The 288,358-nt window shown below is 45.2% G+C and overlaps 2 protein-coding genes and 2 long non-coding RNA genes across 6 annotated transcripts; 2 read left to right on the top strand and 2 right to left on the bottom strand.

The window, feature by feature from the left end:
- Positions 1–76,865: 76,865 nt before the first annotated feature.
- LOC137528241 (uncharacterized) lies at positions 76,866–240,734 on the top strand. The gene is made up of 3 exons (XR_011023328.1): positions 76,866–77,062; positions 78,698–78,849; positions 240,683–240,734. It is a non-coding gene; the product is annotated as an uncharacterized lncRNA (long non-coding RNA).
- LOC137528240 (uncharacterized) lies at positions 96,739–98,213 on the bottom strand. Its single transcript, XR_011023327.1, has 2 exons — positions 98,083–98,213; positions 96,739–96,962 (listed from the first exon to the last, which is right to left on the bottom strand). It is a non-coding gene; the product is annotated as an uncharacterized lncRNA (long non-coding RNA).
- LOC137529010 (tetratricopeptide repeat protein 16-like) lies at positions 106,205–134,057 on the top strand. Of its 2 annotated transcripts, XR_011023557.1 has the most exons (5): positions 106,205–106,479; positions 115,824–115,914; positions 120,789–120,889; positions 124,248–124,422; positions 132,896–134,057. XR_011023557.1 is itself a non-coding variant. In XM_068250874.1 (4 exons), exons 1-4 carry the CDS (start codon positions 106,409–106,411, stop codon positions 124,267–124,269), a joined length of 285 nt encoding a protein of 94 aa, XP_068106975.1. In that variant the 5' UTR covers positions 106,205–106,408; the 3' UTR covers positions 124,270–125,645. The 2 variants fall into 2 exon arrangements, 1 of the variants encoding a protein (XP_068106975.1); XM_068250874.1 differs by lacking the exon at positions 132,896–134,057 and having other exon boundaries at positions 124,248–125,645.
- Positions 135,327–210,414, bottom strand: LOC137529009 (uncharacterized). Of its 2 annotated transcripts, none has more exons than XM_068250871.1 (7): positions 209,918–210,414; positions 147,501–147,574; positions 141,395–141,604; positions 138,567–138,658; positions 137,758–137,847; positions 135,629–135,696; positions 135,327–135,518 (listed from the first exon to the last, which is right to left on the bottom strand). In XM_068250871.1, the coding sequence occupies exons 1-7, from the start codon at positions 209,977–209,979 to the stop codon at positions 135,407–135,409; spliced, it is 708 nt and encodes a 235-aa protein (XP_068106972.1). In that variant the 5' UTR covers positions 209,980–210,414; the 3' UTR covers positions 135,327–135,406. The 2 variants fall into 2 exon arrangements, with proteins under 2 accessions (XP_068106972.1, XP_068106974.1); XM_068250873.1 differs by lacking the exon at positions 209,918–210,414 and adding an exon at positions 157,226–157,354.
- Positions 240,735–288,358: the final 47,624 nt, after the last annotated feature.

The following is a 288,358-nucleotide window of genomic DNA, read 5'->3' as shown; positions in this document are numbered from 1 at the left end:
AATTTCACCATTCACATACAATTATGTACCCATATAAATAGCCAAATTAAGGTGTATCCATATAAATGGCCTGCCCTGTACTGTGGCCTCCTCCTCCCCAATAGCCACCCTATTCCTCTCCAGATTTATTTTCTTTAACAGTTAGTGTGCAAAATCTGCACAGTGAATGTGAAGACACAAATACGCCCAACTGCCACTGCCATAACAATTCACAAGCATACATATCATAGTGAAAAAGAGAGAAAAAAAATCAGACAAAAAGAGTAAGAAAGTTGCAAGTAGAAAGAACAAATAGATGTTATAACAAATCCGATGCCAAACTCCTCTTCACCATGAAAAACACTTGTTTACCGCCATCTGAAAGAAAACAGAAGAGAGACAACACAAAAAAGAGGTACCAATTTACATGCATTACCACATACCAGAACAGATATAAAATACTACCCATGAAATGCACACAAAGTGACCTGTGAAAAAAGATTGTTTATATATGCATACATATCATACTGAAAAAGAGAAAAAATGTCAGACAAAAAGAGTGAGAAAGTTGCAAGGAGAAAGAACAAATAGATGTTATAACAAATCCGATGCCAAACTCCTCTTCAACATGAAAAATGATTTTCGACCGCCACCTGAAAGAAAACAGAAGAGAGACAATACAAAAAAAGAGATACCAACTTACATGCATTAACACATACAATAACAGATATAAAATACTACTTATGAAATGCACACAGTGACCTGTAAAAAAAAAAAAGATCATATATGCATACTTATTATACTCGAAAAGAGAATAAAAAACAAACAAAAAGTGCAAGAAAGTTGCAAGGAGACAGTGCAAACACATGGTATGTGATAACAAATCCCATGCCCAACTCTTCATCAACATAAAACATATTTCTCGAGCTCCATCTGGAAGACAAAATAGAGAAAACATAGAAAAAGAGAAAACAACATACATGCATTTACACATACAATGGTAGATATAAAATATTACACATTGCAAAACTAAAGGATACTACAGGGTGGGCCATTTATATGGATACACCTGATCTATGTATACACCCCATATACAACATCATACCACCAATTTTTTTGTTCCAACAGTCTTGGAGGGATCTATCTAATGTGGGTTAGTGTCAGACCAATAGTGGTGGTTTTGTTTGTTAATTTCACCATTCACATACAATTATGTACCCATATAAATAGCCAAATTAAGGTGTATCCATATAAATGGCCCGCCCTGTACTGTGGCCTCCTCCTCCCCAATAGCCACCCTATTCCTCTCCAGATTTATTTTCTTTAACAGTTAGTGTGCAAAATCTGCACAGTGAATGTGAAGACACAAATACGCCCAACTGCCACTGCCATAACAATTCACAAGCATACATATCATAGTGAAAAAGAGAGAAAAAAAATCAGACAAAAAGAGTAAGAAAGTTGCAAGTAGAAAGAACAAATAGATGTTATAACAAATCCGATGCCAAACTCCTCTTCACCATGAAAAATACTTTTCGACCGCCATCTGAAAGAAAACAGAAGAGAGACAATACAAAAAAGAGATACCAACTTACATGCATTAACACATACTATAACAGATATAAAATACTACCCATGAAATGCATACAGTGACCTGTAAAAAAAAAAGTTCATATATGCATACTTATTATACTGGAAAATAAAATAAAAAACAAAGTGCAAGAAAGTTGCAAGGAGACAGAGCAAACATATGGTATGTGATAACAAATCCCATGCCCAACTCTTCATCAACATAAAAAATATTTCTCGAGCTCCATCTGGAAGACAAAAGAGAGACAACACAGAAAAATAGAAAACAGCATACATGCATTTACACATAGAATGCAAGATATAAAATATTACACATCGCAAAACTAAAGGATACTACAGGGTGGGCCATTTATATGGATAAACCTGATCTATGTATACACCCCATATACAACATCATACCACCAATTTTTTTGTTCCAACAGTCTTGGAGGGATCTATCCAATGTGGGTTAGTGTCAGATCAATAGTGGTGGTTATGTTTGTTAATTTCACCATTCACATACAATTATGTACCCATATAAATAGCCAAATTAAGGTGTATCCATATAAATGGCCCGCCCTGTACTGTGGCCTCCTCCTCCCCAATAGCCACCCTATTCCTCTCCAGATTTATTTTCTTTAACAGTTAGTGCGCAAAATCTGCACAGTGAATGTGAAGACACAAATACGCCCAACTGCCACTGCCATAACAATTCACATGCACAACTCTTCTTCACCATGAAAAACAGTTGTCGACCGCCATCTGTAAGAGAACAGAAGAGAGACAACACAAAAAAAAGAGGTACCAATTTACATGCATTACCACATACCATAACAGATATAAAATACTACCCATGAAATGCACACAAAGTGACCTGTGAAAAAAGATTGTTTATATATGCATACATATCATACTGAAAAAGAGAAAAAATGTCAGACAAAAAGAGTGAGAAAGTTGCAAGGAGAAAGAACAAATAGATGTTATAACAAATCCGGTGCCAAACTCCTCTTCAACATGAAAAACACTTGTCGACCGCCATCTGAAAGAAAACAGAAGAGAGACAACACAAAAAAGAGGTACCAATTTACATGCATTACCACTTACCATAACAGATATAAAATACTACCCATGAAATGCACACAAAGTGACCTGTGAAAAAAGATTGTTTATATATGCATACATATCATACTGAAAAAGAGAAAAAAAAAGTCAGACAAATAGAGTAAGAAAGTTGCAAGGAGAAAGAACAAATAGATGTTATAACAAATCCGATGCCAAACTCCTCTTCACCATGAAAAATACTTGTCGACCGCCATCTGAAAGAAAACAGAAGAAAGACAATACAAAAAAAGAGATACCAACTTACATGCATTAACACATACAATAACAGATATAAAATACTACTTATGAAATGCACACAGTGACCTGTAAAAAAAAAAAGATCATATATGCATACTTATTATACTCGAAAAGGGAATAAAAAACAAACAAAAAGTGCAAGAAAGTTGCAAGGAGACAGTGCAAACACATGGTATGTGATAACAAATCCCATGCCCAACTCTTCATCAACATAAAAAATATTTCTCGAGCTCCATCTGGAAGACAAAATAGAGAAAACATAGAAAAAGAGAAAACAGCATACATGCATTTACACATACAATGGTAGATATAAAATATTACACATTGCAAAACTGAAGGATACTACAGGGTGGGCCATTTATATGGATACACCTGATCTATATATACACCCTATATACCACATCATACCACCAATGTTTTTGTTCCAACAGTCTTGGAGGGATCTATCCAATGTGGGTTAGTGTCAGACCAATAGTGGTGGTTTTGTTTGTTAATTTTACCATTCACATACAATTATGTACCCATATAAATAGCCAAATTAAGGTGTATCCATATAAATAGCCCACCCTGTACTGTGGCCTCCTCCTCCCCAATAGCCACCCTATTCCTCTCCAGATTTATTTTATTTAACATTTAGTGTGCAAAATCTGCACAGTGAATGTGAAGACACAAATACGCCCAACTGCCACTGCCATAACAATTCACATGCACAACTCTTCTTCACCATGAAAAACAGTTGTCGACCGCCATCTGTAAGAGAACAGAAGAGAGACAACACAAAAAAAACAGGTACCAATTTACATGCATTACCACATACCATAACAGATATAAAATACTACCCATGAAATGCACACAAAGTGACCTGTGAAAAAAGATTGTTTATATATGCATACATATCATACTGAAAAAGAGAAAGAATGTCAGACAAAAAGAGTGAGAAAGTTGCAAGGAGAAAGAACAAATAGATGTTATAACAAATCCGATGCCAAACTCCTCTTCAACATGAAAAATACTTTTCGACCGCCATCTGAAAGAAAACAGAAGAGAGACAACACAAAAAAGAGGTACCAATTTACATGCATTACCACTCACCATAACAGATATAAAATACTACCCATGAAATGCACACAAAGTGACCTGTGAAAAAAGATTGTTTATATATGCATACATATCATACTGAAAAAGAGAAAAAATGTCAGACAAAAAGAGTGAGAAAGTTGCAAGGAGAAAGAACAAATAGATGTTATAACAAATCCGGTGCCAAACTCCTCTTCAACATGAAAAACACTTGTCGACCGCCATCTGAAAGAAAACAGAAGAGAGACAACACAAAAAAGAGGTACCAATTTACATGCATTACCACTTACCATAACAGATATAAAATACTACCCATGAAATGCACACAAAGTGACCTGTGAAAAAAGATTGTTTATATATGCATACATATCATACTGAAAAAGAGAAAAAAAAAGTCAGACAAATAGAGTAAGAAAGTTGCAAGGAGAAAGAACAAATAGATGTTATAACAAATCCGATGCCAAACTCCTCTTCACCATGAAAAATACTTGTCGACCGCCATCTGAAAGAAAACAGAAGAAAGACAATACAAAAAAAGAGATACCAACTTACATGCATTAACACATACAATAACAGATATAAAATACTACTTATGAAATGCACACAGTGACCTGTAAAAAAAAAAAGATCATATATGCATACTTATTATACTCGAAAAGAGAATAAAAAACAAACAAAAAGTGCAAGAAAGTTGCAAGGAGACAGTGCAAACACATGGTATGTGATAACAAATCCCATGCCCAACTCTTCATCAACATAAAAAATATTTCTCGAGCTCCATCTGGAAGACAAAATAGAGAAAACATAGAAAAAGAGAAAACAGCATACATGCATTTACACATACAATGGTAGATATAAAATATTACACATTGCAAAACTAAAGGATACTACAGGGTGGGCCATTTATATGGATACACCTGATCTATATATACACCCTATATACCACATCATACAACCAATGTTTTTGTTCCAACAGTCTTGGAGGGATCTATCCAATGTGGGTTAGTGTCAGACCAATAGTGGTGGTTTTGTTTGTTAATTTTACCATTCACATACAATTATGTACCCATATAAATAGCCAAATTAAGGTGTATCCATATAAATAGCCCATCCTGTACTGTGGCCTCCTCCTCCCCAATAGCCACCCTATTCCTCTCCAGATTTATTTTATTTAACATTTAGTGTGCAAAATCTGCACAGTGAATGTGAAGACACAAATACGCCCAACTGCCACTGCCATAACAATTCACATGCACAACTCTTCTTCACCATGAAAAACAGTTGTCGACCGCCATCTGTAAGAGAACAGAAGATATGAGACAACACAAAAAAAAGAGGTACCAATTTACATGCATTACCACATACCATAACAGATATAAAATACTACCCATGAAATGCACACAAAGTGACCTGTGAAAAAAGATTGTTTATATATGCATACATATCATACTGAAAAAGAGAAAGAATGTCAGACAAAAAGAGTAAAAAAGTTGCAAGGAGAAAGAACAAATAGATGTTATAACAAATCCGATGCCAAACTCCTCTTCAACATGAAAAATACTTTTCGACCGCCATCTGAAAGAAAACAGAAGAGAGACAACACAAAAAAGAGGTACCAATTTACATGCATTACCACTCACCATAACAGATATAAAATACTACCCATGAAATGCACACAAAGTGACCTGTGAAAAAAGATTGTTTATATATGCATACATATCATACTGAAAAAGAGAAAGAATGTCAGACAAAAAGAGTGAGAAAGTTGCAAGGAGAAAGAACAAATAGATGTTATAACAAATCCGATGCCAAACTCCTCTTCAACATGAAAAATACTTTTCGACCGCCATCTGAAAGAAAACAGAAGAGAGACAATACAAAAAAGAGATACCAACTTACATGCATTAACACATACTATAACAGATATAAAATACTACCCATGAAATGCATACAGTGACCTGTAAAAAAAAAAGTTCATATATGCATACTTATTATACTGGAAAATAAAATAAAAAACAAAGTGCAAGAAAGTTGCAAGGAGACAGAGCAAACACATGGTATGTGATAACAAATCCCATGCCCAACTCTTCATCAACATAAAAAATATTTCTCGAGCTCCATCTGGAAGACAAAAGAGAGACAACACAGAAAAATAGAAAACAGCATACATGCATTTACACATACAATGGTAGATATAAAATATTACACATTGCAAAACTAAAGGATACTACAGGGTGGGCCATTTATATGGATACACCTGATCTATGTATACACCCCATATACAACATCATACCACCAATTTTTTTGTTCCAACAGTCTTGGAGGGATCTATCCAATGTGGGTTAGTGTCAGACCAATAGTGGTGGTTATGTTTGTTAATTTCACCATTCACATACAATTATGTACCCATATAAATAGCCAAATTAAGGTGTATCCATATAAATGGCCCGCCCTGTACTGTGGCCTCCTCCTCCCCAATAGCCACCCTATTCCTCTCCAGATTTATTTTCTTTAACAGTTAGTGTGCAAAATCTGCACAGTGAATGTGAAGACACAAATACGCCCAACTGCCACTGCCATAACAATTCACAAGCATACATATCATAGTGAAAAAGAGAGAAAAAAAATCAGACAAAAAGAGTAAGAAAGTTGCAAGTAGAAAGAACAAATAGATGTTATAACAAATCCGATGCCAAATTCCTCTTCACCATGAAAAACACTTGTTTACCGCCATCTGAAAGAAAACAGAAGAGAGACAACACAAAAAAGAGGTACCAATTTACATGCATTACCACATACCATAACAGATATAAAATACTACCCATGAAATGCACACAAAGTGACCTGTGAAAAAAGATTGTTTATATATGCATACATATCATACTGAAAAAGAGAAAAAATGTCAGACAAAAAGAGTGAGAAAGTTGCAAGGAGAAAGAACAAATAGATGTTATAACAAATCCGGTGCCAAACTCCTCTTCAACATGAAAAACACTTGTCGACCGCCATCTGAAAGAAAACAGAAGAGAGACAACACAAAAAAGAGGTACCAATTTACATGCATTACCACTTACCATAACAGATATAAAATACTACCCATGAAATGCACACAAAGTGACCTGTGAAAAAAGATTGTTTATATATGCATACATATCATACTGAAAAAGAGAAAAAATGTCAGACAAAAAGAGTGAGAAAGTTGCAAGGAGAAAGAACAAATAGATGTTATAACAAACCCGGTGTCAAACTCCTCTTCACCATGAAAAACACTTGTCGACCGCCATCTGAAAGAAAACAGAAGAGAGACAACACAAAAAAGAGGTACCAATTTACATGCATTAACACATACAATAACAGATATAAAATACTACTCATGAAATGCACACAGTGACCTGTAAAAAAAAAAGATCATATATGCATACTTATTATACTCGAAAAGAGAATAAAAAACAAAAAAAAAAGTGCAAGAAAGTTGCAAGGAGACAGTGCAAACACATGGTATGTGATAACAAATCCCATGCCCAACTCTTCATCAACATAAAAAATATTTCTCGAGCTCCATCTGGAAGACAAAATAGAGACAACACAGAAAAAGAGAAAACAGCATACATGCATTTACACATACAATGTAAGATATACAATATTACACATTGCAAAACTAAAGGATACTACAGGGTGGGCCATTTATATGGATACACCTGATCTATGTATACACCCCATATACAACATCATACCACCAATTTTTTTGTTCCAACAGTCTTGGAGGGATCTATCCAATGTGGGTTAGTGTCAGACCAATAGTGGTGGTTTTGTTTGTTAATTTCACCATTCACATACAATTATGTACCCATATAAATAGCCAAATTAAGGTGTATCCATATAAATGGCCCGCCCTGTACTGTGGCCTCCTCCTCCCCAATAGCCACCCTATTCCTCTCCAGATTTATTTTCTTTAACAGTTAGTGTGCAAAATCTGCACAGTAAATGTGAAGACACAAATACGCCCAACTGCCACTGCCATAACAATTCACAAGCATACATATCATAGTGAAAAAGAGAGAAAAAAAAACAGACAAAAAGAGTAAGAAAGTTGCAAGTAGAAAGAACAAATAAATGTTATAACAAATCCGATGCCAAACTCCTCTTCACCATGAAAAACACTTGTTTACCGCCATCTGAAAGAAAACAGAAGAGAGACAACACAAAAAAGAGGTACCAATTTACATGCATTACCACATACCATAACAGATATAAAATACTACCCATGAAATGCACACAAAGTGACCTGTGAAAAAAGATTGTTTATATATGCATACATATCATACTGAAAAAGAGAAAAAATGTCAGACAAAAAGAGTGAGAAAGTTGCAAGGAGAAAGAACAAATAGATGTTATAACAAATCCGGTGCCAAACTCCTCTTCAACATGAAAAACACTTGTCGACCGCCATCTGAAAGAAAACAGAAGAGAGACAACACAAAAAAGAGGTACCAATTTACATGCATTACCACTTACCATAACAGATATAAAATACTACCCATGAAATGCACACAAAGTGACCTGTGAAAAAAGATTGTTTATATATGCATACATATCATACTGAAAAAGAGAAAAAATGTCAGACAAAAAGAGTGAGAAAGTTGCAAGGAGAAAGAACAAATAGATGTTATAACAAATCCGATGCCAAACTCCTCTTCAACATGAAAAATACTTGTCGACCGCCACCTGAAAGAAAACAGAAGAGAGACAATACAAAAAAAGAGATACCAACTTACATGCATTAACACATACAATAACAGATATAAAATACTACTTATGAAATGCACACAGTGACCTGTAAAAAAAAAATAGATCATATATGCATACTTATTATACTCGAAAAGAGAATAAAAAACAAACAAAAAGTGCAAGAAAGTTGCAAGGAGACAGTGCAAACACATGGTATGTGATAACAAATCCCATGCCCAACTCTTCATCAACATAAAACATATTTCTCGAGCTCCATCTGGAAGACAAAATAGAGAAAACATAGAAAAAGAGAAAACAACATACATGCATTTACACATACAATGGTAGATATAAAATATTACACATTGCAAAACTAAAGGATACTACAGGGTGGGCCATTTATATGGATACACCTGATCTATGTATACACCCCATATACAACATCATACCACCAATTTTTTTGTTCCAACAGTCTTGGAGGGATCTATCCAATGTGGGTTAGTGTCAGACCAATAGTGGTGGTTTTGTTTGTTAATTTCACCATTCACATACAATTATGTACCCATATAAATAGCCAAATTAAGGTGTATCCATATAAATAGCCCACCCTGTACTGTGGCCTCCTCCTCCCCAATAGCCACCCTATTCCTCTCCAGATTTATTTTATTTAACATTTAGTGTGCAAAATCTGCACAGTGAATGTGAAGACACAAAGACGCCCAACTGCCACTGCCATAACAATTCACATGCACAACTCTTCTTCACCATGAAAAACAGTTGTCGACCGCCATCTGTAAGAGAACAGAAGAGAGACAACACAAAAAAAGAGGTACCAATTTACATGCATTACCACATACCATAACAGATATAAAATACTACCCATGAAATGCACACAAAGTGACCTGTGAAAAAAGATTGTTTATATATGCATACATATCATACTGAAAAAGAGAAAGAATGTCAGACAAAAAGAGTGAGAAAGTTGCAAGGAGAAAGAACAAATAGATGTTATAACAAATCCGATGCCAAACTCCTCTTCAACATGAAAAATACTTTTCGACCGCCATCTGAAAGAAAACAGAAGAGAGACAATACAAAAAAGAGATACCAACTTACATGCATTAACACATACTATAACAGATATAAAATACTACCCATGAAATGCATACAGTGACCTGTACAAAAAAAAGTTCATATATGCCTACTTATTATACTGGAAAATAAAATAAAAAACAAAGTGCAAGAAAGTTGCAAGGAGACAGAGCAAACATATGGTATGTGATAACAAATCCCATGCCCAACTCTTCATCAACATAAAAAATATTTCTCGAGCTCCATCTGGAAGACAAAAGAGAGACAACACAGAAAAATAGAAAACAGCATACATGCATTTACACATAGAATGCAAGATATAAAATATTACACATTGCAAAACTAAACGATACTACAGGGTGGGCCATTTATATGGATACACCTGATCTATGTATACACCCCATATACAACATCATACCACCAATTTTTTTGTTCCAACAGTCTTGGAGGGATCTATCCAATGTGGGTTAGTGTCAGATCAATAGTGGTGGTTATGTTTGTTAATTTCACCATTCACATACAATTATGTACCCATATAAATAGCCAAATTAAGGTGTATCCATATAAATGGCCCGCCCTGTACTGTGGCCTCCTCCTCCCCAATAGCCACCCTATTCCTCTCCAGATTTATTTTCTTTAACAGTTAGTGTGCAAAATCTGCACAGTGAATGTGAAGACACAAATACGCCCAACTGCCACTGCCATAACAATTCACAAGCATACATATCATAGTGAAAAAGAGAGAAAAAAATCAGACAAAAAGAGTAAGAAAGTTGCAAGTAGAAAGAACAAATAGATGTTATAACAAATCCGATGCCAAACTCCTCTTCAACATGAAAAATGATTTTCGACCGCCACCTGAAAGAAAACAGAAGAGAGACAATACAAAAAAAGAGATACCAACTTACATGCATTAACACATACAATAACAGATATAAAATACTACTTATGAAATGCACACAGTGACCTGTAAAAAAAAAAAAGATCATATATGCATACTTATTATACTCGAAAAGAGAATAAAAAACAAACAAAAAGTGCAAGAAAGTTGCAAGGAGACAGTGCAAACACATGGTATGTGATAACAAATCCCATGCCCAACTCTTCATCAACATAAAACATATTTCTCGAGCTCCATCTGAAAGACAAAATAGAGAAAACATAGAAAAAGAGAAAACAACATACATGCATTTACACATACAATGGTAGATATAAAATATTACACATTGCAAAACTAAAGGATACTACAGGGTGGGCCATTTATATGGATACACCTGATCTATGTATACACCCCATATACAACATCATACCACCAATTTTTTTGTTCCAACAGTCTTGGAGGGATCTATCTAATGTGGGTTAGTGTCAGACCAATAGTGGTGGTTTTGTTTGTTAATTTCACCATTCACATACAATTATGTACCCATATAAATAGCCAAATTAAGGTGTATCCATATAAATGGCCCGCCCTGTACTGTGGCCTCCTCCTCCCCAATAGCCACACTATTCCTCTCCAGATTTATTTTCTTTAACAGTTAGTGTGCAAAATCTGCACAGTGAATGTGAAGACACAAATACGCCCAACTGCCACTGCCATAACAATTCACAAGCATACATATCATAGTGAAAAAGAGAGAAAAAAAATCAGACAAAAAGAGTAAGAAAGTTGCAAGTAGAAAGAACAAATAGATGTTATAACAAATCCGATGCCAAACTCCTCTTCACCATGAAAAACACTTGTTTACCGCCATCTGAAAGAAAACAGAAGAGAGACAATACAAAAAAGAGGTACCAATTTACATGCATTACCACATACCATAACAGTTATAAAATACTACCCATGAAATGCACACAAAGTGACCTGTGAAAAAAGATTGTTTATATATGCATACATATCATACTGAAAAAGAGAAAAAATGTCAGACAAAAAGAGTGAGAAAGTTGCAAGGAGAAAGAACAAATAGATGTTATAACAAATCCGGTGCCAAACTCCTCTTCAACATGAAAAACACTTGTCGACCGCCATCTGAAAGAAAACAGAAGAGAGACAACACAAAAAAGAGGTACCAATTTACATGCATTACCACTTACCATAACAGATATAAAATACTACCCATGAAATGCACACAAAGTGACCTGTGAAAAAAGATTGTTTATATATGCATACATATCATACTGAAAAAGAGAAAAAAAAAGTCAGACAAATAGAGTAAGAAAGTTGCAAGGAGAAAGAACAAATAGATGTTATAACAAATCCGATGCCAAACTCCTCTTCACCATGAAAAATACTTGTCGACCGCCATCTGAAAGAAAACAGAAGAAAGACAATACAAAAAAAGAGATACCAACTTACATGCATTAACACATACAATAACAGATATAAAATACTACTTATGAAATGCACACAGTGACCTGTAAAAAAAAAAAAGATCATATATGCATACTTATTATACTCGAAAAGAGAATAAAAAACATACAAAAAGTGCAAGAAAGTTGCAAGGAGACAGTGCAAACACATGCTATGTGATAACAAATCCCATGCCCAACTCTTCATCAACATAAAAAATATTTCTCGAGCTCCATCTGGAAGACAAAATAGAGAAAACATAGAAAAAGAGAAAACAGCATACATGCATTTACACATACAATGGTAGATATAAAATATTACACATTGCAAAACTAAAGGATACTACAGGGTGGGCCATTTATATGGTTACACCTGATCTATATATACACCCTATATACCACATCATACCACCAATGTTTTTGTTCCAACAGTCTTGGAGGGATCTATCCAATGTGGGTTAGTGTCAGACCAATAGTGGTGGTTTTGTTTGTTAATTTCACCATTCACATACAATTATGTACCCATATAAATAGCCAAATTAAGGTGTATCCATATAAATGGCCCGCCCTGTACTGTGGCCTCCTCCTCCCCAATAGCCACCCTATTCCTCTCCAGATTTATTTTCTTTAACAGTTAGTGTGCAAAATCTGCACAGTGAATGTGAAGACACAAATACGCCCAACTGCCACTGCCATAACAATTCACAAGCATACATATCATAGTGAAAAAGAGAGAAAAAAAATCAGACAAAAAGAGTAAGAAAGTTGCAAGTAGAAAGAACAAATAGATGTTATAACAAATCCGATGCCAAACTCCTCTTCACCATGAAAAACACTTGTTTACCGCCATCTGAAAGAAAACAGAAGAGAGACAATACAAAAAAGAGGTACCAATTTACATGCATTACCACATACCATAACAGTTATAAAATACTACCCATGAAATGCACACAAAGTGACCTGTGAAAAAAGATTGTTTATATATGCATACATATCATACTGAAAAAGAGAAAAAATGTCAGACAAAAAGAGTGAGAAAGTTGCAAGGAGAAAGAACAAATAGATGTTATAACAAATCCGATGCCAAACTCCTCTTCACCATGAAAAACACTTGTTTACCGCCATCTGAAAGAAAACAGAAGAGAGACAATACAAAAAAGAGGTACCAATTTACATGCATTACCACATACCATAACAGATATAAAATACTACCCATGAAATGCACACAAAGTGACCTGTGAAAAAAGATTGTTTATATATGCATACATATCATACTGAAAAAGAGAAAAAATGTCAGACAAAAAGAGTGAGAAAGTTGCAAGGAGAAAGAATAAATAGATGTTATAACAAATCCGATGCCAAACTCCTCTTCAACATGAAAAATACTTGTCGACCGCCACCTGAAAGAAAACAGAAGAGAGACAATACAAAAAAAGAGATACCAACTTACATGCATTAACACATACAATAACAGATATAAAATACTACTTATGAAATGCACACAGTGACCTGTAAAAAAAAAAAGATCATATATGCATACTTATTATACTCGAAAAGAGAATAAAAAACAAACAAAAAGTGCAAGAAAGTTGCAAGGAGACAGTGCAAACACATGGTATGTGATAACAAATCCCATGCCCAACTCTTCATCAACATAAAACATATTTCTCGAGCTCCATCTGGAAGACAAAATAGAGAAAACATAGAAAAAGAGAAAACAACATACATGCATTTACACATACAATGGTAGATATAAAATATTACACATTGCAAAACTAAAGGATACTACAGGGTGGGCCATTTATATGGATACACCTGATCTATGTATACACCCCATATACAACATCATACCACCAATTTTTTTGTTCCAACAGTCTTGGAGGGATCTATCCAATGTGGGTTAGTGTCAGACCAATAGTGGTGGTTTTGTTTGTTAATTTCACCATTCACATACAATTATGTACCCATATAAATAGCCAAATTAAGGTGTATCCATATAAATGGCCCGCCCTGTACTGTGGCCTCCTCCTCCCCAATAGCCACCCTATTCCTCTCCAGATTTATTTTCTTTAACAGTTAGTGTGCAAAATCTGCACAGTGAATGTGAAGACACAAATACGCCCAACTGCCACTGCCATAACAATTCACAAGCATACATATCATAGTGAAAAAGAGAGAAAAAAATCAGACAAAAAGAGTAAGAAAGTTGCAAGTAGAAAGAACAAATAGATGTTATAACAAATCCGATGCCAAATTCCTCTTCACCATGAAAAACACTTGTTTACCGCCATCTGAAAGAAAACAGAAGAGAGACAACACAAAAAAGAGGTACCAATTTACATGCATTACCACATACCATAACAGATATAAAATACTACCCATGAAATGCACACAAAGTGACCTGTGAAAAAAGATTGTTTATATATGCATACATATCATACTGAAAAAGAGAAAAAATGTCAGACAAAAAGAGTGAGAAAGTTGCAAGGAGAAAGAACAAATAGATGTTATAACAAATCCGATGCCAAACTCCTCTTCAACATGAAAAATACTTGTCGACCGCCACTTGAAAAAAAACAGAAGAGAGACAATACAAAAAAAGAGATACCAACTTACATGCATTAACACATACAATAACAGATATAAAATACTACTTATGAAATGCACACAGTGACCTGTAAAAAAAAAAAGATCATATATGCATACTTATTATACTCGAAAAGAGAATAAAAAACAAACAAAAAGTGCAAGAAAGTTGCAAGGAGACAGTGCAAACACATGGTATGTGATAACAAATTCCATGCCCAACTCTTCATCAACATAAAAAATATTTCTCGAGCTCCATCTGGAAGACAAAAGAGAGACAACACAGAAAAATAGAAAACAGCATACATGCATTTACACATAGAATGCAAGATATAAAATATTACCCATTGCAAAACTAAAGGATACTACAGGGTGGGCCATTTATATGGATACACCTGATCTATGTATACACCCCATATACAACATCATACCACCAATTTTTTTGTTCCAACAGTCTTGGAGGGATCTATCCAATGTGGGTTAGTGTCAGACCAATAGTGGTGGTTTTGTTTGTTAATTTCACCATTCACATACAATTATGTACCCATATAAATAGCCAAATTAAGGTGTATCCATATAAATGGCCCGCCCTGTACTGTGGCCTCCTCCTCCCCAATAGCCACCCTATTCCTCTCCAGATTTATTTTCTTTAACAGTTAGTGTGCAAAATCTGCACAGTGAATGTGAAGACACAAATACGCCCAACTACCACTGCCATAACAATTCACAAGCATACATATCATAGTGAAAAAGAGAGAAAAAAAAATCAGACAAAAAGAGTAAGAAAGTTGCAAGTAGAAAGAACAAATAGATGTTATAACAAATACGATGCCAAACTCCTCTTCACCATGAAAAACACTTGTTTACCGCCATCTGAAAGAAAACAGAAGAGAGACAACACAAAAAAGAGGTACCAATTTACATGCATTACCACATACCATAACAGATATAAAATACTACCCATGAAATGCACACAAAGTGACCTGTGAAAAAAGATTGTTTATATACGCATACATATCATACTGAAAAAGAGAAAAAATGTCAGACAAAAAGAGTGAGAAAGTTGCAAGGAGAAAGAACAAATAGATGTTATAACAAATCCGGTGTCAAACTCCTCTTCACCATGAAAAACACTTGTCGACCGCCATCTGAAAGAAAACAGAAGAGAGACAACACAAAAAAGAGGTACCAATTTACATGCATTAACACATACAATAACAGATATAAAATACTACTCATGAAATGCACACAGTGACCTGTAAAAAAAAAAAGATCATATATGCATACTTATTATACTCGAAAAGAGAATAAAAAACAAAAAAAAAAGTGCAAGAAAGTTGCAAGGAGACAGTGCAAACACATGGTATGTGATAACAAATCCCATGCCCAACTCTTCATCAACATAAAAAATATTTCTCGAGCTCCATCTGGAAGACAAAATAGAGACAACACAGAAAAAGAGAAAACAGCATACATGCATTTACACATACAATGTAAGATATACAATATTACACATTGCAAAACTAAAGGATACTACAGGGTGGGCCATTTATATGGATACACCTGATCTATATATACACCCTATATACCACATCATACCACCAATGTTTTTGTTCCAACAGTCTTGGAGGGATCTATCCAATGTGGGTTAGTGTCAGACCAATAGTGGTGGTTTTGTTTGTTAATTTTACCATTCACATACAATTATGTACCCATATAAATAGCCAAATTAAGGTGTATCCATATAAATAGCCCACCCTGTACTGTGGCCTCCTCCTCCCCAATAGCCACCCTATTCCTCTCCAGATTTATTTTATTTAACCTTTAGTGTGCAAAATCTGCACAGTGAATGTGAAGACACAAATACGCCCAACTGCCACTGCCATAACAATTCACATGCACAACTCTTCTTCACCATGAAAAACAGTTGTCGACCGCCATCTGTAAGAGAACAGAAGAGAGACAACACAAAAAAAGAGGTACCAATTTACATGCATTACCACATACCATAACAGATATAAAATACTACCCATGAAATGCACACAAAGTGACCTGTGAAAAAAGATTGTTTATATATGCATACATATCATACTGAAAAAGAGAAAAAATGTCAGACAAAAAGAGTGAGAAAGTTGCAAGGAGAAAGAACAAATAGATGTTATAACAAATCCGATGCCAAACTCCTCTTCAACATGAAAAATACTTTTCGACCGCCATCTGAAAGAAAACAGAAGAGAGACAATACAAAAAAGAGATACCAACTTACATGCATTAACACATACTATAACAGATATAAAATACTACCCATGAAATGCATACAGTGACCTGTAAAAAAAAAAGTTCATATATGCATACTTATTATACTGGAAAATAAAATAAAAAACAAAGTGCAAGAAAGTTGCAAGGAGACAGAGCAAACACATGGTATGTGATAACAAATCCCATGCCCAACTCTTCATCAACATAAAAAATATTTCTCGAGCTCCATCTGGAAGACAAAAGAGAGACAACACAGAAAAATAGAAAACAGCATACATGCATTTACACATAGAATGCAAGATATAAAATATTACACATTGCAAAACTAAAGGATACTACAGGGTGGGCCATTTGTATGGATACACCTGATCTATGTATACACCCCATATACAACATCATACCACCAATTTTTTTGTTCCAACAGTCTTGGAGGGATCTATCCAATGTGGGTTAGTGTCAGACCAATAGTGGTGGTTTTGTTTGTTAATTTCACCATTCACATACAATTATGTACCCATATAAATAGCCAAATTAAGGTGTATCCATATAAATGGCCCGCCCTGTACTGTGGCCTCCTCCTCCCCAATAGCCACCCTATTCCTCTCCAGATTTATTTTCTTTAACAGTTAGTGTGCAAAATCTGCACAGTGAATGTGAAGACACAAATACGCCCAACTGCCACTGCCATAACAATTCACAAGCATACATATCATAGTGAAAAAGAGAGAAAAAAAATCAGACAAAAAGAGTAAGAAAGTTGCAAGTAGAAAGAACAAATAGATGTTATAACAAATCCGATGCCAAATTCCTCTTCACCATGAAAAACACTTGTTTACCGCCATCTGAAAGAAAACAGAAGAGAGACAACACAAAAAAGAGGTACCAATTTACATGCATTACCACATACCATAACAGATATAAAATACTACCCATGAAATGCACACAAAGTGACCTGTGAAAAAAGATTGTTTATATATGCATACATATCATACTGAAAAAGAGAAAAAATGTCAGACAAAAAGAGTGAGAAAGTTGCAAGGAGAAAGAACAAATAGATGTTATAACAAATCCGGTGCCAAACTCCTCTTCAACATGAAAAACACTTGTCGACCGCCATCTGAAAGAAAACAGAAGAGAGACAACACAAAAAAGAGGTACCAATTTACATGCATTACCACATACCATAACAGATATAAAATACTACCCATGAAATGCACACAAAGTGACCTGTGAAAAAAGATTGTTTATATATGCATACATATCATACTGAAAAAGAGAAAAAATGTCAGACAAAAAGAGTGAGAAAGTTGCAAGGAGAAAGAACAAATAGATGTTATAACAAATCCGGTGTCAAACTCCTCTTCACCATGAAAAACACTTGTCGACCGCCATCTGAAAGAAAACAGAAGAGAGACAACACAAAAAAGAGGTACCAATTTACATGCATTAACACATACAATAACAGATATAAAATACTACTCATGAAATGCACACAGTGACCTGTAAAAAAAAAAGATCATATATGCATACTTATTATACTCGAAAAGAGAATAAAAAACAAAAAAAAAAAAGTGCAAGAAAGTTGCAAGGAGACAGTGCAAACACATGGTATGTGATAACAAATCCCATGCCCAACTCTTCATCAACATAAAAAATATTTCTCGAGCTCCATCTGGAAGACAAAATAGAGACAACACAGAAAAAGAGAAAACAGCATACATGCATTTACACATACAATGTAAGATATACAATATTACACATTGCAAAACTAAAGGATACTACAGGGTGGGCCATTTATATGGATACACCTGATCTATATATACACCCTATATACCACATCATACCACCAATGTTTTTGTTCCAACAGTCTTGGAGGGATCTATCCAATGTGGGTTAGTGTCAGACCAATAGTGGTGGTTTTGTTTGTTAATTTTACCATTCACATACAATTATGTACCCATATAAATAGCCAAATTAAGGTGTATCCATATAAATAGCCCACCCTGTACTGTGGCCTCCTCCTCCCCAATAGCCACCCTATTCCTCTCCAGATTTATTTTATTTAACCTTTAGTGTGCAAAATCTGCACAGTGAATGTGAAGACACAAATACGCCCAACTGCCACTGCCATAACAATTCACATGCACAACTCTTCTTCACCATGAAAAACAGTTGTCGACCGCCATCTGTAAGAGAACAGAAGAGAGACAACACAAAAAAAGAGGTACCAATTTACATGCATTACCACATACCATAACAGATATAAAATACTACCCATGAAATGCACACAAAGTGACCTGTGAAAAAAGATTGTTTATATATGCATACATATCATACTGAAAAAGAGAAAAAATGTCAGACAAAAAGAGTGAGAAAGTTGCAAGGAGAAAGAACAAATAGATGTTATAACAAATCCGATGCCAAACTCCTCTTCAACATGAAAAATACTTTTCGACCGCCATCTGAAAGAAAACAGAAGAGAGACAATACAAAAAAGAGATACCAACTTACATGCATTAACACATACTATAACAGATATAAAATACTACCCATGAAATGCATACAGTGACCTGTAAAAAAAAAAGTTCATATATGCATACTTATTATACTGGAAAATAAAATAAAAAACAAAGTGCAAGAAAGTTGCAAGGAGACAGAGCAAACACATGGTATGTGATAACAAATCCCATGCCCAACTCTTCATCAACATAAAAAATATTTCTCGAGCTCCATCTGGAAGACAAAAGAGAGACAACACAGAAAAATAGAAAACAGCATACATGCATTTACACATAGAATGCAAGATATAAAATATTACACATTGCAAAACTAAAGGATACTACAGGGTGGGCCATTTGTATGGATACACCTGATCTATGTATACACCCCATATACAACATCATACCACCAATTTTTTTGTTCCAACAGACTTGGAGGGATCTATCCAATGTGGGTTAGTGTCAGACCAATAGTGGTGGTTTTGTTTGTTAATTTCACCATTCACATACAATTATGTACCCATATAAATAGCCAAATTAAGGTGTATCCATATAAATGGCCCGCCCTGTACTGTGGCCTCCTCCTCCCCAATAGCCACCCTATTCCTCTCCAGATTTATTTTCTTTAACAGTTAGTGTGCAAAATCTGCACAGTGAATGTGAAGACACAAATACGCCCAACTGCCACTGCCATAACAATTCACAAGCATACATATCATAGTGAAAAAGAGAGAAAAAAAATCAGACAAAAAGAGTAAGAAAGTTGCAAGTAGAAAGAACAAATAGATGTTATAACAAATCCGATGCCAAATTCCTCTTCACCATGAAAAACACTTGTTTACCGCCATCTGAAAGAAAACAGAAGAGAGACAACACAAAAAAGAGGTACCAATTTACATGCATTACCACATACCATAACAGATATAAAATACTACCCATGAAATGCACACAAAGTGACCTGTGAAAAAAGATTGTTTATATATGCATACATATCATACTGAAAAAGAGAAAAAATGTCAGACAAAAAGAGTGAGAAAGTTGCAAGGAGAAAGAACAAATAGATGTTATAACAAATCCGGTGCCAAACTCCTCTTCAACATGAAAAACACTTGTCGACCGCCATCTGAAAGAAAACAGAAGAGAGACAACACAAAAAAGAGGTACCAATTTACATGCATTACCACTTACCATAACAGATATAAAATACTACCCATGAAATGCACACAAAGTGACCTGTGAAAAAAGATTGTTTATATATGCATACATATCATACTGAAAAAGAGAAAAAATGTCAGACAAAAAGAGTGAGAAAGTTGCAAGGAGAAAGAACAAATAGATGTTATAACAAATCCGATGCCAAACTCCTCTTCAACATGAAAAATACTTGTCGACCGCCACCTGAAAGAAAACAGAAGAGAGACAATACAAAAAAAGAGATACCAACTTACATGCATTAACACATACAATAACAGATATAAAATACTACTTGTGAAATGCACACAGTGACCTGTAAAAAAAAAAAGATCATATATGCATACTTATTATACTCGAAAAGAGAATAAAAAACAAACAAAAAGTGCAAGAAAGTTGCAAGGAGACAGTGCAAACACATGGTATGTGATAACAAATTCCATGCCCAACTCTTCATCAACATAAAAAATATTTCTCGAGCTCCATCTGGAAGACAAAAGAGAGACAACACAGAAAAAGAGAAAACAGCATACATGCATTTACACATACAATGTAAGATATACAATATTACACATTGCAAAACTAAAGGATACTACAGGGTGGGCCATTTATATGGATACACCTGATCTATATATACACCCTATATACCACATCATACCACCAATGTTTTTGTTCCAACAGTCTTGGAGGGATCTATCCAATGTGGGTTAGTGTCAAACCAATAGTGGTGGTTTTGTTTGTTAATTTTACCATTCACATACAATTATGTACCCATATAAATAGCCAAATTAAGGTGTATCCATATAAATAGCCCACCCTGTACTGTGGCCTCCTCCTCCCCAATAGCCACCCTATTCCTCTCCAGATTTATTTTATTTAACCTTTAGTGTGCAAAATCTGCACAGTGAATGTGAAGACACAAATACGCCCAACTGCCACTGCCATAACAATTCACATGCACAACTCTTCTTCACCATGAAAAACAGTTGTCGACCGCCATCTGTAAGAGAACAGAAGAGAGACAACACAAAAAAAGAGGTACCAATTTACATGCATTACCACATACCATAACAGATATAAAATACTACCCATGAAATGCACACAAAGTGACCTGTGAAAAAAGATTGTTTATATATGCATACATATCATACTGAAAAAGAGAAAAATGTCAGACAAAAAGAGTGAGAAAGTTGCAAGGAGAAAGAACAAATAGATGTTATAACAAATCCGATGCCAAACTCCTCTTCAACATGAAAAATACTTTTCGACCGCCATCTGAAAGAAAACAGAAGAGAGACAATACAAAAAAGAGATACCAACTTACATGCATTAACACATACTATAACAGATATAAAATACTACCCATGAAATGCATACAGTGACCTGTAAAAAAAAAAGTTCATATATGCATACTTATTATACTGGAAAATAAAATAAAAAACAAAGTGCAAGAAAGTTGCAAGGAGACAGAGCAAACACATGGTATGTGATAACAAATCCCATGCCCAACTCTTCATCAACATAAAAAATATTTCTCGAGCTCCATCTGGAAGACAAAAGAGAGACAACACAGAAAAATAGAAAACAGCATACATGCATTTATACATAGAATGCAAGATATAAAATATTACACATTGCAAAACTAAAGGATACTACAGGGTGGGCCATTTGTATGGATACACCTGATCTATGTATACACCCCATATACAACATCATACCACCAATTTTTTTGTTCCAACAGTCTTGTAGGGATCTATCCAATGTGGGTTAGTGTCAGACCAATAGTGGTGGTTTTGTTTGTTAATTTCACCATTCACATACAATTATGTACCCATATAAATAGCCAAATTAAGGTGTATCCATATAAATGGCCCGCCCTGTACTGTGGCCTCCTCCTCCCCAATAGCCACCCTATTCCTCTCCAGATTTATTTTCTTTAACAGTTAGTGTGCAAAATCTGCACAGTGAATGTGAAGACACAAATACGCCCAACTACCACTGCCATAACAATTCACAAGCATACATATCATAGTGAAAAAGAGAGAAAAAAAATCAGACAAAAAGAGTAAGAAAGTTGCAAGTAGAAAGAACAAATAAATGTTATAACAAATCCGATGCCAAACTCCTCTTCACCATGAAAAACACTTGTTTACCGCCATCTGAAAGAAAACAGAAGAGAGACAACACAAAAAAGAGGTACCAATTTACATGCATTACCACATACCATAACAGATATAAAATACTACCCATGAAATGCACACAAAGTGACCTGTGAAAAAAGATTGTTTATATATGCATACATATCATACTGAAAAAGAGAAAAAATGTCAGACAAAAAGAGTGAGAAAGTTGCAAGGAGAAAGAACAAATAGATGTTATAACAAATCCGGTGCCAAACTCCTCTTCAACATGAAAAACACTTGTCGACCGCCATCTGAAAGAAAACAGAAGAGAGACAGCACAAAAAAGAGGAACCAATTTACATGCTTTACCACTTACCATAACAGATATAAAATACTACCCATGAAATGCACACAAAGTGACCTGTGAAAAAAGATTGTTTATATATGCATACATATCATACTGAAAAAGAGAAAAAATGTCAGACAAAAAGAGTGAGAAAGTTGCAAGGAGAAAGAACAAATAGATGTTATAACAAATCCGATGCCAAACTCCTCTTCAACATGAAAAATACTTGTCGACCGCCACCTGAAAGAAAACAGAAGAGAGACAATACAAAAAAAGAGATACCAACTTACATGCATTAACACATACAATAACAGATATAAAATACTACTTATGAAATGCACACAGTGACCTGTAAAAAAAAAATAGATCATATATGCATACTTATTATACTCGAAAAGAGAATAAAAAACAAACAAAAAGTGCAAGAAAGTTGCAAGGAGACAGTGCAAACACATGGTATGTGAAAACAAATCCCATGCCCAACTCTTCATCAACATAAAACATATTTCTCGAGCTCCATCTGGAAGACAAAATAGAGAAAACATAGAAAAAGAGAAAACAACATACATGCATTTACACATACAATGGTAGATATATAATATTACACATTGCAAAACTAAAGGATACTACAGGGTGGGCCATTTATATGGATACACCTGATCTATGTATACACCCCATATACAACATCATACCACCAATTTTTTTGTTCCAACAGTCTTGGAGGGATCTATCCAATGTGGGTTAGTGTCAGACCAATAGTGGTGGTTTTGTTTGTTAATTTCACCATTCACATACAATTATGTACCCATATAAATAGCCAAATTAAGGTGTATCCATATAAATGGCCCGCCCTGTACTGTGGCCTCCTCCTCCCCAATAGCCACCCTATTCCTCTCCAGATTTATTTTCTTTAACAGTTAGTGTGCAAAATCTGCACAGTGAATGTGAAGACACAAATACGCCCAACTGCCACTGCCATAACAATTCACAAGCATACATATCATAGTGAAAAAGAGAGAAAAAAAATCAGACAAAAAGAGTAAGAAAGTTGCAAGTAGAAAGAACAAATAGATGTTATAACAAATCCGATGCCAAACTCCTCTTCACCATGAAAAACACTTGTTTACCGCCATCTGAAAGAAAACAGAAGAGAGACAATACAAAAAAGAGGTACCAATTTACATGCATTACCACATACCATAACAGTTATAAAATACTACCCATGAAATGCACACAAAGTGACCTGTGAAAAAAGATTGTTTATATATGCATACATATCATACTGAAAAAGAGAAAAAATGTCAGACAAAAAGAGTGAGAAAGTTGCAAGGAGAAAGAACAAATAGATGTTATAACAAATCCGATGCCAAACTCCTCTTCACCATGAAAAACACTTGTTTACCGCCATCTGAAAGAAAACAGAAGAGAGACAATACAAAAAAGAGGTACCAATTTACATGCATTACCACATACCATAACAGATATAAAATACTACCCATGAAATGCACACAAAGTGACCTGTGAAAAAAGATTGTTTATATATGCATACATATCATACTGAAAAAGAGAAAAAATGTCAGACAAAAAGAGTGAGAAAGTTGCAAGGAGAAAGAATAAATAGATGTTATAACAAATCCGATGCCAAACTCCTCTTCAACATGAAAAATACTTGTCGACCGCCACCTGAAAGAAAACAGAAGAGAGACAATACAAAAAAAGAGATACCAACTTACATGCATTAACACATACAATAACAGATATAAAATACTACTTATGAAATGCACACAGTGACCTGTAAAAAAAAAAAGATCATATATGCATACTTATTATACTCGAAAAGAGAATAAAAAACAAACAAAAAGTGCAAGAAAGTTGCAAGGAGACAGTGCAAACACATGGTATGTGATAACAAATCCCATGCCCAACTCTTCATCAACATAAAACATATTTCTCGAGCTCCATCTGGAAGACAAAATAGAGAAAACATAGAAAAAGAGAAAACAACATACATGCATTTACACATACAATGGTAGATATAAAATATTACACATTGCAAAACTAAAGGATACTACAGGGTGGGCCATTTATATGGATACACCTGATCTATGTATACACCCCATATACAACATCATACCACCAATTTTTTTGTTCCAACAGTCTTGGAGGGATCTATCCAATGTGGGTTAGTGTCAGACCAATAGTGGTGGTTTTGTTTGTTAATTTCACCATTCACATACAATTATGTACCCATATAAATAGCCAAATTAAGGTGTATCCATATAAATGGCCCGCCCTGTACTGTGGCCTCCTCCTCCCCAATAGCCACCCTATTCCTCTCCAGATTTATTTTCTTTAACAGTTAGTGTGCAAAATCTGCACAGTGAATGTGAAGACACAAATACGCCCAACTGCCACTGCCATAACAATTCACAAGCATACATATCATAGTGAAAAAGAGAGAAAAAAATCAGACAAAAAGAGTAAGAAAGTTGCAAGTAGAAAGAACAAATAGATGTTATAACAAATCCGATGCCAAATTCCTCTTCACCATGAAAAACACTTGTTTACCGCCATCTGAAAGAAAACAGAAGAGAGACAACACAAAAAAGAGGTACCAATTTACATGCATTACCACATACCATAACAGATATAAAATACTACCCATGAAATGCACACAAAGTGACCTGTGAAAAAAGATTGTTTATATATGCATACATATCATACTGAAAAAGAGAAAAAATGTCAGACAAAAAGAGTGAGAAAGTTGCAAGGAGAAAGAACAAATAGATGTTATAACAAATCCGATGCCAAACTCCTCTTCAACATGAAAAATACTTGTCGACCGCCACTTGAAAAAAAACAGAAGAGAGACAATACAAAAAAAGAGATACCAACTTACATGCATTAACACATACAATAACAGATATAAAATACTACTTATGAAATGCACACAGTGACCTGTAAAAAAAAAAAGATCATATATGCATACTTATTATACTCGAAAAGAGAATAAAAAACAAACAAAAAGTGCAAGAAAGTTGCAAGGAGACAGTGCAAACACATGGTATGTGATAACAAATTCCATGCCCAACTCTTCATCAACATAAAAAATATTTCTCGAGCTCCATCTGGAAGACAAAAGAGAGACAACACAGAAAAATAGAAAACAGCATACATGCATTTACACATAGAATGCAAGATATAAAATATTACCCATTGCAAAACTAAAGGATACTACAGGGTGGGCCATTTATATGGATACACCTGATCTATGTATACACCCCATATACAACATCATACCACCAATTTTTTTGTTCCAACAGTCTTGGAGGGATCTATCCAATGTGGGTTAGTGTCAGACCAATAGTGGTGGTTTTGTTTGTTAATTTCACCATTCACATACAATTATGTACCCATATAAATAGCCAAATTAAGGTGTATCCATATAAATGGCCCGCCCTGTACTGTGGCCTCCTCCTCCCCAATAGCCACCCTATTCCTCTCCAGATTTATTTTCTTTAACAGTTAGTGTGCAAAATCTGCACAGTGAATGTGAAGACACAAATACGCCCAACTACCACTGCCATAACAATTCACAAGCATACATATCATAGTGAAAAAGAGAGAAAAAAAAATCAGACAAAAAGAGTAAGAAAGTTGCAAGTAGAAAGAACAAATAGATGTTATAACAAATACGATGCCAAACTCCTCTTCACCATGAAAAACACTTGTTTACCGCCATCTGAAAGAAAACAGAAGAGAGACAACACAAAAAAGAGGTACCAATTTACATGCATTACCACATACCATAACAGATATAAAATACTACCCATGAAATGCACACAAAGTGACCTGTGAAAAAAGATTGTTTATATATGCATACATATCATACTGAAAAAGAGAAAAAATGTCAGACAAAAAGAGTGAGAAAGTTGCAAGGAGAAAGAACAAATAGATGTTATAACAAATCCGGTGTCAAACTCCTCTTCACCATGAAAAACACTTGTCGACCGCCATCTGAAAGAAAACAGAAGAGAGACAACACAAAAAAGAGGTACCAATTTACATGCATTAACACATACAATAACAGATATAAAATACTACTCATGAAATGCACACAGTGACCTGTAAAAAAAAAAAGATCATATATGCATACTTATTATACTCGAAAAGAGAATAAAAAACAAAAAAAAAAGTGCAAGAAAGTTGCAAGGAGACAGTGCAAACACATGGTATGTGATAACAAATCCCATGCCCAACTCTTCATCAACATAAAAAATATTTCTCGAGCTCCATCTGGAAGACAAAATAGAGACAACACAGAAAAAGAGAAAACAGCATACATGCATTTACACATACAATGTAAGATATACAATATTACACATTGCAAAACTAAAGGATACTACAGGGTGGGCCATTTATATGGATACACCTGATCTATATATACACCCTATATACCACATCATACCACCAATGTTTTTGTTCCAACAGTCTTGGAGGGATCTATCCAATGTGGGTTAGTGTCAGACCAATAGTGGTGGTTTTGTTTGTTAATTTTACCATTCACATACAATTATGTACCCATATAAATAGCCAAATTAAGGTGTATCCATATAAATAGCCCACCCTGTACTGTGGCCTCCTCCTCCCCAATAGCCACCCTATTCCTCTCCAGATTTATTTTATTTAACCTTTAGTGTGCAAAATCTGCACAGTGAATGTGAAGACACAAATACGCCCAACTGCCACTGCCATAACAATTCACATGCACAACTCTTCTTCACCATGAAAAACAGTTGTCGACCGCCATCTGTAAGAGAACAGAAGAGAGACAACACAAAAAAAGAGGTACCAATTTACATGCATTACCACATACCATAACAGATATAAAATACTACCCATGAAATGCACACAAAGTGACCTGTGAAAAAAGATTGTTTATATATGCATACATATCATACTGAAAAAGAGAAAAAATGTCAGACAAAAAGAGTGAGAAAGTTGCAAGGAGAAAGAACAAATAGATGTTATAACAAATCCGATGCCAAACTCCTCTTCAACATGAAAAATACTTTTCGACCGCCATCTGAAAGAAAACAGAAGAGAGACAATACAAAAAAGAGATACCAACTTACATGCATTAACACATACTATAACAGATATAAAATACTACCCATGAAATGCATACAGTGACCTGTAAAAAAAAAAGTTCATATATGCATACTTATTATACTGGAAAATAAAATAAAAAACAAAGTGCAAGAAAGTTGCAAGGAGACAGAGCAAACACATGGTATGTGATAACAAATCCCATGCCCAACTCTTCATCAACATAAAAAATATTTCTCGAGCTCCATCTGGAAGACAAAAGAGAGACAACACAGAAAAATAGAAAACAGCATACATGCATTTACACATAGAATGCAAGATATAAAATATTACACATTGCAAAACTAAAGGATACTACAGGGTGGGCCATTTGTATGGATACACCTGATCTATGTATACACCCCATATACAACATCATACCACCAATTTTTTTGTTCCAACAGTCTTGGAGGGATCTATCCAATGTGGGTTAGTGTCAGACCAATAGTGGTGGTTTTGTTTGTTAATTTCACCATTCACATACAATTATGTACCCATATAAATAGCCAAATTAAGGTGTATCCATATAAATGGCCCGCCCTGTACTGTGGCCTCCTCCTCCCCAATAGCCACCCTATTCCTCTCCAGATTTATTTTCTTTAACAGTTAGTGTGCAAAATCTGCACAGTGAATGTGAAGACACAAATACGCCCAACTGCCACTGCCATAACAATTCACAAGCATACATATCATAGTGAAAAAGAGAGAAAAAAAATCAGACAAAAAGAGTAAGAAAGTTGCAAGTAGAAAGAACAAATAGATGTTATAACAAATCCGATGCCAAATTCCTCTTCACCATGAAAAACACTTGTTTACCGCCATCTGAAAGAAAACAGAAGAGAGACAACACAAAAAAGAGGTACCAATTTACATGCATTACCACATACCATAACAGATATAAAATACTACCCATGAAATGCACACAAAGTGACCTGTGAAAAAAGATTGTTTATATATGCATACATATCATACTGAAAAAGAGAAAAAATGTCAGACAAAAAGAGTGAGAAAGTTGCAAGGAGAAAGAACAAATAGATGTTATAACAAATCCGGTGCCAAACTCCTCTTCAACATGAAAAACACTTGTCGACCGCCATCTGAAAGAAAACAGAAGAGAGACAACACAAAAAAGAGGTACCAATTTACATGCATTACCACTTACCATAACAGATATAAAATACTACCCATGAAATGCACACAAAGTGACCTGTGAAAAAAGATTGTTTATATATGCATACATATCATAGTGAAAAAGAGAAAAAATGTCAGACAAAAAGAGTGAGAAAGTTGCAAGGAGAAAGAACAAATAGATGTTATAACAAATCCGGTGTCAAACTCCTCTTCACCATGAAAAACACTTGTCGACCGCCATCTGAAAGAAAACAGAAGAGAGACAACACAAAAAAGAGGTACCAATTTACATGCATTAACACATACAATAACAGATATAAAATACTACTCATGAAATGCACACAGTGACCTGTAAAAAAAAAAGATCATATATGCATACTTATTATACTCGAAAAGAGAATAAAAAACAAAAAAAAAAGTGCAAGAAAGTTGCAAGGAGACAGTGCAAACACATGGTATGTGATAACAAATCCCATGCCCAACTCTTCATCAACATAAAAAATATTTCTCGAGCTCCATCTGGAAGACAAAATAGAGACAACACAGAAAAAGAGAAAACAGCATACATGCATTTACACATACAATGTAAGATATACAATATTACACATTGCAAAACTAAAGGATACTACAGGGTGGGCCATTTATATGGATACACCTGATCTATATATACACCCTATATACCACATCATACCACCAATGTTTTTGTTCCAACAGTCTTGGAGGGATCTATCCAATGTGGGTTAGTGTCAGACCAATAGTGGTGGTTTTGTTTGTTAATTTTACCATTCACATACAATTATGTACCCATATAAATAGCCAAATTAAGGTGTATCCATATAAATAGCCCACCCTGTACTGTGGCCTCCTCCTCCCCAATAGCCACCCTATTCCTCTCCAGATTTATTTTATTTAACCTTTAGTGTGCAAAATCTGCACAGTGAATGTGAAGACACAAATACGCCCAACTGCCACTGCCATAACAATTCACATGCACAACTCTTCTTCACCATGAAAAACAGTTGTCGACCGCCATCTGTAAGAGAACAGAAGAGAGACAACACAAAAAAAGAGGTACCAATTTACATGCATTACCACATACCATAACAGATATAAAATACTACCCATGAAATGCACACAAAGTGACCTGTGAAAAAAGATTGTTTATATATGCATACATATCATACTGAAAAAGAGAAAAAATGTCAGACAAAAAGAGTGAGAAAGTTGCAAGGAGAAAGAACAAATAGATGTTATAACAAATCCGATGCCAAACTCCTCTTCAACATGAAAAATACTTTTCGACCGCCATCTGAAAGAAAACAGAAGAGAGACAATACAAAAAAGAGATACCAACTTACATGCATTAACACATACTATAACAGATATAAAATACTACCCATGAAATGCATACAGTGACCTGTAAAAAAAAAAGTTCATATATGCATACTTATTATACTGGAAAATAAAATAAAAAACAAAGTGCAAGAAAGTTGCAAGGAGACAGAGCAAACACATGGTATGTGATAACAAATCCCATGCCCAACTCTTCATCAACATAAAAAATATTTCTCGAGCTCCATCTGGAAGACAAAAGAGAGACAACACAGAAAAATAGAAAACAGCATACATGCATTTACACATAGAATGCAAGATATAAAATATTACACATTGCAAAACTAAAGGATACTACAGGGTGGGCCATTTGTATGGATACACCTGATCTATGTATACACCCCATATACAACATCATACCACCAATTTTTTTGTTCCAACAGACTTGGAGGGATCTATCCAATGTGGGTTAGTGTCAGACCAATAGTGGTGGTTTTGTTTGTTAATTTCACCATTCACATACAATTATGTACCCATATAAATAGCCAAATTAAGGTGTATCCATATAAATGGCCCGCCCTGTACTGTGGCCTCCTCCTCCCCAATAGCCACCCTATTCCTCTCCAGATTTATTTTCTTTAACAGTTAGTGTGCAAAATCTGCACAGTGAATGTGAAGACACAAATACGCCCAACTGCCACTGCCATAACAATTCACAAGCATACATATCATAGTGAAAAAGAGAGAAAAAAAATCAGACAAAAAGAGTAAGAAAGTTGCAAGTAGAAAGAACAAATAGATGTTATAACAAATCCGATGCCAAATTCCTCTTCACCATGAAAAACACTTGTTTACTGCCATCTGAAAGAAAACAGAAGAGAGACAACACAAAAAAGAGGTACCAATTTACATGCATTACCACATACCATAACAGATATAAAATACTACCCATGAAATGCACACAAAGTGACCTGTGAAAAAAGATTGTTTATATATGCATACATATCATACTGAAAAAGAGAAAAAATGTCAGACAAAAAGAGTGAGAAAGTTGCAAGGAGAAAGAACAAATAGATGTTATAACAAATCCGGTGCCAAACTCCTCTTCAACATGAAAAACACTTGTCGACCGCCATCTGAAAGAAAACAGAAGAGAGACAACACAAAAAAGAGGTACCAATTTACATGCATTACCACTTACCATAACAGATATAAAATACTACCCATGAAATGCACACAAAGTGACCTGTGAAAAAAGATTGTTTATATATGCATACATATCATACTGAAAAAGAGAAAAAATGTCAGACAAAAAGAGTGAGAAAGTTGCAAGGAGAAAGAACAAATAGATGTTATAACAAATCCGATGCCAAACTCCTCTTCAACATGAAAAATACTTGTCGACCGCCACCTGAAAGAAAACAGAAGAGAGACAATACAAAAAAAGAGATACCAACTTACATGCATTAACACATACAATAACAGATATAAAATACTACTTGTGAAATGCACACAGTGACCTGTAAAAAAAAAAAGATCATATATGCATACTTATTATACTCGAAAAGAGAATAAAAAACAAACAAAAAGTGCAAGAAAGTTGCAAGGAGACAGTGCAAACACATGGTATGTGATAACAAATTCCATGCCCAACTCTTCATCAACATAAAAAATATTTCTCGAGCTCCATCTGGAAGACAAAAGAGAGACAACACAGAAAAAGAGAAAACAGCATACATGCATTTACACATACAATGTAAGATATACAATATTACACATTGCAAAACTAAAGGATACTACAGGGTGGGCCATTTATATGGATACACCTGATCTATATATACACCCTATATACCACATCATACCACCAATGTTTTTGTTCCAACAGTCTTGGAGGGATCTATCCAATGTGGGTTAGTGTCAGACCAATAGTGGTGGTTTTGTTTGTTAATTTTACCATTCACATACAATTATGTACCCATATAAATAGCCATATTAAGGTGTATCCATATAAATAGCCCACCCTGTACTGTGGCCTCCTCCTCCCCAATAGCCACCCTATTCCTCTCCAGATTTATTTTATTTAACCTTTAGTGTGCAAAATCTGCACAGTGAATGTGAAGACACAAATACGCCCAACTGCCACTGCCATAACAATTCACATGCACAACTCTTCTTCACCATGAAAAACAGTTGTCGACCGCCATCTGTAAGAGAACAGAAGAGAGACAACACAAAAAAAGAGGTACCAATTTACATGCATTACCACATACCATAACAGATATAAAATACTACCCATGAAATGCACACAAAGTGACCTGTGAAAAAAGATTGTTTATATATGCATACATATCATACTGAAAAAGAGAAAAAATGTCAGACAAAAAGAGTGAGAAAGTTGCAAGGAGAAAGAACAAATAGATGTTATAACAAATCCGATGCCAAACTCCTCTTCAACATGAAAAATACTTTTCGACCGCCATCTGAAAGAAAACAGAAGAGAGACAATACAAAAAAGAGATACCAACTTACATGCATTAACACATACTATAACAGATATAAAATACTACCCATGAAATGCATACAGTGACCTGTAAAAAAAAAAGTTCATATATGCATACTTATTATACTGGAAAATAAAATAAAAAACAAAGTGCAAGAAAGTTGCAAGGAGACAGAGCAAACACATGGTATGTGATAACAAATCCCATGCCCAACTCTTCATCAACATAAAAAATATTTCTCGAGCTCCATCTGGAAGACAAAAGAGAGACAACACAGAAAAATAGAAAACAGCATACATGCATTTACACATAGAATGCAAGATATAAAATATTACACATTGCAAAACTAAAGGATACTACAGGGTGGGCCATTTGTATGGATACACCTGATCTATGTATACACCCCATATACAACATCATACCACCAATTTTTTTGTTCCAACAGTCTTGGAGGGATCTATCCAATGTGGGTTAGTGTCAGACCAATAGTGGTGGTTTTGTTTGTTAATTTCACCATTCACATACAATTATGTACCCATATAAATAGCCAAATTAAGGTGTATCCATATAAATGGCCCGCCCTGTACTGTGGCCTCCTCCTCCCCAATAGCCACCCTATTCCTCTCCAGATTTATTTTCTTTAACAGTTAGTGTGCAAAATCTGCACAGTGAATGTGAAGACACAAATACGCCCAACTGCCACTGCCATAACAATTCACAAGCATACATATCATAGTGAAAAAGAGAGAAAAAAAATCAGACAAAAAGAGTAAGAAAGTTGCAAGTAGAAAGAACAAAAAGATGTTATAACAAATCCGATGCCAAATTCCTCTTCACCATGAAAAACACTTGTTTACCGCCATCTGAAAGAAAACAGAAGAGAGACAACACAAAAAAGAGGTACCAATTTACATGCATTACCACATACCATAACAGATATAAAATACTACCCATGAAATGCACACAAAGTGACCTGTGAAAAAAGATTGTTTATATATGCATACATATCATACTGAAAAAGAGAAAAAATGTCAGACAAAAAGAGTGAGAAAGTTGCAAGGAGAAAGAACAAATAGATGTTATAACAAATCCGGTGCCAAACTCCTCTTCAACATGAAAAACACTTGTCGACCGCCATCTGAAAGAAAACAGAAGAGAGACAACACAAAAAAGAGGTACCAATTTACATGCATTACCACTTACCATAACAGATATAAAATACTACCCATGAAATGCACACAAAGTGACCTGTGAAAAAAGATTGTTTATATATGCATACATATCATACTGAAAAAGAGAAAAAATGTCAGACAAAAAGAGTGAGAAAGTTGCAAGGAGAAAGAACAAATAGATGTTATAACAAATCCGATGCCAAACTCCTCTTCAACATGAAAAATACTTGTCGACCGCCACCTGAAAGAAAACAGAAGAGAGACAATACAAAAAAAGAGATACCAACTTACATGCATTAACACATACAATAACAGATATAAAATACTACTTATGAAATGCACACAGTGACCTGTAAAAAAAAAAAGATCATATATGCATACTTATTATACTCGAAAAGAGAATAAAAAACAAACAAAAAAGTGCAAGAAAGTTGCAAGGAGACAGTGCAAACACATGGTATGTGATAACAAATCCCATGCCCAACTCTTCATCAACATAAAAAATATTTCTCGAGCTCCATCTGGAAGACAAAATAGAGACAACACAGAAAAAGAGAAAACAGCATACATGCATTTACACATACAATGTAAGATATACAATATTACACATTGCAAAACTAAAGGATACTACAGGGTGGGCCATTTATATGGATACACCTGATCTATATATACACCCTATATACCACATCATACCACCAATGTTTTTGTTCCAACAGTCTTGGAGGGATCTATCCAATGTGGGTTAGTGTCAGACCAATAGTGGTGGTTTTGTTTGTTAATTTTACCATTCACATACAATTATGTACCCATATAAATAGCCAAATTAAGGTGTATCCATATAAATAGCCCACCCTGTACTGTGGCCTCCTCCTCCCCAATAGCCACCCTATTCCTCTCCAGATTTATTTTATTTAACCTTTAGTGTGCAAAATCTGCACAGTGAATGTGAAGACACAAATACGCCCAACTGCCACTGCCATAACAATTCACATGCACAACTCTTCTTCACCATGAAAAACAGTTGTCGACCGCCATCTGTAAGAGAACAGAAGAGAGACAACACAAAAAAAGAGGTACCAATTTACATGCATTACCACATACCATAACAGATATAAAATACTACCCATGAAATGCACACAAAGTGACCTGTGAAAAAAGATTGTTTATATATGCATACATATCATACTGAAAAAGAGAAAAAATGTCAGACAAAAAGAGTGAGAAAGTTGCAAGGAGAAAGAACAAATAGATGTTATAACAAATCCGATGCCAAACTCCTCTTCAACATGAAAAATACTTTTCGACCGCCATCTGAAAGAAAACAGAAGAGAGACAATACAAAAAAGAGATACCAACTTACATGCATTAACACATACTATAACAGATATAAAATACTACCCATGAAATGCATACAGTGACCTGTAAAAAAAAAAGTTCATATATGCATACTTATTATACTGGAAAATAAAATAAAAAACAAAGTGCAAGAAAGTTGCAAGGAGACAGAGCAAACACATGGTATGTGATAACAAATCCCATGCCCAACTCTTCATCAACATAAAAAATATTTCTCGAGCTCCATCTGGAAGACAAAAGAGAGACAACACAGAAAAATAGAAAACAGCATACATGCATTTACACATAGAATGCAAGATATAAAATATTACACATTGCAAAACTAAAGGATACTACAGGGTGGGCCATTTGTATGGATACACCTGATCTATGTATACACCCCATATACAACATCATACCACCAATTTTTTTGTTCCAACAGTCTTGGAGGGATCTATCCAATGTGGGTTAGTGTCAGACCAATAGTGGTGGTTTTGTTTGTTAATTTCACCATTCACATACAATTATGTACCCATATAAATAGCCAAATTAAGGTGTATCCATATAAATGGCCCGCCCTGTACTGTGGCCTCCTCCTCCCCAATAGCCACCCTATTCCTCTCCAGATTTATTTTCTTTAACAGTTAGTGTGCAAAATCTGCACAGTGAATGTGAAGACACAAATACGCCCAACTGCCACTGCCATAACAATTCACAAGCATACATATCATAGTGAAAAAGAGAGAAAAAAAATCAGACAAAAAGAGTAAGAAAGTTGCAAGTAGAAAGAACAAATAGATGTTATAACAAATCCAATGCCAAATTCCTCTTCACCATGAAAAACACTTGTTTACCGCCATCTGAAAGAAAACAGAAGAGAGACAACACAAAAAAGAGGTACCAATTTACATGCATTACCACATACCATAACAGATATAAAATACTACCCATGAAATGCACACAAAGTGACCTGTGAAAAAAGATTGTTTATATATGCATACATATCATACTGAAAAAGAGAAAAAATGTCAGACAAAAAGAGTGAGAAAGTTGCAAGGAGAAAGAACAAATAGATGTTATAACAAATCCGGTGCCAAACTCCTCTTCAACATGAAAAACACTTGTCGACCGCCATCTGAAAGAAAACAGAAGAGAGACAACACAAAAAAGAGGTACCAATTTACATGCATTACCACTTACCATAACAGATATAAAATACTACCCATGAAATGCACACAAAGTGACCTGTGAAAAAAGATTGTTTATATATGCATACATATCATACTGAAAAAGAGAAAAAATGTCAGACAAAAAGAGTGAGAAAGTTGCAAGGAGAAAGAACAAATAGATGTTATAACAAATCCGATGCCAAACTCCTCTTCAACATGAAAAATACTTGTCGACCGCCACCTGAAAGAAAACAGAAGAGAGACAATACAAAAAAAGAGATACCAACTTACATGCATTAACACATACAATAACAGATATAAAATACTACTTATGAAATGCACACAGTGACCTGTAAAAAAAAAAAGATCATATATGCATACTTATTATACTCGAAAAGAGAATAAAAAACAAACAAAAAAGTGCAAGAAAGTTGCAAGGAGACAGTGCAAACACATGGTATGTGATAACAAATCCCATGCCCAACTCTTCATCAACATAAAAAATATTTCTCGAGCTCCATCTGGAAGACAAAATAGAGACAACACAGAAAAAGAGAAAACAGCATACATGCATTTACACATACAATGTAAGATATACAATATTACACATTGCAAAACTAAAGGATACTACAGGGTGGGCCATTTATATGGATACACCTGATCTATATATACACCCTATATACCACATCATACCACCAATGTTTTTGTTCCAACAGTCTTGGAGGGATCTATCCAATGTGGGTTAGTGTCAGACCAATAGTGGTGGTTTTGTTTGTTAATTTTACCATTCACATACAATTATGTACCCATATAAATAGCCAAATTAAGGTGTATCCATATAAATAGCCCACCCTGTACTGTGGCCTCCTCCTCCCCAATAGCCACCCTATTCCTCTCCAGATTTATTTTATTTAACCTTTAGTGTGCAAAATCTGCACAGTGAATGTGAAGACACAAATACGCCCAACTGCCACTGCCATAACAATTCACATGCACAACTCTTCTTCACCATGAAAAACAGTTGTCGACCGCCATCTGTAAGAGAACAGAAGAGAGACAACACAAAAAAAGAGGTACCAATTTACATGCATTACCACATACCATAACAGATATAAAATACTACCCATGAAATGCACACAAAGTGACCTGTGAAAAAAGATTGTTTATATATGCATACATATCATACTGAAAAAGAGAAAAAATGTCAGACAAAAAGAGTGAGAAAGTTGCAAGGAGAAAGAACAAATAGATGTTATAACAAATCCGATGCCAAACTCCTCTTCAACATGAAAAATACTTTTCGACCGCCATCTGAAAGAAAACAGAAGAGAGACAATACAAAAAAGAGATACCAACTTACATGCATTAACACATACTATAACAGATATAAAATACTACCCATGAAATGCATACAGTGACCTGTAAAAAAAAAAGTTCATATATGCATACTTATTATACTGGAAAATAAAATAAAAAACAAAGTGCAAGAAAGTTGCAAGGAGACAGAGCAAACACATGGTATGTGATAACAAATCCCATGCCCAACTCTTCATCAACATAAAAATATTTCTCGAGCTCCATCTGGAAGACAAAAGAGAGACAACACAGAAAAATAGAAAACAGCATACATGCATTTACACATAGAATGCAAGATATAAAATATTACACATTGCAAAACTAAAGGATACTACAGGGTGGGCCATTTGTATGGATACACCTGATCTATGTATACACCCCATATACAACATCATACCACCAATTTTTTTGTTCCAACAGTCTTGGAGGGATCTATCCAATGTGGGTTAGTGTCAGACCAATAGTGGTGGTTTTGTTTGTTAATTTCACCATTCACATACAATTATGTACCCATATAAATAGCCAAATTAAGGTGTATCCATATAAATGGCCCGCCCTGTACTGTGGCCTCCTCCTCCCCAATAGCCACCCTATTCCTCTCCAGATTTATTTTCTTTAACAGTTAGTGTGCAAAATCTGCACAGTGAATGTGAAGACACAAATACGCCCAACTGCCACTGCCATAACAATTCACAAGCATACATATCATAGTGAAAAAGAGAGAAAAAAAATCAGACAAAAAGAGTAAGAAAGTTGCAAGTAGAAAGAACAAATAGATGTTATAACAAATCCGATGCCAAATTCCTCTTCACCATGAAAAACACTTGTTTACCGCCATCTGAAAGAAAACAGAAGAGAGACAACACAAAAAAGAGGTACCAATTTACATGCATTACCACATACCATAACAGATATAAAATACTACCCATGAAATGCACACAAAGTGACCTGTGAAAAAAGATTGTTTATATATGCATACATATCATACTGAAAAAGAGAAAAAATGTCAGACAAAAAGAGTGAGAAAGTTGCAAGGAGAAAGAACAAATAGATGTTATAACAAATCCGGTGCCAAACTCCTCTTCAACATGAAAAACACTTGTCGACCGCCATCTGAAAGAAAACAGAAGAGAGACAACACAAAAAAGAGGTACCAATTTACATGCATTACCACTTACCATAACAGATATAAAATACTACCCATGAAATGCACACAAAGTGACCTGTGAAAAAAGATTGTTTATATATGCATACATATCATACTGAAAAAGAGAAAAAATGTCAGACAAAAAGAGTGAGAAAGTTGCAAGGAGAAAGAACAAATAGATGTTATAACAAATCCGATGCCAAACTCCTCTTCAACATGAAAAATACTTGTCGACCGCCACCTGAAAGAAAACAGAAGAGAGACAATACAAAAAAAGAGATACCAACTTACATGCATTAACACATACAATAACAGATATAAAATACTACTTATGAAATGCACACAGTGACCTGTAAAAAAAAAAAGATCATATATGCATACTTATTATACTCGAAAAGAGAATAAAAAACAAACAAAAAAGTGCAAGAAAGTTGCAAGGAGACAGTGCAAACACATGGTATGTGATAACAAATCCCATGCCCAACTCTTCATCAACATAAAAAATATTTCTCGAGCTCCATCTGGAAGACAAAATAGAGACAACACAGAAAAAGAGAAAACAGCATACATGCATTTACACATACAATGTAAGATATACAATATTACACATTGCAAAACTAAAGGATACTACAGGGTGGGCCATTTATATGGATACACCTGATCTATATATACACCCTATATACCACATCATACCACCAATGTTTTTGTTCCAACAGTCTTGGAGGGATCTATCCAATGTGGGTTAGTGTCAGACCAATAGTGGTGGTTTTGTTTGTTAATTTCACCATTCACATACAATTATGTACCCATATAAATAGCCAAATTAAGGTGTATCCATATAAATAGCCCACCCTGTACTGTGGCCTCCTCCTCCCCAATAGCCACCCTATTCCTCTCCAGATTTATTTTATTTAACCTTTAGTGTGCAAAATCTGCACAGTGAATGTGAAGACACAAATACGCCCAACTGCCACTGCCATAACAATTCACATGCACAACTCTTCTTCACCATGAAAAACAGTTGTCGACCGCCATCTGTAAGAGAACAGAAGAGAGACAACACAAAAAAAGAGGTACCAATTTACATGCATTACCACATACCATAACAGATATAAAATACTACCCATGAAATGCACACAAAGTGACCTGTGAAAAAAGATTGTTTATATATGCATACATATCATACTGAAAAAGAGAAAAAATGTCAGACAAAAAGAGTGAGAAAGTTGCAAGGAGAAAGAACAAATAGATGTTATAACAAATCCGATGCCAAACTCCTCTTCAACATGAAAAATACTTTTCGACCGCCATCTGAAAGAAAACAGAAGAGAGACAATACAAAAAAGAGATACCAACTTACATGCATTAACACATACTATAACAGATATAAAATACTACCCATGAAATGCATACAGTGACCTGTAAAAAAAAAAGTTCATATATGCATACTTATTATACTGGAAAATAAAATAAAAAACAAAGTGCAAGAAAGTTGCAAGGAGACAGAGCAAACACATGGTATGTGATAACAAATCCCATGCCCAACTCTTCATCAACATAAAAAATATTTCTCGAGCTCTATCTGGAAGACAAAAGAGAGACAACACAGAAAAATAGAAAACAGCATACATGCATTTACACATAGAATGCAAGATATAAAATATTACACATTGCAAAACTAAAGGATACTACAGGGTGGGCCATTTGTATGGATACACCTGATCTATGTATACACCCCATATACAACATCATACCACCAATTTTTTTGTTCCAACAGTCTTGGAGGGATCTATCCAATGTGGGTTAGTGTCAGACCAATAGTGGTGGTTTTGTTTGTTAATTTCACCATTCACATACAATTATGTACCCATATAAATAGCCAAATTAAGGTGTATCCATAGAAATGGCCCGCCCTGTACTGTGGCCTCCTCCTCCCCAATAGCCACCCTATTCCTCTCCAGATTTATTTTCTTTAACAGTTAGTGTGCAAAATCTGCACAGTGAATGTGAAGACACAAATACGCCCAACTGCCACTGCCATAACAATTCACAAGCATACATATCATAGTGAAAAAGGAGAAAAAAAATCAGACAAAAAGAGTAAGAAAGTTGCAAGTAGAAAGAACAAATAGATGTTATAACAAATCCGATGCCAAATTCCTCTTCACCATGAAAAACACTTGTTTACCGCCATCTGAAAGAAAACAGAAGAGAGACAACACAAAAAAGAGGTACCAATTTACATGCATTACCACATACCATAACAGATATAAAATACTACCCATGAAATGCACACAAAGTGACCTGTGAAAAAAGATTGTTTATATATGCATACATATCATACTGAAAAAGAGAAAAAATGTCAGACAAAAAGAGTGAGAAAGTTGCAAGGAGAAAGAACAAATAGATGTTATAACAAATCCGGTGCCAAACTCCTCTTCAACATGAAAAACACTTGTCGACCGCCATCTGAAAGAAAACAGAAGAGAGACAACACAAAAAAGAGGTACCAATTTACATGCATTACCACTTACCATAACAGATATAAAATACTACCCATGAAATGCACACAAAGTGACCTGTGAAAAAAGATTGTTTATATATGCATACATATCATACTGAAAAAGAGAAAAAATGTCAGACAAAAAGAGTGAGAAAGTTGCAAGGAGAAAGAACAAATAGATGTTATAACAAATCCGATGCCAAACTCCTCTTCAACATGAAAAATACTTGTCGACCGCCACCTGAAAGAAAACAGAAGAGAGACAATACAAAAAAAGAGATACCAAATTACATGCATTAACACATACAATAACAGATATAAAATACTACTTATGAAATGCACACAGTGACCTGTAAAAAAAAAAAGATCATATATGCATACTTATTATACTCGAAAAGAGAATAAAAAACAAACAAAAAAGTGCAAGAAAGTTGCAAGGAGACAGTGCAAACACATGGTATGTGATAACAAATCCCATGCCCAACTCTTCATCAACATAAAAAATATTTCTCGAGCTCCATCTGGAAGACAAAATAGAGACAACACAGAAAAAGAGAAAACAGCATACATGCATTTACACATACAATGTAAGATATACAATATTACACATTGCAAAACTAAAGGATACTACAGGGTGGGCCATTTATATGGATACACCTGATCTATATATACACCCTATATACCACATCATACCACCAATGTTTTTGTTCCAACAGTCTTGGAGGGATCTATCCAATGTGGGTTAGTGTCAGACCAATAGTGGTGGTTTTGTTTGTTAATTTCACCATTCACATACAATTATGTACCCATATAAATAGCCAAATTAAGGTGTATCCATATAAATAGCCCACCCTGTACTGTGGCCTCCTCCTCCCCAATAGCCACCCTATTCCTCTCCAGATTTATTTTATTTAACCTTTAGTGTGCAAAATCTGCACAGTGAATGTGAAGACACAAATACGCCCAACTGCCACTGCCATAACAATTCACATGCACAACTCTTCTTCACCATGAAAAACAGTTGTCGACCGCCATCTGTAAGAGAACAGAAGAGAGACAACACAAAAAAAGAGGTACCAATTTACATGCATTACCACATACCATAACAGATATAAAATACTACCCATGAAATGCACACAAAGTGACCTGTGAAAAAAGATTGTTTATATATGCATACATATCATACTGAAAAAGAGAAAAAATGTCAGACAAAAAGAGTGAGAAAGTTGCAAGGAGAAAGAACAAATAGATGTTATAACAAATCCGATGCCAAACTCCTCTTCAACATGAAAAATACTTTTCGACCGCCATCTGAAAGAAAACAGAAGAGAGACAATACAAAAAAGAGATACCAACTTACATGCATTAACACATACTATAACAGATATAAAATACTACCCATGAAATGCATACAGTGACCTGTAAAAAAAAAAGTTCATATATGCATACTTATTATACTGGAAAATAAAATAAAAAACAAAGTGCAAGAAAGTTGCAAGGAGACAGAGCAAACACATGGTATGTGATAACAAATCCCATGCCCAACTCTTCATCAACATAAAAAATATTTCTCGAGCTCTATCTGGAAGACAAAAGAGAGACAACACAGAAAAATAGAAAACAGCATACATGCATTTACACATAGAATGCAAGATATAAAATATTACACATTGCAAAACTAAAGGATACTACAGGGTGGGCCATTTGTATGGATACACCTGATCTATGTATACACCCCATATACAACATCATACCACCAATTTTTTTGTTCCAACAGTCTTGGAGGGATCTATCCAATGTGGGTTAGTGTCAGACCAATAGTGGTGGTTTTGTTTGTTAATTTCACCATTCACATACAATTATGTACCCATATAAATAGCCAAATTAAGGTGTATCCATAGAAATGGCCCGCCCTGTACTGTGGCCTCCTCCTCCCCAATAGCCACCCTATTCCTCTCCAGATTTATTTTCTTTAACAGTTAGTGTGCAAAATCTGCACAGTGAATGTGAAGACACAAATACGCCCAACTGCCACTGCCATAACAATTCACAAGCATACATATCATAGTGAAAAAGGAGAAAAAAAATCAGACAAAAAGAGTAAGAAAGTTGCAAGTAGAAAGAACAAATAGATGTTATAACAAATCCGATGCCAAATTCCTCTTCACCATGAAAAACACTTGTTTACCGCCATCTGAAAGAAAACAGAAGAGAGACAACACAAAAAAGAGGTACCAATTTACATGCATTACCACATACCATAACAGATATAAAATACTACCCATGAAATGCACACAAAGTGACCTGTGAAAAAAGATTGTTTATATATGCATACATATCATACTGAAAAAGAGAAAAAATGTCAGACAAAAAGAGTGAGAAAGTTGCAAGGAGAAAGAACAAATAGATGTTATAACAAATCCGGTGCCAAACTCCTCTTCAACATGAAAAACACTTGTCGACCGCCATCTGAAAGAAAACAGAAGAGAGACAACACAAAAAAGAGGTACCAATTTACATGCATTACCACTTACCATAACATATATAAAATACTACCCATGAAATGCACACAAAGTGACCTGTGAAAAAAGATTGTTTATATATGCATACATATCATACTGAAAAAGAGAAAAAATGTCAGACAAAAAGAGTGAGAAAGTTGCAAGGAGAAAGAACAAATAGATGTTATAACAAATCCGATGCCAAACTCCTCTTCAACATGAAAAATACTTGTCGACCGCCACCTGAAAGAAAACAGAAGAGAGACAATACAAAAAAAGAGATACCAAATTACATGCATTAACACATACAATAACAGATATAAAATACTACTTATGAAATGCACACAGTGACCTGTAAAAAAAAAAAGATCATATATGCATACTTATTATACTCGAAAAGAGAATAAAAAACAAACAAAAAAGTGCAAGAAAGTTGCAAGGAGACAGTGCAAACACATGGTATGTGATAACAAATCCCATGCCCAACTCTTCATCAACATAAAAAATATTTCTCGAGCTCCATCTGGAAGACAAAATAGAGACAACACAGAAAAAGAGAAAACAGCATACATGCATTTACACATACAATGTAAGATATACAATATTACACATTGCAAAACTAAAGGATACTACAGGGTGGGCCATTTATATGGATACACCTGATCTATATATACACCCTATATACCACATCATACCACCAATGTTTTTGTTCCAACAGTCTTGGAGGGATCTATCCAATGTGGGTTAGTGTCAGACCAATAGTGGTGGTTTTGTTTGTTAATTTTACCATTCACATACAATTATGTACCCATATAAATAGCCAAATTAAGGTGTATCCATATAAATAGCCCACCCTGTACTGTGGCCTCCTCCTCCCCAATAGCCACCCTATTCCTCTCCAGATTTATTTTCTTTAACCTTTAGTGTGCAAAATCTGCACAGTGAATGTGAAGACACAAATACGCCCAACTGCCACTGCCATAACAATTCACATGCACAACTCTTCTTCACCATGAAAAACAGTTGTCGACCGCCATCTGTAAGAGAACAGAAGAGAGACAACACAAAAAAAGAGGTACCAATTTACATGCATTACCACATACCATAACAGATATAAAATACTACCCATGAAATGCACACAAAGTGACCTGTGAAAAAAGATTGTTTATATATGCATACATATCATACTGAAAAAGAGAAAAAATGTCAGACAAAAAGAGTGAGAAAGTTGCAAGGAGAAAGAACAAATAGATGTTATAACAAATCCGATGCCAAACTCCTCTTCAACATGAAAAATACTTTTCGACCGCCATCTGAAAGAAAACAGAAGAGAGACAATACAAAAAAGAGATACCAACTTACATGCATTAACACATACTATAACAGATATAAAATACTACCCATGAAATGCATACAGTGACCTGTAAAAAAAAAAGTTCATATATGCATACTTATTATACTGGAAAATAAAATAAAAAACAAAGTGCAAGAAAGTTGCAAGGAGACAGAGCAAACACATGGTATGTGATAACAAATCCCATGCCCAACTCTTCATCAACATAAAAAATATTTCTCGAGCTCCATCTGGAAGACAAAAGAGAGACAACACAGAAAAATAGAAAACAGCATACATGCATTTACACATAGAATGCAAGATATAAAATATTACACATTGCAAAACTAAAGGATACTACAGGGTGGGCCATTTGTATGGATACACCTGATCTATGTATACACCCCATATACAACATCATACCACCAATTTTTTTATTCCAACAGTCTTGGAGGGATCTATCCAATGTGGGTTAGTGTCAGACCAATAGTGGTGGTTTTGTTTGTTAATTTCACCATTCACATACAATTATGTACCCATATAAATAGCCAAATTAAGGTGTATCCATATAAATGGCCCGCCCTGTACTGTGGCCTCCTCCTCCCCAATAGCCACCCTATTCCTCTCCAGATTTATTTTCTTTAACAGTTAGTGTGCAAAATCTGCACAGTGAATGTGAAGACACAAATACGCCCAACTGCCACTGCCATAACAATTCACAAGCATACATATCATAGTGAAAAAGAGAGAAAAAAAAATCAGACAAAAAGAGTAAGAAAGTTGCAAGTAGAAAGAACAAATAGATGTTATAACAAATACGATGCCAAACTCCTCTTCACCATGAAAAACACTTGTTTACCGCCATCTGAAAGAAAACAGAAGAGAGACAACACAAAAAAGAGGTACCAATTTACATGCATTACCACATACCATAACAGATATAAAATACTACCCATGAAATGCACACAAAGTGACCTGTGAAAAAAGATTGTTTATATATGCATACATATCATACTGAAAAAGAGAAAAAATGTCAGACAAAAAGAGTGAGAAAGTTGCAAGGAGAAAGAACAAATAGATGTTATAACAAATCCGATGCCAAACTCCTCTTCAACATGAAAAATACTTGTCGACCGCCACCTGAAAGAAAACAGAAGAGAGACAATACAAAAAAAGAGATACCAACTTACATGCATTAACACATACAATAACAGATATAAAATACTACTTATGAAATGCACACAGTGACCTGTAAAAAAAAAAAGATCATATATGCATACTTATTATACTCGAAAAGAGAATAAAAAACAAACAAAAAAGTGCAAGAAAGTTGCAAGGAGACAGTGCAAACACATGGTATGTGATAACAAATCCCATGCCCAACTCTTCATCAACATAAAAAATATTTCTCGAGCTCCATCTGGAAGACAAAATAGAGACAACACAGAAAAAGAGAAAACAGCATACATGCATTTACACATACAATGTAAGATATACAATATTACACATTGCAAAACTAAAGGATACTACAGGGTGGGCCATTTATATGGATACACCTGATCTATATATACACCCTATATACCACATCATACCACCAATGTTTTTGTTCCAACAGTCTTGGAGGGATCTATCCAATGTGGGTTAGTGTCAGACCAATAGTGGTGGTTTTGTTTGTTAATTTTACCATTCACATACAATTATGTACCCATATAAATAGCCAAATTAAGGTGTATCCATATAAATAGCCCACCCTGTACTGTGGCCTCCTCCTCCCCAATAGCCACCCTATTCCTCTCCAGATTTATTTTATTTAACCTTTAGTGTGCAAAATCTGCACAGTGAATGTGAAGACACAAATACGCCCAACTGCCACTGCCATAACAATTCACATGCACAACTCTTCTTCACCATGAAAAACAGTTGTCGACCGCCATCTGTAAGAGAACAGAAGAGAGACAACACAAAAAAAGAGGTACCAATTTACATGCATTACCACATACCATAACAGATATAAAATACTACCCATGAAATGCACACAAAGTGACCTGTGAAAAAAGATTGTTTATATATGCATACATATCATACTGAAAAAGAGAAAAAATGTCAGACAAAAAGAGTGAGAAAGTTGCAAGGAGAAAGAACAAATAGATGTTATAACAAATCCGATGCCAAACTCCTCTTCAACATGAAAAATACTTTTCGACCGCCATCTGAAAGAAAACAGAAGAGAGACAATACAAAAAAGAGATACCAACTTACATGCATTAACACATACTATAACAGATATAAAATACTACCCATGAAATGCATACAGTGACCTGTAAAAAAAAAAGTTCATATATGCATACTTATTATACTGGAAAATAAAATAAAAAACAAAGTGCAAGAAAGTTGCAAGGAGACAGAGCAAACACATGGTATGTGATAACAAATCCCATGCCCAACTCTTCATCAACATAAAAAATATTTCTCGAGCTCCATCTGGAAGACAAAAGAGAGACAACACAGAAAAATAGAAAACAGCATACATGCATTTACACATAGAATGCAAGATATAAAATATTACACATTGCAAAACTAAAGGATACTACAGGGTGGGCCATTTGTATGGATACATCTGATCTATGTATACACCCCATATACAACATCATACCACCAATTTTTTTGTTCCAACAGTCTTGGAGGGATCTATCCAATGTGGGTTAGTGTCAGACCAATAGTGGTGGTTTTGTTTGTTAATTTCACCATTCACATACAATTATGTACCCATATAAATAGCCAAATTAAGGTGTATCCATATAAATGGCCCGCCCTGTACTGTGGCCTCCTCCTCCCCAATAGCCACCCTATTCCTCTCCAGATTTATTTTCTTTAACAGTTAGTGTGCAAAATCTGCACAGTGAATGTGAAGACACAAATACGCCCAACTGCCACTGCCATAACAATTCACAAGCATACATATCATAGTGAAAAAGAGAGAAAAAAAAATCAGACAAAAAGAGTAAGAAAGTTGCAAGTAGAAAGAACAAATAGATGTTGTAACAAATACGATGCCAAACTCCTCTTCACCATGAAAAACACTTGTTTACCACCATCTGAAAGAAAACAGAAGAGAGACAACACAAAAAAGAGGTACCAATTTACATGCATTACCACATACCATAACAGATATAAAATACTACCCATGAAATGCACACAAAGTGACCTGTGAAAAAAGATTGTTTATATATGCATACATATCATACTGAAAAAGAGAAAAAATGTCAGACAAAAAGAGTGAGAAAGTTGCAAGGAGAAAGAACAAATAGATGTTATAACAAATCCGGTGCCAAACTCCTCTTCAACATGAAAAACACTTGTCGACCGCCATCTGAAAGAAAATAGAAGAGAGACAACACAAAAAAGAAGTACCAATTTACATGCATTACCACTTACCATAACAGATATAAAATACTACCCATGAAATGCACACAAAGTGACCTGTGAAAAAAGATTGTTTATATATGCATACATATCATACTGAAAAAGAGAAAAAAAAAGTCAGACAAATAGAGTAAGAAAGTTGCAAGGAGAAAGAACAAATAGATGTTATAACAAATCCGATGTGAAACTCCTCTTCACCATGAAAAACAATTGTCGACTGCCATCTGTAAGAAAACAGAAGAGAGACAACACAAAAAAGAGGTACCAATTTACATGCATTACCACATACCATAACAGTTATAAAATACTACCCATGAAATGCACACAAAGTGACCTGTGAAAAAAGATTGTTCATATATGCATACATATCATAGTGAAAAGGAGAGTAAAAAAAATCAGACAAAAAGAGTAAGAAAGTTGCAAGGAGAAAGAACAAATAGATGTTATAACAAATCCGATGCCAAACTCCTCTTCACCATGAAAAATACTTGTCGACCGCCATCTGAAAGAAAACAGAAGAAAGACAATACAAAAAAAGAGATACCAACTTACATGCATTAACACACACAATAACAGATATAAAATACTACTTATGAAATGCACACAGTGACCTGTAAAAAAAAAGATCATATATGCATACTTATTATACTCGAAAAGAGAATAAAAAACAAACAAAAAGTGCAAGAAAGTTGCAAGGAGACAGTGCAAACACATGGTATGTGATAACAAATCCCATGCCCAACTCTTCATCAACATAAAAAATATTTCTCGAGCTCCATCTGGAAGACAAAAGAGAGACAACACAGAAAAATAGAAAACAGCATACATGCATTTACACATAGAATGCAAGATATAAAATATTACACATTGCAAAACTAAAGGATACTACAGGGTGGGCCATTTATATGGATACACCTCATCTATGTATACACCCCATATACAACATCATACCACCAATTTTTTTGTTCCAACAGTCTTGGAGGGATCTATCCAATGTGGGTTAGTGTCAGACCAATAGTGGTGGTTTTGTTTGTTAATTTCACCATTCACATACAATTATGTACCCATATAAATAGCCAAATTAAGGTGTATCCATATAAATGGCCCACCCTGTACTGTGGCCTCCTCCTCCCCAATAGCCACCCTATTCCTCTCCAGATTTATTTTCTTTAACAGTTAGTGTGCAAAATCTGCACAGTGAATGTGAAGACACAAATACGCCCAACTGCCACTGCCATAACAATTCACAAGCATACATATCATAGTGAAAAAGAGAGAAAAAAAAATCAGACAAAAAGAGTAAGAAAGTTGCAAGTAGAAAGAACAAATAGATGTTATAACAAATACGATGCCAAACTCCTCTTCACCATGAAAAACACTTGTTTACCGCCATCTGAAAGAAAACAGAAGAGGGACAACACAAAAAAGAGGTACCAATTTACATGCATTACCACATACCATAACAGATATAAAATACTACCCATGAAATGCACACAAAGTGACCTGTGAAAAAAGATTGTTTATATATGCATACATATCATACTGAAAAAGAGAAAAAATGTCAGACAAAAAGAGTGAGAAAGTTGCAAGGAGAAAGAACAAATAGATGTTATAACAAATCCGGTGCCAAACTCCTCTTCAACATGAAAAACACTTGTCGACCGCCATCTGAAAGAAAACAGAAGAGAGACAACACAAAAAAGAGGTACCAATTTACATGCATTACCACTTACCATAACAGATATAAAATACTACCCATGAAATGCACACAAAGTGACCTGTGAAAAAAGATTGTTTATATATGCATACATATCATACTGAAAAAGAGAGAAAAAAAAATCAAACAAAAAGAGTAAGAAAGTTGCAAGGAGAAAGAACAAATAGATGTTATAACAAATCCGATGCCAAACTCCTCTTCAACATGAAAAATACTTGTCGACCGCCATATGAAATAAAAAAAGGAGACAACACAAAAAAAGAGATACCAACTTACATGCATTAACACATACAATAACAGATATAAAATACTACCCATGATATGCACACAGTGACCTGTAAATAAAAAGTTCATGCATGCATACTTATTATACTGGAAAAGAGAATAAAAAACAATCAAAAAGTGCAAGAAAAATGCAAGGAGACAGAGCAAACACATGGTATGTGATAACAAATCCCATGCCCAACTCTTCATCAACATAAAAAATATTTCTCAAGCTCCATCTGGAAGACAACAGAGAGACAACACAAAAAATAGAAAACAACATACATGCATTTACACATAGAATGGAAGATATAAAATATTACACATTGCAAAACTAAAGGATACTACAGGGTGGGCCATTTATATGGATACACCTGATCTATGTATACACCCCATATACAACATCATACCACCATTTTTTTTGTTCCAACAGTCTTGGAGGGATCTATCCAATGTGGGTTAGTGTCAGACCAATAGTGGTGGTTTTGTTTGTTAATTTCACCATTCACATACAATTATGTACCCATATAAATAGCCAAATTAAGGTGTATCCATATAAATGGCCCACCCTGTACTGTGGCCTCCTCCTCCCCAATAGCCACCCTATTCCTCTCCAGAATTTTTTTCTTTAACAGTTAGTGTGCAAAATCTGCACAGTGAATGTGAAGACACAAATACGCCCAACTGCCACTGCCATAACAATTCACAAGCATACATATCATAGTGAAAAAGAGAGAAAAAAAAATCAGACAAAAAGAGTAAGAAAGTTGCAAGTAGAAAGAACAAATAGATGTTATAACAAATACGATGCCAAACTCCTCTTCACCATGAAAAACACTTGTTTACCGCCATCTGAAAGAAAACAGAAGAGAGACAACACAAAAAAGAGGTACCAATTTACATGCATTACCACATACCATAACAGATATAAAATACTACCCATGAAATGCACACAAAGTGACCTGTGAAAAAAGATTGTTTATATATGCATACATATCATACTGAAAAAGAGAAAAAATGTCAGACAAAAAGAGTGAGAAAGTTGCAAGGAGAAAGAACAAATAGATGTTATAACAAATCCGGTGCCAAACTCCTCTTCAACATGAAAAACACTTGTCGACCGCCATCTGAAAGAAAACAGAAGAGAGACAACACAAAAAAGAAGTACCAATTTACATGCATTACCACTTACCATAACAGATATAAAATACTACCCATGAAATGCACACAAAGTGACCTGTGAAAAAAGATTGTTTATATATGCATACATATCATACTGAAAAAGAGAAAAAAAAAGTCAGACAAATAGAGTAAGAAAGTTGCAAGGAGAAAGAACAAATAGATGTTATAACAAATCCGATGTGAAACTCCTCTTCACCATGAAAAACAATTGTCGACTGCCATCTGTAAGAAAACAGAAGAGAGACAACACAAAAAAGAGGTACCAATTTACATGCATTACCACATACCATAACAGTTATAAAATACTACCCATGAAATGCACACAAAGTGACCTGTGAAAAAAGATTGTTCATATATGCATACATATCATAGTGAAAAGGAGAGTAAAAAAAATCAGACAAAAAGAGTAAGAAAGTTGCAAGGAGAAAGAACAAATAGATGTTATAACAAATCCGATGCCAAACTCCTCTTCACCATGAAAAATACTTGTCGACCGCCATCTGAAAGAAAACAGAAGAAAGACAATACAAAAAAAGAGATACCAACTTACATGCATTAACACACACAATAACAGATATAAAATACTACTTATGAAATGCATACAGTGACCTGTAAAAAAAAAGATCATATATGCATACTTATTATACTCGAAAAGAGAATAAAAAACAAACAAAAAGTGCAAGAAAGTTGCAAGGAGACAGAGCAAACACATGGTATGTGATAACAAATCCCATGCCCAACTCTTCATCAACATAAAAAATATTTCTCGAGCTCCATCTGGAAGACAAAAGAGAGACAACAAAGAAAAATAGAAAACAGCATACATGCATTTACACATAGAATGCAAGATATAAAATATTACACATTGCAAAACTAAAGGATACTACAGGGTGGGCCATTTATATGGATACACCTGATCTATGTATACACCCCATATACAACATCATACCACCAATTTTTTTGTTCCAACAGTCTTGGAGGGATCTATCCAATGTGGGTTAGTGTCAGACCAATAGTGGTGGTTTTGTTTGTTAATTTCACCATTCACATACAATTATGTACCCATATAAATAGCCAAATTAAGGTGTATCCATATAAATGGCCCACCCTGTACTGTGGCCTCCTCCTCCCCAATAGCCACCCTATTCCTCTCCAGATTTATTTTATTTAACAGTTAGTGTGCAAAATCTGCACAGTGAATGTGAAGACACAAATACGCCCAACTGCCACTGCCATAACAATTCACAAGCATACATATCATAGTGAAAAAGAGAGAAAAAAAAATCAGACAAAAAGAGTAAGAAAGTTGCAAGTAGAAAGAACAAATAGATGTTATAACAAATACGATGCCAAACTCCTCTTCACCATGAAAAACACTTGTTTACCGCCATCTGAAAGAAAACAGAAGAGAGACAACACAAAAAAGAGGTACCAATTTACATGCATTACCACATACCATAACAGATATAAAATACTACCCATGAAATGCACACAAAGTGACCTGTGAAAAAAGATTGTTTATATATGCATACATATCATACTGAAAAAGAGAAAAAATGTCAGACAAAAAGAGTGAGAAAGTTGCAAGGAGAAAGAACAAATAGATGTTATAACAAATCCGGTGCCAAACTCCTCTTCAACATGAAAAACACTTGTCGACCGCCATCTGAAAGAAAACAGAAGAGAGACAACACAAAAAAGAAGTACCAATTTACATGCATTACCACTTACCATAACAGATATAAAATACTACCCATGAAATGCACACAAAGTGACCTGTGGAAAAAGATTGTTTATATATGCATACATATCATACTGAAAAAGAGAGAAAAAAAAATCAAACAAAAAGAGTAAGAAAGTTGCAAGGAGAAAGAACAAATAGATGTTATAACAAATCCGATGTGAAACTCCTCTTCACCATGAAAAACAATTGTCGACTGCCATCTGTAAGAAAACAGAAGAGAGACAACACAAAAAAGAGGTACCAATTTACATGCATTACCACATACCATAACAGTTATAAAATACTACCCATGAAATGCACACAAAGTGACCTGTGAAAAAAGATTGTTCATATATGCATACATATCATAGTGAAAAGGAGAGTAAAAAAAATCAGACAAAAAGAGTAAGAAAGTTGCAAGGAGAAAGAACAAATAGATGTTATAACAAATCCGATGCCAAACTCCTTTTCACCATGAAAAATACTTGTCGACCGCCATCTGAAAGAAAACAGAAGAAAGACAATACAAAAAAAGAGATACCAACTTACATGCATTAACACACACAATAACAGATATAAAATACTACTTATGAAATGCATACAGTGACCTGTAAAAAAAAAGATCATATATGCATACTTATTATACTCGAAAAGAGAATAAAAAACAAACAAAAAGTGCAAGAAAGTTGCAAGGAGACAGTGCAAACACATGGTATGTGATAACAAATCCCATGCCCAACTCTTCATCAACATAAAAAATATTTCTCGAGCTCCATCTGGAAGACAAAAGAGAGACAACACAGAAAAATAGAAAACAGCATACATGCATTTACACATAGAATGCAAGATATAAAATATTACACATTGCAAAACTAAAGGATACTACAGGGTGGGCCATTTATATGGATACACCTGATCTATGTATACACCCCATATACAACATCATACCACCAATTTTTTTGTTCCAACAGTCTTGGAGGGATCTATCCAATGTGGGTTAGTGTCAGACCAATAGTGGTGGTTTTGTTTGTTAATTTCACCATTCACATACAATTATGTACCCATATAAATAGCCAAATTAAGGTGTATCCATATAAATGGCCCACCCTGTACTGTGGCCTCCTCCTCCCCAATAGCCACCCTATTCCTCTCCAGATTTATTTTATTTAACAGTTAGTGTGCAAAATCTGCACAGTGAATGTGAAGACACAAATACGCCCAACTGCCACTGCCATAACAATTCACAAGCATACATATCATAGTGAAAAAGAGAGAAAAAAAAATCAGACAAAAAGAGTAAGAAAGTTGCAAGTAGAAAGAACAAATAGATGTTATAACAAATACGATGCCAAACTCCTCTTCACCATGAAAAACACTTGTTTACCGCCATCTGAAAGAAAACAGAAGAGAGACAACACAAAAAAGAGGTACCAATTTACATGCATTACCACATACCATAACAGATATAAAATACTACCCATGAAATGCACACAAAGTGACCTGTGAAAAAAGATTGTTTATATATGCATACATATCATACTGAAAAAGAGAAAAAATGTCAGACAAAAAGAGTGAGAAAGTTGCAAGGAGAAAGAACAAATAGATGTTATAACAAATCCGGTGCCAAACTCCTCTTCAACATGAAAAACACTTGTCGACCGCCATCTGAAAGAAAACAGAAGAGAGACAACACAAAAAAGAAGTACCAATTTACATGCATTACCACTTACCATAACAGATATAAAATACTACCCATGAAATGCACACAAAGTGACCTGTGAAAAAAGATTTTTTATATATGCATACATATCATACTGAAAAAGAGAGAAAAAAAAATCAAACAAAAAGAGTAAGAAAGTTGCAAGGAGAAAGAACAAATAGATGTTATAACAAATCCGATGCCAAACTCCTCTTCAACATGAAAAATACTTGTCGACCGCCATCTGAAAGAAAACAGGAGACAACACAAAAAAAGAGATACCAACTTACATGCATTAACACATACAATAACAGATATAAAATACTACCCATGATATGCACACAGTGACCTGTAAATAAAAAGTTCATGCATGCATACTTATTATACTGGAAAAGAGAATAAAAAACAATCAAAAAGTGCAAGAAAAATGCAAGGAGACAGAGCAAACACATGGTATGTGATAACAAATCCCATGCCCAACTCTTCATCAACATAAAAAATATTTCTCAAGCTCCATCTGGAAGACAACAGAGAGACAACACAAAAAATAGAAAACAACATACATGCATTTACACATAGAATGGAAGATATAAAATATTACACATTGCAAAACTAAAGGATACTACAGGGTGGGCCATTTATATGGATACACCTGATCTATGTATACACCCCATATACAACATCATACCACTAGAGTTGGGCCGAACGGTTTGCCGGCGAACGTGGTTCGCGCGAACTTAGGTGGTTCGCGTGCGGGTACCGCACGCGAACGTTTTGCGGAAGAAGTTCGGTTCACCCCATAATGCACCTGAGGGTCAACTTTGACCCTCTACATCACAGTCAGCAGGCCCAGTGTAGCCAATTAGGCTACACTAGCCCCTGGAGCCCCACCCCCCTTATATAAGGCAGGCAGCGGCGGCCATTACGGCCACTCGTGTGCCTACATTAGTGAGAGTAGGGCGAGCTGCTGCAGTCTCTCATATAGGGAAAGATTAGTTAGGCTTAACTTCTTCCTGGCTGCATACCTGTTCTGTTCAGTGAGCCCTCAGCCCACTGCATACCTGTACTGTGATCCTGCCACTGCATACCTGTTCAGTGATCCTGCCACTGCATACCTGTTCTGTGAACCCACCCACCACCACTGCATACCTGTTCAGTGATCCTGCCACTGCATACCTGTTCTGTGAACCCACCCACCACTGCATACCTGTTCAGTGATCCTGCTGCCACTGCATACCTGTTCTGTGAACCCACCCACCACTGCATACCTGTTCAGTGATCCTGCCACTGCATACTTGTTCTGTGAACCCACCCACCACCACTGCATACCTGTTCAGTGATCCTGCCACTGCATACCTGTTCTGTGAACCCACCACTGCATACCTGTTCTGTGAACCCACCCACCACTGCATACCTGTTCAGTGATCCTGCTGCCACTGCATACCTGTTCTGTGAACCCAACCACCACTGCATACCTGTTCAGTGATCCTGCCACTGCATACTTGTTCTGTGAACCCACCCACCACCACTGCATACATTGATTTTTCAATGCTGTGAGTTGGGCTGCGTTACAGGCTGCTTTAACGTCCCACTGTGAAAGCAGCCTTATTCAACATAAAAATATTTCTCGAGCCCCATCTGTAAGAGAACAGAAGAGAGACAACATAGAAAAAGAGAAAACAACTCATAGGCATTATCACAAACAATGGCAGATATAAAATACTACCCATGAAATGTTTTCTAACACCAAGGCAAACGAGCAAGCATCATTAGGTAATTAATATACCTCTGATTGCCAAAATAGGCTAATACAGGGGAAATAGGTCACCGACCCAAGACAATACACTACAATAAATGCAAGAAAACTACAGATCTCCCCTTATTGCAATATATTAAATCAGCAAATGAGCAAAATACAAACAAGATGTCAAGAAAAATGCAAAAAATGTATTGTGAGCCAACTACAAGATTAAAATCAATTTAAAAACAAGGCAGCCAGACCTGGGCCATAAGCCCCTGAATGATACAATAATTAATATGAGCCCTGCATATAACAATTAGTATAATTGATGCAAGTGGTTAACTCTGGAGTCTCTGCGACAAATGTATAAATCAGTGCCACAAGAAATAGTTTGTCACTTTTATTGTTGAATTTTTGAAATTTTGATGGTGATGATATTAGAAGGGGTGAGGGATTGGTACCCCAACATGCGTATGCATATGAGCGGGTCACTTTATAAGGGGCACTTAAGGATTAGAAGACTTGGAGGCAACCCAGGAAGGATTAATATTATTTTTGAGTTTAACTAATATATTTAGTCCAATCTGATTATTGTTATATGTATGGTATGCAAATACAAGATGGATGAATAGTTCACAGGTAAAATGTTGGAACAGACTTTAACTGTGTGAATAACAATAACAAATAGAAATAGGTATACGAAAGATGATGAATTAAATGTTACATGTAAAGGAGTATGAATATATAAGCTGATGAATTGTAATTGGCCACTGGGAGGGCTCTGAAGCGCAAGGACTACGTGTAGCAATAGACTGGGGGCGGAGATGATGCGTAGCGGTGCGGCTGTGAAGCCGAGGGAGGCGGGGGTGCACGCAACACGGCATGACGTAAGCCGCTTCCAAAGAGTCAGGGGTAGACATGGAGACCTACACGTGATGACGTGACAGAGGAGGGAAGGCGTAGCCTGATCTGGGACGGATAGAATAACCATCCTGACACGCATAGTGGAGCCGCCCGGTGACCGGGAAGGCTGGTTTCGGAGCTGGGACGGCTACCATTGGAGGAAAAAGGTTCCATTTCCGGGTGAGGGGAGGGGAGGGTTCTCTTATCCAAGCAGGGGGTATTTTAATCAGGCAAGGGTAGGCCGCGCATGCTTCTGAAGAGTCGCCTGGTGCGACGAAACCGGTCAAGCAAGCGTGGCCGACTCTTATCTTTCGTGGGGACAGACGTGGATGTAGAGGGGGAGGTGAAGGAACAGCGCTCCATAGCCAACCCGGCGGCCAACGTTTGGGGTGGAGCCCATAAAAATTCTATGCGATATGACCCCGGAAATGTTTGTAAGTGCAAACTCTTTTTAATAATACATTTTACGTATGGTTTTACACTATGGGAGCTCTGGTATATGTCTTTTTGAGGTGAAAGGAACCAGCAACAGTAGCAGTCAGTGGTGAGGACGGAAACGCTCGACACGGCAGGGGGTGGCCAAATAACCCCGCAAGCGCTGAGGGCCCATCTAATAGAGGGTCTACTGTAACGGTGAGTGGCCACTGCTTGGGGTGTGGTGGTGGTATCTCACTGAAGCGGAGTATTAGCCTGCCCTGTGAAGGAGAAGTGACGTATACCACTTGGAGTGTGGAAAACTGTATGATTGTGTCCTTGTGCGCAGCCATAATTTGGAATTGACATTTTGGAATCTCTTTGATAGCAGCGCACCACCGAGTCAATATCACCCAATATTAGATATCAGCGCAGTATTTGGTGTTTTATGCTAACTAGGGTGTTAGGCAGTTAGCACGCCTAAAGCTTTTATTGATCGCGCGCAAAGTTTAGCGCTACCCGTACCGCACCGAAAAACGTTGCACCGGGTGGCCTGAAACGTTGTGACGTTTCGGGTGCACCCGGTGTGATGTTTTAGGCGCATCCGGTGCTACGCTTTGTGCACTACGGGCAGCACTAAACTTTGCGCGCTACCTTAGTGCGGGAAACTTTGTGCGCCCTGAAGGGCTTTGGTGCTTTTAGGCGTGCTAACTAAGTTAGCACCCTTTTGTGACTCAAGCCCAAAGAGTGGAAGAAAGTTGAAAGGAGGAAGAACAAATAAATGTTTTAACTGTTCACATGCCCAACTCATCTTTAACTTAAAATATACTTGTTGAACCCCATCTGAAAGAGAATGGAAAAGAGACAACACAGCAATCCATCTTATATGTATACATAAATAATGACAGATATAAAATACTACATCCAGTGGGGAACGTAGGCCTGTGCTGTCTGTGCATCCTCACAGGGGTTCCATGTTATGTGGGGCCCATTCAGCTCCATCAGTCAGGCCCAGATCATCCTCTACGTTTGTGTATATCGGCAGATTGCGTGCTTCTCTGAGGACAGTGAAAGACATGACTATGCACTCTGTAATGTGCTGCAGAAGATGTCAGTGCTATATAAATACATAATTATAGTATGGAAGGACATTAGACCTTGAGTATGGTAGAGGTTAGAACTAGAAATGGCCCGAACCTCCGATTTTAGGTTCGCGAACCTGGTTTGCAAACTTACCCCGAAAGTTTGGTTCGCGTGAACTTTCGCGACCCGCAATAGAGTTCAATGGAGAGGCAAACTTGGAAATTTAGAATAAATTATGGTGGCCAGAAAAATGATGGAAAAGATATTTCAAACAATCTAAAACCTGGACAGAGACATGGTTGAGTGGGATGCACGTCAAAGTCTCAATAAAAAACCTAGATTTAATACAAACCACTGTTTTAAGGTCAGAAATCTCATTGAATGTTCAATTGCAGGCCTATACTGCTTTACAACATCAGGAAGCGTAATACTCCCTCCTCCCTCTCTCCCTCTCCCGGAGGAGGAGGGTCTTGTCTTCCAGAGAATTGTAGGATTTCAAAAGCCAGCTCACATACATTGGCCGAGAATCAAACCCAGATCTAGTGCTTGGTAAGCAGCTCTCCTCACCGCTGTACCTCCACCAACACTACATGCTGAAGCCAGCCTAGCATGTACTATTATGATATATCCAAGAGAAAAATGAGCTTGCTTAGGGATTTGTAGGCTTTTGAAATCCTACAATTCTCTGAAGGAGGAGGAGGAAGGAGAGAACTGTTGTGGGGTGCAATATAAGGAATAACAATCAGCCAGGAGCAAGCTAAGAATCCTACAAGAGCCTAACTAAGCTCTCCCTAGCAGAGTCTGTCAGCAGCTGTCCCTTAACTTATTACTGTAGGCAGACAAGGGAGTAAAACAGCTGGAGAACCTTGCCTTTTATAAGGGGGGGCAGGGGTGGCGCTGCAGGAGTGAGTGTAGTCTGATAGGTGACAATGTGCCTGCTGACTGTGATGTAGAGGGTCAAAGTTGACCATTATGGGGGCGAACGGAACCTCCGGGAAAGTTCGCCTTCGCCGGCGAACCACCCAAAGTTCGCCGCGAACTGTTCGGGCCATCTCTAGTTAGAGCATGAGCTCCTTTGAGGACAGTCAGTGACATGATGACTATGCACTCTGTAAAGTGCTGCAGAAGATGTCAGTGTTATTTAAATTCATAATAATAATAATAATAATAATAATAATAATATGGTAGGACATTAGACTACTCTGTAAAAGGACTGTGGAAGATAACAGTGCTAAATAATAACAATAAAAGGTTTTTGCCCATTTATATTTTTACAAGTTTTGATCTATGACACTGCTGCATGGGGAGCAGTGATAATTGCTTGTGACCTAGTCAAGTACAAGATATAATGAATAGGTGGAAAATATGTGCGACATTAAAGAGACACTTAGGTCAAGCAAAAAAAAAATGAGTTTTACTCACCTGGGGCTTCCACCAGCCCCCTGCAGATGTCCGGTGCCCTCATAGCCTCGCTCCGATCCTCCTGTTCCTGCCGATGGCTACTTCCGGTTTCGGCGACAGGCTGGGAACGTGAGTGATTCTTCACATTCCTGGCCACAATAGCACCCTCTATACTGCTATTGCGGCCTTCCTTGCAGCAATAGCAGTATAGAGGGTGCTATTGTGGCCAGGAACACAAAGAATCACTCGCGTTCCCAGCCTGTCGGCGCCGGTCACCGAAGTAGCCGCTGGCGGGGAAAGGAGGATCGGAGCGAGGCTGCGAGGGCACCAGACAGCTGCAGGGGGCTGATGGAAGCCCCAGGTGAGTAAAACTAATTTTTTTTTTTGTGACTTAATTGACCCTTTAAAGAGACACTGAAGCGAAAAAAAATATGATATAGTGAATTGGTTGTGTACTATGAATAATTACTAGAAGATTAGCAGCAAAGAAAATATTCTCATACTTTTATTTTCAGGTATATAGTGTTTTTTCTAACATTGCAAAATTCTATAATATGTGCAGATTACACAACACTCAGCATTCAAAATAAGTATTTCAGAGCAGTCTGTGAAGTAATGACCTCTCCTCTGCCAGAGGAAAAGTAAATAGTCCAATAACATTTGAGATAATAAAAGTCAGATAACAGTCCTCTCCAGGACTAACTTAGTCGGAGAGCTTAATGGCATGTTTGCATAGAGATAACAACTGGAGTTTCTCAACTCTTCCTGTACTGGAAACAATAAGACTGATGTATCGGATCTTAATGTTTTATTTCTTAGCTGTACTACACATACAAATCATAATATCATCATTTTTTTTCGCTTCAGTGTCTCTTTAATACAGTGCTTACTGATTGTAACTTAGGTTCACATACTTTTATGTTATTGAAATTATTTGAATCGACCCATGATCTGTTATGACCACGCCCACTCACATGGGGCCCCCTACATTTATTCTGCACAGGGGCCACTGTTGACTTTGTCCGTCATTGACTAAACATGACATTCCTCCAATGTGATCTGTGTGATCTGAAGAAAAAAGGGTAAGGCTACTGAGGATGGATGGGGAGAGAGAGGTGCTTATTAACAGCCTGTAAGGGCCCAAATTGCTTTTTAAATCGCTAGTGTAATGCAAACAATATGGTAGAGTTCTCACTGTGGCGATTGCCGAAGATTTGCGGTAAACGCAAACGCGACACATGCATCTTTTTGCGATTTTAGAGCTATCATGATTGTAATGTATTTAAAACGTGAATCACAATTGAAAAAATGTACAGTATTAAATGTATGATAATCGCAAAAAAAAGCCAGTGTTTTGCTATCCCCAGTGTGAACGGGGCTCAAGGGAGAGCGTAAGGCAGTTTCTAGGCTTCAAGACGGAAGGAGGAATTGCACGGTAGTGAGTCTTGCATTGCATCCAATAGGACATGTGCAAGACGTTTGGAACGCAGGAAAGCCGACGGACGTATGGGTAACTAACCCCCTCTCTCCCAGCCGCACAGCTGAGGCAATTAAGCCTCATTTAAATCACAAATTAGAGTCCTTAGGGACTCGTGAGCTCCATGCCTGGTGAGAGGTATATGGAGGCTGCATATTTATTTCCTTATAAGCAGTACCAGTTGCCTGGTTATCCTGCTGATCCTCTGCCTCTAATCCATTTAGCCATAGACCCTGAACAAGCATGCAGTAGAGATCAGGTGTTTCTGACATAATTGTCAGATCTGACAGCTGCATTAGCTGAATGCTTGTTTCTGATGCAGATTCAGACACTACTGAAGCCATATAGATTAGCAGGGCTGCCAGACAATGTGCATTGTGTAAAAGGAAATAAATATGGCAGTCAGGGGTGCCTCTAGCAATTTTGTTACTCCAGGTGAGAAAACCTGTGGTGCCCCCCCCCCCCCATTGCCGTGCCCCCATGAGAATGATCGAAATGCGGCAGCGCTTCACCAGAAAAAAATCTTAATGCCGCAATGATAATTGTAATACGGTTGAGTTTTACCAGAAAATAATCGTAATAAGGCAGCATTTCGCCAGAGAATAATCGTAATGTGGCAATGTCTCACCAGAGAATAATCGTAATGTGGCAATGTCTCACCAGAGAATAACCGTAACGTGGTAATGTCTCACCAGAGAATAATCGTAATGTGGTAATGTCTCACCAGAGAATAATCGTAATGTGGTAATGTCTCACCAGAGAATAAACGTAATGTGGCAATGTCTCACCAGAGAATAACCGTAATGTGGTAATGTCTCACCAGAGAATAATCGTAAAGTGGCAATGTCTCACCAGAGAATAACCGTAATGTGGCAATGTCTCACCAGAGAATAATCGTAATGTGGCAATGTCTCACCAGAGAATAATCGTAATGTAGCAATGTCTCACCAGAGAATAACCGTAACGTGGTAATGTCTCACCAGAGAATAATCGTAATGTGGCAATGTCTCACCAGAGAATAATCGTAATGTGGTAATGTCTCACCAGAGAATAATCGTAATGTGGCAATGTCTCACCAGAGAATAACCGTAATGTGGCAATGTCTCACCAGAGAATAATCGGCAATGTCTCACCAGAGAATAATCATAATGTGGCAATGTCTCACCAGAGAATAACCGTAATGTGGCAATGTCTCACCAGAGAATAACCGTAATGTGGCAATGTCTCACCAGAGAATAAACGTAATGTGGCAATGTCTCACCAGAGAATAACCGTAATGTGGTAATGTCTCACCAGAGAATAATCGTAAAGTGGCAATGTCTCACCAGAGAATAACCGTAATGTGGCAATGTCTCACCAGAGAATAATCGTAATGTGGCAATGTCTCACCAGAGAATAATCGTAATGTGGCAATGTCTCACCAGAGAATAACCGTAACGTGGTAATGTCACACCAGAGAATAATCGTAATGTGGCAATGTCTCACCAGAGAATAATCGTAATGTGGCAATATCTCACCAGAGAATAACCGTAATGTGGCAATGTCTCACCAGAGAATAATCGGCAATGTCTCACCAGAGAATAATCATAATGTGGCAATGTCTCACCAGAGAATAATTGTAGGAGGGAGGGAGAGAGAGGATGGAGCATATGGGAACCATATGTCCTGCAGGATAATCACAGGGAAGTCAGACAGAAACTTTTCAGAAAAACACACACACACACACACTTCTCCCTCCTCTGTAGTGAAAGGAGCAGAGATAGGATCAGAAGCACTGCAGATACCTCATACAGTGCTTCCGATCCTGTCTCTGCTCCTGTCACTACAGAGGGGGGAGGGGGGGGGTCACTAGAGCTGTGTGTGTCTGAAGATGTGAAGAAGACCAGGCCTGCCTGACACATGTGTTACTGACGATCCTCTCTAGTAGAGTCTCTACTCACAGTTCAGTTCAGCTCCACTTTAGGTCAGATAACGCTGGCTGCTGTGCTGTGAACACTCCTTCCATCCAGTCCCACTGACTGTCTCTCTCCTGTGAGGCTGCGCTGAGGCTGGCTGCCAGTCAGTGCCTGAGTAACAGACATACGCTACTGAGGCTTCCCTGGAGGTCCTTCTGCCGCCTGGACGAGTGCCTTTGCATGGGGAGACGCAGCCACATGTCTGGGGGGAAGCTGCCATGCAGGGCCAAGGGGCAGGATGGGGGCCCAGTCTGGACAGCAGGAGCCAAAATGTGGTGACTCCTGGTTGACTGGCAGGGGGCGGAGTTAGAGGCGGCACCGCACGAGGTAAACATTGTACCCGTGCGGCTGCTGCTATGGAGAAGGGGCCAGACTAGAGGAGGAGTGGGAAGAGCAGTGTTGAACACTGCTTGTATTGGCCAGGAGCAGGACAGGGCGTGTGTAATGGCGGCTTGCTGGCTCAGGCACCGGAGACGGAGAGCACGTGGTGCCAGCCAGTAAATAAATAAACATAACGAAGGTTCTGCACAGTAGTAGCGGCGGGTGGCTGCGGTCCCGCTGCAGCGCCTTCCCCCACGATGCCGCCTCAGGCCAATGCTTGTACTGCCTATGCCTTAAGGCGCCCCTGATGGCAGCATCCATTAACCTCTCACTACAGTTGTCCTTTAAGTTACCTGGGGCTTGTACCAGTTTCCTGCAGGAGACAGACCGATGCTCCGGTCCCCCGCAGCGCCCTCCTTTCGTTCTAATGCGCTGCCCTGGTTCGTGGGCCTCCTAAGCGTGCTCCCATGGACGAGAGCGCTCTGCATATGTGCAATATGAAAAACGATGTACTGCACATGCAGAATGCTGTGGCCAGCGTTTTGCGATTTTGTGAGTGATTTGTATTTTAGCTCTTACCTGCGCGTTATTTTTTTTTTTCACAGTGCTTTTCTAAGCGCTTTTGCAGAGCGATTTGTATTTTCACTTTCTGACTCAAGTCAGGAAATGAACTCTGGATCTGGAAAATAATAAATACAATGTATTTATTCTTAAAAGCGCTCGGGAAATCACCATACAAAGCGTATTTTCAAGCGCTTTGCGATTCCCTATACCTTCCATTGAGGCAAATCACCCCAAAAATGGTACAGGCAGCGCTTTGGTGAGCAGATTGGAATCGAACTGCTCATATGTGAACACTCTCATAGGGAATCATTGCACAAAAGCTTTTAGGGCGATTTTGAAAATCACTGGCGCTTAAAATATCCCAAACGCGCCCAAGCTATTAAAGTGAAACTTTTTTTTTTTCAGCTTTCAGTTCCACTTTGCAGGGAACCTTATCTCAAAATAGTTTCACTTACCTGAGCCTTTTACCAGCCCCCTGCAGCCAACCTGTGCTCCAGTCCCCTGAAGCAGCTAAGTTTCGTGCACCTGCGCGGCCCTGGCTGCGCGCATCTACGCTCTCGCTCACATCGCTGTCCTGCGCATGCGAAATAAGAGAAATCAGGGTCAGCAACGTGAGCGAGAATGCGTTTCTAGGGCCGTGCAGGCGCAGTGGCTCAGGTGACTGCAGTGGGCTGGTAATAGTCCCAGGTTACTGAAAATCCTTCTTCTTTTTTTTCTCCTTCATTTGAGTTAAAGGGCAACTAAAGCAAGAGGGATATGGAGGCTGACATATTTATTTCCTTTTTATCAATGCACATTGCCAGGCTTCTCGCTGATCCTCTGCCTCTAATACTTTTAGCCATAGACCCTGAAAAATCATGCAGCAGATCTAGTGTTTCTGACATTATTGTCAGATCTGACAAGTTTAGCTGCATGCTTGTTTCTGGTGTGATTCAGACACTTCAGCAGCCAAATGGATCAGCAGGGCTGCCAGGCAATGTGTATTGTTTAAAGGGAAATAAATATGACAGCATCCATATTCTTGTTACTTCAGTTCCCCTTTAAGGTTCCCTTTAACTGACTCCTCCAGGTACGCAGCCTGCTGCACATATGCAAAGGACTGTGAAGACGGGGCTTAACACAGACGGGGTGGGGTTTATCATGGCCAAATGGGGGGCAGGAATGCTTTTCGATTTGGAGGCGGGGCTTTGCAGCAGCAGGAAGGGAACAGTTTGGCCAATGTCTGGCCCTGGAAAAGTCTCTGAACACGTATTATTGCTACCAAAAAGAATTTACATCAGTTTTTTTAAGTAATATCAGCCCAGGATGAGCGTCAATTCCCTAAGGTGTTATAGAATTATTGAATGTTTTATCGCTAAAACATTTGATAAATATATAACACCTTAGTGAATTCAAAATTAGATTTTACCCATGAGGTCAATTATCAAACGTTTGATAAAGTGTTTGATAAAGCTCAGTGAATTGAGGCCAATGTGTTTTAGGGGATGTTATAGGTCGCATAACGTGCCCCTAAAGCAACGCCTGGTGGTGTTGGAGAAGGACGCCAGAGTGAGCTGCGTTATGCAGCTCTTTGTGCGCACTGTGCAGTATAGACTGCATAGACCACGTGATAGTTCCGATCACGTGGTCTCCGTGGTGCTGATTGGCTGGCGGGACCACGTGATGCGGAGTGTTCCACTCCGCATCACGTGGTCCCACCAGCCAATCAGCGGCCGCTCCAGGAAGACAACACTGCAAGTGCAGTGAATATTAAAGAGGCACTTAAGTCACCAAAAAAAAAAGAGTTTTACTCACCAGGGGCTTCCCTCAGCCCCCTGTAGGTGATTGGTGCTCTCGCCGTGTCTCTCCGATCCTCCCGTCTCCGCCGGCGGCTACTTCCGGTTTCGCTGTCAGGACCTGACAGGCTGGGAACGCAAGTGATTCTTTGCGTTCCCAGCCATAATACCACAAGGAAGGCCACAATAGCAGTATAGGGGGGCGATATTGTGGCTGGGAACGCGAAGAATCACTCGCGTTCCCAGCCTGTGGGGTCCTGACGGCAAAACCGGAAGTAGCCGCCGGCGGAGACGGGAGGATCGGAGAGACACGGCGAGGGCACCAATCAGCTACAGGGGGCTGAGGGAAGCCCCAGGTGAGTAAAACTCATTTTTTTTGGTGACTTAAGGTTCACTTTAAGTAGCCATGTGGCTGGCTACATTAGCGGACTCTCCCCGCCTCCTCTCCGGCAGCAAAATATAAAAAAGGCCATTACTGAGCATGTGCACACAGTCAATAACGTACAGCATGCTGCACTTTCCAATAACGTGCAGCGTTACAATGTAACGCAACGTGGGCACTGTGAACAGCCCATTGATTTTTCATTGCTGTGCGTTACTCTGCTCTAACGTGGGACTTTAACGTCTCACTGTGAAAGCAGCCTAAAGGACATAACTAAGCAGCGCTAGTCTTCTAGCATTTTGTTAACTACACCTCCTATGTTACGCCACCCGTCACACGCACGGAGACATGAGGCTTGAAGCTGGCGGATACACCACCGATCGGGTCACACAAGATCCTGCTGCGCCCTCCTGTGTAGCTCCACCCGCATATTACAATAATGCCATAGCACAGATACAGTGCTAGCGAAGACATAAAGGGCACACCGACTCCGGGAAGCGGTCACGCTAATAGCAGCGTAAGTTAATTCAGGCGCGGCTATATGCAATTATCTACTACGCCTTCTTTTCACGGCCCAGACTGCATAATATGGGGTCAAGGCTAAGGCCTGTAATCACCATGTCATCTGCGGCTATTTGTTATAGCCCGGCTATTTTGAACCGCAATTCACCTCATTTTAATATTGCTGCTGTTCTACAACTAATATATATATATCTCTATATCTCTATCTATCTTTAGAATTAAGATAGGTATGGGAAAGGAAGTATGGTGAGCGACACATCGAGGACATTGATAACGTAGTGTGCGCTCATAGCAGGGATCAGGCATAGCTTATATGATTGAGCACAGGGTTCTGTATGAGAGTATTGTTAAATTTAAAGGAATACTGTAGGGGGGTTGGGGGAAAATTAGTTGAACTTACCTGGGACTTCTAATGGTCCCCCGCAGACATCCTGTGCCCGCGCAGCCACTCACCGATGCTCCGGCCCCGCCTCCGGTTCACTTCTGGAATTTCAGACTTCAAAGTCTGAAAACCACTGCACCTGTGTTGCTGTGTCCTCGCTCCCGCTGATGTCACCAGGAGCGTACTGCTCAGGCACAGACCATACTGGGCCTGCGCAGTATGCTCCTGGTGACGTTAGCGAGAGCGAGGACACGGCAACGCAGGCGCAGTGGTTTTCAGACTTGAAAGTCTGAAATTCCAGAAGTGAACCGGAGGCGGGGCCAGAGCATCGATGAGTGGCTGCGCGGGCACAGGATGTCTGCGGGGGGGCTATTAGAAGTCCCGGGTAACTTCAACTCATTTTCCCCCGACCCCTACAGTATTCCTTTAAAAAAAAAAATCTGTATTAAAGACTGAAATTTTACGAACAAACGGCTTTTTGTTGAATATACCTACCAATTACAATTCAGCATGCTCCTGCTGGTTTATCACTTTATGTTGTCTCATAGCTGATAGACGTTGCTCTCATTAATAGCACTTATTTCCCAACGACTAAAGGGGCATACAGACATGCGACTAAAGTCGTTGGTAACGAACGACTAACGATCGTTTATAACGACGATCGTTACAAAATAACCGCTAACGATCGTTAAGGGTAACGATCAGCGACTGAAGTCGTTGCAAACTGGAAATCCGTCCTGGCGGATTTTTTGTAACGACGATCGTTAGCAAAAGTACGTGTGTATGCTGATCGTTACAAAAACGATCGTTCGTTAAGTACCGTACATGCGCAGACAGAGAGAGAGAGACAGAGAGATGTATATAGATATATGTATATAGATATATATATATGTATATATAGATGTAGATAGATGTATAGAGATATATAGATATATTTTGACATAGATAGAGATATATCTATCTATATCTCTCTCTCCCTGTGTATATATATATATATATATATATATATATATATATATATATATCTGTACGCAACTTCCTCTTTCCTACTGGCCATTAACAATGACGTTCGTTCCGGGTTCATTGATCTGAATAACGTTTAGCATACTAGATGCGCTGCATCATACGTTCGTCACTTCCGCATCGTTCGTTCGGAAACGATCTGATCGTTTCCCACTTTCAACACCTCTTTACTAACGACCTTTTCATTTCTCTCCTTAATTGATCGTTCGTCGTTGCTTACGAACGATCGTTATCGCATGTCTGTACGTAGCTTTACACCTGTGTCATTATTTAGTGTTGTATTTATATATACAAAATTAAAGGGAACCTAAACTGAGAGGGATATGGATGTTTCCTTTTAAACAATACCAGTTGCCTGGCAGTCCTGCTGACCTCTGTGGCTGCAGTAGTGGCTGAATCACACACCTGAAACAAGCATGCAGCTAATCCAGTCTGACTTCAGTCAGAGCACCTGATCTGCATGCTTGTTGAGGGACTGTGGCTAAAAATATTAGAGACACAGGGTCAGCAGGAGAGTCAGGCAACTGGTATTATTTTTAAAAAGGAAAAATCCATATCCCTTTCAGTTTAGGTTCCCTTTAAATAATGATAGACTGGTAATATCCGTTGAAAAGTAAGGCCTATTAATGTGAGCGTCCGTTGAAAAGTAAGGCCTATTAATGTGAGCGTCCGTTGAAAAGTAAGGCCTATTAATGTGAGCGTCCGTTGAAAAGTAAGGGCTATTAATGTGAGCGCAGTCTATGAGCTAGGAGACAACTTAAAACGGCATATAACTAGATAATATGGCTACCTATACTGGAGGCACCTACCTAGCTAAACTATGGGGCAACTATATTGGTGGTACCTACTCAGCTAACCTTAACCAGGGGCAACTATACTGGCTACATATACTGGATACACCTACCTAGCTAACCTATACTGGGGAAAGTATACTGGCTACCTATACTTGAGGCACCTACCTAGCTAACCTATACTGTGGGCAACTATACCAGCTACCTATACCGGAGGCACCTACCTGGCTAAACTATACTGGGGGCATTGTGAATTTAGTGCTAAAGCTTCATTTAAAGAAAATCGTTGATAAATCAATCACAATTTTTAAGAGGAAAATCGTAATTTACATTTTTTCTAAAATCGTGCAGCCCTCATTGCAGTGCGACTTTCTGCAGTACAACGTGTCTGTAAAGTCGCACTGCATCACCCCACTGTGGATGTAGCCTAAGGAGACTCAGGCCTCTTGCACACTACATGTGATTGCAAATCGAAATCGAGACTCGGATTTGTAGTGTGCCGGGGGCCTCAGGGACATTTGAGGAAGAGGCATCAGAGGGGTGTTCTTTGGGACACCAAGCTGGTCAGAAAAGACCAGGGCCGGCCTTCACAACACCCTGAGAGAAAGTTGATTTGGTTCCCCCCCTTCACACACTTGCACTGGGCCATTAAAAGATATAGACAAATAAGCAACAAGTGAGCACATTGGGGCATATTCACTAAACAGAGGTAAAAAAGCCATGTGTATAAAGTGCATGGGAATTCTATCATTACTAAGGGCCCTGTCACACTGGAGAGAGTTTTGTGGGTCATTTTCCTTTTAAAAAAAAAATGCTTCAATTGACTTGCATTAAAATCGCTGTAAAATAGCTGAGATTGTGATTTTTTTTAACAAAATTTTGATTGCAGCAATTTTAGTTAAAGTCAAAGGAAGCATGTTTTTTTTTGTTTTTAAACAAAACAAAAACAACCTATAAAAATGATCACTGGTGTAACGGGGTCCTTACAGCAGTTGGGTAATAGCACATGTCACACTAGCAGCATTCACTTTACTTAGATAATGCAGGCTACGCTAATATGCAATTGGCATAAGTAGCGCTGCCTGAGCACAGCAATTTTAACATTACTTTTTTAAATCTCCCACCCCCCTCTGCTTATCATAGCCACCCATCCCCCAATGGCTAATCTTAACCATTTAACAATTGCAGGAAAAAAAAAACATTTTTTGGGTGACCCCCATTGGCATTGCAGGGAGCCCCAGTGCCAGATATTTAAAGGGCGCCCACATTTTCCCTCAATGCCGATATTTGAATGGATGTCTGGCGGTGCCCAAATTCCCCATCCAAGCACCCCATATAGGTCACCATAAAGCCCTGTATATGTGAAAATAGAGCCCCCCTCCCCCAATACAGAGCAAAGTGGAGGGATGAATTAATTCACCTTTCCAGGTTCCCAGCCAGCTGCACACAAGCATATGACTGTTGAGGCGGGGCTTAGTGCGTGTAGGGGTGGGGCTTATCGCGGCAGCCCGTGCGCCCCTTCGGAGGAGAACATTATAGCGCCCTAAGCAGCAATTCAGGGCAAAGATCTGCCCTAGAAACGACGCTGATTGGTTAATGTATAATTGCTACCAAGTGGCATTTATGGCATTTTTTTTTTTTTTTTTTTAAATAATTTATCAGCCCAGAATGAGCATCAGAACTCAAGAAATCTATTTACGTCGCAGTCATTCTATCTTACGGTGTCATTTTTACTACCAGCCGCTAGGGGGAGCTCCGGGTCTTTACTATTAGGACAGCCGCTCTCCATAAGGGCCCTTTTCCACTAGCAGTCGCTAGCGTTCACACTGAACGCTAGCGATTGCTGAATCGCAATTACCGGCGATTCCCCGACGTTTGCGGCCGCGATTTTGCTATGCTATGCACTGCATAGCAAAATTGCGGCAAATATCGCTCCGCTGCGCGTTCGCGTTCCCGTAAAAAACGAATCGCAGTAGTGGAAATGACCTACCGCGATTCCTATGTTAAAAAGCAAACTGTAGCGATTGTAAAATCGCTAGCGGTTTGCGTCTTTGCGATTCAGCCAGCGCAAACGCGCTGGTGGAAAAGGGCCCTAACTGCGTGTTCCTGGAGCTGCTGCCGGTGCGTGTCGGGCTATCGCGGATACAGAGAGAGGCCGCGCGTCTGTCTCCGCCCGCTCCATCTGTGAGGTCGGGCTGTCTGCAGGAAGGATGTATTGTGACGCACATGGGCCGCTCGTGTACCGCTGAGGATGGCAGTGACACATGACCACTGCTATTGCTGAGCCATGCTGATAGGGAAATAAAGCCCTAGTCCCAGCCTGTCACCACCAGTAGCCACTCTGCACTGCCTTTATTACTGCTGCAGACACATCTACCTGGAGGGTGGAGGTGACCTGCAACTGGGAAATGTGAGGGAGCGTGTGCCGTGTGAGCTGCGCTGTGTACGCTGATGTGCGGTGTACTGCTGGGCTGTGGGCTCTGGCATTGCGCACATCACACTCCATCACAGAGAAAGGGTTTAGTGTCTTAGTGTTGTACGCAGGGCTGTGGAGTCGGTACAAAAATCTTCCGACTCCTCAGTTTATGAAACTCCGGGTACCCAAAATGGCTCAGACTCCTTAGTCTAATACTTCAGTGCTGTGGATTTTGTACAAAAATCATCCTACTCCGACTCCTCAGTTTATTGTATAAACGACTCCAGTTCCGACTCCGGGTGACCAAAATTACTCCGATTCCTCGACTCTGACTCCAACTCCGACTCCACAGCCCTGGTTGTACGGATCATGAACGATTCGGATCTTTGATCCGGGTCTTTTTTGTGAGTTGAATCATCCGGATCATCAAAAGGAACGAGTCGGTTTACAAAGGGGGTGGAGCCAGGAGCGACACGCCCCCCCCTCTCAGCGGGCAGGGGGGTCCTGGAAGCAGAGCAGAGATGGATCGCTCAGTTGGAGGGGAGCCAGCCTTGCAGGGACAGGTAGATGAGAGAGGGGACATGGGTGCCACTGCCAGATATGTGTAGAGCACACCTGCTGGCTGCAATGTGCTGCTAATTTTAGGCTGTCTGTTCTGTAGTGCTGCATAGTGAACAAATGGGAAACTTTTGGCTCAGAAGCACAGCTCAGTAACTCTGCAGACAGCATGCTGGGCTACAATGACAGGGCAGGCACTGTGATTGCAGTGCAATATGATCCTCCTGCACTCGGCTCGAAACAGCTGCACTTCACTTCTCCCTAAATATATGATGCGTGTTCAGGTGAGAAAAGGGGAATGTTTTCTTTCACTGTGAGACGTTTGCATTCAGAGTATACATGTGGGTAATGTGTGCAAAAAAACATTTCTGCTCTCTGCTCACCCCTCTTCCCCACCTCCTCCCTTCTCTGTCCACCCCCCCTCCCCTTCTCTGTTCACTGCAGGGAAAGTCCTGTCCTGCTAGTCATTTCACCCCCAGAATGTTTCCCTAGTAAAATGATTATAAGATTCGGTTCAAAGATCCAGATCTTTTCAATAATCCGATTCGAATCATCCGAATCATTGAAAAGATCCGGACTTCCCATTCTCCAGGCTCCCAGCTCGCTGCGCGCGGACAAGCTTATGACTGTGGGGCGGAGCTTAACACATGTTAGAGGTGGGGCTTAACGCGCATAGGGATGGGGCTTTCTCGGTATCCCCTGCACCCTTTTGGAAGGAAACATTATTATTATTTATTGTATTTATAAAGCGCCAACATATTACGCAGCACTGGACAATAAATATATACAACGATACAAGGATGAAAGACATAACAAGGTTATACAATATAGAACATACCTCCCAACATTTTAAATCTAGGAATCGGGACACGTAGGCCACACCCCTAACCACGCCCCCCGTCACACCTACCATAAAAAAATTGAATTTTCTTTTCAATTAATAATATCCCCTAATAATTGTATCTCCCCCATATATGATGAGGAGGAGGGTGTCCATTTAAAGGGACTCCGAGCTCAGACTAAAAATAAAATTTGAACTTACCCGGGGCTTTCTCCTTCCCAGCCCTGGTCGGGACGTCCCACGCCGGCCTCCTGGCTCTTCTCCCGGCGGCTGTCCGCATAGCGCGGACAGGCCGGTCCCCCGGGCGACACTGGCGAGTGTCGGGCCTTCTCCTTCCTTATACGTCATGAATGACGTCACACGCCGGCCACCGCGCGTCATGACGGCGGCCGGCTGACAGCACGGCGCATGTGCGATTAAACCGCGCATGCGCCGTGCTGTCACGCCGGCCGCCGCGCGTCATGTGACGTCATTCGTGACGTATAAGGAAGGAGAAGGCCCAACACTAGCCAGTGTCGCCCGGGGGACCGGCCTGTCCGCGGTATGCGGACAGCCGCCGAGAGAAGAGCCAGGGGGCCGGCGTGGGACGTCCCGACCAGGGCTGGGATGGAGAAAGCCCCGGGTAAGTTCAAATTTTATTTTTAGTCTGAGCTCGGAGTCACTTTAAGGGTGTCCGTGGGTGGGTGGGTGAGGAAGAGGGTGCCAATGCAAGAAAAAAATGATCGAGGCGCCAGCCGCGGGTAAATGGGATGCGGGACGCGCGCATCCCATTACTACCTCCCTCCCTCCCTCCCTTGGAATCTGCCCCCTCCTGTGTCTCCCCCCTGTTTGCAGAGTGCACAGCTAAGCGGAGCGGGCTGTCAGCTTACCGGTATCCTTGGACGCGTACCACCATCTGGCTTCCTGCTTCCTGTGACGTCACAGGAAGCAGATTGAAGCCGGAGTCGGTATGCGTCCATCGATACCGGTAAGCTGACAGCCCACTCCGTTTAGCTGTGCACTCTGCAAACAGGGGGGAGACACAGGAGGGGGCAGATTCCAAGGGAGGGAGGGAGGGAGGTAGTAATGGGATGCACGCGTCCCGCATCCCATTTACCCGCGGCTGGCGCCTCGATCATTTTTTTTACACCCTCACTGCCCACTGCTGCCCGGGACTTGGGGGGCTCATACCGTGATAGCGGGACGGTTGGGCCCTATGTATAGAACAAAGTTATACATGCAAATTGTACAAAATACATGATCATGCAATATAGGCTGGTTAGGTAGGCCCAGTAATACAAGTACAGGCTGTCATAGGACAGGAGTACATGATCCTGTAGATTACACTAGGGAATGGAGGACCCTGCCAGAGGCTTACAATCTAAAGGGTGGGGTGGAAACACTAGGTGGGGCTGTTAAATATTTAGTAGAGTTACTGTGTGGTAGGAGGTGGCCTAAGCAGCAATTCAGGGCAAAGATCTGCCCTAGAAAACACGCTGATTGGTTAATGTATAATTGCTATTAAGTGGCCTTCACGGCAGTATATCATTTGTCAGCCAAGGATAAACATCATTCAGAACTCTACGAGTTCCGACTCTCATAAATCTCCATACATCGCATCTATTTTCCCTAGTGTCACTTCTACCGGCCGCTAGGGGGAGCTCCGGGTCTCTACTATCAGGACTGCCGCTCTCTGTAGTGCTTGTTCCTGGAGCTTCTGCCGCGGCATGTCGGGCCTGAGAGCTCCTGGCTATTGGGGATACAGAGAGAGGCCACACGTCTGTCTCCGCCGCTGCTCTCTCTGTGAGGACGGTGTATGTCATTATGACGTCATAGCAGCTATTGTGACGCACGCGGACCTCTCGTGTACCGCTGAGGATGGGTGGCACCTACAGTGCCACGTGACCTCTGCTATTGCTGTGCCATGCTGGTAGGGAAATGAATCCCTAGTCCCAGCCTGTCACCACCACTAGACTCTGCACTGCCCTTATTATTGCTGCAGACACAGCTACCTGGAGGGTGGAGGTGACGTGCAACTGGGAAATGTGAGGGAGCGTGCGCTGTGTATGCTGATGTGCGGTGTATGCTGAGACTGGGCTCTGGTGGTCTTGCCCACATCACACTCCCATCACAGCAAAAGGGCTCACTTCATTCTCCTCTCCAGGCTCTCAGCCCGCTCCGCGCACAAGCATATGACCTTAGGGGGGGGAGGGGGAGGTTAACGAATGTTAGAGGTGGGGATTAGCGCGCGTAGGGGGTGGGGCTTTTCGCGGTATCCCGTGTGCCCTCTTCGAGGGTAACATTAAAGTGCCCTAAGCAGCAATTCAGGGCAAAGATCTCCCCTAGAAAAGACGCTGTTTGGGCAATTCTGTTTTGTTTGTTTTTCTTTACAGTCTACATCATTTATCAGCCCAGAACGAGCATCAGAACTCTACATCTATTTTACCTTATATGGTGTCATTTGTACTACCGGCCGCTAGGGGGAGCCCCGGGTCTTTACTATCAGGACAGCCGCTCTATGTATTCTGCTTCTTGCCGGTGTATGTCGAGCCTGAGAGAGTTTCTGGCTATCGGAGATGCGGAGAGAGAAGCTTACACGTCTGTCTCCGTCGCTGCCGCCGCTCTATCTGCGCGAGGCGGTGTATGACGTCATGGCAGCTATTGTGACGCACGCGGGCCACTCGTGTACCGCTGAGGATGGCACCTGCAGTGCCACGTGACCTCTGCTATTGCTGTGTCATGCTGGTAGGGAAATGAAGCCCAAGGCCCAACCTGTCACCAACACTAGACTCTCTGCACTGCCTTTATTATTATTGCTACCTGGAGGATGGAGGTGACGTGCAACTGGGAAATGTGAGGGAGTGTATGCTGCATTGCTGTGTATGCTGCGATGTGTGAGCTGTGTATGCCATGCCTGTGATCCAACATTTCACCATAAATTGTGAAAATAGCACACAAAGGAGTTGTCAGCCAAAATGTAAAAAATTAGGTTAACTTACCTGGGGCTTTCTCCAGCCCCTTGCAGCCGACTGTCCCACGTTGACCGTTCCGCTCTCTGCCGCCGTCCCGGGTTCCTCGCACGGTGCGGAGGCCCGTGGTCTGCCTTTTTGTGTGAAGCGCCGCTGTCAATCATGGCCACATGGTCCGCGGCGCACTGTGCAGGTGCAGTAATTTTGCGCAGTGTGCTGCGGACCACGTGGGCTTGATTGCAAGCGGCGGTTCACGCAGGCGCAGTAAGGCCGACCCCGCGGTCAGCTCTTGCACCGTCCGTAGAGCCCGGGACATCAGGCGGAGTGGTCGGTGTGGGACAGTCGGCTGCAAGGGGCTGGAGAAAGCCCCAGGTGAGTAAACCTCATTTTAAAATATTTGGCTGATGATTCCTTTAAAGTGTTGCTGATGCAGGAAAAAAGAAAGTTAAACTTACCCGGGGCTTCTATCAGCCCCCTGCAGTCATCCTGTGCCCTCGCCGGTACTCAAGGATTCTCTGGTCCTCCTCCGTGGCCCTGTTTTGACTCTGCCAACTGAGCCATTCGATGGCCACTGCACCTGCGCAGCCCTGGCCAATGCACATCCTCGGCACTCCCGTCAGCATTCTGTGCAGGCACACTACGAGAAAATCTCTATTGCGCCTGCACAGGACGCTCCCGGCAACAAGAGCACGTACAAGGATGAGTGGCCATAGACTGGCAAGATCCAAACCCAGCCGTGGCAGGGGACCGTTAAGTATCGGGGCGGGCACATGGTGACTGCAGGGGGCTGGTTGAAGCCCCAAGTAAGTCAATCTCGTTTTTGTCTTCATCAGTTTAGGTTTCTGTTAAAGTGAAATCAATAGAGTCATTGTCCCCTTGCCAGCTCGCTGAACTGCAGGCCCTGGCATCGATCAGATTGGGGGGGGGGCACTCGTCTAATGCCGGTACTGAGCACTAACTAGCACCCGGCTGTTGCAGGAGAGCAGCTGACTGGTGGTGAATTCACAGCCTGTCAGCTGCCAATCTGAGAGGCTTGTTGCGCACCGGCTGGCTCAGTCTCCACCGCTCCACACTCGATCGGCGCGCTTACAATTCACGTTTGCGGGAATACCAACACTGCCTCGGTGTATCACACAGCTTTCTATTCCGCATCAACACTCCTCTCTAGTGTGGAAATGAGAGCTGTGTGACACTCGAGGCAGTGTTGATATCCCCGCACACCTCAATCGTAAGCATGCTGATCAAGGGTGGAGAAGGAACCAGCCAGTGCCCAGCACATGGGGGAGAGCCCGTATAAAAAAGCTTGATGTGCTGATTCTGCGGAAAACTTGTGAGTGCAATATTATGTTAGTTTAATAGTTTTACACTGTGGTACTCTTTTTCTCAAGGTTTCTTTTCATTCTTTCTCGAGGTTTCATAATGAGTAATGGAGTAGAAGTGCTCTGATATATTGAAGAGGATATCTCATATGATCTGATCGACATCTCGGCCAGTGTGGTGGGGGACGGCCATAAGCATCGTCCCAGTGTGCGATTAGACCTGCTTTATATGTCTTCCCATCCGGTGGGTCTGATCACATCGGGTGTGGTGGTGGGTTTATGGATGAATATTGTGGCCTGAGGATCATTTAGCCAAAGCAGTGTGTGGCAAGCACCAATGGAGGACTAGGAAAATGATCCAGACGTGCTCTCGACTCCAGTCACCTGTGCACTACAGGTGTCTTCCAATATAGAAGTTCCAATGAGTCAGCACCGTCTTCAGTAAAAATAAGCTCTTTTATTAAAGAGAACCCGAGGTGGGATTTACTTATGCTAGTGGGGCACAGAGGCTGGTTGTGCACACTAACACCAGTCTCTGTTGCCCCATGGTGTGCCTCCAAGACCACCCTGTGCTCCGCTATACCCCCCGCAGTGCTGGCGACACGCAGCGTGTCGCCAGCACAATGTTTACCTCTCGCCTGTCTGTTAGCGCCGCTCCCCCGCCTCCTCCGTATCGGCGCTACCCGCCCGCGTTCCTTCCCTCCCGCTGATTGGAGGGAAGTGACGCGGGCGGGTAGCGCCGATACGGAGGAGGCGGGGGAGCGGCGCTAACAGACAGGCGAGAGGTAAACATTGTGCTGGCGACACGCTGCGTGTTGCCAGCACTGCGGGGGGTATAGCGGCACGCAGGGGGGCTTGGCGGCACACCATGGGGCAACAGAGGCTGGTGTTAGTGTGCACAACCAGCCACTGTGCCCCACTAGCATAAGTAAATCCCACCTCGGGTTCTCTTTAAGTATCAAAAATCTTGAAAATCCATGATGTACAAGCAGCCAGCATCATGAGGATCATTTAAACATGTTTGGAAATGTATTGATACACGATCCACGTCTATTATGTCTATTGCTAACACTGGCTTCTTTCTGTATGTTGTGTAGTGCTATCCTTTTAGTGGTACATGTTTGATATGAAGGAAGCAATCCAACTGAAACCATTACATTTTAAAGGACATAACTAAGCAGCGCTAGTCTTCTAGCATTTTGTTAACTACACCTCCTATGTTACGCCACCCGTCACACGCACGGAGACATGAGGCTTGAAGCTGGCGGATACACCACCGATTGGGTCACACAAGATCCTGCTGCGCCCTCCTGTGTAGCTCCACCCGCATATTACAATAATGCCATAGCACAGATACAGTGCTAGCGGAGACATAAAGGGCACACCGACTCCGGGAAGCAGTCACGCTGATAGCAGCGCAGGTTAATTCTGGCGCGGCTATTCCGATCATGCAATTATCTACTACACCTTCTTTTCACGGCCCAGACTGCATAATATGGGCGCAGGTCACGGCTATGCCTGTAATCACCATGTCATCTGCGGCTATTTGTTATAGCCTGGCTATTTTAAACCGTAATCCACTCCATTTTAATATTGCTGCTGTTCTACAATCAAAAAAAATATAAATAAATAAACAAATACATATCTATATCTATATATATATATATCTCTCTCTCTCTCTCTCTCTCTAGAGCGAGCGGCCGGGCACATCATACAGCATTACCTATCACTGGCTAGCGATGGAAAGACGGCAGTGGTAGGCGGAGCTGTATGCTCTGTACATCTCCGCCTACCGCTGCCGTCATTCCATATTCCAAGATATTCCAGACAGCGGACCAGGCAGTGCAGACCATGAGCCAAACCCAATTTATATATAAGTGTTCGGCCGCCTTGAAGTTTTCCACATTTTGTCTTATTATTGCCAAAAACATGAATCAATTGTATTGAAATTCCACGTGAAAGACCAATACAAAGTGGTGTACACGTGAGAAGTGGAACGAAAATCATACGTGATTCCAAACATTTTTTAACAAAGAAATAACTGCAAAGTGGGGTGTGCGTAATTATTCAGCCCCCTTTGGTCTGAGTGCAGTCAGTTGCCCATAGACATTGCCTGATGAGTGCTAACGACTAAATAGAGTGCGCCTGTGTGTAATCTAATGTCAGTACAAATACAGCTGGTCTGTGACGGCCTCAGAGGTTGTCTAAGAGAATATTGGGAGCAACAACACCATGAAGTCCAAAGAACACAAGAGACAGGTCAGGGATAAAGTTATTGAGGAATTTAAAGCAGGCTTAGGCTACAAAAAGATTTTCAAAGCCTTGAACATACCACGGAGCACTGTTCAAGCGATCATTCAGAAATGGAAGGAGTATGGCGCAACTGTAAACCTACCAAGACAAGGTCGTCCACCTAAACTTACAGGCTGAACAAGGAGAGCGCTGATCAGAAATGCAATCAAGAGGCCCATGGTGACTCTGGATGAGCTGCAGAGATCTACAGCTCAGGTGGGGGAATCTGTCCATAGGACAACTATTAGTCACGCACTGCCTGGCCTTTATGGAAGAGTGGCAAGAAGAAAGCCATTGTTAACAGAAAAGCATAAGAAGTCCCGTTTGCAGTTTGCCACAAGCCATGTGGGGGACACAGCAAACGTGGAAGAAGGTACTCTGGTCAGATGAGACCAAAACTGAACTTTCTGGTCAAAATGCAAAACACTGTGTGGCAGAAAACTAACACTGCACATCACTCTGAACACACCAGCCCCACTGTCAAATATGGTGGTGGCAGCATCATGCTCTGGGGGTGCTTCTCTTCAGCAGGGACAGGGAAGCTGGTCAGAGCTTATGGGAGGATGGATGGAGAGAAATACAGGGCAATCATGGAAGAAAATCTCTTGGAGTCTGCAAAAGACATGAGACTGGGGCGGAGGTTCACCTTCCAGCAGGACAACAACCCTAAACATAAAGCCAGGGCAACAATGGAATAGTTTAAAACAAAACATATCCATGTGTTAGAATGGCCCAGTCAAAGTCCAGATCAAAATCCAATCGAGAATCTGTGGCAAGATCTGAAAACTGCTGTTCACAAACGCTGTCCATCTAATCTGACTGAGCTGGAGCTGTTTTGCAAAGAAGAATGGGCAAGGATTTCAGCCTCTAGATGTGCAAAGCTGGTAGAGACATATCCTAAAAGACTGGCAGCTGGTTCTACAAGGTATTTACTCTGGGGGCTGAATAATTACGCACACCCCACTTTGCAGTTTTAAAGGAAAAAAATGTGTGTGTGTGTGTGTGTGTGTGTGTGTGTGCGTGCGCGTTCGTGCGTGCGTGCGTATATCTACCGTATCTATCGTAAGAATTAAGATAGGTGTGGGAAAGGAAGTATGGTGAGCGACACATCGAGGACATTGATAACGTAGTGTGTGCTCATAGCAGGGATCAGGCATAGCTTTTATGATTGGGCACAGGGTTCTGTATGAGAGTATTGTTAAATAAAAAAAAAATCTGTATTAAAGACTGAAATTTTACGAACAAACGGCTTTTTGTTTAATATACCTACCAATTACCATTCAGCATGCTCCTGCTGGTTTATCACTTTATGTTGTCTCATAGCTGATAGACTTTGCTCTCATTAATAGCACTTATTTCCCAACGACTAACACCTGTGTCATTATTTAGTGTTGTATTTATATATACAACATTAAAGGGAACCTAAACTGATAGGGATATGGATGTTACCGTTTACAATACCAGTTGCCTGGCAGTCCTGCTGACCTCTGTGGCTGCAGTAGTGACTGAATCACACACCTGAAACAAGCATGCAGCTAATCCAGTCTGACTTCAGTCAGAGCACCTGATCTGCATGCTTGTTGAGGGGCTGTGGCTTAAAGTATTAGAGACACAGGATCAGCAGGAGAGTCGGGCAATTGGTATTATTCTTAAAAAGGAAAAATCCATATCCTTTTCAGTTTAGGTTCCCTTTAAAGTGAATGGGAACCGCATTTCAAAAAAAATGAAGCAAATACTTACTTAAGGAGAGGGAAGGCTCTGGGTCATATAGAGCCTTCTGTCACCTCTCTCTGTGCCCTCTATCCTGTGCTGGCTCCCTCCCATTTCAATCCCCCGTCGAAAGGGTATTTGGAAGTCTTCGGGAGCCGTGCGGCTCCATACTGCACAGGCGTGAGCGTGCAAGAGAGTGTGCTTGCGCAGGTGCAGTACAGGGCCGCCCTTCTTCAGGAGCACTCAGGCTCCCTGAAGACTTCTGAAGCCTCCTTCGGCCGGGTAAAGCAGTATTTGACTAATGTAGTGAAATACTGCTACCGGGCGAGCCAGCACCGGAACGAGGGGACCAGGAGAGGAGCGGGAAGGCTCTATACGACCCAAAACCTTCCCTCTCCTTGGGTAAGTATCTGTCTCATTTTTTTAAAAATGCGGTTCCCATTCACTTTAAATAACGATAGACTGGTAATATCCGTTAAAAAGTAAGGGCTATTAATGTGAGCGCAGTCTATGAGCTAGGAGACAACTTAAAACGGCATATAATTAGATAATATGGAGCGCATGCGAGAGTGTATCATGAAGCTGCATGCAATTCTGCTCATATTCATAGCAGGGCTGTGGAGTCGGAGTCGAGGAGTCGGAGCAATTTTTGGGTACCTGGAGTCGGAGTTAGGAAAAAATGCTCCAACTCCTAATGAATTTAAAGAGTAACTGTCAGGCTGCAGAAGCTAATTTAAACCTCTATTCTCCTGTGTTAAACAGTTTAGAAGGAAGCTCAAAAGCCATTAGTGAAGATAAACATTTCAGTTACCTTTGATGTGTGCTTATCTTAGTCTGTTATAGACCCATAAAGACGCAAGCCGCAGCTAAACTGCAAAGCATTCTGGGGCCCTCCCCTCGGCTGCTAATGAGACGGTACAGCAGCTTGTGTAATCAGTCCAGAGCGTAGCACTGATAAATCTCCGGGCAGACTACACTGCAGGAGTCAGCTATTGTTCCTAGCCACATGGCTCATTAATATTCACTGCACACCGTGTTGTTCAAGAACGAGCTTATCTGTGACCAGAAGCAGGCAGGACATGACGACACATTTGGCTTCACAAACATGGAGCCTGCCATGAGCTGTCAGGAGCATCTATCTCTGCATATACTATATACAAATTCTGTGAAATCCAAACGTGGACAGTGAAATGCATATGTAATGTAAGTACAGCCAATCTTTAGCTACTGATATATGTGTTTATTTTCTCTGAGACCCTATACCTAACAGCTCCTCTTTAAGGCCCGGTTCACACTTGCGGTGGCCCTCCGGAATCGCCGTGCCGGAGCCGCACCGCCTGCAGAACGGACGGAACGGACGCACGGCATAGCAATTAAAGCCTATGCGTCCGTTCACTTGGGTCCGTTCTGCAGAGCCGGACCGGATCCGGGCCGGATCCGGACTCCGGCCTCCGTTCCAACATGCGCTATTTTTTCATCCGGCCCCTCCGGCAGCCGTATCCGGGGCGGAGCCGGACTGCACCATCCGGCCAATACAAACAAATGGGAACCGGAGGCCGCACAACACACTGGCTGAGAAATCCGGATGTTCTACCCCACTTCCTATGCGGATTTTTGCGGCGATATTGGCTGGGGACACATGGGCAAGCATTTTGGAGTGGAGCAGCACGAGCTGGAGGTGTTGGCAGGATGTTGGCAGCATGTCGGAGGTGGAGGTGAGTGCTAAACAGCAGAGGGCCTGATTCCACAGGTCCCCCTTCTGCTGACCTCCCAGACCCCAACATTTTTTTTTTTTTTTACGTTAACTTTGCCAAACGGATCCGGATCGCATCCTGATTACCACCTGATGCAACCTGACCGGATCCGGATCGGATCCGGATCAGAACCGTACGGTTCCGATCCGGATCCGGTCCGGATCCGGTCAGGTCATCCGGTCCGTTTGGCAAACAACCGCTAATGTGAACCGGGCCTAAAATGTAATTAAAACAGAAAATATGACAAAATGTTCTATTTCTTAGACAATAGTCATCATAAATTATATATATATATATATATATATATATATATATATATATATATATATATATATATATACTGTAGTAATAGCTGTGCTTGGCGTACAAAAATGAAATTACTACCATGCAATAAAAAATAGTTGTGCTGCTTTAATAAAGCAGCTCCCGTACTTGTAAAGTCAGGTACACATATCTGATTGTGACTGTATATATGATGTGTACACAGGAATCTCTTATATGTACTAAATCACATCTATACTGTAAGAATAAAGCTTGATGTGTAGCTGTGTCACTAATAGAGATGGTCAATGAGATGGAAATAATTCTGCGCTGATGCTGGTTTATGCAAATTTATGCACTCCTTTTGCTCATGAAATCAAATAATTTGATATGTAGTTAAAATTTGGTTTGGTGACTACGAATTAAAGGGTACCTGAGACGAATGAAAAAAGTTTTTTATCCATACCTTGGGCTTCCTCCAGCCCCTTTCAGGCTAATCGGTGCCTCGCTGTCCTCTTCAACCACCTGAATCTTCTGCTATGAGTGGCGGTAATTCAGCCAGTCAGCACAGTCCGGCCGCGAGCCACTCCCACAGCCAGGAGCATTCTGCACCTGCGCAATAGTGCTGCGAAGGTGTAGTACGTTCCTGGCGGTGGAGAGTGTGCCCGATTGGCTCAAGTGCCTGGACCCATACCAGAAGATCCAAGTGGCGGAGGAGGACAGCAAGGGACTGATTAGCCTGAAGGGGGATGAAAGAAGCCCCAAGTATGTATAAAACTTTCATCTGTCTCAGGTTTAGTTTAACCACTTCCCGACCGCCCAACGCACAGAGGCGGCCGGGAAGTGGACCCCGCAAGGACCGCTGCATGCACAGAGGCGGCGGTCCTTGTACGGGCATGGGCGGCGCGATCGCGTCATTTGTGACGCGATCGGCCACCGGGGACTGGCTCCGCCCACCTCGCGCTGTAACCCGCCGGCCGTTCGGAAGCGCCGGCGGGTTACTAGCACCCGGATCGCCGCATACAAAGTGTATAATACACTTTGTAATGTATACAAAGTGTATTATACATGCTGCCTCCTGCCCTGGTGGTCCCAGTGTCCGAGGGACCACCAGGGCAGGCTGCAGCCACCCTAGTCTGCACCAAGCACACTGATTTCCCCCCCCCCCCCCCCTGCCCCCTGATCGCCCACAGCACCCTTCAGACCCCCCCTTCCTGCCCAGACCACTGTTTGCACCCAATCACCCCCTAATCACCCATCAATCACTCCCTGTCACTATCTGTCAACACTATTTTTTTTTTTTATTCCCTAAACTGCCCCCTGCTCCCTCCTGATCACCCCCCCCCAGACACCCCCCCCCCCTGTGTACTGTATGCATCTATCCCCCTGATCACCTGTCAATCACCTATCAATCACCCCCTGTCACTACCACCCATCAATCAGCCCCTAACCTGCCCCTTGCGGGCAATCTGATCACCCACCCACACCAATAGATCGCCCGCAGATCCGACGTCAGATCACCTCCCAAGTGCAGTGTTTACATCTGTTCTCTACCCTAAACACCCACTAATTACCCATCAATCACCCCCTGTCACTGCTATACATCAGATTAGACCCCTATCTGCCCCTAGGGCACTCAATCACCCGCCCACACCCTCAGAACGCCCTCAGACCCCAGCCCTGATCACCTCGCCAGTGCATTGCTTGCATCTATTCCCCCCTCTAATCACACCTTGAGACACCCATCAATCACCTCCTGTCACCCCCTAGCACACCTACCCATCAGATCAGGACCTAATTTGCCCCGTGTGGGCTCCTGATCACTCGGCCAAACCCTCAGATCCCCCTCAGACCCCCTTCCGATCACCTCCCCAGTGCATTGATTGCATCTATTTTCCCCTCTAACCACCCTGAGACACCCATCAATCACCTCCTGTAACCCCACTAGCACTCCTATCCATCAGATCACGCCCAATACAACCTGTCATCTAAAAGGCCACCCTGCTTATGACCGGTTCCACAAAATTCGCCCCCCTCATACACCACCTGTCATCAAAATTTGCAGATGCTTATACCCCTGAACAGTCATTTTGAGATATTTAGTTTCCAGACTACTCACGGTTTTGGGCCCGTAAAATGCCAGGGCGGTATAGGAACCCCACAAGTGACCCCATTTTAGAAAAAAGACACCCCAATGTATTCTGTTAGGTGTATGACAAGTTCATAGAAAATTTTTATTTTTTGTCAAAACTTAGCAGAAATTGATTTTTATTTTTTTTTTTTCCACAAAGTGTCATTTTTCACTAACTTGTGACAAAAAATAAAATCTTCTATGAACTCGCCATACACCTAACGGAATACCTTGGGGTGTCTTCTTTCTAAAATGGGGTCACTTGTGGGGTTCCTATACTGCCCTAGCATTTTAGGGGCCCTAAACCGTGAGGAGTAGTCTAGAAAACAAATGCCTCAAAATGACCTGTGAATAGGACTTTGGGCCCCTTAGCGCACCTAGGCTGCAAAAAAGTGTCCCACATGTGGTATCGCCGTACTCAGTAGTATAATGTGTTTTGTGGTGTATTTTTACACATACCCATGCTGGGTGGGAGAAATCTCTCTGTAAATGGACAATTGTGTGTAAAAATAAAATCAAACAATTGTCATTTACAGAGATATTTCTCCCACCCAGCATGGGTATGTGTAAAAATACACCACAAAACACATTATACTACTTTTCCTGAGTACGGCGGTACCACATGTGTGGCACTTTTTTACACCCCAAGTACGCTAAGGGGCCCAAAGTCCAATGAGTACCTTTAGGATTTCACAGGTCATTTTGCGACATTTGGTTTCAAGACTACTCCTCACGGTTTAGGGCCCCTAAAATGCCAGGGCAGTATAGGAACTTTGGCAGAAGTGCTTTGCCCTTCATTCCCCTTCTCCCTCTGGCAGAGTGGCAGGTGGGGGAGGCAGTCAGCCTGACAGTAGAGGAGACTGATGGAGTGGCTGCATGGTGGCAAAAGCTCAGTCCCCTGCCACGCAGCTCATCTCTGTGTCCTCTCCTCTTTCTGTCTCCCCTCTGGCTCTCTCCATGTGTAGAGGCAGCATGGAGGGGAGTGGATCCACGGCCAGCACAGTACTGCTCTGTTCCCAGCCGGAACTAAGAACTGATTGTCAGGAACAGAGCTTGCTGAATCAATCCACAATGAAGCGGCTGGTGAAAAATAGTCCCCATTCACTTGTCAGCCTTCTGCTTCAATGAGCTGCGGCATGGGGGAGGGGGGGGGGGATAAGGTCGGTAGGGGTGGTGATCACGGCCAGGCTGGACATAAGGAGACAGGAAAAAAGCACTTGCATCCAGGAACATCGGCCCTGCCCTTATTGCTATAATGGCTACAGGCCTCATAGCATGGATATGGCTGCTATGGTGGTTCCTACACCACTGGACACATTATGGGGTACTGAGGAGGTGGGGCACACTATGGGAGTACTGGAAATTCTATTATTACTCAGAAGGTGGGGCCTACTAGGGGAGTACTGGGAACCATGATGGGGTACTGGGAAGCATGATGGGTACTGAGAAGCATGATGGGGGTATTGGGAACCTTTATGGGGTACTGTGAAGCATTATGGGGTTCTGGGAAGCATGATGGGGTACTGGGAAGCTTTATGGGGGTACTGGGAAGCTTTATGGGGGTACTGGAAAGCTTTATGGGGGTACTAGGAAGCATTATGGGAGTACTGGGAAGCATTATGGGGGTACTGGGAAGCATTACGGGGTACTGGGAAGCATGATGGGGTACTGGGAAGTTTTATGGGGGTACTGGGGAGCATGATAGGGTACCGGGAAGCATTATGGGGGTACTGGGAAGCATTATGGGGGTACTGGGAAGCATTATGGGGGTACTGGGAAGCATTACGGGGTACTGGGAAGCATTTTGGGGTACTGGGAAGCATGATGGGGTACTGGGAAGCTTTATGGGGGTACTGGGAAGCATGATGGGGTACCAGGAAGCATTATTGGGTACTGGGAAGCATTATTGGGTACTGGGAAGCTTTATGGGGGTACTGGGAAGCATTATGGGGTACTAGTAAGCTATGACACAGAGCTGAACAGTGGAATGTTGCTGGAGTTGGGGTTATAGTTGAATTGCTATGGTTCTCACCTGGCTCAACTCCGTCCCTTGCTCCATTCCCAGGATCGGTTGCCCGTCCTCTCCACAGATGACTCAAGTAAGCTCTGCAAAAAAGACAGAGAGAGATTTTTTTAAACTGGGGAAACAACTGTGCCTGTGTGAGGTTTGTAAGGCTCCCTGTATAATAGCCCCTGCCCTGCTACCTGGGAGACCCCCAACCACACAATGCACAGACACCTCCAACACCCCCCAAACACACACCCACCCACATAGCCGGTTCCGGATAAATGTTTAGACTAGAAAGTGGTCCCAAATAATTTTGGGGACCCCTGCTGTAAATGCTCTTTTACACTACATGCAATTCCAATTTGATGTGATAAAAAAAGTCCTGCATGCTGTGTTTTTCTTCTTGTGTTCATAGAAACCAGTCCACGAACTGCTAACTCACTGCACCCCCACCCCATCCCATCTCCCTCATTCCCCCTGCTTTGGCAATGCCTGTATTGAAACTTGGTCATGTCAATAAAGCTATTTTTGATTTGATAAGCTGGTCCCTGCAGAATCCAGGCCGGAAGCACAGCTATGCTGTGTGAAAAGAGGAGTGATTCCTGTCTTCCAGCCAGACAGCATGCAAGTACAGGAGAGTAGTGATGTCGCAAACCTCCGATTTTCGTTTTGCGAACCTTCGCGGCAGGTTCGGTTCGCGGAAAAGTTCGTGAACCGCAATAGACTTTAATGGGGAGGCGAACTTTGTAAAATAGAAAAAATTATGCTGGTCACAAAAGTGATGGAAAACATGTTTCAAGGGGTCTAACACCTGGAGGGGGGCATGGCGGAGTGGGATACATGCCCAAAGTCCCGGGGAAAAATCTGGATTTGACGCAAAGCAGCATTTTAAGGGCAGAAATCACATTGAATGCTAAATTGCAGGCCTAAAGTGCTTTAAAACATCTTGCATGTGTATACATCAATCAGGGAGTGTAATTAGAGTACTGCTTCACACTGACACACCAAACTCACTGTGTAACGCACCACAATCAGCTGTTTGCGTAGTGACGGCCGTGCTGGACTGGTGCGCAACATGGCCACAGTGCAGGCCGTGGCAGTTTTCCAGCCTATATGGTCGCCAGGCTGTGGTAGCTCAATGATAGAACAACAGTGACTGTCCAGCTGATCAAATTTGGGCTGTCCACAATGAAGCAGCGACCTTATTATCTTCTTGTATGTAGGTAGGCATAGGTAGGAGTCCCAGTATAGGTAGGTAGGCATAGGTAGGTGCCTCAGTAGTTAGCTAGGCATAGGTAGGAGACCCAGTATAGGTAGGTAGGCATAGGTAGGTGTCCCAGTATAGGTAGGTAGGCATAGGTAGGTGCCTCAGTAGTTAGCTAGGCATAGGTAGGAGTCCCAGTATAGGTAGGTAGGCATAGGTAGGAGTCCCAGTATAGGTAGGTAGGTGCCTCAGTAGTTAGCTAGGCATGCAGGAGTCCCAGTATAGGTAGGTAGGCATAGATAGGTGCCTCAGTAGTTAGCTAGGCATAGGTAGGAGTCCCAGTATAGGTAGGTAGACATAGTTAGGTCCCCTAGTATAGGTAGGTAGGTGTCCCCGTATAGGTAAGTAGGTGCCCCAGTAGTTAGGTAGGCATAGGTAGGTGTCCCAGTATAGATAGTTAGGCAGGGCCTGGTTGGCACAGTAATTACAATTACCAAGGTCCAGCTGCAACAGATAGGGCTGTATAATGTCAGTGTCAGTGAGCAACACCCCCCAAAAAAAGCACATCAGGAAAACATTAGCTCTCAAAAGAGCTGTTGAGGGGTGCTATTTTAGCAATAACAATCAGCCAGGAGCAAGCCAAGAGCCTAACTAAGCCTAACTAATCTTTCCCTAGGAGAAAAAATCTGCAGCAGCTCTCCCTAGTCTGTCTATTTGCAGCAGGCACACGAGTGAGTGTCATGGCCAGCGAGCCTGCCTTCTATAAGGGGGGGTCCAGGGCTTAGTGTAGCCTGAATGGCTATAATGTGCCTGCTGACTGTGATGCAGAGGGTCAAAGTTGACCCTCATAGTGCATTATGGGGCGAATCGAACTTCCGCAAAAGTTCGCCTGGTCCAGGCGAACGCGAACCACCAAAGTTCGCCTGGAACCGTTTGCCGGCGAACCGTTCGCTACATCTCTACATGAGAGCTTGTTGTGTAGACACAAGCAGAGTAGAGAGTGGGTGGAGCAGCTGTGTCAGAGCTCAGAGGGCACACTCTTCCAATCAGTGCTACAGTTAAACGGGCGGGACATACAGGGCACTCTCAGATACCATGGCTTCTCCATGCACTATAGAAGTGCATTCATCTTACAGACTCAGCAGCTGGATTGTCTATTTGTCACCCCGCCTACTCCTCACCCAGGGCTCTACGCCCCAGGGCTGGGCCGAGGCAGAGGCGAGAGAGGCTCCAGCCTTAGGGCGCAGTGTAGGAGGGGGCGCACAACTCACTCAGCTATCATTCCCTTTTTGTGTTTAAAGCATAAACAAATAAGACAAGGGGATGCATGGCAGTGACTGCAAGCCAGATAACTAGAGATTGTGTGTGTGTGTGTGTGTGTGTGTGTGTGTGTGTGTGTGTGTGTGTGTGTGTGTCTGGGTCACCTCTTAGTCTAATAGCAATCAGTGTGTGATGGCTGGGGTGGGAGGGATGGAGGGGCGCACTTTGGTGTCTCAGCCTCGGGTGCTGGAGGACATTGTACCAGCTCTGCTACGCCCTCCCCCACATCATTGTTTGTAGGCCAGTGGTCTGTAGTGATTGGATCCAAATGCAAGAGCACTGCTAGGTAACAGCATAGGATCTGTCTGTCTGTACAGTATTCTTTGCCAGAACTGTCACCCTAGCAATCGCATCAGATCACTACGGGTTGCAGCCATTACAGGTGTCCACTAATCTTAACGCAAACCTGAACTAAAAAAGTCAAAAATAAACATACACATGTCATATACAGTATACCTCTGTATAGTCTACTCATAAATCCCTTTCTCCTCTTCTGCGTACTGTTTGTCCAGTGTGATCAATAGAATTATCCGTCCTCCATTTTGAAAATGGCCATTACCTCATAACAGCTTCCTGGTCAGCACACTGTTAAACTGTGTCCATGTGAACCATAGTGAAACATGGGCATTACCTTGCTCATCAGTTGTTCTTTCAGTTATAATAAACTGAAATAAACTATTTGTTTTAAGATATTCCATGATTTTATTTTATGTTTAAAGTGGTTCTGTGGATAGTTTTTAAAAACAAGAACTGACACTTACCTGGGGCTTCTACCGGCCACCTGCAGCTGTCCTGTCCTGCGCCGTCCTCCTACGATCCTCTGTTCCCCGCCTCCTTTCACGGTCCAATTATTCATCTAACTAGACGAGTACAACTGTGCCTGCGCTGCCACGCGTGGCCTCACTCCTGTTCGTGTCTCCGGGAGCATAATGCGCAGGCGCAATATGAAAACATTTGTACTGCGCAGGAACTAGGACGTGTGCAGCCGTGCAGGCGCAGTTGCATTCGTCTAGTTTTTAAAAACTATACAGATAACCCCTTTAAACATTTACAAAGTAGATTGAGGGCTTGTTCACACCTAGGGCGTTTAGTTATTTTTTTCAGCACCAGCGATTTCAAAATCACCATAAAAGCGATTGTGCAATGATTCCTTATGGAACTGTTCATATCTGCTCGTTTTGTCTGCTTTCCGCTGCCTGCACCATTTTTGGGGAGATTTTGCTATAATGGAAGGTATAGGAAAAGCGCAAAACGCTCACAAAATCGCTTTATGCATCAATTGCATTTGCGCTTTCATGAATAAATACATTGTATTTATTCATTTCCGGGTGAAAGAGTTCACTTCCTGACTGACATCAGGAAGTGAACAAACGGAACCGCTCTGCAAAAGGGCTTAGAAAAATGCTTGATACAATATTTAAGTGCACAGGTAAGCGCTGGGATCGGGGAAACAAAAACCACTCACAAAATCGCAGAACGCTGGCCTCAGCGATTGCGATTTTAGATGTGAACACTGAACAAAGCCTTAGGGCCTGTTTCCACTACACACAGATTGGATGCAAAATGGATGCAGAAAACTGACTCCAATGAATGCCTATGGGCCTGTTTCCACTAAACGCAATTTTTTTGATACAGATTTTCCCATAGGCATTCATTGGAGTCAGTTTTTCTGCATTCATATAGCCAGATGTGTCCACAATATCAGTCACCCCCAGTATAGCCCGATGTGTCCTCTGTGTTTGGCACCTCCCAGTATAGATAGACAGATGTATCTCCAGGATTGCTGCCCCTCATTATAACTAAATGTGTCCCCAGGAATAGTGGTCCCCCATTATCGCCAGAAGCGCCCTCAGAATTAGTGAGTGCACCCAGGATTAGGGCCCCCCCACCATTATAGCCAGATCTGCCCCCAGTATAAAATTATACACTGAAAATTAAAATGTGTCCCCTCTTACTTTATCCCACCCCCCCAGGTGCACATTTTACCCTCCACCAGGGGTCCACGCACCCCCATAAGGGCCAGCCAGATGCCCCACCCCACACCCAGGCAGCCCCCTCGGTGGCCAGATCTGTTAAAAAAAGGATCAGAAAGCAGCCTGACTCACCTTATCTCGTTCCAGCGATCAGCCTGCAGCCCGAGCCTCCAATCCCAGCTCTGCACGCAGCCCTGTAATGCTGGATACCGGGTCCCGGCTTGATGACGTCATCAAGCCGGGCCCCGGCTATTCAGCATCACAGGGCTGCGTGGGGATCGGAGGCTCGGGCTGCAGGCTGATCGCTGGACCGAAATAAGGTGAGTCAGGCTGCTTTCTGATCCGTTTTTTTTTAACAGATCTGTCCACCGAGGGGAGAGATGAAGGATCACCGCTGTTTGCTACAGCGGTGATCGTTCATACGCGGGGGGATCACTAATTGGCTACAAGGGAACATTTTCCCTTTCACCAATTAGTATTGCAGCTTTTAGTGCCGGGAGGTGCGCTCTGAAGCGCACCTGTTCCTGCACAACAGGGCTGCAAGCAGATCAGTATACCTACGTGGCTGTGGCTTGGACGGTACCACAGCTGACGTAGATATACTGTATCAAAGGACAAAGTGGTTAAGAGCAGGAAAGAGATAAAAAGCTTCAATAGTTCATATATTTTAGCCCTTGCATACTTCAATTAATGTGTCATTGAGAAAAGGCCACGAAACAGTAAAAGCTTAAAAAGTTTATTGAAATATAAAATTAAACTGTGGGATAACTTTAAAATTCATTTTTAGAAGTAGGAGGATTGATACAATTGTTTATCTCAGTTTTTTTTCGCCTTGGATGTCCTTTAACTATCTCTGCCGCCTGGACGCGATCACGGGCGAGCCCCCGTGGTGTCCCCCGGTAGCCCTGGGATCAGTGAACGGGAACATGGTTCCCCATCACCGATCCGTCTCCCCAGCAGAAAAACTGAACGCTCTTACAAGCGGCTTCAGTTCTTTTGCCCGGAAAAATTTCCGCATCCCCTTGTACTTCCGCACAAGGAGGGGAAAAAAAAATTCAAGGTGGCCATCTTGTGGCCAAATAGTAAAACTACATCTACATATTTTTTACATTACAATTCACACATATAATAACATTAAAAATTAACTGTTTATTTCCCACACCAAAATATTACCCAAATAAAATTTTTAATGGAAAAAAAAATTACAATACAAAAAAAAAAAAAAAAAGACATAAATAGTTAGCTAAGGGTCTGAACTTTTTAAATATGCATGTAAAGGGGGTATACTACGAACATTTTTTTAAATTATAAGCTTGTAAATAGTGATGGACGCAAAACGGAAAAAATGCACCTTTATTTCCAAATAAAATATTGGGGCCATACATTGTGATAGGGACAAAATTTAAATGGTGTCATAACTGAGACAAACGGGCAAATAAAATACATAGGTTTTAATTATGGAAGCGTGGATTATTTTAAAGCTATAATTGCCAAAAACTGAAATCATGAATTTTTTTCCATTTTTTTCCTTATTAATCCTGTTAAAATGCATTTATTAAAAAAAAATAATTCTTAGCAAAATGTACCACCCAAAGAAAGCCTAATTAGTGGCGGAAAAAACAAGATATAGATCAATAAATTGTGATAAGTAGTGATAAAGTTTTTAGCAAATGAATGGGAGGTGAAAATTGCTCTGATGCATAAGGTGAAAAATCCCCGCGGGCTGAAATGGTTAAGTACCCATTGAGTCCAGCATAAGTAACCCACATGTTGAGAACCTAGACCATAGGGCACTTAAGGAACTCTGTCTACTATCAAGTGGGCGCATGCTTAGTAGTGCATCTGCAGTGACAGCACTAACACCTGGAGATTGTGGCGGTAAGATCTTGGTTATACAACATATCCCAGGTTCAACTCTGTACCTGGCATTTGCTGTACAGTATAAACAAGATCTTACTGCTGAACTCTCAGCAACGGAGTGCCTAACTGCTACATGGACTTGCATTATAAATAAGCCTCTCCAAAGCAGTCTACTTCCTTTTTGTGGCTTTGCTAGCAGTAAACAGACAGAGAGGCCAGACCCATGGGCCTATGGTATGGCTGACTTTAGCTGGGGGAACATCTAGCTTTTGGGTGCATGAAAAAAGCGCGTGCAGAAAAAGGGCCCCACTAAATAACAAGACTGGAAATGAAAACGACAAGATATTAACTTTAAAAATTGTAACATAATTCATCAATACAGCTTAACCTAACCCTACTCTCACACAGAGCCATCCCCTGGTGGTGCCTAACCCTAACCACCGCCTGGTGGTGCCTAACCATAACCAGTCCCCCTGGTGGTGCCTAACCCTAACCACCCCCCTTGCACAAACACCTTTACACACATAGAAACAATAACATATTTGATTATTTAACCACTTTACCCCCGCGCGTACGTATTTCTCCGCCCCTTTTTCCATCCTTTAAAAACCAGGGACGGAGAAACACGTACTTTCCGCGTTCCCGACGCTGCCCGCGCTCCCGCTCGTAAACACGCCGCCCGCCGCTAGTAAAACCGCCGCCGCCCGCTCGCCCAGAGATCAATGAACGGGAAAATCCATTCCCGTTCGTTGATCTAAGCCCCGCAATGATCAGCTGCTCTCCTATGGGCAGCGCGATCATTGTGAGAAAAAACTCACGTGTCCAGCCTCCTTATTCTTCCTCCAAGCTTCCGGAAGGAAGCTTGGAGGTCGCATTAAAACAAAAAGTTACTGTGGCCATCTTGTGGCCAAATAGTAAACTACACCCTACACATTTTTTCACATACAAATAAATGACTTTTACACATAAAATTAACTCATTACCTCCCACACTCCCCATTTTTTTTTTTTTTTGTAATTAAAAAAAAATTAAAAAATTTACAATTAAAAAAAATACATAAATAGTTACCTTAGGGACTGAACTTTTTAAATATTTATGTCAAGAGGGTATAACACTGTTACTTTATAAACTATGGGCTTGTAATTAGGGATGGACGCAAAACTGAAAAAAATGCACCTTTATTTCCAAATAAAATATTGGCGCCAAACATTGTGATAGGGACATAATTTAAATGGTTTTATAACCGGGACAAAAGGGCAAATACGTTTCATGGGTTTTAATTACAGTAGCATGCATTATTTAAAAACTATAATGGCCGAAAACTGTAAAATAATTATTTTTTTCCCCACATTTTTCCTATTTTCCCATTAAAACACATTTAGAAAAAAATTATTCTTGGCATAATGTCCCACCTAAAGAAAGCCTAATTGGTGGCGAAAAAAACAAGATATAGTTCATTTCATTGCGATAAGTAATAATAAAGTTATAGATGAATGAATGGATGGAGCGCTGAAAGGTGAAAATTGCTCTGGTGCTCAGGGGGTAAAACCCCTCAGTGGTGAAGTGGTTAAAATCTGTACAAACAATATAATATAACAAAAAAAACTATAGTGTTGCAAGTTTCTAAAATGATAACATATTTCAAACATTTTAATGTTCTAATGTTGATAATCATATTTATCCCATGCCCTGTTCTCTGCGCAGGCAGCACGGTGATGTAGTGGTTAGCACTCTTGTCTTGCAGCGCTGGGTCGCCAGTTTCAATCCCTGCTAGGTCAACATCTTCAAGGAGTTTGTATGTTCTCTCCATGTCTGCGTGGGTTTTCTCCGGGCACTCTGGTTTCCTCCCACAAGAAAACATACAGATAAGTTTATTGGCTTCCCCCTAAAATTGGCCCTAGACTGTGATGCATACACTAAACGATGCATACATAGATATATAACTATGGTAGGGATTAGATTGTGAGCTCCTTTGAGGGTCAGTTAAGTGACAAGACAATATACTCTGTACAGCACTGCGGAAGATGTTGGCGTTATATAAATACTAAATAATAATAATTGGGCACTGTGGGGAGGGGGGGGGGGGTAACTAACACTGGGGAAACATCTGTGCCTGTGCAGTGGCATAGCTAAGGAGCTATAGGCCCTGGTGCAAGTTTTACATGCCCCCCCCCCCCCCCCCAAGTACTGTATACATAACAATTGATACAGCGCACCAAAATCTGCCAAGGACAACCACAGTGTCAGAGGTGCAAGAAGGGGATGGGGAACAGCTTATTATTATCATTCAAATCATTAATAGAAGTGATCATAACAAGCACAGGACCAATATAGAGCTAATATTACAGACAGTTGCGGGCTCCTCTGTCCCAAGGGCCCTGGTGTGGTCGAGGCCTCTGCAACCCCTATTGCTACACCACTGTGCCTGTGTGAGGTTTGTAAGGCTCCCCGTATAATAGCCCCTGTCCTGCTATCGGAGAGACCCCCAACCACACCAATACACAGAAACCTGCAACACCCCCCAAACACCCACCCACTGCAGTGTAAAAGAAGCCTGAACCTGATCAGACTAGGGTGGAGAGGTTTGTCAGCTCCTCCCCTAGGTGTGGCCCGCAAACAGTGACATAGCTAAGGAGCTGTGGGCCCCGATGCCAGTTTTACATGGGTCCCCCCAAGCATTCTATACATAAGTCGATACGGCGCACCAAAACCTGCCAATGGCAACTACAGTGTCAGATGTGCAAGAAGGGGATGGGGAACAGTTTGTTAATGATTACTACCATTCAAAGCATCTATAGAAGTGATTATAATGAGCACAGGACCAATAGAGAGCTCATACTGCAGTTAAGGGAGGACCCCTCTGGCTCAAGGGCCCCGATGTGGTCGCAACCTCTGCACCCCCCTATTGCTACGCCCCTGCCAGCAAAACACCCAGGCCTGGAAAATCATCTTCTCAGTACTCACCCCATCCTGCTCTTCCTCTGTATATAGATCACGCTCTTCTTTCTCCTAAGCACAAGCTCAGACAACGCTCTGCTTTCTGCTCTGCTCAAGCTCACTCAACTGAATCAGTGAGTGACCAACTCAACTGAATCAGTGAGTGACCACTTTCCAACTTCCATTTTTTGTTTAATTTCAAAATATAACTGCCATTTGTAGCTGCCTCAGCAGTTGGAACTACAACTATGGGTGCTCCCGTAGACCAAAAAGCCTCCAATTTGATAAGCTTTGACTCTGAGATGGATTTGAAACTGGCAGATTTGTTTTTTCAAATAGAACATCTCAACATTCTTGACTTCTTCAAAGCCAGCTCACCAAAATCTGTTTAACTGATCTGTACTCCCAGCTAGAAATAAATAACTACTATTTCCTTTTTTTCCCCTTATAAGCAATTATAGTCTGGCACAGTGGATTATAGCAGTTATAATTTCAAATACATCTGTTTTTTTTTTATTTTTTTTATATTTTATTTTAAACACTTCTGGGGGGTTTAAGGGCCCTTTTCCACTTGTGCAGTGCGAATCGCCACGGTAAAATTTTGCATGCGGATGCGAATTGCGCATGCGGTTGTATGCAAATTTTCATGCAAATTCACATGAATGATGCTGTATGCAAGTTTAACCATGGCAGTGCCTGTGTGCTTTTCAATTGATTCCATGCGAATTTGCGTGTGAATTCGCATGAAAATTTGCATACACCCGCATAGCGGTATGCGAATTCTGATGGCTCTGCCATGGGAATTTTTCACACGGATGAAAACGCTCAGAAATCCTGACAAGTGGAAACAGTCCCATTCACTTGTATTGGCTATGCGAATTTGCATGCGGCAAACGCATGCGAATTCGCGATAGTGGAAACGGGCCCTAACACCTTCAGGCTTGTTTAACACCAGAAATCGGCGTCATTGATACGGTGCGTTGCGCCCGACGCACGGCATTGCACCATCAAAAACAGGCTTAAAGGGAACACTGCGCTATCGGGCGGTGTTCCCTGTCTGGCCGCTGGCCAAGCAGGAAGTGACACGCACGTGATGCGTACTTGCTGTCACTTCCTATTTCAGGTATTCAGAAGTGCACAGAAGCGTATTGTTAAAATATGCTTCCACGCATGCGCGCCAGGATGTCGCAATGGTGATTTAAAAAAAATGTACACATCGCCATAAACTAACATGACTTTCGGCCGACACAGATCGCTGCAGCATTAACGTAACTTTGGACCTGCGTCGGGGTTGCGGCGAAACGCCACTTCCGTCACGTCACACCGTAACGTCGCAGTATGAAAGTCTCCATAGACTTTCATTGCACAGCGGTGGGGTGCGGTGAAAATACTGCACCCCACCGCCTGGGTGTGAAAGGGCCCTCAGATTCCTGATCATTTTGGCATTTCAGCTGTGTTGCTATGATACAGCAATAACTTTGTATTTATTTTTTTCCATGACAATCTAGGCTTTCTTTGGGTAATATTTGTTTTAAGAAATATTTAAATTTATAGTAAAAACAAAATAATCGTAAATGCAGAAAATACACATTTTTTCATATTTCACCCTTCGTAAATTTCACATGACAAGCGCCACAGTTCTAAAACACCTATAAATATATTTATATGTCTATTTCGGGTATATAGGATACCCTACATGCCATATTTCATCTCTAGTTGGGAATGCGGCGTACCATTTTTGCCAGCCTTTGCGTCTGTAGGGATCCAATCGCGGTAGCACTGCTATGTAACAGCACAGGATCTGTCTGTCTGTACAGTGTTGTGTCCCAGAAATGTCACCCTAGTAATGGCATCCAATCACTACAGGTTGCAGCCATTACAGGTGTCCACTAATCTTAAAGCTAGTGTTGAGCCGAAATTTTTGAAATTTCGTGTTTCCTTAATTGCAGACGCAAATTTTGCTGCTACGACATGAATTTGAAATTTCATAATTGCCATACAAACCGTAAGTCGGAATTCTGTAAGTGAAATTTCGGTTATGTAATTTCATGTGTCGCAAATTTGTGTTTAACGCAAAATTTTGTAATTATATGTTTTCTATAGAAACACAGTTATTTTAGTTCCGAAAATGAACGTAATTTTGTTTCTAATAGTAATTATGCACATTTAGGCAATAACTAAACTCAGGAAAGTCACTCATTGATTGCAATTACTGATAATAAAAAGGCCCCTGCACATGCTGTCGCTTTAAATGTATCAGGAGGCTCTATCTGCAGCCACTGCTAAGGCCCAGTGCACACCAAAAACCTCTAGCAGATCTGCTAACGCAAGAGGTTTTTGAAGCAGATTATCAGAGAGATTCCTAGGCATGTATAGAGAGGTTTTCTAAACAAGCCTAGCGGTTTTTGGAACGTTTTTGTGTAGCAGATGTCATGTATTGTTACAGTAAAGCTGTTACTGAACAGCTACTGTAACAAAAACGCCTGGAACACCGCTCTGATCTAGCGTTTTTCAGAGCGGTTTGAGCTTTTCCTTTACTTTACATTGAGGCAGAAACGCTTCTGCAAACCGCAAAAATGCTGCAGGAGCCACGTTGGCAGTTTGCTAAAAACCTCAAACCGCTGGTGTGCACCATCCCATTGAGATACATTAGCCAAGCGGTTTCTGAAGCGGTAGCATTTTTGAAAATGCTCCCAAATCCACTTGGTGTGCACTAGGCCTAAGACAGGTGCTCTTTGTCATGGTGCACTTAGCAGTCATGCAGTGGCGTAGCTAAGGAGCTGTGGGCCTTGATGCAAGTTTTACAATGGGCCCCCCCCAAGCACTCTATACATAACAATTGATACGGCGCACCAAATCCTGCCAATGGCAACTACAGTGTCAGAGGTGCAAGAAGGGGATGGGGAACAGTTTGTTAATGATTACCACTATTCAAAATATCTATAGAAGTGATTATTATGAGCACAGGACCAATAGAGAGCTAATTCTGTAGTTGAGGGAGGGCCCTCCGGGCCCCTCTGGCCCAAGGGCCCCGATGCGGTCGCTACCTCTGCAACCCCTATTGCTACGCCCCTGAGTCATGCGGAGACACTTTGTTTTGGACCTTGCAATATCTGATAATGCAAAAGTCCCTGCACGTGCTGTTGCTTTAACTGTATCAGGAGACTTTACTTGCAGCCTCTTCTAAGACAGGTACTCTTTGTCAAGATGCACTTAGTGGTCATGCATGCTGAAACACTTGGTTTTGGGCCTTGCAATATCTGATAATGCAAAGGTACCTGCAAGTGCTGTCACTTTAAATGTATCAGGAGTGGAACACAATTTTGAGAAAGGTCGAATTTGCGTGTTAAACACAAAATTCTGATTTGTTTGTGTTACGTAAACAATTGTAATTATGAAAAATATCGTAATTACGAAATTCCCCATAAACACGAAATTTCACGTAATTTCGGGAAAATCGCAAAATTTAGATTATGGCCATAATCGCAATTTTGCGAATTACGCAAAATTTCACATAATCGTAATTAGGTCATTATGCTCATCACTACTTAAATCAAACCTGAACTGAAAATTAAAAGTCAAAATAAACATACACATGTCATATACAGTATACCTCCGTATAGTCTACTCATCAATCCCTTTCTCCTCTCCTGCGTACTGTTTGTCCACTGTGATCAATGGAATTCGCCGACCTCCATTTTGAAAATGGCCATTACCCCATAACAGCTTCCTGGTCAGCACACTGCTTGGGCTGGTGCACACCGAGCGGGTTTTCTTGCGTTTTTACAACCGCTTGCGGCTGTGGACACGCTAGGGTAATGTATTTCAATGGGGTGGTTCACACCAGAGCGGGAGGCGTTTTGCTGAAACGCATACTCCCGGGCTGAGGCATTTTTTAGATTGCGGAGGCGTTTCTGCCTCCAATGTAAAGTATAGGAAAAACGCAAACCGCTCTGAAAAACGCCAGTTCAGAGCGGTTTTGCAGGCATTTTTGTTACAGAAGCTGTTCAGTAACAGCTTTACTGTAACAATATATGAAATCTACTACACAAAAAACGCTACCCAAAACCGCAAAACACTAGGTGAAACGCTTCATAAAAATAAGAAAAAGTGTTTCAAAAACCGCTAGCATTTTGTGGATCTGCTAGCGGTTTTTTGTGTGCACCAGGCCTCAAACTGTGTCCATGTGAACCATAGTGACACATGGACATGACCTTGCTCATCAGTTGTCCTTTCAGTTGTAATAAACTGAGGTAAACTATTTGTTTTAACCTCCTTGCCGGTTTTCCCGACCTGAGCTCGGGTAGAAAAAAGAAGCTGTTAGCGGTGATCCCGAGCTCAGGTCGGGGTAGGCAGTGCAGCACTTTACCTTCAGTTTTAGAGTTCCGCGCGCGATCGCGCTGCGCAGCGGGACTCCAGCCTCTCTCCCCGGCAGTGTGGGGTCTTTCTGTGGCCGCCGGGATCCCCATGTCCCCGCTATTCTTCCGGGGACACGGCGGCCAATTGGAGCAGCGGAGGGGGCGTGACGTCATCGGGGGCGGGGCTAATATTTAAAACGAACTTCTCTATATTAGAGAAATATAGAGACGTTCGTTTATATGTATATTACCGCCATCTTGTGGTCAAACTGAAAACTGCAGCGCTGGAGCCCAGTAAGGTAAATCTTTTATTCTGCTGCAGATCTCCCTGCCAGAAGGATTTTTTTCAGGTTTTAGGGTCTGAAAGAGTGGAAAAAAATTGCACCTCTTTTAGACCCTAAAATCTGAAAAGAATCAGAACAGCAAGGAGGTTAAGATATTCCATGGTTTTATTTTATGTTTAAAGTGGTTCTGTGGATAGTTTTTAAAAACAAAAACTGACACTTACCTGGGGCTTCTACCGGCCCCCTGCAGCTGTCCTGTCCTGCGCCGTCCTCCTACGATCCTCCGTTCCCCGCTGCCGGTCACGGTCCAATTATTCATCTACCTAGATGAATACAACTGTGCCTGCGCGGCCTCGCTCCTGTTCGCGTCTCCGGGAGCATAATGCGCAGGCGCAATATGAAAACATTTGTACTGCGCAGGAACTAGGACGTGTGCAGGCGCAGTTGCATTCGTCTAGTTTTTAAAAACTATACAGATAACCCCTCTAAACATTTACAAAGTAGATTTAGGGCTTGTTCACACCTAGGGCGTTTAGTTATTTTTGCAGCGCCAGCGATTTCAAAATCACCGTAAAAGCGATTGTGCAATGATTCCTTATGGAACTGTTCATATCTGCTCGTTGTGTCTGCTTTCCACTGACCGAAGTGCTGCCTGCACCATTTTTGGGGAGATTTTGCTATAATGAAAGGTATAGGAAAAGCGCAAAACACTCACAAAATCGCTTTATGCATCAATTGCGTTTGCACTTTCATGAATACATACACTGTGTTTATTCATTTCCGGGTGAAAGAGTTCACTTCCTGACTGACATCAGGAAGTGAACAAACAGAACCGCTCTGCAAAAGGGCTCAGAAAAATGCTTTATACAATATCGAAGTCCACAGGTAAGTGCTGGGATCGGGGGGAAAAAAAATCACTCACAAAATCGCAAAACGCCGGCCTCAGCAATTGCGATTTTAGATGTGAACAAAGCCTTAGGGCCTATTTCCACTACACACAGATTGGATGCAGAAGAACTGACTCCAATGAATGCCTATGGGCCTGTTTCCACTAAACGCAATTTTTTTGATGCAGATTTTCCCACAGGCATTAATTGGAGTCAGTTTTTCTGCATTCATTCTGCATTCATTCTGCATCCAATCTGCGTGTAGTGGAAATAGGCCCTTAATGTTTTTCTTGACTCTGTTCAATGACAATCTATTAACCCTCCTGGCGGTTTGCTAAAAAATCGCCAGGGGGCAGCAAATCTTTTTTTTTTTTTTTTATTTTTTTTTTTTTCATGTAGCGAGACAAAGTCTCGCTACACGATAGCCGCTGCTCAGCGGCATCCCCCCAGCCCCTCCGATCGCCGCCGGCGATCAGGAGATCCCGTTCAAAGCCATGGCGACGGGGCGGGATGACGTCACCGACATCGACGTCGTGACGTCAAAGGGGATTCCTATCCACCCCATAGAGCTGCCTGGCACTGATTGGCCAGGCAGCGCTTGGGGTCTGGGGGGGGGGGGGGCGGCTGCGGCGCGACAGATAGCGGCGGATCGGCGGGTAGCGGCGGCGATCGGGCACTGCACGCAGCTAGCAAAAAAAAAATTATGCAAATCGGCCCAGCGGGGCCTGAGCGGTGCCTTCCGGCGGCATAGCCCGAGCTCAGCTCGGGCTTACCGCCAGGAAGGTTAAGTGTCCCAGTGCTAAAACAGGAATAGTTGACCTTTTTATCTATCTCCTGCCCTCAGAAGCTCTTCTCTGCTAGGAAAGAGTTTTATGGCTGTAATTCCTTATCAGTGAGGGTTCTGCTATAATCTGACAAGGGTCCTACATGAGAGGAGCTTTCACTTACATGCCTGTAGGCTACTTTCACACCAAGACGTTGCGTTTTAGGGGACGTTAAGATCGCATAACATGCCCCTAATGCAACGCATGGTGGTGTTGAAGTTGGACGTCAGATTAAGCTGATAGGAAGTCCGGATCTTTTTAAAGATTCGGATCATTTGAATCGGATCATTGAAAAGATCCAGATCTTTGAACCGAATCATTTGAATCATTTTACTAGGGAAGCAGACTGGGGGAAATGACTAGCAGGACAGGACTTTCCCTGCACTGTACATTATGTATGTTCCTTTTTCTTCCAGACAGACATCCACTGTGAACCGAATCTTTCATTGTGATGATCCGGATGTTTCGACTCACAAAAAAGATCCGGATCAAATGAACGATTCGTTCATGATCCGGACAACACTACAGTTCCACCACGAATATTAATTAGCCATGTGGCTGGCTGTGTAGGAGGAGGGGAGACCTCCTCCTCCAACATTACTGAGCATGTGCACACAGTCTAACGCTGCTTAGCCCAGTATAACGCACAGCATGCAGCACTTTGTTCAAACGTGCTGCATTACAATGTAACCTAACGTGTGCACTGTGAACTGTGTGCAGTGTCACTGCCAGCCAGGCCCAGCACATTCAGTGACTAACTGTATCAGCTGCACATTGTGTAATACCCATTATTACTGCACTTGTGTTGCGGCGACAGCTTTTGTAATTCATACTGTGTGCAGTGCCACTGCCAGCCCAGGCCCAGCACATTCAGTGACTACTGTACCTGTGTGTGTGATAGGCAGCTGCACATTGTAATACCCATTACTGCATATACCTACCTAGCTGTTGGGACCCCCCCCCCCCACCCCCCGATATGGACAAAACAGACAAACCAGGTGGCGGAAGAGGTAGCGGCAGACCTAGAGGAAGTCCACCTGGCAGGTGTGTGCGTGGTCGTGTTGATGTGAATTTGTGCGTCCCTGGCCCAAAGTACAGTGCTCAGAAGAAGGCACGTCCCATCACCTCCCAAAATTGTCAGGACGTGGTTGACTATTTAACACAGAACACCTCATGTTCCGCAGCCACTTATTTGGTGGTGAAATCACTGATTCACAGCCACTACTGCTACAACAATATGAAGGCGCTAAGCAAGTTACAGCACCTCATATGTGTGAGTTAGGCGACAATATGGACGTAATGGAGGAGGATGATGATGATAATGAAGTAGCTGCTGTTGGTGCATTTTTGGAGGTGTCTGAGGAAAGCGAAGCTGGGCAAGATCATGGCCGGATTTCCGCACAGGCCGAATAGGCCCGTTCCTAGGGCGGAAGAAAAGTAGCAAGAGAGCTGGGGCGGCTGTCACATACCGGTAGCAGATCAGCCGTTCGGCAATCAGCTGTCTGCTCCAGCCGCGCTGTTCTCCAGTAGTGATGGGTCGTTCGCGAACGAGCCGGCTCTAAGAGCCGGCTCTTTGCTGTGAACGACAAGAGCCGGCTCTCAGTTTTGAAAGAGCCGATGCCTCAGCCGCCTCACACAGCTCTGCTTTGCTGTGTAATAAAGGGAGCTGAGGCATGCTGGGAGATGTAGTCCTCCTCTTGCAGCTTGTAGGAGTGTATGCGGGGAGGAGCAGAGCAGTAGCAGGAGGGATTGCCCAGTCAGAGAAGCAGTCTTGAGTTGTCATGGAGACGGGGGCGGGGCTTTTACTCCGATTCTGAGTGGTGTCTAGTGATATTTAATAAAGAGCCGATTGAGAGCCATAAGAGCCGGCTCTTTCATGGGAGCCGATTCAGAAGAGCCGATTCTCCAAGAAGAGCCGGAATTCCCATCACTATTCTCCAGTCTCTCTTGCAAGTGCATACACGCAGCATGAGAGCGCCCCTCCCTTCCTCTCCACTCTGATGACACTGAAGGGAGGAGGGGCTGAGCTCTCTGCTAGCCAGCCGGGAGATTCAAGCGAGGAAGAGAACTGGTAACTATGCGGGCAGCGGGGCACTGTAAGCATGGAGGGGGCTGCGGGGAGGGGAAACAACGTGCAGCCAGCCATAGCGAGTGTCTCTCTCATAGTGAAGTGTGTCTGTCTGTCAGTAAATATGTTGCTGCAGCTAACTCTGTATTACTGCACAGTCACTCAGCCCCTATGGACTACGAGTGAGTGCCCAGCTGGGAGCTCTGTGTCTCTCTCCCCCTCCTTCCTCCCCCCTCCCTCCAAGCCCGTGATTTGTAGAAAGTGAGGCTGCTGCTGCGAGCCCAGCAATCGCTGCAGCCTTATCTATCAATAAGATAAGGAAACAGAGTTGCCTGGCTTTGTGTGTGAAGAGGAGAGCACATAGGAAGTAATGAGAGAGCAAATCTGGCTGTGATGCAATAACTGAAGCCTGTGTGACTATGACAGCAGAAATGATCTTACATCTCTCTGCTCATTGTAGACAGAATCCTGCTAGCCTGGCCATAATCTGCAGTGCTTCCTACCTTACTCCCAGAATGCTGTACTTCATGCCACCTCAACACTCATCCCGATGCCCTCTCCCATCTCCTGTCACTCTCACTGCTTCTCCCCTTTAACCCCCCCCCCCCCCCCTTCCAGTCCTTACACTTCATACTCTCTCATCCTATCTGTCCTTCCCTCTTTATATCTCCAAAAGCATCCCACCACTGTCATGTAATGCTTTTAACCCCTGCTATGTGATCACAGAGGTGCAGCGCTTAGTGATCCTGATCGCCTAAGTGCCGGGCAGATGATGGGAAAAATCTGGTTCCAAACGTGGGATTTGTATAAACAATGGCACTGCCGCTGCCCGTGTGAACCAGCTCTAAGTATAATATAGTACTCATATCCCGCATACCACATTGCAGAGTAAATGGTCATGTCAATGATTATCCTCAGAGGAGCTCACAATCCCACCATAGTCACAGTATAATGACCTACTTATTTATTTACCTACTAAATTATTATGTATTCATATAGCACTGACCTCTTCTGCAGCACTGTACAGAGTACATATTCATGTCACTAACTGTCCTCAGAGGAGCTCACAATCTAATCCTACCATAGTCATAGTCTAATGTCCTGCCATATTATTATTACGTATTTATATAGCACTGTCATCTTCTGCAGCACTGTACAGAGTACATAGTCATGTCACTAACTGTCCTCAGAGGAGCTCACAATCTAATCCCTACCATAGTCATAGTCTAATGTCCTACCATATTATTATTATGTATTTGTATATCACTGACATCTTCTGCAGCGCTTTACAGAGTACATAGTCATGTCACTGACTGTCCTCAGAGGAGCTCACACTCTGATCCTACCATAGTCATAGTCTAATGTCCTACCATATTATTATTATTATGTATTCGTATACAATACAATAACATTTCTATAGTCAGCAGAAAACAAAGCAAGCGCTCACCAATATGGGCCGCATCTGAATGACTCACCACCTCATATGCACCGCTTAAATAGCTCAAATACACACTCAGCAATCAGACAGATGCAAAACATATGCATATGTTTTGCATCTGTCTGATTGCTGAGTGTGTATTTGAGCTATTTAACCCCCCCTGGCGGTTTGCAAAAAATCCGCCAGGGGGCAGCAAATCTTTTTTTTTAATTTTTTTTTTTTTTCATGTAGCGAGACAAAGTCTCGCTACATGATAGCCGCTGCTCAGCGGCATCCCCCCAGCCCCTCCGATCGCCTCCGGCGATCGGAGATCAGGAGATCCCGTTCAAAGAACGGGATCTCCTGGAGGGCTTCCCCCGTCGCCATGGCGACGGGCGGGATGACGTCACCGACGTCATCGACGTCGTGACGTCAGAGGGGACTCCGATCTGCCCCATAGCGCTGCCTGGCACTGATTGGCCAGGCAGCGCACGGGGTCTGGGGGGGGGGGCGGCCGCGGCGAGAGGAATTGCGGCGGATCGGCGGGTAGCGGCGGCGATCAGATGCTACACGCAGCTAGCAAAGTGCTAGCTGCGTGTAGCAAAAAAAAAATTATGCAAATCGGCCCAGCGGGGCCTGAGCGGTGCCTCCCGGCGGCATAGCCCGTGCTCAGCACGGGCTTACCGCCAGGGAGGTTAAGCGGTGCATATGAGGTGGTGAGTCATTCAGATGCGGCCCATATTGGTGAGCGCTTGCTTTGTTTTCTGCTGTCTGTATTGAATGTAAGTTACACATTTTAGCGAAGCTGCTGCCAGGGTAAAGACATGTGCTTTTAACTTAGGTCATTTTAGTGTTAGGACATCTGCTCTGGAGATTTACCTCAACGTTGGTGCAGATGTCCAGTATATCTATATTTTTGCATGCAAAACTATGATGGAAGCTAAAATTTCTCCATAGACCAGTATTGCATTGTTTGGATGCGGGCGTACATTTTAGTCCAGGGGGGGCGGTGTGCGCCACAGCGATTAACCATTCAATTGTATAGTATTGGGTCAGGGATGCGCAGCCTTTTACCTATATTTTGTAACATTTCTATAGTGCTTTTCTCCCATAGGCTCCAAGCGCTTAGGCCCTCTCAGATTCAGTATAGCACTGACATCTGCTGCAGCACTATATGCCTAGCCTAACCCTAAATTGACAAATGACCTAACCACTTTTTTTTTTGTTGTAAATTCCTACCCCTGACCTGATATCCTGATCTATCAGTATCCCTAAACCCCCCATCCAATAACACTATCCTAACCCTGCCGATGTCATGGGGCGGCTGGTGATAGTGGGCCTAGGGCGGTAAAAAGTACAAATCCGGCCCTGGGCAGGATGATTATGATGACGATTAGATGCCACATATGTTCCCAATAGAAGAGATGAACAGGGGGACAGTTCGGAGGGGGAGTCAGAGAGGAGTAGGAGGAGATGAGTCCTGAAAGAAGCAGGGGGAGCTCGTCCTCAGAAACAGCTGGTGGCAGTATCCGGAGCCATTTATCGCCAGCTATGGACAGCCAGCCAACATGCCCTTCAACGTCAGCTGCTGACTCTGAGGCCACCATAGTGCCATCACCCCAGAGGGGCTCAGCAGTGTGGAAATTGTTTAGTGTGTCTGCCTCAGTTCGGAGTAAAGCCATCTTTTCTCTCTGTCTCCAAAAATTGAGCTGTGGAAAGGCCAACACTCACGTAGGGACAAGTGCCTTACGAAGGAACCTGGAGAAAAGGCACAAACAGCAATGGGAAGAGCACCTGAGCAAAACCACACAAAAGAAAAGCCACCCTCCTTCTCCTCTTCTTCCTTCAGGTGCAGCATCTTCAGCCGCTTTCTCCCTTGCACCTTCATAGCCACCCTCCTCCACTCCGCCTCTGCCCTTGAGCGGTTCCTGCTCCTCTGCCCACAGCAGCCAGGTGTCCGTGAATGAAATCTTTGAGCGGAAGAAGCCAATTTCTGCCAGTCACCCCCTTGCCCGCCGTCTGACAGCTGGCGTGGCGGAACTATTAGCTCGCCAGCTATTACCATACAAGCTGGTGGACTCTGAGGCTTTCCATAAATTTGTGGCCATTGGGACACCACAGTGGAAGATACCAGGCCGCACTTATTTTTGTAGAAAGGTGATACCCAAACTGTACCGTGAAGTTGAGAGGCAAGTGGTGTCATCTCTGGCGAACAGCGTTGGATCAAGGGTCCACCTGACCACTGCCAAGCATGGTCTGCCAAGCATGGTCAGGGCCGCTACATTACTTACACAGCCCATTGGGTTAACCTGGTGAACGATGGCAAACAGTAGGTACGTGGCTGCGCAGCGGACCAACTAGTGACACCTCCACGGCTTGCAGGCAGGCCTCTTGCCACCTCCTCTCTTTCTCCTCCTATACATCCTGCTACATCCTCTTTGCTGTCGTCGTCCTCCTCCTCCTTGGCTGAGTGGCAGTTCAACTCTAGTGGTGCTGCTATCTCCTCTCCCACTACACAGCCCCATCCCCCCCAGAGCCTATGCTGCATGCCAGGTACGACGGTGTCACGCCATCTTAGACATGTCTTGCCTTAAAGCGGAGAGTCACACTGGACCAGCTTTCCTGGCTGCTCTTAAACAGGTGGAGCACTGGCCAACCCCGCACCAGCTGGAGATCGGCAACGTGGTGTGTGACAACGGCAGCAATCTCCTGTCCGCTTTGAATTTGGGAAAGCTGACACATGTACCCTGCATGGCACATGTGTTGAATCTGGTCATTCAAAGATTTGTGTCAAAGTATCCAGGCTTAGAGAGCGTCCTGAAGCAGGCCAGGAAGTTGTGTGGGCATTTCAGGCGGTCTTAAATTACAGTAGAAGAACACAATCTGGGGAGATGGGGATGTTGTGGCCCAACAACTGGACACTGATGCAAAATGCATGCAGGCTCATGCGGCCATTTGAGGAGGTGATCAACCTGGTGAGTCGCACTGAAGGCACCATCAGCGACTTGATCCCCTACGCTTACTACCTGGAATGTGCCGTGCATAGAGTGGTGGATCAAGCTGTGGAGGAGCGTGAAGAGGAACAGTTGCGGCAGAAAGAGTCGTGGGAGCAATTTTCATCTGAACCAGATGTTTCCTCAACACCTGCGGCAGCACAGAGGGGGGAGGAGGAGGAAGAAGAGGAATCGTGTGGGGAAGAAGAGGAGTCAGACTCGGATGATGAGGAAGGTGTTTCTGTGGAGGAGGAAGAGGCAGCGGCAGAAGAACAACTGCAGCAGCTGTCACAGGGGGCTTGTGCTGCTCCACGTTCCCGTGGTATTGTTCATGGCTGGGGGGAGGAAGAGGACTTACGTAACGTCACTCAGGAAGAGCAAGAGGAGATGGATAGTACGTCTGGATCCGACTTTGTACAGATGGCGTCTCTCATGCTGTTCAGCCTGTTGAGGGACCCCCGTACAAAAAAACTCAAGTGGAATGAGCTGTACTGGGTGGCCATGCTACTTGACCCTCGGTACAGGCTCAAAGTGGCAGACCTGTTACCAACTCTCCTGAAGGCGGAAAGGATGCAGCATGTGCAGAACAAGCTGGCAACTATGCTTTGCAATGCATTTAAGGGTGATGTCACAGCACAACTCAATAAAGGTACCACTGCCAGTAATCCTCCTCCCATGTCCACGTAGGCAAGGACAGGACGCTCTAGCAATCTCATGGTGATGTCGGACATGCAGACATTCTTTAGTCCAAGGCCTTGCTGTAGCCCTTCGGGATCCACCCTCCACCAACGCCTGGATCGGCAGGTAGACGACTACCTGGCCTTAAGTGTGGATGTAGACACTGTGAGCAGCGATGATGAACCCTTGGACTACTGGGTGCGCAGGCTTGACCTGTGGCCAGAGCTGTCCCAATTTGCCATCCAACTTCTGTCTTGCCCTGCCGCAAGCGTCCTGTGAGAAAGGACCTTCAGTGCAGCTGGAGGCATTGTCACTGAGAAGTCGCCTAAGTCACAAAAGTGTTCAGTACCTTACCTTTATCAAAATGAATGAGGCATGGATCCCGGAGGGCTACTGCCCACCCAAAGACTAAGTCAGTCCCCACACACAGCATCTCTGCCTGCACACCGTGCGAGTGGCTGCCTGCCCCAAGACTAAGTAGCTCCACACACAGCACCTCTGCCCGCCGGCCGCTTGACTGCCTTCTCAGCCACCACCAACAGGGTCCAGGACTCCAGGCGGATTCCTGAATTTGCAGCGGCCGCTATAATAATTTTTCTGGGTCGTCTACATGCCTGCCTAATTTTTCTGGTTGCACTGTGGGCGGCTGCAACAACAAAATAAAAGGCATGTACATGTGCCCATCCCCCTCCAGCTGCACTGAAGGTCCTTTCTCACAGGACGCTTGCGGCAGGGCAAGACAGAAGTTGGATGGCAAATTGGGACAGCTCTGGCCACAGGTCAAGCCTGCGCACCCAGTAGTCCAAGGGTTCATCATCGCTGCTCACAGTGTCTACATCCACACTTAAGGCCAGGTAGTCGGCTACCTGCCGATCCAGGCGTTGGTGGAGGGTGGATCCCGAAGGGCTACAGCAAGGCGTTGGACTAAAGAATGTCTGCATGTCCGACATCACCATGAGATTGCTAGAGCGTCCTGTCCTTGCCTACGTGGACATGGGAGGAGGATTACTGGCAGTGGTACCTTTATTGAGTTGTGCTGTGACATCACCCTTAAATGCATTGCAAAGCATAGTTGCCAGCTTGTTCTGCACATGCTGCATCCTTTCCGCCTTCAGGAGAGTTGGTAACAGGTCTGCCACTTTGAGCCTGTACCGAGGGTCAAGTAGCATGGCCACCCAGTACAGCTCATTCCACTTGAGTTTTTTTGTACGGGGGTCCCTCAACAGGCTGAACAGCATGAGAGACGCCATCTGCACAAAGTCGGATCCAGACGTACAATCCATCTCCTCTTGCTCTTCCTGAGTGACGTTACGTAAGTCCTCTTCCGTGGCTCTGAATACCTTGAAGTGTCTACTTTCCAAAATGGGGTCATTTGTGGGGTGTGTTCACTGTCCTGGCATTTTGGGGGGTGCCTAATTGTAAGCACCCCTGTAAAGCCTAAAGATGCTCATTGGACTTTGGGCCCCTTAGCGCAGTTAGGCTGCAAAAAAGTGCCACACATGTGGTATTGCCGTACTCAGGAGAAGTAGTATAATGTGTTTTGGGGTGTATTTTTACACATACCCATGCTGGGTGGGAGAAATATCTCCGTAAATGACAATTGTTTTATTTTTTTTTACACACAATTGTCTATTTATAGAGATATTTCTCCCACTCAGCATGGGTATGTGGAAAAATACACCCCAAAACACATTATACTACTTCTCCTGAGTACGGCGATACCACATGTGTGGCACTTTTTTGCACCCTAACTGCGCTAAGGGGCCCAAAGTTCAATGAGTACCTTTAGGATTTCACAGGTCATTTTGAGAAATTTCGTTTCAAGACTACTCCTCACGGTTTAGGGCCCCTAAAATGCCAGGACAGTATAGGAACCCCACAAATTACCCCATTTTAGAAAGAAGACACCCCAAGGTATTCCGTTAGGAGGATGATGAGTTCATAGAAGATTTTTTTTTTTTGTCACAAGTTAGCGGAAATTTTCACAAAGTGTCATTTTCCGCTAACTTGTAACAAAAAATAAAATCTTCTATGAACTCACCATACTCCTAACGGAATACCTTGGGGTGTCTTCTTTCTAAAATGGGGTCACTTGTGGGGTTCCTATACTGCCCTGGCATTTTAGGGGCCCTAAACCGTGAGGAGTAGTCTTGAACCCAAATGTCTCAAAATGACCTGTGAAATCCTAAAGGTACTCATTGGACTTTGGGCCCCTTAGCATAGTTAGGCTGCAAAAAAGTGCCACACATGTGGTACCGCCGTACTCAGGAGAAGTAGTATAATGTGTTTTGTGGTGTATTTTTACATATAACCATGCTGGGTGGGAGAAATATCTCTGTAAATGACACATTTTTGATTTTTTTTTTACTCACAATTGTCCATTTACAGAGAGATTTCTCCCACCCAGCATGGGTATGTGTAAAAATACACCACAAAACACATTATACAACTTCTTCTGAGTATGGCGATACCACATGTGTGACACTTTTTTGCAGCCTAGGTGCGCTAAGGGGCCCAACGTCCTATTCACAGGTCATTTTGAGGCATTTGTTTTCTAGACTACTACTCACGGTTTAGGGCCCCTAAAATGCCAGGGCAGTATAGGAACCCCACAAGTGACTCCATTTTAGAAAGAAGACACCCCAAGGTATTCCGTTAGGGGTATGGTGAGTTCATAGATTTTATTTTTTGTCACAAGTTAGTGAAAAATGACACTTTGTGAAAAAAACAATAAAAATCCAATTTCCGCTAACTTTTGACAAAAAATAAAATCTTCTATGAACTCATCATACACCTAACAGAATACCTTGGGGTGTCTTCTTTCTAAAATGGGGTCACTTGTGGGGTTCCTATACTGCCCTGGCATTTTACGGGCCCAAAACTGTGAGTAGTCTGGAAACCAAATTTCTCAAAATGACTGTTCAGGGGTATAAGCATCTGCAAATTTTGATGACAGGTGGTCTATGAGGGGGCAAATTTTGTGGAACCGGTCATAAGCAGGGTGGCCTCTTAGATGACAGGATGTTTGGGGCCTGATCTGATGGATAGGAGTGCTAGGGGGGTGACAGGAGGTGATTGATGGGTGTCTCAGGGGGCGGTTAGAGGGGAAAATAGATGCAATAAATGCACTGGGGAGGTGATCGGAAGGGGGTCTGAGGGGGATCTGAGGGTTTGGCCGAGTGATCAGGAGCCCACACGGGGCAAATTAGGGCCTGATCTGATGGGTAGGTGTGCTAGGGGGTGACAGGAGGTGATTGATGGGTGTCTCAAGGTGTGATTAGAGGGGGGAAATAGATGCGAGCAATGCACTAGCGAGGTGATCAGGGCTGGGGTCTGAGGGCGTTCTGAGGTGTGGGCGGGTGATTGGGTGCCCGCAAGGGGCAGATTAGGGTCTAATCTGATGGGTAACAGTGACAGGTGGTGATAGGGGGTGATTGATGGGTAATTAGTGGGTGTTTAGAGGAGAGAAGAGATGTAAACACTGCACTTGGGAGGTGATCTGATGTCGGATCTGTGGGCGATCTATTGGTGTGGGTGGGTGATCAGATTGCCCGCAAGGGGCAGGTTAGGGGCTGATTGATGGGTGGCAGTGACAGGGGGTGATTGATGGGTGGCAGTGACAGGGTGTGATTGATAGGTGATTGACAGGTGATCAGTGGGTTATTACAGGGAATAACAGATGTAAATATTGCACTGGCGAATTGATAAAGGGGGGTCTGAGGGCAATCTGAGCGTGTGGGCGGGTGATTGGGTGCCCGCAAGGGGCAGATTAGGGTCTAATCTGATGGGTACCCGTGACAGGTGGTGATAGGGGGTGATTGATGGGTAATTAGTGGGTGTTTAGAGGAGAGAAGAGATGTAAACACTGCACTTGGGAGGTGATCTGATGTCGGATCTGCGGGCGATCTATTGGTGTGGGTGGGTGATCAGATTGCCCGCAAGGGGCAGGTTAGGGGCTGATTGATGGGTAGCAGTGACGGGGTGGTTGACGGGGTGATTGACGGGTGATTGACGGGTGATCAGGGGGGATAGATGCATACAGTACACGGGGGGGGGGGGGGGTCTGGGGAGAATCTGAGGGGTGGGGGGGTGATCAGGAGGAAGTAGGGGGCAGATTAGGGACTACAGTGGTCTGGGGGGTGGGCAGGGCACCCATACCTTGCTCGGGGGGGGGGGGGGGGGCGCAATTTTTACACCCTCGTCCTGGGTGCATTTTAACCTAGAAACTGCACTGCTTATGTGTACCATTGTTCTTTCAGCTACGAGAAAGGCCTGCTGTGCCTGTCGCAGGAGGAATGGGAGAATGCTGTCATCTCATTTTCTAAAGCCATCAACCTCTGCCCAGAAAAGGTACTGTTCTTTCTAACAGTATAAACCATGTAGTTACATGAGGAGGCGGGACTTGTAGATTACAGGATGTAGGTGGGGAGAATTTGTAAGACCTCAATCTGCTAATAGGAAATGAGCTATGGATAGATGGGCTGCAGTACAGAAGAGGAGGGGACTCAGAGATAGACTAGGAAGGATTGCACAGCACCAGACAATTTGCACCGCACGTTATAGCTGCAGTGAGCCCCCCAAAAAACCTTCAATATAGGTGGGTAGCCTGGTATAGCTGCCCCCAGTATTGGTAGCTAGGTACAGTTGCCCCCAGTATAGGTTAGCCAGGTACAGTTGCCCCCAGGATAGGTTGGCCAGGCACTCTCTTCACTTCATGTTTCTGCCTGGTGCTGCCCCAGACTTCTGCCGCCTGGGGAAGTTGCCTCACTTGGCATCATGGGCAGACCGGGCATGGCATGGGTATTAGTGATTGGGGGTAGCGCCAGATACCGGTAGTACTTGTGGGGGTGGGGGAGATGACAGATTGATGTCTGTGTATTAGCAGCACAGGTACTATTAAATGTTTAAAAGGAAGAAAATGTGGCAGTCTCTATATCTATCTCCATACAGAGTCATCTTTCAGGTCATGCTGGTGCTGGCTCCTTTGCTCTCACTGTACTGTTCATTAATGCCATCTGGTGGTCACACTGTTGCACTGCAGATAGTTATATGTCAAGAGAGCGGAAGCCTTTTCTACAGCTGGGTGACTTCCAGTCTGCAGCACTTAACCTACAGAAAGCTTGTTCTGATGCCAACCCCTCTGAAGAGCACATAAAACTGCTGGCGGGGACATATTACCTGCAGGTGAGAGCATGGAAATAACTAACAAATTCATCTAGACCAGGGGTGTCAAACTCAAATACAAATGGGGCCAAAATTGAACACTGAGACCTAGTCGTTGGCCAACCTCAATGTCTACTGGTCACCTTATAAAGTTCCCTGGTGTCTAATGGCCTACTTCCAACGCCCATGCAGTTCTCTGGTGTCTAGTGGATCCCACCTACCCTAAACATTTCCCTATTGTTTTGTTTTTTCGCCTACCTCCCCCATATAGCTTCCCTGGTGGTCTAGAGTGGACCAAAAATAATGCAAAGTGGGGAAACCTCTTGAGGGCCAAATTTAATGGCTCTGAGGGCTTGATTTGGCCCACGGGCCGGAGTTTGACATGTACGATCTATTCTAGACAATATTAATTACATTTCCAGTAACCTTCCCCCACCCGGAAGTGTGAATGCGGCTATCCTGCCTGGCCATATGTGTGCATACTTGCAAATATTTGCAAATTACATTCCATAATTATTACATTATATGCAGCCTTACTTGCTTCTTAATGGTATTTGCTTAAAAACGGCCCTGACTTTTTATTGCACAAAGGAATTGTGTGCCTGGAGTAATATTGGTCCTGGGGGGTGCCATGCCCTTGATTAAGCCCAACACCTGAACTAAGCCACACCCCCACCATAGGCAAACACGGGGGATTACAGCTGCCCAGAATCCCCCCTCAGACCAGGGCCAGTGCAGTGTCTGGGGACAGGCACAAGTTAAGACACCAGAATATCTGCAGGCATCCTGCAGCTCACAGCACTGCCCCCTTTATTTCCTTGCTACAGTTGAGTTTTGATGGAGCAGCAGTATGTGTACAGAGCATTAGAGCAGCAGTGTGTGTACAGAGCATGGAGCAGTGGTGTGTGTACAGAGCATGGAGCAGCAGTGTGTGTACAGAGCATGGAGCAGCTTTGGGGAACTTAACAGTCAGATATGAGCACAGCCCTGTGCCCTGCTGTGTGAATGCTTCACTTTCCCCTTCATTACAGATGTCAGCTGTCCTCATTATTATCTGTATCCAAACTGCTCCTGATTGATCCCGTTGTCCATCGGGAGCAGATGGAACATTTAGGATGGGAAATTGCATTATGTGTACCCAGCATTATGTCCTACCATATTATTGTACTGTATTGTGCGTGGCTGAGGGAGACCTTTCAGGAATCCCCCCCCCCCCCCCCCCCCCCCTTGAAAATCCTGGGCTTGCCCACTGGTGTTTGTGCCTCCTCCTACAGCCACAGTACTTTGCTGCATTTAGTAAATTTACTGACCTGCTTTTGGCCTTCTTGGGCTTGGTTAAAGCTTTATGTAATGCCCTTCAGTGGAATTCCCAGACGCTAACCTGAATTGGCACATGCCATATTGTATTGTGTTGTCGTGCTAGCCATTCATAGATGAAGGGACATGTGTAATTGAGCTGTACAGGGTCTTCTCAAAAAAATAAGCATATTGTGATAAAGTTCATTATTTTCTGTAATGTACTGATAAACATTAGACTTTCAAATATTTTAGATTCAAATACACACAACTGAAGTAGTTCAAGCCTTTTATTGTTTTAATATTGATGATTTTGGCATACAGCTCATGAAAACCCAAAATTCCTATCTCAAAAAATTAGCATATTTCATCCGACCAATAAAAGAAAAGTGTTTTTTAAAACAAAAAAAGTCAACCTGCAAATAATTATGTTCAGTTATGCACTCAATACTTGGTCGGGAATCCTTTTGCAGAAATGACTGCTTCAATGCGGCGTGGCATGGAGGCAATCAGCCTGAGGCACTGATCAGGTGTTATGGAGGCCCAGGATGCTTCGATTGCGGCCTTAAGCTCATCCAGAGTGTTGGGTCTTGCGTCTCTCAACTTTCTCTTCACAATATCCCACAGATTCTCTATGGGGTTCAGGTCAGGAAAGTTGGCAGGCCAATTGAGCACAGTAATACCATGGTCAGTAAACCATTTACCAGTGGTTTTGGCACTGTGAGCAGGTGCCAGGTCGCGCTGAAAAATAAAATCTTCATCTCCATAAAGCTTTTCAGCAGATGGAAGCATGAAGTGCTCCAATCTCTCCTCATAGCTAGCTGCATTGACCCTGCTCTTGATAAAACACAGTGGACCAACACCAGCAGCTGACATGGCACCTCAGACCATCACTGACTGTGGGTACTTGACACTGGACTTCAGGCATTTTGGCATTTCCCTCTCCCCAGTCTTCCTCCAGACTCTGGCACCTTGATTTATGAATAACATGTAAAAGTTGCTTTCATCCGAAAAAGGTACTTTGGACCACTGAGCAACTGTCCAGTGCTGCTTCTCTGTAGCCCAGGTCAGGTGCTTCTGCCGCTGTTTCTGGTTCAAAAGTGGGTTTATGCTTCCATCTGCTGAAAAGCTTTATGGAGATGAAGATTTTATTTTTCAGCACGACCTGGCACCTGCTCACAGTGCCAAAACCACTGGTAAATGGTTTACTGACCATGGTATTACTGTGCTCAATTGGCCTGCCAACTTTCCTGACCTGAACCCCATAGAGAATCTGAGATATTGTGAAGAGAAAGTTGAGAGACGCAAGACCCAACACTCTGGATGAGCTTAAGGCCGCTATCGAAGCATACTGGGCCTCCATAACACCTGAGCAGTGCCTCAGGCTGATTGCCTCCATGCCACGCCGCATTGAAGCAGTCATTTCTGCAAAAGGATTCCCGACCAAGTATTGAGTGCATAACTGAACATAATTATTTGATGGTTGACTTTTTTTGTTTTAAAAAACACTTTTCTTTTATTGGTCGGATGAAATATGCTAATTTTTTGAGATAGGAATTTTGGGTTTTCATGAGCTGTATGCCAAAATCATCAATATTAAAACATTAACCAGTTCACCCCCAAGGGTTTTTACCCTAACGGACCAGAGCAATTTTCACCTGTCAGTGCTCCTCCCTTTTATTCCCTAATAACTATATTACTACTTATCACAAGGAAATGATCTATACCTCGTTTTTTTCGCCACTAATTAGGCTTTCTGTGGGTAGTACATTTTGCTACGAATTTTTTTATTCTAATTGCATTTTAATTGGAAAAATACCAAAAAAATGGGAAAAAATCGTTATTTCTCAGTTTTCAGCCATTATAGTTTTAAAATTAAACATGCTCCTGTTGATAAAACCAACACATTGTATTTGCCCAGTAGTCCCGATTATTAAACCGTTTAAATTATGTCCCTATCACAATGTATGGCGACAATATATTATTTTGAAATATAGGTGTTATTTTTCTGTTTTGTTTTGTTTTTGTTCTGGCCATAAATACAAGCCCCTATGTAATAAAGTAAAATTATTTTTCCCTCATACAATATAGATTAAAAAAGCTGAGTCCCTAAGGCAACTATTTATTTATTTAATTATAGCTGATTTTTTTTTAAAAGTGGGTTTTTTTTGAGGGGGGAAAGGGTGGAAATGTAATTTAATTTTATTAATATTGTGTGGATATTATGTATTTGCCTGTATGTGCAATATACTTTTTGGCCACAAGATGGCGCTAGTGAACACTCTCCCATTAGGAAGTGATCACTTTTTTTTTCTTTTTACGTTTTAGCAACTGTGACAGTTTCCTGTTTTGTGAATGGATGCGGCCGCTGTTCGCGGTCGCGTCCATTCACTCCAGGCAGTGCGATTGGGTAGAGGACCGCTCGGTCCTCTTCCCCAATCACCCAACTCGGGAACCCGATGGAAACGGCGGCGGTAGCGGCGCGGACACGTGCGGAGCGGCGGCGGGAACGCGTGACGTATTAAACCGTCATGTTGCCATTAATAGGGGAAAGCATGACGTTTTAATACGTATGCTTGCCGTTAAATGGTTAAGTCTTGAACTACTTCAGTTGTGGGTATTTGAATCTAAAATATATGAAAGTCTAATGTTTATCAGTACATTACAAAAAATAATGAACTTTATCACATTATGATAATTTTTTGAGAAGATCCTGTATATTGCTGTGGCTTCTGCGCTGATCTCACAATTGTATTACTCTGCAGGGACAGAGCCTGTTTCAGCAGATGCGGCACATGGAAGCTTTGGAGTTCTTCACTCGTGCCTCTGAGCTGCAGCCACAAAACAGACATTACCGTATGCGCAGGTAAGATGGGTCAGCTCATGTATAGCAACAAGTTTAAAGTGTAACTCCGGAGTACAAATCACCTGTAAGGAGGATGACAAATTGTCATCTCTTCAGGAAAGCACCTGTTAGGTTCCAATACAGTTGGAGCCTTTGAAATTGGATGTTGTAATTTAGGGCCGGTTTCCACTACTTCAGTGATGCGACTTCCGCCGGTGCGGAAGTCAATTGATCTCCCGATGCGCATCTCCTGATGCGGAAGTCAGTTGAGGAGAGGGGACGCGGCTGCGGGCGGATGCGGCCGTGCGAGAATCTGTAGCATGCTGCAGATTCTCAGATCGCTCCGCATCGCTCGGTACAACATGCACGCAGTGGAAACTCTTCCATTGCCGTGCATGTTTCAGGACACCTATGTAGCCGCATCACACCGCTCCTAATGGAAACGGGCCCTTAGGTTACCCTGTGTAAGTACAGCCGTCAGTTACTGTTAAAAGTCATTATCATAATTATTTAATATTTCTATGGTTTTGGGATGTGGGAGGAAACCTGAGGAGCCAGAACTGCAAGGCGAGAGTGCTATCCAGTCCACTACACCACCAGGAAAGTAAGAGCTAAAACACATTATGGGGCCTTGAGCAAAACACCACATTGATTATTAAAGAGGACTAACACCGTAACAATACTTACAGTGAACTCTGTGTATGGCTGCCATAAGGATTACACAGACAAGCTGTTACACATATAAGATCCAAGTACATATGCCAGCAATAAAATATGGTGCGCATAAGGTGAGCCCCAGAGGAAAAGAAAATACAGGTAGTCCCCGACTTACGAACGACCGCCGACATGAACGGCATGGATTCTCTGTTTCCATGGGAACAAGTCAAAAAAAATTTCAAATCAAACTTGTATTTTTTGAGAAAATCAATTTAAAAAAAAATCTAAGAAAAAAATGGCTTTTAAACTTGTATAAAAAGGCACAAAAGGCAGAGGTGACACAGAGGGGGTCACTGGAGGCACAGAAGCGGTACAGGGGACTGAGATGGCACAATGTTCCGACTTAAGAACAGATTCAGGTTAAGAACTTTTTTTTAAACAAAACTTTTTATTGATTTTGACATAAAAAGATACAAACATTGAGGGATGCAGACAAGTTCACACATTCCTCGAGATTAAACATAATACAGGCAGAGAGAAAAAGATGACCTATTGGTCCAAGTAGAAACCAGTACAGAATAATGACTTTACCAAACATTGCAGAATAATTTACATTCAATGATATTTGGCAGGTGGTACAATCTAAGGAGAGTTATGATTGTCTCCATCTGTGCATTGGGGAATATTGCTTCCCATGACCAATGACCAACCACACATCTTGCTGTAATTATAGAATGGCCCGTGGAGGACAATAATGTATATGTTACGGCCAGAACCCGAAGTGTGGCCACTTCGGGTTCTGGCCGGCCAATGTGCGAAGTGGCCGCAGCGCAGTGGCCAATGTTAAAAATATAATGATTACAATAAGTTCAATGTATTTTACGGCCGTCTCACTGCGGCCAAATGTATTACAACTTGGTTAATTTAATGAAATGAAGCCGGCGGCAATGTAATAGATGAAGCCGCCGGCTTTCGCACTGACTCCTATCCTCCTCCCCCCCCCCCCTCTCTCCTCTCCCTGCCTCCTACACAATACGGAGCAGCCGGGGACATGCATGTCCCCGAGAGTCGTTCGTCGCTGCAGGGAAATCCTGCCGTTCCTGCAGAGCGGGTGCTGGCAGAAGCAATGTCTGCAGCCTCCCTGCTCTGCTTCCCCCGCCGCGACGAACGACTCTCGGGGACATGCATGTCCCCGGCTGCTCCGTATTGTATAGGAGGCAGGCAGAGGAGAGAGGCGGGGGGGGGGGGGGGGGGAAGGAGGAGGAGGCAATGCTAAAGCCGACGGCTTCATTACATTAACTTAACTAAAGTTGTAATACATTTGGCCGCAGCGAGACAGCCATAGAATACATTGAACTTATTGTAATCATTACATTTCTAACATTGGCCGCTGCGCTGCGGCCACTTAGCACATTGGCCGGCCAGAACCCGAAGTGGCCACACTTCGGGTTCTGGCCGTAACATATATATAGAACAGTGTCTCTCTGTGAAGAAAGGACACTATTATAAGTCTAGTATGACCCACCGGCCTATTTGAGCTTCCAGTGAAGGGCTATTAGTTGTGCTGAAAGAAAGGAAGAAAAGAGAGGTTATAAATAAAAGGTAAGTAAATCAGAAGAAGAAAAATGGAAAGATTTGGGCCCCCGGGGCCCCCACTTCCTTAACTCATCCTGTTAATTAACGAAACCGGCCAGCTCTTTCCAGACCATCCAGCCAGACCATATTTTGTCAAACTTGGCAGGACATCCCCGGCTAGCATATGTAAGTTTATAGAGTGGTAGCACTTTATTGATCTCATTGATCGTCCCCGCTCGCCGTGCGTGCGTCGGTTTTCGATCCCCTGCTCGTCCCCACCCGGCGCCGCTTATCTTCCGCTCAATTTTCTGCCATTGTCCCCTTGTGGGGAACGAGCAGGGAATTGGCGGCTCACAGATCGGACCTGTCGGAACTTATCAATCGAGCTGCATCAGCGGCTCGATTGATAAGGAACATCGCCTTACACTAAGCCCTTAACACTGGCCTCCCTATCTTCAATAACATTTAAAGAGACTGTTAGGCTTAAAATTGACTTGTCATAAAATAACCCCTCTTATTAACCACTTAAGCCCTCAGTCTTTTTCACTTGATGCATCCGAGCAATGTTCACCTCCCATTCATTAGCCTATAACTTTATCACTACTTCTCACAATGAACTGATCTATATCTTGTTTTTTCTGCCACCAATTAGGCTTTCTTTGGGGGGTACATTTTGCTAAGAGCTACCTAACAGTAAGAATAAGAAAAACACTGAAAAAATTCATTATTTCTCAGTTTTCGGCCATTATAGTTTTAAAATAATACATGCCTCCATAATTAAAACCCACGTATTGTATTTGCCCATTTGTCCCGGTTATTTCACCGTTTAAATTATGTCCCTATCACAATGTATGGCGACAATATTTTATTTTGAAATAAAAGAGCATTTTTTCCATTTTGCATCCATCACTATTTACAAGCATATAAAAAATAAAAAAAATAGAAATATTTCATCTTTACATTGATATTCAAAAAGTTTAGACCCTTAGGTAAATATCTGTATAATTTTTTTTTTTTATTATTGTAATGTTTTTTTGTTTTTTTTTATTAAACATTTTATGTGGGTATTTTTGGGAGGGTGGGATGTAAATAGTGTTTAATTTGGGGAAATATATGTGTATTTTAATTATTTTTTTTTTACTTTTAGATGTAGTTTTACTTTTTGTTGAAATAAGAACAGAGGATGTGTGGCACTTCCCCTTTAAATGTGACTGGAAATGTAGAGAAGGGGTCTACAGTGGTATAGCCACAAGTCTGCAGTGCTCACCTGAGCCTGATGCTATAGATGCAAGACGTGTGCTCCGCTTGTGTGGCAGAAGAAGGCAAGTAGATCGTATAATCAAAAGATAAAGGAAAGCGTGCACCTTCCGTCTGTCATGTGCATTTATTGTGAAAAACGTCATCAAATGGCATACAGTATCTCACAAACGGTACTGGCATACCTATGTGGCGTGGTTCTCATTGCTGGTGGCAGAGGTGGGAGTGGGGATGACGGTGGGCCTAGCGACGGCCGTTTCGCGTCCTAGACGGACACATGGTCACGCTGCGTTCCAAGTATCCGTCTAGGACGCGATCTGCGTTTGATACATATTACTTATCCGCCCTTGGTGGAGGGGTACGCCCCCTTTTTTCTCCTGTCTACAGAGAGCGACTTTTATACCCGAGTGGGGTCGGGTACCAATTCTCCCCACCTGCCTTTCAAGTGGTTGCCTGCTGGTGACCCTTTTTTGTGAGTATAATTCTGCACGAACTATTTAGACAGATTTTCTCTGTTAAAACTATATTGCACTATTGGGCTCTCGGTGCCCTGTTTTTTTCTTTTGTTTTACAAGGTTGGATGTACACTCGAGGAAGGGGGTGACCCCGAAACATGTCGTGTTTGCAACTTTTTGAATAAACGCAAGTTTATTATCGCCAGTGGAGTGCCGACCTCGATTTTTGTTACTGTGTACAGAGTTGTGGAGTTAAAAACAAGAAACACCAAGAGCCCCAATAATGTAATATGTACTGGTAAATGGTCACTAGATAGAGTAAATATTGATACTCACAAACCAGAGTTACCATTAGGCAACCACTGTAAGGGCAGGTGGGGAGATTTCCAATACAGGACACACCCCTAATGGTCAGCTGACCGAGGTGATGTCACAGAGTAATCCAGGTTAACCCCGTAGGGTCAGTCCATACAAATTCTTACTGGGCACTACACATGAAATGTCTACCCTGCTAAAAACACCAAGGTAAACATGAGCGAAAGCATACATAAGCCTAAGCAGAAATACAGTAAACTTGAGGAAGGGGGTGACCCCGAAACATGTCCTGTTTGCAACTTTTTGAATAAATGCAAGTTTATTATCACCAGTGGAGTGCCGACCTCGATTTTTGTTACTGTGTACCTGAGATGGGCACACAAAAAACGTTATACTTACCTGGGGCTTCCTCCAGTCCCATGATCACCAATACATTCCTCGCCGTCCTCCCGATTGCCTCAGTTCCTCTGGTATCAGTCCCGGTAATCTGGCTCAGTCACGCCTGTCGGCTCTTCTGCAGATGTGCGGTGCATCTGCACATGCACAAAAGAGCCGACTGGGGCGACTAAGCCATATTACCGGGCACATCGGTGCCCACAAGGCTGGAGGAAACCCCGGGTAAGTATAAAATCTTTTAGTGTGCCCCTCTCAGGTACACTTTAAAGAGGAACTTTAACCCAGGGTTTAACTTCATACCAATCAGTAGCTGATACCTCCTTTCCCTCAAGAAATCTCAAATAGGTGTGTGTGTGTGTGTGTGTGTGTGTGTGTGTGTGTGTGTGTGTGTGTGCGCGTGCGTGCGTGCGTGCGTGCGTGCGTGCGTGCGGGGGGGTGTTCCAACTGTCAGGCAAGCAGTATTTCCTTCTGTGCGTAGAGCTCTCCCTTAAACGAACATTCCGCACAGGTCACCTGGCAGAACTATAGATGTCACCACCAGTGATAAATTTCAGAATGTAAATCAGGGAGCTGAAAGATTTTATAATGGGCAAACACTAACCAGTACCAGGTGACCATATTACAGACTATAATTTGATGTACATATTCTCTGTTTTAGTTTTTTTAGGGAGGGATCATACTTTTCCTGGGCATGTAGGGAAACTGAAATAAGGTTCGTCATTAAAGTGTACCAGAGTTGTCAGAATACAGATTTGATTCTTACCTGGGGCTTCCTCCAGCCCCATTAGCACATCCAAGTACCTCACGCGGTCTGCCATTCAGCCGCGATCAGCCCAGGTAACTGGTTCAGTCCCGTCAGTTGGGGTCTTCTCCGCATGCGCGGACCTCCGGCACATGGGCAGAAGACCATGACTGAACCAGTTATCGGGGCTGATCGCGGCTGAGCGGCAAACCGTGGGAGGACAATGAGGGACTTGGACATGCTTATGGGGCTGGAGGAAGCCCCTGGTAAGTATCAAATCTTTGTATTCTAACAGCTCTGGTTGCCTTTAGTTAATGTGACGTATAGAGCTGAGATAGATGAATTGTCACTTTTTCTCAGCAATAATGGAGTTTCATTTCAAAGCCATTCTGAACTCGCTAGGTCTTCTCAAATGCTCCAGCAATGATGACACTCTGGAGCTTCTGACGACCGGTGTTTACTATCTTGTGGAGGCCTCCTATAGCCACTTCCAGGAGGGGTCTTGGTATGCAAGCTTTTTATATTCTCACTTCATTGCTTACTGGGGGGTAACACTGCGGTCATAGCCACTGACCTCCACTCAATGGGCTTGATTCACAAAGCATTGCTAACCATTGCACCACGCTAGTGAAAAGCCAGTTTAGGCATGATAAGTTTAGGCATGCTAAGTTTAGATACGTTTAGATCGCATACAAAGTCCCGCACGCAAAGCAGCGCCATTAAACTCTATGCGAAGTGCACCAAACTCTGCTAGCGCAAAACTTTTGATCAGCTGTGCACTGCGGTGCTAACCCATTTGGGCTTAAACTTATCATGCCTAAACTTATCACACCTAAACTTATCACACCTAAACTTATCACACCTAAACTTATCATGCCTAAACTGAGTTTAGGCATGATAAAGGGCTTTTCACCAGCGTGCTAACTGTTAGCACCGCTTTGTGAATCAGGCCCAATGTGTGGAATGATGGTGGGAGTAGTTTGGATGAGTGACGGGTCGGGCGAGACAGGATATTAGAGCAAAACAAGGGTTTTCTGGCACATGGAGCAGACACGGTCGTAACTTAAACCTCACCGCCCTCCCAGCAACACTGTCGGCCAGGCCCCCCATCAAGTGTACAAGAGAAATCGCCAGCGGGAGACTTGGGCGCAGGATACAGCCAATATACGGCTTACCCTGCTCGTGCTCAAGTCCCGACGGCGTTAATTACTATTCCCCCTCCAGGTCCACGTGGATGGTGGGGAATGATGTAATTCAGCTTCCAGCTATTGCTATCGCAGTGTTTTAACCCTTTCCACTCGTATGTCCCGCATAACGGGACATCGTGAATTCCGCGTTGCACTCGTATGTCCCGATATGCGGGACATCCCTGCAGCGGCGGTTTGCAGCGCATCGCGACCACCGCAAATGTATTACTACATGCCCACACTGTCAGTGCCCCCCAGGTGACATTTATATTTAATTGTCACTTCCTTTTCTTTCCTGTTTTTTTTATTTATTTTTTATAAAAAGTAGTTGCTGGTTCATCTTTGCAAATTCCATTCTGCAAAAAAAAATGAAAAATAATTGCAGATTATTTTTTTTTTCTTGCAGATTGCCTGCAAATAATGAATGGCATTTTATGGGATGGACTGGGGGAGGGTGTAAATAGTAGCCAGTATTTTATTGCTAATCTGCCCAATCGAAATACCAACGATTGCATTGTGTGTAGGGGCAGTAAGACCCCGGGTGGCGGGCATAAAACCACCTATTATTGCAAAACTTGCTCACGCAGGCCCAGATTACACCCAGGAAACTGTTTTTCAATTTACCATACCTTGGCTTTCTCCTCTGCTACCAGCCAATAGGAGATGCCAAGCTGTCCAAATAAGGTATCAAATTAAACGTTATAATGTGTTCTTTAAAATAAGATATACACTGTTACGGTGTTACGTTCCATGTTAAAATGAGAGAGTAAGAGGGAGAGCGCATTTCTTTAGGAAAGAACTCAGAGTGGAAAGGGTTAAAAGTAACTCCAGCTCCGTCTTCTTACTGACTGTGCGTCGCTATAGCTGCAATTCCTATTATGGTCTATGGTGGCGCCAGCTGCACTGAAATCTCCTGCGCTATAATCCACGTGCTCGCTCCGTCACGTGCCTCTGCAAACCCCCACAAACACAGAGCACAGTACATTACTGCATTAGTGCCAAATGAAGCTGAAGTGGGTCGCAGTTCTTCAGGCTCCATGGCTGTTTGGCTAGATGAAGGTGTCCCATATCCCCAAAGTTGAAGACCGTTGGAGGTGAGGATGGGGGGAGCGGTCAGGCAGAAGGGTGTACACCCTTAATTTAATTAGTGGAATGATATAATAGTTAAAAAAAGCTTAACTTTAAATAGTGTGTCTAATCAGAGCAGAGGAGAAAAATTGACTCTAATTATATTTTAAAGCCACCTTCAGATATAGATCTAAATATAATACCTCCAGTGGCAGGCCATCTGGTCTCTCAATCATAAGGGCTCACTTAATGTTACTAAGCAGGAACATGAATTTAAGATCATCACCCAATGGTACAGGACACCTTCTGTGCTCAGCAAATTTGTGGAGGGAGTTGCGGATACATGCTGGTTTGTGGTTCTTCAGGAGCCGATTAACTGCATGTGTTCTGGCATGGCCCTCACCTGTCCACCTTTTGGACTCAAGTTCATAAGTGGACAGAGGAAATTGCCTCTACACAGATTCATAAGACCCCTGAATTTTTCTATTTGGCATTCTGACCCTTTTTCATGTAATAAATACTAGAAATGTATTCTTTTACACCTAGTTAACGCGGCCTGTGCGACCATTCCTTTTTTGTGGAAGAAACTGGACCTCCCTCATAGGTAAACACAGGGGGGATTACAGCTGCCCAGAATCCCCCCTTCAGACCAGGTCTGGGGACAGGCATAAGTTGAGAGAGCAGAATGTCTGCAGGCATCCTGCATCACATCAGAATGTCTGCAGGCATCCTGCATCACATAGCACTGACCCCTTTCTTTCCCTGCTACAGTTGACTTTGGATGGAGCAGCAATGTGTACATAGCATGGAGCAGCTCTGGGGAACTTTACAGAGCTCAAAGCCAGGTATGAGCACAGCCCTGTGTCCCTGCTGGGTGAATGTTTCACTTTCCCTTTATTAGCAATGTCGGCTGTCCTTATTATCTGTATCCACTGCTCCCGATCGAATCCGTTGTCGGTCTTTCAGTTGGACGGGAAATTGCATTATGTGTACCCAGCATGATATCCTACCATATTATTATACTGTATTGTGCGTGGCTGAGGGAGACCTTACAGGAATCCCCCTCTTGAAAATCCTGGGTTTGCCCCTAATGTCCCCCAGTGGCTTGCCAGGTTAGACAAAACTGTGCAGATGGAGATCTTCTTTCTTTCTCAAGATAGAACAGAGAAATTTACACAGACTTTGGCCACCTGGGAGATGTTTAAATATTCAGAGGATTATAGAGCATTGGTGCAACTTGCCTAACCTGGTATATGATACTCCTGTTCCTTTTTCTATCTTCATACCTTTTCTTTTTCTCTTTCTCCTCTTCTTCTTTCACCTCTTTCCTCCTGATACTGAGGTGAGGAGCGGCACTTGTTACCACCTAATGGTGTTGGTGCAGTGACACCATGGACCTATGTCTCTACTGCATTTCCTTGTATCGTAGGAATTCCTGATGTTTCATGTTTCATCACTATTGCTATGACGTGTAGATATTCTGTTATGTGCCTTTAACCACTTCAGCCTTTAGTCATTATTCACCTTATGCATCCTAGCAATTTTCACCTCCCACTCATTCGCCAATAACGTTATCACTACTTATCACCATGAATCGATCTATATCCTTTCTTTGGGTGGTACATTTTGCTTAGAAGTATTTTTTTTCTAAATGCATTTTAAACGGGAATATTAAGAAAAATTTAAAAAAAATCATTATTTCTCAGTTTTCGGCCATTATAGCTTTAAAATAATACATGCTACCATAATTAAAACCTACGTATTTTATTTGCTCATTTGTCCCGGTTACTACACCATTTAAATTATGTCCCTATCACAATGTATGGCGCCAATATTTTATTTGGAAATAAAGGTGCATTTTTTTGCGTCCATCACTATTTACAAGCTTATAATTTAAAAAAATATTAGTAATATAGCCTCTTCACATGCATATTCAAAAAGTTCAGACCCTTAGGTAACTATTTATGTTTTTGTTTTTTTATTGTAGTTATTTTTTTTCATTCAAAATTTTATTTGGGTAATTTTTGGTGTGGGAGGTAAACAGTTAGTTTTAAATGTAATAATGTATGTTTATTTAATAAAAAAACGTATGTAGATGTAGTTTTACTATTTGGCCACAAGATGGCCACAGTCTTTTCTTTTCTTTTTTTAGCCTTGGAAGCGAGCACTCTCGCTTCCAGGAAGTATAGGGAGGACAGGAAACTTTTTTTTTCTTCACAAAGATCACAGCTTCTCAAAGAAGCCGTCGCTCTTTCTAGCGGGGGCATAGATCTTATGAATGGGAACTATTTTCCCATTCATTGACCTCTAGGCTACCGGGCTGTGGCACGGGAGCATGCAGCAGCAGCCTTTTGGACGTGACAGTCACGTTCAAAAGGCTAAAATGGTTAGTTGTGTTTTTTTATATAATTGTTATTATTCATATGTCTTTCTTATTGCAATGAGTGTTGTTGTTACGCTTATGTTGTAAAGCTGACATTTTTCAATAAAGTGCTAAATGTTTAAAAAAATCAAATAAATTAATACCTCACAGCTTGTTGGTTAGAATGGTCAAAGATTACCTTTTTAGCGTGACATGAGATTTTTTTTTTTTTTGTAGCTAAAAATGTTGCCTTAAAAACGTAATCACATCACCAGATACAGGTATCTAAAAGAGAATCTGCAGTGAAAATAAATGTATGATATAATAAACTGTATGTGTAGTACAGCTAAGAAATAGAACATTAGTAGCAAAGCACAGAGTTTTATATTGTTTCCAGTACAGAAAGAGTTAAAAAAACTTCAGTTGTTATCTGTGCAAAAGAGCTTCTCTGAGCTCTCTGACCCAACTTTGATGGGGAGACAGTCCTATTTTCTGAAGCACTTATACATCAAAGAAACAGTGAGACTCAGCTTCAGATAAGGTTTTACTGCAGGGGAGTTCAAAGGGTCATTAGCTCTGCTCTATTTCATAGTTGAAAATACAGTGGCCCTTATGCAATTCATTTTTCCACCTTCTTCCTAGGAGAAAAATTTTCATCTTTGATTTAAAATAACTTTTTAGCACTTTGCAATGGAAAAAAAAGTATCAAAAAGTAGGTTAAAAGGTGCTATCAAAATTATTTTGAGTATATTTTTTTTCCTTGCTGGTGGTTTAACCACTTCACCACTGAGGGGTTTTACCTTCTGAGCACCAGAGCAATTTTCACCTTTCAGCGCTCCTTCCATTCATTCGTCTATAACTTTATCATTACTTATCACAATGAAATGAACTATATCTTGTTTTTTCCGCCACCAATTAGGCTTTTTTTTAGGTGGGGCATTATGCCAAGAATTATTTTATTATAAATGTGTTTTAATGGGAAAATAGGAAAAATGTGGGAAAAAATTAATTATTTTTCAGTTTTCGGCCATTATAGTTTTTAAATAATGCATGCTACTGTAATTAAAACCCATGAAATTTATTTGCCCTTTTGTCCCGGTTATAAAACTGTTTAAATTATGTCCCTATCACAATGTTTGGCGCCAATATTTTTTGGGGAAATAAAGGTGCATTTTTTTCAGTTTTGCGTCCATTCCTAATTACAAGCCCATAGTTTATAAAGTAACAGTGTTGTAACCTCCTGACATAAATATTTAAAAGTTCAGTCCCTAAGGTAACTATTTATGTATTTTTTTTAAATTGTAAATTTTTTTAAAAAATTTTTTATTACAAAAAAACAAAACAAACGGGGAGTGTGGGAGGTAATGAGTTAATTTTTTGTGTATAAGTAATTCATTTGTATGTGAAAAATGTTTACGGTGTAGTTTTACTATTTGGCCACAAGATGGCAACAGTAACTTTTTGTTTAATCTTTAATGCGACTAGAAGGCTGGGTAAGCGGAAGTACTAGGAGGCTGGGTAAGTTTTTTTTTTTTTCACAATGATCGCGCTGCTTAGCGGAAAAGCAGCGGATCATTGCGGGGCTTAGATCAACGAATAGGAATGGATTTTCCCGTTCATTGATCTCCGGGCCAGCGGCGGGCGGCGTGTTTACCCGCGGGAGTGCGCGCGGGCAGCGGCGGCAGCGCGGAAAGTACAGATTTCTCCGTCCCTAGGGGTTAAAGGATGGAAAAAGGGACAGAGAAATTCGTACGGACGGGGGTAAAGTGGTTAAAAGAGATTTTACTGACCAGTTTTAAAAGATCACCTAGGAGAAAACTCAGGTGAAAAACTAAATTGCATATGGCCCAGTGTGTCGTTTGTAATTGCAAATGTGACAGAATGATGCAAGGTTATAAAAAAAATCTATATAATCAAAAATAAAAAATATGCAACTCTTTTCTTTGATACTACTTCTATTAACTATCATACTTTTTTTATTTGTTTGTTTTTGCTTCAATGTCACTTTAAAAGGAGCTAGTTTCAGGTTCTGTATATGGGGCTAATCTGCTGCTTGGATTGCATCATTCTGCTGTTCAAATTGCAAAGGGGAATGGACAGACTGAAGTTCTCTAAGGGGATTACAGCCTGCAACAATGACAGCTTTAAAAGGAAAAAACACAAAGACCGAGAGCCCAATATGGTGTAGTATGTCAACAATCAGATGGAGACAAAATAAAAGTAAATGATGGATGTACTCACAAGTCTGGGTTACCACAAAGGCAACCACTGTAACTGCAGGTGGAGACAATTAGAACCTGACCCCACTCAGGTGTTTAAAAATGTCGCTCTCTGTAGACGGAAAAATGGGGAAAGACCCCCTCCACCTGGGGTGGACTATTCAGCGATAAAAGAAGAGTGACAGAGGCGCCAACAAGTATAAAATGATTAAAACCCGCTTAAAAGGAGGGGTGCAGGTGGATGCACCACTCAGATAAAAATAGACCAGCCAATAAGCCGTTAATTAATAACAGTAAAATTTATTGGGGATTCTCCGTTTCACGGGCAATATATATATAAAAATCTACAAAAACAAGGAAAATTACACAAGATAATCCGAGTATCTGAACTTCTATATGAAAAGAGAAATGCTAATTTGCTCTTCTCCCCCCAGAATGGCCATAGACTGTGGTACTGACATTAGTGGTGTTACCCATTATTCTATACATTATTTGTACCTATAGGAAACACACTTTTATCAGAGGAATAAAAACACAGACACAGTTAAGATTAATACATATATTATAAAGAAAGAAGAAATATGAGATAATTCAACCAGAAAATACATTCATAAAATGTACAAAACTGTACAATACCCTCACATATCCCAGTTGATCCAGAGGAAGGCGAAAAACCCTTCAAGGCCTGGGCCAATTGGCCATAAAAGGGAAAAAATTCCTTCCCGACTCCAAATGGCAGTCAGATAAAATCCCTGGATCAACACCCCTAGAATTTTACATTCCCCCCCCACACACCTTTTAGGTAGCCAGGGTGCCCCCCTTTGAGTTAGCCAGAGTGCCCCCCCTTTAGGTAGCTGGCATGACCCCCTTTTATATAGCCAGATTACCCCCCTTTTAGTTAGCCAGATTGCCCCCTTTTAGTTAGCTAGAGTGTCCCCCTTTTAGTTAGCCAGAGTGCCCCCCCTCTTTTAAATAGCCAAATTGCCCCCCTTTCAGTTATCCAGATTTTCCCCCTATTAGTTAGCCAGATTGCCCACCTTTAAGGTAGCCAGAGTGTCCCCTTTTAGTTAGCCAGCATGCCCCCCCTTTTAGTTAGCCAGATTGCCCCCTTTTAGTTAGCCAGGGTGTCCCCCTTTTAGTTAGCCATAGTGTCCCCCTTTTATTTAGCCAGAGTGTCCCCCTTTTATTTAGCCAGAGTGTCCCCCTTTTATTTAGCCAGAGTGTCCCCCTTTTAGTTAGCCAGATTGCCCCCCTTTTAGTTAGCCAGATTGCCCCCTTTTAGTTAGCCAGCATTCCCCCCTTTTAGTTAGCCAGATTTCCCCCCATTTTAGTTAGCCAGATTGCCCCCCTTTTAGTTAGCCAGATTGCCCCCCTTTTAGTTAGCCAGATTGCCTCCCTTTTAGTTAGCCAGATTGCCCCCTTTTAGTTAGCCAGCATTCCCCCCTTTTAGTTAGCCAGCATTCCCCCTTTTAGTTAGCCAGAATGACACCTTTTAGGTAGCCAGAGTGCCCTCCAATTTAAGTAGCCAGAGTGAAAGCTCTCCCCCCCCCCCCCCTATTTAGGTAGCCAGAGTGGCCAGATGTGACTGGGTGCAGCGATGGGACTCCTGCAGAGGGGACAGGTCCGGCTCTCCTGCAGCCAACGATCGATGCAGGTCTGGTGGAATTGGTGGTTGCACGGAAGTCGTCTGCAAGGAGAACAGAAATATACATTAATATCCAGACTGACAGAGGCTGTATGGGACACTAAATACAGCAAAGACAATAGAAATGTGTAACAGAAATGAGCATTACTTACCTTACCCTCTCTTCCTCCTGGATATCAGCGAGGCAGATGGCGCACATCCCATCATCTTCATCTGTGGATGGAGAAAATGCTTATTAGTACAATGAAGGCAGAATAGACCACAGAATACACAGAATACATGCAGGGAATCTCCCGTCTGTGTCCACTCTCCCCCCATCTCCACACCTAACACTAACCTCGCTCCTCTCCACAGTTAACACTAACCTCCCCCATCTCCGCACCAAACACAAACCTCCCCATCTGCACACCTAACACTAACCTCCCCCCTCTCCACACGTAACCCTAACCTCCCCCCTTTCCACTCCTAACACTAACCTCACGCTTCTCCACTCCTTACACTAACCTCCCCCCTCGCCATTCCTAACTCTAACCTCCCCCCTCTCCACACGTAACCCTAACCTCCCCCCTCTCCACACCTAACCCTAACCTCCCCCTCTCCACTCCTAACACAAGGAAACATAAATAAAACTGCAAAAAAAGGCCTGTTATCCAGCGGTGTTCAGATGTGATGGGGTGCGGCGATGGGACTCCTGCAGAGGGGACAGGTCCGGCTCTCCTGCAGCCAACGATCGATGCAGGTCTGGTGGAAAGGGTGGTTGCACGGAAGTCGTCTGCAGGGAGAACAGAAATATACATTAATATCCAGACTGACAGAGGCTATATGTGACACTAAATACAGCAAAGACAATAGAAATGTGTAACAGAAATGAGCATTACTTACCTCACCCTCTCTTCCTGCTGGATATCAGCGAGGCAGATGGCGCACATCCCATCATCTTCCCGCTTCCTCTGTGGATGGAGAAAATGCTTATTAGCGCAATGAAGGCAGAATAGACCACAGAATACACAGATATTGCTGTATTTTCCACCGTAGCACCGTAACAACCTAACACTAACCTCACGCCTCTCCACTCCTAACATTAACTCCCCCCCCCTCTCTACTCCTAACACTAACCTCCCCCTCTCTCCATACCTCCCCTTAACCTCCCCCCCTTCACACCTAACCCTAACCTCCCCCTCTCCACCCCTAACACTAAGCTCCCCTGTCTCCACAGCTAACACTAACCTCCCCCCTCTCCACACCTAACCCTTACCTCCCCATCTCCACACCTAACCCTAACCTCCCCCCTCTACACACCTAACACAAACCTCCCCCCTCTCCACCCCTAACACTAACCTCTCCACACTCAACACTAACCTCCCCCATCTCCAAGCCTAACATAAATCTACCCCCCCCCCCCTCCACTCCTAACACTAACCTCCCCCATCTCCACATCTAACACAAACCTCCCCCTCTCCACTCCTAACACTAACCTCCCCCCCAGGGCCGAGGCAGAGGCTGGAGAGGCTCCAGCCTCAGGGCGCAGTGTAGGAGGGGGTGCACAATTCATTCAGTTGTCATTCCCAATTGTGTTTGAAGCAGAAAGAAATAGGAAAAGGGGATACATGGCAGTGACTGCAAGTCAGATAACTAGAGATTAAGGTATTGGGGAGGTTTGGGGCCCTGGGGCGCCTCTTAGTCTAGTAGCAATCAGTGTGTGACGGCTGGGGGGGAAGGATGGAGGGGCGCACTTTGGTGTCTCAGCCTTGGGTGCTGAAGGACGTTGTCCCAGCTCTGCTCCCCCCTCTCCACACCTAAAGCTAACCTACCCCCTCTCCACCCCTAACACTAACCTCACCACTCTCCACTACTAACACTAAGCTCCCCCCTCTCCACAGCTAACACTAACCTCCCCCATCTCCACACCTAACCCTAACCTCCCCCCTCTCCGCACCTAACACTAACCTCCCCCCTCTCCACACCTAACCCTAACCTTCCCCCTCTCCACACCTAACTTCCCCCTCCCCATACCTCCCCTTCACATGTTGTACTAACCTCCCCCTCTCCAATCCTAAAACTAACCTCGCGTCTCTCCACTCCTAACTCTAACCACCCCATCTCCAGTCTCCACACCTAACACAAACTTCCCCCCCTCTCCACCCCTAACATTAACCTCCCGCCTCTCCACTCCTAACACTAACCTCCCCCTCTCCACTCCTAACACTAACCTCCCCCCTCTCCACTCCTAACACTAACCTCCCCCCTCTCCACACTTAACCCTAACCTCCCTCTCCCCTCCACATGTTACACTAACCTCCCCCTTCTCCAATCCTAAAACTAACCTCGCGTCTCTACTCCTAACACAAACCTCACCCCACTCCACCCCTAACACTAACCTCACGCCTCCCCACTCCTAACACTAACCTCCCCCCTCTCCACCCCTAACCCTTACCTCCCCCATCACTACACCTAACACTAACCTCCCCCATCACTACACCTAACCCTAACCTCCCCATCTCCACACCTAACTCTAACCTCTCCACACCTAAAGCTAACCTCCCCCTTTCCACACCTAATACTAACTGCCCCTTTTTCCACATGTTATGCTGGGTACACTTGTTACGATTTTCCGCTCGATTTTCCCACCTGATAGTTTTTTCCGCTCGATTCTGCACTCGATTCTCTTATCTTCGCTCGTTTTTCTTATCTTTTTCCATTCACTTCTATGAGAAATCAAGCACAGAATCGATCGGGAGTAATATCGGACATGAGGGAATTTATAAATCAGATGCATCTATCATACGGAAAGTCGTAACGTATGTATCCAGCATAACATTAACCTCTCCCCCTTCTCCACACCTAACACTAACCTCCCCCCATCTACACCTACCACTACCTCCCTCCCTGCAACCTTTTTACCTAACATTAACTCTTGAGGCTAGGATATATTATAGCTTATTACTGTTCCCTGCACTACAGTGCACTAAAATGTACCCCCCCCCCCCCCAAAAAAAGGTTTATTCCTTTACCTTCTTTTGATCATCTTTACTCAGTGGCTCCTCCTCCTCCGGCTGCTCCTCCTCCGGCTGCTGACGATGGAGCGTCACCTGCAAATTTTCCTGTAAAATATATAAGTAAAAATGAGAAGCATACCAAGTTCTTACTTTCAGCCAATGGGACACAGTACAAAGGGACTCTTCTTAACCTCCTGAGCGTTACGCCGCTCAAGAGGTTTTGTTACTTTTTGCCCGCTTTTAAAATAATTGTGCCTAATGACTGTAAAGCATATAGCTAGCACTAGGCTAGCTAGTAAAGGTGTTGGGTACCCTCTGATCGCCACCGCTCCCCCATTTATATGTTACCCAGCCTGGATCCAGCGATTGGCGCAGCCTCCCCGGACAGCTCTGGTCTTCACTATGGGGAGGATCGCAGATGACCTCATGACGTCGCTGACGTCATGCGCAAACCCGATCCTCCCCATAGAGAGACCGGTGCTGTGTCCCGGGAGGCTGCGTGATCGCTGGATCTAGGGGGGGGTAACGTATAAACGGGGGGATCGCGGGGATCCAGGGGTGCCCAGCACTCTTACAAGCTAGCCTAGTGCTAGCTATATGCTTTACAGTCATTAGGCACAATTATTTATTTATGGGGTACTCCTGGGGCCACAGAGCGGTATGCCCGACACAGTCTCGGGCACACCGCTAAGGAGGTTAAAGCGCTTCAGCAGTGTTTTGCAGACATGAGATTGATGGAAAACATCTCCATGCGACAATGTTACCCATCGCTGGAGCTCATGTATGCGAATCCTTATTGAAAATATGGAAACAAAATCTCTTACCGGAAGGGACCTCAGGTCAGCAAGGCGCGCTCCAGGTGCTCGAAAGGACAACACAAAAGCCAGTGGAGAGGTGGTCCCGAGTCCTACAAGTCCTACAAGTTCAATGAAAGGGAACATTTATTATTGAATGTGAAACTTTTTCAGGTTTTAAGAGTCTATATTCATGTTAGGGAGCTTTACTCTCTCTTCCTGTTCCAAAAGCATGATGGGAAGGGAGAGGAAATCTGCCCAGGGTACACTATTTTACTTTACAGAGTGGGGTAATACACAAGGGGTTGTATGCAATAAACTGCATTAACCTCCCTGGCGTTCTATTAAAATCGCCAGGGAGGCTGCGGGAGGGTTTTTTTTAAATTAAAAAAAAACTATTTCATGCAGCCAACTGAAAGTTGGCTGCATGAAAGCCCACTAGAGGGCGCTCCGGATCCGCACTTTCGATCGCCTCCGGCGATCAAAAGTAACAAGGAAGGCCGCAATGAGCGGCCTTCCTTGTTTCGCTTTCCTCGTCGCCATGGCGACGAGCGGAGTGACGTCATGGACGTCAGCCGACGTCCTGACGTCTGCCGCCTCCGATCCAGCCCTTAGCGCTGGCCGGAACTGTTTGTTCCGGCTGCGCTGGGCTCGGGCGGCTGGGGGGACCCTCTTTCGCCGCTGCTCGCGGCGGATCGCCGCAGAGCGGCGGCGATCAGGCAGCACACGCGGCTGGCAAAGTGCCGGCTGCGTGTGCTGCTTTTTATTTGATAGAAATCGGCCCAGCGGGGCCTGAGGAATCCTCCTGCGCAGGTTACCCCGAGCTGAGCTCGGGATAACCGGCAAGGGGGTTAAGCAGAATTACATGCGTAAAGTTTTATGCATGATGAGTAGAGCGTAATGCATTGCATGTAATGTATTGCATTCTGCCCTACTCATGATGAAGTAAGACTTTACACACAAAATGTTGCTTAAATTGACATATGTCTGCTTACAATACTGTTAGTACATATTTTAGTTCTGTTGAACAATGTTAGTTGCTGGTTAGGCAATATTCAGATATGACTTAATGTATAGTCTGTATAGGATGACCAATTTCAAATACCATAATTCAGTATAGTCCTATTTTTGACACCTATGGTATATATAATGATGATTTATTGGGATGTATGCTTATAAGGGTCATATGCTTATAACGTCTACATTATGTCATACTTATACTTCATTTATAAATATATGCTGTATGTGAATGATATGTTGGAATTTGCCAATAAAAAGATTTTGAAAAAAAAAAATGTTGCTTAACACAGTTTATTGCATACACCCCAAAAGTTCTTAAAGAGTACCTACCATAAAGTATACCTTGTAGTTAATTTACTCCTCATTGTTCCCTAACATAGGATTGGTGATTGAATGGGTGACTGCATAGCTCACAACTGTCCTTTTTTCGGATGGACAGTCCCTCTTTGGGAGCCCTGTTCCTCTGCCCCTCTTTCCTCCTCATTTGTCCCTCTTTCAGGACTTTGTCCCTCTTTCTATGTAAATATAGATATTTCTCTACTAAAATGTGTTTAAATTGACTCTAAAGTTTATTCCATCCTTTAAATTGATATATTACTATTTTTAAAATGTTAATATGACGGAAAATGAACCAGGATAGAAAGGAGCAGTGTGGTTTGAATTATAAAACAACATATTTTTCTTATGAAATCTTTATGGTATGCGCGACGAGGGGTGTTCTGCTCAGAAATGTTTAATCAGAGTCAGCGGTGGCAGGCCCGGATTTACCTGACAGGAGCCTATAGGCACAGATGCCCTGGCACTCTAGACTTATCCCTCCATGAACCTACAAATCCCGCCTGTCTACAGGTGCCCCTTAGTATTAGGCGGCTAGAAGTACCCTCAACAATAAGTAGCTAGAGGTGCCCCCTAGTATTGGGTAGTTAGAAGAACCTCAGTATTAAGTAGCTAGAGGTGCCCCTGACTGAAGGGTGATCTTGTCAGTGGAAAGACCAGGGTGAGTAACCTCTCATTTACACTCCACTCAGGACTCTGTATAGGAAAGGAGGGAGGGAGGGAGGCACTCAGGGAGGGCCTGTAGGCATGTGCCTGCAGTGCCTTATGGTAAATCCGGCCCTGAGCGTTGGTGTATTCAGCAAAGGATGGTAAAGTTGCAATGCACAGGGAGTGCATAGAGCAATTTTACCAGTACCTCTGACAACAAAGCAGCACATGCAGGGCTGTGGAGTCGGTACACAAATTATCCAACTCTGACTCCTCAGTTTATGAAACCAGCGACTCCAGGCACCCAAAACTTTGCTCCAACTCCTCAACTCCGACTCCAAAGCCCTTAGCACACGTTGTGCAATTAGTGTGACCAATGTTACCTAGATAATGCTTGCATTACCTGGGTACCGCACCAGTGTTCCCCACCTCTGTCCTCAAGGCCCACCAACAGTGCATGTTTTGTGGAAATCCACAGAGGTATTTGATCAGCTCTACTGAGACACTAATTACCCCACCTGTGATTGTGTGTGGATTCCTGCAAAACATGTACTGTTGGTGGGCCTTGAGGACAGGGTTGGGGAACTGTGCTCTACTTGCAAAGCTTTGCTGAATACACCCCAATATTTCTATTCAACCTAATGTATAATCTTTAAAAAATGTAAAATTGTGTTATAGAAGCCTTTACCCCGCTTGATCTCTGACAGAACATTCCTCTATCAGATGGCACACTTGGCCAAGCTAACAAGGTTATGAGGTGATGTGCTGCCCTCTCCCTCTGCAGATGTGGCGATGTGCATGCCAGCAGGACTGGTGTTTCTTGAATGACTTACATTGTATATACAGTGACTTACCAACAGGAACATTAACGTTGATCCTGTGACGTATTCTGGGGAGGCGCAAGGTCACGCGCACTGCAAGGTTGTTTCCCCACTGTGAGGTTGCCACTTCCCTCCACCGGTCTTGAGGGTGCTCCGAAATCGCAACTCTTAGACTAAAGTTGACGAGTCGGATGCCCTCTGCTTCAGAGGTGACGGAAGTTGGAATGTGCACATGGACTTCCACTAGAAAGGGACAAGAGAAGATGGGGTCAGAAATCATTACATTACCGCTCTTCTATCTAGCAACTTCTAGTTGCTTTACTGTCCTATCCCTAACCTTACTGCCTAGGTTACACCTGACCCTAATCACTCCCTCCTTCTATGCCTTTCCCTAACCTAACTGCCTGGGTTACACCTGACCCAAATAACTTCCTCCTTCTATGACTATCCCTAACCTCACTGCCTGAGTTACACCTGACCCAAATCACTTCCTCTTTCTATGACTATCCCTAACCTTACTGGCTGGGTTACACCTGACCCAAATCACTCCCTCCTTCTATGACTATCCCTAACCTAACTGCCTGGGTTACACCTGACCCAAATCACTTCCTCCTTCTATGACTATCCCTAACCTTGCTGCCTGGGTTACACCTGACCCAAATCACTTCCTCCTTCTATGACTATCCCTAACCTAACTGCCTGGTTTACACCTGACCCAAATCACTTCCTCCATCTATGCCTATCTCTAATCTTACTGCCTGGGTTACACCTGACTCTAATCACTACCTCCTTCTATGACTATCCCTAACCTAACTGCCTGGGTTCCCTAACCTTACTGCCTGGGTTACACCTGACCCAAATCACTTCCTCCTTCTATGACTATCCCTAACCTTACTGCCTGGGTTACACCTGACCCAAATCACTTCCTTCTTCTATGACTATCCCTAACCTTACTGCCTGGGCTACACCTAACCCTAATCACTTCCTCCATCTATGCCTATCTCTAATCTTACTGCCTGGGTTACACCTGACTCTAATCACTACCTCGTTCTATGACTATAGGCCCATACACACGTCGGATTTTTCCGAACGACGGGTCGTTTGAACGTCCTGTCGTTCAGTCGTCCGCACGCCAAATCGGGCTTGTGTACAGACTATCGTTCGGGTGACAAGACTGGTTTTGAGCGATCCGCCGAGCGGATCGCTCAAGACCAGTCTTATCACCTGAACGACAGTCTGTACACACGTCCGATTTGGCGTGCGGACGACGGGATGTTCAAACGACCCGTCGTTCGGAAAAATCCGACGTGTGTATGGGCCTTATCCCTAACCTTACTGTCTGGGCTACACCTGACCCAAATCACTTCCTCCTTCTATGACTATCCGTAACCTTATTGCCTGGGTTACACCTGACCCAAATCACTTCCTCCCTCTATGACTATCCCTAACCTTACTGCCTGGGTCCTGACCCTAATCACTCCCTCCTCCCATGCCTTTCCCTAACCTTACTGCCTGGGTTACACCTGACCTTAACCACTCCCTCTTTCTATGACTATCCCTAACCTTACTGCCTGGGTTACACCTAACCCTAATCACTAAGTCCTCCCATGCCTGGAGTGATCCAAGGAGTGATCCAAGGAGTGATCCAAGCTGCTAAAAAAAAGAAAAAAAAAAAGATCCACTTGCCTGGGGCTTCCTCCAGCCCATGGCAGCCGTCCTGTGCCCTCGCCGCAGCTCCAGTGGCTCCCGGCCTTCTCCGCTGGTGCAGCCGACCGATCGGGTTCCGGGTCGCCTTCTTCTGCGCCCCACCGCGTGGGTCACATGGTCTCGCCGACGTCATCAGGACAGTACTGCACAGGTGCAGAACTATTGCGTCTGTGCAGTACCGTCCTGATGACGTCGGAGAGACCACGTGACCCGCGTAGTGGAGCGCAGAAGAAGCCGACCCGGAACCCAACCTGGCGAGGTCAGCTGCACCAACGGAGAAGACCGGGAGCCACCGGAGCTGCGGTGAGGGCACAGGATGGCTGTCACGGGTTGGATGAAGCTCCAGGTAAATGGATCTTTTTTTTTTTTTAGCAGCTTGGATGTATTCTTTAACACCAACCTTTACTATTTAGTTATATCACCCTCCTCATTCACCTAAACTTTATCTCCCAACTAACCTGGTTTTGGATACAAACCTGTCCAGCAAGTGAAAAGACATGGGAGCTGCATGGCAGACGCAGTGGCATGTCTTACAACTGTCCCTGTTTTGGAAACAAATCCCACAGTCCCTCTATTCCATTCTAAAATCCCATATATTGTACCAACATACATGGTTTGTTTAAAAAAATATATTTACCATTGTGGGGCTACATTATGAAAGGGTTATGCACAATCCGTAAATGCTTGTTTTGTGTTTGTCAGTTTGCCTAAACGTGCCACACAATGCAATGTGTCTGTCAGCGTCACAGTAGAGTGCATGTCAGTGTCACAGTAGAGAGCATGTCAGTGTCACAGTGCAATGTGGCAATCAGAGTCACCAGTGTGTGCTTGTCATTTTGTCATTGTTGCTGTATAGTGTCTCAATGTCACAGTGCAGTGTGTCTGTCAGTGTCACAGTGCAGTGTGTCTGTCAGCGTCACTGTGCAGTGTGTCTGTCAGTGTCACAGTGCAGCGTGTCTGTCAGCGTCACAGTGCAGCGTGTCTGTCAGCGTCACAGTGCAGCGTGTCTGTCAGCGTCAAAGTGCAGCGTGTCTGTCAGTATCACAGTGCAGTGTGTCTGTCAGCGTCACAGTGCAGCGTGTCTGTCAGTATCACAGTGTAGCGTGTCTGTCAGTATCACAGTGCAGTGTGTCTGTCAGCGTCACAGTGCAGCGTGTCTGTCAGTATCACAGTGTAGCGTGTCTGTCAGTGTCACAGTGCAGCGTGTCTGTCAGTGTCACAGTGCAGCGTGTCTGTCAGTGTCACAGTGCAGCGTGTCTGTCAGTATCACAGTGCAGTGTGTCTGTCAGCGTCACTGTGCAGTGTGTCTGTCAGTGTCACAGTGCAGCGTGTCTGTCAGCGTCACAGTGCAGCGTGTCTGTCAGCGTCACAGTGCAGCGTGTCTGTCAGCGTCAAAGTGCAGCGTGTCTGTCAGTATCACAGTGTAGCGTGTCTGTTAGTGTCACAGTGTAGTGTGTCTGTAAGTGTCATAGGTCAGCCCCTGTTAATGGTCAGTAGTCCCAGTCACTGTAGCCCCATCAGTGGTAACTGCAGTCCCATTTGTACACAGAGGTAAAATTGCATTCTAGACCCAATGCTTGTCAGAGTGGTCCCGGTCAGTACAGCCCCGGTCCATCACTAGTCACACACCAGGGAGGCAATGGTAAGCAGAAACACAGTTTATGGGTACTGGAAACATGTAATACACTATAAGGGGACAGAGAAGCTGGAGGCTGGGATACATTATGGGTACTGGAAACATGTAATACACTATGGGGGTACAGAGAAGCTGGAGGCTGGGATACATTATGCGGTGCTGGAAATATTGGACACCTTATGGGCTCCTGAGAAGCCGGGACATATGAGAGTGCTGGGAAGCTGGGACACATTTAGGAGCATAGCAAGAAATGACTGGACCCCATAGCCCCTGTATACAACTGCCTCCATCTTGCTTCTTCATGCCCTTAAGGGGAGGTTTTTGATATATTGTTCAAATGGGATGCTCAGGTCCCTTTAAAGAGACCCAAGCACCACAAACGACAAATAAATAAAAGAAAGCTTTTTTTTCATTCGACTGAAAAATCTGATCGGATTTCTCATTTTTTCCGATTTATATCGATCCGGAATGATAGATATTTATTTTCAATTTTTTTAAAGATTGTATGGTGTGTGTTAGATTGTCAGTTTATTTATATACACACCCTAGCCCTTTTCTCAGAGTTTGCAATCAGTTTTATCATAATTGGGGGCAAATTGAACATAGGTGTGTGGTACATTGGTCAGATTTTTGAAATGTTACAATCAGTCAGAAAAATTTATTGCAATTCTTAAATTGAACAGATATTTAAAAAACTGTATGGTGTGTGGCCACCTTAAGGGTGGTTGGTAAATGCTGTGGGCTTGTGGGGTGGGAGGCAAGCATTTACTATCCTATGGGGGCTTCTCTATGCCCCCATCTATATGAGGCCCCCGGCTTGCTGCTTCCTGTGCTGCGGGAACTGTAGGTTTAAATATCTGCAGTAATGTCGCGTGCCCTAGGCCACCACAGTGCATGCTGGGTGATGTAACCAAATGAATGGAATACACCTCCACCAGCATGCACTGTGGTGGCCTAGGGCACACAATTTTACTATGGATATTTCAACCTGCAGTTCTGCAGCACAGGAAGCCGCAAAATAAAGCCCTCATATAGATGGGGGGCATGAAGCAGCCCCCGTAGGTTAGTAAATGCTTGCTGCCTACTGCCTGGCACTGATGGGGTGGTGACAGGTGATGTGGCACAGCATGCTGCTTTTCCCTTCATTCCCCTTCTCCCTCTGGCAGAGTGGCAGGTGTGGGAGGCAGTCAGCCTGACAGTAGAGGAGACTGATGGAGTGGCTGCATGGTGGCAAAACTCAGTCCCCTGCCACGCAGCTCATCTCTGTGTCCTTTCCTCTTTCTGTCTCCCCTCCGGCTCTCTCCATGTGTAGAGGCAGCATGGAGGGGAGGGGGTGGATCCACGGCCAGCACAGTACTGCTCTGTTCCCAGACGGAACTAAGAACTGATTGTCAGGAACCGAGCTTGCTGTATCAATCCACGATGAGGCGGCTGGTGAAAAATAGTCCCCTTTCACTTGTCAGCCTTCTGCTTCAATGAGCTGCGGCATGGGGGGGGGGGGGGGATAAGGTTGGTAGGGGTGGTGATCACGGCCAGGCTGGACATAAGGAGACAGGAAAAAAGCACTTGCATCCAGGAACATCGGGCCCTGCCCTTATTGCTATAATGGCTACAGGCCTCATAGCATGGATATGGCTGCTATGGTGGTTCCTACACCACTGGACACATTATGGGGTACTGAGGAGGTGGGGCACACTATGGGAGTACTGGAAATTCTGTTATTATGGGGTACTCGGAAGGTGGGGCCTACTAGTGGAGTACTGGGAACCATGATGGGGTACTGGGAAGCATGATGGGTACTGAGAAGCATGATGGGGGTATTGGGAACCTTTATGGGGTACTGTGAAGCATTATGTGGTTCTGGGAAGCATGATGGGGTACTGAGAAGCATTATGGGGGTACTGGAAAGCTTTATGGGGGTACTAGGAAGCATTATGGGGGTACTGGGAAGCATTATGGGGGTACTGGGAAGCATTACGGGGTACTGGGAAGCATGATGGGGTACTGGGAAGTTTTATGGGGGTACTGGGAAGCATGATAGGGTACCGGGAAGCATTATGGGGTACTGGGAAGCATTTTGGGGTACTGGAAAGCTTTCTGGGGGTACTGAGAAGCATTTTGGGGTACTGAGAAGCATTTTGGGGTACTGGGAAGCATTATGGGGTACTTGGAAGATTTATGAGGGTACTGGGAAGCATTAGGGGGTACTGGGAAGCATTATGGGGGTACTGGGAAGTATGATGGGGTACTGGGAAGCTTTATGGGGGTACTGGGAAGCATTATTGGATACTGGGAAGCATTATGGGGGTACCGGGAAGCATGATGGGGGTATTGGGAACCTTGATGGGGTTCTGGGAAGCATTATGGGGTACTGGAAAGCTTTATGGGGGTACTGGGAGGCATTATGGGGGTACTGGGAAGCATTATTGGGTACTGGGAAGCATGATGGGGTTCTGGGAAGCATTATGGGGTACTGGAAAGCTTTATGGGGGTACTGGGAGGCGTTATGGGGTACTGAGAAGCATTATTGGGTACTGGGAAGATTTATGGGGGTACTGGGAGGCATTATGGGGGTACTGGGAAGCATTATTGGGTACTGGGAAGATTTATGGGGGCAGTGGGAAGCTTTATGGGGGTACTGAAAAGCATTTTGGGGTACTGATTAGCATTATTGGGTACTGGGAAGCTTTATGGGGGTACTGGGAAGCATTATGGGGTACTAGTAAGCTATGACACAGAGCTGAACAGTGGAATGTTGCTGTGTTGGGGTTATAGTTGAATTGCTATGGTTCTCACCTGGCTCAACTCCGTCCCTCGCTCCATTCCCAGGATCGGTTGCCCGTCCTCTCCACAGATGACTCAGGTAAGCTCTGCAAAAAAGCGAGAGAGAGATTTTTTAAACTGGGGAAACAACTGTGCCTGTGTGAGGTTTGTAAGGCTCCCTGTATAATAGCCCCTGCCCTGCTACCTGGGAGACCCACAACCACACCAATGCACAGACACCTCCAACACCCCCCAAACACACACTCACCCACATAGCCGGTCCCCGGATAAATGTTTAGACTAGAAAGTGGTCCCAAATCATTTTGGGGACCCCTGCTGTAAATGCTCTTTTACACTACATGCAATTCCAATTTGATGTGATTAAAAAAAGTCCTGCATGTTGTGTTTTTCTTCTTGTGTTCATAGAAACCAGTCCACGAACTGCTAACTCACTGCACCCCCACCCCACCCCATCCCATCTCCCTCATTCCCCCTGCATTAGCAATGCCTGTATTGAAACTTGGTCATGTCAATAAAGCTATTTTTGATTTGATTTGATAAGCTGGTGCCTGCAGAGTCCAGGCTGGAAGCACAGCTATGCTGTGTGAAAAGAGGAGTGATTCCTGTCTTCCAGCCAGACAGCATGCAAGTACAGGAGAGTAGTGATGTCGCAAACCTCCGATTTTCGGTTCGCGAACCTTCGCGGAAGGTTCGGTTCGCGGAAAAGTTCGTGAACCGCAATACACTTTATCGGGGAGGCGAACTTTGAAAAATAGAAAAAATTATGCTGGCCACAAAAGTGATGGAAAACATGTTTCAAGGGGTCTAACACCTGGAGGGGGCATGGCGGAGTGGGATACATGCCCAAAGTCCCGGGGAAAAATCTGGATTTGACGCAAAGCAGCATTTTAAGGGTAGAAATCACATTGAATGCTAAATTGCAGGCCTAAAGTGCTTTAAAACATCTTGTATGTGTATACATCAATCAGGGAGTGTAATTAGAGTACTGCTTCACACTGACACACCAAACTCACTGTGTAACGCACCACAATCAGCTGTTTGTGTAGTGACGGCCGTGCTGGACTGGTGCGCAACATGGCCAGAGTGCAGGCCGTGGCAGTTTTCCAGCCCATATGGTCGCCGGGCTGTGGTAGCTCAATGATAGAACAACAGTGACTGTCCAGCTAATCAAATTTGGTCTGTCCACAATGAAGTAACAACCTTATTATCTTCTTGTATGTAGGTAGGCATAGGTAGGAGTCCCAGTATAGGTAGGTAGGCATAGGTAGGAGCCCCAGTATAGGTAGGTAGGTGTCCCAGTAGTTAGCTAGGCATTGGTAGGAGTCCCAGTATAGGTAGGTAGGCATAGGTAGGTCCCCTAGTATAGGTAGGTAGGTGTCCCAGTATAGATAGTTAGGCAGGGCCTGGTTGGCACAGTAATTACAATTACCAAGGTCCAGCTGCAACAGATAAGGCTGTATAATGTCAGTGTCAGTGAGCAACACACACAAAAAAAAAAAACACATCAGGAAAACATTAGCTCTCAAAAGAGCTGTTGAGGGGTGATATTTTAGCAATAACAATCAGCCAGGAGCAAGCCAAGAGCCTAACTAATCTTTCCCTAGGAGAAAAAATCTGCAGCAGCTCTCCCTAGTCTGTCTATTTGCAGCAGGCACACGAGTGAGTGTCATGGCCAGCGAGCCTGCCTTATAAAAGGGAGGGGGGGGGGGGGGGGCTCCAGGGCTTAGTGTAGCCTGAATGGCTACAATGTGCCTGCTGACTGTGATGCAGAGGGTCAAAGTTGACCCTCATAGTGAATTATGGGCAAATCGAACTTCCGCGAAGTTCGCCTGGAACCGTTCGCCGGCGAACCGCTCGCTACGTCTCTACAGGAGAGCTTGTTGTGTAGACACAAGCAAAGGAGTGGGTGGGCGGAGCAGCTGTGTCAGAGGGCGCACTCTTCCAATCAGTGCTACAGTTAAACGGGCGGGACATACAGGGCACTCTCAGACACCATGGCTTCTCCATGCACTATAGAAGTGCATTCATCTTACAGACTCAGCAGCTGGCTTGTCTATTTGTCACCCCCCCCCCCCCTCCCCTGCCTACTCCTCACCCGGGGCTGGGCCGAGGCAGAGGCGAGAGAGGCTCCAGCCTTAGGGCGCAGTGTAGGAGGGGGCGCACAACTCACTCAGCTATCATTCCCTTTTTGTGTTTAAAGCATAAACAAATAAGACAAGGGGATGCATGGCAGTGACTGCAAGCCAGATAACTAGAGATTAAGGTGTTGGGGGGGGGGTGTCACCTCCTAGTCTAATAGCAATCAGTGTGTGACGGCTGGGGTGGGAGGGATGGAGGGGCGCACTTTGGTGTCTCAGCCTTGGGTGCTGGAGGACATTGTACCAGCTCTGCTACGCCCTCCCCCACATCATTGTTTGTAGGCCAGTGGTCTGTAGTGATTGGATCCAAATGCAAGAGCACTGCTAGGTAACAGCACAGAAGCTGTCTGTCTGTCTGTACAGTATTCTTTGCCAGAACTGTCACCCTAGCAATCGCATCAGATCACTACGGGTTGCAGCCATTACAGGTGTCCACTAATCTTAACGCAAACCTGAACTAAAAAAGTCAAAAATAAACATACACATGTCATATACAGTATACCTATGTATAGTCTACTCATCAATCCCTTTCTCCTCTTCTGCGTACTGTTTGTCCACTGTGATCAATAGAATTATCCGTCCTCCATTTTGAAAATGGCCATTACCCCATAACAGCTTCCTGGTCAGCACACTGTTAAACTGTGTCCATGTGAACCATAGTGAAACATGGGCATTACCTTGCTCATCAGTTGTTCTTTCAGTTATAATAAACTGAGATAAACTATTTGTTTTAAGATATTCCATGATTTTATTTTATGTTTAAAGTGGTTCTGTGGATAGTTTTTAAAAACAAGAACTGACACTTACCTGGGGCTTCTAACCGGCCCCCTGCAGCTGTCCTTTCCCGCGCCATCCTCCTATGATCCTCTGTTCCCCGCCTCCTTTCACGGTCCAATTATTTATCTAACTAGACGAGTACAACTGTGCCTGCGCTGCCACGTGTGGCCTCGCTCCTGTTCGCGTCTCCGGGAGCATAATGCGCAGGCGCAATATGAAAACATTTGTACTGCGCAGGAACTAGGACGTGTGCAGCCGTGCACGCGCAATTGCATTCGTCTAGTTTTTGAAAACTATACAGATAACCCCTTTAAACATTTACAAAGTAGATTTAAGGCTTGTTCACACCTAGGGCGTTTAGTTATTTTTTCAGCACCAGCGATTTCAAAATCACCATAAAAGCGATTGTGCAATGATTCCTTATGGAACTGTTCATATCTGCTCGTTTTGTCTGCTTTCCGCTGACCAAAGCGCTGCCTGCACCATTTTTGGGGAGATTTTGCTATAATGGAAGGTATAGGAAAAGCGCAAAATGCTCACAAAATCGCTTTATGCATCAATTGCATTTGCGCTTTCATGAATAAATACATTGTATTTATTCATTTCAGGGTGAAAGAGTTCACTTCCTGACTGACATCAGGAAGTGAACAAACAGAACCGCTCTGCAAAAGGGCTTAGAAAAATGCTTTATACAATATCGAAGTGCACAGGTAAGCGCCGGGATCGGGGAAACAAAAATCACTCACAAAATCGCAAAACGCTGGCCTCAGCGATTGCGATTTTAGATGTGAACACTGAACAAAGCCTTAGAGCCTGTTTCCACTACACACAGATTGGATGCAAAATGGATGCAGAAAAACTGACTCCAATGAATGCCTATGGGCCTGTTTCCACTAAACACGATTTTTCTGATGCAGATTTTCCCATAGGCATTCATTGGAGTCAGTTTTTCTGCATTCATGCTGCATTAATTCTGCATCCAATCTGCGTGTAGTGGAAATAGGCCCTTAATGTTTTTCTTGACTCTGTTCAATGACAATCTATTAACCTCCTGAGCGGTATGGACGAGCTCAGCTCGTCCATCACCGCCGGAGGCTGCCGCTCAGGCCCTGCTGGGCCGATTTTCTTCAAATAAAGTGCAGCACACGTAGCCGGCACTTTGCCAGCCGCGTGTGCTGCCTGATCGCCGCCGCTCTGCGGCGATTCGCCGCGAGCAGCGGCGAAAGAGGGTCCCCCCAGCCGCCTGAGCCCTGCGCAGCCGGAACAAAAAGTTCCGGCCAGCGCTAAGGGCTGGATCGGAGGCGGCTGACGTCCATGACGTCACTCCGCTCGTCGCTATGGCGACGATCTAAGCAAAACAAGGAAGGCCGCTCATTGCGGCCTTCCTTGTTTATTCTGGGCGCCGGAGGCGATCGGAAGAACGCCTCCGGAGCGCCCTCTAGTGGGCTTTCATGCAGCCAACTTTCAGTTGGCTGCATGAAATAGTTTTTTTTTTATTAAAAAAAAACCCTCCCGCAGCCTCCCTGGCGATCTCAATAGAACGCCGGGGAGGTTAAGTGTCCCAGTGCTAAAACATAGGAATAGTTGACCTTTTTATCTATCTCCTGCCCTCAGAAGCTCTTCTCTGCTAGGAAAGAGTTTTATGGCTGTAATTCCTTATCAGTGAGGGTTACGCTATAATCTGACAAGGGTCCTACATGAGAGAAGCTGTCACTTACATGCCTGTAGGGTAACTCTCTCAGGCAGGAAAAGAAAAACGGAAACACAGCCTAGTTATTAATATATTTGCTACTGTACATACACAGGTCTATCTCACCATGTCATATGTCAACTCGAGTACACTTCAATGCAGGGTGGAAAATATGTAACTACTTTCCCTGGTGTTATTACTGTTATTACACATGCAGGCAGAGGAAAATATCTGTTCCTTTTGTGTGAATGATCTGTTTTTGAAATACATACCTTACATATGATTAACTTCTAAATATTTCCAGATGTTTTTTCATTAACAAAAAATATTTTTACAGGTTATTTATGATTTACAGTATATTTTGTATGCCTAAGAACTCACTAGAGTGATTTGATTGCATAACATAAGGACTCACGAGGTGACATGTGACATGATGAGATAGACATGGGTATGTATAGTGCCTAGTACACAAATAACTAGGCTGTGTTCCTTTTTTTCTTTCTCTGCCTGAAAGAGTTAAAAATCAGGAATGTAAGTGGCAGTTCCTGTCTGGGTCGGGACCGGCTCAGACTCTAGCGTAACCCTCATGATAAGGAATTGCAGCTATAAAACAATTTTGTGGCAGTAAATGGCTTTTAACCACTTCGCATCCAGACCTTGTTTTCCCCTTATTGACAAGAGCAATTTTGACGTTTTAGCAATGTCCCTTTTTAATCAGCTATAACTTTATTCCTACTCACGACACCTAAATGATCTAGGTATCGTTTTTTTCAGGACAAACTAGACTTTCATTGGCGGGTATTTTGTCCCTAGACCAAAAAAGTTTTCTATGCATTTTAATGGGAAAAAGAGGGGAAAAATGAAAAAAAAAATGCAATTTTTCTCAGTTTTTATCAATTCCAGTTTAAAAATAAAAAGTGCCACAGGAGACAAAAACATGACACCAGTATTATGTCCACCCAGTATAGATAGCAAAATGTGTCCCGAGTATCAGATCCCCCCCCCCCCCTATAGCCAGATGTGTCCCCAATATCAGTCACCCCCAGTATAGCCTGATGTGTCCTCTGTGTTTGGCACCTCCCAGTATAGATAGACAGATGTATCCCCAGGATTGCTGCCCCTCATCATAACTAAATGTGTCCCCAGGAATAGTGGTCCCCCATTATAGCCAGATGCGCCCTCAGGATTAGCGAGTGCACCCAGGATTAGGGCCCCCCCCCCTCACCATTATAGCCAGACCTGCCCCCAGTATAAAATTATACACTTAAAATTAAAATGTGTCCCCTCTTACTTTATCCCACCCCCCAGCTGCACATTTTACCCTCCACCAGGGGTCCACACACCCCCATAAGGGCCAGCCAGATGCCCCACCCCCCACCCAGGAAGCCCCCTCGGTGGCCAGATCTGTTAAAAAAAAGGATCAGAAAGCAGCCTGACTCATCTTATCTCGTTCCAGCGATCAGCCTGCAGCCCGAGCCTCCGATCCCACCTCTGCACGCAGCCCTGTAATGCTGGATACCGGGTCCCGGCTTGATGACGTCATCAAGCCGGGCCCCGGCTATTCAGCATCACAGGGCTGCGTGGGGATCGGAGGCTCGGGCTGCAGGCTGATCGCTGGACCGAAATAAGGTGAGTCAGGCTGCTTTCTGATCCGTTTTTTTAACAGATCTGGCCACCGAGGGGAGAGATGAAGGATCACAGCTGTTTGCTACAGCGGTGATCGTTCATACGCGGGGGGGGGGGGTCACTAATTGGCTACAAGGGAACATTTTCCCTTTCACCAATTAGTATTGCAGCTGTTAGTGCCGGGAGGTGCGCTCTGAAGTGCACCTGTTCCTGCACAATAGGGCTGCAAGCAGGTCAGTATATCTACGTGGCTGTGGCTTGGAGGGTGCCACAGCTGACGTAGATATACTGTATCAAAGGACAAAGTGGTTAAGAGCAGGAAAGAGATAAAAAGCTTCAATAGTTCATATATTTTAGCCCTGGCATACTTCAATTAATGTGTCATTGAGAAAAGGCCATGAAACAGTAAAAGCTTAAAAAGTTTATTTAAATATAAAATAAAACTGTGGGATAACTTTAAAATTCATTTATAGAAGTAGGAGGATTGATACAATTGTTTATCTCAGTTTTTTTTCGCCTTGGATGTCCTTTAACTATTTCTGCCGCCTGGACGCGATCACGGGCGCGCCCCCGTGGTGTCCGCCGGTAGCCCTGGGATCAGTGAACGGGAACATGGTTCCCCATCACCGATCCGTCTCCCCAGCAGAAAAACCGAACGCTCTTACAAGCCGCTTCAGTTTTTTTGCCCGGAAATATTTCCGCATCCCCCTTGTACTTCCGCTTAGCGAGAAGCACAAGGAGGGGGAAAAAAAATTCAAGGTGGCCATCTTGTGGCCAAATAGTAAAACTACATCTACATATTTTTTACATTACAATTTACACATATAATAACATTAAAAAATAACTGTTTATTTCCCACACCAAAATATTACCCAAATACAATTTTTAATGGGAAAAAAAATTACAAATAAAGAAAAAAAAAAGACATAAATAGTTACCTAAGGGCCTGAACTTTTTAAATATGCATGTGAAGGGGGAACATTCTTTAAATTATAAGCTTGTAAATAGTGATGGACGCAAAATGGGAAAAAATGCACCTTTATTTCCAAATAAAATATTGGCGCCATACATTGTGATAGGGACAAAATTTAAATGGTGTCATAACTGTGACAAATGGGCAAATGAAATACATAGGTTTTAATTATAGAAGCGTGGATTATTTTAAAGCTATAATGGTTAAAAACTGAAATCATGAATTTTTTCCATTTTTTTCTTATTAATCTTGTTAAAATGCATTTATTAAAAAAAAAATTCTTAGCAAAATGTACCACCCAAAGAAAGCCTAATTAGTGGCGGAAAAAACAAGATATAGATCAATAAATTGTGATAAGTAGTGATAAAGTTATTAGCAAATGAATGGGAGGTGAAAATTGCTCTGATGAATAAGGTGAAAAATCCCAGCGGGCTGAAATGGTTAAGTACCCATTGAGTCCAGCATAAGTAACCCACATGTTGAGAACCTAGACCATCGGGCACTAAAGGAACTCTGTCTACTATCAAGCGGGCGCATGCTTAGTAGTGCATCTGCAGTGACAGCACTAACACCTGGAGATTGTGGCGGTAAGATCTTGGTTATACAACATATCCCAGGTTCAACTCTGTACCTGGCATTTGCTGTACAGTATAAACATGATCTTACTGCTTAACTCTCAGCAACGGAGTGCCTATCGGCTACATGTGCTTGCATTATAACTAAGCCTCTCCAAAGCAGTCTACTTCCTTTTTGTGGCTTTGCTAGCAGTAAACAGACAGAGAGGCCAGACCCATGGGCCTATGGTATGGCTGACTTTAGCTGGGGGAACATCTAGCTTTCGGGTGCATGAAAAAAGCGCGTGCAGAAAAAGGGCCCCACTAAATAACAAGACTGGAAATGAAAACGACAAGATATTAACTTTAAAAATTGTAACATAATTCATCAATACAGCTTAACCTAACCCTACTCTCACACAGAGCCATCCCCTGGCGGTGCCTAAACCTAACCACCCCCTGGTGGTGCCTAACCATTACCAGTCCCCCTGGTGGTGCCTAACCCTAACCACCCCATGGTGGCTCCTAACCCTAACCAACCCCCTTGCACAAACACCTTTACACACATAGAAACAATAACATATTTGATTATTTAAAATCTTTACAAACAATATAATATAACAAAAAAAACTATAATGTTGCAAGTTTCTAAAATGATAACATATTTCAAACATTTTAATGTTCTAATGTTGATAACGATATTTATCCCATGCCCATTTCACTGCGCGGGCAGCACGGTGGCGTAGTGGTTAGCACTCTTGTCTTGCAGCGCTGGGTCGCCAGTTTCAATTCCTGCCAGGTCAACATCTTCAAGGAGTTTGTATGTTCTCTCCGTGTCTGTGTGGGTTTTCTCTGGGCACTCTGGTTTCCTCCCACAAGAAAACATACCGATAAGTTAATTGGCTTCCCCCTAAAATTGGCCCTAGACTGTGATGCAAACACTAAACGATGCATACATAGATATATAACTATGGTAGGGATTAGATTGTGAGCTCCTTTGAGGGTCAGTTAAGTGACAAGACAACATACTCTGTACAGCACTGCGGAAGATGTCGGCGTTATATAAATACTAAATAATAATAATTGGGCACTGTGGGGAGGGGGGTAACTAACACTGGGGAAACATCTGTGCCTGTGCAGTGGCGTAGCTAAGGAGCTATAGGCCCTGGTGCGAGTTTTACATGGGCCCCCCCAAGTACTGTATACATAACAATTGATACAGCGCACCAAAATCTGCCAAGGACAACCACAGTGTCAGAGGTGCAAGAAGCGGATCAGGAACAGCTTATCATTATTATCATTCAAATCATTAATAGAAGTGATCATAACAAGCACAGTACCAATATAGAGCTAATGTTACAGACAGTTGTGGGCCCATCTGTCCCAAGGGCCCTGGTGCGGTCGAGGCCTCTGCAACCCCTATTGCTACGCCACTGTGCCTGTGTGTTTGTAAGGCTCCCCGTATAATAGCCCCTGCCCTGCTACCTGGGAGACCCCCCAACCACACCAATGCACAGAAACCTGCAACACCCCCCCAAACACCCACCCACTGCAGTGTAAAAGAAGCCTGAACCTGATCAGACTAGGGTGGAGAGGTGTGTCAGCTCCTCCCCTAGGTGTGGCCAGCAAACAGTGACATAGCTAAGGAGCTGTGGGCCCCGATGCAAGTTTTACATGGGTCCCCCCAAGCATTCTATACATAACAGTTGATACGGCGCACCAAAACCTGCCAATGGCAACTACAGTGTCAGAGGTGCAAGAAGGGGATGGGGAACAGTTTGTTAATGATTACTACCATTCAAAGCATCTATAGAAGTGATTATAATGAGCACAGGACCAATAGAGAGCTCATACTGCAGTTAAGGGAGGACCCCTCTGGCTCAAGGGCCCCGATGCGGTCGCAACCTCTGCACCCCCCTATTGCTATGCCCCTGCCAGCAAAACACCCAGGCCTGGAAAATCATCTTCTCGGTACTCACCCCATCCTGCTCTTCCTCTGTATATAGATCACGCTCTTCTTTCTCCTAAGCACAAGCTCAGACAACGCTTTCTGCTCTGCTCAAGCTCACGCAACTGAATCAGTGAGTGACCAACTCAACTGAATCAGTGAGTGACCATCTCAACTGAATCAGTGAGTGACCACTTTCCAACTGCCATTTTTTGTTTATTTTCAAAATATAACTGCCATTTGTAACTGCCTCAGCAGTTGGAACTACAACTACGGGTGCTCCCGTGGACCAAAAAGCCTCCACTTTGATAAGCTGTGATTCTGAGATGGATTTGAAACTGGCAGATTTGTTTTTTTAAATAGAACATCTCAACATTCTTGACTTATTCAAAGCCAGCTCACCAAAATCTGTTTGTTAACTGATCTGTACTCCCAGCTAGAAATAACTACTAATTCCTTTTTTTTTCCTTATAAGCAATTATAAGCACAGTGGATTATAGCAGTTATAATTTCAAATACATCTGTTTTTTTTTGTTTGTTTGTTTTGTTTTTAATATTTTATTTTAAACACTTCTGGGGGGTTTAAGGGCCCTTTTCCACTTGTGCGGTGCAAATCGCCACGGTAAAAATTTGCATGCGGATGCGAATTTCGCATGCGGTTGTATGCAAATTTTCATGCAAATTCGCATGAATGATGCTGTATGCAAATTTAACCATGACAGTGCCTGTGCGCTTTTCAATTGATTCCATGCGAATTTGCGTGTGAATTTGCATGAAAATTCGCATACACCCGCATAGCGGTATGCGAATTCTGATGGCTCTGCCATGCAAATTTTTCACACGGATGAAAACGCTCAGAAATCCTGACAAGTGGAAACAGTCCCATTCACTTGTATTGGCTATGCGAATTCGCATGTGGCAAACGCATGCGAATTCGCGATGGTGGAAATGGGCCCTAACACCTTCTGGTTTCACACCAGAAATCAGCGTCATTGATACGGTGCGTTGCGCCCGACGCACGGCATTGCGCTGTCAAAACAGGCTTAAAGGGAACACTGCGCTATCGGGCGGTGTTCCCTGTCTGGCCGCCGGCCAAGCAGGAAGTGACACGCACGTGATGCGTACTTGCTGTCACTTCCTATTTCAGGTATTCAGAAGTGCACGGAAGCGTATTGTTAAAATATGCTTCCACGCATGCGCGCCAGGATGTCGCAATGGTGATTTAAAAAAAATGTACACATCGCCATAAACTAACATGACTTTCGGCCGACACAGATTGCCGCATCGCTGCAGCATTAACGTAACTTTGGACCTGCGTAGGGGTTGCGGCGAAACGCCACTTCCGTCACGTCACACCGTAACGTTGCAGTATGAAAGTCTCCATAGACTTTCATTGCACGGCGGTGGGGTGCGGTAAAAATACTGCACCTCACCGCCTGGGTGTGAAAGGGCCCTCAGATTCCTGATCATTGTGGCATTTCAGCTGTGTTGCTATGATACAGCAATAACTTTGTATTTATTTTTTCCATGACAATCTAGGCTTTCTTTGGGTAATATTTGTTTTAAGATATATTTAAATTTATAGTAAAAACAAAATAATCGTAAATGCAGAAAATACACATTTTTTCATATTTCACCCTTCGTAAATTTCACATGACAAGCGCTACAGTTCTAAAACACCTATAAATATATTTATATGTCTATTTTGGGTATATAGGATACCCTACATGCCATATTTCATCTTTAGTTGGGAATGCGGCGTACCATTGTTGCCAGCCTTTGCGTCTGTAGGGATTCAATCGCGGTCGCACTGCTAGGTAACAGCACAGGATCTGTCTGTACAGTGTTGTGTCCCAGAAATGTCACCCTAGCAGTCGCACCCGATCACTACAGGTTGCAGCCATTACAGGTGTCCACTAATCTTAACCACTTAAGGACCACAGTCTTTTCGCCCCTTAAGGACCAGAGCCTTTTTCTCCATTAAGACCACTGCAGCTTTCACGGTTTATTGCTCGGTCATACAACCTACCACCTAAAGGAATTTTACCTCCTTTTCTTGTCACTAATACAGCTTTCTTTTGCTGCTATTTGATTGCTGCTGCGAGTTTTAGTTTTTATTATATTCATCAAAAAAGACATGAATTTTGGCAAAAAAATGACTTTTTTACCTTGCTGTGCTGACATTTTTCAAATAAAGTAAAATTTCCTATACATTTGAGCGCGAAAGTTATTCTGCTACATGTCTTTGATAAAAAAAAAACCATTGAGTGTATATTTATTGGATTGGGTAAAAGTTATAGCGTTTACAAACTATGGTGCCAAAAGTGAATTTTCCCATTTTCAAGCATCTCTGACTTTTCTGCGCACCTGTCAGGTTTCATGAGGGGCTAAAATTCCAGGATAGTACAAATACCCCCCAAATGACCCCATTTTGGAAAGAAGACATCCCAAAGTATTCAGTGAGAGGCATGGTGAGTTCATAGAAGATTTTATTTTTTGTCACAAGTTAGCGGAAAATGACACTTTGTGAAAAAAAAAAAAAAAATAATAAAAGTTTCCATTTCTTCTAACTTGCGACAAAAAAAAATTAAATCTGCCACGGACTCACTATGCTCCTCTCTGAATACCTTGAAGTGTCTACTTTCCAAAATGGGGTCATTTGTGGGGTGTGTTCACTGTCCTGGCATTTTGGGGGGTGCCTAATTGTAAGCACCCCTGTAAAGCCTAAAGATGCTCATTGGACTTTGGGCCCCTTAGCGCAGTTAGGCTGCAAAAAAGTGCCACACATGTGGTATTGCCGTACTCAGGAGAAGTAGTATAATGTGTTTTGGGGTGTATTTTTACACATACCCATGCTGGGTGGGAGAAATATCTCTGTAAATGACAATTGTTTGATTTTTTTTTACACACAATTGTCCATTTACAGAGAGATTTCTCCCACCCAGCATGGGTATGTGTAAAAATACACCCCAAAACACAATATACTACTTCTTCTGAGTACGGCGATACCACATGTATGACACTTTTTTGCAACCTAGGTGCGCTAAGGGGCCTAACGTCCTATTCACAGGTCATTTTGAGGCATTTGGATTCTAGACTACTGCTCACGGTTTAGGGCCCCTAAAATGCCAGGGCAGTATAGGAACCCCACAGGTGACCCCATTTTAGACAGAAGACACCCCAAGGTATTCTGTTAGGAGTATGGTGAGTTCATAGAAGATTTTTTTTTTGTCACAAGTTAGCGGAAAATGACACTTTGTGAAAAAAAAACAATACATATCAATTTCCGCTAACTTGTGACAAAAAATAAAATCTTCTATGAACTCATCATACACCTAACAAAATACCTTGGGGTGTCTTCTTTCTAAAATGGGGTCACTTGTGGGGTTCCTATACTGCCCTGGCATTTTAGGGGCCCTAAACCGTGAGGAGTAGTCTTGAACCCAAATGTCTCAAAATGACCTGTGAAATCCTAAAGGTACTCACTGGACTTTGGGCCCCTTAGCACAGTTAGGCTGCAAAAAAGTGTCACACATGTGGTATCGCCGTACTCAGAAGAAGTAGTATAATGTGTTTTGTGGTGTATTTTTACATATAACCATGCTGGGTGGGAGAAATATCTCTGTAAATGACATATTTTTGATTTTTTTTACACACAATTGTCCATTTACAGAGAGATTTCTCCCACCCAGCATGGGTATGTGTAAAAATACACCACAAAACACATTATACTACTTCTCCTGAGTATGGCGATACCACATGTGTGACACTTTTTTGCAGCCTAGGTGCGCTAAGGGGCCCAACGTCCTATTCACAGGTCATTTTGAGGCATTTGTTTTCTAGACTACTCCTCACGGTTTAGGGCCCCTAAAATGCCAGGGCAGTATAGGAACCCCACAAGTGACCCCATTTTAAAAAGAAGACACCCCAAGGTATTCCGTTAGGGGTATGGTGAGTTCATAGAAGATTTTATTTTTTGTCACAAGTTAGTGAAAAATGACACTTTGTGAAAAAAACAATAAAAATCCAATTTCCGTTAACTTTTGACAAAAAATAAAATCTTCTATGAACTCATCATACACCTAACAGAATACCTTGGGGTGTCTTCTTTCTAAAATGGGGTCACTTGTGGGGTTCCTATACTGCCCTGGCATTTTACGGGCCCAAAACTGTGAGTAGTCTGGAAACCAAATTTCTCAAAATGACTGTTCAGGGGTATAAGCATCTGCAAATTTTGATGACAGGTGGTCTATGAGGGGGCAAATTTTGTGGAACCGGTCATAAGCAGGGTGGCCTCTTAGATGACAGGATGTTTGGGGCCTGATCTGATGGATAGGAGTGCTAGGGGGGTGACAGGAGGTGATTGATGGGTGTCTCAGGGGGCGGTTAGAGGGGAAAATAGATGCAATCAATGCACTGGGGAGGTGATCGGAAGGGGGTCTGAGGGGGATCTGAGGGTTTGGCCGAGTGATCAGGAGCCCACACGGGGCAAATTAGGGCCTGATCTGATGGGTAGGTGTGCTAGGGGGTGACAGGAGGTGATTGATGGGTGTCTCAAGGTGTGATTAGAGGGGGGAAATAGATCCAAGCAATGCACTAGCGAGGTGATCAGGGCTGGGGTCTGAGGGCGTTCTGAGGTGTGGGCAGGTGATTGGGTGCCCGCAAGGGGCAGATTAGGGTCTAATCTGATGGGTAACAGTGACAGGTGGTGATAGGGGGTGATTGATGGGTAATTAGTGGGTGTTTAGAGGAGAGAAGAGATGTAAACACTGCACTTAGTTGGGAGGTGATCTGATGTCGGATCTGCGGGCGATCTATTGGTGTGGGTGGGTGATCAGATTGCCCACAAGGGGCAGGTTAGGGGCTGATTGATGGGTGGCAGTGACAGGGGGTGATTGATGGGTGGCAGTGACAGGGGGTGATTGATAGGTGATTGACAGGTGATCAGTGGGTTATTACAGGGAATAACAGATGTAAATATTGCACTGGCGAATTGATAAGGGGGGGTCTGAGGGCAATCTGAGCATGTGGGCGGGTGATTGGGTGCCCGCACGGGGCAGATTAGGGTCTAATCTGATGGGTAACAGTGACAGGTGGTGATAGGGGGTGATTGATGGGTGATTGATGGGTATTTAGTGGGTGTTAAGAGGAGAGAATAGATGTAAACACTGCACTTGGGAGGTGATCTGATGTCGGATCTGCGGGCGATCTATTGGTGTGGGTGGGTGATCAGATTGCCCGCAAGGGGCAGGTTAGGGGCTGATTGATGGGTGGCAGTGACAGGGGGTGATTGATGGGTGGCAGTGACAGGGGGTGATTGATGGGTGATTGACAGGTGATCAGTGGGTTATTACAGGGAATAACAGATGTAAATATTGCACTGGCGAATTGATAAGGGGGGGTCTGAGGGCAATCTGAGCGTGTGGGCGGGTGATTGGGTGCCCGCAAGGGGCAGATTAGGGTCTAATCTGATGGGTAACAGTGACAGGTGGTGATAGGGGGTGATTGATGGGTGATTGATGGGTAATTAGTGGGTGTTAAGAGGAGAGAAGAGATGTAAACACTGCACTTGGGAGGTGATCGGATGTCGGATCTGCGGGCGATCTATTGGTGTGGGTGGGTGATCAGATTGCCCGCAAGGGGCAGGTTAGGGGCTGATTGATGGGTCGCAGTGACAGGGGGTGATTGACGGGTGATTGATGGGTGATTGACAGGTGATTGACAGGTGATCAGGGGGGATAGATGCATACAGTACACGGGGGGGGGGGGGTCTGGGGAGAATCTGAGGGGTGGGGGGGTGATCAGGAGGGAGTAGGGGGCAGATTAGGGACTAAAAAAAAAAATAGCGTTGACAGATAGTGACAGGGAGTGATTGATGGGTGATTAGGGGGGTGACTGGGTGCAAACAGGGGTCTGAGGGGTGCTGTGGGCGATCAGGGGGCAGGGGGGGGGGGAAATCAGTGTGCTTGGGTGCAGACTAGGGTGGCTGCAGCCTGCCCTGGTGGTCCCTCGGACACTGGGACCACCAGGGCAGAAGGCAGCCAGTATAATAGGCTTTGTATACATTACAAAGCCTATTATACATACGTGCAGCGGCGATCCGGGTGCTAGTAACCCGCCGGCGCTTCCGAACGGCCGGCGGGTTACAGCGAACGGTGGGCGGAGCCAGTCCCCGGCGGCTGATCACGTCACGAATGACGCGATCGCCGCATAGCCACTCCCGCAGCCGCCCCCGCCGATGGGCGTATTGCGGTCGTTTGGGCCCAGCCCTTGCCGCCGCCCATCGGCTTAAGGCGGTCGGCAAGTGGTTAAAGCTAGTGTTGAGCCGAAATTTTTGAAATTTCGTGTTTCCTTAATTACAGACGCAAATTTTGCTGCTACGACATGAATTCGTAATTTCATGATTGCCATACAAACCGTAATTCGGAATTCCGTAAGTGAAATTTTGGTTATGTAATTTCATGTGTCGCAAATTCGTGTTTAACGCAACATTTTGTAATTAGATGTTTTCTATAGAAACACAGTTATTTTAGTTACGAAAATGAACGTAATTTTGTTTCTAATAGTAATTATGCACATTTAGGCAATGACTAAACTCAGGAAAGTCACTCATTGATTGCAATTACTGATAATAAAAAGGCCCCTTCACATGCTGTCGCTTTAAATGTATCAGGAGGCTCTATCTGCAGCCACTGCTAAGGCCCAGTGCACACCAAAAACCTCTACAGATCTGCTAACGCAAGAGGTTTTTGAAGCAGATTATAAGAGAGATTCCTACAGGGCTGTGGAGTCGGAGTCGTGGAGGTGGAGTCGGGCAATTTTGGGTGCCTGGAGTCGGGAAAAAATGCACCGACTCCGACTCCTAATGAATTTGTAACTGTAATTAAAATAGAAAATATGATAAAATGTTCTATTTCTCATATAATAGTCATTAAAAATAATGTGTATATATATATATATATATATATATATATATATATATATATACAGTATATATACAGTAATAGCTGTGTTCAGTCCACAAAAATGAAATAAACCAATCAAAATTAGTTTTGTGCTGCTTCAATAAAGCAGTCCCCGTATTTTTAAGGTCAGATATACATATCTGATTGTGACTGTACAGTATATATGATGTGTACACAGGAATCTCTTATATATACGAAATAACATCTATGCTGTAAGAATAAAGCCTGATGTGTAGCCGTGTCCCTAATAGAGATGGTCAATGAGATGGAAATAATTCTGCATTGATGCTGATTTATGCAAATGTATGCACTCCCTTTGCTCATGAAATCAAATAATTTGATATGTTGTTAAAATTTGGTTTGGTGACCACAAATTAAAGGGTACCTGAGACGGATGAAAAGTAAAGTTTTATACATACCTGGGGCTTCCTCCAGCCCCCTTCAGGCTAATCAGTCCCTCGCTGTCCTCCACCACCCGGATCTTCTGCTATGAGTCCTGGTAATCCAGCCAGTCAGCGCTGTCCGGCCGCATGCCTCTCCCACAGCCAGGAACATTCTGCACCTGCGCAATAGTGCTGCACAGGTGTAGTATGCTCCTGGCGGCGGAGTGTGTGCATGCGCACTACGCCCGACTGTCTCAAGTACCTGGACTCATAGCAGAAGATCCAGGTGGTGGAGGAGGACAACGAGGGACTGATTATCCTGAAGGCAGCTGGAGGAAGCCCCAGGTATGTATAAAACTTTAATTTCATCTGTCTCTGGTTTACTTTGTTACACAGTAGTACTATACTCTACATATGAACTCCCCACAGAGCTGCAGGGAATCCACTGAGAATGCTATGCACATTGAACACAGAGGTGTTGTCTGTTTACAATCTCCTTATTCCCCTGCAGAGTACCTGCACATCACTCTTACATGTACCCACACTTACATTGTCTAGGGCCTGATAGATGTTCTTTGTTCCGGTTTGTACCTTTTACAAGTACTCTTACCAAGGACTAGTTTTAGTCTAAAGGGAATAAATATAGTAATCTACATATCCCTCTCACTTCAGTTGTCTTGTAAAATTCCTAAGCTTTGGCAGTTAAGAGACGAATTTCATGTTACATACTTTTAATCAACAAAATTGTAATATGCAAATTAGAGGAGTCGGAGTCGAGGAGTCGGAGTCGGTGGAATCCTAAACTGAGGAGTCGGAGTCGGTGGATTTTTGGACCGACTCCACAGCCCTGGATTCCTAGGCATGTTTAGAGAGGTTTTCTAAACAAGCCTAGCATTTTTTGGAACGTTTTTGTGTAGCAGATGTCATGTATTGTTACAGTAAAGCTGTTACTGAACAGCTACTGTAACAAAAACGCCTGGAAAACCGCTCTGATCTAGCGTTTTTCAGAGCGGTTTGAGCTTTTCCTTTACTTTACATTGAGGCAGGAACACTTCTGCAAACCGCAAAAATGCTGCAGGAGCCGTGGCAGTTTGCTAAATGCTGCAGGAGCCGTGGCAGTTTGCTAAAACCCTCAAACCGCTGGTGTGCACCATCCCATTGAGATACATTAGCCAAGCGTTTTCTGAAGCGGTAGCATTTTTGAAAATGCTCCCAAATCCACTTGGTGTGCACTAGGCCTAAGACAGGTGCTCTTTGTCATGGTGCACTTAGCAGTCATGCGGAGACACTTTGTTTTGGGCCTTGCAATATCTGATAATGCAAAAGTCCCTGCACATGCTGTTGCTTTAACTGTATCAGGAGACTTTACTTGCAGCCTCTTCTAAGACAGGTGCTCTTTGTCAAGATGCACTTAGTGGTCATGCATGCTGAAACTCTTGGTTTTGGGCCTTGCAATATCTGATAATGCAAAGGTACCTGCAAGTGCTGTCACTTTAAATGTATCAGGACAGGAGCCTCTGGAGTGGAACACAATTTTGAGAAAGGTCGAATTTGCGTGTTAAACACGAAATTCTGATTTTTTTTTTGTGTTACGTAAACATTGTAATTATGAAAAAGATCGTAATTACGAAATTCCCCATAAACACAAAATTTCACGTAATTTCGGGAAATTCGCAAAATTTAGATTAAGGCCATAATCGCAATTTTGCGAATTACGTGAAATTTCACGTAATCGTAATTAGGTCATTATGCTCATCACTACTTAAATCAAACCTAAACTGAAAATTAAAAGTCAAAATAAACATACACACATCATATATACCTCCGTATAGTCTACTCATTAATCCCTTTTTCTTCTCCTGCGTACTGTTTGTCCACTGTGATCAATGGAATTCTCCGACCTCCATTTTAAAAATGGCCATTACCCCATAACAGCTTCCTGGCCAGCACACTGTTAGGGCTGGTGCACACCGAGCGGGTTTTCTTGCGTTTTTACAACAGCTTGCGGCTGTGGATACGCTAGGGTAATGTATTTCAATGGGGTGGTTCACACCAGAGCGGGAGGCGTATTGCTGAAACGCATACTCCCGGGCTGAGGCATTTTTTTGATTACGGAAGCGTTTCTGCCTCCAATGTAAAGTATAGTAAAAACGCAAACCGCTCTGAAAAACGCCAGTTCAGAGCGGTTTTGCAGGCGTTTTTGTTACAGAAGCTGTTCAGTAACAGCTTTACTGTAACAATATATGAAATCTACTACACAAAAAACGCTACCAAAAACCGCAAAACGCTAGGTGAAACGCTTCATAAAAATAAGAAAAAGTGTTTCAAAAACCGCTAGCGTTTTGCGGATCTGCTAGCGGTTTTTGGTGTGCACCAGGCCTCAAACTGTGTCCATGTGAACCATAGTGACACATGGACATGACCTTGCTCATCAGTTGTCCTTTCAGTTATAATAAACTGAGATAAACTATTTGTTTTAACCTCCTTGCCGGTTTTCCCGACCTGAGCTCGGGGTAGAAAAAAGAAGCTGTTAGCGGTGATCCCGAGCTCAGGTCGGGGTAGGCAGTGCAGCGCTTTACCTTCAGCTTTTGAGTCCCGCGCGCGATCGCTCTGCGCAACGGGACTCCAGCCTCTCTCCCCGGCAGTGTGGGGTCTTTCTCTGGCCGCCGGGATCCCCATGTCCCCGCTATTCTTCCGGGGACACGGCGGGCAATCGGAGCAGCGGAGGCGGCGTGATGTCATCGGGGGCGGGCGGGGCTAATATTTAAAATGAACTTCTCTGTATTAGAGAAATACAGAGACGTTCGTTTATATGTATATTACCGCCATCTTGTGGTCAAAGTGAAAACTGCAGTGCTGGAGCCCAGGAAGGTAAATCTTTTATTCTGCTGCAGATCTCCCTGCCAGAATGATTTTTTTCAGGTTTTAGGGTCTGAAAGAGTAGAAAAAATTGCACCTCTTTTTAGACCCTAAAATCTGTAAAGAATCAGAACAGCAAGGAGGTTAAGATATTCCATGGTTTTATTTTATGTTTAAAGGGGTTCTGTGGATTGTTTTTAAAAACAATAAGTGACACTTACCTTGGGCTTCTACCGGCCCCCTGCAGCTGTCCTGTCCCGCGCCGTCCTCCTACGATCCTCAGTTCCTCGCCGCCGGTCACGGTCCAATTATTCATCTAACTAGATGAATACAACTGTGCGTGCGCTGCCACGCGTGGCCTCGCTCCTGTTCGCGTCTCCGGGAGCATAATGCGCAGGCGTAATATGAAAACATTTGTACTGCGCATGAACTAGGATGCGCGCAGCCATGAAGGCGCAGTTGCATTCGTCTAGTTTTTAAAACCATACAGATAACCCCTCTAAACATTTACAAAGTAGATTCAGGGCTTGTTCACACCTAGGGCGTTTAGTTATTTTTTCAGCGCCAGCGATTTCAAAATCACTGTAAAAGCGATTGTGCAATGATTCCTTATGGGACTGTCCATATCTGCTCGTTTTGTCTGCTTTCCGCTGACCAAAGCGCTGCCTGCACCATTTTTGGGGAGATTTTGCTATAATGGAAGGTATAGGAAAAGCGCAAAACGCTCACAAAATCGCTTTATGCATCAATTGTGTTTGCACTTTCATGAATAAACACACTGTATTTATTAATTTCCGGGTGAAAGAGTTAACTTCTTGACTGACATCAGGAAGTGAACAAACAGAACCGCTCTGCAAAAGTGCTTCGAAAAATGCTTTATACAATATCGAAGTGCACAGATAAGCGCCGGCATCGGGGAAACAAAAATCACTCACAAAATCGCAAAGCGCTGGCCTCAGCAATTGCGATTTTAGATGTGAACAAAGCCTTAGGGCCTGTTTCTATTACACGCAGATTGGATGCAGAATAGATGCAGAAGAACTGACTCCAATGGATGCCTATGGGCCTGTTTCCACTAAACACGATTTTTTTGATGCAGATTTTCCCATAGGCATTCATTGGAGTCAGTTTTTCTGCATTCATTCTGCATCCAATCTGCGTGTAGTGGAAATAGGCCCTTAATGTTTTTCTTGACTCTGTTCAATGACAATCTATTAAGTGTCCCAGTGCTAAAACATAGGAATAGTTGACCTTTTTATCTATCTCCTGACCTCAGAAGCTCTTCTCTGCTAGGGAAGAGTTTTATGGCTGTAATTCCTTATCAGTGAGGGTTACGCTATAATCTGACAAGGGTCCTACATGAGAGAAGCTTTCACTTACATGCCTGTAGGCTACTTTCACACCAAGACGTTGCGTTTTAGGGGACGTTAAGGTCGCATAACATGCCCCTAATGCAACGCATGGTGGTGTTGAAGTTGGACGTCAGATTGAGCTGCGTTATGCAGCTCTTAAAGCAGCCGCTCCAAGTTAGTGATAGGAAGTCCGGATCTTTTTAAAGATTCAGATCATTTGAATCGGATCATTGAAAAGATCCGGATCTTTGAACCGAATCATTTGAATCATTTTACTAGGAATGCAGACTGGGGAAATGACTAGCAGGACAGGACTTACCCTGCACTGTACATTATGTATGTTCCTGTTTCTTCCAGACAGACATCCACTGTGAACCGAATCTTTCATTGTGATGATCCGGATGATTCGACTCACAAAAAAAATCCGGATCAAATGAACGATTCGTTCATGATCCGGACAACACTACAGTTCCACCATGAGTCACCACAGTGCAGTGAATATTAATTAGCCATGTGGCTGGCTGCGGAGGAGGAGGGGAGACCTCCTCCTCCAACATTACTGAGCATGTGCACACAGTCTAACGCTGTTTAACCCAGTATAACGCACAGCATGCAGCACTTTGTTTAAACGTGCTGCGTTACAATGTAACCTAACGTGTGCACTGTGAACTGTGTGCAGTGTCACTGCCAGCCAGGCCCAGCACATTCAGTGACTAACTGTATCAGCTGCACATTGTGTAATACCCATTATTACTGCACTTGTGTTGCGGCGACAGCTTTTGTAATTCATACTGTGTGCAGTGCCACTGCCAGCCCAGGCCCAGCACATTCAGTGATTACTGTACCTGTGTGTGTGATAGGCAGCTGCACATTGTAATACCCATTACTGCATATACCTACCTAGCTGTTGGGACACCCCCCTCCCCCCCCGATATGGACAAAACAGACAAACCAGGTCGCGGAAGAGGTAGCGGCAGACCTAGAGGAAGGCCCCCTGGCAGGTGTGTGCGTGGTCGTGTTGATGTGATTTTGTGCGGCCCTGGCCCAAAGTACAGTGCTCAGAAGAAGGCATGTCCCATCACCTCCCAAAATTGTCAGGACGTGGTTGACTATTTAACACAGAACACCTCATCTTCCGCAGCCACCAGCGCTACTACAAGCACCACATCCGCTGCATCTGACACTTCGCAGGAGTTATTTGGTGGTGAAATCACTGATTCACAGCCACTACTGCTACAACAATATGAAGTCGCTAAGCAAGTTACACCACCTCGTATGTGTGAGTTAGGCGACAATATGGACGTAATGGAGGAGGATGATGATGATGAAGTAGCTGCTGTTGGTGCATTTTTGGAGGTGTCTGAGGAAAGCGAAGCTGGTCAGGATGATTATGATGACGATTAGATGCCACGTATGTTCCCAATAGAAGAGATGAACAGGGGGACAGTTCGGAGGGGGAGTCAGAGAGGAGTAGGAGGAGATGAGTCCTGAAAGCAGAAGGGGGAGCTCGTCCTCAGAAACAGCTGGTGGCAGTATCCGGCGCCATGTATCGCCACCATAGTGCCATCACCCCAGGGGGGCTCAGCAGTGTGGAAATTGTTTAGTGTGTCTGCCTCAGATCGGAGTAAAGCCATCTTTTCTCTCTGTCTCCAAAAATTGAGCTGTGGAAAGGCCAACACTCACATAGGGACAAGTGCATTACGAAGGAACCTGGAGAAAAGGCACAAACAGCAATGGGAAGAACACCTGAGAAAAACCACACAAAAGAAAAGCCACCCTCCTTCTCCTCTTCCTCCTTCAGGTGCAGCATCTTCAGCCGCTTTCTCCCTTGCACCTTCATAGCCACCCTCCTCCACTCCGCCTCTGCCCTTGAGCGGTTCCTGCTCCTCTGCCCACAGCAGCCAGGTGTCCGTGAATGAAATCTTTGAGCGGAAGAAGCCAATTTCTGCCAGTCACCTTCTTGCCCGCCATCTGACGGCTGGCGTGGCGGAACTATTAGCTCGCCAGCTATTACCATACAAGCTGGTGGACTCTGAGGCTTTCCATAAATTTGTGGCCATTGGGACACCGCAGTGAAGATACCAGGCCGCACTTATTTTTGTAGAAAGGTGATACCCAAACTGTACCGTGAAGTTGAGAGGCAAGTGGTGTCATCTCTGGCGAACAGCGTTGGATTAAGGGTCCATCTGACCACTGATGCCTGGTCTGCCAAGCATGGTCAGGGCCGCTACATTACGTACACATCCCATTGGGTTAACCTGGTGAACGATGGCAAGCAGGGAGTATGTGGCTGCGCAGCAGACCAACTAGTGACACCTCCACGGCTTGCAGGCAGGCCTCTTGCCACCTCCTCTCTTTCTCCTCCTATACATCCTGCTACATCCTCTTTGCTGTCGTCGTCCTCCTCCTCCTTGGCTGAGTGGCAGTTCAACTCTAGTGGTGCTGCCATCTCCTCTTCCACTACACAGCCCCATCTCCCCAGAGCCTATGCTGCATGCCAGGTACGACGGTGTCATGCCATCTTAGACATGTCTTGCCTTAAAGCGGAGAGTCACACTGGACCAGCTCTCCTGGCTGCTCTTAAATAGGTAGAGCACTGGCCGACCCCGCACCAGCTGGAGATCGGCAACGTGGTGTGTGACAATGGCAGCAATCTCCTTTCCGCTTTGAATTTGGGAAAGCTGACACATGTACCCTGCATGGCACATGTGTTGAATCTGGTCATTCAAAGATTTGTGTCAAAGTACCCAGGCTTAGAGGGCGTCCTGAAGCAGGCCAGGAAGTTGTGTGGGCATTTCAGGTGGTCTTACACGGCCATGGCATGCTTTGCGGACATTCAGCGGAGAAACAACTTGCCGGTGAGACGCTTGATATGCAAGAGCCTGACTTGCTGTGATTCGACCCTGCTCATGTTCTCTTGCCTGCTAGAACAGGAGCAAGCCGTAACCCAGTACCTGTACAATTACAGTAGAAGAACACAATCTGGGGAGATGGGGATGTTGTGGCCCAACAACTGGACACTGATGCGAAATGCATGCAGGCTCATGCAGCCATTTCAGGAGGTGATCAACCTGGTGAGTCGCACTGAAGGCACCATCAGCGACTTGATCCCCTACGCTTACTACCTGGAGTGTGCCGTGCATAGAGTGGTGGATATTTGCGGCAGGAAGAGTCGTGGGAGCAATTTTCATCCGAACCAGATGTTTCCTCAACACTGTCACTACCTCTGGCTGCAGCTGTGCTGTCACTCCTCTCCTGTCACTACTTCTGGCTGCAGGTGTGCCGTCACTCCTCTCCTCTCACTACCTCTGGCTGCAGCTGTGCTGTCACTCCTCTCCTGTCACTACCTCTGGCTGCAGGTGTGCTGTCACTCCTCTCCTGTCACTACCTCTGGCTGCAGCTGTGCTGTCACTCCTCTCCTGTCACTACCTCTGGCTGCAGGTGTGCTGTCACTCCTCTCCTCTCACTACCTCTGGCTGCAGGTGTGCTGTCACTCCTCTCCTGTCACTACCTTTGGCTGAAGGTGTGCTGTCACTCCTCTCCTCTCACTACCTTTGGCTGCAGCTGTGCTGTCACTCCTCTCCTGTCACTACCTCTGGCTGCAGGTGTGCTGCCTCTCCTGTCACTACCTCTGGCTGAAGGTGTGCTGTCACTCCTCTCCTCTCACTACCTCTGGCTGCAGCTGTGCTGTCACTCCTCTCCTGTCACTACCTCTGGCTGCAGGTGTGCTGTCACTCCTCTCCTGTCACTACCTCTGGCTGCAGGTGTGCTGTCACTCCTCTACTGTCACTACCTCTGGCTGCAGCTGTGCCATCACGCCTCTCCTGTCACTAGCTTTGGCTGAAGGTGTGCTGTCACTCCTCTCCTGTCACTACCTCTGGCTGAAGGTGTGCTTTCACTCCTCTACTCTCACTACCTCTGGCTGCAGCTGTGCTGTCACTCCTCTACTCTCACTACCTCTGGCTGCAGGTGTGCTGTCACGCCTCTTCTGTCACTACCTCTGGCTGCAGCTGTGCTGTCACTCCTCTCCTGTCACTACCTCTGGCTGCAGGTGTGCCGTCACTCCTCTCCTCTCACTACCTCTGGCTGCAGCTGTGCTGCCACTCCTCTCCAGTCACTACCTCTGGCTGCAGGTGGGCTGTCACTCCTCTCCTGTCACTACCTCTGGCTGCAGCTGTGCTGTCACTCCTCTCCTGTCACTACCTCCTGGCTGCAGGTGTGCTGTCACTCCTCTCCTCTCACTACCTCTGGCTGCAGGTGTGCTGTCACTCCTCTCCTGTCACTACCTTTGGCTGAAGGTGTGCTGTCACTCCTCTCCTCTCACTACCTCTAGCTGCAGCTTTGCTGTCACTCCTCTCCTGTCACTACCTCTGGCTGCAGGTGTGCTGCCACTCCTCTCCTGTCACTACCTCTGGCTGAAGGTGTGCTGTCACTCCTCTCCTCTCACTACCTCTGGCTGCAGCTGTGCTGTCACTCCTCTCCTGTCACTACCTCTGGCTGCAGGTGTGCTGTCACTCCTCTCCTGTCACTACCTCTGGCTGCAGGTGTGCTGTCACTCCTCTACTGTCACTACCTCTGGCTGCAGCTGTGCCATCACGCCTCTCCTGTCACTAGCTCTGGCTGAAGGTGTGCTGTAACTCCTCTCCTGTCACTACCTCTGGCTGCAGCTGTGCTGTCACTCCTCTCCTGTCACTACCTCTGGCTGCAGGTGTGCTGTCACTCCTCTCCTCTCACTACCTCTGACTGCAGGTGTGCTGTCACTCCTCTCCTGTCACTACCTCTGGCTGCAGGTGAGCAGTCACTCCTCTCCTGTCACTACCTCTGGCTGCAGCTGTGCCGTCACTCCTCTCCTGTCACTACCTCTGGCTGCAGCTGAGCCATCACTCCTCTCCTGTCACTACCTCTGGCTGCAGGTGAGCAGTCACTCCTCTCCTGTCACTACCTCTGGCTGAAGGTGTGCTGTCACTCCTCTCCTGTCACTACCTCTGGCTTCAGCTGTGCCATCACTCCTGTCACTACCTCTGGCTGCAGGTGAGCTGTCACTCCTCTCCTGTCACTACCTCTGGCTGCAGCTGTGCTGTCACTCCTCTCCTGTCACTACCTCTGGCTGCAGGTGTGCTGTCACTTCTCTCCTCTCACTACCTCTGGCTGCAGGTGTGCTGTCACTCCTCTCCTCTCACTACCTCTGGCTGCAGGTGTGCTGTCACTCCTCTCCTCTCACTACCTCTGGCTGCAGGTGTGCTGTCACTCCTCTCCTCTCACTACCTCTGGCTGCAGGTGTGCTGTCACTCCTCTCCTCTCACTACCTCTGGCTGCAGCTGTGCCATCACGCCTCTCCTGTCACTAGCTCTGGCTGAAGGTGTGCTGTCACTCCTCTACTGTCACTACCTCTGGCTGCAGCTGTGCCATCACGCCTCTCCTGTCACTACATCTGGCTGCAGCTGTGCTGTCACTCCTCTCCTGTCACTACCTCTGGCTGCAGGTGAGCAGTCACTCCTCTCCTGTCACTACCTCTGGCTGAAGGTGTGCTGTCACTCCTCTCCTGTCACTACCTCTGGCTGCAGGTGTGCTGTCACTCCTCTCCTGTCACTACCTCTGGCTGCAGCTGTGCTGATACTCCTCTCCTGTCACTACCTGTGGCGGAAGCTGTGCTGTCACTCCTCTCCTGTCACTACCTCTGGCTGCAGGTGAGCAGTCACTCCTCTCCTGTCACTACCTCTGGCTGAAGGTGTGCTGTCACTCCTCTCCTGTCACTACCTCTGGCTGCAGATGTGCTGTCACTCCTCTCCTGTCACTACCTCTGGCTGCAGCTGTGCTGTCACTCCTCTCCTGTCACTACCTATGGCAGCAGCTGTGCTGTCAATCCTCTCCTGTCACTACCTCTGGCTACAGCTGTGCCGTCACTCCTCTCCTGTCACTACCTATGGCTGCAGCTGTGCTGTCACTCCTCTCCTGTCACTACCTCTGGCTGTTGCTGTGCTATCACTCTTCTCCTGTTACTACCTCTGGCTGCAGCTGTGCCGTCACTCCTCTCCTGTCACTACTTCTGGCTGCAGCTGTGCCGTCACTCCTCTCCTGTCAGTACCTCTGGCTGCAGGTGTGGTGTCACTCCTCTCCTGTCACTACCTCTGGCTGCAGCTGTGCCGTTACTCCTCTCCTGTCACTACCTCTGGCTGCAGGTGTGGTGTCACTCCTCTCCTGTCACTACCTCTGGCTGTAGCTGTTCCATCACTCCTCTCCTGTCACTACGTCTGGCTGCAGGTGTGCCATCACTCCTCTCCTGTCACTACCTCTGGCTGAAGGTGTGCTTTCACTGCTCTACTCTCACTACCTCTGGCTGCAGCTGTGCTGTCACTCCTCTCCTGTCGCTACCTCTGGCTGCAGGTGTGCTGTCACTGCTGTCACTCCTCTACTGTCACTACCTCTGGCTGCAGCTGTGCCATCACGCCTCTTCTGTCACTACCTCTGGCTGCAGCTGTGCTGTCACGCCTCTCCTCACTACCTCTGGCTGCTGCTGTGCTGTCACTCCTCTCCTGTCACTACCTCTGGCTGCAGCTGTGCTGTCACTCCTCTCCTGTCACTACCTCTGGCTGCAGGTGTGCCGTCACTCCTCTCCTCTCACTACCTCTGGCTGCAGCTGTGCTGCCACTCCTCTCCTGTCACTACCTCTGGCTGCAGGTGTGCTGTCACTCCTCTCCTCTCACTACCTCTGGCTGCAGCTGTGCTGTCACTCCTCTCCTGTCACTACCTCTGGCTGCAGGTGTGCTGTCACTCCTCTCCTCTCACTACCTCTGGCTGCAGGTGTGCTGTCACTCCTCTCCTGTCACTACCTTTGGCTGAAGGTGTGCTGTCACTCCTCTCCTCTCACTACCTCTGGCTGCAGCTGTGCTGTCACTCCTCTCCTGTCACTACCTCTGGCTGCAGGTGTGCTGCCTCTCCTGTCACTACCTCTGGCTGAAGGTGTGCTGTCACTCCTCTCCTCTCACTACCTCTGGCTGCAGCTGTGCTGTCACTCCTCTCCTGTCACTACCTCTGGCTGCAGGTGTGCTGTCACTCCTCTCCTGTCACTACCTCTGGCTGCAGGTGTGCTGTCACTCCTCTACTGTCACTACCTCTGGCTGCAGCTGTGCCATCACGCCTCTCCTGTCACTAGCTTTGGCTGAAGGTGTGCTGTCACTCCTCTCCTGTCACTACCTCTGGCTGAAGGTGTGCTTTCACTCCTCTACTCTCACTACCTCTGGCTGCAGCTGTGCTGTCACTCCTCTACTCTCACTACCTCTGGCTGCAGGTGTGCTGTCACTGCTGTCACTCCTCTACTGTCACTACCTCTGGCTGCAGCTGTGCCATCACGCCTCTTCTGTCACTACCTCTGGCTGCAGCTGTGCTGTCACGCCTCTCCTCACTACCTCTGGCTGCTGCTGTGCTGTCGCTCCTCTCCTGTCACTACCTCTGGCTGCAGCTGTGCTGTCACTCCTCTCCTGTCACTACCTCTGGCTGCAGGTGTGCTGTCACTCCTCTCCTGTCACTACCTCTGGCTGCAGGTGTGCTGTCACTCCTCTACTGTCACTACCTCTGGCTGCAGCTGTGCCATCACGCCTCTCCTGTCACTAGCTCTGGCTGAAGGTGTGCTGTCACTCCTCTCCTGTCACTACCTCTGGCTGCAGGTGTGCTGTCACTCCTCTCCTGTCACTACCTCTGGCTGCAGCTGTGCTGATACTCCTCTCCTGTCACTACCTGTGGCTGCAGCTGTGCTGTCACTCCTCTCCTGTCACTACCTCTGGCTGCAGGTGAGCAGTCACTCCTCTCCTGTCACTACCTCTGGCTGAAGGTGTGCTGTCACTCCTCTCCTGTCACTACCTCCTGGCTGCAGGTGTGCTGTCACTCCTCTCCTCTCACTACCTCTGGCTGCAGGTGTGCTGTCACTCCTCTCCTGTCACTACCTTTGGCTGAAGGTGTGCTGTCACTCCTCTCCTCTCACTACCTCTAGCTGCAGCTTTGCTGTCACTCCTCTCCTGTCACTACCTCTGGCTGCAGGTGTGCTGCCACTCCTCTCCTGTCACTACCTCTGGCTGAAGGTGTGCTGTCACTCCTCTCCTCTCACTACCTCTGGCTGCAGCTGTGCTGTCACTCCTCTCCTGTCACTACCTCTGGCTGCAGGTGTGCTGTCACTCCTCTCCTGTCACTACCTCTGGCTGCAGGTGTGCTGTCACTCCTCTACTGTCACTACCTCTGGCTGCAGCTGTGCCATCACGCCTCTCCTGTCACTAGCTCTGGCTGAAGGTGTGCTGTAACTCCTCTCCTGTCACTACCTCTGGCTGCAGCTGTGCTGTCACTCCTCTCCTGTCACTACCTCTGGCTGCAGGTGTGCTGTCACTCCTCTCCTCTCACTACCTCTGACTGCAGGTGTGCTGTCACTCCTCTCCTGTCACTACCTCTGGCTGCAGGTGAGCAGTCACTCCTCTCCTGTCACTACCTCTGGCTGCAGCTGTGCCGTCACTCCTCTCCTGTCACTACCTCTGGCTGCAGCTGAGCCATCACTCCTCTCCTGTCACTACCTCTGGCTGCAGGTGAGCAGTCACTCCTCTCCTGTCACTACCTCTGGCTGAAGGTGTGCTGTCACTCCTCTCCTGTCACTACCTCTGGCTTCAGCTGTGCCATCACTCCTGTCACTACCTCTGGCTGCAGGTGAGCTGTCACTCCTCTCCTGTCACTACCTCTGGCTGCAGCTGTGCTGTCACTCCTCTCCTGTCACTACCTCTGGCTGCAGGTGTGCTGTCACTTCTCTCCTCTCACTACCTCTGGCTGCAGGTGTGCTGTCACTCCTCTCCTCTCACTACCTCTGGCTGCAGGTGTGCTGTCACTCCTCTCCTCTCACTACCTCTGGCTGCAGGTGTGCTGTCACTCCTCTCCTCTCACTACCTCTGGCTGCAGGTGTGCTGTCACTCCTCTCCTCTCACTACCTCTGGCTGCAGCTGTGCCATCACGCCTCTCCTGTCACTAGCTCTGGCTGAAGGTGTGCTGTCACTCCTCTACTGTCACTACCTCTGGCTGCAGCTGTGCCATCACGCCTCTCCTGTCACTACATCTGGCTGCAGCTGTGCTGTCACTCCTCTCCTGTCACTACCTCTGGCTGCAGGTGAGCAGTCACTCCTCTCCTGTCACTACCTCTGGCTGAAGGTGTGCTGTCACTCCTCTCCTGTCACTACCTCTGGCTGCAGGTGTGCTGTCACTCCTCTCCTGTCACTACCTCTGGCTGCAGCTGTGCTGATACTCCTCTCCTGTCACTACCTGTGGCGGAAGCTGTGCTGTCACTCCTCTCCTGTCACTACCTCTGGCTGCAGGTGAGCAGTCACTCCTCTCCTGTCACTACCTCTGGCTGAAGGTGTGCTGTCACTCCTCTCCTGTCACTACCTCTGGCTGCAGATGTGCTGTCACTCCTCTCCTGTCACTACCTCTGGCTGCAGCTGTGCTGTCACTCCTCTCCTGTCACTACCTATGGCAGCAGCTGTGCTGTCAATCCTCTCCTGTCACTACCTCTGGCTACAGCTGTGCCGTCACTCCTCTCCTGTCACTACCTATGGCTGCAGCTGTGCTGTCACTCCTCTCCTGTCACTACCTCTGGCTGTTGCTGTGCTATCACTCTTCTCCTGTTACTACCTCTGGCTGCAGCTGTGCCGTCACTCCTCTCCTGTCACTACTTCTGGCTGCAGCTGTGCCGTCACTCCTCTCCTGTCAGTACCTCTGGCTGCAGGTGTGGTGTCACTCCTCTCCTGTCACTACCTCTGGCTGCAGCTGTGCCGTTACTCCTCTCCTGTCACTACCTCTGGCTGCAGGTGTGGTGTCACTCCTCTCCTGTCACTACCTCTGGCTGTAGCTGTTCCATCACTCCTCTCCTGTCACTACGTCTGGCTGCAGGTGTGCCATCACTCCTCTCCTGTCACTACCTCTGGCTGAAGGTGTGCTTTCACTGCTCTACTCTCACTACCTCTGGCTGCAGCTGTGCTGTCACTCCTCTCCTGTCGCTACCTCTGGCTGCAGGTGTGCTGTCACTGCTGTCACTCCTCTACTGTCACTACCTCTGGCTGCAGCTGTGCCATCACGCCTCTTCTGTCACTACCTCTGGCTGCAGCTGTGCTGTCACGCCTCTCCTCACTACCTCTGGCTGCTGCTGTGCTGTCACTCCTCTCCTGTCACTACCTCTGGCTGCAGCTGTGCTGTCACTCCTCTCCTGTCACTACCTCTGGCTGCAGGTGTGCCGTCACTCCTCTCCTCTCACTACCTCTGGCTGCAGCTGTGCTGCCACTCCTCTCCTGTCACTACCTCTGGCTGCAGGTGTGCTGTCACTCCTCTCCTCTCACTACCTCTGGCTGCAGCTGTGCTGTCACTCCTCTCCTGTCACTACCTCTGGCTGCAGGTGTGCTGTCACTCCTCTCCTCTCACTACCTCTGGCTGCAGGTGTGCTGTCACTCCTCTCCTGTCACTACCTTTGGCTGAAGGTGTGCTGTCACTCCTCTCCTCTCACTACCTCTGGCTGCAGCTGTGCTGTCACTCCTCTCCTGTCACTACCTCTGGCTGGAGGTGTGCTGCCTCTCCTGTCACTACCTCTGGCTGAAGGTGTGCTGTCACTCCTCTCCTCTCACTACCTCTGGCTGCAGCTGTGCTGTCACTCCTCTCCTGTCACTACCTCTGGCTGCAGGTGTGCTGTCACTCCTCTCCTGTCACTACCTCTGGCTGCAGGTGTGCTGTCACTCCTCTACTGTCACTACCTCTGGCTGCAGCTGTGCCATCACGCCTCTCCTGTCACTAGCTTTGGCTGAAGGTGTGCTGTCACTCCTCTCCTGTCACTACCTCTGGCTGAAGGTGTGCTTTCACTCCTCTACTCTCACTACCTCTGGCTGCAGCTGTGCTGTCACTCCTCTACTCTCACTACCTCTGGCTGCAGGTGTGCTGTCACTGCTGTCACTCCTCTACTGTCACTACCTCTGGCTGCAGCTGTGCCATCACGCCTCTTCTGTCACTACCTCTGGCTGCAGCTGTGCTGTCACGCCTCTCCTCACTACCTCTGGCTGCTGCTGTGCTGTCGCTCCTCTCCTGTCACTACCTCTGGCTGCAGCTGTGCTGTCACTCCTCTCCTGTCACTACCTCTGGCTGCAGGTGTGCTGTCACTCCTCTCCTGTCACTACCTCTGGCTGCAGGTGTGCTGTCACTCCTCTACTGTCACTACCTCTGGCTGCAGCTGTGCCATCACGCCTCTCCTGTCACTAGCTCTGGCTGAAGGTGTGCTGTCACTCCTCTCCTGTCACTACCTCTGGCTGCAGGTGTGCTGTCACTCCTCTCCTGTCACTACCTCTGGCTGCAGCTGTGCTGATACTCCTCTCCTGTCACTACCTGTGGCTGCAGCTGTGCTGTCACTCCTCTCCTGTCACTACCTCTGGCTGCAGGTGAGCAGTCACTCCTCTCCTGTCACTACCTCTGGCTGAAGGTGTGCTGTCACTCCTCTCCTGTCACTACCTCTGGCTGCAGATGTGCTTTCACTCCTCTCCTGTCACTACCTCTGGCTGCAGCTGTGCTGTCACTCCTCTCCTGTCACTACCTATGGCAGCAGCTGTGCTGTCACTCCTCTCCTGTCACTACCTCTGGCTACAGCTGTGCCGTCACTCCTCTCCTGTCACTACCTATGGCTGCAGCTGTGCTGTCACTCCTCTCCTGTCACTACCTCTGGCTGTTGCTGTGCTATCACTCTTCTCCTGTTACTACCTCTGGCTGCAGCTGTGCTGTCACTCCTCTACTGTCACTACCTCTGGCTGCAGCTGTGCCATCACGCCTCTTCTGTCACTACCTCTGGCTGCAGCTGTGCTGTCACGCCTCTCCTCACTACCTCTGGCTGCTGCTGTGCTGTCACTTCTCTCCTGTCACTACCTCTGGCTGCAGCTGTGCTGTCACTCCTCTCCTGTCACTACCTCTGGCTGCAGGTGTGCCGTCACTCCTCTCCTCTCACTACCTCTGGCTGCAGCTGTGCTGCCACTCCTCTCCTGTCACTACCTCTGGCTGCAGGTGTGCTGTCACTCCTCTCCTGTCACTACCTCTGGCTGCAGGTGTGCTGTCACTCCTCTCCTGTCACTACCTCTGGCTGCAGGTGTGCTGTCACTCCTCTCCTCTCACTACCTCTGGCTGCAGGTGTGCTGTCACTCCTCTCCTGTCACTACCTTTGGCTGAAGGTGTGCTGTCACTCCTCTCCTCTCACTACCTCTGGCTGCAGCTGTGCTGTCACTCCTCTCCTGTCACTACCTCTGGCTGCAGGTGTGCTGCCTCTCCTGTCACTACCTCTGGCTGAAGGTGTGCTGTCACTCCTCTCCTCTCACTACCTCTGGATGCAGCTGTGCTGTCACTCCTCTCCTGTCACTACCTCTGGCTGCAGGTGTGCTGTCACTCCTCTCCTGTCACTACCTCTGGCTGCAGGTGTGCTGTCACTCCTCTACTGTCACTACCTCTGGCTGCAGCTGTGCCATCACGCCTCTCCTGTCACTAGCTTTGGCTGAAGGTGTGCTGTCACTCCTCTCCTGTCACTACCTCTGGCTGAAGGTGTGCTTTCACTCCTCTACTCTCACTACCTCTGGCTGCAGCTGTGCTGTCACTCCTCTACTCTCACTACCTCTGGCTGCAGGTGTGCTGTCACTGCTGTCACTCCTCTACTGTCACTACCTCTGGCTGCAGCTGTGCCATCACGCCTCTTCTGTCACTACCTCTGGCTGCAGCTGTGCTGTCACGCCTCTCCTCACTACCTCTGGCTGCTGCTGTGCTGTCGCTCCTCTCCTGTCACTACCTCTGGCTGCAGCTGTGCTGTCACTCCTCTCCTGTCACTACCTCTGGCTGCAGGTGTGCTGTCACTCCTCTCCTGTCACTACCTCTGGCTGCAGGTGTGCTGTCACTCCTCTACTGTCACTACCTCTGGCTGCAGCTGTGCCATCACGCCTCTCCTGTCACTAGCTCTGGCTGCAGGTGTGCTGTCACTCCTCTCCTGTCACTACCTCTGGCTGCAGCTGTGCTGATACTCCTCTCCTGTCACTACCTGTGGCTGCAGCTGTGCTGTCACTCCTCTCCTGTCACTACCTCTGGCTGCAGGTGAGCAGTCACTCCTCTCCTGTCACTACCTCTGGCTGAAGGTGTGCTGTCACTCCTCTACTGTCACTACCTCTGGCTGCAGATGTGCTTTCACTCCTCTCCTGTCATTACCTCTGGCTGCAGCTGTGCTGTCACTCCTCTCCTGTCACTACCTATGGCAGCAGCTGTGCTGTCACTCCTCTCCTGTCACTACCTCTGGCTACAGCTGTGCCGTCACTCCTCTCCTGTCACTACCTATGGCTGCAGGTGTGCTGTCACTCCTCTCCTGTCACTACCTCTGGCTGCAGGTGTGCTGCCACTCCTCTCCTGTCACTACCTCTGGCTGAAGGTGTGCTGTCACTCCTCTCCTCTCACTACCTCTGGCTGCAGCTGTGCTGTCACTCCTCTCCTGTCACTACCTCTGGCTGCAGGTGTGCTGTCACTCCTCTCCTGTCACTACCTCTGGCTGCAGGTGTGCTGTCACTCCTCTACTGTCACTACCTCTGGCTGCAGCTGTGCCATCACGCCTCTCCTGTCACTAGCTCTGGCTGAAGGTGTGCTGTAACTCCTCTCCTGTCACTACCTCTGGCTGCAGCTGTGCTGTCACTCCTCTCCTGTCACTACCTCTGGCTGCAGGTGTGCTGTCACTCCTCTCCTCTCACTACCTCTGACTGCAGGTGTGCTGTCACTCCTCTCCTGTCACTACCTCTGGCTGCAGGTGAGCAGTCACTCCTCTCCTGTCACTACCTCTGGCTGCAGCTGTGCCGTCACTCCTCTCCTGTCACTACCTCTGGCTGCAGCTGAGCCATCACTCCTCTCCTGTCACTACCTCTGGCTGCAGGTGAGCAGTCACTCCTCTCCTGTCACTACCTCTGGCTGAAGGTGTGCTGTCACTCCTCTCCTGTCACTACCTCTGGCTTCAGCTGTGCCATCACTCCTGTCACTACCTCTGGCTGCAGGTGAGCTGTCACTCCTCTCCTGTCACTACCTCTGGCTGCAGCTGTGCTGTCACTCCTCTCCTGTCACTACCTCTGGCTGCAGGTGTGCTGTCACTCCTCTCCTCTCACTACCTCTGGCTGCAGGTGTGCTGTCACTCCTCTCCTCTCACTACCTCTGGCTGCAGGTGTGCTGTCACTCCTCTCCTCTCACTACCTCTGGCTGCAGGTGTGCTGTCACTCCTCTCCTCTCACTACCTCTGGCTGCAGGTGTGCTGTCACTCCTCTCCTCTCACTACCTCTGGCTGCAGCTGTGCCATCACGCCTCTCCTGTCACTAGCTCTGGCTGAAGGTGTGCTGTCACTCCTCTACTGTCACTACCTCTGGCTGCAGCTGTGCCATCACGCCTCTCCTGTCACTACATCTGGCTGCAGCTGTGCTGTCACTCCTCTCCTGTCACTACCTCTGGCTGCAGGTGAGCAGTCACTCCTCTCCTGTCACTACCTCTGGCTGAAGGTGTGCTGTCACTCCTCTCCTGTCACTACCTCTGGCTGCAGGTGTGCTGTCACTCCTCTCCTGTCACTACCTCTGGCTGCAGCTGTGCTGATACTCCTCTCCTGTCACTACCTGTGGCGGAAGCTGTGCTGTCACTCCTCTCCTGTCACTACCTCTGGCTGCAGGTGAGCAGTCACTCCTCTCCTGTCACTACCTCTGGCTGAAGGTGTGCTGTCACTCCTCTCCTGTCACTACCTCTGGCTGCAGATGTGCTGTCACTCCTCTCCTGTCACTACCTCTGGCTGCAGCTGTGCTGTCACTCCTCTCCTGTCACTACCTATGGCAGCAGCTGTGCTGTCACTCCTCTCCTGTCACTACCTCTGGCTACAGCTGTGCCGTCACTCCTCTCCTGTCACTACCTATGGCTGCAGCTGTGCTGTCACTCCTCTCCTGTCACTACCTCTGGCTGTTGCTGTGCTATCACTCTTCTCCTGTTACTACCTCTGGCTGCAGCTGTGCCGTCACTCCTCTCCTGTCACTACTTCTGGCTGCAGCTGTGCCGTCACTCCTCTCCTGTCAGTACCTCTGGCTGCAGGTGTGGTGTCACTCCTCTCCTGTCACTACCTCTGGCTGCAGCTGTGCCGTTACTCCTCTCCTGTCACTACCTCTGGCTGCAGGTGTGGTGTCACTCCTCTCCTGTCACTACCTCTGGCTGTAGCTGTTCCATCACTCCTCTCCTGTCACTACGTCTGGCTGCAGGTGTGCCATCACTCCTCTCCTGTCACTACCTCTGGCTGAAGGTGTGCTTTCACTGCTCTACTCTCACTACCTCTGGCTGCAGCTGTGCTGTCACTCCTCTCCTGTCGCTACCTCTGGCTGCAGGTGTGCTGTCACTGCTGTCACTCCTCTACTGTCACTACCTCTGGCTGCAGCTGTGCCATCACGCCTCTTCTGTCACTACCTCTGGCTGCAGCTGTGCTGTCACGCCTCTCCTCACTACCTCTGGCTGCTGCTGTGCTGTCACTCCTCTCCTGTCACTACCTCTGGCTGCAGCTGTGCTGTCACTCCTCTCCTGTCACTACCTCTGGCTGCAGGTGTGCCGTCACTCCTCTCCTCTCACTACCTCTGGCTGCAGCTGTGCTGCCACTCCTCTCCTGTCACTACCTCTGGCTGCAGGTGTGCTGTCACTCCTCTCCTCTCACTACCTCTGGCTGCAGCTGTGCTGTCACTCCTCTCCTGTCACTACCTCTGGCTGCAGGTGTGCTGTCACTCCTCTCCTCTCACTACCTCTGGCTGCAGGTGTGCTGTCACTCCTCTCCTGTCACTACCTTTGGCTGAAGGTGTGCTGTCACTCCTCTCCTCTCACTACCTCTGGCTGCAGCTGTGCTGTCACTCCTCTCCTGTCACTACCTCTGGCTGCAGGTGTGCTGCCTCTCCTGTCACTACCTCTGGCTGAAGGTGTGCTGTCACTCCTCTCCTCTCACTACCTCTGGCTGCAGCTGTGCTGTCACTCCTCTCCTGTCACTACCTCTGGCTGCAGGTGTGCTGTCACTCCTCTCCTGTCACTACCTCTGGCTGCAGGTGTGCTGTCACTCCTCTACTGTCACTACCTCTGGCTGCAGCTGTGCCATCACGCCTCTCCTGTCACTAGCTTTGGCTGAAGGTGTGCTGTCACTCCTCTCCTGTCACTACCTCTGGCTGAAGGTGTGCTTTCACTCCTCTACTCTCACTACCTCTGGCTGCAGCTGTGCTGTCACTCCTCTACTCTCACTACCTCTGGCTGCAGGTGTGCTGTCACTGCTGTCACTCCTCTACTGTCACTACCTCTGGCTGCAGCTGTGCCATCACGCCTCTTCTGTCACTACCTCTGGCTGCAGCTGTGCTGTCACGCCTCTCCTCACTACCTCTGGCTGCTGCTGTGCTGTCGCTCCTCTCCTGTCACTACCTCTGGCTGCAGCTGTGCTGTCACTCCTCTCCTGTCACTACCTCTGGCTGCAGGTGTGCTGTCACTCCTCTCCTGTCACTACCTCTGGCTGCAGGTGTGCTGTCACTCCTCTACTGTCACTACCTCTGGCTGCAGCTGTGCCATCACGCCTCTCCTGTCACTAGCTCTGGCTGAAGGTGTGCTGTCACTCCTCTCCTGTCACTACCTCTGGCTGCAGGTGTGCTGTCACTCCTCTCCTGTCACTACCTCTGGCTGCAGCTGTGCTGATACTCCTCTCCTGTCACTACCTGTGGCTGCAGCTGTGCTGTCACTCCTCTCCTGTCACTACCTCTGGCTGTTGCTGGGCTATCACTCTTCTCCTGTTACTACCTCTGGCTGCAGCTGTGCCGTCACTCCTCTCCTGTCACTACTTCTGGCTGCAGCTGTGCCGTCACTCCTCTCCTGTCAGTACCTCTGGCTGCAGGTGTGGTGTCACTCCTCTCCTGTCACTACCTCTGGCTGCAGCTGTGCCGTTACTCCTCTCCTGTCACTACCTCTGGCTGCAGGTGTGGTGTCACTCCTCTCCTGTCACTACCTCTGGCTGTAGCTGTTCCATCACTCCTCTCCTGTCACTACGTCTGGCTGCAGGTGTGCCATCACTCCTCTCCTGTCACTACCTCTGGCTGAAGGTGTGCTTTCACTGCTCTACTCTCACTACCTCTGGCTGCAGCTGTGCTGTCACTCCTCTCCTGTCGCTACCTCTGGCTGCAGGTGTGCTGTCACTGCTGTCACTCCTCTACTGTCACTACCTCTGGCTGCAGCTGTGCCATCACGCCTCTTCTGTCACTACCTCTGGCTGCAGCTGTGCTGTCACGCCTCTCCTCACTACCTCTGGCTGCTGCTGTGCTGTCACTCCTCTCCTGTCACTACCTCTGGCTGCAGCTGTGCTGTCACTCCTCTCCTGTCACTACCTCTGGCTGCAGGTGTGCCGTCACTCCTCTCCTCTCACTACCTCTGGCTGCAGCTGTGCTGCCACTCCTCTCCTGTCACTACCTCTGGCTGCAGGTGTGCTGTCACTCCTCTCCTCTCACTACCTCTGGCTGCAGCTGTGCTGTCACTCCTCTCCTGTCACTACCTCTGGCTGCAGGTGTGCTGTCACTCCTCTCCTCTCACTACCTCTGGCTGCAGGTGTGCTGTCACTCCTCTCCTGTCACTACCTTTGGCTGAAGGTGTGCTGTCACTCCTCTCCTCTCACTACCTCTGGCTGCAGCTGTGCTGTCACTCCTCTCCTGTCACTACCTCTGGCTGCAGGTGTGCTGCCTCTCCTGTCACTACCTCTGGCTGAAGGTGTGCTGTCACTCCTCTCCTCTCACTACCTCTGGCTGCAGCTGTGCTGTCACTCCTCTCCTGTCACTACCTCTGGCTGCAGGTGTGCTGTCACTCCTCTCCTGTCACTACCTCTGGCTGCAGGTGTGCTGTCACTCCTCTACTGTCACTACCTCTGGCTGCAGCTGTGCCATCACGCCTCTCCTGTCACTAGCTTTGGCTGAAGGTGTGCTGTCACTCCTCTCCTGTCACTACCTCTGGCTGAAGGTGTGCTTTCACTCCTCTACTCTCACTACCTCTGGCTGCAGCTGTGCTGTCACTCCTCTACTCTCACTACCTCTGGCTGCAGGTGTGCTGTCACTGCTGTCACTCCTCTACTGTCACTACCTCTGGCTGCAGCTGTGCCATCACGCCTCTTCTGTCACTACCTCTGGCTGCAGCTGTGCTGTCACGCCTCTCCTCACTACCTCTGGCTGCTGCTGTGCTGTCGCTCCTCTCCTGTCACTACCTCTGGCTGCAGCTGTGCTGTCACTCCTCTCCTGTCACTACCTCTGGCTGCAGGTGTGCTGTCACTCCTCTCCTGTCACTACCTCTGGCTGCAGGTGTGCTGTCACTCCTCTACTGTCACTACCTCTGGCTGCAGCTGTGCCATCACGCCTCTCCTGTCACTAGCTCTGGCTGAAGGTGTGCTGTCACTCCTCTCCTGTCACTACCTCTGGCTGCAGGTGTGCTGTCACTCCTCTCCTGTCACTACCTCTGGCTGCAGCTGTGCTGATACTCCTCTCCTGTCACTACCTGTGGCTGCAGCTGTGCTGTCACTCCTCTCCTGTCACTACCTCTGGCTGCAGGTGAGCAGTCACTCCTCTCCTGTCACTACCTCTGGCTGAAGGTGTGCTGTCACTCCTCTCCTGTCACTACCTCTGGCTGCAGATGTGCTTTCACTCCTCTCCTGTCACTACCTCTGGCTGCAGCTGTGCTGTCACTCCTCTCCTGTCACTACCTATGGCAGCAGCTGTGCTGTCACTCCTCTCCTGTCACTACCTCTGGCTACAGCTGTGCCGTCACTCCTCTCCTGTCACTACCTATGGCTGCAGCTGTGCTGTCACTCCTCTCCTGTCACTACCTCTGGCTGTTGCTGTGCTATCACTCTTCTCCTGTTACTACCTCTGGCTGCAGCTGTGCTGTCACTCCTCTACTGTCACTACCTCTGGCTGCAGCTGTGCCATCACGCCTCTTCTGTCACTACCTCTGGCTGCAGCTGTGCTGTCACGCCTCTCCTCACTACCTCTGGCTGCTGCTGTGCTGTCACTCCTCTCCTGTCACTACCTCTGGCTGCAGCTGTGCTGTCACTCCTCTCCTGTCACTACCTCTGGCTGCAGGTGTGCCGTCACTCCTCTCCTCTCACTACCTCTGGCTGCAGCTGTGCTGCCACTCCTCTCCTGTCACTACCTCTGGCTGCAGGTGTGCTGTCACTCCTCTCCTGTCACTACCTCTGGCTGCAGGTGTGCTGTCACTCCTCTCCTGTCACTACCTCTGGCTGCAGGTGTGCTGTCACTCCTCTCCTCTCACTACCTCTGGCTGCAGGTGTGCTGTCACTCCTCTCCTGTCACTACCTTTGGCTGAAGGTGTGCTGTCACTCCTCTCCTCTCACTACCTCTGGCTGCAGCTGTGCTGTCACTCCTCTCCTGTCACTACCTCTGGCTGCAGGTGTGCTGCCTCTCCTGTCACTACCTCTGGCTGAAGGTGTGCTGTCACTCCTCTCCTCTCACTACCTCTGGATGCAGCTGTGCTGTCACTCCTCTCCTGTCACTACCTCTGGCTGCAGGTGTGCTGTCACTCCTCTCCTGTCACTACCTCTGGCTGCAGGTGTGCTGTCACTCCTCTACTGTCACTACCTCTGGCTGCAGCTGTGCCATCACGCCTCTCCTGTCACTAGCTTTGGCTGAAGGTGTGCTGTCACTCCTCTCCTGTCACTACCTCTGGCTGAAGGTGTGCTTTCACTCCTCTACTCTCACTACCTCTGGCTGCAGCTGTGCTGTCACTCCTCTACTCTCACTACCTCTGGCTGCAGGTGTGCTGTCACTGCTGTCACTCCTCTACTGTCACTACCTCTGGCTGCAGCTGTGCCATCACGCCTCTTCTGTCACTACCTCTGGCTGCAGCTGTGCTGTCACGCCTCTCCTCACTACCTCTGGCTGCTGCTGTGCTGTCGCTCCTCTCCTGTCACTACCTCTGGCTGCAGCTGTGCTGTCACTCCTCTCCTGTCACTACCTCTGGCTGCAGGTGTGCTGTCACTCCTCTCCTGTCACTACCTCTGGCTGCAGGTGTGCTGTCACTCCTCTACTGTCACTACCTCTGGCTGCAGCTGTGCCATCACGCCTCTCCTGTCACTAGCTCTGGCTGCAGGTGTGCTGTCACTCCTCTCCTGTCACTACCTCTGGCTGCAGCTGTGCTGATACTCCTCTCCTGTCACTACCTGTGGCTGCAGCTGTGCTGTCACTCCTCTCCTGTCACTACCTCTGGCTGCAGGTGAGCAGTCACTCCTCTCCTGTCACTACCTCTGGCTGCAAATGTGCTGTCACTCCTCTCCTGTCACTACCTCTGGCTGCAGCTGTGCTGTCACTCCTCTCCTGTCACTACCTATGGCAGCAGCTGTGCTGTCACTCCTCTCCTGTCACTACCTCTGGCTACAGCTGTGCCGTCACTCCTCTCCTGTCACTACCTATGGCTGCAGCTGTGCTGTCACTCCTCTCCTGTCACTACCTCTGGCTGTTGCTGTGCTATCACTCTTCTCCTGTTACTACCTCTGGCTGCAGCTGTGCCGTCACTCCTCTCCTGTCACTACTTCTGGCTGCAGCTGTGCTGTCACTCCTCTCCTGTCACTACCTCTGGCTGTTGCTGTGCTATCACTCTTCTCCTGTTACTACCTCTGGCTGCAGCTGTGCCGTCACTCCTCTCCTGTCACTACTTCTGGCTGCAGCTGTGCCGTCACTCCTCTCCTGTCAGTACCTCTGGCTGCAGGTGTGGTGTCACTCCTCTCCTCTCACTACCTCTGGCTGCAGCTGTGCCGTTACTCCTCTCCTGTCACTACCTCTGGCTGCAGCTGTTCCATCACTCCTCTCCTGTCACTACGTCTGGCTGCATGTGTGCCATCACTCCTCTCCTGTCACTACCTCTGGCTGAAGGTGTGCTTTCACTCCTCTACTCTCACTACCTCTGGCTGCAGCTGTGCTGTCACTCCTCTCCTGTCGCTACCTCTGGCTGCAGGTGTGCTGTCACTGCTGTCACTCCTCTACTGTCACTACCTCTGGCTGCAGCTGTGCCATCACGCCTCTTCTGTCACTACCTCTGGCTGCAGCTGTGCTGTCACGCCTCTCCTCACTACCTCTGGCTGCTGCTGTGCTGTCACTCCTCTCCTGTCACTACCTCTGGCTGCAGCTGTGCTGTCACTCCTCTCCTGTCACTACCTCTGGCTGCAGGTGTGCCGTCACTCCTCTCCTCTCACTACCTCTGGCTGCAGCTGTGCTGCCACTCCTCTCCTGTCACTACCTCTGGCTGCAGGTGTGCTGTCACTCCTCTCCTGTCACTACCTCTGGCTGCAGGTGTGCTGTCACTCCTCTCCTGTCACTACCTCTGGCTGCAGGTGTGCTGTCACTCCTCTCCTCTCACTACCTCTGGCTGCAGGTGTGCTGTCACTCCTCTCCTGTCACTACCTTTGGCTGAAGGTGTGCTGTCACTCCTCTCCTCTCACTACCTCTGGCTGCAGCTGTGCTGTCACTCCTCTCCTGTCACTACCTCTGGCTGCAGGTGTGCTGCCTCTCCTGTCACTACCTCTGGCTGAAGGTGTGCTGTCACTCCTCTCCTCTCACTACCTCTGGCTGCAGCTGTGCTGTCACTCCTCTCCTGTCACTACCTCTGGCTGCAGGTGTGCTGTCACTCCTCTCCTGTCACTACCTCTGGCTGCAGGTGTGCTGTCACTCCTCTACTGTCACTACCTCTGGCTGCAGCTGTGCCATCACGCCTCTCCTGTCACTAGCTTTGACTGAAGGTGTGCTGTCACTCCTCTCCTGTCACTACCTCTGGCTGAAGGTGTGCTTTCACTCCTCTACTCTCACTACCTCTGGCTGCAGCTGTGCTGTCACTCCTCTACTCTCACTACCTCTGGCAGGAGGTGTGCTGTCACTGCTGTCACTCCTCTACTGTCACTACCTCTGGCTGCAGCTGTGCCATCACGCCTCTTCTGTCACTACCTCTGGCTGCAGCTGTGCTGTCACGCCTCTCCTCACTACCTCTGGCTGCTGCTGTGCTGTCACTCCTCTCCTGTCACTACCTCTGGCTGCAGCTGTGCTGTCACTCCTCTCCTGTCACTACCTCTGGCTGCAGGTGTGCCGTCACTCCTCTCCTCTCACTACCTCTGGCTGAAGGTGTGCTGTCACTCCTCTCCTCTCACTACCTCTGGCTGCAGCTGTGCTGTCACTCCTCTCCTGTCACTACCTCTGGCTGCAGGTGTGCTGTCACTCCTCTCCTCTCACTACCTCTGGCTGCAGGTGTGCTGTCACTCCTCTCCTGTCACTACCTTTGGCTGAAGGTGTGCTGTCACTCCTCTCCTCTCACTACCTCTGGCTGCAGCTGTGCTGTCACTCCTCTCCTGTCACTACCTCTGGCTGCAGGTGTGCTGTCACTCCTCTCCTCTCACTACCTCTGGCTGCAGGTGTGCTGTCACTCCTCTCCTCTCACTACCTCTGGCTGAAGGTGTGCTGTCACTCCTCTCCTCTCACTACCTCTGGCTGCAGCTGTGCTGTCACTCCTCTCCTGTCACTACCTCTGGCTGCAGGTGTGCTGTCACTCCTCTCCTCTCACTACCTCTGGCTGCAGCTGTGCTGTCACTCCTCTCCTGTCACTACCTCTGGCTGCAGGTGTGCTGTCACTCCTCTCACTACCTCTGGCTGCAGGTGTGCTGTCATTCCTCTCCTGTCACTACCTCTGGCTGAAGGTGTGCTTTCACTCCTCTACTCTCACTACCTCTGGCTGCAGCTGTGCTGTCACTCCTCTCCTGTCGCTACCTCTGGCTGCAGGTGTGCTGTCACTGCTGTCACTCCTCTACTGTCACTACCTCTGGCTGCAGCTGTGCCATCACGCCTCTTCTGTCACTACCTCTGGCTGCAGCTGTGCTGTCACGCCTCTCCTCACTACCTCTGGCTGCTGCTGTGCTGTCACTCCTCTCCTGTCACTACCTCTGGCTGCAGCTGTGCTGTCACTCCTCTCCTGTCACTACCTCTGGCTGCAGGTGTGCCGTCACTCCTCTCCTCTCACTACCTCTGGCTGCAGCTGTGCTGCCACTCCTCTCCTGTCACTACCTCTGGCTGCAGGTGTGCTGTCACTCCTCTCCTGGCACTACCTCTGGCTGCAGGTGTGCTGTCACTCCTCTCCTGTCACTACCTCTGGCTGCAGGTGTGCTGTCACTCCTCTCCTCTCACTACCTCTGGCTGCAGGTGTGCTGTCACTCCTCTCCTGTCACTACCTTTGGCTGAAGGTGTGCTGTCACTCCTCTCCTCTCACTACCTCTGGCTGCAGCTGTGCTGTCACTCCTCTCCTGTCACTACCTCTGGCTGCAGGTGTGCTGCCTCTCCTGTCACTACCTCTGGCTGAAGGTGTGCTGTCACTCCTCTCCTCTCACTACCTCTGGCTGCAGCTGTGCTGTCACTCCTCTCCTGTCACTACCTCTGGCTGCAGGTGTGCTGTCACTCCTCTCCTGTCACTACCTCTGGCTGCAGGTGTGCTGTCACTCCTCTACTGTCACTACCTCTGGCTGCAGCTGTGCCATCACGCCTCTCCTGTCACTAGCTTTGGCTGAAGGTGTGCTGTCACTCCTCTCCTGTCACTACCTCTGGCTGAAGGTGTGCTTTCACTCCTCTACTCTCACTACCTCTGGCTGCAGCTGTGCTGTCACTCCTCTACTCTCACTACCTCTGGCAGGAGGTGTGCTGTCACTGCTGTCACTCCTCTACTGTCACTACCTCTGGCTGCAGCTGTGCCATCACGCCTCTTCTGTCACTACCTCTGGCTGCAGCTGTGCTGTCACGCCTCTCCTCACTACCTCTGGCTGCTGCTGTGCTGTCACTCCTCTCCTGTCACTACCTCTGGCTGCAGCTGTGCTGTCACTCCTCTCCTGTCACTACCTCTGGCTGCAGGTGTGCCGTCACTCCTCTCCTCTCACTACCTCTGGCTGAAGGTGTGCTGTCACTCCTCTCCTCTCACTACCTCTGGCTGCAGCTGTGCTGTCACTCCTCTCCTGTCACTACCTCTGGCTGCAGGTGTGCTGTCACTCCTCTCCTCTCACTACCTCTGGCTGCAGGTGTGCTGTCACTCCTCTCCTGTCACTACCTTTGGCTGAAGGTGTGCTGTCACTCCTCTCCTCTCACTACCTCTGGCTGCAGCTGTGCTGTCACTCCTCTCCTGTCACTACCTCTGGCTGCAGGTGTGCTGTCACTCCTCTCCTCTCACTACCTCTGGCTGCAGGTGTGCTGTCACTCCTCTCCTCTCACTACCTCTGGCTGAAGGTGTGCTGTCACTCCTCTCCTCTCACTACCTCTGGCTGCAGCTGTGCTGTCACTCCTCTCCTGTCACTACCTCTGGCTGCAGGTGTGCTGTCACTCCTCTCCTCTCACTACCTCTGGCTGCAGCTGTGCTGTCACTCCTCTCCTGTCACTACCTCTGGCTGCAGGTGTGCTGTCACTCCTCTCACTACCTCTGGCTGCAGGTGTGCTGTCATTCCTCTCCTGTCACTACCTTTGGCTGAAGGTGTGCTGTCACTCCTCTCCTCTCACTACCTCTAGCTGCAGCTGTGCTGTCACTCCTCTCCTGTCACTACCTCTGGCTGCAGGTGTGCTGCCACTCCTCTCCTGTCACTACCTCTGGCTGAAGGTGTGCTGTCACTCCTCTCCTCTCACTACCTCTGGCTGCAGCTGTGCTGTCACTCCTCTCCTGTCACTACCTCTGGCTGCAGGTGTGCTGTCACTCCTCTCCTGTCACTACCTCTGGCTGCAGGTGTGCTGTCACTCCTCTACTGTCACTACCTCTGGCTGCAGCTGTGCCATCACGCCTCTCCTGTCACTAGCTCTGGCTGAAGGTGTGCTGTCACTCCTCTCCTGTCACTACCTCTGGCTGCAGGTGTGCTGTCACTCCTCTACTGTCACTACCTCTGGCTGCAGCTGTGCCATCACGCCTCTCCTGTCACTACCTCTGGCTGCAGCTGTGCTGTCACTCCTCTCCTGTCACTACCTCTGGCTGCAGGTGAGCAGTCACTCCTCTCCTGTCACTACCTCTGGCTGAAGGTGTGCTGTCACTCCTCTCCTGTCACTACCTCTGGCTGCAGGTGTGCTGTCACTCCTCTCCTGTCACTACCTCTGGCTGCAGCTGTGCTGTCACTCCTCTCCTGTCACTACCTGTGGCTGCAGCTGTGCTGTCACTCCTCTCCTGTCACTACCTCTGGCTGCAGGTGAGCAGTCACTCCTCTCCTGTCACTACCTCTGGCTGAAGGTGTGCTGTCACTCCTCTCCTGTCACTACCTCTGGCTGCAGGTGTGCTGTCACTCCTCTCCTGTCACTACCTCTGGCTGCAGCTGTGCTGTCACTCCTCTCCTGTCACTACCTATGGCAGCAGCTGTGCTGTCACTCCTCTCCTGTCACTACCTCTGGCTACAGCTGTGCCTTCACTCCTCTCCTGCTACTACCTATGGCTGCAGCTGTGCTGTCACTCCTCTCCTGTCACTACCTCTGGCTGAAGGTGTGCTGTCACTCCTCTCCTCTCACTACCTCTGGTTGCAGCTGTGCTGTCACTCCTCTCCTGTCACTACCTCTGGCTGCAGGTGTGGGGCTGGAAGAAGCCCCAGGTATGTATAAAATCTTTTTCTTTTTTCACCCCCCCCCCTCCCCCTGTTCCTCTCTGGTTCCCTTTAAATCATGTCTTATCATGTGTAATGTGTCATAACTCTAAGTGGTCATTATTTCATTACTACATGCAAAACGTTTAGCTCAGAAATGTCATTTTCCTGGAGAGAACGGAACCTGATTGGTGGGTTTTGAGCTGCTGCAGCCATGGTAGGAAATGGATGTTTCCTTTTACACAATACCAGTTGCCTGGCAGTCCTGCTGATGTCTTTGGCTGCATTAGTGGATGAATCACACACTTGAAACAAGCATGCAGCTAATCCAGTCTGACTTCAGTCCGAGCACCTGTTCTGCATGCTTGTTGAGGGTCTGTGGTTAAAAGTATTAGAGACATAGGGTCAGCAGAAGAGTCAGGCAACTGGTATTATTTTAAAAGGAAAAATCCATATACTTCTCAGTTTAGGTTGCCTTTAAAGGGCTCCAAGCCTCAAAATCTGTCATCATAGCAACATCCGTGAGTTCAGACAGATGCTTGCAAGTTATTCTAAACAATACTCTCCAACACTATAATATTGTTATTGTGCATGTAGTGCTGATATCTTCTGCAGTACATAAAGAGAACCTGAGATGAACAGAACGTAAAAATTTATACTTACCTGGGGTTTCATCTACCCCCATGTAGTCCATTTGCTTGATCGCTGTCCTCCCAGATCCCTCCGCTCTTCTGCAGTGTTGCCTGGTAAATTCCCCAGCAGTGCGCGCCCCCAATCTCACTTCCTTGGCCATGAGTGTTGTATGCATGCGCCCTTCACAAACTCTGTAATTGCGCTTGCGCAGCAATCAAGTAGTGTGCCCAGCCCGGACCGTGCATGCCCAGTGGCCCACGACTGGAAAGCGGACTTCACTGTGGGGATCAGGAGGATTGCAATTAAGCAGGTGGAGGTAGTCTCTCCATATCTTGAGTGCCAGGGGTCTGAAGGAAGCCTCAGGTGTGCATACATCCTTATGTTTTATTTATCTCAAGTTTTCTTTAACCCTCCTGGCGGTCTATTAAAAACCGTCAGGGGCAGCGCAGACGGTTTTTTGTAATTTTTTTTTTTTAAATCATGTAGCGAGCCGAGGGCTCGCTACATGATACCCACTGCTCAGCGGCATCCCCCTAGCCCGTTCGATCGCCTCCGGCGATAGGCGATCAGGAAATCCCGTTCAAAGAACGGGATTTCCTGAAGGGCTTCCCCCGTCGCCATGGCGACGGGGCGGGATGACGTCGCCGTCGTGGGATGACCATAGGCCAGGCTGCGCAAGGGGTCTAGGGGGGGGCGCGGCCATGGCGACGGGGCGGGATGACGTCGCGGGATGACGATAGGCCAGGCTGTGCAGGGGGGCGGGGCGGCCAGGAAGGTTAAAGGGAATCCAAGGTGAGAGTGATAGGGAAGCTGCCATATTGATATCCTTTTAAAAAATACCAGTTGCCTGGACACCTGTTGATTTTTCCAGCATCAGTATTGTCTGAGTCACACACCTGAAACAAGCATGCAGCTAATCTAGGCCTTGATTCACAAAGCTGCATTGCCACAGCAGCGCAGCTTAATGAGTGCAGAGAGTGTTATAATTGCCTGCGCATGCTATGCAGCCATAGTTAGAGATGGCCCGAACGGTTCGCCGGTAAATGGGAACCGGCGAACTTCGATGGTTCGTGATCGCGGAGAACCGCAAACTTTTTCGGAAGTTCGGTCCGCCCCTATACTACATCCTTAGGGTCAACTTTGACCCTCTACATCAGTCAGCAGGCACATTGTAGCCAATCAGGCTACACTCCCTCCTGGAGCCCCACCCCCCCTTATAAAAGGCAGGCAGCGTCAGGCATTTCACTCACTCGTGTGCCTGCAGTGAAGGGAGAGGTCTGCTGCAGACATTAGGGAAAGCATAGTTAGGCTCTTGTAGGTTTGTTAGCTTGCTCCTTGCTGATTCTTATTGCTAAAAAGCACTCCTCAACAACTTTTTTGAGAGCTAATCTTGTTGTGGTGATCTATTTTTTTTTTTTTGTGACCCACTTGCATTATATACAGCCCTGTCAGTTAGTCGCAGCTGGCCTTTGGCCCCCTGGTGGGAATTTCTACTGTGCCACTGTCAGGCCCAGCACATTCAGTGACTACCTGTGTGTGTGACAGGCAGCTGCACATTTGTAATCCCAATCACTGCACCTGTTCACTGTTCAGTGCACCTACCTACCTACCTACCTACGTGAGTGCACGTATTGTTAATACCACCAGTCATTGCATCTGTTCACTGTACCTGTGTGTGTGTGTGACAGGCAGCTGCACATTTGTAATCCCAATCGCTGCACTTTTTCGCTGTTCAGTGCACCTATCTACTGTAACATCTGCAACTATGGCGGCTGCGGACACGCAGGGTATACCCGCAGCCGCCTTTGTTCCCTGTTTTCAGGCCTCATCCGTTCCATCGGCGTCTAGCACGCCGGGTTCGTTACTGTCTCGTGCTCATAGGGTCGCTGTATCGCGCGGACGCGCGTGGAGACAGGATCTTTATGCTGGAAGAAGACGCGTCAGCTGACTTGCCGGTCATCCTGTGGCTGGCACACTGAAGGGGCGCGGCTGTGAGCTCTCCTCGGCTTCTTAAGCCTTCACTGGTCATTGGCAACTTGTCTGCTGTTGCGAATACACTCGTGTTAGCGCTCAGACCTTAGACTAGTATCCGGTGTGCTTTGATCTGGGAGGAAACCAGGGATTTCACACAAGACTAGGACTATTGTATATTGTATTACTGATTACCTGTGTATGATTCTGGCTATACTCTGACCTTGCTATTGCTCATCGATTCTGTACTTCTGCCTATCTGACCTTAGTTGCTGAACCTCTGCCTGATTACTCACTATTCTTCTGCCTCACGTTTTTGTACTGTATTTGCCTCTCAGTTGCCAACCTTGCCTGTCTGACCTCTCTACTCACCAGTGGGCCCTTGCCATTGGTGAGGTGCTCTTTTGATTAAATACCCACCAGCTCCTCTGGTGAGGTTTAGTTTAAGTTATACAGCTCCTGTGACTTATAGTACCTTACCAGCTCCTCTGGTAAGGTTTAGCCAAACTTTGTTGTCACTCCTGTTATTAGTACTTTACCAGCTCCTCTGGTAAAGACCTGTTATTTATACTACTGTTGTTGCAGCTAGTACAGCTGCCTCTCACCTGCTCTGCTGTGGTCACTTATCCCGCTCTGCACCCATTGAGGAAGGAATCTAATTCCGAAACGCCGATGTCTGGGTAAACAAGTGGAGGGTGACAGCACCTCATCTCACACTGCTTGTTGAACTGTTTTATGCGCATTAACAGATTGGGACTCTGTCCCTGGACTTTACTATAGGGGACTTGATCCTCCTTGGGACCCATGTTTGCTGGATGATATAAGCTATAGCTGTGTTTTGGACTGTGTCCTTACTGGTTACATGATTGCTGCTTACACATCTCTCTAGCTAATAGTGGGTTACTTCATGTATTCTATGTATGTTATGTACTGTATGTAAACATTTTTGTATGCACTTTCTTATTGGTACTGAGATTTCATACCAGCTTATGATATTCTTAATACATTGATTATCAATACACTTTTTCTAAGCATTTAAATTGGCTTGGTGTGCGTGTCTTTTTGTTTGTTAATTGGTGTCTATTATTGACACAGCACCCCGTTGTTATTTGAGATATTTGTGCTTATTTCCATCATAGGTGTGCAATACCTAATCTATTGTGTATGGCAGGTTCACTCCACCCAGGCTTTTATAGACTCGGGTTCAGCTGTGAATGTTATGGCTTATGATTTTGCTATCAAATTCGGTTTTCCTTTAACTTCTGTGGGACGACAGGTGCAGATTACAGCAGTGGATGATTCCCCATTACTGATTAAGCAGTCCATCACCCAGACTCCTGTATTATTATGCCAACTAGGGGTCTTACATAAGGAACAAATACAGTTTCTGGTACTCAAGATGTCCACCTCTACCATCATTCTGGGTATGTTGTGGCTTAAAAAACATTCTCCTCAGATTGACTGGAGTTCCAGACAGTTGTTGAGCTGGTCTCCTTATTGTCATCATCATTGTTTGGAGAAAGTTACCATAGCCGCCACCGAGATTCAAGTGGAGGGGACTTCTGAGTCGTCCTCTGAACCCCCTGAAATAGATACCTGGGTGGATTGGGTACATACGTTGAGCCCATTCCAACAAGAGGTCCCTGAAGGGAAACCAGAGGGGGTTCTATTTGTACCATTACAGTTCAGATTTAAGATTCTTCATGCCTTCCATACCCATAAAAATGCTAGTCACCCAGGGATTGCTCGCACCCAGGAGTTGTTGGACCGTTGTGTCTGGTGGCCCTCGATGGTGTCAGATTGTAAGGAATTTATCGGTAATTGCTCTGTATGTGCTAGGAGTAAGTCGTCAAGACAGGCTCCTGTGGGTACCTTACAGTCACTTCCGGTGCCTGAGCAGCCATGGACTCATGTGTCCATGGACTTTGTGGGCGAACTGCCTAGATCAGAAGGTAAAACAGTCATATGGGTGGTAGTCGATAGGTTCAGCAAGATGGCCTATTTTATTCCCTTGGACGGACTCCCCACTGCACAGGAGCTGGCAGAGCTCTTTATCCATCACATTTTCAGACTGCATGGAATTCCGGAAAATGTGGTGTCAGATAGGGGAGTCCAGTTCGTGTCCAGGTTTTGGAGGGCCTTCTGTCATCATATGGGAATGAATCTATCGTTTTCCTCCGGCTATCACCCACAGACTAACGGGCAGACCGAAAGGGTCAACCAGTCTTTAGAGCAGTTCCTTAGGTGTTACGTAGCTGATGCTCAGATGGATTGGGTCAAATTCTTGCCTTTTGCAGAATTTGTCCATAATAATTTGAAATGTAATTCCTCGGAATTCTCCCCTTTTCAGGTGGTAACGGGGAGATCACCGAAATTCTCTCCTCTGCCGGTGGTGTCTTCACCTTTCCCGGCCTTGGAGGACTGGCAAGGGACATTAAAGGAGATCTGGGGAAAGTCAAAGGGAACTTAAAAAAGGCTTTTGCTATCCAGAAAAGACAGGCAGATAAGAAACGTTCTATGGAATGGAATTTTGTTCCAGGAGATTTAGTGTGGGTTTCTACTCGACATTTGGCCTTAAAGCAACCTTCTGCTAAACTGGGTCCCAAATTTATAGGGCCATACCTTGTGTCCAAAAGGGTCAACAAGGTTACCTATGTTGTCTCGCTCCCACCCAGTTTCAGGGGTGGTAGAATGTTTCATGTGTCCCTCTTGAAACCTGCTGTGCATGTGGATTCCACCCCCCCCAAAGCCCCCCCACGTGGTGATTGATGGAGAACCAGATTACGAGATAGAGCAGATCTTGGATTCTCGGGTGGTGCGTAACTCCATACAGTACCTAGTCCACTGGAAAGGGTATAGTGCAGAGGAGAGGTCTTGGGTACCTGCTTGTCGCATGCATGCAGAAGGACTCAGGGAGCAGTTTCATAGATTGCATCCTGACAGGCCAGGTGGATCGTGTCCGGAGTCCACGCCTAGAGGGGTGGGGACTGTAACATCTGCAACTATGGCGGCTGCGGACTTGGAGGGTATACCCGCGGCCGCCTTTGTTCCCTGTTCTCAGGCCTCATCCGTTCCGTCAGCGTCTAGCACGCCGGGAACGGTACTGTCTCGTGCTCATAGGGTCGCTGTATCGCTCAGGCACGCGCGGAGACAGGAGCTATATGCTGGAAGAAGGCGCGTCAGCTGTCCTGCCGGTCGGCTGACGTCAGAGGTGACTCACGCCGCTCGGATTGGCTGATTGTTAAGGGGCACGGCTGTGAGCTCTCCTCGGCTTCTTAAGCCTTCACTGGTCATTGGCAACTTGTCTGCTGTTGCGAATACACTCGTGTTAGCGCTCAGACCTTAGACTAGTATCCGGTGTGCTTTGATCTGAGAGGAAACAAGGGATTTCACACAAGACTAGGACTATTGTATATTGTATTACTGATTACCTGTGTATGATTCTGGCTATACTCTGACCTTGCTATTGCTCATCGATTCTGTAATTCTGCCTATCTGACCTTAGTTGCTGAACCTCTGCCTGATTATTCACTATTCTTCTGCCTTACGTTTCTGTACTGTATTTGCCTCTCAGTTGCCAACCTTGCCTGTCTGACACCTCTACTCACCAATGGGCCCTTGCCACTGGTGAGGTGCTCTTTTGATTAAATACCCACCAGCTCCTCTGGTGAGGTTAAGTTTAACCTCCCTGGTGGTTAATTTTTTTTTGCAAATGGGCAAAAATCCTTTTTTTTTAATTTTTTCTTTTTGGTATCATGTAAAGCTACCAGAATGGTAGCTACATGAAACCCCACTAGAGGGTGCATGTTTCCCTCTAGTGCGATCGTCGCCGGCATCAATAGCAAACAGGGGAACGCGTATATAACGCGTTCCCCTGTTTGGCTTCTCCTGTCGCCATGGCGAAGATCGGCATGACGTCATGGACGTCAGCCGACGTCCTGACGTCAGGCGCACTCAATCCAGCCCATAGCGCTGCCCGGAACTCATTGGTCCGGGCAGCGCAGGGCTCTGGCGGGGGCCTCCTCCGCCGCCGCGTGCGGACGATCGCCGCAGAGCGGCGGCGATCAAGCTGTGCGCGCGGCTGGCAAAGTGCTGGCTGCGCGCACAGCACTTTGAATGGTGAAAATCGCCCCACCAGGGGCTGAGATCTCCCCCTGCACGGCATAGCCCGAGCTCAGCTCGGGCTTACCGCCAGGGAGGTTAAGTTATACAGCTCCTCAGGGGTGCAGCTAAGGTTTTTGTGGCCCCAAGCGGACTGTAGCAAGAGGCCCTATCCTATCCTCGGCGAAAAATGGGTGTGGTTATCCCACATAAGTGGGCATGGCCATGACATGTGGGTGGGACAGGAGGGCGGATTGGGGCGGGGCTGTTTGCGGGGAAAAAATGGATGTGGGGGGTGATTGAGGCGCACGTAGCGCGCCGAAAGATGGGCGCGGCCATGACATTGTATGGGCGAAGCTTAACCGTAGCACAGCAAATATAGCCAACTATGACCATTAAATAATAAATGCAGCAACAGTTACCCCAGACACCAGAAAATAAAAACGCAATTTGGGCCACATTTCAGCAGAAATCAAACGCAATTAGGGCACATTTTCAGCAGAAATCAAACGCAATTAGGGCACATTTTCAGCCGAAATCAAACGCAATTAGGGCACATTTTCAGCAGAAATCAAACGCAATTAGGGCACAGTTCAGCAGAAATCAAACGCAATTAGGGCCACATTTTCAGCAGATATCAAACGCAATTAGGGCACAGTTCAGCAGAAATCAATCGCAATTAGGGCACAGTTCAGCAGAAATCAAACGCAATTAGGGCACAGTTCAGCAGATATCAAACGCAATTAGGGCACAGTTCAGCAGAAATCAATCGCAATTAGGGCCACATTTTCAGCAGATATCAAATGCAATTAGGGCACAGTTCAGCAGAAATCAATCGCAATTAGGGCCACATTTTCAGCAGATATCAAACGCAATTAGGGCACAGTTCAGCAGAAATCAATCGCAATTAGGGCCACATTTTCAGCAGATATCAAACGCAATTAGGGCCACATTTTCAGCAGATATCAAACGCAATTAGGGCACAGTTCAGCAGAAATCAATCGCAATTAGGGCCACATTTTCAGCAGATATCAAACGCAATTAGGGCACAGTTCAGCAGAAATCAATCGCAATTAGGGCTGCAAAAAGAAAATAATTTACTCACCTGGCAGGCTGGCACTGGCAGAAGTCTTCTCTCCCCGTCTCCTCTCCCGGCCGGCTCCTCAGGCGCGCAGTTCCCACGGAGCTCCCTCCCTGGCTTCCTCCTCCAATCTCCCGCACTGATTCATGCAGGGCTACGGGAAGATGGCCACCCGAAGCCCTGTACTGGAGACATAGTCTCCAGAGCAGGGCTTCGGCGGCGGCCATCTTCCCGTAGCCCTGCTCTGCTCTGCCAGTGCCAGCCCCGCGGGGCTGCGGGGAAAAAGTGACATCACGCCGACGTCACGGAGCCGCCGAGGTCCCTAAGATCTTGAGGCCCCAAGCGACCGCTTGGTTCGCTTTATGCCTCGCGGCGCCCCTGCAGCTCCTGTGACTGATAGTACCTTACCAGCTCCTCTGGTAAGGTTTAGCCAAACTTTGTTGTCACTCCTGTTATTAGTACTTTACCAGCTCCTCTGGTAAAGACCTATTATTTATACTACTATTGTTGCAGCTAGTACCCACCAGCTCCCCTGGTGAGGGCTAGCACTGTTGTTGCAGCTAGTACCCACCAGCTCCCCTGGTGAGGTCTAGCACTGTTGTTTCAGATAGTACTCACCAGCTTCTCTGGTGAGATCTATCCATTTAATCTACTGTTGCACCAAACACTTTACACCTCTGTTTCTCAGCCGTCTATACTTGCATTGTTGACCATACTGCAGATCACCACATAATCAGGTATAGAGTCTGTATTATTGGTGATTCTGCAGATCACACAATAATCAGACATCTGTGTGCTACACCAATCGGTACATCTACCTACCTACGTGAGCGCACGCATTGTTAATACTACCAGTCATTGCACCTGTTCACGGTACCTGTGTGTGTGTGTGTGTGTGTGTGTGTGTGTGTGTGTGTGTGTGTGTGTGACAGGCAGTTGCAAATTTGTAATACAAATCACTGCAGTGCATACCTGTAACCTGTTCAGTGCACCTACGTGACCGCAAGCAGTGTAATATACCACCAGTCACTGCACCTGTTCATGGTACCTGTGTGTGACAGCTGCACATTTGTAATACCAATCCCTGCATACCTGTTGACTGCACCTGTGTGACCGCACGCTGTTTGGGATACCGTGCATACCTGTTAACTTCACCTGTGTGACAGCTGCACATTGTATTGTAATACCAGTCACTGCATACCTTTCACTGCACCTGTGTGACTGCACATTGTATTAGTCAAGTCAGTGCTAGAGATGGCCCGAACGGTTCGCCGATGATTGGTTCCCAGCGAACTTCCAGTGGTTCGCGATTGCGGAGAACCGCGAACTTTCCTGGAAGTTCGGTTCGCCCCCGTAATGCACCATTAGGATCAACTTTGACCCTCTACATCACAGTCAGCAGGCACATTGTAGCCAATGAGGCTACACTCCCTCCTGGAGCCCCACCCCCCCTTATAAAAGGCAGGCACCGCCGGCCATTATACTCACTTGTGTGCCTGCAGTAAATGGAGAAGGGACAGCTGCTGCAGACTTTCTCATCGGGAAAGATTAGTTAGGCTCTTGTAGTCTTGTTAGCTTGCTCCTTGCTTATTCTTATAGCTAAAATAGTACCCCACAACAGCTCTTTTGAGAGCTAATCTTGTTCTTGTGATCTATTTCTTTTTTCTGTGTGTCCCACTGACACTTGTGTTGCATAGACAGCCTTGATAATCCATACTGTGTGTGTGCCACTGCCAGGCCCAGCACATTCAGTGACTACCTGTGTGTGTGACAGGTGCACATTGTAATACCCATTACTGCATATACCTACCTACCTGTTGTTCACAGGTCACCCACCTCCCTACGTGAGTTGAGCGCACGCAGTGTCACTGTGCCTGTCCGCTACCGGTCTGTGTGTGTCAGGTGCACATTGTAATACCCAGTACTGCATATACTGCATATACCTAGAGCCAGAGGAAGGCCACCCGGCAGATCTGTGCGAGGTCGTGTTGATGTGATATCGTGCGGCCCTCAACTAAAGTACAGTGCTCAGAAGAAGGTACGTCCCATCAACTCCAAGATTGTCAGGATGTGGTTGACTATTTAACACAGAACACCTCAATTTCCGCAGCCACCAGCGCTACTACAAGCACCACATCCATTGCATTTGCGACTTCACAGGAGTTAATTGGTGGGGAATTTACTGATTCACAGCCATTATTTTTACAACCAGATGAAGGCGCTAAGGAAGTTACACCACCTCATATGTCTGAGTTAGGTGGCGACACTATGGACGTAACGTGTGAAGATGATGAAGTACCTGCTGTTGGTGCAGTTTTTGAGGTGTCTGTGGCAAGCAAAGCTGGGCAGGATGATTATGATGATGACGATGATATGGATCCTACGTATGTTCCCAATAGAGGAGATGAACAGGGGGACAGTTCAGAGGGGGAGTCAGAAAGGAGTAGGAGGAGACGAGTTGCTGAAAGAAGCAGGGGGAGATCGTCGTCAGAAACAGCTGGTGGCAGTGTCCGGCGCCATGTATCGCCACCTATGGACAGCCAGCCAACATGCCCTTCAACGTCAGCTGCTGATGCCACCATAGTGCCATCACCCCAGGGGGGCTCAGCGGTTTGGACATTTTTTAATGTGTCTGCCTCAGATCGGAGCAATGCCATCTGTTGTCTCTGCCTCCAAGAATTGAGCCGTGGAAAGGCCAACACTCACGTAGGGACAAGTGCCTTACGAAGGCACATGGAGAAAAGGCACAAACTGCAATGGGAAGAGCACCTGAGCAAAAGCAGCACACAAAAGAAAAGGCCACCCTCCTTCTCCTCTTCCTCCTTCAGGTACAGCATCTTCAGCCGCTTTCTCCCTTCACACCTTCACAGCCACCCTCCTCCACTCTGCCTCTGCCCTTGAACGGTTCCTGTCTCGTGCTCATAGGGTCGCTGTATCGCGCAGGTGCGCGTGGAGACAGGACCTTTATGCTGGAAGAAGGCGCGTCAGCTGTCCTGCCGGTCGGCTGACGTCAGAGGTGACTCACGCCGCTCGGATCAGCTGATTGTTAAGGGGCGCGGCTGTGAGCTCTCCTCGGCTTCTTAAGCCTTCACTGGTCATTGGCAACTTGTCTGCTGTTGCGAATACACTCGTGTTAGCGCTCAGACCTTAGACTAGTATCCGGTGTGCTTTGATCTGGGAGGAAACAAGGGATTTCACACAAGACTAGGACTATTGTATATTGTATTACTGATTACCTGTGTATGATTCTGGCTATACTCTGACCTTGCTATTGCTCATCGATTCTGTACTTCTGCCTATCTGACCTTAGTTGCTGAACCTCTGCCTGATTACTCACTATTCTTCTGCCTCACGTTTCTGTACTGTATTTGCCTCTCAGTTGCCAAACCTTGCCTGTCTGACACCTCTACTCACCAATGGGCCCTTGCCACTGGTGAGGTGCTCTTTTGATTAAATACCCACCAGCTCCTCTGGTGAGGTTTAGTTTAAGTTATACAGCTCCTGTGACTGATAGTACCTTACCAGCTCCTCTGGTAAGGTTTAGCCAAACTTTGTTGTCACTCCTGTTATTAGTACTTTACCAGCTCCTCTGGTAAAGACCTATTATTTATACTACTGTTGTTGCAGCTAGTACCCACCAGCTCCCCTGGTGAGGGCTAGCACTGTTGTTGCAGCTAGTACCCACCAGCTCCCCTGGTGAGGGCTAGCACTGTTATTGTAGCTAGTACCCACCAGCTCCCCTGGTGAGGTCTAGCACTGTTGTTTCAGATAGTACTCACCAGCTTCTCTGGTGAGATCTATCCATTTAATCTACTGTTGCACCAAACACTTTACACCTCTGTTTCTCAGCCGTCTATACTTGCATTGTTAGCGATACTGCAGATCACCTCATAATCAGGTATAGAGTCTGTATTATTGGTGATTCTGCAGATCACACAATAATCAGACGTCTGTGTGCTACACCAATCGTTACATCTACCTACCTACGTGAGCGCACGCATTGTTAATACTACCAGTCATTGCACCTGTTCACGGTACCTGTGTGTGTGTGTGTGTGTGTGTGTGTGTGTGTGTGTGTGTGTGTGTGTGTGTGTGTGACAGGCAGTTGCAAATTTGTAATACAAATCACTGCAGTGCATACCTGTAACCTGTTCAGTGCACCTACATGACCGCAAGCAGTGTAATATACCACCAGTCACTGCACCTGTTCACGGTACCTGTGTGTGACAGCTGCACATTTGTAATACCAATCCCTGCATACCTGTTGACTGCACCTGTGTGACCGCACGCTGTTTGGGATACCGTGCATACCTGTTAACTTCACCTGTGTGACAGCTGCACATTGTATTGTAATACCAGTCACTGCATACCTTTCACTGCACCTGTGCGACTGCACATTGTATTAGTCAAGTCAGTGCTAGAGATGGCCCGAACGGTTCGCCGATGATTGGTTCCCAGCGAACTTCCGGTGGTTCGCGATTGCGGAGAACCGCGAACTTTCCTGGAAGTTCGATTCGCCCCCATAATGCACCATTAGGATCAACTTTGACCCTCTACATCACAGTCAGCAGGCACATTGTAGCCAATGAGGCTACACTCCCTCCTGGAGCCCCACCCCCCTTATAAAAGGCAGGCACCGCCGGCCATTATACTCACTCGTGTGCCTGCAGTAAATGGAGAAGGAACAGCTGCTGTAGACTTTCTCATCGGGAAAGATTAGTTAGGCTCTTGTAGGCTTGTTAGCTTGCTCCTTGCTGATTCTTATTGCTAAAATAGTACCCCACAACAGCTCTTTTGAGAGCTAATCTTGTTCTTGTGATCTATTTTTTTTTCTGTGTGTCCCACTGACACTTGTGTTGCATAGACAGCCTTGATAATCCATACTGTGTGTGTGCCACTGCCAGGCCCAGCACATTCAGTGACTACCTGTGTGTGTGACAGGTGCACATTGTAATACCCATTACTGCATATACCTACCTACCTGTTGTTCACAGTGCACCCACCTACCTACGTGAGTTGAGCGCACACAGTGTCACTGTGCCTGTCCGCTACCGGTCTGTGTGTGTCAGGTGCACATTGTGTCACAGGAGCCCTAGTGGTTGACCGCACTTAGCCTTCTAAACGGTGCCAGCGCACAGATCGTGCGAACTCTGGTCGCAGTCAATGCGCAGGAACCGTTAAGAATTAGCCGCAGACAACTCAGAAGGGAGCCTGTGAGACACGGGTAATTACAACGTCACCTACTGGTTCAGAGTAAACTGCCACCACTGCGGTTACCATGGGACCGTGGAGCCCACTAACTGACTGACTAGTCCTGCGAATAAAACGGTTAAACACACGGTATTCTGTCTAGCCAACAACAAACAAACAGTAGCGTATCTTCAGAGACCCGGGATCAGTTCTGTGTGTGTGCTGATAAGCAGGGTAGCGGACAGTGAATGACTTGGAGAAAGTCGTTTATTCACGCAATATAAATAATTAATATATACAGACAATTATTAAAATCACAATTATTAAGACAGTAATAGCCAGTATAAAAAATAAAAGAAGGGAGAAAAATACTTAGTTCCTGGAAAGATGTCCTTTTTGTGGGAAAACAGAGTTCTGGGTTTCAATTTGAGTTCAGAGTTCAGACCAGGTGGATGCCAGCATATCCTCAAGCTGGCATCTGATGAGTTCAAGATGTTTCAGTGTGGAGGACACTGAGTTTGGGTCCTCTGCCATTCTTATGCCCCTGCTTCAGTAGGAGGGAGTGAGGGCGGGGAGCCATACACCCCCTTAGAAGATGAGATGAGCCCTCCCCTTATCCTGGGGGCTAGAAATCATATCTACCCATATATGGGCTCTATCTCACCGAACCGTACAGGTCAGGGCAGATTTATTAACATTTTCAGGTCTGTCTCGATTTACCCAGCGCCCTGATACCAGACATGAGGGGTGGGACCCCTGTGGTATCATCAGGGCATTTTCAAACTGCCTAACTGGCAGTCCTTACCTCAGAATGTTCTGAAACTTCCTCAGAACCAGCACCGGGGCTCATGCTACACTTCCCCCACGTTTGGCGAAGCTGCCATCTCAGGAACCCCAGAAATATGACAGATCTGGGAAGTTATGGATTATGCTATGAGACTCAGGTTTATTCAGGATGTGTTCTAGCTGCTAACTTCCCTTTGATCTTTACCAGTGAGCAAGGTGTCAAGACCTCCTGGAGATTTGTAGCCTGCCTGGCTGCACCTAGGCATCCTGATCACCCCTTGGTTAATTAACATCTACATGAGATCAGCTAGGTGTCACCTTATACCTGATGGATGGGCCATCCGCACAGCTTGAAGCCAGGGGCTCTCTGAGCCCAGGCTCATTAGCATATCAAAAGAGCCATCCAGCCTTTAGGATGGTGCTCTCTCTGCTAAGAAAAGGACTTCAGCTCCCCCTACACACTCAACCCAGATTGTATCGATTTGAAGCGCAATCGATGCAGGGAATCGAGTGCGATCGCTTTTTCTTCACGGGCGGTTACAGGATGCGCCTGCGGCCCCGCAACCGTCCGTGACAGCCCTCCCTGGGGAGAAGGCAGATAGACATTCATCAGCAAGATGTGTGTCGTTGCCGCTAACCTGCGAGATCTGATCTAGTTCCCCGTTGGCGTTCTGGGGTCGGCTGCCCGCTGCGTGTCGGCCAACCTGGCTGACGGGTCTCGGGTTGCCAGTGCGGCGGGAAAACCTATTGGAGCCTGTGGCTCGGTTCCCCTGGACCGGGCGCGGTCTGCTACCCTCAGGGTTGACCCGACATGGACCATTCTGGACAGGGCGTTTGCGCCACTGCAGTCGGACGTGGTGTCTGCCGGGACTGCTGACAACGGGCAGTGGGTTGGTTAGGTCAACAGCCAGCCCACGCAGGGTTCCCCTGCTAAGTGGCTGTGGACCTAAGGGAACCCCGCGGGGATCCCTGGACCTTCCCAGCTCCTGACAGACGACACATGCTCTGCAGTAGTTTGCTACATCCCTGTTCATCCGGGGCCAATAAAACAGTTTCCGAATACCGGCAAGTGTCTTGCGGACCCCTGAGTGCCCTGTCAGAGGATTACCATGTGCGGATTTCAGCACATGTCCCCTGAACGCACTCGGGACCACAAGCCATTTGGTATTCGCGTGGGATCTACCTGTAGGGGGCTGTACAGACTCACTGTACAGTCTCCCACCTTCCCAGTACACCTTGAAAGCGGCCCCGTCTGCGAGGGGCTCAGCGGCTTGCTGCCTGAGCACCTCCAGGCTTGGGTCACGTTGTAGTGCGGCTGAGAATACGGCGCTGTCAGTTTCAGCCAACTGGCTCATGTCACACGAGGCCAGCGGCTGAAAGGTCTCATCCCTGCGGTCAGAGGAGGGGGAGGAGGCCGGAACCCCCTCCACCTGTTCTGAGCTCGGGTTCTGAGCAGTGCAGCTGCGCGGTACTGCTAGCACAGGTACACTGTCAGAATGGCACAGACGGACATTACTCAAATCATCATTGCATGCAGTAATGACATTGACAGGTATAGACATTTTTTCATTACAGACAGGTTGTACAGTAAACTCAGGTACAGTTACAGCATCATCACAACAGACAGTCTGTACATCAAACTCAGGTGCCTTTGAAGCAGGCACTATTGAACCTGGTACCCTTGAACTGGGCACATTCAACCCACCTCCCCCTGGTGCTCCCCCAAGTGTATAAAGTACCTGGTGGTGGGTGGAGAGTCCGTCTCCTTCCGTGAGCGACAAGGCGGTCGTGGCAGGTTCATAGTAGGACACAAGCTTGCCCAAATCAGTCCCCAGCAACACAGGGACTGGGAGATCCTTCATAACCCCAACAACCCTTTCTTGGATTCCTCCCACTCCCCAATCCAGCTTCACTGTCGCTTGGGCTATGTGAAAAAGGGTGCCCTCTACTCCAGTAAGGGCAAGGGATAGGCTGGAGCTGATGCTCTCCTTTGGCACAAGATGTGAGTGAACTAACGTGATGTCAGCTCCGGTGTCTCGAAATCCGGTGACAAGTTTGCCGTTCACTCTAACAAGTTGCTGCTGGTCGGTTCGGTCGCGGATTTCCTTTCCACGTGCAAACAGGACAAAATCTGATGATCCAGGCTGTGGTTCGCTGGCGGGTTGCCTCTGCTGTGGGTGAGGTGCAGGTGATGCAGATGATCCAGGTGCTGGTGGTGTCTGTCTCCGCTCCGGACAGTCGAATTTCATGTGTCCGGGCTGGCGGCAGTAGTGACAGGTGACCTCTACAGGCGCTGCAGGCCTGGGTGCAGCAGCTGGGCTGGGTGGCCTCTGTGGCGGACGGCTCACAGGGGCAGGAGAGTCTGCCAAGGTATTGGACTGACCTCCCCTCCAGCTGGATGATGCGGTTCGGCGTGCATCAGACACCCGGGTAGTTGCAAAGGTCTCCGCGAGGTCTGCAGCGACAGTTGCTGATGCAGGCTTGCGCTCCAACACAAACTGCCGTACATCAGCAGGGCAAATGTTCAGAAATTGTTCGAGGACTATCAAGTCCTCCAGGACGCCATAAGACCCTTTGGTGAGGCCTAGAGTCCACTGCCGTAGTGTGGTGAGCAAGCTGCTGGCCACATCTCGGTACGAATCAGAAGACTTTTTCTGCCAGGCCCTGAACTTTTTCCGATAGGCTTCTGGCGTCAGCTGGTACTTAGTAATGATAGCGTCTTTTATAGCGGCATAATCATTATCCTTCTCCGCAGGCAATTCTGCGAAGGCATCAAGCGCTTTGTAGCGCAGCAAAGGTGTCAGATGTCTGGCCCACTGGTCTTGGGACAGACGATACTGACGGCATGCTTTTTCAAAAGACCGCAAAAACAAGTCAATGTCTATGTCTTTTTCAATATTAGCAAATTTAAATTTTGCACTTACGGGTGGTGCAGCTCCTTCAGCAGGGAGGCTGGGCGGTGAACTCAGGCTGGCCTGTTGCACTTTTGCCATGTTTAGCTCATGCTGTCGTTGGCGCTCCCATTCTCGCTCAGCGGCATCCCTCTCCGCGTGGCGTTCAGCAGCAGCAGCTTGCCGCTCCCGTTCCTCCCGCATTTGGCGCTCTGTCCGCGCTTCTGCAGATTGGCGCTCCTCACGCATGTACTGCAGGTACTTGTCCAGGTCAGTGTCCATCAGCTTTTGTAATGCCTGCTGCATTAGCGGATCAGTACGAACGGACAGTCCAGTACTGGCCGGTTCCAGGCGAGTACTTTCAGAAACTCTGGGATTGGGGTCCATACTGACAGTCTCTGGCGTAACTGTTGCAACAGGGCCCGCAGGATGCTCAACCTCTGTACGCCTAGGATCTTCAGCCTCTGGTTCCCCTTGCCTTGAGTCAGATGGGGCAGCGTCTACCTCAGCAGACACATCCAGCTCCCGCGGTTGCTGGGTATCCCATTGAAACAAGTCATTTACCATGTCCTGTTTGTTCCTGCGGAGGGTGTCAATGCCCCGCAGCTGACAAAGATTTTCCAGGTCGGATACGGCCATGAGCTTGTAGTTCCCGGACATTTCCATGCCAAATAAAATAAAACTTTTGGGGAGGGGTACTGGCTACACAGTCTCTCTGTATATATAAAAAATAGGAGAGGATGTGAGGAGGATGTGAGGAGGTTTCATCCGTGGCTTCCGGGTCTACAGAGCCCTCCCCCAAACGCTGAGTGCTACACACTGCCATGCTGGATGCATGTCATGCTGAACACCGCTGAATGCTGGCCCTGGAGTTACCTTATGTACAGCCACTAGAAGCTAAGTATAGCTGAACATTAGTGTCTGTAGTAGCTAAGTATTCGAACATTATTGTCCACAGCTTGTAGCAGCTCTCATAGCTCTCATAGCTCTTTTAGATACATTACATCTATCCCTGGCTGCCTCTCTGCCTCTCTGCTGTCTTTTAGGAGTCTCTCTCTTGGTGATGTTCCCTAGTCCCAGGTCTGTCTTATGCCGCTTGTCTTGTAGTGTTTTGGACTGCTCACTGTTACGCTCTGAGACTTTCACATTTCTGACATTCCTCTGCCTCCGCCGCTGCAGTGTATCTCGGAGGGTTTGAGATAAGCAACTGTTTGCATTTCCTTGCACTCCCGCACTCCTTGACTCTCACATTTCGGCTTGTCAGTCACATAGCAGGGGGATATCACAGCAGTCTCTCTTTTCTGTGTAGTCTGTATACACACAGAAGCAGCCTTAGCTCTAGCAGTAGCCTTTAAAAAGCAATTCCTTTTTGGGCTGAAAGTGCTTCTGTAATACAATTAGCTATATAAACTCCAATGTAAAGTAGCAAGTAGCAACGAATAAGTATCACATTTCTTATTTTTTGTGGTATAATGCATCAGAAATCTGTGTGTAAAGATCAGGGTGTCTAATCAGTGTGCATAAGTAGCCTAGTAACTTAGGAGTCAGCTGGAGATCTGTGCAGTATAGTGCAGTAGACCTTATAACCCACCCAGCAATACTCTGCTGGAAATGTGCATTTATCTGCCCTGTGCTGACCGAGTTTGAATCTACTGTAATTAAGAATTTTGTGACACTCCTGTAGCCTAATTAACATGGGGTGGTATTTTTGCTGTATGAACTGAGGTGTATTACAACTATTACAACTATACAGTATACTATCGGACATGGTACAACCTAAATAACAAGCTGCAAATACATACATAAAATATATGCTCTAGTTCTGCTTGGACCTGCTAGAAGTTTGCCCTGCAGCCAAGTGTCAGACTTGAGTAGTGTAACAGACACCACAATCTGCAATCTACCTAACAACACATTGCTGTGTATTCATTCTGCTCTGTATGGTTCAGATCTGAAGCTCAATATTGCTGTATAAAATGCTACACATTTATATATAAAAAACATGGGTGCCTATGCTGCTTTGATGTGAATTATACTAGATAGGTTTTTGTTTTTTTTAGGACTCTTGCAGAAGTGAACTACCAGATATTGTAGAGGTAGATTTTGTTGGTCGTCCTGATCTGGCAGTTTGTGGAGTCAGCCGGAATGCTGGGTGGTGGGAATGGCCCATGCCACTAGACAGAGGAATAAACAGTGGTTGAGTAAAGGTTTATCAGACTTTGGATTTTCTGTGGAGAATATAAAGGAGGGAAATAAGAAAGAGAAACTTCTTACCCCAAAATCTAACACTAACAAGAAACAGGCAAAAGAACTTTCAGAAGGTGGGGCAGAGTGGACTGCAATGGCGGCCGGTCTGGCAACACCTGGGGAAATTAGTGGACATATTCGCCGCATTACAGAACTATATGAATCCCCAAAAGTGAAATCATTGATGTCTAAATCTCTCTCTACAGAGGAACCCAAACCTGTTGAAACTATGGCACAGGGGGGATCATTGTCAGAAGAGAACATCCGCTTAATCCAGAAAAATCTGGAGGGCTCCATGTCCAGAATGCTTTTGGATTTTTCTACAAAACTCCAAACCTCCCTCGATGAAACAATTAAGAACGCAATTAAAGAATCTATAGCGGCAGAGGTGAAACCTATTAAAGAGGCAGTTTCAGATTTAACAGCTCGATTAGAGGGAGTAGAGAGCGATGCTCAAAAACTGGGGAAATGGGCAGCTGAAGTGGATCAAGCCAGGGGGTCAGAGAAAGGACAATTGAGAGAAATTTGGGCCAAAATTGATGATTTGGAGAACAGGGGAAGACGTAACAATATAAAAATCAGGGGGATACCCTCTCAGGTACCCAGGGAGGAGCTTGAAAATTGGGCTCAAGGTATTTTCCAGCTGGTGTTGGGCGGTCCAGACCAGGCAAAAGTTGCTATAGAAAGGATTCACAGGGTGGGGAAAGTGAGAGACATGGGCCATGGAGCAAGCACCGATGTCCTTTGCAGAGTGCTAAATTACAAAAAGAAAGAAGAGATTATGTCTCTTAATAGAAGAAACGACACAATCAGATACAAAGATTGCTCCATTGACCTTTTTCAAGATCTGTCCCAGCGAACAATTCAGAGACGTAGATTGTTGAAGCCTCTGACTGAAAAGATTCGTGAAAAAGGGTGGAAGTACAGATGGGGCTTTCCCCTATCCCTGATAATATTTGTTGAAGGAAAGACATGGATTTTAAGAGATGGGGATCCTCTACAGCCACTGACTGAACGATTGGGCTTACCGAGTTTTCATATTGATGGGTGGTCTATTGAAACGCCACCCCAGCCCAGTCTGGTGGAGTTAAGTAGCTCTGGCTGGAAGACTAAGGGGGCAGAACAAGGAAAATAGAAACATAAAGAGGGAGGGTTTTGGAAGACCTAAGAAAGAAGTCATCTTAAAATTCATCCACGGTTATTTAAATTACTGTGGAAGAAGGATGTGTCTTAGAGACACTAGCTGGTTCTTTGGCCTGAGGACCGAAGTCCAGATTGTAGATTTTAAGAGTTTCAATAAAGCTAAGTGTAATGTTGTGTTTAGGCGTGTGTTTTTGGAGTTTGTCATGATCTCTCTGTTCTGTATATTTTTTTGTTTTTTTTCTTTTTTGGATTTTGTTACATTTTCTTTGGTCCTCTCTGATAAATTGGTATTTGTAGGGAACGGGGGTTTCCCTGAACTCCAGGCATCTTTCCATGTTCTCTGTTTTTTTTTTTTTTATTTATTAATTTAAATATATGACGGTTATTAGAGTTGAATCTATGAATGTTAAAGGGGCCAATTCAGGATGCAAGAGAGGGAGAATTCTGGAGGAATTTAAAAGGAATAAAATAGATGTAGGATTCATACAGGAGACCCATTTCAAGGAGGGACACATACCTCGTTTTGGGAATAAAAACTATACTCAGTGGTTTCTGGGATCTTGTTTGCAGAGAAGAGCTGCAGGGGTGGCTATAGTCCTAAATAAAAATGTCATGTTCAAACTCGAGAAACAGTTTGTTGATGAGGACGCCAGAATATTGATCCTAGTAGGAGAGCTTGATAATATCCCTACTACTCTGGCGAATGTATATGCCCCCAATAAAAAACAGTATGATTTCCTTCGTCAATTCTTTGCAACACTGGATACCTTGGCTAGGGGTAGAATAATTATCGGGGGCGACTTTAACCTGACCCTTGACCCAGAGATGGATAACTCTAAGAAAAATCTGAATATCCCCCGTAAGGAACTCGAGGATATATTTACTTTGATGAAATCTAGGAGGCTGTTAGATATATGGAGGGTTCTAAACATTGATTCGAAAGACTACACGTTTTTCTCACCTAGTCATGGGACATACTCTAGAATTTACTATTTCTGGCTTCAACAGGACGAATTAGAGCAAGTCATGGACATAAAAATCTTAAATTTTACTTATTCTGACCACGCCCCTGTGGTGCTGACACTTAAGTGGATTTCTAACAAAAGGAAAGACAGGATATGGCGATTAAATGCTGATATCTTAAAAGACGCCCAACTTAAGAAGGAGTTAAAAGCCAGCATAAAGGAATTTTATGACTGTAATAGAACCGATAACATATCTGAAGTTGTATTATGGGACACGCTTAAGTGTGTTTTGAGGGGGATCTTGATCAAGCATAGCAGTAGACTGTATAGGGAAAAAAAATGTACCCTAGATAGCTGTTTGTCAGCATTACAAGCAGCTCAGAATAGTCATAAGACAGAGCCATCTAGTTTAAATTACACGAAGTTAACAATTGCAAGAGACAACCTGAACAATATATTAAATAACAAGTGTAAGAAGCAACTTAAAAAAAATCACAGAGAACTTATGATAAATACTAATCGTTCAGGTAAACTAATGGCTAGTATACTGAAAAGAGACAAAGCAAAGAAATTTATTGACTCAATATATAGATATACTGGAGAGCTAGTCTCGGGGTCCAGGGAGATAGGGGAAGTATTTGCAAGCTTTTATCAAAAATTATATAACCTGGGTAGCCCAAAAGAGGATGGACATAAATTTCTGTCTGGAGTGGATATTCCATCATTAAATGCACAAGAATGCGAAGAGTTAAATTCCCTAATCACAGAGGAAGAATTTAAGAGGGTTGTGGTGGATCTGGAAGAGGGCAAAAGCCCCGGCCCGGACGGCTACATTGGCGAGTTCTACAAATTATGTATGAATGAACTTGCGGCCCCCTTCTGCGCCTTGATTAAGGCACAACAGGGGGAAACTTTATTTTCAGATCTTTCAAATAGAGCAACCATTACACTGATTCCGAAAGAAGGCAAAGATAAGAAGGACTGTTCAAACTATCGCCCAATTTCATTGATTAATGTCGATGTTAAAATTTACTCAAAAATCCTGGCAAACCGGCTGATCCCTTATCTACCTAAATTATTAGGTCCTCAGCAAAACGGTTTTAGGCCTGGCCGTCATATTAGTGATAATCTTTCGGTGGTGAATAATTTTATTTTTGCTTGCAGGGAAAGAAAAATGGCAGCGGTCCTCATAGCAATAGACGCAGAAAAAGCCTTTGATAGGCTATCAAGGGATTTTCTTTTTGCGGTCTTATCCCGATTCAATCTATGGGATAAATTTATTGATGGAATTAGGCAACTCTATACAAACCAGTCAGCCTGTATCAACATTAATGGGCAATTAACAAAAGATTTTAAGATATCAAATGGAGTCCGTCAGGGTTGCCCTCTGTCCCCTCTTTTATTTAATTTTGCCATGGAGGTACTAATACGAGCTATTCAGGATAATGGACAGATTAGAGGGCTGATTGTGGGAGGTGTAGAAATTAAACAGCAGGCCTATGCAGATGACTTGATTCTAACCTTGACGGACCCATATGCCTCCACAAGGGAAGCGCTAAAAATCCTGGCGGATTTCTCTCTCTGTTCTAATTACAAATTAAACGAGAAAAAGACGCAACTCTTAAACATAGGCTGTAGTAAGGAAATAGTTGGGAAGATAAGTTCTCTCGCCGACCTAAAATGGGAGAAAAATGAGATCACCTACTTGGGAACGAAGGTTTGTAGCAACCCAGAAGCATTATTTTCTGCTAATTTTAAAGATATAATCAAGTCTAGTTCGGATTCTCTAGAATCCTGGAATAAACCAATATTTAACAGTATAGGCAGGGTAGCAATTATTAAGACTTTCCTTCTCCCAAAGATTCTTTTTTTGATACAAAACATCCCAGTTGATATTCCCCAGGCATGGTTCCGGTCATTGCACAGGCTGTTCCAAAGGTTTATATGGCTCAACAAAACTCCCAGAATCGCCTATCATTATCTTACGAAAAGTAAAGAAGCGGGAGGTTTGGCAGCTCCTGATATGGCTCGGTATCACACTGCTAACCTTCTTAAGCGAATCCTGGAATGGGGATGCATAGGCGAGAGGAAGTGGTGGGTAGATATGGAGGCATCGTGGGTGAACTTCGGCTTGATCTTCTCTTGGAATAAGAGTAACCTTAGTAAACTGATGGGAAGTACATCTCACCCCTTCATTAAACCAATGTTGAAAATAATGCTAGAACTAATTAAACATAATGGAAAAAAGAGGCAAACACCACTCCAAACCTTAAGAGACAACCCAGACTTTATACCGGGGCAGTCTTTAGGATGGTTTACACTGAATGGACTTATCAAAGATATCAAGATAATAGATTTGTTAAATGAAAAGACCATACCTTCAACTGTGCTAGGGAAACTCCAAGTAAGTAACTACCTAAGGACAGCCCAAAAGAGAGTCCCCTTTGGAACAACTTTAAATAAGTTTGAATCGCTTGTTAACAATGGTACTATCCCCAAAAAGGGGTTAGGTACGCTTTATAACTTCCTAAGTCAGGAAGGAGACTCTGGAAGAAGCAGAGGGGTACATATGTGGGAAAGAGAATTGGGTAGTAGGATGAATGACATAGACTGGAATAGAGTATATAAAGACATTTGGTTACCAGCCAGCACTAATGTCCAGTTAACCCAATATAAGTTGGTCTCCAGGTGGTATTGTATCCCCAGAAAAATGGATGAACAAAGAAGCTGGGAAAAGAGTGGTTGCTGGAGGTGTGGAGCCCCAAGCCGATCTTATAAACATTGGTTTTGGGAGTGTTATAAACTTTGTGGTTTTTGGAAGGAGATAGAAGCCTTTATTAAGAAATATTACAGCCCAGACTTTGTGAATGACGAGATTTTTGCCTTATTTGGCCAGACTAGATTGAATATAGAGAACGATCTAAAAAATATTTTATATAGTTGCTCATTGGTTGCCAGGAAAATGATAATAGATAGGTGGAAAGATGATATACTTCCATGTTTTGCAGAATGGCGCTGCAAGATGTTATCCTTCTTGAATGTAGAATCGGGGAAGGACGTAGAACCGGAGAGAGATGAGTTACGGGCGATAAAGCAATTGCGGGACAATTTAGAAACTTATGTCTAGAGGGATTACGACTCTTTATATTGCTGTGTTGTTAGTAAGGAGGTCATTAAAGAAGCAAATACCTTACTCCCTGTTGTGTTATTGTTTGTTTTTTCCTCTCTTAAGTGTTACTTGCTGAGCGCGAAATGTAAAATTGGGTGCGGCACAGCTGTTTAGTAGTTATAGTAACAGTTACCACTATCGGGTTTTTAATATCCAACGCTGTGGCTGCACGTTTTTGGGGGAAAGATTGAAGTTGCGATTTGCTTTTTCTCTCGGCGATTCCAATTTTTTTTTTTCTTCCCCAAATTCATATATATATCTATGTGTATGTATGCGGGGAGGGCGGGGTCAGGGTCTGTCGGGTTGTTGGCAGGGGTCTGAACATTCAACGTGGAATGTGTGATGGTGGTGAGGGGGGGTGGAGCCCAGCTGTGGTGGGCTCTGTCAGACCATTTAGCTGTGTGTGCATTACCCTGGGCGGGGGGTGGTCATGTATATCTCGATGGTGTTGGGGGGGTGCTGTAGGGGGGTCGGGGGGGTGGGTTGATCTTGCCCGGGGCTTCTGGCGGTCCCCCGCGGGCGTCTTGTGTTGGCGCGGCCGCTCGCGGGTGCTCCGGCCCTGGCTCCGGTTCGCTTCTGGAGTTTCTGACTTTGGGGTCGGGGGGCCGCTGCGCCTGCGTTGCCGTGTCCTCGGTCCCGGTGGTGTTGTCGGGGGCGCGCGGCGCGGGCCCAGTATGGTCTGTGTTTGCGCGGTGCGCTCCTGGTGGCGTTGGCGGGGGCGGGGGCTCTGGCGTGCGGGCGCGGTGGTTTTCTGGCTTTGGGGTCGGGGGTTCCGGGGGTGGGCTGGGGGCGGGGCCGGGGCGTCGGTGGGTGGCCGCGCCGGCGCGGGGTGTCTGCGGGGCGGTGTTGGGGGCCCCGGGTGGGTTCGGCTCGTTTTCCCCCGGCCCCCCTGCGGTATCCCTTTAATTACAAAGGAGAAGAGAAGGGAAAAAGAAGAGGGAAAGGAGGTACTCACAGTGCAGCATTGATATTTTAGAGCTGTTGGGTAGCGGCTGCAGTGTGGGGTTCCCCTGCACACTGCAGATCCGGTTTCCGATTCTGATTCCGATTTATGGTTCCGATTTTCCCTGCAAATATTGTGAGATACTATAAGTGGTGTAATGCATCAATCTTTCAGGGATTCACACTCAGCGGCTGGATTTGCACCCATTCCTAGTAGCTTTTCCTCTCATATACCTATAAGACCGGTGAGGACATTTCTTTTTTTTTTTTTTTTTTTTTTTTTTTTTTTTATTTATTTTTATTTTATTCTATTCTACTATAATATTTTTCCTCGTGTGATTTTTCTTCTTTTTGTTGTTGTTGTTGTTGCTGTTGTGTTATGTCTATATAAGTGGATTCAGACTATGATGTGAAGATGCGCCCAGGGACACAGGAGCACGGCTGTGAAGTCATGTTGATGGAAGTCCGGGCATGATAATACGCTGAGTCTGAGAAAAAAAAAAAAAAAAAAAAAAAATATTGCCTTCCAGCTACACCAACGAATTAGTTCGTTTCTCGATAGCGCTAGCGCTATCGCAGATACTTTCAGCACAACACAGGTCCCAACCGCTGCCTAACACTGTCACAGGAGCCCTAGTGGCTGACCGCACTTAGCCTTCTAAACGGTGCCAGCGCACAGATCGTGCGAACTCTGGTCGCAGTCAATGCGCAGGAACCGTTAAGAATTAGCCGCAGACAACTCAGAAGGGAGCCTGTGAGACACGGGTAATTACAACGTCACCTACTGGTTCAGAGTAAACTGCCACCACCGCGGTTACCATGGGACCGTGGAGCCCACTAACTGACTGACTAGTCCTGCGAATAAAACGGTTAAACACACGGTATTCTGTCTAGCCAACAACAAACAAACAGTAGCGTATCTTCAGAGACCCGGGATCAGTTCTGTGTGTGTGCTGATAAGCAGGGTAGCGGACAGTGAATGACTTGGAGAAAGTCGTTTATTCACGCAATATAAATAATTAATATATACAGACAATTATTAAAATCACAATTATTAAGACAGTAATAGCCAGTATAAAAAATAAAAGAAGGGAGAAAAATACTTAGTTCCTGGAAAGATGTCCTTTTTGTGGGAAAACAGAGTTCTGGGTTTCAATTTGAGTTCAGAGTTCAGACCAGGTGGATGCCAGCATATCCTCAAGCTGGCATCTGATGAGTTCAAGATGTTTCAGTGTGGAGGACACTGAGTTTGGGTCCTCTGCCATTCTTATGCCCCTGCTTCAGTAGGAGGGAGTGAGGGCGGGGAGCCATACACCCTCTTAGAAGATGAGATGAGCCCTCCCCTTATCCTGGGGGCTAGAAATCATATCTACCCATATATGGCCTCTATCTCACCGAACCGTACAGGTCAGGGCAGATTTATTAACATTTTCAGGTCTGTCTCGATTTACCCAGCGCCCTGATACCAGACATGAGGGGTGGGACCCCTGTGGTATCATCAGGGCATTTTCAAACTGCCTAACTGGCAGTCCTTACCTCAGAATGTTCTGAAACTTCCTCAGAACTAGCACCGGGGCTCATGCTACACTTCCCCCACGTTTGGCGAAGCTGCCATCTCAGGAACCCCAGAAATATGACAGATCTGGGAAGTTATGGATTATGCTATGAGACTCAGGTTTATTCAGGATGTGTTCTAGCTGCTAACTTCCCTTTGATCTTTACCAGTGAGCAAGGTGTCAAGACCTCCCGGAGATTTGTAGCCTGCCTGGCTGCACCTAGGCATCCTGATCACCCCTTGGTTAATTAACATCTACATGAGATCAGCTAGGTGTCACCTTATACCTGATGGAGGGGCCATCCGCACAGCTTGAAGCCAGGGGCTCTCTGGGCCCAGGCTCATTAGCATATCAAAAGCCTTTAGGATGGTGCTCTCTCTGCTAAGAAAAGGACTTCAGCTCCCCCTACACACTCAACCCAGATTGTATCGATTTGAAGCGCAATCGATGCAGGGAATCGAGTGCGATCGCTTTTTCTTCACGGGCGGTTACAGGACGCGCCTGTGGCCCCGCAACCGTCCGTGACACATTGTAATACCCAGTACTGCATATACTGCATATACCTAGAGCCAGAGGAAGGCCACCCGGCAGATCTGTGCGAGGTCGTGTTGATGTGATATCGTGCGGCCCTCAACCAAAGTACAGTGCTCAGAAGAAGGTACGTCCCATCAACTCCAAGATTGTCAGGATGTGGTTGACTATTTAACACAGAACACCTCAATTTCCGCAGCCACCAGCGCTACTACAAGCACCACATCCATTGCATTTGACACTTCACAGGAGTTAATTGGTGGGGAATTTACTGGTTCACAGCCATTATTTTTACAACCAGATGAAGGCGCTAAGGAAGTTACACCACCTCATATGTCTGAGTTAGGTGGCGACACTATGGACGTAACGTGTGAAGATGATGAAGTACCTGCTGTTGGTGCAGTTTTTGAGGTGTCTGAGGCAAGCAAAGCTGGGCAGGATGATTATGATGACAATGAGGAAAAAAAAAAGATGTGCAATCTTGCGCTAACGCAGGTGAGAGGTCAAAGTGGACCGCAGACTGATCACACACTGGCAGCTCCTCAAACACTCGGCTGTGAGCGGACTACTGGAAAAGGAAGCAAAAGACAGGAGGAGCGCTCCGTAGTGTGATACCGTTTAACCACTTAAGGACTGCAGTCATAAAACCCCTTAAGGACCAGAGCCTTTTTTTCCATTCGGACCACTGCAGCTTTCACGGTTTATTGCTCAGTCATACAACCTACCACCTAAATGAATTTTACCTCCTTTTCTTGTCACTAATACAGCTTTCTTTCGGTGCTATTTGATTGCTGCTGCGAGTTTTACTTTTTATTATATTCATCAAAAAAGACATGAATTTTGTCAAAAAAATGACTTTTTTAACTTTCTGTGCTGACATTTTTCAAATAAAGTAAAATTTCCTATACATTTGAGCGCGAAAGTTATTCTGCTACATGTCTTTGATAAAAAAAAAAACATTCAGTGTATATTTATTGGATTGGGTAAAAGTTATAGCGTTTACAAACTATGGTGCCAAAAGTGAATTTTCCCATTTTCAAGCATCTCTGACTTTTCTGCGCACCTGTCAGGTTTCATGAGGGGCTAAAATTCCAGGATAGTACAAATCCCCCCCAAATGACCCCATTTTGGAAAGAAGACATCCCAAAGTATTCAGTCAGAGGCATGGTGAGTTCATAGAAGATTTTATTTTTTGTCACAAGTTAGCGGAAAATGACACTTTGTAACAAAAAAAAAAAAAAAAGTTTCCATTTCTTCTAACTTGCGACAAAAAAAATGAAATCTGCCACGGACTCACTATGCTACTCTCTGAATACCTTGAAGTGTCTACTTTCCAAAATGGGGTCATTTGTGGGGTGTGTTCACTGTCCTGGCATTTTGGGGGGTGCCTAATTGTAAGCACCCCTGTAAAGCCTAAAGATGCTCATTGGACTTTGGCCCCCTTAGCGCAGTTAGGCTGCAAAAAAGTGCCACACATGTGGTATTGCCGTACTCAGGTGAAGTAGTATATGTGTTTTGGGGTGTATTTTTACACATACCCATGCTGGGTGGGAGAAATATCTCCGTAAATGACAATTGTTTTATTTTTTTTACACACAATTGTCAATTTATAGAGATATTTCTCCCACTCAGCATGGGTATGTGGAAAAATACACCCCAAAACACATTATACTACTTCTCCTGAGTACGGCGATACCACATGTGTGGCACTTTTTTGCACCCTAACTGCGCTAAGGGGCCCAAAGTCCAATGAGTACCTTTAGGATTTCACAGGTCATTTTGAGAAATTTCGTTTCAAGACTGCTCCTCACGGTTTAGGGCCCCTAAAATGCCAGGACAGTATAGGAATCCCAAACACTGGTCCACATGACAGCCCAGGGGCCCCAGGTCTCTTTCACTCACTGGGGCCCCCAAACCACCATGCGACACCTAGAGGGAAGTGCGGGCAAGCCCTGGACCTCTCACCTCCAGGGAACTCACCCCACCACCTCTAAACTGAATGCCAACTGCAACAAACACAATTGCTAACTTCCAGTCCGAGCAATATCCTGCCTCTATCTGGCCAGCAGACGCTTGTCAGCCAATCAGGTGCACTGTCATACACCCTTTGCCTGCTGTACCATACCTAGCAGGAATTACATAGATTAGCATTCAGGTGGAAGGCTTCGGTTGGACGCAATCGTGAATTGCGTCGTTTAACAGGGACGCCCCGTGTAGGCACATCTCCCACACGGTCCCCTCCCTAACCACTCACCTGTCAACCGCATCGTAGAAGCTGCAAAAAATAAAATTTAAAATCACAAACACTGGTCCACATGACAGCCCAGGGGCCCCAGGTCTCTCTCACTCACTGGGGCCCCCAAACCACCATGCGACACCTAGAGGGAAGTGCGGGCAAGCCCTGGACCTCTCACCTCCAGGGAACTCACCCCACCACCTCTAAACTGAATGCCAACTGCAACAAACACAATTGCTAACTTCCAGTCAGAGCAATATCCTGCCTCTATCTGGCCAGCAGACGCTTGTCAGCCAATCAGGTGCACTGTCATACACCCTTTGCCTGCTGTACCATACCTAGCAGGAATTACATAGATTAGCATTCAGGTGGGAGGCTTCGGTTGGACGCAATCGTGAATTGCGTCGTTTAACAGGGACGCCCCGTGTAGGCACATCTCCCACACGGTCCCCTCCCTAACCACTCACCTGTCAACCGCATCGTAGAAGCTGCAAAAAATAAAATTTAAAATCACAAACACTGGTCCACATGACAGCCCAGGGGCCCCAGGTCTCTCTCACTCACTGGGGCCCCCAAACCACCATGCGACACCTAGAGGGAAGTGCGGGCAAGCCCTGGACCTCTCACCTCCAGGGAACTCACCCCACCACCTCTAAACTGAATGCCAACTGCAACAAACACAATTGCTAACTTCCAGTCAGAGCAATATCCTGCCTCTATCTGGCCAGCAGACGCTTGTCAGCCAATCAGGTGCACTGTCATACACCTTTTGCCTGCTGTACCATACCTAGCAGGAATTACATAGATTAGCATTCAGGTGGGAGGCTTTGGTTGGACGCAATCGTGAATTGCGGCGTTTAACAGGGACGCCCCGTGTAGGCACATCTCCCACACGGTCCCCTCCCTAACCACTCACCTGTCAACCGCATCGTAGAAGCTGCAAAAAATAAAATTTAAAATCACAAACACTGGTCCACATGACAGCCCAGGGGCCCCAGGTCTCTCTCACTCACTGGGGCCCCCAAACCACCATGCGACACCTAGAGGGAAGTGCGGGCAAGCCCTGGACCTCTCACCTCCAGGGAACTCACCCCACCACCTCTAAACTGAATGCCAACTGCAACAAACACAATTGCTAACTTCCAGTCAGAGCAATATCCTGCCTCTATCTGGCCAGCAGACGCTTGTCAGCCAATCAGGTGCACTGTCATACACCCTTTGCCTGCTGTACCATACCTAGCAGGAATTACATAGATTAGCATTCAGGTGGGAGGCTTCGGTTGGACGCAATCGTGAATTGCGTCGTTTAACAGGGACGCCCCGTGTAGGCACATCTCCCACACGGTCCCCTCCCTAACCACTCACCTGTCAACCGCATCGTAGAAGCTGCAAAAAATAAAATTTAAAATCACAAACACTGGTCCACATGACAGCCCAGGGGCCCCAGGTCTCTCTCACTCACTGGGGCCCCCAAACCACCATGCGACACCTAGAGGGAAGTGCGGGCAAGCCCTGGACCTCTCACCTCCAGGGAACTCACCCCACCACCTCTAAACTGAATGCCAACTGCAACAAACACAATTGCTAACTTCCAGTCAGAGCAATATCCTGCCTCTATCTGGCCAGCAGACGCTTGTCAGCCAATCAGGTGCACTGTCATACACCCTTTGCCTGCTGTACCATACCTAGCAGGAATTACATAGATTAGCATTCAGGTGGGAGGCTTCGGTTGGACGCAATCGTGAATTGCGTCGTTTAACAGGGACGCCCCGTGTAGGCACATCTCCCACACGGTCCCCTCCCTAACCACTCACCTGTCAACCGCATCGTAGAAGCTGCAAAAAATAAAATTTAAAATCACAAACACTGGTCCACATGACAGCCCAGGGGCCCCAGGTCTCTCTCACTCACTGGGGCCCCCAAACCACCATGCGACACCTAGAGGGAAGTGCGGGCAAGCCCTGGACCTCTCACCTCCAGGGAACTCACCCCACCACCTCTAAACTGAATGCCAACTGCAACAAACACAATTGCTAACTTCCAGTCAGAGCAATATCCTGCCTCTATCTGGCCAGCAGACGCTTGTCAGCCAATCAGGTGCACTGTCATACACCTTTTGCCTGCTGTACCATACCTAGCAGGAATTACATAGATTAGCATTCAGGTGGGAGGCTTTGGTTGGACGCAATCGTGAATTGCGGCGTTTAACAGGGACGCCCCGTGTAGGCACATCTCCCACACGGTCCCCTCCCTAACCACTCACCTGTCAACCGCATCGTAGAAGCTGCAAAAAATAAAATTTAAAATCACAAACACTGGTCCACATGACAGCCCAGGGGCCCCAGGTCTCTCTCACTCACTGGGGCCCCCAAACCACCATGCGACACCTAGAGGGAAGTGCGGGCAAGCCCTGGACCTCTCACCTCCAGGGAACTCACCCCACCACCTCTAAACTGAATGCCAACTGCAACAAACACAATTGCTAACTTCCAGTCAGAGCAATATCCTGCCTCTATCTGGCCAGCAGACGCTTGTCAGCCAATCAGGTGCACTGTCATACACCCTTTGCCTGCTGTACCATACCTAGCAGGAATTACATAGATTAGCATTCAGGTGGGAGGCTTCGGTTGGACGCAATCGTGAATTGCGTCGTTTAACAGGGACGCCCCGTGTAGGCACATCTCCCACACGGTCCCCTCCCTAACCACTCACCTGTCAACCGCATCGTAGAAGCTGCAAAAAATAAAATTTAAAATCACAAACACTGGTCCACATGACAGCCCAGGGGCCCCAGGTCTCTCTCACTCACTGGGGCCCCCAAACCACCATGCGACACCTAGAGGGAAGTGCGGGCAAGCCCTGGACCTCTCACCTCCAGGGAACTCACCCCACCACCTCTAAACTGAATGCCAACTGCAACAAACACAATTGCTAACTTCCAGTCAGAGCAATATCCTGCCTCTATCTGGCCAGCAGACGCTTGTCAGCCAATCAGGTGCACTGTCATACACCTTTTGCCTGCTGTACCATACCTAGCAGGAATTACATAGATTAGCATTCAGGTGGGAGGCTTCGGTTGGACGCAATCGTGAATTGCGTCGTTTAACAGGGACGCCCCGTGTAGGCACATCTCCCACACGGTCCCCTCCCTAACCACTCACCTGTCAACCGCATAGTAGAAGCTGCAAAAAATAAAATTTAAAATCACAAACACTGGTCCACATGACAGCCCAGGGGCCCCAGGTCTCTCTCACTCACTGGGGCCCCCAAACCACCATGCGACACCTAGAGGGAAGTGCAGGCAAGCCCTGGACCTCTCACCTCCAGGGAACTCACCCCACCACCTCTAAACTGAATGCCAACTGCAACAAACACAATTGCTAACTTCCAGTCAGAGCAATATCCTGCCTCTATCTGGCCAGCAGACGCTTGTCAGCCAATCAGGTGCACTGTCATACACCCTTCGCCTGCTGTACCATACCTAGCAGGAATTACATAGATTAGCATTCAGGTGGGAGGCTTCGGTTGGACGCAATCGTGAATTACGTCGTTTAACAGAGACGCCCCGTGTAGGCACATCTCCCACACGGTCCCCTCCCTAACCACTCACCTGTCAACCGCATCGTAGAAGCTGCAAAAAATAAAATTTAAAATCACAAACACTGGTCCACATGACAGCCCAGGGGCCCCAGGTCTCTCTCACTCACTGGGGCCCCCAAACCACCATGCAGTATAGGAATCCCACAAATTACCCCATTTTAGAAAGAAGACACCCCAAGGTATTCCATTAGGAGGATGGTGAGTTCATAGAAGATTTTTTTTTTTTTTGTCACAAGTTAGCGGAAATTGATTTTAATTGTTTTTTTCACAAAGTGTCATTTTCCGCTAACTTGTGACAAAAATAAAATCTTCTATGAACTCACCATACTCCTAACGGAATACCTTGGGGTGTCTTCTTTCTAAAATGGGGTCATTTGTGGGGTTCCTATACTGCCCTGGCATTTTAGGGGCCCTAAACCGTGAGGAGTAGTCTTGAAACCAAATGTCGCAAAATGACCTGTGAAATCCTAAAGGTACTCATTGGACTTTGGGCCCCTTAGCGCACTTAGGGTGCAAAAAAGTGCCACACATGTGGTACCGCCGTACTCAGGAGAAGTAGTATAATGTGTTTTGTGGTGTATTTTTACACATACAGATGCTAGGTGGGAGAAATATCTCTGTAAATGACAATTATTTGATTTTTTTACACACAATTGTCCATTTACAGAGAGATTTCTCCCACCCAGCATGGGTATGTATAAAAATACACCTCAAAACACATTATACTACTTCTCCTGAGTACGGCGATACCACATGTGTGACACTTTTTTGCAACCTAGGTGCGCTAAGGGGCCTAACGTCCTATTCACAGGTCATTTTGAGGCATTTGGATTCTAGACTACTCCTCACGGTTTAGGGCCCCTAAAATGCCAGGGCAGTATAGGAACCCCACAAGTGACCCCATTTTAGAAAGAAGACACCCCAAGGTATTCCGTTAGGGGTATGGTGAGTTCATAGAAGATTTTTTTTTTGTCACAAGTTAGCGGAAAATGACACTTTGTGAAAAAAAAACCCAATACATATCAATTTCCGCTAACTTGTGACAAAAAATAAAATCTTCTATGAACTCACCATACTCCTAACGGAATACCTTGGGGTGTCTTCTTTCTAGAATGGGGTCATTTGTGGGGTTCCAATACTGCCCTGGCATTTTAGGGGCCCTAAACCGTGAGGAGTAGTCTTGAACCCAAATGTCTCAAAATGACCTGTGAAATCCTAAAGGTACTCATTGGACTTTGGGCCCCTTAGCACAGTTAGGCTGCAAAAAAGTGTCACACATGTGATATCGCCTTACTCAGAAGAAGTAGTATAATGTGTTTTGTGGTGTATTTTTACATATAACCATGCTGGGTGGGAGAAATATCTCTGTAAATGACACATTTTTGATTTTTTTTACACACAATTGTCCGTTTACAGAGAGATTTCTCCCACCCAGCATGGGTATGTGTAAAAATACACCACAAAACACATTATACTACTTCTCCTGAGTATGGCGATACTACATGTGTGACACTTTTTTGCAGCCTAGGTGCGCTAAGGGGCCCAACGTCCTATTCACAGGTCATTTTGAGGCATTTGTTTTCTAGACTACTCCCCACGGTTTAGGGCCCCTAAAATGCCAGGGCAGTATAGGAACCCCACAAGTGACCCCATTTTAGAAAGACGACACCCCAAGGTATTCAGTTAGGGGTATGGTGAGTTCATAGAAGATTTTATTTTTTGTCACAAGTTAGTGAAAAATGACACTTTGTGAAAAAAACAATAAAAATCCAATTTCCGCTAACTTTTGACAAAAAATAAAATCTTCTATGAACTCATCATACACCTAACAGAATACCTTGGGGTGTCTTCTTTCTAAAATGGGGTCACTTCTGGGGTTCCTATACTGCCCTGGCATTTTACGGGCCCAAAACTGTGAGTAGTCTGGAAACCAAATTTCTCAAAATGACTGTTCAGGGGTATAAGCATCTGCAAATTTTGATGACAGGTGGTCTATGAGGGGGCAAATTTTGTGGAAATGGTCATAAGCAGGGTGGCCTCTTAGATGACAGGATGTATTGGGCCTGATCTGATGGATAGGAGTGCTAGGGGGGTGACAGGAGGTGATTGATGGGTGTCTCAGGGGGCGGTTAGAGGGGAAAATAGATGCAATCAATGCACTGGGGAGGTGATCGGAAGGGGGTCTGAGGGGGATCTGAGGGTTTGGCCGAGTGATCAGGAGCCCACACGGGGCAAATTAGGGCCTGATCTGATGGGTAGGTGTGCTGGGGGTGACAGGAGGTGATTTATGGGTGTCTCAAGGTGTGATTAGAGGGGGGAAATAGATGCAAGCAATGCACTAGCGAGGTGATCAGGGCTGGGGTCTGAGGGTGTTCTGAGGTGTGGGCGGGTGATTGGGTGCCCGCAAGGGGCAGATTAGGGTCTAATCTGATGGGTAACAGTGACAGGTGGTGATAGGGGGTGATTGATGGGTAATTAGTGGGTGTTTAGAGGAGAGAAGAGATGTAAACACTGCACTTGGGAGGTGATCTGATGTCGGATCTGCGGGCGATCTATTGGTGTGGGTGGGTGATCAGATTGCCTGCAAGGGGCAGGTTAGGGGCTGATTGATGGGTGGCAGTGACAGGGGGTGATTGATGGGTGGCAGTGACAGGGGGTGATTGATGGGTGATTGACAGGTGATCAGTGGGTTATTACAGGGAATAACAGATGTAAATATTGCACTGGCGAATTGATAAGGGGGGGGTCTGAGGGCAATCTGAGCGTGTGGGCGGGTGATTGGGTGCCCGCAAGGGGCAGATTAGGGTCTAATCTGATGGGTAACAGTGACAGGTGGTGATAGGGGGTGATTGATGGGTAATTAGTGGGTGTTTAGAGGAGAGAATAGATGTAAACACTGCGCTTGGGAGGTGATCTGATGTCGGATCTGCGGGCGATCTATTGGTGTGGGTGGGTGATCAGATTGCCCGCAAGGGGCAGGTTAGGGGCTGATTGATGGGTGGCAGTGACAGGGGGTGATTGATGGGTGGCAGTGACAGGGGGTGATTGACAGGTGATCAGTGGGTTATTACAGGGAAGAACGGATGTAAATAATGCACTGGCGAATCGATAAGGGGGGGTTTGAGGGCAATCTAAGCGTGTGGGCGGGCGATTGGGTGCCCGCAAGGGTCTAATCTGATGGGTAACAGTGACAGGTGGTGATAGGGGGTGATTGATGGGTGATTGATGGGTAATTAGTGGGTGTTTAGAGGAGAGAATAGATGTAAACGATGGATTTGGGAGGTGATCTGATGTCGGATCTGCGGGCGATCTATTGGTGTGGGTGGGTGATCAGATTGCCCGCAAGGGGCAGGTTAGGGGCTGATTGATGGGTGGCAGTGACAGGGGGTGATTGATGGGTGGCAGTGACAGGGGGTGATTGACAGGTGATCAGTGGGTTATTACAGGGAAGAACGGATGTAAATAATGCACTGGCGAATCGATAAGGGGGGGGGGTTGAGGGCAATCTGAGCGTGTGGGCGGGCGATTGGGTGCCCGCAAGGGTCTAATCTGATGGGTAACAGTGACAGGTGGTGATAGGGGGTGATTGATGGGTGATTGATGGGTAATTAGTGGGTGTTTAGAGGAAAGAATAGATGTAAACGATGGATTTGGGAGGTGATCTGATGTCGGATCTGCGGGCGATCTATTGGTGTGGGTGGGTGATCAGATTGCCCGCAAGGGGCAGGTTAGGGGCTGATTGATGGGTGGCAGTGACAGGGGGTGATTGACGGGTGATTGACGGGTGATTGACAGGTGATCAGGGGGGATAGATGCATACAGTACACGGGGGGGGAGGGTCTGGGGGGGTCTGGGGAGAATCTGAGGGGTGGGGGGGTGATCAGGAGGGAGCAGGGGGCAGTTTAGGGACTAAAAAAAAAATAGCGTTGACAGATAGTGACAGGGAGTGATTGATGGGTGATTAGGGGGGTGATTGTGTGCAAATGGTGGTCTGGGGGGTGGGCAGGGGGGGTCTGAGGGGTACTGTGGGCGATCAGGGGGCAGGGGGGGCAGATCAGTGTGTTTGGGTGCAGACTAGGGTGGCTGCAGCCTGCCCTGGTGGTCCCTCGGACACTGGGACCACCAGGGCAGGAGGCAGCCTGTATAAAACACTTTGTAAACATTACAAAGCGTATTATACGCTTCCTATCCGGGGATCGTCAGGTTAACAACCCGCCGGTGCTTCCGATTGGCCGGCGGGTTGACGTCGCGGGTGGGCGGAGCCTATTGCCGGTGGATGCGCGCGCATCCCAGCGCGCGATCCCCGGCCAGAGAGTGCCCCAGGACCTGACGCCAATCTGCGTTACGTGGTCCTGGGGCTGCCACTTTGCCGCCGCCAATATGAAGTAGGCGGTCGGCAAGTGATTAATAAAATGAAATCTGCGCAATAAAAGATACACTTACTAGATGTATATGAACAGTAGGCATTTAAAATTGGCATATAGACCAGAATAAAAAGGACATCCCCTCTTGGAAGCGAAACCTGAAGCTGCAGTGGCCAGTGGCAGCAAGGATCCAGATGGTAAATGGATGACAGGTGTCCCTTCGGGGTGACTGTGTGCAGGTTACGTCAAGACGCGTTTCGGCGTGTCCACGCCTTCGTCAGTTAACTGACGAAGGCGTGGACACGCCGAAACGCGTCTTGACGTAACCTGCACACAGTCACCCCGAAGGGACACCTGTCATCCATTTACCATCTGGATCCTTGCTGTCGCTGGCCACTGCAGCTTCAAGTTTCGCTTCCAAGAGGGGATGTCCTTTTTATTCTGGTCTATATGCCAATTTTAAATGCCTACTGTTCATATACATCTAGTAAGTGTATCTTTTATTGCGCAGTTTTCATTTTATTAAACGGTATCACACTACGGAGCGCTCCTCCTGTCTTTTGCTTCCTTTTCCAGGATGATTATGATGATGACGATGATACGGATCCTACGTATGTTACCAATAGAGGAGATGAACAGGGGGACAGTTCAGAGGGGGAGTCAGAAAGGAGTAGGAGGAGACGAGTTGCTGAAAGAAGCAGGGGGAGCTCGTCGTCAGAAACAGCTGGTGGCAGTGTCCGGCGCCATGTATCGCCACCTATGGACAGCCAGCCAACATGCCCTTCAACGTCAGCTGCTGATGCCACCATAGTGCCACCACCCCAGGGGGGCTCAGCGGTTTGGACATTTTTTAATGTGTCTGCCTCAGATCGGAGCAATGCCCTCTGTTGTCTCTGCCTCCAAGAATTGAGCCGTGGAAAGGCCAACACTCACTTACGAAGGCACATGGAGAAAAGGCACAAACTGCAATGGGAAGAGCACCTGAGCAAAAGCAGCACACAAAAGAAAAAGCCACCCTCCTCCTCTTCCTCCTTCAGGTGCAGCATCTTCAGCCGCTTTCTACCTTCACAGCCACCCTCCTCCACTCCGCCTCTGCCCTTGAGCGGTTCCTGCTCCTCTGCCCACAGCAGCCAGGATGTCTGTGAAGGAAATCTTTAAGCGGAAGAAGCCATTTTCTGCCAGTCACCCCCTCGCCCGGCGTCTGACAGCTGGCATGACGGAACTGTTATCTCGCTAGCTGTTACCATACCAGCTGGTGGACTCTGAGGCCTTCTGCAAATTTGTGGCCATTGGGACACCGCAATTATTTCTCTAAAAAGACGATACCCAAACTGTACCGTGAAGTGGAGAGGCAAGTGGTGTCATCTCTGGCACAAGGGTCCACCTGACCACGGATGCCTGGTCTGCCAAGCAAGGTCAGGACAGGTACACAACTTACACAGCCCATTGGGTCAACCTGGTGACCGATGGCAAGCAGGGAGTACGTGGCTGTGCAGCGGACCAACTTGTGACACCTCCACGGCTTGCAGGCAGGCCTCCTGCCACTTCCTCTCCTCCTGCTACATCCTCTTCACTGTCCTCCTCCTCCTCCTTGGCTGAGTGGCAGTTCAACTCTACTGGTGCTGCGATCTCCTCTCCAGCTACACAGCCCCATCTCCCCAGGGCTTATGCTGCATGCCAGGTACGACGGTGTCACGCCATCTTAGACATGTCTTGCCTCAAAGCGGAGAGTCACACTGGACCAGCTCTCCTGGCTGCTCTTAACAAACAGGTGGATCAGTGGCTGACCCCGCACCAGCTGGAGATCGGCAACGTGGTGTGTGACAACGGCAGCAATCTCCTTTCCGCTTTGAATTTGGGAAAGCTGACACATGTACCCTGCATGGCACATGTGCTGAATCTAGTCATTCAAAGATTTGTGTCAAAGTACCCAGGCTTAGATGACGTCCTGAAGCAGGCCAGGAAATTGTGTGGGCATTTCAGGCGGTTTTACACGGCCATGGCACGCTTTGCGGACATTCAGCGGAGAAACAAGTTGCTGGTGAGATGCTTGATATGTGAACTCACTGGAATTCGACCCTGGTCATGTTCTCTCGCCTGCTAGAATAGGAGAAAGCCGTCACCCAGTACCTCTACAATTTAAGTAGAAGGACACAATCTTGGGAGATGGGGATGTTCTGGCCCCTGAACTGGACACTGATGCGAAATGCATGCAGGCTCATGCGGCCGTTTGAGGAGGTGTCCAACTTGGTGAGTCACAGGGAAGGCACCATCAGCGACTTGATCCCGTACACTTCCTGGAGCGTGCCGTGCGTAGAGTGGTGGATCAAGCTGTGGAGGAGCATGAAGAGGAACAGTTACGGCAGTAACAGTTGTGGGAGCAATTTTCAGTAGAATCAGATGTTTCCTCAACACCTGCGGCAGCACAGAGGGGGGATAAGGAGGAAGAGTTGTGTGGGGAAGAGGAGTCAGACTCGGATGACGAGGAAGGTGTTTCTTTGGAGGAGGAGGAGGTAGCGGCAGAAGAACAACCGCAGCAGGCGTCACAGGGGGCTTGTGCTGCTTGACATTCTCGTCGTATTGTTCGTGGCTGGGGGGAGGACTTATCTGAAGTCGCTGAGGAAGAGCAAGAGGAGATGGAGAGTACGTTTGGATCCAACTTTTTGCCGATGGCGTCTTTCATGCTGTCCAGCCTGTTGAGGGTCCCCCATATAAAAAAACTTTAGGGGAATTAGCTCTACTGGTTGGCCACGCTACTAGACCTCTCAGTATAGGCACAAAGTGGCGGACATGTTACCAACTCACCAGAAGGCAGAAAGGATGCAGTACATGCAGAACAAGCTGGCAACTATGCTTTACAATACGTTTAAGGGTGATATCACAGCACAACACAATAAAGGTACCACTGCCAGTAATCCTCCTCCCATGTCCAGGCAGGCAAGGACAGGACCCTCCAGCGATCTCATGGTGATGTCGGATATGCGGACATTCTTTAGTCCAATGCCTCGCCTTAGCGCTTCCGGATTCACCCTCCACCAACACCTGGACCGGCAGGTAGCCGACTACCTGGCCTTAAGTGTGGATGTAGACACTGTGAGCAGCGATGAACCCTTGGACTACTGGGTGCGCAGGCTTGACCTGTGGCCAGAGCTGTCCCAATTTGCCACCCAACTTCTGGCTTGCCCTGCCTCAAGGGTCCTGTCAGAAAGAACCTTCCACGCACCTGGAGGCATTGTCACTGAGAAGAGAAGTCGCCTAGGTCACAAAAGTGTTCAGTCCCTCACCTTTATCAAAATGAATGAGGCATGGATCCTGGAGGGCTACTGCCCACCCAAAGACTAAGTTAGTCCCCACACACAGCATCTCTGCCTGCACGCCGTGTGACTGGCTGCCTGCCCCAAGACTAAGGCACTCCCCACACAGCACCTCTGCCCGCAGGCCACTTGACTGCCTTCTCCACCACCACCAACAGGGTCCAGAACTCCAGGCGGATTCCTGAATTTTTAAGGCCGCTGCTAGCAGCGGCTGCTATACAAATTTTTCTGGTGCGCGTACATACCTGCCTAATTTTTCTGGCTGCACTGCGGCTGCAACAACAAAACAAAAGGCATGTACATGTGCCTATTCCCCTTCGTGATCATTACCTTGCTGCGGTGAAGGGGCTTGCGTATCACAATGAAGCAATGACCGACGGCTAAATGAGTGTCTCGGGGGGTGGCACACCAAAGATCATAGGGTCGTTGCTTCATTGTGGACAGACCAAATTTGATCAGCTGGAGAGTCACTGTTCTGTCATTCAGCCCGGTGATCATATGGGCTGGAAAGCCGCCATCACCTGCACTCTCGTCATGGTGCGCACCAGTCCAGCACAGCCATCACTACACAAACAGCTGTTTGCAGTCACTGCATACCTTTCACTGCATCTTTGACTGCACATTGTATTATACCTGGCAGTCTGTGCATACCTTTAACTTGAATGGATGGCAGACTTGCCCTCCATAACAGATTCTCGGAAAAGGTAGTAAAGTCTATCAGTGTCATATACAGCAGGGCCTCGAAAGTCCTCCTGTATTGTTATTTTTAGTCACTACCTCGGGACGTGCATGCCATGCCTTGTGCCTTCCTTGGAAGTGTGTGGTAGCCGTTCCTGCTCCTTTGTCCACAGCGTGCCTGCTGCCTTCCTTGGATGTGTGGTGGTGGTAGCCGTTTCTTAGGCTCCCACTCCGGACCGGAATCGAACCAGGATTCCCCGTCCATTACCTGTGGTCACTGGTCACTCGCAATGGCAGACTTGCCCTCCATAACAGATTCTCGTTAAAGGTAGTAAAGTCTATCTGTGTCATATACAGCAGGGCCTCGAAAGTCCTCCTGTATTGTTATTTTTGGCCACTACCTCGGGACGTGCATGCCATGCCTGCTGCCTTCCTTGGATGTGTGGTAGCCGTTTCTGCTCCTTTGCCCACAGCGTGCCTGCTACCTTCCTTGGATGTGTGGTGGTGGTAGCCATTTCTTAAGCTCCCACTCCGGACCGGAATTGAACCAGGATTCCCCGGCCATCACCCGTGATCACTCGCAATGGCAGACTTGCCCTCCATAAAAGATTCTCGTTGCAGGTACTGAACAGCAACAAGTATTTAAAAAAATAGATGTAAACTTTAACAATGGTAGTGAAAGAACTATCGAAAGTTGATAAGGCAGTCAGACATTACCTGACATCACTGAGTGAGGAAGAGCAATCTCGCCATGGTGCGCACCAGTCCAGCACGGCAGTCACTACGCAAACAGCTGTTTGCAGTGCGTTACACAGTGAGATTAGTGTGTCACTGTGAAGCAGTACTCTAAATACACTCCCTGATTGATGTATACACATGCAAGATGTTTTAAAGCACTTTAGGCCTGCAATTTAGCATTCAATGTGATTTCTGCCCTTAAAACGCTGCTTTGCGTCCAATCTAGATTTTTCCCCGGGACTTTTGGCGTGTATCCCACTCCGCCATGCCCCCCCCTCCAGGTGTTAGACCCCTTGAAACATCTTTTCCATCACTTTTGTGGCCAGCATACATTTTTCTAGTTTTCAAAGTTCGCCTCCCCATTGAAGTCTATTGCGGATCGCGAAAGTTCGCGCAAACTGAACTTTCGCACGTGGTTCGCAAACTCAGTTCGCGAACCCGAAAATCAGAGGCTCGGGCCATCTCTAGTCAGTGCATACCTTTCACTTCATCCCTCCCAATATGGGGAAAACAGGCAGAGCCAGAGGCAGGCCACCCTGCAGGTCTGTTCGAGGTCGTGCTGTCGTGATTTCGTGCGGCCCTGGACCAAAGTACAGTGTTCAGAAGGCGCATGCCATCAACCCCCAAGATTGTCAGGACGTAGTTGACTATTTAACACAGAACACCTCATCTTCCTCAGCTTCCGCACGGAAGCGTGACATATCTTCCTCCTCCTGCTCTGATTCTGGCACCCCACTTAACACTCAGTTGGCCGCCACCACCAAAGTGCCATCACCCCAGGGCTTAGCGGTGTGGAAATGTTTTGTGTGTCTGCCTCAGATGAGAGCAATGCCATCTGTACTCTGCCACCAAAAATTGAGCCGTGGAAAGACCAAGATCCGCGTAGGGACAACTTCCTTACGAAGGCACATGATGACAAAGCACAAACTGCAATGGGATGACCACCTGAGGAAAAGCAGCACACAAAAGCAAAGCCACACACCACAGTGGAAGATATGCAGTTATTTCTCAAAAAAGGCGATACCCAAACTGTACCGTGATGTTGAAAGGCAAGTGGTGTCATCTCTGGCACACTGCGTTGGGTCAAGGGTCCATCTGACCACGTGGTCTGCAAAGCACGGTCAGGCCTGCCCGAAGACTAAGTCAGTCCCCACACACAGCATCTCTGCCTGCACGCCGTGTGAGTGCCTGCCCCAAGACTAACTCGCTCCCCTCACAGCATCTCTGCCTGCAGGCCGCTTGACTGCCTTCTCCGCCACCACCAACAGGATCCAGGACACCAGGCGGATTCCTGCACTGCAGCTGCAACAACAAAACAAAAGGTATGTACATGTGCCAATTCCCCTTCGTGATCGTTACCTTGCCGCGGTGAAGGGGCTTGCGTATCACAATGAAGCAATGACCGCCGGCTATATGAGTGTGTAGGGGGGGGGGCACACCCACGATAATAAGGTCGTTGCTTCATTGTGGACAGACCAAATTCGATCAGCCGGACACTCAGTCACTGTTGTTCTGTCATTGAGCTACCTCAGCCCGACCATATGGGCTTGAAAACCGCTATCGCCTGCACTCTGGCCATGGTGCGCACCAGTGCAGCACGGCCGTCACTACGCTTCAAAGTCCGTCAAAGTTCGCCTCCCCATTGAAGTCTATTGCGGTTCGCGGAAGTTCGCGAACGTTTGTGGAAGTTCGCAAACGCGGCTCGCAAACTGAAAATCGGAGGTTCGGGCCATCTCTAGCCATAGTGTGTGCAGTGAAATTACGCTGTGGTTAGCTATTGTAAAGGGCGCTTGATTACTTTTAAAGAGCGCTCCACTGAACCCGGCCGGAGCCCGGCAGGTGCAGTAGCTTCAAAGTACGAGATTCCTGCACTTTGATTGGCTCTGTAGGCTGCCTGTCACTTGACTGTCACAGGATCAAGAGGACTTGCAGAAGGAGAAAAACACTTATAGCCCAAATAGAGTAGTACATTTAAGAAGCAATGGTGTAAAGAAAGTGGAATTATCTCCGTGGTCAGCGCACAACATGTGCGCCAACACTGCGGAAACCCTCCACAAGCGGGGAACGATCGTTTCAAACGACTATAGTCGCATGTGTGTACGCACCTTTAGTGTGTGTTACGCATGTACACCAAACAGTGCACACACAGCATTGTCTGGTGGACATATTTATGCACTCTGCAGCAGGGCTGTGGAGTCGGAGTCGTGGAGTTGTGCAATTTTGGGTGCCTGGAGTCGGAGTCGGGAAAAAATGCACCGACTCCGACTCCTAATGAATTTGTAACTGTAATTAAAATAGAAGATATGATAAAATGTTCTATTTCTCAGATAATAGTCATTAAAAGTAATGTATATATACAGTATAAATACAGTAATAGCTGTGCTTAGTCCACAAAAATGAAATAAACCAATCAAAATTAGTTACTTGTGCTGCTTCAATAAAGCAGTCCCCGTATTTTTAAGGTCAGATATACATATCTGATTGTGACTGTATATATGATGTGTACACAGGAATCTCTTATATATACTAAATAACATCTATGCTGTAAGTATAAAGCCTGATGTGTAGCCTTGTCACTAATAGAGATGGTCAATGAGGTGGAAATAATTCTGCATTGATGCTGATTTATGCAAATGTATGCACTCCCTTTGCTGATGAAATCAAATAATTTGATATGTTATTAAAATTTGGTTTGGTGACTACAAATTAAAGGGTAACTGAGACGGATGAAAAGTAAAGTTTTATACATACCTGGGTCTTCCTCCAGCCCCCTTCAGGCTAATCAGTCCCTCGCTGTCCTTCACCACCCGAATCTTCTGCTATGAGTCCTGGTAATTCAGCCAGTCAGCGCTGTCCAGCCGCATGCCGCTCCCACAGCCAGGAACATTCTGCACCTGCGCAATAGTGCTGCACAGGTGTAGTATGCTCCTGGCAGCGGAGTGTGTGCATGCGCACTACGCCTGACTGGCTCAAGTACCTGGACTCATAGCAGAAGATCCAGGTGGTGGAGGAGGACAACGAGGGACTGATTATCCTGAAGGCGGCTGGAGGAAGCCCCAGGTATGTATAAAACTTTAATTTAATCTGTCTCAGGTTTACTTTGTTACACAGTAGTACTATACTCTACATATGCACTCCCCACAGAGCTGCAGGGAATCCACTGAGAATGTTGTGCACATTGAACACAGAGGTGTTGTCTGTTTACAATCTCCTTCTTCCCCTGCAGAGTACCTGCACATCATTCTTACATGTACCCACACTTACATTGCCTAGGGCCTGATAGATGTTCTTTGTTCCGGTTTGTACCTTTTATAAGTACTCTTACCAAGGACTAGTTTTAGTCTAAAAGGAATAAATATAGTAGTCTACATATCCTTCTCACTTCAGTTGTCTTGTAAAATTCCTAAGCGTTGGCAGTTAAGAGACCAATTTCATGTTACATACTTTTAATCAACAAAATTGTAATATGCAAATTAGAGGAGTCGGAGTCGTGGAGTCGGAGTCGGAGTCGGTGGAATCCTAAACTGAGGAGTCGGAGTCGGTGGATTTTTGGACCGACTCCACAGCCCTGCTCTGCAGCACTGAGTTCCAAGAAAACAAAGCTACACTGTCCCTTTCATATCATTTCATTCTATGAAACGCACAGCTATCTTTATTGGAAAGCAGCGCAAAAGAGTGCTCAGGTCCTCAGCCTAACTGCAACTCTAAAAAAATAAAATAAAAATTGGTTGACGTGCTTCGAAGGTAGTTTATTTTTTATTTGTGGTATTTTTTTTTTTTTTTACTTAAAAGGAACTAAAGATGAGAGACATATGAAGGCTGCCATATTTATTCCCTTATAAACAATACCAGTTGCCTGGCAGTGCTCTTGATCTTTCTGGGCGGTAGTGTCTGAATCACACACCTGAAGCAAGCATGCAGCTTATCTCGCCAGAGACGGCTGATCTGCATGCTTGTTCAGGGGCTGTGGCTAAACGTATTAGAGGCAGTGGCTCAGCAGGGCAGCCAGGCAATGTGCATCGTCTAAAAGGAAATAAATATGGCAGCTCCCGTATGTTTCTCACCTCGGGTTCCCTTTGATGCTGAAAATGAAATAATAATAAATGAAATAATGTGTTATAACACTACAGATGACTGATGGAGGAGGTTGTGATAGAAACGGAGGCTTTGGCGGGAGAGGAGGTAAGCCTAATGATATCCGCACATGTTTTCATCTGACAAATTTACACTTTTCAATAGATTCAATGTATATAAAATATTTGCCTTCTGTGTGAGAGACCCTAATTTATTTTTATATATATCTTATGCTTAAAGGGAACCCGAGGTGAGAGGGATATGGAGGCTGCCATATTTATTCCCTTCTAAACAATGCCAGTTGCCTGGCAGCCCTGTTGATCTTCTGGGATAAGTAGTGCCTGAGTCAAAACCCTGGAACCAGCATATGGCTAATTCAGTAAAAACCCTGAGTCAGCTGAGTCAGAGTATCTGGTCTGCTTAATGCTTTTTCAATGTCTATGGCTAAAAATATTATGATAGGTACACACCATACAATGTTCTTGCAGATCGATTATTTCTAACATGTCCGATCTGAATTTCCATTTTTCGATTTTACAGTTGTTTTTCCAACTGATTTTCTGATCGATTTCCGTTCATATCTATGAAAATTGATTGGAAAATCGATCGGAAAATTGGAAAACCAATTGAAATTCAGATCGGACATGTTGGAAATATAATCGATCTGGCAGATAAATCTGCTAGAAAATTGTATGGTGTGTACCCAGCATTAGAGACACAGGATCAGGAGGACTGCCAGGCAACTGGTATTGTTTAAAGTGACACTGAAGTGAAAAAAAACTTAGGATGTAATGTCGGTGTCTCAACAAGCTTATGGCTAATCCAGTAAAAGCTGAGTGAGAGTACCTGATCTGAGGCATGCTTGTTCAGGGTCTATGGCTAAAAGTATTAGAGGCAGAGGATCAGTGGGGTAGCCAGGCAAATGGTATTGTTTAAAAGGAAATTAATAAAAAGTTCTATTCTTTTTTTAAAGGGAACCCGAGGTGAGAGGTATATGGAGGCTGCCATATTTGGGAGGTTTCTACCTTATGTCCCCTCCCCCCAGCCCACCATTAGCTCCATCTCTACATGTACTACAGTCTCCTTCAAGGAACAACAGTAGCCCCATTTCATATACAGTGGTTTGCAAAAGTATTCGGCCCCCTTGATGTTTTCCACATTTTGTCACATTACTGCCACAAACATGAATCAATTTTATTGGAATTCCACATGAAAGACCAATACAAAGTGGTGTACACGTGAGAAGTGGAACAAAAATCATACATGATTCCAAACATTTTTTACAAATCAATAACTGCAAAGTGGGGTGTGCGTAATTATTCAGCCCCCTGAGTCAATACTTTGCTGCAATTACAGCTGCCAGTCTTTTAGGGTATGTCTCTACCAGCTTTGCACATCTAGAGACTGAAATCCTTGCCCGTTCTTCTTTGCAAAACAGCTCCAGCTCAGTCAGATTACATGGACAGCGTTTGTGGATAGCAGTTTTCAGATTTTGCCACAGATTCTCGATTGGATTTAGATCTGGACTTTGACTGGGCCATTCTAACACATGGCTATGTTTTGTTTTAAACTATTCCAATGTTGCCCTGGCTTTATGTTTAGGGTCGTTGTCCTGCTGGAAGGTGAACCTCCGCCCCAGTCTCAAGTCTTTTGCAGACTCCAAGAGGGTTTCTTCCAAGATTGCCTTGTATTTGGCTCCATCCATCTTCCCATCAACTCTGACCATCTTCCCTGTCCCTGCTGAAGAGAAGTATCCCCAGAGCATGCTGCTGCCACCACCATATTTGACAGTGGGAATGGTGTATTCAGAGTGATGTGCAGTGTAAGTTTTCCACCACACATAGCGTTTGCATTTTGGCCAAAAAGTTCCATTTTGGTCTCATCTGACCAGAGCACCTTCTTTCACGTGTTTGCTGTGTCCCCCACATGGCTTGTGGCAAACTGCAAACGGGACTTCTTATGCTTTTCTGTCAACAATGGCTTTCTTCTTGCCACTCTTCCATGGGCAACTTTGTGCAGTGCATGACTGTTGGACAGATTCCCCCACCTGAGCTGTAGATCTCTGCAGCTCGTCCAGAGTCACCATAGGCCTCTTGATTGCATTTCTGATCAGCGCTCTCCTTGTTCGGCCTGTGAGTTTAGGTAGATGGCCTTGTCTTGGTAGGTTTACAGTTGTGCCATACTCCTTCCATTTCTGAATGATCGCTTGAACAGTGCTCCGTGGGATGTTCAAGGCTTTGTAAATCTTTTTGTAGCCTAAGCCTGCTTTACATTTCTCAATAACTTTATCCCTGACCTGTCTGGTGTGTTCTTTGGACTTCATGGTGTTGTTGCTCCCAATATTCTCTTAGAAAGCCTCTGAGGCCATCACAGAGCAGCTGTATTTGTACTGACATTAGATTACACACAGGTGCACTCTATTTAGTCATTAGCACTCATCAGGCAATGTCTATGGGCAACAGACTGCACTCAGACCAAAGGGGGCTGAATAATTACGCACACCCCACTTTGCAGTTATTTATTTGTAAAAAATGTTTGGAATCATGTATGATTTTTGTTCCACTTCTCACATGTACACCACTTTGTGTTGGTCTTTCACGTGGAATTCCAATAAAATTGATTAATGTTTGTGGCAGTAATGTGACAAAATGTGGAAAACTTCAAGGGGGCTGAATACTTTTGCAAACCACTGTATTCATTCCTTCTGCCATGCACAGACTCTCTCTTTCAACAAGCAGCCCTCCTCTTCTATGCATTTCATGTAAAGTTATCCACTTAGCAATGGCCTATATGGGCTTTTTTTTTTTAAACAATTTTGCCTCCTTACTGGAGTCTTATAATTTGTTTACTCAGGACAGATGTCAGCATATACAACAATAAAGGCAGCCATACACTGGTCGATTGCCACCAGATCGACCAGCAGATAGATCCCTCTGTGATCCAATCTGATCAAAGAGGGATCTATTGGCAGCCTACACTGCAAACAGATTTTGAACCGATTTCACTATGAAATCGATTCACAATCTGTGGAGCTGCCACTGCCGCCGCCCCCTGCATACATTACCTGATCCAGCCGGCGCGAGTCCCCCGGTCTCCGCTCTCTTCTCCGCTCTGGGCTCCGGCTTCACTTTACTTCCTGTCAGGGGAAGTTTAAACAGTAGAGGGCGCTCTACTGTGTAATCTTCCCCCGACAGGAAGTAAGTGAAGTCAGCCGGAGCCCAGCGCGGAGAAGGGACCGCAGGGACACGCGCCAGCGGAACAGGTAATGTATTGCCACTAGCGTCGGTTGCCGGACATTTGAACGCCACTATCGACGCACTTCCGACCCGCCGGCGATCGAGTGAAATTTTACGCGCGGACAGATCGATCAATATTGGACAGAAATCGTTTGATCGGTCAGCGTTTGCGTATCGATTTCACAGCAGATTCAAACACAGTGATTGAATCTACTGTCTATCGGCAGGAATTTGACGCAGTGTATGTGCTTTTCTCCTACAAAACTAATTAATTGCTGGGTAGAATGGCATTTATGAACACATCGCCATTTCTTCTGTAGCACAGACTACTTGGCTTTTTAATCTGGATGTAGATACTTCTAGGGTTGGAGCTGTCTTGAGCGTGGTAGGGAGTTCCAAATGGTAGTGGCAGCATGAAAGAAGGCTATGGGTCCAGGATGGACTTAGGGGGGGGAGTGACCAAGTTATGAGATCCTGTTAAGGTTGTAGGACCTGTGATGCAGTTACAACACATTCTTCAGGCATCCGGAGCCTCAAGGGGTCGTTAACTGCAATATATTTTTGCCTGTTTACATCATGTTAATACATATGATTATAATTACACCTTTAACTAAATCTGGACTTCTGCTGTAATGTTTCCTTGTGTTGCAGATGTCAGGGAACTTTTTCCCCACCGCAGTCAGTGAGGAGAAGCTTTAGGAAGCACGTGAAAAATCCTTACAAAGGATATTTGGATCCAGTCGAGCCATATTAGCTGTAGATGGGAAATCCAATAAACCCAACCAATGCTCCTATGAAGACATCGTATGGGACAAGATGACACAGCAGTGAGTTCTTATCTGCATATAAAGAATGGAATGATAGGTAGATGAAGATTGCGCTGATATTTCACCTCCCTACAGGGACAGACAGCAGACAAGCCTACAGCTACTTTTGTATTCAAACTTACAGATTAAAAGGTCTGAATACTACATGGACTTATAGAGGAACTTCAGCCTAAACAAACATGCTGTCATTAAGTTACATTAGTTATGTTAATTAAAATAGATAGGTAATATAATCTCTTACCCACCCTGTTTTAAAAGAACAGGCAAATGTTGGATTTCATAAGGGCAGCCATCTTTTTGGTTGAAAGGAGGTGACAGGGAGAATGAGACACAGTTCCAACTGTCCTGTGTGCTGATCATCCCTCCCAGTTGCTAGGCAACGTGAATAACAACATAGGAAATCCCATCATGCTTTGCACAGCATCAGGGATAAAAATCCCGGGCAGTTTTCTTTGATGGGGTGGAGGTAAAAATGCAGCTAAAAATGATGCTTTGGTAAGAAAAACAAAGTTCTGATGCTGTGAAACTGTTAAAGAAACCCTGAGCCTTTTCAGTTCTGCTGAATAGATTTTTAGTCCAGAGGTTCACTTTAAGTCCATGATGTCATCAAGACTCACCTAAACTGGAAGTGGGAGTGTCCTGAACACTCCAATACTCCCTGATGGTTTACTATTTTCTATTCAACATTTTGAGAGTATTCATAGTGACATGTAGCATGATGAGATAAACTCGTATGAGTATATACTGTACACATTCTAGTTACAATTATGCCTTTGTTCTCATTTTAGTTTCAAAGAAGTTTTATTGGTTTAACAATAAACATTACAGTAATTCTGGGTATGTCCACTTCGGGACTAGATATGTTATGATGCTAGATATACAAATTCAACAAGAACAAAACAGATAACGGGTATGCAGATATTCAATATATTAAGCAGTGATATAGTAGAGAAAAGAGTGTTCACTTTAATGCTTTATGTTTAGCACCTATGGAGAGATCATAAGGAAAAGACACAGGATCGGAGTCCAATGAGGTCTGAGGCGTTTAGCCAGGGCTGCCATGTTTTGATAAAGGTATCAAAAGTGTCGTTAATGATTGCAAGAATCCTTTCAGAGATCATTATGTCTAGGATAATGTTGTCAGTTAGTTGAATGGAGAGTGTTTGCTGCAACCATTGTCTTGCTATGTGAGATCTCACTGCTTTAGCTATGTGCTGTGCCAACCGGTGTGGGGGGTGCTTCCACCTGGGGGGCTTGTCCCCAAACAGGAGCATCCCTGGGTCTGGCCCCAATGCAGTTCCCAATGCTGTGTTTATGAGTGCAGTAACTTTCGCCCAGTAGGCTTGCACCACAGGACAGAACCACCATATGTGGGGCATATCACCCTCTCTCCCACAGTTTCTGAAACACAATTTACTTTTAGTTGAGTCAATGTTATGTAGTTTTAGGGGGGTGATGTAGGCATGATGCAAGATTTTATAATTAGTTTCAATATGGGAGTAGTAAGTGCTACCTTTGGTGAGAGTGGTACAGCATTTGGACCATCTTTCTGGGGAAATTGTGATTCCTAATTCTGACTTCCAAGCTTTGAGTTTGCTAAATTCAGGGGGTTGGGAGAGTAAAGCATATAATAGTGAAATGAGGCCACCCTCTAAAGGTCTTAGGTCACACCATGCTTCATAAGAGGTGCGCTGTGGGAGGGGAGAATTTTTTGGGCCAAGGGTAGTGAGGAAGTGATAGATTTGCATTGCTGCAAAGAATTCAGATGGGGGGAACTCAGTTTTCATTTTGAATTGCTCCCAAGTTGGGATTTTATCATTAACCAACAGGTGTTTAAGGTGCGTAATTCCCTTAGTTTTCCACCATCTGAAGGAGCGCGGGTCAAAACCCGGGGCAAACATAGGGCTACCAAAAGTGGGAGAAGGGTTGGTATTTTTGTTTGTAGATTTTTTTTTAATCTGAATAGTCTCCATATGGAGAGAGAATGGGCAGACGGGAGACTGGTGTTTCACAGATGTAGGGACTGAGTGTGTGGACCAGTGTAGCGCTTGAAGGGTATATGGTTGGAGCAAGTCCGTTTCTAGTTGAGCCCATAGAGGGGGGTTAAATTTTGAGTGAATTTGAGCCATTTGAGCCATTTGGGCAGCTCTGTAGTATGCTATTAGGTTTGGTACTCCTAGTCCTCCTCTGGTTCTATTTAAGAACATTGTTTTACGGTCTATACAACTTTTTTTATTATTACTTATGAATTTAAAAACGTCAGTTTGAAGTGCCTTGAGGTGTTTTTGTGTTACCAATATTGGGAGTGTGCGAAATAAGTATAAAATTCGAGGGGGGATATTCATGCGCACTGCTTGTACCCTACCTGTCCATGAGATGGCCGGGAGATTCCATTTTTGTAGATCTCTTTGTAGTTGAGAAATCATAGGCTTATAATTTAGATCAAAAAGGTCTGCCGGATTAGTCGATATTTTAACTCCTAGGTATGTAATATATCTATGTTGCAATGTAAACCCTAGTGAGGAGGTTAGGTGGTCTGCCTGAGATCGGGGGACATTAGCAAACAAGACCTCCGTTTTGGATATGTTGAGGCGTAAACCCGATATGGTACCAAATTTCTTTACTAGGTCGATTAGGTTTGGTATTGAAGTATGTGGTGAAGTAAGTGTTAGTAGGAGATCGTCGGCAAAAAGGCTTGCTTTGTAGGATTTCCCTGCCACCGTTAGACCCTGTATATCGGGTGATCTTCTGATTTCCTCCGCCAGAGGCTCAATTACTAGGGCAAATATTGCCGGAGAAAGCGGGCATCCCTGTCTAGTCCCTCTTCTAATTGGTATGTTTATGGGGGTTGATGTGGTAAGTTTTAGTTGTGCTGTGGGGCTTGAATACAGCCCATTGATTGCTTGTAGGAAGTTGCCTCCATTCCCCACCCTCTGCAGTGCCGCCCTCATATATTCCCAGTCAATGGTGCCGAAGGCCTTCTTCATGTCTAGTGCAGCAATTGCTATAGGGGTTCTATTTCTCTTGGCGAAATAGAGAAGGCCCACAACTTTCCGCAAGTTGTCAGGTGCCTGCCTAAAGGGGATAAATCCCACTTGGTCTCTGTGTATCAGTGGTGATAAATATGTGTTTAACCTGGTTACTAGGATAGATGTAAAGAGTTTGTAGTCTATATTAAGTAGGGAGATGGGGCGGTAGTTTTTGACATTCAAATGGTCTCTATTAGGCTTTGGGATCACTGCAATCATGGAGTTTAAGAATTCAGCTGGCGGGGTTTTTCCCAAAAGGATGGAGCTATAATATCTAAGGAGATACGGGGAGAGTTGGGCCTTGAATTTTTTGTAATATAGGGCTGAGAAGCCATCTGGACCGGGGGATTTGCCATTTTTAAGGCGTTTAATTGCGTCTTTAAGTTCATCGTTAGTTATGGGCATGTTGAGGGTTGAGGATTTCTCAGGTCTAAGTGACGGCATTGGGAGCTGGCGTAGGTATGTGTATGGTGAGGTTGAGGAAGGTGAGGTGGGTTTAGGGGCATATAGTGAAGTATAGTAGTTAGCAAATTCCTGATGGATTTTTAATGGGTCGGATGTGATGTCCCCCTTATCAGTGCGAATTTGTAACACTTTATTTAGGTTATGGGCCTCCTTCAGTTTTCTGGCTAACCAGGTGTTTGGTTTGTTGTGTTGCGCATATAATTTTGATCTGGTCTTATGGCCTTTTCCGTGCGTGATGATAGTATTACATTTAATTGAGCTACAGTAGTTTCAATTTGTTTTTGTAGGTAAAGTGATGGAGTTTGGGCGTGGGCCATCTTTAGTTTGGAGAGTTTGAACTCAAGGTTGGATTGCTGCTCTTTTTTATTACGCTTGTGCTGTGATGCTAGTTTGATTAGGCGGCCTCTGATTATTGCCTTATGCGCGAACCAGAGTGTCGATATCTTTGTGTGTGGGGTGTCGTTCAGCCTGAAGTAGTCTGTGAGCTGTTCCTCAATCTCAAGTACCGTTTCGTTGCTAGTTAATAAGCTTTCGTTGAGCCTCCATGGTGGTCTTGCCATAGGAGAGGTGAGAGAGGTGCAGGAAGTCAGTACCATATCATGATCTGACCATGAGCTGATGTGAATTCGAGAGAATATGAGGTTAGGTATAAGTGATGTGAATAAGTAGATTGCATCTATTCTTGAGTATGTTTTATGTATCAGCTGAAAGGATCCGCACCGTCTTTAAAACAAGTATTTATTGAAGCTCTTTTAAAATGCCATGAGTATAATTAAAGTGCGCTCCGGATCACCATTGACGCACAGCGTTTCGGATACAATCCTTCCTCAGAATGGTTCCAGTACACACTGTCATAATCACACATGCTATGCTAGGGTGACCATGCGTCCTCTTTTCCCCGGACAGGTCCTCTTTTTTAGACCTGTCTGGGGCATCCGGCCGGTTTTTTGAAATGTCCGGGGAAGAAGAGAGCCGTTCGGAGCCGAACACGAGCCGGCTCTTTAAAGTGAGCCGAGCGGCCAAGCACAAGGAAGAGCCGATTCTTCTAAAGAGCCGGAGACTGAGACTACAGTCTCTGATTGGCTGCTGCGGCCAGCAGTGGTGTCTCTAGGGGCGTGCGCAGAGGGCGCATCGCTCTGGGTGTCACCATGGCTAGGGGCTGACACCCAGGCAGGCAGAAGTGCGGTCCTGATGTCAGGGGCAGGCAATATATGTGGAGAGGAGTCTGCAGATGCGGAGAAGGGGCCCGACTTCATTCCTCCCATGCCTCCCCTCCTGTGTCTCACCTATTTGCAGAGCGCAGTGTGCGGCTTAAATGATACAAACTCGATCACCTACCCCTGATGTTCTCTCCGATCGTCCATCTTCATCACTAGCGGCTGCTCTCTCCACATTCTCTGCATGCCACGTGATTACACTGGACGTGCAGGGAGAGCAGGCAGAGAGCGCACGGCTGATGAAGAACATGCACGATCATCACAGAGAAAACTTCAGGGGCAGGTGGGAGAGAGTGTATCATTTAAGCTGCACGATGGGAGAGAGTGTATCATTTTAAGCTGCGCTCTGCAAATGGGAGATGGGGGCTCACTGTGAATGAGTGAGGGGGATGGGGGCGAGGTTGGTCTTTTCTGCGTGCAAGGGGAGAGGGGAGCTGGCAGTCCTCACTCCTAAAAGCTGCAGCTACAACTTTTAAAACTCCCACAGCAGCTGTTACATGCCTGTGCAGACTCGAGGGTGAGTGCTGAACTGACTAGAGCAGTCACAAGCAGGACTGTCAGTGTAACTTGCTCATCCCCCTCCCTCCCCCGCAATGATGCTTTCCCTGTGCAACAAGCTAAGTGCACGGGGAGGAGAACTTATAGGGCACACGCTGCAGGGTGCTGGAGGATTAGATGTCAGGTATTATTTGCTGCAGCTCCTGACTATCCTATCAACTTTTATTGCTCTTCTGTCCTGACTCCTCAACCCTTCCTACTCTAACAGACCCTTTCCTCACCCTCAGCAGGCTGCAGCCAGTCACCTCTCTGCCAAATGCCACTCTCTCCCCTCACTTTTAGCAGCTTGCTGTAATTTATCATCCTGCTGTCACCCTCCCCTGCTGCTAGCTCTCTGCCACCCTTTCCTTGCCTGCTGTCTCTTCTTTGCTACCCTCCCCTCCTCTCCCCTCACTGCCTCCCCCTGTCCCCTCTATACCAGCCTCCCCTCCCCTGCTGACCCTCTCTGCCACCCTCCCCTCCTGTCACCTGTATACTGCCCTCCCCTTCTGACCCCTCTCTGCCACCTTTCTGCCATCCTTCCCTCCCATCACCCTCTCCCCTACTGACCCCTCTCTGCCACCTTTCTGCCATCCTTCCCTCCCATCACCCTCTCCCCTGCTGACCCCTCTCTGCCATCCTACCCACCTGTCACCTCTATACCATCCTTCCGTCGCCTGTTGTCTCCTCTCTGCCGCCCTCCCTTCCTGTCACTTCTATGCCACCCTCCCCTCCACTGCTAACCCCCTCTGCCACCCTCCCCTCCTGTCACCTCTATACTACCCTCCCCTCCCCTGCTGTCTCCTATCTGCCACCCTCCCCACCTGCCACTTCTATGCCACCCTCCCCTCCACTGCTAACCCCCTCTGCCACCCTCCCCTCTTGTCACCTCTATACTACCCTCCCCTGCTGTCTATTTGCCACCCTCCCCACTTGCCACCTCTTATACCACCCTTCCCTGCTTTCACCTCACTGACATCTTATGCAGCACTTTACAGAGTACATAGTCATGTCACCAACTGTCCTCAGAGGAGCTCACAATCTACTACTACCATAGTCATGGTCTAATGTACTACCATATTATTCTTATGTATTTATATAGCACTGGCATCTTCTGCATCACTTTACAGAATACAAAGTAATGTCACTGACTTACTCAGAGGAGCTCATAATCAAATCTTTCCATAATCAAAGTCTAATGTCTCTACCATATTATTGTGTATTTATATAGCACAGACATCTTCTGCAGCACATTACAGAATACATAGTCATGTCACTGACTGTCCTCCACGGAGCTCACAGTCTAATCCTGTCATGGCCTAACCTCTTACCATATTATTATTATTATGTATTTATATAGCAGGGATATCTTTCTCCTCAGCACTGTACAGAGTACATAGACATTTCCCTCAGAGCAGTTCACAATTGAGTCCATAGCCATATTGGATAGTGGTAGCTGTCACTCTCACTCTTTCCTTTTTTGGTGGGGAGGGGTGGGCGGAGGGTGCTATCTGAATAATCAGCACCGGGTGTCAAATACCCTAGGTACGCCACTGCGAAGGAGGCGGGACGCAGACAGCGGTTGGAGAGGCGGTCTGTACGGTAGCGGGTTAGGTTGCGCTGGTATGAGAAGAGAAGTGATGGAAGAAGCTGCAGCGGAGTTGGTGAGACCATCCCCATATAAATATAGATGTGTATTTGTAGATACCTCCATTTATGTATGCACGTGGCGGGACTGCCCTTCTGGTATACACATGTATAATATATTGCTGAGACCCTCACTGTACTGTAAATATATGTTTGTGGGGATATGTGCTGCCAATCTCATAGCATTTGTGGGGAAATGTGCTGCCAATCTCCCATTTGTGGGGAAATGTGCTGCCAATAAGATTGCATTTGTGGGGAAATGTGCTGCCAATCTCATAGCATTTGTGGGGAAATCTGCTGCCAATCTCCCATTTGTGGGGAAATGTGCTGCCAATAAGATTGCATTTGTGGGGAAATGTGCTGCCAATCTCATAGCATTTGTGGGGAAATCTGCTGCCAATCTCGTATTTGTGGGGAAATGTGCTGCCAATAAGATTGCATTTGTGGGGAAATGTGCTGCCAATCTCATAGCATTTGTGGGGAAATCTGCTGCCAATCTCGGATTTGTGGGGAAATGTGCTGCCAATAACATTGCATTTGTGGGGAAATGTGCTGCCAATCTCATAGCATTTGTGGGGAAATCTGCTGCCAATAAGATTGCATTTGTGGGGAAATCTGTTGCCAATCTCATAGCATTTGTGGGGAAATCTGCTGCCAATCTCATAGCATTTGTGGGGAAATCTGCTGCCAATCTCATAGCATTTGTGGGGAAATCTGCTGCCAATCTCATAGCATTTGTGGGGAAATCTGCTGCCAATCTCATAGCATTTGTGGGGAAATCTGCTGCCAATCTCATTGCATTTGTAGAGAAATATGCTGCCAATCTGATTCCATTTATGGGGAAATTTGTGGAAAAAACAAACGTCCCTCCATGCCCGCGAAGTTGGACAGCACGCTGCTAAGGTCTTGTATATTTGGCCACGCCCATGACCACACCCCCATGCTGTTGTGATCATCCTCTTTTTTGGAAATCAAAATATGGTCACCCTAGCTATGCTCATTAAATACACAGGCAGAGGACCTGATGGAAGACTACAACATGTCTACCAAATTTACATATATGCATATTCATGTCAGCAGGAACCAATGAAAATTTACTTAGATTATGTAAACATTGCAGAGACCAAGGTGCACAAGACATTCAAACCAAAACACCTAAAGACTTATATCAGGTTGATCGCACAGTTGAAAATGCACCAGAGGTTCCCTGCACTGAAGGCACTTCCTTATCCATAAGGGACGTGTAATACACATCCTATGTTTATTCAGGTCATCGTGCCTCAATGTCCAGCTAGCGGTGTCGGCTGATCCCAAGCTCTGCCGACCAATAACCGCTTCACCTCCGTATTGGCATACTCCCCCTGCCTCACAACATATCCGCAAGTCCCTCAGTGATTAACCGCCAATCCAAAGAGCGCCGACAACGTCCGCTCATCAGGCTGTCCAACCCCTAACCAATCAGTGTGGCTCTTAAATTCAGGAATTTAAGAGCCACACTGATTGGTTAGGGGTTGGACAGCCTGATGAGCGGACGTTGTCGGCGCTCTTTGGATTGGCGGTTAATCACTGAGGGACTTGCGGATATGTTGTGAGGCAGTCAATCTCAAAGATCTCACCAGCACACCGCAGTTTAAAGCACACCCTTTATTGTGCCAGTATCCACAAAAGTTCCAACAATTGTTTCGGGAGCCACGCAGGGTCCCCCTTTCTCAAGGCATATGGTTACATCACACATCCATGACAATTCCTCTATATACACTCCTACTACCCAATACCCCACCCGAAAGCTGTGACCTCACAAATGGCATCATGGTTATTAACATACATAAACACAACCTCTATTAACCAACAATGGATAATCTATGGGCTGTTCTTACAAAATGCATATTTCAGGGTATACCTCCTTTCGTTTGTTTACTACACCTATCGTCATCAGGTGCACCCAGATCGCCGCTGGCATATTACAGTCCTAATTACATGCATTCAAACTTCTAATACCTTCCCCCTCCGTCCGTTATCTGCTCATCACCGTCCTGATTCAGCAGAGCGCTCGCCGCTGATGCCGCCTGGGGGCGTGACTAACGTGTGTCCAATCACTCTGCACAGTGTCACCTAGCCAATGCGCGATGACGCGTAAGCGGCTCACGTGTCGCATGCGTCACGCGTCTTGTCAACACTAGCCACATGCATAGTGCGTGAGTGACCAGGGCGGGCGTGTCAGTTATCCCCGACTCCGCCCTTCTCCACCAGCCCGAACCTTCATTCAGAGAGACCGAGGCGGGCGCGTCATAAACACAGCTCCGCCCCCGTCTCTTCCAATGCGCTCACTGTGGACACCACTATTGATCGTTCGTACAGGGAGACCGAGGCAGGCGCGTCAGTAGACGCGACTCCGCCCCCATCCCTTCCAGCACGCTCACCATGGTAACCACTAACGCATTACACCTATGTGTAAACACAACTGTCCACAGGACTAGTTATATGGATGAAGGGCTACTGTACGCACATGATAACTATCCCCAGACTTTTCCACGAGGGGGAGACAATAATCCCCCATATAATGCGCATAGAGTACTTCTGGTGGGGAAGGCTTAGAGCTGAATGCATTCATTATTAATGATACAATCACTTACCACCTGCAATCTCGGGGCACCCCATAACGTGAAGCGCCACCGCCACATATGGGAGGGACATACGGACTGACTATCGTGTGGAAGTGACCAGGACAAATCTGAAAAAATAAACAAACAGGAATCCCATATCACTCTATGAACGAAAAACCATGATGATACAGTGAAATATCAATAAAATCAAAGATTAAAAGTACAAGATCATCCTGAAAAAAAGGAGGTTAATATCCATACGACAACACCAAGCTTTACATTATCTTTCCCCCAAGAAGCATGTCAGGGGATTGTTCTTGTTTAGACCCCCTGGTGCAACTGTCCCCATCTCAAAAATCCAGAAGGCCTCTCTCTGTAGTAGTTTTCTCTCCCAGTCTCCTCCCCGTTTGGGCTTATTTACTTGTTCAATAACTACCCCTCTTATTTGATGTGCTCTATGGTTGTTTTCCACACAATGTATGGCCACCGGCTTAGTGTAATCTAATTTCTCACCCTTTTCTTTGGCTACCCATGCCACCCTGATGTCACTGCGGTGGTGTTGGAAGCGTTTTTTAAAAGGGTTTGTGGTCTGTCCTATATATGCTAGGCCACATGGACATTTTAGCATATCCACACAATGGTCCGTATTGCAATTGAAATATCCATTCATTTTGTATTTTTTGCCACTATTGGGGTTCACAAATTCTGGGCCCACTATGATGGAATCGCAGACGTTACAGTTGTGACATCTGTAACAGCCTTTTTTGTTAGAGAATACAAATTCTTTTTTATATTTAGATTGGGGGTCAGCCTGCACCAGAAGATTCCTGAGATTAGCACTGGACCTGTAAGCAAACATCGGTCTTTCCTTAATTTCCGGAACCAGTGTCCGATCTGCTTGGAGAATGTCCAAATTTTTGATGGTAGCTTTCTTAACCAAACCCGCATTTACATTGTGTGTTTGTACAAAAGGTATTCCTTTCCTGGGGTTGGTGTTCTTTGTGCTCCTGCCCTCCGCTATTTCGAGTGCCCTTTTCTTTGCTCTCTCTAACACCTCTATGGGATATCCTCTTTCTAGAAACCTAGTTTCCATCTCAGCCAGGTTTGTTCTACACATCTCGCTATCTTTACATATCCTCAAGACTCTAAGGAATTGGGATATGGGGAGACCCTCCCTCAGATGTTTGGGATGTGCACTCTGGAAGTGTAGCAGGGTGTTCCTATCTGTCGGTTTGCGATACAAGGTTGTAGTTAAGGCCCCTTTCTCATTAATCACCATCACATCCAGAAAGGGTATCTGTATCACTGATACCTCGGGGTTAAACACAATTCCTTCGAACATACCATTGAGGAAGTCCACAAACTCATAGAATTCTTGTTCGGTGCCACTCCAAAGGACAAAGATATCGTCTATAAATCTGGCCCACCACATTACATGGAGACTGTATGGCACAGAAGTATAGACAAACTCCTCCTCCAACCATCCCATAAAGAGATTAGCAAAGGCCGGTGCGGCCGAGCTACCCATGGCTGTGCCCCTGTGTTGTTTGTACCACTGAGTCTCAAACCTGAAATAGTTTGATGTCAAAATGAGCTCCAGACCTTCAACAATAAACTCGGTTGGAATCTTTGGGTGTGGTGACTTATTCAGGAAGTAACGTACTGCTTCCAATCCAGCCATATTTGGTATAGATGTATATAGAGCCCCTATGTCCATTGTACACAATAGGGTATTCACTTTTACTTCCCTTACATTCCCCAATTTTGTTAGGAAATCATTCGTGTCCTTTAGATAGGCCGGCAGACTTCTCACTAGGGGCTGTAGAACAAAATCTATGAATTGGGCCAAAGGCTGTGTAACCGATTCTGTTCCAGATACAATCGGTCTATATTTCAGAGGGCTTACCCCCTTATGGACTTTAGGGAGTCCATATATTACTGGTCTCTGTGGGAAAGAAATGTGCATATAGTCATATTCATTCTCTGTTACCCAACCATTATTTAGGCCCAATTTTAACAGTTCCCCCAGTTTTTGTCTAATTTCATTGGTGGGATCACTACCCAGACATGCATAAGTGCTGTTATCACTTAACATGGTGACCATTCCCTCCCTGTACTTTTCATAATCCATAATCACAATTGCTCCCCCCTTGTCTGCTGGTTTTATAATTATGGTATCATCATTCCTCAGGCGTTTGATCGCATCCTTTTCTGCTCTAGTCAGATTAGGGCGCGACTTCCTGTTCCCTTCACCTCTTTTGGTGTCAAATTTGACCATATTGCTAAAACTTTCAATACTCGGGTACTCCCCGGGTGGTACAAACTTGCTCTTCAACTTGAAGGGACTCACCTCTTCTACGTGGCTCTGTGGCTTCGGTGGTTGTTTGGAGAAGAATTGCTTGATTTTTAATGTACGTTCAAATTTGAACATGTCAACTTCCAGCTGAAAGTCACTTTTGGAGTTATTAGGGCAAAACGATAATCCTTTGGATAATAGATTCATTTCGGCTGGGTCTAGGCATCTTTGTGATAGATTAATTACCGGGCACGGTTGGTCACCTTCCTTGTTTCCATTTGATGTTTTTTTGTTGCTTTTCCGCTTGCTCCTCCGGGGTCGTCTGCTTCTCCGGCCTGTTGAAAAGAACTCGAGGGTCCTACTCCAGCTTCGCTGTCTGAGCTTGGATTTTCTGTGAGTACATCGCTTTCTATATTGGTGGGTAAATCCTTTGGTCTTGGTCTTTGTTTTGGTTTGTATGGTTTCTGCGGTTGTGGCCTCTGCGGTTGTGGCCATCGTCTGTAAGGGAAGGGTCGCCCGCTTGGGTGTTGATTTCCGTGTACCCATGGATACACCCGGCCTTCCTTATAATCAAGGCAAACCAATTTATATTTGTCACGCTTTTTTTGCTGAATGAATCTTTTGTACTCCTCAATGTCCTTATCTAGTGCAGCTAGGTCCTTCTTAAAGCTCTCGCTCCTCTCTGATACAACTTCTATCTTGGTCTGAATCACAATGATATCACTCTCCACATCCGATAGTAAAACCCTTATTTCTTCAATAATCATCAACATGTATGTAAGAGAGTTCTTAGTTGATAAGGCACACCACCGTTCACAGAATTCGGTTTTATTCCTGCTGATGGTAGGTTGTAGCGGTATGCGGAATCCTTTCAGAATTTTCTTTTCTCTGTAATATTCTGATAATGTTTCTCCATGCAGTTCAAGGTCCACCTTCCTCTTCCTTAATCTTTTATATTCCTTGATCAAGTCTTTATCATTATCGTTACCGAATCCGCCTCCAGGCCTCCTTGGGAATAGGATATCACTGATGTCATCCGATGAATATTCACATATCTGATCTTCCTCCTCCATTTGGGGCTAAACTGCCCGTCAGGGTGTCTTGTATATTCTCTACTTGTCTGGCTCAGTCGCAGCCAGACAACTGATTCAATTGCACTGCCAATACGGACCCAATCACAGTCCGCGTCAATCCGTGAAGAATCCTCTTTCGGTCGGACTATTGTTGGTTTCAGATAATTCCTTCAGGAGGGTGCTCTAGCTCCAGTGCCTTAAATTCAGTAATCTCCCAGCGAAGCAGGCACACCTTCCATTCCTTGGGGTGCTTGGTGAGGCGGTATAGGCAATACCAAACTCGTAAGTCAATCTCAAAGATCTCACCAGCACACCGCAGTTTAAAGCACACCCTTTATTGTGCCAGTATCCACAAAAGTTCCAACAATTGTTTCGGGAGCCACGCAGGGTCCCCCTTTCTCAAGGCATATGGTTACATCACACATCCATGACAATTCCTCTATATACACTCCTACTACCCAATACCCCACCCGAAAGCTGTGACCTCACAAATGGCATCATGGTTATTAACATACATAAACACAACCTCTATTAACCAACAATGGATAATCTATGGGCTGTTCTTACAAAATGCATATTTCAGGGTATACCTCCTTTCGTTTGTTTACTACACCTATCGTCATCAGGTGCACCCAGATCGCCGCTGGCATATTACAGTCCTAATTACATGCATTCAAACTTCTAATACCTTCCCCCTCCGTCCGTTATCTGCTCATCACCGTCCTGATTCAGCAGAGCGCTCGCCGCTGATGCCGCCTGGGGGCGTGACTAACGTGTGTCCAATCACTCTGCACAGTGTCACCTAGCCAATGCGCGATGACGCGTAAGCGGCTCACGTGTCGCATGCGTCACGCGTCTTGTCAACACTAGCCACATGCATAGTGCGTGAGTGACCAGGGCGGGCGTGTCAGTTATCCCCGACTCCGCCCTTCTCCACCAGCCCGAACCTTCATTCAGAGAGACCGAGGCGGGCGCGTCATAAACACAGCTCCGCCCCCGTCTCTTCCAATGCGCTCACTGTGGACACCACTATTGATCGTTCGTTTTTTCAGATTTGTCCTGGTCACTTCCACACGATAGTCAGTCCGTATGTCCCTCCCATATGTGGCGGTGGCGCTTCACGTTATGGGGTGCCCCGAGATTGCAGGTGGTAAGTGATTGTATCATTAATAATGAATGCATTCAGCTCTAAGCCTTCCCCACCAGAAGTACTCTATGCGCATTATATGGGGGATTATTGTCTCCCCCTCGTGGAAAAGTCTGGGGATAGTTATCATGTGCGTACAGTAGCCCTTCATCCATATAACTAGTCCTGTGGACAGTTGTGTTTACACATAGGTGTAATGCGTTAGTGGTTACCATGGTGAGCGTGCTGGAAGGGATGGGGGCGGAGTCGCGTCTACTGACGCGCCTGCCTCGGTCTCCCTGTACGAACGATCAATAGTGGTGTCCACAGTGAGCGCATTGGAAGAGACGGGGGCGGAGCTGTGTTTATGACGCGCCCGCCTCGGTCTCTCTGAATGAAGGTTCGGGCTGGTGGAGAAGGGCGGAGTCGGGGATAACTGACACGCCCGCCCTGGTCACTCACGCACTATGCATGTGGCTAGTGTTGACAAGACGCGTGACGCATGCGACACGTGAGCCGCTTACGCGTCATCGCGCATTGGCTAGGTGACACTGTGCAGAGTGATTGGACACACGTTAGTCACGCCCCCAGGCGGCATCAGCGGCGAGCGCTCTGCTGAATCAGGACGGTGATGAGCAGATAACGGACGGAGGGGGAAGGTATTAGAAGTTTGAATGCATGTAATTAGGACTGTAATATGCCAGCGGCGATCTGGGTGCACCTGATGACGATAGGTGTAGTAAACAAACGAAAGGAGGTATACCCTGAAATATGCATTTTGTAAGAACAGCCCATAGATTATCCATTGTTGGTTAATAGAGGTTGTGTTTATGTATGTTAATAACCATGATGCCATTTGTGAGGTCACAGCTTTCGGGTGGGGTATTGGGTAGTAGGAGTGTATATAGAGGAATTGTCATGGATGTGTGATGTAACCATATGCCTTGAGAAAGGGGGACCCTGCGTGGCTCCCGAAACAATTGTTGGAACTTTTGTGGATACTGGCACAATAAAGGGTGTGCTTTAAACTGCGGTGTGCTGGTGAGATCTTTGAGATTGACTTACGAGTTTGGTATTGCCTATACCGCCTCACCAAGCACTCCAAGGAATGGAAGGTGTGCCTGCTTCGCTGGGAGATTACTGATGTTGTGAGGCAGGGGGAGTATGCCAATATGGAGGTGAAGCGGTTATTGGTCGGCAGAGCTTGGGATCAGCCGACACCGCTAGCTGGACATTGAGGCACGATGACCTGAATAAGCATAGGATGTGTATTACACGTCCCTTATGGATAAGGAAGTGCCTTCAGTGCAGGGAACCTCTGGTGCATTTCCAACTGTGCGATCAACCTGATGTAAGTCTTTAGGTGTTTTGGTTTGAATGTCTTGTGCACCTTGGTCTCTGCAATGTTTACATAATCTAAGTAAATTTTCATTGGTTCCTGCTGACATGAATATGCATATATGTAAATTTGGTAGACATGTTGTAGTCTTCCATCAGGTCCTCTGCCTGTGTATTTAATGAGCATAGCATGTGTGATTATGACAGTGTGTACTGGAACCATTCTGAGGAAGGATTGTATCCGAAACGCTGTGCGTCAATGGTGATCCGGAGCGCACTTTAATTATACTCATGGCATTTTAAAAGAGCTTCAATAAATACTTGTTTTAAAGACGGTGCGGATCCTTTCAGCTGATACATGTGATCCCTGTGACTCCAGGGGTGATCCCGGCACGTCAATTATCCATCGGTGCGGATGTAATTGGATTACTCGAGTATGTTTTATGGGGATGGGAGTAAAACGTGTAGGCTCTGGTTTGTGGGTTATATTCTCTCCACGTGTCTATCAGATGTAGGGAGGACATGTAGGCTTGGAGTGCATTGGATTGTTGGGATTGTCTCGTTGAAGGGGAGGATGTAGATCTGTCTAAGGAAGGGTTAGGTGCTATATTAAAATCTCCTGCCCAAAGAGTTTGTGCTTTGGGGAAATCTTCCAGTTTTTTAAGGATTTGCTTAACCGTATATAAAGGGTTTTCAGGTGGGCAGTAGGTGTTTACAATACAAATCTCATTGTTCTGTAGAAAGCCATACAGTATTACATATGTTCCATCATCGTCTATTATTGTCTCATTAACTCTAAAAGGGATGGCGTTGTGGAGGAGGGTAATAACACCTCTGTGTTTAGTTGAAGCTGAGGAGGCAAAGAAACTTTGGAAGTTTTTATGGAAATAGCGTGGTGTTGAGGATTTGGTAAAGTGGGTCTCCTGGAGACATATAATGTCTGGGGAACACTTTTGGTAGTCAATAAACGCTTTTCTGCGCTTCATTGGGGAATTTAAGCCCTGGGCATTATGTGTTAATATATTCAATGACGCCATTTAGGATGAGTAGCAAAAAAGATAATTATAGATTTTGTCACATAAGTGGTTTCCGTGCCTCCTGAGCTTGCATTTTTAGATAGTTGCAGAGTGTAGTAATGGATTCTCTTTCCAATTAAAATGTTACAGTGTAGCTGCTTCAGTGCATACCAAAATAACAAAACAAAACATATATCTGGGACCAACAGGGTCTCAGTATTAGGCAAATCGCCTTTGGGAATGGAAATCATAGACAGAGTTATTAAAGCTCTGAGTATGTTGACCATTTGTGGTGAGACAACAATGCAAAAGTGCAGGCTATCACTCTAGTGCAGAAAAATTTTGTTAACATTTAAACACAGCTAAGCTTTAGATTAGCATTTGTGAGGTCACAGCTTTCGGGTGGGGTATTGGGTAGTAGGAGTGTATATAGAGGAATTGTCATGGATGTGTGATGTAACCATATGCCTTGAGAAAGGGGGACCCTGCGTGGCTCCCGAAACAATTGTTGGAACTTTTGTGGATACTGGCACAATAAAGGGTGTGCTTTAAACTGCGGTGTGCTGGTGAGATCTTTGAGATTGACTTACGAGTTTGGTATTGCCTATACCGCCTCACCAAGCACTCCAAGGAATGGAAGGTGTGCCTGCTTCGCTGGGAGATTACTGATGTTGTGAGGCAGGGGGAGTATGCCAATATGGAGGTGAAGCGGTTATTGGTCGGCAGAGCTTGGGATCAGCCGACACCGCTAGCTGGACATTGAGGCACGATGACCTGAATAAGCATAGGATGTGTATTACACGTCCCTTATGGATAAGGAAGTGCCTTCAGTGCAGGGAACCTCTGGTGCATTTCCAACTGTGCGATCAACCTGATGTAAGTCTTTAGGTGTTTTGGTTTGAATGTCTTGTGCACCTTGGTCTCTGCAATGTTTACATAATCTAAGTAAATTTTCATTGGTTCCTGCTGACATGAATATGCATATATGTAAATTTGGTAGACATGTTGTAGTCTTCCATCAGGTCCTCTGCCTGTGTATTTAATGAGCATAGCATGTGTGATTATGACAGTGTGTACTGGAACCATTCTGAGGAAGGATTGTATCCGAAACGCTGTGCGTCAATGGTGATCCGGAGCGCACTTTAATTATACTCATGGCATTTTAAAAGAGCTTCAATAAATACTTGTTTTAAAGACGGTGCGGATCCTTTCAGCTGATACATGTGATCCCTGTGACTCCAGGGGTGATCCCGGCACGTCAATTATCCATCGGTGCGGATGTAATTGGATTACTCGAGTATGTTTTATGGGGATGGGAGTAAAACGTGTAGGCTCTGGTTTGTGGGTTATATTCTCTCCACGTGTCTATCAGATGTAGGGAGGACATGTAGGCTTGGAGTGCATTGGATTGTTGGGATTGTCTCGTTGAAGGGGAGGATGTAGATCTGTCTAAGGAAGGGTTAGGTGCTATATTAAAATCTCCTGCCCAAAGAGTTTGTGCTTTGGGGAAATCTTCCAGTTTTTTAAGGATTTGCTTAACCGTATATAAAGGGTTTTCAGGTGGGCAGTAGGTGTTTACAATACAAATCTCATTGTTCTGTAGAAAGCCATACAGTATTACATATGTTCCATCATCGTCTATTATTGTCTCATTAACTCTAAAAGGGATGGCGTTGTGGAGGAGGGTAATAACACCTCTGTGTTTAGTTGAAGCTGAGGAGGCAAAGAAACTTTGGAAGTTTTTATGGAAATAGCGTGGTGTTGAGGATTTGGTAAAGTGGGTCTCCTGGAGACATATAATGTCTGGGGAACACTTTTGGTAGTCAATAAACGCTTTTCTGCGCTTCATTGGGGAATTTAAGCCCTGGGCATTATGTGTTAATATATTCAATGACGCCATTTAGGATGAGTAGCAAAAAAGATAATTATAGATTTTGTCACATAAGTGGTTTCCGTGCCTCCTGAGCTTGCATTTTTAGATAGTTGCAGAGTGTAGTAATGGATTCTCTTTCCAATTAAAATGTTACAGTGTAGCTGCTTCAGTGCATACCAAAATAACAAAACAAAACATATATCTGGGACCAACAGGGTCTCAGTATTAGGCAAATCGCCTTTGGGAATGGAAATCATAGACAGAGTTATTAAAGCTCTGAGTATGTTGACCATTTGTGGTGAGACAACAATGCAAAAGTGCAGGCTATCACTCTAGTGCAGAAAAATTTTGTTAACATTTAAACACAGCTAAGCTTTAGATTAGCATTTGTGGCGCAACATCACCACCTAGTGGGCAACTAACAGCCTATTCTTAAAACAGAATGAAAAAAGAATCTTAACGTATGTCGTATTCAATCTATTTCACCAGGTCTTCGCTAGGAATATATAGGGAAAAGTTCGACCTTTCATATAGCAGGGGTTCCCTTCTTCATGCATATGAAAAATGCAAATAGTAACACTGATGTTCCTCAGACGTTGTGGAGGAAAAGTTAGTTCAACCAGGATGAGATGGGCCCCGTCCTCCAGTTCCAGCATATGGTGTCAGTGACTTTTACGGTGGAGTTAAGTTATAGGGATCAATGTGGACTGGGCCTTTATTGGTGGGCGTTGGATGTGGGGATATTCTGTTAGTTGGGAGTCCCATATAGGCTCGTGGTAAAGCGAGTTGTCCAGATTAATGTATAGCTAAAACAGTCCCTCTTTTTGTGAAGTACCTGGGTGTGAGGTATGGTAAGTTCAAGATACCTTGAATAGGCTGATAACATAAAAATAAGGGAAAGGATGAGGGAGCAAGGACAAAGGTGAGGCCGCTCAGAGGGGTCGCCTAGTCATGTCTAGGTGTGGGGCCTTCAGTAGGTGGAGGTTATACTCACGCCAATATGGCGGCAGTCCGTATTGTTGTAGGCCTCAGTCATCGCTGCAGCTAGTCTTCCAGGGCCGAGGACTGTGCGGAACGAAGTCTCGTGTTCCGTGCCGACCATACTCTAGCCGGGCGTGATGCCCGTTGAAGCGGAGGAGTCGAGGCGACCTTTTCAAGTGGAATCCCAAGGATCTCTAGGTGTCTGCGGCCTTCCTCTGGTGTGCGTGCAACATAGATTTTATCCTTGTGAGCAAAGGTGAGCGAGTACTAGAACCCCCAGCGATATTTGATTGAAGCTTTTTGCAGCGCAAGGGTGACCGGTCTAAGCACTCTGCGGCGCTGAATGGTGGTGGAGGCGAGGTCAGCATATAATTGTACAGAGTTAGGAACATCTGGCAATGAGGTAAGGTTGCGGGCTGCTTCAAGCACTAAATCACGTACCTTTTCAAATTGAAATTTCAGGATCACATCCCGAGGTAGATCACTGTTACGGGGTTTGGATAGTGCTCTGTGGATTCTCACCATTCGGAAGGAGGCCGGGTCCATCTGTGGAAGGAGTGCACTAAAGAGGTTCAGTGCTGTGGGCTTGAGTTTCTCCGATGTAATGGATTCAGGTAGGCCCCGGATTCTAATATTGGCCCTCCTGCTTCTATTTTCCATGTCCTCTAATTTTAACTCTAGAGTATCGATCTTAGAGGCTTGGTCATCGATGGCCATTTTGTCATCTTCAACGGCATCAGCAAATGTGTCTGCCTGCTTCTCCAGGTCTGAAGTCCCTTACCACTTCCTTTAGCTCCGCTCTGAAGACCCTAGTGATATCAGCTAGTAGGGTATCCAGAGGTGGGGTCTGAGCTGGAGCAGTGTCCTGGGTAGTGTTTCGCTTCTGGGTTGAAGGTTGCGGCAGGCTGGCTGACTTAGGCGAGGCCTGTTGTGGAGAAGCTGGTGCTCCGTCGGCCATCTTGATTTTTGTGGCGCGTGGCGCCGCCGCTTTTACTCTTGGAGTAGCTGCCGGTTGCGAGGATATTTCCTTATTTTTCTTGCCCCTTCCTCTTCGCGACATACCAGGTGGGGTTTGCGTCAGTTTAGGTGCATATTTCTGGGGCTTAGCCGGTTCAAATTAGCGAAGAGTGTCAGCCCGACTGCGGAGCAGCGGAATCTAGGTCATGTTGCGTCCGCGCCGCGCATGCACCCCCCTTTGTTCTCATTCTAAGGCCCCGTTCACACTGCATGCGTTTCCAGCCGCGTTTTGGAAACCCGTGCAGGAGACAGACACGCACGACGACATCAGACAGTGCATAGAGTGCACTGTCTGATGTTCAAACTGCATGCGTTCCGGACCTGTGCGGTCCGGGAACGCATGCTGCACGCATTTTTTGTAAAAACGCGTGGCTGTCCCATTCACATTTCAGTGATGGGATCAGCCACGCAACGCACACTAACGCGGATGGCGTGCGTTCGTACGTGTTGCGATCCGCATGCGTGGCCGTCCGCGTTTGTGATGTTAACGGGGCCTAATTCATTTTTTTCATTTTCTTTGTAATGGATAATAGCTTAGTGTTGTAAATTGCAGTTTGCCCTTAAATAACACTAACCTTCCCCCTTGCAGAGCCGTGTGCAACAGACGCTACTTACAGAACCTCTGGGTGTCATCATCTGCACTTCCTGCAGCTCCCAGCTGCTTTGTTGCGTCCTCTGTGTACAACTCCTTAGGCCGGTTTCACATTAGCAGCCTGCATTTTAGTTGTGGTGTGATCTAATAATCGCAATGCTAAAAAGAAGCCTCCTATACACCCACAATGATGCGTGATAATGTAATTATTGGCAGCAAACCAAACTATAAGTGAGGCTCTCTAGCTCTCACTTCCTGTGGCCAAAAGACGAATTGCAAGGAAGTGTATTGAAAAAATATGCTTCTGCGCATATTTAAAATTTCTGCGGGGCCATTGACCTACATGATTTCCGGTCAACATACGTCGCCGCGGATGTTGACCTATAATGAGATGATGCTTGCGCACCGCAACAGGTATGAAATGCCCCATACACTTTCATTACTTTAGTGTTACCCTGCAGTAAAAAAGTGTAAAGCAACAGAATGAAAACATCCCAGTGTGTAAGGGGCCTGAAGCGTGCATGTGACCTGATGAGGGTCAGGTGACATGCCGAAAGCCGTATGAGGATGCAGCACAGCAGCTGGGAGCTCCAGGAAATTTAGATGACTGGGCCCAGAGGTTTTGTAAGTCGCTTCTGATGCACACAGCTCTACAATACACTAAAGTTCCGCCCCCATTCTCCCCCTCAGGGATGCCGGTTGGTTAAGACTGCCGGGTACCTGAGTTATGGATAGCAGGGGTTTTACTGTAATTGGATTTTAGCCTGACCACAGGGAAAGCCATGTTAATCTATTTGTATATTTGCCAAGACATCCTCTCATTATTAGTGCTTATGTGCACCATTGTTCTTTCAGCTACGAGAAAGGCCTGCTGTGCCTGTCGCAGGAGGAATGGGAGAATGCTGTCATCTCATTTTCTAAAGCCATCAACCTCTGCCTGGAAAAGGTATCCATCTTACTGAGCTCAGTCATTAAAATCTACCATGTCCCACCCAAATTATGAGAGGGTTGTAGCCTGAAATCTACTGTTCTTTCTAACAGTATAAACCATGTAGTTACATGAGGAGGCGGAACTTGTAGATTACAGGATGTAGGTGGGGAGAATTTGTAAAACCTCAATCTGCTAATAGGAAATGCGCTATGGATAGATGGGCTGCAGTACAGAAGAGGAGGGGACTCAGAGATAGACTAGGAAGGATTGCACAGCACCAGACAATTTGCACCGCACGTTATAGCTGCAGTGAGCCCCCCCAAAAACCTTCAATATAGGTGGGTAGCCTGGTATAGCTGCCCCCAGTATTGTTAGCTAGGTACAGTTGCCCCCAGTATAGGTTAGCCAGGTACAGTTGTCCTCAGGATAGGTTGGCCAGGCACTCTCTTCACTTCATGTTTCTGCCTGGTGCTGTCCCCAGACTTCTGCCGCCTGGGGGAGTTGCCTCACTTGGCATCATGGGCAGACCGGGCATGGTATGGGTATTAGTGATTGGGGGTAGCGAAAGATACCGGTAGTACTTGTGGGGGTGGGGGAGACGACAGATTGATGTCTGTGTATTAGCAGCACAGGTACTATTAAATGTTTAAAAGGAAGAAAATGTGGCAGTCTCTATATCTATCTCCATACAGAGTCATCTTTCAGGTCATGCTGGTGCTGGCTCCTTTGCTCTCACTGTACTGTTCATTAATGCCATCTGGTGGTCACACTGTTGCATTGCAAATAGAGTTATATGTCAAGAGAGCGGAAGCCTTTCTACAGCTAGGTGACTTCCAGTCTGCAGCACTTAACCTACAGAAAGCTTGTTCTGATGCCAACCCCTCTGAAGAGCACATAAAACTGCTGGCGGGGACATATTACCTGCAGGTGAGAGCATGGAAATAACTAACAAATTCATCTAGACCAGGGGTGTCAAACTCAAATACAAATGGGGCCAAAATTGAACACTGAGACCTAGTCGTGGGCCAACCTCAATGTCTACTGGTCACCTTATAAAGTTCCCTGGTGTCTAATGGCCTACTTCCAATGCCCATGCAGTTCTCTGGTGTCTAGTGGATCCCACCTACCCTAAACATTTCCCTATTGTTTAGTTTTTTCGCCTATCTCCCCCATATAGCTTCCCTGGTGGTCTAGAGTGGACCAAAAATAATGCAAAGTGGGGAAAACTCTTGAGGGCCAAATTGAAAGGCTCTGAGGGCTTGATTTGGCCCACGGGCCGGAGTTTGACATGTACGATCTATTCTAGACAATATTAATTACATTTCCAGTAACCTTCCCCCGCCCCGAAGTGTGAATGCGGCTACCCTGCCTGGCCATATGTGTGCATACTTGCAAACACTTGCAAATTACATTACATAATTATTACATTATATGCAGCCTTACTTGCTTCTTAATGGTATTTGCTTAAAAACGGCCCTGACTACTTATTGCACAAAGGAATTGTGTGCCTGGAGTGATATTGGTCCTGGGGGTGCCCTGCCCTTGATTAAGCCCAACACCTGAACTAAGCCACACCCCCACCATAGGCAAACACAGGGGGGATTACAGCTGCCCAGAATTCCCCCTCAGACCAGGGCCAGTGCAGTGTCTGGGGACGGGCACAAGTTGAGACACCAGAATATCTGCAGGCATCCTGCAGCTCACAGCTCTGCCCCCTTTCTTTCCCTGCTACAGTTGAGTTTTGATGGAGCAGCAGTGTGTGTACAGAGCATTAGAGCAGCAGTGTGTGTACAGAGCATGGAGCAGCGGTGTGTGTACAGAGCATGGAGCAGCAGTGTGTGTACAGAGCATGGAGCAGCTCTGGGGAACTTAAGAGTCAGATATGAGCACAGCCCTGTGCCCTGCTGTGTGAATGCTTCACTTTCCCCTTCATTACAAATGTCAGCTGTCCTCATTATTATCTGTATCCAAACTGCTCCTGATTGATCCCGTTGTCGATCGGGAGCAGATGGAACATTTAGGATGGGAAATTGCATTATGTGTACCCAGCATGATGTCCTACCATATTATTGTACTGTATTGTGCGTGGCTGAGGGAGACCTTTCAGGAATCCCCCCCCCCCCCTTGGAAATCCTGGGCTTGCCCACTGGTGTTTGTGCCTCCTCCTACAGTCACAGTACTTCGCTGCATTTAGTAAATTTACTGACCTGCTTTTGGCCTTCTTGGGCTTGGTAAAAGCTTTATGTAATGCCCTTCAGTGGAATTCCCAGACGCTAACCTGAATTGGCACATGCCATATTGTATTCTTCAAGATAAGGTGTTGCGCCCAATTTAGACAGCAGCAATAACTGTGAGGGGGTCCCACTTCCTTATATTGTAATACTGGATAAACAAACAGACTGCGCTTGTCAAAAATGGATAATATATGAAAGCTTTAATATGGTTGTCAGGTGCACAACCCAAATAAATATGCATGCAAAGGAAGCAATTTTCCTGTAAAAACTGTTATAAAATCAATGTGGTGGTATTTCCTGAGGTAGCAGGATAATAGGGTCTTTAGTCCTATTAGGATTTGTTGGACACAGAAGTTCTGTTCTCAAATATGACACTATAGATGTCTAATTCCGTGTCTAAATAGTAGTTTATATGGAGGTCTCCAGAGGTGTAACCACGGCCGGCCTTTGACCTGAGCGACCGGTGCGATCGCTCAGGGCGCCGGCTTCCAGGGGGCGCTCCTGCCGCCTGTGTTTTAATGAGGAGCTGCGGCCCCGGCTGGGTCCGTCTTGCTCCACCCCCTGGTACCGCTGCTGGGGGGCAAAGTTGACAAACATGCTGCCCGTGATAGAGGGGGAGTCGCGGGGAGGGCAGCCCAACCTCTCTCTCCCTCCCTTCCTCTCCGGGCCGCCCTCCGTGCTCCCCCCTCCGATGTAGCAGAGAGAACAACTCACCTTCCTCCCTGGTTCCGATCGCCGGCGCCTCTCACTTGCCGCTGGTCTCCTCTTCTACACTGATGCACACTAAACTTCCTGCTTAACAGGAAGTTTAGTGTGCATCAGTGACAATGTAGAAGAGGAGACCAGCGGCAAGTGAGAGGCGCCGGCGATCGGAACCAGGGAGGAAGGTGAGTTGTTCTCTCTGCTACATCGGAGGGGGGAGCACGGAGGGCGGCCCGGAGAGGAAGGGAGGGAGAGGTCGGGCTGCCCTCCCCGCGGCTCCCCCTCCACTATGAGGGGGAGGGGCACCTACCTATCTAATCTATACTGGGGGCAGAAACCTATCTAATCTATACTGGGGGCACCTACCTATGTAATCTATACTGGGGGCAGAAACCTATCTAATCTATACTGGGGGCAGCAACCTATCTAATCTATACTGGGGGCACCTACCTATCTAACCTATACTGGGGGGGCAGCTACTTATCTAATCTATACTGGGGGAAGCTACCTATCTAATCTATACTGGGGGCAGCAACCTATCTAATCTATACTGGGGGCAGCAACCTATCTAATCTATACTGGGGGAAGCAACCTATCTAATCTATACTGGGGGCAGCTACCTATCTAACCTATACTGGGGGCACCGCACCTACCTATCTAATCTATACTGGGGGGAGCTACCTATCTAGCCAATACTGGGGGCACCTACCTATCTAACCTATACTGGGGGCACCTACCTATCTAACCTATACTGGGGGCAGCTACCTATCTAATCTATACTGGGGGCAGCTACCTATCTAATCTATACTGGGGGAAGCTACCTATCTAATCTATACTGGGGGCAGCAACCTATCTAATCTATACTGGGGGCACCTACCTATCTAACCTATACTGGGGGCAGCTACCTATCTAATCTATACTGGGGGCAGCTACCTATCTAATCTATACTGGGGGCAGCTACCTATCTAATCTATACTGGGGGCAGCTACCTATCTAATCTATACTGGGGGCAGCAACCTATCTAATCTATACTGGGGGCAGCTACCTATCTAACCTATACTGGGGGCACCTACCTATGGTAGATCCCCCCCCCTTAGTGTATATAGGCTACTAGTCTCGTAGATGTAGGCAGATTCCCCCTTTAGTGTATATAGGCTACTGGTCTCGCAGTCGCAGATCCCCTTTTAGTGTGTTTAGGCAGCAGATTCCACCCCCCCCCCCATTAGTGTATGTGTGTGGTGCGCTCACACACAGAGAGGATGAATTGGGGGGGGGGGGGGGGGCGCCAAAATCTGGTTATGCTCAGGGCGCTGTGAAACCTAAGGCCGGCCCTGGGTGTAACATCCAGTTATATGCACTTTGGTATAATAGAGTAATCTCACCCTCTGTGGTTTTCAATCCAGGAGCAAATGTTATCTTCAGAGGAGCCGCTCAATCTCACCCGCCCCGGCCGGCGGTAGAGTGAGAGAGACTGGACTACTGCTAGATAGCGTGCAGTGTCGGGCAAGGGTGCCCGGCTCCCGGGGGAATCCAAGTGGCGTGGATGATAGCAGCCTTCAGCTGGTCGGGCTTCCGTCCTTCGCTAGCAGTGTTGCAGCACGGAACTCCGACACGCCTCCTTCCCCTATGCGGCGTGAAGCATGAAGTGCTCCAAAATCTCCTGATAGCTAGCTGCATTGACCCTGCTCTTAATAAAACACAGTGGACCAACACCAGCAGCTGACATGGCACCTCAGACCATCACTGACTGTGGGTACTTGGCACTGGACTTCAGGCATTTTGGCATTTCCCTCTCCCCAGTCTTCCTCCAGACTCTGGCACCTTGATTTATGAATGACATGTAAAAGTTGCTTTCATCCGAAAAAGGTACTTTGGACCACTGAGCAACAGTCCAGTGCTGCTTCTCTGTAGCCAAGGTCAGGAGCTTCTGCTGCTGTTTCTGGTTCAAAAGTGGGTTCATGCTTCCATCTGCTGAAAAGCTTTATGGAGATGAAGATTTTATTTTTCAGCACGACCTGGCACCTGCTCACAGTGCCAAAACCACTGGTAAATGGTTTACTGACCATGGTATTACTGTGCTCAATTGGCCTGCCAACTTTCCTGACCTGAACCCCATAGAGAATCTGTGGGATATTGTGAAGAGAAAGTTGAGAGACGCAAGACCCAACACTCTGGATGAGCTTAAGGCCGCTATCGAAGCATACTGGGCCTCCATAACACCTGATCAGTGCCTCAGGCTGATTGCCTCCATGCCACGCCTCATTGAAGCAGTCATTTCTGCAAAAGGATTCCCGACCAAGTATTGAGTGCATAACTGAACATAATTATTTGATGGTTGACTTTTTTTGTTTTAAAAAACACTTTTCTTTTATTGGTCGGATGAAATATGCTAATTTTTTGAGATAGGAATTTAGGGTTTTCGTGAGCTGTATGCCAAAATCATCAATATTAAAACAATAAAAGTCTTGAACTACTTCAGTTGTGGGTATTTGAATCTAAAATATATGAAAGTCTAATGTTTATCAGTACATTACAAAAAATAATGAACTTTATCACAATATGATAATTTTTTGAGACGATCCTGTATATTGCTGTGGCTTCTGCGCTGTTCTCACAATTGTATTACTCTGCAGGGACAGAGCCTGTTTCAGCAGATGCGGCACATGGAAGCTTTGGAGTGCTTCACTCGTGCCTCTGAGCTGCAGCCACAATACAGACATTACCGTATGCGCAGGTAAGATAGTTTAGCTCATGTATAGCAACAAGTTTAAAGTGTAACTCCGGACTACAAATCACCTGTAAGGAGGATGACAAATTGTCATCTCTTCAGGAAAGCACCTGTTAGGTTCCAATACAGTTGGAGCCTTTGAAATTGGATGTTGTAATTTAGGGCCGGTTTCCACTACTTCAGTGATGCGATGCGGCTACCTAGCCGCATCTCATCACTTCCGCCGGTGCGGAAGTCAATTGATCTCCCGATGCGCATCTCCTGATGCGGAAGTCAGTTGAGGAGAGGGGATGCGGCTGCGGCTGGATGCGGCCGTGTGATAATCTGTAGCATGCTGCAGATTCTCATATCGCTCCGCACCGCTCCGCACAACATGCACGCAGTGGAAACTCTTCCATTGCCGTGCATGTTTCAGGACACCTATGTTGGCGCATCACACCGCTCCTAGTGGAAACGGGCCCTTAGGTTACCCTGTGTAAGTACAGCCGTCAGTTACTGTTAAAAGTCATTATCATAATTATTTAATATTCCTATGGTTTTGGGATGTGGGAGGAAACCTGAGGAGCCAGAACTGCAAGGCGAGAGTGCTATCCACTACACCACCAGGAAAGTAAGAGCTGAAACACATTATGGGGCCTTGAGCAAAACACCGCATTGCTTATTAAAGAGGACAAACACAGTAACAATACTTACAGTGAACTCTGTGTATGGCTGCCATAAGGATTAGACAGACAAGCTGTTACACATATAAGATCCAAGTACATACAGTGGTGGGAAAAACGATTTGCCCCCTTCCTGATTTCTTATTCTTTTGCATGTTTGTCACACTTAAATGTTTCTGCTCATCAAAAACCGTTAACTATTAGTCAAAGATAACATAATTGAACACAAAATGCAGTTTTAAATGATGGTTTTTATTATTTAGTGAGAAAAAAAACTTCAAATCTACATGGCCCTGTGTGAAAAAGTAATTGCCCCCCTTGTTAAAAAATAACTTAACTGTGGTTTATCACACCTGAGTTCAATTTCTGTAGTCACCCCCAGGCCTGATTACTGCCACACCTGTTTCAATCAAGAAATCACTTAAATATGAGCTATCTGACACAGAGAAGTAGACCAAAAGCACCTCAAAAGCTAGACATCATGCCAAGATCCAAAGAAATCCAGGAACAAATGAGAACAAAAGTACTGTAATTGAGATCTATTAGTCTGGTAAAGGTTATAAAGACATTTCTAAAGCTTTGGGACTCCAGCGAACCACAGTGAGAGCCATTATCCACAAATGGCAAAAACATGGAACAGTGATGAACCTTCCCAGGAGTGGCCAGCCGACTAATATTACCCCAAGAGCGCAGAGAAAACTCATCCGAGAGGCCACAAAAGACCCCAGGACAACATCTAAAGAACTGCAGGCCTCACTTGCCTCAATTAAGGTCAGTGTTTACGACTCCACCATAAGAAAGAGACTGGGCAAAAACGTCCTGCATGGCAGATATCCAAGGCGCAAACCACTTTTAAGCAAAAAAAACATTAAGGCTCGTCTCAATTTTGCTAAAAAAACCATCTCAATGATTGCCAAGACTTTTGGGAAAATACCTTGTGCACCGACGAGACAAAAGTTGAACTTTTTGGAAGGTGCGTGTCCCGTTACATCTGGCGTAGAAGTAACACAGCATTTCAGCAAAAGAACATCATACCAACAGTAAAATATGGTGGTGGTAGTGTGATGGTCTGGGCAGGGGCGTTTCTAGGGTCCTTGGAGATCGGGGGCACCTGTGGGCACCAGTTGGGGAGGTATATGCGGCGCGCAAAGCGCGTCGTGGCAAAAATGGGCGTGGCCATGAGGTGAGTGGGTGTGGCCATGGGCGGGGCCAAATGCACATGAACTTAGCAGCGGTGTAAGCTACAGATAACGGGCCTGCCCATCGAAATATTGGATGGAGCCCCCTGTCCTTTATTTAGATAATTTACAATCAGTATAGGCATAGATCAAAGATGTATACGCACATACAATTTTGATTGGTCAATCACTGACCCCCAATTTTACCACCCCCGTGCAGTAAGTGGGCCAACAGACAATGAATTTTATGAACAGAGCTAAAATTGGCTAATCAAAATTGTATGTGTGTACCAGGCTTTACAGCTAATACTGTACATACTGAAAGTAGCAGGGATCAGCATACAATATAGCTGATTTACAATCAGTAAAGGCACAGAGTAACACCTTACACTGTACACACTGGAGGTAAATCAGCACACAGTGCAGGCACTAGAGAACAGCGTATACTGTACATACTGTAGGCAGCAGAATTCAGCACACTGCAGCTAGCGTGCCAAAAATATGAGGATCACGTTGTGTGGCGTGCTTATCGCGCTGCACCGAAGAATGGGTGGGCCATGGACCAGAATATAGGTGTGGTAACGGGTGGAGACAAATTTACATGAACCTAGCAATGGTGGGACATTAGATTATGACAGTGGTGGCGAACCTTTTGGAGGCCGAGTGCCCAAACTGCAACCCAAAAGTCACTTATCTATCGCAAAGTGGCAACAGCAATTTAAACTAAATACTGTACAAACGTTTTAACTCATACATGAACATTATGGAAAATCCAAGTTGAAAATAAACTGTGAAGATAAACAATTTCATCCATCCTACTCCTGAAAAATGTATTCAATTTTTTAGAACCTCCCAGTTTTATTTTCAGTTTTAAAAAGCTAAAAAAGTAGGTTTAATGCTATTGTCTCATATGATAAGAAAAACAAAAGTTTGCTTTCCAAAAGCAGAAAGAATTTGCGATAATTCAGGTTGGAGTGAGCTCGAGATGTCTCCCAGGCACCACTGCTGAATATATGCAAATTAACCATTGTACCCTTAGAAGCTAAACACACCTCCAGAACCGCTGGAATGCAATGATGTGTCAGCTTGTTAATATGTACAGAGCCATAATAATCCAACATGCATACAGACTGTTTCGGATTGTTTGATCCTCATCAGTGCATGGCATGGATTAATTTGGCTCTATGGAGTAGGGCTTGTAAATCCGAGAGGCACAGACTAACCAGCAAGCTCATGATAAGGATTCAGCTTTTCCCATAGTCTCGCAGTTAACAATCATGTGACCCCCAACAAGACAAATTCAGCAATCATAAGGCCCCCAACAAATCATGAGGCCCCCAACAAGACAAATTCAGCAATCATGAGGCCTCCAACAAATCATGAGGCCCCCAACAAGACAAATTCAGCAATCATGAGGCCCCCAACAAATCATGAGGCCCCCAACAAGACAAATTCAGCAGCCACGAGGCACATAAATAGACAGCATTTCACATAAATAGGCAGAATGCCCCCTTAATATGGTAGTCCCCCAAGTTAGGTAGTGAGTGACAGGGACCCCCAGGTTAGCTAGTGAGTGACAGGCGCCTCCAGTTAGGTAGTGAGTGACAGGGACCCCAATAGTGAGTGACAGGGAGCCCCTTTAGGTAGTGAGTGAGTGCCAGGGAGCCCCTTTAGGCAGTGAGTGAGTGCCAGGGAGCCCCTTCAGGCAGTGAGTGAGTGCCAGGGAGCTCCTTCAGGCAGTGAGTGAGTGCCAGGGAGCCCCTTCAGGCAGTGAGTGAGTGCCAGGGAGCCCCTTTAGGCAGTGAGTGAGTGACAGGGAGGCCCTTTAGGTAGTGAGTGAGTGACAGGGAGGCCCTTTAGGTAGTGAGTGAGTGACAGGGAGGCCCTTTAGGTAGTGAGTGAGTGACAGGGAGCCCCATTAGGTAGTGAGTGAGTGACAGGGAGCCCCATTAGGGAGTGAGTGAGTGCCAGGGAACCCCTTTAGGTAGTGAGTGAGTGCCAGGGAGCCCCTTTAGGTAGTGAGTGAGTGACAGGGAGCCCCTTTAGGCAGTGAGTGAGTGACAGGGAGCCCCTTTAGGCAGTGAGTGAGTGACAGGGAGCCCCTTTAGGTAGTGAGTGAGTGCCAGGGAGCCTTTTTAGGTAGTGAGTGAGTGCCAGGGAGCACCTTTAGGAAGTGAGTGAGTGACAGGGAGCCCCATTAGGCAGTGAGTGAGTGACAGGGAGCCCTTTAGGCAGTGAGTGAGTGACAGGGAGCACCTTTAGGTAGTGAGTGCCAGGGAGCCCCTTTAGGCAGTGAGTGAGTGCCAGGGAGCCCCTTTAGGTAGTGAGTGAGTGACAGGGAGGCCCTTTAGGTAGCGAGTGAGTGCCAGGGAGCCCCTTTAGGTAGTGAGTGAGTGCCAGGGAGCCTCTTTAGGTAGTGAGTGAGTGACAGGGAGCCCCTTTAGGAAGTGAGTGAGTGACAGGGAGCCCCTTTAGGCAGTGAGTGAGTGACAGGGAGGCCCCTTTAGGAAGTGAGTGAGTGACAGGGAGGCCCTTTAGGTAGTGAGTGAGTGACAGGGAGGCCCCCCCTCTAGCCGCCGCTCCCCCCTCACCTGCCAGTGTATTCAGACGTCAGGATCAGCGGCGACCCGACCAGTACTAGCGGGCGCCGGACGCACCCGCTCGATATGCGGAAGTGATGTCACTTCCGCATATCAGTGCGGGCGCTGGGTCCTAGCACCTGCACGATTGGTCGCCCACTCGCCGCCTGATCCTGAGGTCTGAGTGACGCGGCGGCGGTGGCTGGATGGAGCCGCTGACAAAGGGGGTGGCGGCGCGAAGAGATCTGTGGCACCCCAGGACAGATTGGGGGCACGTGCCCCCCCAAAATAGGGCTAGCGACGCCCCTGGGTCTGGGGTTGTTTTGCTGCTTCAGGACCTGGAAGGCTTGCTGTGATAGATGGAACCATGAATTCTACTGTCTACCAAAAAATCCTGAAGGAGAATGTCCGGCCATCTGTTTGTCAACTCAAGCTGAAGCGATCTTGGGTGCTGCAGCAGGACAATGACCCAAAACACACCAGCAAATCCACCTCTGAATGGCTGAAGAAAAACAAAATGAAGACTTTGGAGTGGCCTAGTCAAAGTCCTGACCTGAATCCTATTGAAATGTTGTGGCATGACCTTCAAAAGGCGGTTCATGCTAGAAAACCCTCAAATAAAGCTGAATTACAACAATTCTGCAAAGATGAGTGGGCCAAAATTCCTCCAGAGCGCTATAAAAGACTTGTTGCAAGTCATGGCAAATGCTTGATTGCAGTTATTGCTGCTAAGGGTGGCCCAACCAGTTATTAGGTTCAGGGGGCAATTTCTTTTTCACACAGCTCCATGTAGGTTTTGAGTTTTTTATCTCACTAAATAATAAAAAACATCATTTAAAACTGCATTTTGTGTTCAATTATGTTATCTTTGACTAATAGTTAACGGTTTTTGATGAGCAGAAACATTTAAGTGTAATAAACATGCAAAAGAATAGGAAATCAGGAAGGGGTCAAATAGTTTTTCACACCACTGTATGCAAGCAATAAAATATGGTGCGCATAAGGCGAGCCCCTCGACTTACGAACACCCAACTTACGAACGACCGCCGATATGAACAGCATGGATTATCTGTTTCCATGGAAACAAGTAAAAAAAAAATTCAAATCAAACTTGTATTTTTTGAGAAAATCAATTTACTCGAACACGGCTTGACCGATTTGAACGAAACTTGGTATACAGATCCCTTACTACCTGGGATGATATGTTCTGGGGGTCTCGCATCCCCCCTGCACACCTGGGCAGAGCTACAAACAGCAAATCAGATTCCACCCATTCATGTCAATGGAAAAAATGTAAAAGGCTGCCATTCTCACAGTAATCAAGCCAGAGTCCCCACACTTGGCACAGTTGGTCACTTGGTGACCGAGGTTACAAATCCAGGAAAAGTGGGAGGAGCTTAAAACAGCCAATCAAAATTCAGCCATTCATTTTTTATTGTAAAATGTAAACTGCAGCCATTCTTAGATTGTTAATCGCAAGGTTCTTAAACTTGCCACAGTCGGTCACTGGGTGAATGAGATTAAGAGTCAAGAAAGTGGGTGGAGCCTACACCAGCCAATCAAAATTCACCTATTGGTTTTCAAGGGGAATATTTAAACTGCTGCCATTATTACACTGTTAATGGCAGAGGCTTCAAACTTGCTACAGTCGGACATTGGGTGACTGGGGTTCAAATTCACTAAAGGCAGGGGTGCCCACACTTTTTTGACTCGCGAGCTACTTTTAAATTTCCCGAGCTCAAGAGATCTACCAACATTTAAAATAGCCAGGTATAGCTGCCCTTAATATAGATAGCTAGGCAATTTTTCCCCAATATAGATAGCTAGGCATAGGTCCCCCCCATATAGCTAGGCATAGGTGCCCCCCATATAGATAGCTAGGCATAGGTGTCCCCCACATAGATAGCTAGGCATAGGTTTCCACCCACATATAGATAGCTATGTATAGGTGCCCCCCACATATAGATAGCTAGGCATATATGCCCCCCACGTAGATAGCTAGGCATAGGTTCCCCCCACATATGGATAGCTAGGTAAACGTGCCCCCCATATATATATAGGTAGCTAGGCATATGTGCCTTCCATAAAGATAGTTAGGCATATGTGCCTGCCATAAAGATAGTTCGGCTCCCTCCCTCCACCAGGCGCTGGTCTCATCCACCCCCCTTCACTCACCCTGCATGCCCAGAGGAGCATGCAGCACTGAGACATCTGATAGCGGCGAACAGCAGTGGAGAGGAGAGCGGAGGGTAATGGCGTGTATACAGGCAAAGCACTTCCTGTATACACGTCCTCACCCACGGCTCTCCTCTCCACTGCGGTCACGCAAGGCATGCAGGGTCAGCGACGGAGATCCAGGCGACACATTGAGGACTGGAGAGCGGCAGGCCAGACAAAGGAAGTGGGAGAGCTGGGGAGGAAGGAGGTGGGTGGGACGCGGCTCTTCCATTGCACCCATTGGCTGTGTGCTGCTCTGCATAGGGCAGCAGAGCAGCACAATCAGACGGTACGCCAGCGCTGCATATAGTCAGCGTCTGGCGTACTATTTTAAAATGCCGACGCGATCTACCCAGCAGTCCTTCGCGATCTACTGGTAGATCGCGATCGACGTATTGAGCAGCCCTGACTAAAGGGATGGGGCCACAAACAGCCAATCAGATTTCTTTGCTGGATAAACTGCTTCCATTCACACATTTTTGATGCCAGGAAAATTAAAGCTCACAAACTTGGTCATTGAGTGACTGTGTGTCAAGGTTACAAAAAAGTGGGTGGAGCCAAAAACAAATTTCACTGGTGAAATATAAACTGCAGCCATGCTTACACTGTTAATGGCAGGGTTCTCAAAGTTTGCACAGTTGGTCACTGGGTGACTGGGATTAACATTCAGGAAAATGGGTGGAGCCTACAACAGCCAATCACAATTGACCTGTTGATTTTCAAGGGGAATATTTAAATGCTCCTATTCTTACACTGTTAATAGCTGTTAATAGCAGATGCCTCAAACCTGGTACAGTTGGTCACTGAGTGACTGGGGTTCAAATTCAGAAAGGGGCGGAGCAACAAACAGCCAATCAGATTTGATTTATTTCAAAGGGAATATACAAATGATTGATACCAAGGACCCCAAACCTCGTAATTGAGTGACTATATGTCAAGGTTAGAAAAAGTGGGCGGCACCAACAACTTCATTTTTTACATGGAAAAATATAAACTGCAACCATTCTTACACTGTTAATGGCAGGGCTCCCAAACTTGACACAGGTGGCCACTGGGTGACTGGGATTAATATTAAGAAAGTGGGTGGAGCCTACTACAGCCAATCAAAATTCACCTATTGATTTTCAAGGGTAATATTTACATTGCTACCATTCTTACACTGTTAATGGCATAGGCCTCAGACCTGATGCAGACAGTCATTGGGTGACTGGGGTCCAAATTCACTGAAGGGGATGGAGCCACAAACGGCCAATCAGATTTGTTAGATTGATTTCAGCCATTCTGTTATTGGCAGGGATCTCAAACTTCACACAGTTGGTCACTGGATGACTGGGATTAATATTCAGGAAAGTGGGTGGAGCCTACAACAGCCAATCAAAATTCACCTATTGATTTTCAAGGGGAATATTTACATTGCTGCCATTCTTAAACTCTTAATGGCAGATGCCTCAAATCTGGAAAACAGTCAGTCACTGGGAGACTTGTGTTTAAATTCTGAAAAGGCTGCAGGCTACAAACAGCCAATCAGCTTTGTTTAATTTCAATGGAAAAATTCAACTTATTGATGCCAATGACCCCAAAGCTCATAAACTTGGTTATTGAGTGACTGTATGTCAAGGTTAGAAACATCCAAAAACAACTAACTTTTTACATGGGAAAATATAAACTGCAGCCATTCTTACACTGTTAATGGCAGGGTTCTCAAACTTGACACAGTTGGTCACTGGGTGACTGGGATTAATAATCAGAAAATTAGGTGGCGCCTTTTTTTTTTTTTTTTTTTTTAATAGAAGGGATATTTAATTTTTAACACAAGTCTTTTGAGAACTGGCGAAAAGTTGACCAGCAGTTTCACACCCGACTGCTGCAGCTTTAGATTTTTTTTTTTTTTTTTATGTCAAAAATCTTCCTTCACAGGGGTGAAGAAAACTGTGCAAAGTCGCCCAGTAACAAACTTTGCACAGTTTGTTACTGGGTGACTTGGATTAATATTCAGAAAAGTGGGTGGAGCCTTAAAAAGCTAATCAATATTCACCTGTTGATTTTCAAGAGAAATATTAAAATTACTGCCATTCTTGCGCTGTTAATGGCACAAGCCTCAAGCCTGGTACAGTTGGTTGGGTCACTGGGGTTCAAATTCAGAAAATGGGGGGGAGCCACAAACAGCCAATTAGATTTATTTTCATTGATGCCAAGGACCTAAAAGCTCACATACTTGGTCATTGAGTGACTGTGTGTCCAGGTTACAAAAAGTGGGGAGAGCCAAAAAAAATTAATTGGGAAAATATAAACTGCAGGCCTTTTTACACTGTTAATGGCAGGGTTTTCAAACTTTGCCCAGATGGTCACTGGGTGAATGAGATTAATATTCAGGGAAGTGGTTGGAGCCTATTATAGCCAATCAAAATTCACCTGTTGATTTTCAAGGGGAATATTTAAATTGCTATAGTTGGTCAATGAGTGACTGGGGTCCAAACGCTGGAGAGTTGCGGAGTCACAAACCATTAATCTGATTTATTTAATTGATACAAATTATTGATGCCAACGCTCACAAACTTGGTCGTTGAGTGTTTGTGTGTTAGGGTTAGAAAAAGTGGGTGGAGCCAACTCCAGCCAAATACATACCCGGGCAACGCCGGGTCATCAACTAGTAACATACATAAAATGTTTCTTTAATCTCAATTGATTATGTAAAAACAGCTGTTACTTTCCAGACGACCCCCATAGATATCTGTAGACAACCCAGCCGCACAGTACAGCCAGCACAGTAGCAATACGTTTATTATTCCAGTGACTACAACAAACAGACAGCTCAGTACATGCTTATAATTATGGGATGGTTTTGCACTCCTTGAGCCTTGCAAATAAGCACAAGTGAGGAGCTCAGACACAAAGGATCAGGAGAAAGATGCCTTGTAACATAGAGTATGCAAAAAGGTTGGCATGCTCTTGTCTATCAAGTATGAAAATGTATTACAAAACCTTTACTTTATGTCATGATCGCTTCTGCAGCATGTACTGCTGGCTGCAGAGGTACTGCAGCCAAGCAGTTCTGATTCCTTCAAGAAAAACAAAAACAAAAATAAAAAAAACAAAAATAAAAACAAAAATAAAAAAAACAAAAATTTGCTTTCCTAAAACAGAAAGAATTTGCGATAATTCAGGTTGGAGTGAGCTTGAGATGTCTCCCAGAGCACCACTGCTGCTGAATATATGCAAATTAACCATTGTACCCTTAGAAGCTAAACACACCTCCAGAACCGCTGGATTGCAATGATGTGTCAGCTTGTTAAATTGTACAGAGCCATAATAATCCAACATGCATACAGACTGTTTCGGATTGTTTGATCCTCATCAGTGCATGGCATGGATTAATTTGGCTCTATGGAGTAGGGCTTGTAAACCGAGAGGTACAGACTAACCAGCAAGCTCATGGTGACCCAGAACTCATTGGAGTGTGTAAGGGACTACAATGGTCCTAAAAGCCCCCTTACTAAGATGTTAAGAAAAACAAAAATTTGCTTTCCTAAAACAGAAAGAATTTGCGATAATTCAGGTTGGAGTGAGCTCGAGATGTCTCCCAGAGCACCACTGCTGAATATATGCAAATTAACCATTGTACCCTTAGAAGCTAAACACACCTCCAGAACCGCTGGATTGCAATGATGTGTCAGCTTGTTAAATTGTACAGAGCCATAATAATCCAACATGCATACAGACTGTTTCGGATTGTTTGATCCTCATCAGTGCATGGCATGGATTAATTTGGCTCTATGGAGTAGGGCTTGTAAACCGAGAGGTACAGACTAACCAGCAAGCTCATGGTGACCCAGAACTCATTGGAGTGTGGAAGGGACTACAATGGTCCTAAAAGCCCCCTTACTAAGATGTTAAGAAAAACAAAAATTTGCTTTCCTAAAACAGAAAGAATTTGCGATAATTCAGGTTGGAGTGAGCTCGAGATGTCTCCCAGAGCACCACTGCTGAATATATGCAAATTAACCATTGTACCCTTAGAAGCTAAACACACCTCCAGAACCGCTGGATTGCAATGATGTGTCAGCTTGTTAAATTGTACAGAGCCATAATAATCCAACATGCATACAGACTGTTTCGGATTGTTTGATCCTCATCAGTGCATGGCATGGATTAATTTGGCTCTATGGAGTAGGGCTTGTAAACCGAGAGGTACAGACTAACCAGCAAGCTCATGGTGACCCAGAACTCATTGGAGTGTGTAAGGGACTACAAAGGATCAGGAGACACACTCCAATGAGTTCTGGGTCACCATGAGCTTGCTGGTTAGTCTGTACCTCTCGGTTTACAAGCCCTACTCCATAGAGCCAAATTAATCCATGCCATGCACTGATGAGGATCAAACAATCCAAAACAGTCTGTATGCATGTTGGATTATTATGGCTCTGTACAATTTAACAAGCTGACACATCATTGCAATCCAGCGGTTCTGGAGGTGTGTTTAGCTTCTAAGGGTACAATGGTTAATTTGCATATATTCAGCAGTGGTGCTCTGGGAGACATCTCGAGCTCACTCCAACCTGAATTATCGCAAATTCTTTCTGTTTTAGGAAAGCAAATTTTTGTTTTTCTTAACATCTTAGTAAGGGGGCTTTTAGGACCATTGTAGTCCCTTACACACTCCAATGAGTTCTGGGTCACCATGAGCTTGCTGGTTAGTCTGTACCTCTCGGTTTACAAGCCCTACTCCATAGAGCCAAATTAATCCATGCCATGCACTGATGAGGATCAAACAATCCGAAACAGTCTGTATGCATGTTGGATTATTATGGCTCTGTACAATTTAACAAGCTGACACATCATTGCAATCCAGCGGTTCTGGAGGTGTGTTTAGCTTCTAAGGGTACAATGGTTAATTTGCATATATTCAGCAGTGGTGCTCTGGGAGACATCTCGAGCTCACTCCAACCTGAATTATCGCAAATTCTTTCTGTTTTAGGAAAGCAAATTTTTGTTTTTCTTAACATCTTAGTAAGGGGGCTTTTAGGACCATTGTAGTCCCTTACACACTCCAATGAGTTCTGGGTCACCATGAGCTTGCTGGTTAGTCTGTACCTCTGGATGACTTCAGTATAAAGGTTTGCTTCCTGCAAGCGTGCTCCGCCCATCATAGTTTCAGTCAGTCTAGGCTGTTACTGGGTCTCTGAACACTGTGAAATTTAGTTCCTTGTAATGTTACTTTCTAGTTCAGTTTCTTGTGGAGTTACGTTATATATTTCCCAAGGGGACATATATACGTACTCCTTCTAGTATAGAGTTGTAGTATTGTATTTCCTAGCTTATTATTATTATTATTATTTATTGTATTTATAAAGCGCCAACATATTACGCAGCGCTGGACAATAAATATATACAATGCTACAAGGATGACATACATAGGGTTATACACATAGAACAAAGTTATACATGCAAATTGTACAAAATACATGATCATGCAATATGGGCTGGTTAGGTAGGCCCAGTAATACATGTACAGGCTGTCATAGGACAGGAGCACATGATCCTGTAGATTACACTAGGGAGTGGAGGACCCTGCCAGAGGCTTACAATCTAAAGGGAGGGGTGGAAACACTAGGTGGGGCTGTTAAATATTCCTTAGAGAGGTACTGTGTGGTAGGAGGTGGGTAGGCTATCATAAAGAGGTGGGTTTTGAGGGCTTGCTTGAATGTGTTGAAAGAGGGAGAAAGTCTGATGAGTGGTGGAAAGGCATTCCAGAGGGTGGGGGCAGCTCTTGAGAAATCCTGCAGGCGGGCATGGGAGTGTGAAATGCGTGGGGTGGTAAGGCGAAGGTCGTTGGAGGAACGGAGGCAGCGACCTGGTGTATACCTGTGAACAAGCTCCGAGATGTAGGTAGGGCAGGTTTTGTGCACAGATTTATACGCCAGGCATAGAATCTTAAAACTTATCCTGAAACGGATAGGGAGTCAGTGCAGGGATTCACAAAGGGGAGATGTGGATGCAGAGCGGTGCGAAGAATGGATGAGTCTTGCAGCCGCGTTCATCACTGATTGAAGGTGGGCAGTGCGTTTCAGGGGGAGGCCAGAAAGGAGGGAGTTACAGTAATCAAGGCGGGAGATGATGAGGGCATGGATGAGCAGTTTGGTCGTGTCCGGTGTTAAGAAGGGGCGGATCTTGGAGATATTACGGAGGTGGAAATTGCAGGCTCTGGTGATGTTTTGGATGTGTGGGATGAAGGAGAGGTCAGAGTCCAAGGTGACACCCAGACAGCGGGCCTGGGAGGTAGGGAGAATGGTTGTGTTGTCGATTGTGAGGTGGAAATCTGGGAGGGGTGCAGCAGCATGGGGTGGAAAGATCAGGAGCTCAGTTTTGTCTAGGTTAAGCTTTAGGAACCTAGCTGACATCCAGGAGGAGATTGCTGAGAGACACGAGGAGACCTTGTTTATGGTGGTAGATGAGAGATCGGGGGTATGGAGGTAAATCTGAGTGTCATCTGCATAAAGGTGGTAATTGAAGCCCAGGGAGGAGATAAGCTTGCCAATTGAGGAAGTGTATATGGAGAAAAGAAGGGGGCCTAGAACAGAGCTTAGTTGCTGTATTGCTTCAGATCTAGCTAGTCTTCCTGATTTATGTTATATATTGGTTTATCGCCAATATATACATATTCTAGTCAGCGTTGGTTATTTTGCTAGGCTTGCGTCATATATTGGTTCTTTGCCAATATATACGCATACTAGCGCGTTTGTTATTTTCCATATTGCGTTCGCGGATTATTATATCACATTGATAGCTGTAATTGTAAATTCTTTGTGATACTATTGTGTGAATTATCTGTGCTCTTGTACTCTGCTTTGTGGGTTGCGCGAATCTCCTGCGAAGGAGCGGCGAATCCTTCCAGTCCTGTTCTTGCGAAGTAGGCCATCGCTACGGTCGCGATTGGCTGCTTCATTCCAGTCTGTTCTGTCTGTGGATGCTTGCTGTCACTGTGGCAGTGACTAGTTTAGCAAGCATTCATTCTGTCTAGTCTTGTAGGTTGCACAATCTCCCGCGAAGGAGTAGCGAACCTTTCCAGTCCTGTCCTTGTGAGGTAGCCATTGCTGCAGCTGCTATTCTGTCTTATATCTGTCTGTATGTTTGCTATCGCAAAAGTAGCGCAACATTGCACTGCACTGCCATTGCGTATTTTATGGAAGCCCAGAGCTGCAGTTGCTCTGGGCAGCCTGTGTGGCCTCTTCCATTATCCTGCTCTTAGCCTATTTGCTTTGGGTGGTCAGAAAGTATGCCCCCCCAGCATTACATTATGATGGGCCAAATACAAAATCAAAGGGAGGAGGCTTCTGACACCGTGTATTATGGCTCCCTGTCTTTTAGAAAATTTGAAAAGCTTGGCCCTGAAATTGCAGACAAATTTATACCAGAACTGGTTAGATCTGTGGCAAATCCAGATTTTCGAAATTCTGCAATTTCTACCTGGGCTGATCAGATCGTTTGCACTCTTTTTAATGGCAAACTTTTTGATTGGGCTGTTGATGTTCTGGATCACACTCATTTGAGACAAAAGCCTCTGGAATTCATAGCTTTTGTGATTCACAACTGGTTATGCATAAATTCATTGCCATTTCCTCTTAATGAACTCCTGACTAGTCAATCAAATGTTCCTTCAGCAGCAGTTAAAAGCAATCCGTATGCAGCAAAGTCTAAAGCCTTGCATAAGACTACGCGTCAGACAATGTCATTAGCTGATAATGAAATGCAATTGTCTTTCAGGGGAGTCAAATGGACCTATGAAACTACAGGCCCATACAGACGTCGGATTTTTCAGAACGACGGGTCGTTTGAACGTCCCGTCGTTCAGCCGTCCGCACGCCAATTCGGGCGTGTGTACAGACTGTCGTTCGCGTGATAAGACTGAGTCTCAGTCTTATCATGCGAACGACAGTCTGTACACACGCCCGATTTGGCGTGCGGACGACTGAACGACGGGACGTTCAAACGACCCGTCGTCCGGAAAAATCCGACGTCTGTATGTGCCTTACCAATGAACTGTCCTTGCTAGCCAGGGAGAATAAAGATTTTTGTTTAAAATAATTGTCTGAATATTCTTATGTGGAAATATTACAGAGCATAGAGCAGATCCAATTGTTTGTACAACAGGGAAAATTTACATCTTCTACAGTTCAACCCCTGTTACAAGTCCTGGAGATTCTTAAGAATAGAAAATACCCTAGTAATGAATCCATCCATGTTCCTGCCTCAGCTGATACCAGGGAAAGCACACTGTCAATTGGAGATGATTCCACTTCTCCTGTAAATGTTCCTGTAATTCCACCTACTAGGTTTGCTCCAGATGCACACCTTGCCTCCCTAACCCGTTACAACGGTGGCAATAAATCTTTTTTGGAATTTTTGCGGAACTGCAAAATTTTGAATTCATGTTCCTTTTTCAGATCAGCTACTGCAGTTCAGCAGAGCAGGTTTATTATCTTGTACCTGCTTGATAGCAAGATGAGAACTTGGGCTGAGGAGCTTGCTGACGAAGATGAGGTTTTTGATGATCCCCTGGAATTTGTTAAATTGATCGCAAAACGTTTTGCGAAAAAATACAAATTCCTACTGATTTGTTTTCTACATCCTGCAAATCATATGATCCAGCAGACACCAATAGAGGCACTACATCATTTCCTGAGTCTCAGCAGTCTAATGTTCTATTACCCAAAGTAAAAGCATATGTGAATCCTATGATAGACAGAATCGCCTGGTATATTAAAGGTGTGAAAAGATCTATGTATGTTCCTGACTCAGATCCGTATGAATGTTTTTTCCTGACACGAGTATGTGGGAACCTCCGTTTAAACAATGGGAGATCGGAAGTCTGGTTGATGAGTTGGACACTGATTGGAAATTGTTTTGAGATTATTATATCGTGAAGAGTGAAGTGTTCTTAAATGGTTGCATTGATTCTATTTGCTCTTTGATTGAAACTGGTGAATGGGAAGACTTGGTGAACCTTGATGTTTGGGAGTTGATTTTGTCTGAATTTCATACATTCCAACCAACTGATACCAGTAAAAGCACATTGTTGGCTGGCGATTGTTCCAGCTTTTCTGAGGTGCAGTGATCGAGCCTGGAGACCTTGAAGCCTTTGTCTCCGAAATTTCCAGCTTCCCAAAGGAGTACGATTTCAGATTCGCAGATTTTGCATTCTGATTCCCCTGACTCAGCACTGTTGGCTGAGTTTTGGGGTGACACAGAGCTTCTGTTATGTGAACCTGATGCTGAAAAATCCTTGCCTTGTCCAGAGTGTTTTTGTGAATTCTCCCTGTGTCATGGATAGCTTAATGATGATTCCCAGCGAAACTGAAGTTTCTGGGTCTTTGCATTCATCAGTGAATGTTCCAGTAAATTCGCCCTGTACCATGAATTGTGCAGTAGACCTCTCCAATGAACCTCAGGTCACAGAATTATTATGCTGTTCAACAGGTGCTTCCATGGTTCTGCCCTGCAATATGGACGGTTCAGTGATCCCGTCCAGTGAAGCTGAGGTTGCAGAGTCTTATGCTTCACCCGGTACTTTGGATACTTCAAACCCTCTAGCAGAGGACTCAGAGGTACTGCTTACCTCAGTGGGTGTTGC

Source organism: Hyperolius riggenbachi, chromosome 8 (assembly GCF_040937935.1).
Source record: "Hyperolius riggenbachi isolate aHypRig1 chromosome 8, aHypRig1.pri, whole genome shotgun sequence".
NCBI lineage: Eukaryota > Metazoa > Chordata > Amphibia > Anura > Hyperoliidae > Hyperolius > Hyperolius riggenbachi.
Note: the sequence above shows the minus strand (reverse complement) of the source record. Positions and strands in the feature narration are given on the sequence as shown.

Coding starts and splice junctions, on each gene's coding strand:
- LOC137529009 (XM_068250871.1), bottom strand. CDS start 209,979: ATGAACCTGCCACGACCGCCTTGTCGCTCACGGAAGGAGACGGACTCT. Junction 147,575..209,917: donor GACTCTCCACCCACCACCAG/GTACTTTATACA, acceptor GCTTTTTTGCAG/AGCTTACCTGAGTCATCTGT. Junction 135,697..137,757: donor GTAAAGATGATCAAAAGAAG/GTAAAGGAATAA, acceptor CTCCATCCACAG/AGGAAGCGGGAAGATGATGG.
- LOC137529010 (XM_068250874.1), top strand. CDS start 106,409: ATGACACTGAAGGGAGGAGGGGCTGAGCTCTCTGCTAGCCAGCCGGGA. Junction 106,480..115,823: donor TCAAGCGAGGAAGAGAACTG/GTAACTATGCGG, acceptor TTGTTCTTTCAG/CTACGAGAAAGGCCTGCTGT. Junction 120,890..124,247: donor AGACATTACCGTATGCGCAG/GTAAGATGGGTC, acceptor TTTTACTTTTAG/ATGTAGTTTTACTTTTTGTT.